This window comes from Rattus norvegicus, chromosome 10 (genome assembly GCF_021556685.1).
Source record: "Rattus norvegicus strain SHRSP/BbbUtx chromosome 10, alternate assembly SHRSP_T2T, whole genome shotgun sequence".
In the NCBI taxonomy this organism is placed as follows: Eukaryota; Metazoa; Chordata; class Mammalia; order Rodentia; family Muridae; genus Rattus; species Rattus norvegicus.
Window position 1 is genome coordinate 69,622,501 of NC_141543.1, and position 234,994 is coordinate 69,857,494.

The window sequence follows — 234,994 nt, forward strand, 5'->3', positions numbered from 1 at the left end:
CCCTGCCTCTGATGCTCACATACCTCTCTCCTGGCTCCATTTTAGCTCACTCTGACCTCCAACTTTAACTGACCTCTGTTATCTCTGCCCATTCTCTCTCTATCACTTGTCCTGATCGTGACCTCCTGCCAGCATGTGGCACTGGCTGCTGCATCTCGCCAGCCTGGCACAGCTCCCAGAAAGCCGCCCTTGGCTTGTCCTCTTTTGTTTCTCTCTCTAATTTGATGCTGACATTGACAGATAACGACAGGAGAGGCAGCCAAGCCCTGGGGCGGGACCAGAAGGTGCCATTCAAATCTAGCAAGCAAGTCCTCTAGACCTGGGCATTTGCCTGCCTTGAATAAGATCCCTCACTGCCTGATATGGAGGTGGACACTGGCTTTAGCAATCTCCATGTAGAGGATCTGTTTGTCCATCCAGAAAATTCTAAACACCAGGTCTGTGGATTCCAGAGTCCAGTGTCTGAGGAAAAGAGGAAACAAATTCGTATTGTAGAAGAGCAAGAGAAGAGAAGGGGCTGGAGAGAGGGCTCAGGGGTTAAGAACTCTTGTTGCTCTTGCAGAGACCTGGGGTTCATTTCTTAGAACCCTCAGAGAATTTGATGTTCTCTTCTGAGCTCTGAGGGCAGCAGTCACACACATGTTGCACATGTACATGTACATATACATGTAGGCAAAACTGCTCATACACATAACATGAGATAAATCTTTAAGAACCAAATTTTTAAAGGATAGGAAAATGTGGTGAATCTTCACGGAGATAAGAGTTCTGCATAGTTTCCCCCTCAAATGGCCCCTGGTTTGAGGTCTCAGGGAGATGCTTCTTAATCCCAGGAGAAGAGCCTAGAAGCACTTGCTGCATCCAGCTTTGTCTTTGACCCAAATGAAAGCAATCACAATTAAAACCCTTTAGCCTTTTACTATTCAGTGATTTTCCCACTGTGGTCTCCCTTCTTTCTTTTTCTGTTAGGGCTCAACCCAGGGCCTGGAGCCTGCAGGTTAAGCAAGTGTTCTGCTGTGGACAAATGACACCACCTACTCCTGGTTTCCAACACATTCCTGAAAAAGAAAAAAAAAAAAAAAACTCATTGTGAAAGAGAACTCCAGCACACTGCAAATAGGTCTGGAAGCTGCCTGGATGCCCTGAGTTCACAATGGGAACAGAATTTCTCACCCGCCCACCCGTCACACCCCGACACTCCCTACCAATCCCTCCAACTCCCCCCACACACACCTAGAGAACTGACTTTAGGAGTCTTCTCTAGAGCCTAAACTAACAGCCACCATGGCATGCTGGAATCTTGTTCCTGTCTGGGTGATGGGGCCTGGGGAGACACACCCAAAGGGGCCTCAGAGCCTCCTTTATGAAAATCTCTTCCCCAACCCCAAGTCTTCCCCATTGAAGGATCTCATGTAACTGAGGGTGGTCTTGAACTTCCGGTCCTTCAGTCTGCCTCTCACATGTTGGAGATCACAGGCTTGCACCCCATGGCCATGTTTTACTAGGGATCAAACTCGGGGCTTTGTGCGCACTAGTCAAACACTCGGCCAACCCAGTCACATCCTCTTTTCTAACGCATTTTTATTAAAATAGAAACTGGGTTCTACCTTTTTTGATTAAGATATCACACAATCACCCATGGCAGGAAAGCCACAACTGATGACCAGTGACTTCATTCCCTTGTTTGGAAAGTTCACTGGTGGCAGTGGGCAGAAGGAGCCTTTCTGATGTGGGGAGGGGACCTCTGCCAAGTTTTCTTAGATGGAAAGGTGTTGGCTTTTTGTTATCCTGGGGAGACAGTGGTAGAGGAGGGTGGAGTGTGGAGGGGGTGTGATATTCTACCCTAAAATATTTTTTTCTGAAATATGCCAGCAGCTAAATCTGGCTGTGTTTGTGCAATTGGGTGGAATTTTCCTTAAAATGACAAAACAGGGCAGCATTGTATCTAAGGCTTTAGCTGCCGAGGGCACTGTCTGGTGTCCTGTGGAGATCTTTAGGGCACCATCTGATTAAGAACGGGAGGACTGGCATGTCCTAGCTCACTGTGTGCTTGCTGTGTGACCCTGGTTGTATTGCTCTTCGCTAAAGCAAAACAACCTAAAAGGAGGAAGGGGTATTCCCCCTGGTGTTTCCAGTCTGCACCAGTATGAGTGGGTGAAGAGGCTGTTTGCTGCAAAAGCAGGTTGGAGGCAGAGAGCAAGGAAGGGACCCAGGAATTCAGGTAGCATTCAAAGGCCCGCCCACTAGGACCTACTTCCTCCAGCTTGGCTGCACCTCACAACCCTCAAAATAGCTCCACCAGCTGGAGACCTGGAGTTCAGCACGGGAGTCTGAGGGGGTTGAGGGTGGGTGAGGTGTGGGCATTTTATATTCAAACCATAATAATGCGCAATTATGTAATCTCTCTGGCTCTCTAGTTCCTCATGTAAATCATATTACCTCATTCTTAGGACTGCTGGGGGATTAAATGACACCATTTAGCATTTACAAAGTGTCTAGAAGAGAGCCCAGTGCACAGCTTTGCACCACTGATTTTCCTTCCCTGCCTCCCTGACAGAGTCTACCATCTACCCAGCTTCTACTAAGTGCCAGACATGTACCCAGTGTGGACACGGTGAACTCATTTAACCCCGAGGGTGTACAGACACGCTGTGTTCCCTGCAATGGCAGAATGTACTTGTTACCCAGGTTGTGGTGTCTAGTATGCAATCACACACTAATCCAGGGGTGACTGTTCAAATATTTCATGGTTGTGTTAAGTTTTTAGACTTTATTAGCCCTGTAAACTGATTTCTTAAATATCTTTAAGGGTGTACACGCACACACACACACACACACACACACACACACACACCATAAGAATAAATATATTGATGCACATCTGTAAGTCCTGCTATTTTAAGGAGGCTGAGGCCGGAGGATTATGAGTCTTTTAGGCTGGCCTCATCCACAAAGGGAGGCTCTGACTTAGAACACAAACACACACACACACACACACACACACACACACACACACACACACACACATATGAAGAAACAAAAGATCATGGAAATTGTGGAATTATGCAGGTCGCTGAGCAGAATTTATCAGGGTCTAAACCCAGGCCTCTTGCCCTGTAGGATGCTTTCTCTGATCCTAGCACCAGCTGCAGCTGAAGAGACCACAATTGCATTGTTTGTGAACCATGATTTACTTCTTAAATTTATCTTTCTTTCCTGTTTTCTTGAGGCAGGGTCTCATTATACAGAGTGCCTTGTCTCACAGAGATCCTCCTGCCTCTTCTGCCAAGTGCCAGGACTAAAGGCATTCGCTGCCACGCCCAGTTTGCTTTCTTATTTCCAAGGACTGAGAGATCTCAGTCTCAGTCTCTGTGGTTGACTCTGTCCGCTGTCAGTGTTTGGAGGGAAGATGGGAGCCAGGTGCAGTGGAGAAAGGAGGGAGGGGTTTATTCGTGGGGTTTTGGTTTCTTCAGCCACAGAGGTGACACACCAAGGTAACAGTTAGGGGAAGGTTGCTGAGGCTGGGCAGCCCTTAGAGGACAGTGCTCTGGGACTGTGGGGGAGGGGGTGGTGGTGGTGGGTGGGTGTTAAATCAGAGAGGGCTAAGAACAACTTCCCATGGAAGATGAGGGTGGCCTTGTTTCCCAAAAGGACATGGATTTTTAAGAAGAGAACCAGATGCTTGATAGCCACCATAACGAATTACCATTGTAAGCAGCAGGAAAGGATTCTTAGATTGGATCTCATTTAGAAAGTGATTTAGAATGTACCCATCGCTAATACCCACAAATGGCCCCGAGGAGTTGTGGGATGTTGTGAAGTGCATCTCTCGGCTTAAGATTTCTTGGCTGTGGGGAAAGGTTCTTTTTATACAAATGTTCCTGCATCAAATATAAATAGCAATTGGTAATAACCACAGATCTCCATCCAGCACTGCGTGCTGGGCAGTCTAAGCATATTTCCCCTTTGCAACAGCCTGGTGGGGGCAAGAGCGGTTATTACCCTCACCTTACATATGAGGAAGCTGAGGAACATGGAGCTTAACTGATCTGCCCTTGTGGTCAAGCCGCCCACAATAATGCCCATTTACCATCTGCACCCTGGCATAGTGAAGATGATGGAACACTATCACAGCCCCACAGCCAGTGCAGGTCCATGGGGCAAGACTTTCTCCAGCAGGAAAGCTCCTGGGGGCTGATGCTCAACTGATAGAGATTCAGCCTTGATGTCTGATCTGTGGCACTCAGTTCCATTTTCTTAATGGCTGTCAATCAGCTCCCCACTGTTTCCCCTGAGGCTGGACCAGCAGGGGAGTCATCAGCACTTAGGAATAGCATTAAGAACAAAGCCAGATCTGGGCTGTTTGTTTTTCCCCAGTGAGATTGCCCAACCCTCAACACAGCTAGGAATGAGCCCAGATGTCACTCAGTGCTGAAAGAATCGTTTCCCAGATCACTGGGCTTCCCAGAGCAAACAGAAATGAGTTCAAGGAATGTTAGCTCTCATTGCAGCTTCCAGGCAGTTTCCCATAGAAACAGAACTTGAGGGCTGAGACCATGGCTTGGTGGATAGCGTGCCTTGCCTGCACAGAACCCTGGGTTCAATCCCAGCACTGTATAAATTAGGTGTAATGGTGAATGCCTGTACCCCAGCACTTGAGAGGTGGAGATGGGAAGATCAGAAGTTCAAAGTCACCCTCCGCTGAGTCCCAGATCAGCCTGGGATATGTGGGACCCTGTTTCAAAACAGAAAAGCAAAACCAAACGTGAGTCGCTCAGGATGTTTAAAACTCCCTGGCAGCCATATTTATCAAAAGGTAAAGTTAATTTCGAGTGTGGTCTTGGCGTGATAGTATAAACTGCTACCATTTCAATATGTAAATGGTTAAATAAGCAGTTGTTAATGAGACGCTGTAGTGGTAAAATTTAGAATCATCATAGAAACAAGTTCTCTGGGCCTGTCTGTGAGGGATGATCTAGTTTGGGTTAATTGAGGTAGAAAGACACACCCTCCGTGGGCTGTATATAAAGGAAAAAGCCAGCCAAGCAATATCATTTAGCTCTCTGCTTCCTGACTGCAGCTGCAGTGGGACCTTCTGACTTTGCCATCATGAACACTTGCCCTCAAACTCTGAGCCAGAATAAACTTTGCCTTTCTTAAGTGGCGTCTATTAGACATTATGACGCAGCAATATGGCAGCAATATAGACATTTTATATTTTTTCATACTTTCACACTAAGTCCTTGAAATCCAGTGTGCATTCTCTACTGAGCTGGAAGTGGAGTTTGAACAAGTCACACTTGTGCGAGCTCGTGAAGCCTAGATGGCTAGTCCTCCTAGACAACGTGATGATAGGCTAACTCACCTCGTGACTCCATTACTCAAACAAAAGGACTCGGAGTTCCAGGGCCTGTGCTATAATAAATGAGCGTTGGGGAAGTTCGGCATGATCTGTGCCTTTAGTCCCAGCACGCGGGAGGCAGGGGCAGGCAGATCGCTGAATTCAAGTCCAGCATGGTTATGGAGAGTTACGGGACAGCCAGGGCTACACAGAGAAACTCTGTCCTGAGAAACCAAATAAATAAGTACGTTTGGGGTCCCAAAGAGACCACCATTCCAACTGAAGCGCCTAGACAAGGCAAACTGTTCTGAAGAGTGTGTACACTCTGAAACAGGAAATACATTTTGGTTTTATTGTAACCTATAGCTGTCTCTTCCTCCCATTGGCTAGGCTCCGCCCCTTAGTCTTATTTGATTGGCTAGTCTGGAAAGAATTGGCGCCTGGGAAATGGAGTAGGAAGAGGAAAAGGGTCACAGCCAAGGCCGCTAAATTCTTAGACTAGAGCTGTGAGCCTTTGTATAAACAAAGGTTTTACTGGGTGCGGAGGATTAAAACATAAAAGATTTTAATCCTTTGTCCTAAACACAAGATTTACAGTAAGTGATTTAAAAAAGATTCATTTGATATTTATTACACTGTCACGGAGTCTGCGTTCAAGGAGGGGAAATAATATGAGTAGCAAACACCACCATTCTAGGTGGAATAAATCAGAAAATAAGCCAGGTGACAGAGTGGCTTGAGGGGACTTGGGAAGGGGGTGAGTGTGAGGAGGAGACACTTGAGCCAGACTGTGAAGGATCAAAGGACTAAGCCTGTGGAGAAATGGGCCTAGCCTTCCAGGAGGAGGCATAGATGATGCCTGCTGGATCTGTAGACCCAGGAGCTAAGCAGTCAGGGGACATAGGGAGTCTCTGGGCTTGAGAGTTTGTCTCAAATGTGAAGGGGGAGAGAATAAGATGTAATTTTAGGGCCTTTGTTCGGTTTTGCTGCACTGGGCACCTAATCAAGGCCCTGAGCTTGTGAGACACGCCCTCTCTTGCTGAACTACGCTTCAGCCCTACTTGTAGTTTTCAAAGATGCCTAGAAACAAGGTAAGTTGGTCCAGTGGGGCCCCTTTGCTTTCTCATATCCCTACCCTACCATAAACATATAGAAATGACTTTCATATTAAAATTAAAAAGCTTAACAAAACAAAATCCAACTGAACAATGCGTCTGAGTTTGATAGGAAAGTAATGAAGGCCAAGCACCAAGATCTTGTGGTTTCTGTGGCTGCTCAGACTCAAGAGGGGGAACTAGGAGATGTTTCCAGAACACAGTCGTGGCCTGCATAGGGCTTTCATGCCTGTGGAGTCACAGGGCTTGGGCCCACTTGAAAGGGGGCTTGAAACAGAGGTCCTCTCCCACATGCAGGACGCTGAAAGGATCTCTTATGCCTGGTGAAGTAGCCCAGAATATTCATTCTCCTTTACCCACTCATAGAGGGAATAGGTGGTCTCTTTGTCTTGTGGGGAAAACTAACTTCTAAATAAGTGGACTATACGGTGGGGGAAGAGTAGAGTTTAAGAAAAAAAAAAAATCACACCTTTTCAGAGATGTGGAATTCTCAAGCCAGACCAAACAGGAGCAGAGGGAAGCTGGTTAGTGTGGGGATTTTGCTATATTCTCGAATTCTCAGTTTGGCCTCAAACTCAGTATGTGGCCTTGCGCTTCTGATCTCCTAACTCCACCTCCCCAATGCTGGATTACAGCTAGCTACAGCACCTATTTTTTTCCCATACTACCACAGATCTTCCCTCTACTCCCACCCTGAGCTGAGCGGTGGGGTCCAATCCAAGGCTTTATTGTGTGGTAAGCAGGCACTGTACCAACTGAGCCCTGTTCCAGGGCATCAGCACACACACGGGCCACTTGTTGATCGTGTTTAAAGGCATCTTCTCACCACCCCCCTTCAGGTCCGGAGCACAGCCTGACAGTTTGCATTTTCCGCAGGCTCTAAGTGATGCTGATGATGCTGGAGGCCCCAGATGGCTCTGACCAGCAAGCAAGGTGAAGGAGAGGGTGGCTTGGAATAGGTCAGTGGTGGGGTGGAGAGAAGAGACCAGGTTTAAAGATAGACTGGGAGAAAGTGGATAGGAGTTGCTGAAACGCACACTTGGTGTAAAGGGAATGAGATAATGAGGTAATGGTAGCCATCCCATGAGTCTTTAGTGGAGGACAGATCTGAGTAAGGGATAATAACATATATGTATAAAATATGATGATGATACACATCCTTTTGCACACTTAACTAAGACAATAAGTAAAACAAAGCAAGGGAACCTTGGGCAGGCTGTGCAAACACGACACTCCTCTCTTTGCAAAAGTGTGACTGGGAGGCACTCAGGAATCCACAAGTGTCCCTGAAGCAATAAATAGCCAGTTGTGTAAACGAGGTCAGAGATGAGACGCCCATCCTCCTGCACCTCACACACCCAGCTTGCATCTCCTGGTGGGCGTCAGCAGCCTTCATTAACACTGCCAGTAGCTGACTTTCAGCTCGATCTGCGAGGCTCTCAACTCAGCAGGGCTGAGTGAACCCAGCTCCTGAGGGCCATACTTTATAATAAACCACAGACTGGGCCATGGAAGTTCTGTGGGGGATGGGGGACGCGGTGAGGGTTGTTGATCTTTGTTTCAAAGAGAGTAAGAAGCTGTATCTGATCTGTACACCTTTAACCCCAGCACTCGGGAGGGAGAGGCAGGCTCTGAGCTGGAGGCCAACCTGGTCTACAGAGTGAGTTCCAGGACAGCCAGCGCTATTCAGAGAAACCCTGTCTAAAAAAAGTCCCACTTCCCAAATAGATAGATAGATAGATAAATGGCTGGATAGGCACATGTACCTGCAAGTGTAGACAGACAGACAGACAGTCTCAGTCAGTCAGTCAGTCAGTCAGTCAGCCAGTCAGTCAGCCAGTCAGATAGACAAGAATAGCTAGGACTTGAGGAGGAAATCGAGCCTGGTTGTAAATCAAGTGAAGGCTCGGGCTCTGCTCACCTCCACCATTAAGATTTGAACTGGTTTTCCAGGCCCACATTCACAGCCTGAGCCCCTCTCCCACTCCTTATCTCCTAAGGCTCCCTCCCTTCTGTTACTTGCTTTTGCCCTCCACGTTGATCGATGCTAATGTCTGACACACCAGAAGTCACTATTTCAGAGGTTTAAGCCAATAATAGAAACAGCGGGGCGTGACACCACTCTCCTGTAACTCCAGCACCGGGCAGGGAGGAGGATCGTCTGGAGTTATCCTTGGCTACACAGGTTAACAAAGTCTGAGGGCACACTCGGCTACATGAGGGCCTGTCTCAAAATGGGGGGACTGGTGGGATGGCTCAGTAGGCTAAGGTGCTCGATGCCACCATGATGACCTGAGTTTAATTTATGGGAAACCTGCCCCTCCCCACCCCTATGATGGAAAGAGAGAACAGACTCCCACAAGTTGTCCTCTGACCTTTACACTGTGCTAGGACACACACAGAGACATATAATAAATAAATGATAAACACAAAGATACACGTAATTAAAGTTTTTTTTTCAGTAGCGATTCCAACTGAGTTCCTGCTATGACCTGACCAGGGTCTCGTGGGCTGGTTGCTGGTCCTCCTGTCGTTTGTGTAGCTGAAGTGGTAACAGAGCTAGGAGGCGGAAGAAAGGGAAGACAGGTTGTTACCTTTAGTTAAAATGTAAGATGGGGGGCTGGAGAGATGGCTCAGCGGTTAAGAGCACTGACTGCTCTTCCAGAGGTTCTGAGTTCAATTCCCAGCAACCACATGGTGGCTCACAACCATCTGTAATGGGATCCGATGCCCTCTTCTGGTGTGTCTGAAGACAGCTACAGTGTACTTATATATAATAAATAAATAAAATGTAAAATGGAAGCTGCCTGAGTACCATCAAAGACAATCCATGGCCAACCCCTAGGCGTGCAAAAGCTGGATGTGCGAATGGAAAGGCTCCTGCCGATCTAGGTGACCATTCAAGGCTCAATTTTCTGTTATCAGAGAAAAAGGGTAAAGATAGTGGGGGCACGGGAAGGGCAGAGACCAAAATGGAGTATCCTTTTATCTTTTATGTGTCATTTACTAGGGACATTTGGTTTCATATATATATATATATATATATATATATATATATATATATGCACATAATAATGTTCCTTTTATAGGGTGATTGTGAGTATTGACCAAGATAATGTCTGTGCATCATGCCTGGCATTTAGAAAGATTGTTAATAAATGTTAGTGTCCTTTCGCAATACTGCCACATGGTAAGTGTCTAGACAGTTCCTCATGATACGCTTGACCTATTTTTTCTTTCTGAGGTACATTTATTATTGAATTATAGTTGGCCCTCTTATATCTGCAGGCCTCGCATCCTCGGGTTCAACCAACCGCAAACTGGAAATATTCAGGACAAAAGTGACATCTGTGCTGAACGGGCACATTTTTCTTGACACTACTGCCTAGTACTAATAAGTATTTACATAGCATTTGCATTGCATTGGCTATTACTAGTAATCTAGAGATGATTTAAGGCACTCTAGAGGGGACGTGCAGGTTATGTGGAAATACCGTGGCATTTTATACAAAGGACTGGAGCCTACACAGGTTTTGGGTGCCTGTGATCACAAGGAAAGGCTGTGTGTGAATGAGAAAGCTGCACTCGGTCATTTTATCTTTCCCTGGCCACTCTGAATTCTTTCATGGCTCAGGCTTTAACTCACACAACCTTGCTCTCTGGGCATACCTCCTACCTAGCCCTCAACCAGCAGTTGCTGAGTGAGCTTGTGGGTGGAGAAGAGGGAAGCCTTTTCTTCCGTTTTAACACTCTGACCCTCTCTCTACGGAGTGGGTTGTTTTAATGACTTTGAAGCAATAGAGACATCAATCTGCATTCTCATGTTGAGATCCCAGAAGGTGCAGCAGAGTGGGACACAGACATCCTCAACCCTGGGCTTTAGAGCCAGGAAAGAGAGGGACCTGAGGCCAGAGAATCTGCCCCGGTCACAGGTAACAGTGTTGGGTTCCACACCACTGCTCTGCTCTTTCCCTAGCTATGAGGATGACTTCCCTGCACTGTTCTAGGTGAACTGTAGTTGAGAGAGAAAGATAGCTGGCAGAGGGAGAAGAAAGCACGCTCGAAGATCAACAGTTTTTGGATTCTGGGCATTGCCCTCCTGTACATTCTGGTCATTTTGTTTCAATGTGGAGATGAAAATCCTGCATTCTGCTTCCTGAAACTGGGTTACATTTTGTTGGTGACAGGCCAGCTGGCCTGAGAGATATGTTGCCATGGCAAATGGTAAGTAAGGTCACCTTGTGGTTGTTCACTTGACCCAAGCTTGTTATGTCTAGACTTCCATGCCGGGGGTGACCGAGCCCTGGAAATCAGAGAATCTCTGACCTATCCGGAGTTGCTGGTTTGTTCCATTTTCTCCAGCGTCCTGGACCTGAACAGGGTTTCCAACCCCTTTCATTTCCTATTCATGCCTGGCATTTCTTCCCTCTCTGTACTCCTGGGGCTTTGTGACTCTCAACAGATGCTACCCCCACCCCCATCCAGGAGGGGCCCTGGCCTCTGTGACAGCAAATCCATTGCACCACTTAGGTTTAATTAGAGCACAATGAAGGATGATTAGTTTACACATCAAAGCACTGAAACAACTCGACAAATTGGCCCTATCCCAAAGCCCACCCTCCAACCCCCCAGGAGTTGGCCTTGAACTCCCTGGCTCTGCTGGCCGTGGTTGGGCAGCCAACAGTGAAGGTTCTGAGCCCCTTGCAGCAGCACTGAAGGCCGCCCAGCTGGCTTCTACCCCCACGGTCACTGTGGCTTTCCACTCCAAGTCTACCCTTAGCCATGGATTAACCTTCGCCTGTAGGCAGCGCTCTGTTACTTGTTGACTTGATTCTACAGTCTTCGAGTCGGCCAGATCCTTCCTTTGTGAAAACCCTTCTTCCTTCCCAGTGAGAGCTCTGCTGTTTGAGGACACTATGAGGGAGTGAGAAAGACAAATCAAAAGATCTTCAGCTCAGGCCACGTGGCCATCGGCAGATGATTTCTTTGTTATCTGATGAGGAAGGAGATAGGAATTATAGGTTGTGCCAGGTGTGCTACTGCACACCTGGTGTCCTTGCACATGGAAGGTTGAGGCAGGAGGATTGTAAATTTTTAAAAAGATTTTATTATCATTATTGTTGTTATTATTATTTTAAGATTTATATATATATATGAATACTCTACTTACATGTATATCTATCTGCATGACAGAAGAGGCCATCAGACGTCACTACAGATGGTTGTGAGCCACCGTGTGGTTGCTGGGAATTGAACTCAGGACCTCTGGAAGAGCAGCCAGTGCTCTTGACCACTGAGCCATCTCTCCAGCCTTAAAGACTGTAAACTTGAGGCCAGCCTGGAACTAAATAGTGAGATTCTCTCAAAGCAAAGCCCCCTCCCCCAAAAAAGAAAGAAATTAGAAGGTACGGTGAGGTAAACAAACTATTATTGCTAGGTTTCCCCTACATACGATTTCTTCTTCTTGTGACTGACCAAGAGGCAGCCGAACACTCTCTATAAGACTGTCTTTACGATTCTTACATCAGAGCGCTTACTTTCAAAGTGCACCGGTGGTGTCACACACACACACACACACACACACACACACACACACACACACACTCACATACGTGCACTCTCAAGTGCAGAGGAGGCCGGAGGTGGATGTCTTCATCATGTGACATCTACCTTGTTTTTTGAAACTGGGTCACTCATTGGCCCAAACTCAACAAGTAGCTTAGCTCGGCTGGTCAGTGAGCCACAGTGATCCACCTGTTTTTGCTACCCTGGAATTGAGTTTATAAGTGATAGTGGGGGTCCAGCTCGGTCCTCATGCCTGCCAGGCAAGTACTTTGCTTACTGAGCCATCTCCTTAGCCCTAGTTCCTTTTCTGTGATGTCAAGCATCAGTGCGGTTGGCCAGGTGCTGGGAGACAAGAATGTGTGTTTCTTTTGACTGAAAAGGCTGGTCTGTTTGTATTGATGATCAGTTGATTAACTGAAAACAAACCCAAAATTTCACCCAACAATCCAAGCTGTTATTCTCTCCTGACCCACATGCGTGCCCACCAAGACAATTGGTACGTCCATCTCCAAGTCAATCTGTGGCAGAGATGTGTATGTAGGTCTCCCTCGTGGTCCATGGTCCTCAGCATTTGATGATCTTTTCTGTCAGAAGCAAGAGGACGGTGGCCATAGTAGAATCCCATGCAACACAAAAGCCTGGGCCTCTTTCTTGAACGACTGAGGAGGCTGAAACCTAGTTCCCTGGCTGTGGGCCTTGAGGGTGAACAGGCGTCAGCTTTGCCATTGTGATGTGGACAGACAGGTGAATGCTGTACACGGTGGTGGGTGGGGGGCTGAACGGGCTTCTCGAGGAAGATGACACTGCATTGTTAGCATAAAACCCAGAGCCTATTGATCTGGCTGATTAGAAAGCCTTCCAAGGCGCTGGGGTAATTAGCACAATTTACAGAGTAGCAGTTATCGGCTTCATTGCCTAATTAACAATGTAAATATCTTTCTAAATGACATTTTATAATCACCATCAGACCCTCTAGCACTGGCCCTGCTCATTGCTGATTCCTTTCCAGATGTAGAGTTGGGTTTTTTTCCCCCCTCTGCCTAACATGGCATTTCTGCATCACATGTGATAATGCGATTGCATGCGCCCCACATCTCCTCATTTGTATCTTACTAGGGGTCTACTCCGCCTCCATCTCTCCAGCCCCAAATATTCAGTCTGCCAATTGAATTGCCAATTAAAAGTACTTAATTAGACGTGAAAGGGGACTTCTGTCGTGTTCTGGATTCTGAACTGTTTTTTATTTATGCGCTTAGCAGGATAAGTCATCTTAAATCAGCATCACATTTTTCCCTCTGAAGAGCATGTGAGAAACTCAGCTATTAAGAGAAGGGCTTTAGCACAATATTTGTGTGCACTAGTCATGGGTGCAAGGGCTCATCCCAAACGCATATGTTGCTTTGGCAAGCCTGGTTCTTCATATTTATTTTATCTCCTTACCATTTTTTTTTTGTACAATTAACGTTGGTCATAGACTATTGGACTTGGCTAATGAAGCATGGGTGCAAAGAACTGTAAGAAAATTTACTTTAAATTCACCTATCAGTCAGAATATCAGGGACATATTAAAGATTTATTGTCTTGTGTCCAAGTTCCAAATGCAGGCTGGGGACTGGGAGTGTCACTTCATGATAGAGGCCTGGCAGGCCTAAGGCCCTGGGTTCCAATCAGAAACTAGAGAGTGTACACATCGCTCTCCCGTGGGGATGGAAATTTCAGCTTCCTTGGGAGGAGCACTCCAAAGGGCTTCTGTCACAGGCATAATGACAGCTCCAGCTTCAGGCTCGTCCTCTCCTGGTCTTTGGTTCTGTTGAACTGCACACCGGTCACTGCAGTCACACATCTACAAAGCAAGTTTTAAAAAAAGAAGAAGAAAGGAAAAAGAATTTAATGTAGCCCAGTTACATTGTATTGGTGGGAAGAGAAGGGGAGACAAAGACGAATTTTTGAAGAGTTTGCTGTGGTTTTTAATTAGCCATCTCGCCCTGCTTCCCCATTATCACTGATTTGTGTGATAAGTGACAATTATATGTGTCATAAGTATACTCCTTTTTGCTGAAGACAAGAGATCTCGTGTGTGATGCAAATAAGAATGCTAATTTTGTAATGAGCCAATGCATTTTTCAAGAAGTTTACAGTCTAGAGCGGGGAATAAAACATGTGCATAAATAATTGGAATGCAAAGCAGAAAACCGGTGCGTCCTGAGACAGTACAGAAAGAGTTATGGAGAGAGAGAGAGAGAGAGAGAGAGAGAGAGAGAGAGAGAGAGAGAGAATAAATTATAGTTGAGAGACTCAGGAACAGCTTGAATGCTTGAAGGTTTGGGAAATTGTCATACAAGTATGTGGAGACCCTCGGTGTGGGTTACAGACTAAGGGAGCATGGGAAGAAAACACGGAGGTGGGACAGCAAGAAATGCAAATGAGGGAACAGGATGTTGACTTGGGTGTTAGGTGAGTGGACTGGAGGCTGCACCGCCATTGGTCCTGTGAGGGTGGGGCAGGCCCTCATCTCGGTCTTTGCTGAGCCTTGACTGTGAGTCTAACACATCACAGCACTTTCTCCAGACTAAGGATTGTTGGCGTTTTAAAATAAATAAGTAGATGGCTCTTCGGGCGGTGCTGCCCCTGTCGAGGTGACTCGCCTTTGCCACAGTAGCACAAAGGCAGCCATAGATAATATTGAAAGGGAACGGGCAGGCTGTGTCCGAGAAAACGCTCTGACCTCTGAGCTGTGAATTCCACGTGATTTTCACACATCTTCCGATATTTCTTTTGTCTTTTGCTATAGAAATCTGCAAGGGCTGCAGCGTGCCGGGTACAGGCTGGGAGTGGACTGAGGGGGACGCGCGGCCTATGTGCTAAGGGACTATGATGGTGCTCATGGGTATTGGTGGTCATGACTCCATCACCGCTGTGTTCCTGGGATCAAGCTTCTGTGTGTAGCCAGGAGGCATCAGTGGGTGGGGTACATGCTCTTGATGAACACTAATAGTATTTAATAATGAAAAACAAACAACCCAGCAAGAATTTGGACAGGTCTCATAAACAAAGGGGGTGTACAGTCTTCTTCTGCACCGGGGAAGCCTTGAAGCCCACTCAGTGGTAGGATATATTTGGACACCATGAAACCACCTGCCTGGCCTGAATTGGGAATTTCTGAGTGGTAGCCAGCTAATAATAACCTCCATCCATCCATCTTCCTGAGAAGGTTCTGAGGTCTCCAGTAAGTGTGATTTTTGTCCTTCCCACACCCCACAGCCTTCTCAGCACTGCCTGCCCTTCAGAGAAAAGGATAGGTGTGAGCAGGTTCAGAGCTGTGGGAGGCCTGTTAACCTCTCTGGCCTTCTTTCCTGCTTAGCTACTCCGAACTCCAGCGTGGGAAGGCCAGATGACCAGTGATGGAAAGGTGGGGCCAGGTTTGCCCTTTGTGGCTGGATTAGAGCAGTTGTTGGATCAGAGAAGTATCCCCTACTTTCAGACACAGCACACAATAAAGGATTTAAACACACACACACACATACACACACACACACACACACACACACACACACACGTCATAGTACCACGTGCCTATAATCCCAGTACCACAGAGGTGGAGGCAGCAGGATCACCTGTTTAGGACCAGGCTGGATTACAAGAGACCTTGTCTCCAAAAACCAAACTAACCCAAACTAAGACAAACAAAACCCCCAAAGACATAAAATAAAGTATTTTTTAAGAAAATGGAATGGCATTTTTATGCTTAAAATCTCCGTCCTCTGATCTTCTGAGCCTTCTCCTCTTTTATCCAGGAAAAGTCTTTGAATTGTATTTTAATGAGAGAACAGCACGGAAAGGGTTAACCGAGTGGCTTAGTTTCCAGTGCCTCTGGTAGGAAAGTCTAGTCCGATGACCCAGGGGCTGCTGGAGATTTTAGGAAGGTAGGGACAGAGAAGGCAGTCGTGACCTGTGACACCACAGAAGCCACTGGAAGTCTCGTTCAGAGCAGAGAAGTCAGGGATTGACTGGGGGACAAGTGGACAACTGTGACAGTGGCTTCTGTGTGTGCACAAACACATTTGCACACGCCAAAGCCAGAGGTTGGTGTTGGCTATCTTCTTTGATTACTCTTCACCTTGTTTTCAATCAGGCTCTGTCACTGAACTAGGGCTCACTAGTTTGGCTAGACCGGTTAACCAGCAGCCCCTTCAAACATTCTGTCCTTGGGTCCCCTGTGCTGGACTGACCAGCGGAGGCTGCCCTTCCAACCTTAATGTGGGTGCTTAGGATGGAGTTCAGCTCTGCAGCACAGGGCTCACCGAGCCAGCTCCTCATCTCTGCTCGACATTTAGATCTCAGTCTAAATGTCGTATACTTGTAGTGGTCTACACTAGTCATCTGGCCTTTTAATGGTGTGTGTATGCGTGCATACCTGCACACTAAAATAGGGCACCAGATCTCATTACAGATGGCAGTGAGCAGTTGCTGGGATTTGAACTCAGGACCTCTGGAAGAGCAGTCAGTGCTCTTAACCACTGAGCCATCTCTCCAGCCCCCATTATTTATTTTTTTTAAGAATTTATTTTTAATTATATGTATGCATATGTATCTGTGTTGGTGTGTGTGCTCGAGGGTACATTGCTCTTGAAGGCCGGAAGAGGGCCTTTGGGTCCCCCTGGAGCAGGACTCACAGGCAGTTGTAAGCTGTCCAAGGTGGGTTCTCTGAAAGAGCAGCAGGTACTCTTAATCACTGAGCCGTCTCTCCAGCCCCCATATATGCTTTATATATTCTGTCTCCTCAGAACATAGAAGCGGTGGTATCTGCCAGGGCCTTTGTATGTATATGATGAATTAAACGTTTGGCTCCAATGGAGAATAAAGAAAGGAACCTGGGGGTTGGGGATTTAGCTCAGTGGTAGAGCGCTTGCCTAGCAAGCACAAGGCCCTGGGTTTGATCCCCAGTTCCGGAAAAAAGAAAAGAAAAAAAAAAAAAAGAAAAAAAAAAAGAAAAAAAAAAAAAAAAGAAAGGGACCTGGGCGTGGGGGACGGAGGACACAGAGAATTGTATGACATTTGGTTCCCTTGGCTTAGCGTTTATCAAACCTTCACATAGCTGGGAACCATCCTGGGATCTTGTAAAAATGTGGATTCTGACTCCACTGTCTGGATGAAGATTCTGAGTTTCTAACAGGCTCCCAGGCGAGAGGCTCAGACCGAGGGTCCACAAATCACCTTCTGAGAGGCAAAGCTCTAGACCTCTTCAGTATGTTGCTTAGAATGAGCAAGCGGAGAAGTGGAGATTAATTAGGGATGGAGCAGAAGTAACTAGCGGCAGTGACTTTAACAGCTCTCAAGGGAGAGAACCAGGAGACCCACAGGGGTTGTCAAAGGCACTTGGCAGCCCAGCCGTGCCTCATTCTAACAGCAAAGGAGAGAGGCTGAGAGCTCTGAGGGGGTGCTCTCATCTGGTGGCCTTGACCTTTCCCACGGGCAGTTAGCCGAGAGTCAGGGTGGAGGTGGAGTGTGGGAGCTCTGAAGAGCAGTCATTTTCTTCCCAGGAAGTACCCAGGATGCATTTAAAGTCAGACCCATCAGCTCTGTTGTGTAATTTTCTCAACATTAATCTGCTTGGGGGCAGATTGGAGGAGGATGATAGATTCAGTCGGAGTGAGACAGAGGGCTGGGGGTGTGAGGAGGGAGCTTTTAGTGTCGCACGACACTGGCTGGGACCCTGCTGCCCAGCTCGGTTCTCATGGAGCTTCAGTCGGGAGATGGATATGACTCGATATAATCACACAAACACACGTTTGTATATACACGCATGCACTAACTGTAAATGTACAGATTTATAGATGTACATTAATGACAGCAGACTTGTCAGTGGCTTGCCCCTAGCCTCTGAGCCTTACCTTCTGCCATACTTGACTGATTTCCCATTGCCCCAAACATCATGGCAGGCTAGCCCTACCATGGAGTCAGTGCCCTGAGAGCATCATTTATCCAACAGCTAAAAGAATGGCCCTATAAGTACCCCCAGGGTACTAACTACACTGACCGCCAAAGGGAGCCTTCCAGGGAAGTCTGATGTGGTCCTAGCTTGCTTGGCAGGTGTGATGGTTTGCATATGCTTGGGCCAGGGAGTGGCACTGCTAGGAGGTGTGGCCTTGTTGGAGTAGGTGTGTCACTGTGGGTGAGGGTCTTAAGCCTAGACACCTGGAAGTGAGTCTTCCACTAGCAGCCTTCAGATGAAGATGTAGACCTCTCAGCTCCTCCTGCCCCATGCCTGCCTGGATGCTGCCATGCTCCCACCTCGATGATGATGGACTGAACCTCTGAACCTGTATGCCAGTCCCAATTAAATGTTGTCTTTTATAAGATTGTCTTGGTCATGGTGTCTGTTCACAGCAGTGACAAGACAGAAGCTGGTACCAGGGATTGGGGTATTGCTATGAATAGCCTGACTGTGCTTTTATTTGGAAGAATGTAGATTCGGGGACTTTGGCTTTGGAAAGCAGTGGAATGCTTTAAATGGGGCTTAACAGGCTAACCTAGTAGGAATATAAAAGACTTTGTTACTGAGAGTGATTCCAACTGTTTGGACTTGGCCCAATATGGTTCAGAAGAATTTCAGTATATGGCCTAGAGATTGTTTTTTTTTTTTTTGTTTGTTTGTTTGTTTTTTTGTTTTTTTGTTTTTGTATTTTTTGCCATTTTCTGAAGAGTCTGTCTGAGGCTAAGGTGAAGAGATTTAGATTAATTGCTTTGAAAAAGGAAGACTCAAAACAGCCTGGTGTAAATTCTTCTGTGTGGTTACTAAATTCAGTCTTATGAAGAGCATTTTAATGAAAAGGAGCAAGCTGAGAAAGGAAAAATACAAAATACATGGTTCGAGTATTAAAGTGAAATAGAGCTGAACCCTGTGTTCAAGGATATTAAATTGAATTAAGGGAGTAATGACCTTGGGGCAAGATCCCACCCAGCTAAGTTTAGCTCCAGGCAATTTAGTACAAATCTTTAATCCCAGGAGGCAAAGACAAGCAGATCTCTGAGTTCAAGGAGGGAGTGTGGCAACATCTAGGCAGGCGTGGTGTAGGCAGAACTCAGAGTTCTGCATCTACATCTGAAGGCTGCTAGTGAAAACTCACTTCCAGACATCGAGGGTGAGGGTCTTAAGCTAACACCCACAGTGACACACCTATTCCAACAAGGCCACACCTCCTAATAGTGCCACTCCCTGGCCCAAGTATATACAAACCATCACAGCGGGGCTCTGTATGGACTCCTTGCTTCATGTCCCCAGTCGCTTACTGGGTCCTTCTAGATCCTTGTCCAGATAAACTATATGCTCTCAAATTCTTGCTTCAGTGTCTTCAGGGGATTTTAAACTGATGCCTGCCATAGAGTCGGGACAGGCTACTTACCGTCTGGTAGCAGGTCTGCTCCAGTGTAGGAGTGTGGGTGTCAGGGAAGTGGAGAAGGATATATTTGGGATCTAAAGGAGAATGTCAGAAGGCACAGAGTACATTTGAAAGTATCACAGGGCTGTGGTGAAGGCTTGGGAACAGGAAGTGAAGCTTTGGAATTGAAAACACTACAGGGCCTTGTAGGATGAAGTCAGAAGTTTGACCTCTGTGCTCAGAGAACTCCGAGGAGCCAGTAAGGGGTCTATCACAGGACAAAGACAAGATTTAACCTGTCTCAAACAACAAGATGTGGGAGAGCGAGGCTGGGCAGGGAGGAGGCAGGAGAGAAACTACAGGAAAGGAATGCTTGCCTCTTTAATGACTTGGGGCTCTAATGATGGTTTGTCTGGAAAGGGTATCAGCATGTACTTGCCAAAGTGGACAGTTATCTATTAACTACATACTTGATTGACCAGAACACCCTATTTCCTGTCTATGCCAAAGAATGGTTTCCCCTCACTAATGTCCACCTGCTCCCTTTTCCCTTGGCAGCTTCACTTGACCAGTGTTCTTTTTGGAACAATATTCACAAGGTTAACTCCCTCCTCCTTTCCCTCCTTCTCTCCTCTAGTTTCTTCTCATCCCTCCTCCTTCCTGTCACTCTTCTTCATTTTGTCCCACTAATTCTATCTAATAATTATTTCCTCCATTTTTGTGGCATTGGATTCTTTTTTCCTCTTTAACAATTCATTTATTTTTTATTCTTTATGTGCATTGTATTTGCCTGCATGTATGTCTGTGTCAGGTGTCAGATCCCCTGGAACTGGAGTTACAGTTGAGAGTTGCCGTGTGGGTGCTGGGAATTGAACCCTGATCCTTTAGAAGAACAGCTAGTGCTCTTAGCTGCTGAGTTATCTCTCCAAACTCTTTGCATTGAATTCTTATCTGTGGCCATTTATATTATTACTATTATTTATTGTTTTAGCTTTTTTGAGGTAAGGTTTCTCTGTATAGCTCTGGCTGTCCTGGAATTCTGTAGAACTCTGTAGACCAGGCTGCCTTCAAACTGAGAAATCTGCCTGCTTTTGCCTCCTGAGTGCTGGGAACCTGTGACCATCTTAAGATTCTGCATATGTCACCACTAGAAACAGAACTACAATTTGAACCAGGTCATTTAAAAGTAGGGCTTGCATTAAACAGGATCAAAAGACAAAAAAGAAGGGAAGAAAGAAAGAAAGAGAGAAAGAGAGAGAGAAAGAAGAAAAGAAAGAAAGAAAGACAGAGAAGAAACACGTTCATAAGCATATCCACTCCTTTGTAAGATTGGCATGCATGTGCAAGTGGCAAGCATTTGCCTACAGCAAGCATTTGCTTTTTCTTTCTTTCTCTCCCCCATCTCCCCTCCTCTTCTCCCATCTGCTTTTTACTTCTTCCTCCTTTGCTTCCTCCTCTCCCCCTCCTCTTCCTCTTCTTCAGTAGTTGTTTTAATGGAGTCTTGCTGTGTAGACCAGGCTTGTCTCAAACTCAGGATTCTGTTTCAGTGCCCCCTGGTGCTGGCGTTACAGTCATGAATGACCATGCCTGGTTACACTTACTCTTTTCGTGGAAAAAAAATCCACTCCAAAGGCAATTTACACAAAAAGTATGGATATTGGTATAAATGTTATTTAAGTCTTAAATCATGTGAGACATATTTTAAAAAAAATGTCGGGGACTGGAGAGATGGCTCGGTGGTTAAGAGCACTGACTGCTCTTCCAGAGGTCCTGAGTTCAATTCCCAGCAACCACATGGTGGCTCACAACCATCTGTAAAGAGATCCGATGCCCTCTTCTGGTGTGTCTGAAGACAGCTACAGTGTATTTATATCTAATAAATGAATAAATCTTAAAAAAAAAAAGTCAGACAAAAAAAAGCAGAGAGCCAAGCCCAGAGGTGGCACATTACCTATGAGGCTTCACATGCAGTTACTGTCAATAGATTACTACAGAACACACCAGAAGGGTAGGATGACATGGACCCGCCAGGTGGGTTAGACTTATTGTGCTGCAGAAAGTAACACGAAACTGAAGTCCTGGAGACTAGACTCCATCCTGTAGCGCATCTGATGTGACTAGTCCTGGTTTGCCTTTCCCCTCATACTCCTTTTTATAAAAATCTTGAGTCCTTGTTCATCCCCTTCTCCCACCCAGCAATTACAGAAGAAAAGACACTAGATGCCTGAGATCTCACATAACCTTTTACACCCGATATTTTCATTGTCTTACTAACAACCGTCTCTGGTAGTCGGCAAGGGCTATGTTTTGCAACACCCCAGGGTGGTAAAGATCTGTATGCAGGATTTTTTCCATTTTTTGCTTTGGTGATCTCTTTTGGCACATTTACCTGTCACTTTGTGCCCCTCTCCCACGGTCTGGCAGAATTTGAGTCATGCAAATTGCAAACTGGTAAATAGCAACTTTGCATATTTTGAATAGAAGGGAACATCAAGGTAGTTGCTCACCCCGTAGAGTGGAGGGGGACCGAGCCAGGGCAGATCCAGGGGCCTAAACATTTTCTTCAAAGTATCTTATCATGCTTATCACATCCATTGTATATTTATGAATTAATTTGAATTATTTACATGGTCAACATTTGAGACAATAACCCGATATAATCAAAGCATGCAAATGCATCACTTCTCTTTGAAATGTAGAAATGGGGCTAGGAGCTGGCTCGGTGAGTAGAACAGGCACTTGCTGTCAAGCCTGTCAGCCCGAGTTCATTTCCCTGGACCCACTCCTCAGGTTTTTACCTCTGACCTACACACACACACACACACACACACACACACACACACACACACACACCCCACAGCACGTACACATAACGGTAAGCAAATACATGCAATTTTAAAAATCTGGAGGTTGTTTTAAACTGAAAGCATCAGAATTTCTTGCCTCTTTCTCTACAGAGGGGTTCCAAAGTTGCCCCTGTCAGGCTACATGACATGAGTTCAGAAAGCAAGAGAACATGGCCGTGTGGTTCTGAGGGAAGCTGGTAGAGCATGGCCGTGTAGTTCTGAGGGAAGCTGGTAAATTCCCCAGTGAGGAGGAATCTCCTCCGTGGCCAACTCTTGAGCGATAAATTTCTTAAGCAAAGGGTTTTTTTGAATTCCATTGATCTGTAAATACATGCAAGGGCGCCCAGCTGCTGAAATTTCAGGCTAGAAGCAAATGACAGAATAAGAATAGCTGGGTTTTCATTAGAGTGTGGACCTGGTGTCATGTCAGTGAATACTTGGACTGGTAAGAATTTTTTTAGTTTTACTACAGAAATGAAATCTAGGGCTGGAGAGATGGCTCAGTGGTTAAGAGCACTGACTGCTCTTCCAGAGGTCCTGAGTTCAATTCCCAGCAACCACATGGTGGCTCGCAACCATCTGTAATGGGATCTGATGCCCTCTTCTGGTGTGTCCGAGGACAGCTACAGTGTACTCATATACATAAGATAAATAAATCTTAAAAAAAAAAAGAAACGGAATCTAAAGTTTCTGTAAGGTTAATAAGAATCACTCTTGATTATTTGTTTTTGCTTTTGGTTTTCTTTCTCTTTCTTCCTTTTTTTTTTTTTTTTTTTTTTTTTTGGTTTTGTTTGTGTTTTCCTAAGACAAAACAGCCCTGTTTCTTTGTGTAACAGACTTAGCTGTCCTGAAACTCGATTTGTAGAGCAGACTGGCCTTGAACTCACAGAGATCCACCTGCCTCTGCCTCCGGAGTGTTGGGATTAAAGGTGTGCACTTCCACACCTGGTTTGGATTATTCTTAAATCCAGGTTATCAGTGTGACTCGGTAAAAGAAAGGAAGTTGTTATGCACATCTCTCCCTCAGGCAAATGGTTTTTTCCTTTTCTGTTCTTGTTTTGTGCTGCCTAGTTGTTGACCAAGAGTTTTCTGAGAAAGATAAATGTTGTATCTCTGTAAAGACAGGAGTAACACAAGGACAAGGGAAGGTGGAGCCTTTTGGAGGTAAAGCTAACAGCTTGCTTCTTGAATATTTTATGATCTAGGTATTAGAATGAGGCTTCTGAAGCAGGAACACAGAGATCTAGGAACAAAAGAGTGGGGCTGAGAGAACAGACTGAAATTTCTTAAAAATATGAAAGGATCTTAATGTTGAATGAGAGAGTGGATTGGCGTCCCAGCAGGTTGCTCCTAGTAAGGGCTCTAAAAGTGTAATGATTTATTGATTGGATCTGCACTAATGACATGCCGTGATTATGCATGGGTAAATAAGAAGGCTGATTTATGAGGGTGCAATTGGATCTTTCAGATATATTTGGTCCAAGTCTACATATTGAAAATAAATGAAGGTAATTACTTGGGTATTCCAGAGGAAGAGTCCTCCCACACAGATTTGAAGACAGGGTAGTGTGTTAGCTAAGGAGGAGGAAGGGGGATGCTTTGTGTGTATGGTTGTGGGGACAGACGGTGGGGTTCTAGAAGAATCAGGGAAAGGAAAAAGTTCTGTTAAGAAATAGCCCCTCCTTCCTAAGAGGAAGAAAAATAGATTTCTGAGTGCTGCTGGACACAATGTTTTCTTTTTAAAAATGAAGAAACAAAATAAAAGAAATTGTCTTGTTAAAGCAACTACAGGAGGAGTGTGTGTAAGGAAACCAGCTTTTCATTACAGGTAGATTTAAAAAACCCCGGAGAAGAGAGATAAAGAGAAGCAATGTTATCCACCGGTACCCTTGCTGCCTTTCAGACAGCGTCCCAGAGAAGCTGGAAGCTTCATTGAACAGGGCGTTTGTCTCCTGAAAAAAGACTCGTCTTTATTTCTTTCAGGATATAAAACTTGTATTTAAATCAATTCAGAGAAGCATTCTGACTTTAAACACGCGCGAGTTGGGAGAGCCCGTTTAATGAAACAGCATTATTTCATTTTCAAAGAATGATCCTGGCAGTAGCTGCAAGTTAAGATTCTGTATTCTTTCCCTCGATTATAATTATAGCAGAGTCTGAAAGGAAGCATGCCTATTACTGTCGTATGTATTCTTCTGACAGGTGTTGTGGGACTATAATTTGATGAAGTGACTCAAAATGAAGACTCCCTTCCAAACATAATTCCTGTCATCAACATGACAACAGGAAGGACACGTCCTTCAAGACGCCTTTACACAGGGTGCTTTAGGGCACCCCTAATATTCTATCCATTCGTGGGAATATGAGGAAGAGCTTGCCATTAGAGCTTGTATCCAAGGTAGTAAGGAAGACAAGGGAAAGCAGGCTGTGCACAGGTCTAGCCAACAGGGTGGGGTCGGATTTAGGAAGCCCGCACTCAGTAGGACCCCGAGTCCCTCGGGTGGCCCACAGAGGGCGCTCCGGTACCGGGCGGGGGCGGGGCTGCGCTTGCTTCCGCCGCGCAGGCGCAATCGTGTCGCTCGCGGTGTCTCGAGTTGGCGTCCGCCGGGAAGGCGGGTGAGCCACGCTGCGCGGGCCCTTGGGCGGAGACAAGGGGGGCGGCGGGGGCGGGCTGGGGATTACCGAGGCTTCCTGCAGTGCTGGGATCGGTGGAAGCCCTGGGGGCGATCTGCGGGCGCTCCAGGCTTTCCCCGAGAGCCGGCGACACCTGTCGCAGCCATAGTTGCAGTGCCGCGGAGGAGCGTGGGAGGCCGGGATGCGGTGTCGGAGGACGCCGGGAACTAGGTCTCCGCCATGTGCTGCTGGCATCTGCACTCGGCCGGGGCAGCCTCAGTTCTATGGTTTTCAAAGAGGAGACGTGCAGGAACATCCTGTTACTGGAATAATTTTGGTCTTTGCAATATATAACCCAATCTGACCTTGAACTCTTTTTTTAAAAAAAATATTTATTTATTTATTTATTTATTATGTACATCCATACAGCTTTCTGTCTGCATGTGTGCCTGCAGGCCAGAAGATGACCCCAGATCTCATTATAGATGGTTGTGAGCCACCATGTGGTTGCTGGGAATTGAACTCAGGACCTTTGGAAGAGCAGTCAGTGCTCTTAACCGCTGAGCCAACTCTCCAGCCCCAACCTTGAACTCTTAATCCTCCTGCCTCAACCTCCCAGAAATACTGGGATTCCCGGCCAGTGCTAAATTGCACACGTTTAATAACCTTTAGAATGTGCGTGCGCAGGTGTGCATCCACCGCCACTGTCTATTTTAGGACATTTACCTTCAAAGAGAACCATCTCCATTAGCTGGCAACACTCCTCTCCAGTGTCTTCCCTTTTCTCTGCACTAGGCAATCACTTAGCCGCTTTCCATAGATGTTGTTAGTTCTGAACATTTCACAGAAATAGAACTAATCATATGTAGCTCTGGTTATTTCCTGCGTCTTACATGCCTCCTTAAAGGCTCACACGTGGTAGCATATGTAAGCGCTTCATTCTCTTTATTACAGAATAATTTTCCGAGGTCTGCCTGGATCAGATTTTATCTTTCTATGCACCCAGTGATGCCCCCTGGGACTCATTTGAAGTCCTTACTATTACATACCTGTCTTCTGGGTATAAGATAATAGGGGCCAAAGAAAGAGAAGGATAAAGTGTGAAATATCCTTGGGTGGCACGTGGGAATTGGCCAGGAAGAGACTGATTAGTTTAGCTGCTCATCGGGAGCTAGGAACAGCCCAGTGGTAAAAAGGTTGTCAGGCACGGTCAAGCCCCAGGATTCATTTCCAGCATCCTCACCTCCCACAGGGGTGGACGCAAAGCTGGGACTGAAGGGTGTGCCAGTAGGAATGTAGGGAGGCTGGGCTGACCTTGGCTATGTGGGAGAGGGACGAGGGGAGGCAGGATTGTTGGAAGAACATAAATATGCCAGATGGAGCCCTAGGGTGGGCGGGGGCAGGGAGCAAACCATTCCTATTTTCAACTTTCTCCATCATGAAGATTAATTGCATATTTAAAAAATGGCTGGTGCAGGCTTAAATTTAGCTTTTATCAGCACTCAATTGGGTGTAATTTTCGGGTTATTTTCTGCAGTTCCATTACTTTTTTAAATGTATGAGTCTTTTTCCAATTATTTTTAGGTGACCCATGTTAGGACACAGGTGAGTGGTGAGAGCATTGAGCTTACCTGTCACTGAGTTCTTTCTTAGCACCGTGCCAGCCATGTCACCTGGCACCCAGGAAGTTCCCTTTAGCCTCCCTCACCCCCCAATAGGTCATGTTCTTTAAATTTTGTACGTCCATTTTGTTTCAGTTTTGAGATAGGATCCTGGATAGCCCAGGCTGACCTTGTTATGTAGCTTAGACTGAACCTTGAACTCCCAGGCTTCCTGTTTCTACCTCCTGAGTGCTTTTTCAGGGAGCTGTCACCAGACCCATTCAGTTTTGTGAGTGGGTGTAATGAGTGTGCGTTGTCAGGTGTGGATGTCAGAGGACAACTTTTGGGAATTGGTACTCTCCTGCCACCTTGTGGGATCCAGGTGCTTGAACTCAGATTGTAAGGCCTGTGTCTAAGTCATCCTATCTCTGTAAGATTGTGTGTGTGTGTGTGTGTGTGTGTGTGTAATTGACATTAGTCTGATTTCTTTTCCATCTATGTTTGAGAGAGTGCTACAATGCCATTGTATTTCTGAAAGGTCTGGAACAAAGATTTGTGGCTAAGTTGTGAATAATGGTCAAGTAAGCTTATCAGTGACTGAGGCTGTTTTTGCATAGGCCCAGGAGAGTTCTTTTTGGATGGGGTATTTTGTTTTAGTTCTGGGAACTTAATTCAGGGATTCACACATGTTTGGGAGTTGCTCTTAACACTGGGTTACACCCCTGTCCCAGCCTTAGCATTCTTAGATATACCCGTTTAGCAGATGTCAGGGATGCAAGTAAGATTGTGAGCTTCTGAATCAAAGAGACTTATGGTTAGTTCCCTGCCTAACTGTCCACAGCTATTTGGCCACTGACAAATCAAAGCTTCTCTGAGCCTTGCTTTCTTTATCTAAAATGGGGCCAACAATACCTTCTATAATATTTTGTTTAATGAGGTAATATGTGAAAAGCTGTCATAATGAACTAATTAGCCTCTGGGTGATGAGGTGATCAAATATGACATCAGCTTTGTAGAAGATTCTGGATAAATAAGGTGTTGGTCTTCTTAGTGGTCCCCAGACCCTGTACACTCAGATGCTTGGGAAGATGTTAGTTACATGGATGAACTATGCTAAGGATAGTCCAGACCAATTCTCTTTGTCTTGGTGTGTGATTGTTTCTGTGCTTTCATTAAAGAGAGATGACTTAAATAAGTCAGGCATCGAAGAGATTGTGTGGCCAACTGGGACTCTGTATTAGATAGTACAAGATGGGGACGCCAACTTAATAATAGTTTATGGAGAAAGGTACTTTGAAGTGGATGCAGGGTCACGAAGGTCTGAGCAGAGAATGCAGTCTGGGCTGCATTCCTTGAATTCTCAGGTCAGGGGAGTTGACAGGGTCATTGTTCATGGAACTGGTCCGAACACAATCAATCCGCTGTTTCTCACACTCTCACACTCTCGGTGTACCTGAGCGTGGAGGGGAGGGAGGCGGGATGAGGGGGAGTGGGGAGGATGAGAAGCTCGGAGTGGGGTGTGGGAGATGGTAATGTCTTCCATTTCTGTGCTGGAAGGGGGATGACAGAGGAACTGAGGGAGTCAGTCCGCTTTGAGCGATGGATCGCCAGCCAGGCGATCAGGATAGAGCTCAGACTATGAGTAGAAACACTCTTAACTTTTCTTGTGCTTCTTAGTTTGTCCCTTCTGTCTGTGGATTGGCTTTTGTTGAACTGTTTGGAAATAGTTGTAGAGCCTAGAAAACACACACACACACACACACACACACACACACACCCCTCTCAGTTTTTCAAGACAGGGTTTCTCTGTGTAGCCTTGGCTGTCCTGGAACTTGCTCTGTAGACCAGGCTGGCCTTGAACTCAAAGATCTACCTGCCTTTGCCTTTTAAGTGCTGGGATTAAAGGCATGAGCCCCACCACCCAGCAGATATCTCCTTTTAATACGTGTAACGGCTGTACCCGCATCATCTGAGCATGAGCAAACACTACATAGCCACATGGGATTCCCAACGGCATTGGAAGGTTCATACAGACGGGACAGTGTCAGCTGGTGCGCAGCTGTAGAAAGGTTTTGGTTGAGGGGTTGGTTGATGAAGCACTGTAACCACCCTCGGAGAATGGCTGCCAGGCCTTCCTTGCACACAGGTTGATGCCCTTCCTTTAATCCAGGTGAGGGCCTGAGCTGGAAGTCAGGGCTAGAGTGAAACAGGGTGACAAGGCCTTTCTGAGGTTACCACAGCTTCCTCCTGAGCATTGGAACCAATTCCTGTCTACCTGCTCTACCTGTGTCTGTGGCAGATTTACACTTAGAGAGCACCAGGAAATGTGGGCCAGAAGATGTGGAGAGATTCACCTGCCATACAGCTTAATCAGTCCTGGGGGCAGGCAGGAGTGGTACTGCTACTGCCTCTCCTGTCTGGAGGGTGCTAGATGCTTACAAGTTACACTGTTTTGGGGCTAGAATGATTAGTCTGAGCCTTTCCTACATAGGAATTCTCTTGAAGCCCTTTGAACTGGGGCTGGGATTCTTTGCTGTTTCCTGGCAACTTTCTGTCTTTTTTTTTTTTTTTAAATTTATTTTTATTTACATGAATACACTGTAGTTGTCTTCAGACACACCAGAAGAGGGCACCAGATGGTTGTGAGCCACCATGTGATTGCTGGGGAATTGAACTCAGGACCTCTAGAAGAGAAGTTAGTGCTCTTAACCACTGAACAATCTTTCCAACCCTCCTGGCAACTTTATGTCTTAGGGTTAGAGTCAGGACATTTTGACTTTGCAGGGTTTGGACCTGCCAGCTCACAGAATTACATGACAAATTCCTTGTAAACACACACACACACACACACACACACACACACACACACACACACCAGCCACAAATATACTCCACACTACACACATTTACCCCCTCTACACACACACTCATAAACCCAACACATACACACACCCCACATTGACACACACCCTACACATACTCACACCCCACACTGATACACACACACTGACAAACACACTCACTTCCTATGTGTTCTGCTTCTAGGAGGTTCCTGACTAATACATCTGTTCCATGTTAAGCCTTCGGTCGCCTGTTACCCTGGACACAGCTGCCACAGACTGCCCCACTCTGCTTAGGGGTGGGTGATTCAGACACAGGACCCCCTGGGCCATGGAAAGGAACCTGGGTGTATTCTATAGCTGGCACCTTCCCTGCTCAGTGCCATGGGCACCGTTTCTGCCAATTCTTCATTTTGATTGCAACTTTATTTCCTTGGTGCATCTCTGCACCCATTCTTTAAAAGCAGTAACAACAAAACCAAAAAGGTTTTAAACATAATACCTGTGGAATTGGGATTTTTTTCTTATTACTTATGTAAGAAAATATAAGGTCATTATGATGAAAAGATGTCCCTTCATAGACTGCTTAAAATAAAGGAGCTAGTCCACATTTTGAGAAAAGTTGCTGAGTTCAAATCCCAGCAGAGTGACAAGGTGTGGGAACGGTTGTTAGGGAGCTTTGGAGGGGACTGGGTGCCCTGAAATCTGTGTTTGGGTCCTCTTGGGCTGTGTGGTGAAGAGCAGACAGGGAAATGGACGAAAGGCAGGGAGGCAGCCCTAGACTGTGCCAGGTGAGACAGGAGGAATCTGCTCTAGAAGGAGCTGTGAACCTAAGCGGCACAGAGAGGTAGAATTTGACAGGATTTCAAAGCCGATGGCTTGGGGATAGAAGGAAGGGGACAGGTTGGGCTTCGAGGGGCGATCTTAGCATGGCTGCCTGGAAGATGGTGCTATCACGGGGCATAGCTGAGGTTGGGTCCGAGGTCAAGTCCAAAGGGCAGAATAAGAGTATTTCCCAGGGTCAGGGGTTTGACTATAGTTTTGGTAATGGCGCTGGGAGGTTCATGACCCCCCCTGAATAATAGTAAACCCACACTTTAAATTAAATTAAAACATCTTTTAGTTCAGCTCCTCTCAGTAGACCCACACACGTATTCTCTACTGGTTATTACTGAGAATGACTAAGTAATAGAATTGAGCTGAAAATAATCCTCCGCCCATACTTGCTGGGTTGGTTACTAAGTATTGCTTGGGTTTTAAAGCAGTGAGGCAAACTTGTGCTCTTTCCAAATGTTAAGTTTGAGGACTGCAGATGGTAACCATCTGTTCGGGACTAGCATTTTACAATATTTGATTAGCACTTTATATAGTCTGGGGAGGCCTGTCAGGGGAGCCGCCTGTCTTGTTGGGACTGTAGTGTGTCCTCTGTGGTTGCCCTTCAGGGTCCTGCCCATCACGGCTTCTGGAGTTCCCCTCAGACGGCTAGGCTAAAGCAGGGCCAGTCAGACTGGTGAGAGCAGGGACTTGAAGAGCTCTGTCCTGTTCAGATTTCCTTACAGCTGGAACCATTGAAATGGGTCATAGAAGTGGTTTTCGTTTTGGTTTGTTTTTTGAGACATGTAACCCAGGCTGTCCCACTGCATACATAGCCAAGGATGACCCTGTGATCTTGCTGCTGCCATTTCCCTAGTGTTGGGGTATCAGGCCTGCACCAGCATGCTTTCTGTTTGCAGTGTTAGAGATCGAGTCCAGAACTTCCTGAATGCTGGGCAAGTGTTCTACCTAGATGGGGGTGGACATTTGCTGGTCAGCTTCAGTGTCAGAGCAAAAGCCAGAAGAACCATGAGGCACAGGCTAATTCAGCTGTGGAGATAAGCGTGTACTGCTCCGAAAAGAAAACATATTCTTGAAATAGAATGTTGGTGCCTCTGACCCCAGCCTATCACAGTTCCCATGTTAGTGCAGGGGTGTTCCACACTTCTAGTGTCTAGCTCTCCTGATGATGTTCTCCGCAGCCTTTGCAACTCTAAAGCTAACTCCAGTCACTCAGTCCCTTTGAGTTTTCCCATCTGGCACACAAGAAGCCTCTACCCCCTAGACAGGAAGCCCCTAGTGAGGAGATAACAGGATCGATCAGCCAGTGGGAAGCTTGCTGGGGGCCGGCACAGTGCTGAGTCTTGGGCTCAGCTCAGTTGTGAGAGCTCCCTGCATGGCAGCAGAGTGATTCACTCCCACGGAGCGTGGGGTGTGGGCAGTGAGAAAGGGCTTCCACTGAAGGGCTGGGAAGGGAGCCACCGCCATGCAGAGCTGTAGAGAGCTGGAGATTCTGTTGAATATTCCCAGGGTTGACATGGATGCATCCAGAACAGTGGGTCAGAGCTCACTCGGTATCAAGAGTGGAAGAGAATAGACTGACATTGGGTACCAGACAGGGTGCTGTGACACAGCTCAGGCAAGAGCCTTTGGAACAGCAGGCACCCGGGCAAGATCAGCGCTGCAGGCACTAAATGGAAGGCTAACAAATCTTTGTATTTTAGAGCCTACCATTTAGAAACACCCATAGACAAAGCTGGGCCACAAAATGAAATGGCTCTATCAGGTAAAGGGAGGTGCCTGCTTCTAAGCCTGATGACCCAAGTTCAAAACTCAAGCTCACCTCATGGAAAGAGCACTGACTCCTGCAAGTTGTCCTCTAACTTTGAGGGTGCGCGTGTGCATGCGCGTCTATACACATGTCCATACACATGTACACACACATGTACACACACACACACACACACACACACACACACACACACACGATGGAGTGGTTAAGAGCTCACATTACTCTTCCAGAGGACCTGAGTTGAGTTTCTAGAATCCTTATCAGCTGGCTCACAATTGCCTGGAACTCCAGCTCCAGGGAACCTGATGCTTCTGGCCTCTTTGGGCACCAGTACTCACGTGTGCATACCACAGATACATTCATGTTATAATTAAAGAAAATAATCTCTTAAAAAAACAAAAACACAATGGAAACATATTTTGAAATATCGCATGGTACTCCATAAATGTCCATAATTCTTACGATTTATGTAATAGCTGAAAAACAGATTCAAAATTTCAAAATATGGAAGCCAGGTGGTGGTGGGTGCCTTCAGCCTCAGCACTGAGGAAAGGAAACAGACACAGGCAAATCTCTGAGTTCGAGGCCCGCCTAGTCTACAGAGTCAGTTCCAGGACAGCCAGGCCTACAAAGAACCCTGTCTTGAAAAACCAAAATAGATAGACAGACAGAGACACAGAAGATAGATAAATGGATTCCTTAGACACAAAAGGAGGCATGGCAGACCATTCCATTGGGAACACGGGAAGGGGCCTGGGATGGGAAACTGCTGGTGGCTGGGAAGTGAGGAGCTGGCGGGAGGGCAGAGGTAATTTTGGGTGGGTGGGCTTGCTCCTCATTGTGGTGATTCCTGCAGAGGTGGGCGTGGGAAACTTGCCAAATGGCTCCCTGTGGATACTCGTATGTTAATAGCATCTTTTCCCCCTAATATTTAAAAGAGTTTAATTATGTTTTATGTTAATGGGCATGAGTGTTTTTGCTTTTGTGTGTGTGCGCGCATGCGCGCGTGTATGTGCACGGACATGTGTGTGCACGAACTTGTGTGTGTGCAGGAACGTTTGTATGTGAGAATGCATGAACGTGTGTGCATGTATGTGTGTGTACCTTGTGTATGTTTGGTGTCTCTGGAGGCCAGAAGAGGCATCAGATCCTGGATGTAACAGAAGTAACAGACAGTGTAAGCAGCCATGTGGGTGCTGGGAACTGAACCCCAGTCCTCTGGAAGAACAGCAAGTATTCTTAACTGCAGAACCATCTTTCTAGGCCCTAAAACAAACAAACAAAAATTATTTTTAAGGCAGTGTGTCACTGTATAGTCTTGGCTGGCCTGAAATTCACAGAAGGCTGCAGGCCCCCTTTCTTTTATTACTGAACGCTGGAGCCAGAATGCCAAGGTTTAAATCTCAGACAGACCTTTTGTCAGCTGTGTGAGTTCGGGCAAGTTACCTTACCTCTCTGTGCTTAGTTTTCGTATGTTTGCATCACTTTGTATGTTAAATGAATATTATGCTCGTTGTTACTAATGACTCAGTAACATGAAGTCACACCCCCAGTCCTGGCTCCCTTTGGTCACTTCATCTGTAGCTGCTTCTTCATGGGAACCACTATGTGCATTCTGACCTGCTGAGTATCTCATTAACATGCATCTATGTGACTAGGGCCCAACACTGTTTCGTACAGGAGCCTTGGTCTTGCCAGTGCTTTGGAAACTCAGGCTTCCTGCCCTCTTGCCTGTTGCCCTCACTAGCATGTCCCTGCCTTGGCGGTTGCCACCTGGGGTTTTCTGCTCATTTCCTCGATTCACCTGGCACCCGAAGCTGAGCTTTAGCAAGGCTCCGGGCTGAGGTGGCTCATTTCCTTCTATACTTGCATTAGGTCCTCACGGGCCTGCTGCATGCTAAGGCTGGCCCCAGCTCAGGGTGTAAGCTTCAGGGGTTGGGCCTCAAGGGGGCCTAGCCTCTGTGCCGACAGGTAAGAACGTGGTGTTTTGTGTTTTTCAGGGCTGGGGCTCGCACATGGCCCCTCTGCGGGGGGCGGAGCTGGTCCAGACGCCGTTGCAGCTGTACCGTTACTTACTGCGTTGCTGCCGGCAGCTGCCAACCAAGGGCATCCAGGAGCACTACAAGCACGCCGTCAGGCAGGTGCGAGCAAGTCTGGGCGAGGTGTGTGCCGGGGCCGGAGCCACGGGTGCCAGGGAGCACTGCCAATGTGGGCGGCTGGCCTCTGGCTTCTGTCTATGGCAGCACAGAGGCTGTATCCATTGGCATCTCAGCGCTGCGCTAGGGCCTGAATGACACCACTCCAAGGAGATTAAAGCAGACTGGGTAGACACAGGAGAGAGAAATCAGTTGATAAAATGCTTGCCATACAACATGAGGACCAGAGTTCAGCACCCAGGAAGGCCAGTTTGGCGGCCTGCACTTAGAATCCCGCACTGGGGAGGCAGAGACAAGAGGATTAAGTACCCCAGGTCCCAGAAAGAGGACCTATCATAAAAACAATAAATAAATAGAAACAGAACAGAGTTTTATGGACCACCACAAGGGAAAGCAGCCTAGATTAACAGAGACTACAATGATGTCGCAAGTGGAAGGCTTGACCTGGATCCTAAGCTGTGGATTAGGTAACGGTTGAATCGATGGTGATTTGTCTGAGTTTTGGTTGCTGTGGTTACATCAGAGGGTCCCTTTGTCAGGAAGCACACAGTGAGGGTTTTAGGGAACAAGGCATAGTGCCTGTAACTTACTTTAGAAGATTCTTTAGAGCAGATGATAAACCCAGCAAGACCAAGGGTTAACAACCGTCGTGAGTCCTGTACACCCTATACTACCTTTCTATAAGAAACCACTTCCGGGGCTGAGGAGACGGCTCAGAGGTTAAGAGCACTACAGCTCTTCCAGAGGATCCAGGTTCTATTCTTTAGCCACCCGTATACTGCACAGGCATACACACAGGAGAAACACCACATCACAAACAAAATCATACAAATTTAACAGTGTTATAAGAAGTGATTTCCGGAGCTGGAGAGATGGCTCAGAGGTTAAGGGCACCGTCTGCTCTTCCAGAAGTCCTGAGTTCAATTTCCCAGCAACTCCATGATGACTCATAACCATCTATAATGGGATGTGGTGGTTTCTTCTGGCATGCAGGCATACATGCAGGCAAATTGCTGTATACATAATAAATGAATCTTTAAAAAAGGAAATGATGGGTTGGGGATTTAGCTCAGTGGTAGAGCGCTTGCCTAGCAAGTGCAAGGCCCTGGGTTCAGTCCCCAGCTCCGAAAAAAAAGAAAAAAAAAAAAAAGAAAAAAAAAAGGGAAATGATTTCCAAATAAAGAGCTAAAAAATACATTTCATACACCTATGTTGTGGTGGCACACATCTTTAATCCCAGCACTCAAGAGGCAGAAGTAGGTGGATCTCTCTGAGTTCAAGGCCAGCCAGGTCTACATATTGAGTTTCAGGCTAGCCAAGGCTATATAGTGAGATCCTGACTCAAAAAGTAAGAGAGAAACAGTGGTAGCAATAGAGGGCTGAGGGAATAGAGGGCAGTAATTATCTTTGGGGCAGTGAGGGGAGACTTCCTGGACAGGCATGGAGTAAGCTCCTGGGATGAGTAGGAGAGTGATTGTGGGTTTGGGAGCACAGATAAGGGAGGGAAGACTCCAATCTTTTGGAAGAATCCTGAGGTTCACACAAATGAATTCAAATCTCAGGTCACTGGTCAGAAGCCCTGCTGGATTTCCCCAGGATTTTACCCCTATGCCTTCCCTCCCTTCCCCATTGCTTCCCCAGCACCAGCACCTGGTGGCAGCGAGGCCAATGCCTCCCCAGCAGACTTTGATGAATGTAGATTCCTGTGCTGAGCAAATCAAACCCAAAGATTGTGGTTCCCCCTGGCCCCGATCACTGCCAAATAACCCGTGTGCCCGGTGGCTGGGTCTCCTTTTCATCCTCCCTGCTGGCTGCACAGCCAGTTCTGCTATCAAACAGACTAGGGCTCAAACGCCGCAGTTGAAGTGCAGGCTGTGCCGGATGAGCACACCTCAGCAGAGTTAAGAGATGAATAGCACCCCACAGTCTCTTGGGACTGGGCTCTGAAGCTCTGAATTTCACCTGGCTGTGACCTTTTATGCTGAATCTTACAGAGTTTCCAAGTTCACTCAGACGAAGACAACCCCGAGAGAATCCAGCAGATTATTAGAAGAGCCATTGAAGATGCCGACTGGATCATGAACAAGGTAAGCGCTTTGCTTAGCTCTGGCCTGTGCCCTGGAATGGCAAGTCTGTAACCCCCCTCAGCCGGTAGAGGGCGCTTGCGCATCACGGTTGAAAACGGAGGTGCCTGCTCTCCTCCCAGGTAGGAAGATAATCTCTTATGGTTGCTTCCCCCCCCCCCCCCCCCCAGCAAGGTGAGAGGGTCACCGTTAATCCTGAAAGGCCAGTCACTGCCAGTCAGTGCTGAGCGAGCTGACTCAGGCACAGGGACTATTGTGTTTCCCTGAAAGGACAGCTCTACTGTCCGGCATGGCATAGCGGTATTTGGCTTGGAGGGAGGCTGTCTTGGAGGTGGTGTCTTAGTTTGTTCTCTGTTACTGTGATTAAAACACTGACAGAAAGCTCCCTGGGGCAGGAAAGGGTTTATTTGGCTTAAAGACTACAGTCCATCTCCAAAGCAGGAACTGGAGCAGACCGCTGAGGAAGCCTGCTAACCGGCTTGGTTCCTGTGGCTTCCACAGCTACCTAATTCACCCCTGGACCACCTGCCTGGCAGTGGCACCACCCGCAGTAGGCTGGGGCCCTCCTGTATCAACCATTTATTAAGAAAATGCCGGACTGGAGAGATGGCTCAATGGTTAAGAGCACTGGTTGCTCTTCCAGAGGTCCTGAGTTCAATTCCCAGCAACCACATGGTGGCTCACAACCATCTGCATTGGGATCCGATGCCCTCTTCTGGTGTGTCTGAAGACAGGGACAGTGTACTCATATAAACAAAAATAAACAAATCCTTAGAAAATGCCTCACAGACAGCCAATCCGGTAGAAGCACTTCCTAAGCTGAGTTTGCCTCCAGTGACTCGAGTTTGTGTGAAGTTGACCAAGACTAGGATGCTGTCTAGGACCAACACCTAGATTGTAGGTGGGAAAAGGCAGAACTGGAGTGAACCCCCAGATCCTCGTCCTCCTAACTCAGATGCTCCAGATATAGGGTTTAAAATCCACCTTGTAAAAATCAGACTTTGACAGGGCATTGACCTCAGTGGTAGATTGCTTGCCTAGTGCAGAAGCCCTGGGAGTTTATCCCTGACAGAAAAAAATCAAAAAACAGAAAAAGGAAAACCTCGGTGATTGGCTGGGGACCCTCAACTTCTGAGGGTCTCCTCTGCCTGGGACTTTTCTCCCACAAACACGATTCAGAATACGGACCAGCCGTGGTGAGCTCTATGCTCAGTCCCAGCACCCTCAGCCTCCCAGTCCTCCTCCCATGAGCCCCTCAGCTTTCCCAGCAAGCAAGAAGGGTCTAGGCACCAACCAACTCAAGACGAGACAGTGAGGGGCCTCCCGATGGAGTCTCACCACCTCCCAGAAACCCTTGCGGGCATGGCGAGACCTGTGCAACACTACAGAGCCTCCTCCGCTGGCTTCCCTCACCTGTGTCTCATCTCTGTCTTGCAGTATAAGAAACAAAACTGAGTACCTGGAGCTCACAGCGAGAGCACAGCCGCCCCGGAGACACGTGGGACTGAGAGACCTCTCTGCTTTTGGAACTACAGAGCAGCATCAGTTCTGGAGTAGTCTTTGATCTTGTTGACTGAAAGCAGAAATCATAGCTGACATTTGGTCAGGTGGTTTCTCATCATTGCAGCCATGTCCCCAGCATCTTTTATGTCTGCTTTTCCAGACAGAAACGATACACAATTTGGGGAGAATTTGGTGTTTTTTTGCTTCTTCTCTGTGTTTCTAATTTTTGCCTATCTGTTCTTTTACTTTGCTCTGAAGGCAATTAATTTATTCTGGAGGTCCCGTTACCGACCTCTGAGCCCCAGAAGGGATGTCCCCTCAGATGACCACCTGTATAGGAGAAAAAGAACAGGCTTGAGAACCAGGCAGCTGTGGATCTGAATCCCAGCCAGGGTACACAGCTTCTGACCGGCGCCTCCTGGGTGAGCCCGGGTGTGGTGACAGTGAGATGCCTCACACTGGCTTCGTGCACAGTGACCGTGCAAGGAAGCCGCCGTGCTGCCCTTCCCCAGCTCCTTGTCCTCTTCAGTGACTCAGCTGTGAGGTCGTCTTGTTCCCTCTCAGAGTCCCACAAGCCCTCTATTTGTGCCATGCTGCATCCATCAGTCAGTTCTACCTGACATTCCCTCCCAACATGCTCAAAGCAGAAGCCCTGATCCTTACGGTGGGGAAACATCTACCGAGGTGCAAGCAGCCAGGGTAGACACCAGCAGGTCCAGGCTCTGCGCCACAGTGTGTCCTCACAGTAGAGGAGAGCAGGTCCTGGGAGAAGTGGCCCAAGTGGGCGAAGTAGCCTGAAGATGCAGAGAAGCCACACTGGGATTGAGTATTTGTGCAGCACTCAGCCAGCAGGAAGAGCTAGCGCCTGCCTGTGTCCTTGTACTATGCAGGGTGATGTGACCTCTGTCTATGCAGAGGTGGCTGACAGTCCTGAAGCACGTGTGTCCAGTTGTGAAAGCTCAGAGTTTTCTTCCTCCTCTTTTTATTTCCTTGTGTACCCTGGCAGGTCTTGAACTTTTGAACTTTCAGCACTTTCTCTCTCTGCCTCCCAGACACTTAGATGCAGGTGTGTCACAGCAGCCTGCTGCTGCTGCCGCTGCTGCTACTCCTGCTGCCACTGCTGCCTCGTTGTTGTTGTTCTTCTTCTTCCTCTTATTACATGTATGTATTTGTGTGTGTACACATGTGAGAATATGCAAGCCACGATAAATGTTCGAGTCAGGACAATTTGCAGGAGATCGTTCACTTCTTCCTCTGTGTGGGTCCCAGAGATTGAACTCGGGTCATCAGGCTTGGTGGCAAATGCCTTTATCTGCTGAGTCATCTGTTGGCTCTTACTATTTCTTCTTTTAAAAGGGAGGTTTTTTTTTTTTTAAAGATTTATTCATTATATATAAGTCCACTGTAGCTGTCTTCAGACACACCAGAAGAGGGCATCAGATCTCATTACAGATGGTTGTGAGCCACCATGTGGTTGCTGGGAATTGAACTCAGGACCTCTGGAAGAGCAGTCAATGCTCTTAACCACTGAGCCATCTCTCCATCCCAAAAAGGGGACTTTTATTCTGTGTATGCCACGTGCGTGCAGGTGCGCTCAGAGGCCGGAGGACCTTGGGCTCCCTGGAACTGAAGTTACAGGCAGTGTGAGCCGTCTGAGGTAAGTGCTGGGAACCATACCTGAGTCTTCTGCAAGCTGTGCTCTCCGCAGAACCATCTCTCTAGCCCTCTGCTATTCCTTCTTGACTGCTAGTCTGTGAGTCTGGTTTGTTCCTCACCATATGCTGTCAAGCAATGCTAAGGACTTGGGTGAATCAGACACCTGCTTGCCAGGAAGGATCGTTCCTCAGAGATGACCAGGGCCACAGGTTTGCCCTCCCAGATGACTGCAAGGCAAAGGGCAAAAGCAAAGCTGAGGGCCCGCCATCTCCATTACTGTCCAACCCTCCTGAACCCAGGGACCAATCCTCACCTTTAGTGACCACAGGGGTAAAGTAGCCCCCTGTGCCACCACGCCTGGCCTTGGGCAGAGTTGATAATCAGAATGGGGCTGAGGAAAAAGAACTAATACTGATTTGAGGACCGGGGGCTGCCGCTCACAGGTTTGTTATGAGGGGGGTTTCAGAGAACTTCATAAGATACAGATCAGTGGCCAGGTTATCCCTATGACATAGGGCATCGACCTGTATCTGTGGGGTGATAAAATAAGGGCTGGGAGACAGGATTATTTCATTTATTGAAAGTGAGGGAGAAAAACTGAGTCCCCATGAATGCATTCCTATTATTTTATCCTTCTCCAAGATGTCTTCTCTAGTCTTGTGTGTGTGTGTGTGTGTGTGTGTGTGTGTGTGTGTGTGTGTGCATGTGTGTGTGGACACATACATATGCAGGTACCTGTGTATACATGTGCACAAGGAGGGCAGGGGTTTGTGTTGAGTTTCTCCTCTACTGCTTCTACTTGACATTTTGAGACAGGGTCTGTCCCTGAACCTACAGGTCACTGGTTGATGAGAGTGGCTAGCCAGCAGATTCTGGGGATCTCACTCATGCCCTCCTGCCACACATACACCACCCAGGTTTCAGGTGTGTACCAGTGAGCCCAGTTTTTATGTGGACATTGGGGGTTTGAACTCAGGTCTTAATCATTGCGCTGAGCTGTCTTCCCTGGCCTTTCCTTCTTGTTCTTAAGGAAATGGTGGGTCTGACGTCAGAGCTGCCCTGCATTGCTGCCCCTACCCGATAGGATGAGGAGGAGAGCAGTGGCATGGGCTCTGTCTGCAGTGGGTGAACTATGGGCAGCATTAGTTTGACTTGGAAGTGACAGTGTAGAGAAGTCACCCTCCCCAAGTGTGTTAAATTAGCATAAGACTGAAGTAGAGTGATGGCTACCCAAGTGCCAGAAGCCAGGCACAGATGAAGCCATATCCGGTGCCAGCCTTCCAGCCTTCCTCTTCTCACAGGGTGTGGTCTTTAATATGAACATCTTCTCATCCTGACTGTGTGCATCTCCGTGCATCTCGGGTGTTTTTGAGGGCTTTAGTTAAGGACTGTAATGTGACCTCATGGTAAACAAAGCCACCCTATCGAGCAGGAGATTTAATTGGCCCCTGCAAGACTTACCTCCTAGGAGCTGGCACAAGTATTGCCACAAACCTGATGACCCGAGTTTGATCCCCTGATTCTGTGTTAAGGAGCAAAGGGAAAACTAACTCCACAGAGCCATCCTCTGATCTCCACATGAGAACCATGGCATACATGTACCAGAGTTCACATATCATGCACACACACAGTGATAACCATAATAACAACAACAGTAATTTAAAACATACATTATTATGGGGCTGGAGCCATGGCTCAGTAGCTAAGAACACCTATTGCTCTAGCATTGACCAGAGTTAAATCCACATCTGGTAGCTTACAACTGCCTGTAACTCCAGCTCCAGAAGGACCCAACACCTCTGACCCTGCAGGCACCTTGACTCAGGTGCGCCTACCCACATACATACAAATAATCTAGAAGATTATCAAAAGATAAAGAATTATATAGCATACTTACCAGTGTGTACCAGTGCTCCTAGTTTTATTATAAATGACTAGCCCAGGTATAGTGTGTGCCCCAAAGCAGTCTCTTACAACGTCCTCATTAGTAATGTAACTAAGACCTAGACAATCTTCAGTTTTAGAGGAATTCATCAAGAGATCAGCCTGGGGACCGGGAGAGATGGCTCAGAGGTCAAGTGCACTCGCTCTTCCAGAGGCCCTGAGTTCCATTCCTCATAACCAACTATAATGAGATCGGGTGCTCTCTTCTGGCCTGCAGGCGTACATGGGTGCAGAATGCTGTATACATAATAAAAATCAGAGAGAGGGAGGGGGGAGGAGGAGGAGGAGGAAGAGGAAGAGGAAGAGGAGGAGGAGGAGGAGGAGAGGGAGGGCGCCCCAGGAAAGATACTCAGAGCCTGGACAGGGTATGTATGTATGTATGTATGTATGTATGTATGTATGTATGTATGTATGTATTCATTCATTCATTCATTCATTCATTCATTCATTCATTTGTTATCTATGTATTTTTTATTTTTATTGAGTGCTTGTTTTATATGACAAAGTGCTCAGACCATCAGGCTTGGTGGCAAACGCCTTTACCTAACCAGCCATCTCACTGGCCCGAGGGTGCAGTAAGATTAGATCTTAATGCTTTATTGGGGAAACTTTAGCCACATTTCCCTTTCCACCCAGACAGCAGTGTGGGCTGAGTGCTAGGAACCCACCCTCAGAGCCTGTGAATCCTGAAGGTCATCCTTCTAACTGTGGGGCTCAAGTAAATAAGGGCAGTGAGCTCACTTTGGGGGCAGAGCTGAAAGGAGGATAGGCATTGCTTCTGTGGCACAGAAGCAACACTAAGCACTTACTGTATACCTGGGCTTTCCAATGACTTTTTTTTTTTTTTTTGGTTCTTTTTTTCGGAGCTGGGGACCGAACCCAGGGCCTTGCGCTTCCTAGGCAAGCGCTCTACCACTGAGCTAAATCCCCAACCCTCCAATGACTTTTAAAATAAAACTCTGTAAACCATTTAGCCTGGGGCAATGAAAATGGACATCTTTAAGTGTGGCCATGTGGAATAGGTTTGCTCAAGTGGTCTCCACACACTGGTGTCTGCAGGGCTCGGTAGAGATTGGGAACACGGGTATCTGGATTTCTAGCTTGACACACTTGCAGTGTAATGTTGGGAATGGCCAACAGGAGGGTTGTCACTTTGTCCATCTTTCCCCAATAAGCCAGTGATGTAGACGCTGTCTGGATTCGGGGTCTTCTCTGAGTTTCTGTATGTTGTCCCAAGGTTAGTCTGCAAACCTTGATAACTAGCTATTGTGTATCTTTTCTTGGGGAGACACAAAGACACATCTTTTTATCCCAGAGAGAGAGAGAGAGAGAGAGAGAGAGAGAGAGAGAGAGCGCAGACAGATGGAAGAAAGGACTCTGAATAAGTCCAGCTTGAATAAGCCAGTGAACTTGTCTGCATCACACAGAGGATGTTACCAGATGGGTGTTCCCAGGTGTCCCATGCATGATGTGATGTCCCTTTATAGCTCAACCAAAGTATGGAGTAAGATGCATGTTTCTGGGAAGTTGGACTTCCCTTTTGCTGGTTCTTCGTCATGTTGATAAAAGAATGTTTTAAATGGAGGCAGAAGGAAGCTTGAGAGAAAAATGGCAGGGCAAAGTGTAATTGCTGGCAGATACCTGGAGCACAGAAACACAGAAGAACGCTATTACTTCCAAGTTAGGGTCAGCAATGGAGGTCAGCAAGCAGCTGTGGGAAAGGAGCATTCTTCAGAGAAGCGTCTTTACCCAGCTCTATCAGGAGCATGGGCAGGTGAGTTACCATTGCGAGGTCCCACTCTCAGCAGCTGTGATGGGAATCTCAGGAGTCTCATTTGGGACTTTCCCCTTCCTTCCTGGATGAAATACTGATAAATCCCCTCTTGCGATGGTCTAGTGGGATCTTCCCCAATCATCTGCTTCAGAATGATGACAGACGTGTTCGATCTGGAGGAGACACCATCATCACACTATCAGCCCCTGCTCTTGAACCGTCCCTCGTCTCCCATCCCAATGCACCCTGGGTCATTGCGTATACTGTTTGGAAAAATGAACCCCAGTGTGGGGAAGTGAAGATCCCTAAAGCTAAACCTAGTTTTGTTGTTTGTTTTGTTTTAAATGTTTAAACGAAAGGCTCTCCTGGGCATTGACTGACTCCTTTGTTATTGAAGTTTTTCAGGTAAAAGACTGGACTCTTGTAGCCCCAACAAGTTAGTTTTAGTCACCCATCCCCGCCTGCTCCCCCCTCCCAAAAACAGTTGAAAAGGCAAGTCATTGTGAAATGCAGAGCAAGATTTAGTCAGGGTGGTCATGTTAGTAGGGAGAGCAATTAAAACGGTCTAGTTGTCATCAGCAAAAGAGACAAATCTCCAAGTCACACTGTCACCTGTCTGAGGGAGTCATTTTGGAGAACTCCACCCAGGCAAACTCCACGGTTTTGACAAAGAAATGAATGTCAAGGTGAGCCAAGTATGAACCAAAGTTGGATTAACTAAAAGGAGAAAAGGTGCCTGGAGGGAGGAAGGAGGAAAGAACCTGAAAGTAGTGTAGCTTCTCTGGGAGAGTCCTGGGGAGATTTTTTTTTAAAAAAGATTTACTTGTTTAATGTATGTGAATACACTGTTACTGTCTTCAGACACACCAGAAGAGGGCACCGGATCCCCATTACAGATGGTTGTGAGCCACCATGTGGTTGCTGGTACTTGAACTCAGGACCTCTGGAAGAGCAGTCAATGCTCTTAACTACTGAGCCATCTCTCCAGCCTGGGAGATTTCTTTACAGTGGAGATGGATGGAGGATTTTGATGGCTCTGAGGTTACATCTTTAAAAGTTAAGAACCCCCTTTCACCTTTTAACACTGCTCAAAGAGTGTACCTTGCAACATGGCTAAAACTTAGAAGTATCTAGGCTGAGCATAGCGTTGGTCTTTGCCCCCATCACTCGGGAGGCAGAGGCAAGTGGATCTCTGAGTCTGAGGCCAGAGGTCTACAGATCGAGTCTGAGGTCTACAGATCGAGTCTGAGGTCTACAGATTGAGTTCTAGGACAACAAAGTGAAAAGTCAAAGTTGTGGGCTGGAGAGATGGCTCAGCGGTTAAGAGCACTGACTGCTCTTCCAGAGGTCCAGAGTTCAAGTCCCAGCAACCACATGATGGCTAACAACCATCTGTAATGGGATCTGTGTGTGTAATCGTATACAAAAAATAAATAAATCTTAAAAAAAAAAAAGAAAAGTCAAAGTTGTGAGGTGAGTGTGAAGGCTTGGGAAAGGAGGACAGGCTGGAAGCCTTGAGTAAGCACCATCTGCTTACCTAAGGCTAGCAACCTTGAGTAAGCACTTCCTGTCTTCGGGGAAATGAAAGTTGCCTCTGAGAGCAACTTTGCCTTTACTCTGCTTTACTTTGCTGGAAATTTTTAATTCTATGAGCAGGAAAGGCAAACCAGATTCTGTTCTTGTGCTTTCCTTTCCATGGTCTCAGAAGTGTTTCCTGTCTTCCTGTCCTGCCTCACAATGACCTCAAGTCCCTCTTCAGGACGCTGACATGAGGTTTACCTTCCAATGACCAGAGGTGTGCATAACTAAGGGGTGTCAAGGCGTGGTCCATCCCTTCATTGACTTAGCTCCGTTCTGCAAGGTGATCCAATAGGTTGTTGTTAATCTGTCAGTCACCTGTTCATTGTTGAGAGTGCAGACATGGGGAAGGGGGTATAATCTGTCTTTAAAAAAAATTGCTCTTCCTGGAGTTCAGGATGATTCAAGAGGAAAAGTTAAGGACAGTGATTTGTCTCTCTGCCTCCAAAATCCAGACACCAAATGAAACAGAGATGCCAGGCTTTCATTAGTTAACTATTATAGCCTGGGATCATAGCTCTACCCCAAGAAGCCAGCTTTGACCACCTGTCCTCCAGAAGCAAACAGCCAAATTCATAGCAAAAATCAGAAAAAGATAGGAGCTAGAGATGTCATAGTGGTTAAGAGTGCTTGCTGCTCTTTCCAGAAGACCCGAGATTGGTTCCAGCACCCACATCAGGCAACTCACAACTACCTGTAACTCCAGTTCTAATGCCCTCTTCTGGCCTCTGTGACTACCTGTGCGCATGCACACATTGTAGAGAATTAAAAGCAATAAAAATAAATTTTTGAAAAGGAGAGTACAGCTGGGCTGTCTCTTTCCTGAGTGATCATTGGATGCCGTCTGCCATAATTTATTGGTTTACATGTCCTTCCTTCTACCCAGTTACACAGCGAAGAAAAGCTTCATTTCTTCCCTACAGACCTCCTGAATGTGGTCCAATTAGGGTACTCAGATGGCCTTACAAAGTAAAAACGAATTAGGTGTGGTGGCCCATGCCTATGATCTCAGCCCTTGGGAGATTAAAGCAGGAAGATCAAGGAGTTAAGGCTAGCCTGGGCTACACAAGACCCTGACTGAACTAACACCAAAAAGAAACAACCAAACTCAGTAGTACAGGGTGGTGGTTTGAGGACTTACTCCTTTTTTATGTCATGTATGTGAATGTTGCCTGAGTGTATGCCTACACACCACTACCATGACTGGTGCCCACAGAAGCCAGAAGAGGTCATCAGATTCACTGGAAATGGAGTTACAGACCATCATGATCCACTATCCGGGTGCTGGGAACTGAATTCTGGTCCTGTGTAAGAGCAACCAGTACTCTTAATCTCTAAGCCATCTCTCCAGTCCTAGTGTAAGGTGTTTTAGAAGCAGAACCAGTGAGTGTAGAGCCCTGACTTACAGAGACTGGACTCTAGCTCCTAGTTGGCAGTACAAGGGTCTGGATCTCGTGCTGATAGGTCGGCGCTGCATTGTTCAAGGGAAGACATGATGAAACCACCAAACTAGATCTCTCATAGGTAAAAGGAAAGGTTTATTAGGGACCAAACTGCCCAGGCTACCTCTGCGGGTGGGGTGGGCAGAGAGAAATGCAAAATGGTGAAAGGCAAGCAGATTTTATACCGCAGTCAGCAAAGGTAGAGGGGCTTCAAGAGATACAAACGTTATTGACCAGGAACTAGATGCCCTTGCCTGAGGTAGATAAGAGATCCTGGCAAATAAGGGATTAAGGGAAGTTCCTGGTAAACGGAAACCTACCTTTCAGCTTGGGTTTTTCTGGCCAAAGTTCTTTTATTTATAACATTTGTCACCAGCACTGCCATTGGGGTGGTGCACACGCACTCGGACATTTGTGTGTGTGTGTGTGTGTGTGTGTGTGTGTGTGTGTGTGTGTGTGTGTGTGTGTGTGAAATTCTTTTCCCCAAAGGCTGTTCAGAGGTTATGAAAGCAGACAGGTTTGTGGGAAATGGGAGCCAGTGTGGAAAGGAAGATGAGAAAGAGAAAGAAAAAAAACTATAAAAATAAACCACAGCAAGGGACTTTCACATGTCACCTTAGTCGCTGCCAGTGATTTTAACCCAGGACAGCCAGTCTTAGGGAGGTCTGCCTCCTGCCACCTCTTGGCTTGAACACAGCAGGGCTATGGCATCGTAACCTGTAGGACATTTGATACCAAGCTCCAAAAGGGACAAAGTCCTGTGCCCCAACTTAAATACCACAGGCCAGCATCTTCTGACCTAACTTGAATGAGAATTAAGAGAAGAGGAAAGAATTCCAGGAAAAAGTGGGTGTGTTCTTGCTCCTCAGCCAGAGTCTAGAATCTCTCTGGGTTCCAGGGCTACATGCTGTGGAGTCAGCCGCTAGCTAGCTCTCGGCCACTAGATCTCCTGCGCCCTGGGAATTCCCCAGCTGCCAAGAAAGGCAAGAAAGGGTGTGGCTTATGCGCTTTGGTATTTGGAAAGAGGGAAAGGGTAGGGTAGAGGGAGGAGGGAAGAGGGAGAGAGATAGATCACCTGCCTTTGCCTCTCCCAGCATGGGGTTTCTGAGGGAATTTCCTTGGGGCCCATTGTCCAAATGTTCTAACTGATGAAGGGAGGGGCACTAATGTCTCCTCCCCTGCTGGGGACATTACAGCCCTACTCTGAGGAAGAGCAAACCAGGGAGGTTGCCTAGCTGCCAGAGGAGATGATGTCTGGAGGTCTGGGGTTTAGTGCACTGCACCTGCCCTGGCATCATCTCCCACACCCACCAGAGTCGCCAGATGGTCCCGAATGTCAGAGAGCTCGTCCCAGTGATCACAGAAATAAAAAAGGAGGCTTCAGTACGAGCTACCAAGCAAAGGCTCTATTAGAAATGGGACAAAGGGGTTTGAGGATTTAGCTCAGTGGTAGAGCGCTTGCCTAGCAAGCATGAGGCCCTGGGTTCGGTCCTTAGCTCTGGAAAAAAGGAAGGAAGGAAGGAAGGAAGGAAGGAAAGAAAGAGAGAGAGAGAGAAAGAAAGAAAGAAAGAAAGAAAGAAAGGATGAAAGAAAGAAAGAAGAAATGGGACTAAGGAAGAAGACACAGCACCGGGCTGCTGCTGACAGCAAGCCATTTTGCCAAGTGGCCAGAGGGGGGCAGGGACTTTGGGGACTGGAGAGTGCTTTATGAACTTTCTTCTGCATGGTGGGACTTTCCTGTGTAAGACATGTCAATGGCCAGCTTGTCTCTGTAGGCATCATAGCGCTGTCCTGTACCTGGTTGGGTTTTCCCTTGTGATAAGTTATAAGGAAATAGAGGCAGATATACACCATACATTGCTTACTAAGGAGGGGTGAGAATCAAAGGTTAGCGCCCTTGGTGGACTAAGGGCGTGAGAAATTTGCCTCTTGTTCCTGAATGTATCTCTGATACTATTTTATCAGTACTTACAGTTTTGATGTAGTATCAAGAAGACTATCTGGAAGCTGAGGCAGGAGGCTGCCAGCTCAAAACCAGTCTAGATTACAGTTACTTTCTATAAAATAAGCAATGTAGCAAGCTTATCTCTATTATAATTAATTAATTAGTTTTTTTTTCAAGACTGTTTCTTTGTGTATATTCCTGGCTGTCCTGGAACTTGCTCTGTAGACCAGGCTGGCCTCCAACTCAGAGATCAACCTGCCTCTGCCTCCTGAATTCTGGGTGTGCCACCCCCACCCGGCAAGATTTATTCTTTACTTTAAATGTATGAGTGTTTGGCTAGCGTGCACACTAAGTGGGCCATGTTTGTGAGGTGCCTAACTAGAGCTACAGACGGGTGTGAGCCACTGTGTGTATCCTGGGAACTGAAGCTGAGCCCTCTGCCAAGAGCAACAAGTGCTCATAACTGCGGAGTCATTTCTCCAACACATTTTATTTATAACAACTACAAAATAACTGTTACTGTTACTGTTGTTGTGCTCCTAGAATCCCAGCCAGCAGGAAGTATAGGCAGGAGGATCAAAAAGTTCAAGGTTATCCTTGATTACATAGTATCACTGGACTGTCTCAACCCACCAGCTTCCAATAATGACACAGACACTCTTATTTATTTATGAATGCTTAGGCCTTATAGCTTTGCTCTTTTCCAACTAGCTCAGATAACCTGTTTAATCCAATTTCTGCCCTGCCAAGTGGTCCATTACCTCTCCTTCAGTCCCTCCATATCTGTCTGGCAAATTCCCTACACCTGATTCTTTCCCAGAGTTCCTCTCCGTCCGGATGTCCTGCCTTTCCTGCCCTGCTATAGGCCATCAGCTCTTCATTAGACCAATCAGAAGGTGATGGAGATGAACCTCTAGGAAACACTGAGACATGTTTCAGGGAAATAACAATACTAATGTCAAGACAGTGCTCAGCACTCTGCTGGTACAGAAATCCGCATTTGAACGCTACAAAGACAACCTTTACACAGTGCACAAGAAGATTATCCCGATAACGTAGTGAGTTTAAGGCTAGCCTGGGCTACATAAATCATACCTGGCCACCTTTTATTGGTGGCTGTCTGGGGTCAGTGTGCTTATAGGGTGACTGCACCTTGAACATTATCAACTAGAGAGAACAAATTCATTTTAATGTCTCCCTAAAGCCTGATGTTGTGACTGAGGAAAAATAGCCGAAAGAAGGGCTGGTGAGGTGGCTTAGCCTGTCGAGGTGCTTGCTGCCACGCCTGCTGACTGATTTCACTCTTTGGATCCCAAAGTGGAAGAAAAGAACCGACTCCCAAAAGACACCCTCTGCACCCATCACACATGAGACCCAAATAAAAGTTATAAAAAAAATCATGCAAAGGAAGAAGTGACGTCCTCGTGTCACATGTCACAAAGGCACAAGAAGGAAGCTGCCAAGACTTCTGTTTGCATGAGGAGCCTGAAGGTTTTCTAGGAGGCAGGGAAGCAAGTTGAAAGAGATGGCCAGCCCTTGCCTGAGACACTGGAGAAGAAACAGGGTAAGAGCTGCCTCTTGGAAATGTGAAGCCTTGTTTCCCAGGGTTCCCAAGGTTCATTTCTGAAAATAAAATAAAAATAAAATAACAACGACAACAACAACAACAATAATTTGGTGGCTCAACAGAGAGAGGTGTTATGAGCACTCACAATCCCACAGGCTGGGTCAGAGTCCAGGCTGAGGTGGCTGGGGAGACTGCCACTCCATCTGCTGTGCTTAGATGGCGGCTGGTCAGGGCAAGCAGAATTGTGGCTTGTGATGTTTTACCTTGTGCTTCCAGACTGCATGAGAAAGAAAGTGGTCTTTGCAGCATGGAAACACATGGTTTTGCTTCCCACCCACAGGCTTTGGTGTGCGATGGACACAGAGTGGAAAAGGAAGAGAAGGTCTGTTATCCCTCCTTTTCTTCCCTGACCCTTTAACCACCCTTCTCTTCGAAATTCACATCTGAGACACTCCCCTCCCCATTCCCCTCTCCTGCCAGTAACCCCAGCTGCCTGGAAAAGAGGCAAACATTAGTTCTGACCTAGAAAGCCTGCTTGGAGCTCACATTAAAAAAAAAAAAGACAAAAAGAAAAACAACAACAACAACAACAACAACAACAAAACTAGGCTGGAAACTGGGAAGACACAGTGTTGGAATGGTTCTCAACCTGTGGGCCATGACCCCTTGAGGGGAAGTGTCAAATAACACTTTCATGGGGGTCACCTAAGACCATCCATCATGAATATCGGATATTTGTATTCTGACTCACAAGAGTACCAAGTTTGTAGTTATAAAGTAGCAACAAAGTAATTTTGTGGTTGGGGTTACCACAACATGTACTAAAGGGTCTCAGCATTAGGAAGGTTGAGAACCACTATGTTGAAGTTACAGGCATGCACAGGACCAGAGTTCTTTACAGAGATCTCCATTCAAACAAACTCAGAATACTTAGCAGAAAAGAATTTTCGGACAAGCTAGGTATGAAGCAGAGTTAGGGCTCATTAAGATAACCTTGAGAAGGGTTTCTCTGTGTAGTCCTGGAATTTGCTTTGTACAATAGGCTGGCCTTGAACTCAGAGATCTGTGCCTGTCTCTGTCTCCAGACTGCTGTCACTAAAGGCGTGCACTACTGTGCCCAGCTCATTGACATGTTTATCGTTGATTTTACGTTAAGGGGAAATAGCCACCAGAAGGAAAGTAGGGAAAGTCGCTCGCTTACTGTTCCCACGACTGCTCAGTGTTGTGAGATGTAATGTGGAGGCAGCGGGAGTAAGGGGGTTACCTTGTGGGCCCATGCCAAGGTGTCCAACTGAGAAATCTCACCATATGACAGACCTAGTATAAGGGAAGTTTATTGTCAGGGAAAGTAGGGGATTGGGGACCTAGAGAAGGGGTAGAGGCAGATTGATTCGCAGGAGCAGAGAAATTGGGGATAAAGGACAGAAAGAAAGAGGCTTGTGGGAAGAGAGAGAGAGAGAGAGAGAGAGAGAGAGAGAGAGAGAGAGAGAGAGAGAGAAGGGAGAGGAGGAGGAAGAGGAGGAGGAAGAGGAGGGGGGAAGGAGGAGGGGAGAGACCAAAAGGGAAGTGGGGAAAGGGGGTAGGTGGGGCAGGGGTAGCAAGCAATCCTCTTTATATGCTGCCACACCTGACTAGCACCTGGCAGGCAATGGTGGCAGGTGATGATGGCAGCTATTGCTAGGTTGCTGTCAGGGGGAGCCTAGCGGACTTGTCTGTAAGCCAACACTTGGGAGGCGCAGGCCAGAGGATCAGATCACAGCACACAGACTGTACACATACACACGGACAAAAGCATTCATATACATGAAATGAAAATAGACAAATATTTTTTTGAAATCTTGATTTCTTATAAATCTGGTACCTTCCTTCTATGCCTAACATAGTAAGATCTGGTACAAAAGAGAACAACTTGTTAGAAAGAGATTTAAAAAGATACTGTGTAGTCATTTGGTTTCTTTTATAAAGTGGTAATCCTTTTCTCTTCTCCAAGCTGGAATCTGTTATAAAACCAAGATAACAGGACAAATCAAAGTATTTATGAGGATTATTTTGTCATTATTATTGAGACAGGGTCATATGTATTCCAGGTTCCTCTCAGCCTTTCCGTGTAGCTAAGGAAGACCCACTTGCTGCCTGGGTGAGGAGATCCTAGGAACAAGCCTTCCAAGCATATGGTGGGGACATAAAACATATGGTTTCTACATGAACACACATAGTGCTTAGCCAACGGGGAACTATAAACTGAAGTTCCCAGAAAAGAAAAGCCACACCTATGTTAAAGATTCTCCAAGGCTGATCAAATGATTAACTTACGGAGTTTCCGGTGTTAAAGATCCAGAATAATTATCTGATCATTCTTAATGGCCCTTGATAGCCATTGGTTGCCCAGCTCTGAGCTGATGTCCTTGCCATTTCAGGTAAAACTTCTGAAATGTGTTCTTAGTATTAACGTCCACCAACCCCAAAGCTAAGAATGTCGTCAGATAGCATCAAGTGGGTTGATCTTTCTGCTCTGGTGTAACCCGCCTGCCAGATCCTGTTGTCTATGACTTAATTTGTGACTTTTTTTTGTTCTATAACTATAAGAATTTAATGGCTTTTGTGAGGACCTGTGTCCCTGGGCCATGGTCACTTATATTTGGCTCAAGAATAAAGTGTCTTTTATTCCCTTTGAGAGCAGAGTCGTGTTTTGTGTCCACTGGGGCTACACAGGTGGACTGAGAGAGTGCCTTGCTCCTGGCAGAGAACCTGAGACTCTGAACCTGAGTGACTTTAAGGGAAATCAGCAGTTGTGACTGTGACCACTAGGTGGCAGCATGGAGGTGGCTTTGGCATCTGTGGCGAAGATGGAGTCCTGAACTCTATTGGGACAAGGAAAATGAGAGGAACTGGACCTCAGTGCCTACTGAGACCTGAGTCTGACCACTACTGATCCCTCGTGGGTAAGCACGGTATGTTTAGGTGGCAGGTTGTCTGGGGGAATCACCCTCTCGAGTAGGGTATATGAGTGGGGAAATTCTTTAAAAATACCAACGTCGGGGTTGGGGATTTAGCTCAGTGGTAGAGCGCTTGCCTAGCAAGCGCAAGGCCCTGGGTTCGGTCCCCAGCTCCGAAAAAAAAAAAAAAAAAGAAAGAAAGAAAAGGAAAAATACCAACGTCACACTTGCCTAGACCTGGAGTTACAGTTGTGAGCAGCAATGTGCATGCTGGGATTTCCAAGTAATAAAGGTATGTAATGTTTTGGAGAAAAAAAAAACATAAATTATTCCCTGCCCCCAAAACACACCCTGTAATTTTGAACCAGTTACTCCCCTAGGAAACATCCAAGGGTATAGAATATTCTCCTCGGGGAGTGCAAATTGTGGACTACTACTCTGCTATCAAAAAGCTATTGCTTCATGCATCACCACTGAAGAACCCCAAAGGCATTGTGCTCAGTGAGAGGAGCCATTCTCAGGAGGTTACATCTGCAATGATCTCATTTCTGTGACCATTTTGAGAAGACTAAGACTATGGTGGAGATGGTGGCTGTCAGAGCTCCGGCCAGCAGGAAGATGTGACTAAAAATCATAACCTGGGGCTGGAGATGGTTCAGCAGTGGAGAGTGCCTTCGTTCTTGCAGAGGACCCAAGACCAGTTCCCAGGACCCACATATGTCAGCTTATAACTGTTGGATCCAAAGGAGACTCTAATTCTTCAGCTCTGCAAGGCAGAGAGGCTCAGTCTAGACTGTAGCAGGACTTCTGGTAATTAGATAAAAGCCAGCCTTCCTCAGGAATTCGTGAAGCTGGTTCCCTTCTAACAAAAGGAGCCATCTCCCTCACGTCTGACAGAAGGAACAAATGGCTACCTGTGATGCCATCAGCAAACCAAAACACATGCTGGCCTCGGGGCTCCCTCAGCATCACAAGTACCTTTTATGCGCTTCCAAGATAATGGAGCTAGCATCCCAGCCCTTCTTACCTCCTTCCCTCCCCTAACCTTCCTCCAGCTAATGAGCTTTCCTTCCCTCTCCCAGCTACTCACTCTCCTTACAACCCGGCTATTTTTGAGTCTCTGGTTCTCTATCACTCCTTCCGTCTCTTTTTTTCTGTCTCTGTCTGTCTGTCTGTCTGTCTGTCTGTCTGTCTGTCTGTCTGTCTCTCTGTGTGTCTGTCTCTCTTTCTGGGGTGTGTGTGTATGTGTGTCTGACTCTCTCTCTCTCTCTCTCTCTCTCTGGTGTGTGTGTGTGTGTGTGTGTGTGTGTGTGTGTGTGTGTGTGTGTGTGTGTGTGTGTGTGTATGTGTGTGTATGTGTGTGTGTGTTGCTTCTCTCCTGGCCAGGTCCAGTCTGCTGGCCATGTTCAGTCTACTTCTTTTTCTCTCTGTTCTAGATTCTTCCAGATGCTTCTGAATGTCTCTCTCATCTATAATAAAAGCCTTCCCTGTAACCATACTACGGGGTGGTCATGTTCTCTGTTTAAACATCTGGTACCCAAACCTGAGAGGGGTACAAATGGGCCCCTTTCCAAGGGACCCACTTCCCCTGGGTGAGCCAAGCTGCTGGTTGGACTCTCCTAAGGTTTGGGTCACCTGCTTCGTCTGGATTCTTGTCTACTGTATTATATTCAACAACGAAGTTTAGAGTTCACCTCCTTAGCTGGTTGTTCTCTCTACCTGCTCTCTCCTGCTACTTAGGTAACTGTGACCTGGGAGTTGTCTGTTGTCTCTTGTCAGTTCCTGGAGCTTCCCTGCTCAGCTCCCTCTCGGACTTTACTTTGTCTCTAAAAAAGCCACACCGATGTTTTAGGCAGCTTCTCTAGACCTATTGCCCATCTGAAACATGGAAAGGGACACCTCTCCTTTGTGACTGGAGACATTTTTGGGGACAAGTCCTTTGGCTTCACTTGGGGACACCCCAGATTGGAACTCTTGTTGACACTCTCTCCTCTCTCCCTTCCCACCTGTTCTCAACTCCCTCCAGAGCTTGCTCTGTCTCTAACCTGCCTTCTTTAATTCCCTTTCCTCTTTGGACACAGAGCTTCCTTAAGCTTAAGTGTCTAACTGCAAACAGCTTGGCCTCAATACAGCCAATAGCGCAATGGCACACTAGATTTTCAGATTCTCACAGATTTTTAACAATCTGACACCGCACAAACAAATGGCACCAACATCCCTTACCTACAAACCTTTTCTGCTCTCTGCTCGCAAAATGGACTCCACTGGATTGAGTTAATATTGGTCACTGGCCAAGGAGCTGCTCCATGCCTTCCCTGCCACCAGGGCCCTGGCCAAATGTGGACACTGTTAGGTTGACCACTCTGCTCTGCCTCTCCGAGGTAGGTCAGTTCTCCTAAGTTCTAGCTACTATTATCACAGTCATGGGCTCAAACATTTAAATTTACTTTGGTTGTTCTCTAAATATAGACTTAAAAGTGCTTCTCTTTGTGCTGCAAACATCTCTGTCATGTGTGTGCACACATGTGCGTGTGCATATGCATGTGTATAAGATATATATTATATATGTGTGTGTGTGTGTGTGTGTACATATGCACCTATGTATGGATAGATGTATTTAGATCTCCAGTCCTCTGGAGAGAGGAAAGAGTGTTCATGCCTTTGACTCATTCTTTTGGGCACTCCAGCCTTTGCTATGGCTCAAATGCCTGAGGCTATTCTCATTGTTTACAGATGCTAATAACTGCTTTTTCTATAAGGAGGATTCCAGTGCAGCTTGAAGAGAGTGGTCCTGCTAACACATCTAAAACTTTTATCTTTTTTTTTTTTTTTGTAAACTTTAAAAAAGTCATGTAAGTTTCAGGGAGTCTCAACTTAGATTCCCCTGTCACAGGTCAAAGGGCCTCCAGTTAAGTGTTCCTGTCAGTCAACAGCTTACAGTTTTTCTCCTGCTGCCTATCCCTCCTGCTGGGTTCTCTCTTTTCCCTGTTTTTGGGGCTCTTTCTACCCTACCAGGACCACAGGGCTGGAAATTTCAAGTATGCACTTGTAGAGTGTGAGAGCTCAGGGAAAAGACCACAGACTGGATTTTAATTAGTTGAATTTATTAAAACGGCAAGCAAGACAGCAGTCTCTGAGTCAAACTAGAGGCTGCCATTGCAAAGGGTGGTGAAGGAATAATGTGTAAAGGCAAAAACCACAAGAAGACCCTGAGTATCTGCACAAGGAGGGTCAGGTCGTCAAGGCAACCCAAAAATAGCCCTTGAATGTCTGCACAAGCAGGTTACAGAAGCCAAAAATAATCAATTAGTCACATCACAACAAAGCGAATGGTCATGACTGTCCGTTTCTGGGTAGGGATCAATGAGTCAGGGTTACTGGGAGTTGATCTTCCAGGAACTGGAGTCAGAGACAAATGGCTATTAGGTACCAGAATGGATGCCTAGCATAAAACAGAGCTCATTTAGCCATCACAGACCCAAGATAAAGATTTTCTACAAAACTCCTGAACTTTACCTTCTGTCCTTAATCATTATCTGTCACAGCAGATTTCCACTCAGCTGATAGACAGTAGCCAGGAATCAGCAGCAGGACACAAGCTGTTCCAAAACAGGCTGTAACATGCTAGCCTCAGGCGGTCCTAAAGAACCAGCAATTCTTGCACTTGCTGAAAATCTGATGTAAACCTAGTCTGGCCAGGTGGAAAGAAGTATTTAAGCCCTACATGGAAAAATCTAGGGCTTCCAGGGACCAACTCCTTTGCAGAACTCTCATTTAAATCTCCCTTGGGCCCCTGGCTCTTATGTCTCCTTGGCCACTGATTTTCATACTCCGTAAGGATGATCATTTCCTAGGTCTTTCAGATCATTTCAGGAAAGACTTGGCAGAATCACCCAACAGTATGTAGACCAGATGCGTCTGATGTAATTTCCTCAGGTCTCTACCATCACCTTCCTAAGGCCTAACCCCTTCCTCAGACCAGCATTCCCAACTTCTTCAAAGTAGCCTGTGCTTTGCTCCCTGAGGTGGTCCTGCAGAAAATCAGATGTACCCTGCTATTGCTTGAGTCCCTTCCCCAATCCCAGCCTTTGACTGGAATTCCAGCCTTCGTGGGTCCTGACATCAACGTTCTGATCTCAGCTGAGAAATAGAAGAGTTCGTTCCGTCCCTCATCATCAACAGAAGGTTGGAATGTCAGGTTCAAAGGAGACTCCAGTTCCCCCAATCTCCAAAAGGCAGCCCAGATTGTTATGATTTAAGTGGACACCACAAAGTCACACCATGCAAGATCTCGCAGGGAAAGTTTATTGGGGCTGTGGGGAGGTGGTGTATGCAGAAGCTAACTCTGAGAGAAGGTGGAAGGGGAGAAGGGTAGGGGGAGAGGAGGCACTGTCTTTTTATAAAGGGCTATAACACATACACATGGGGAAGACACAGTTCGTGGTGACTCGTTGTGACAGTGCAAATGTGTTGCACCTTGGTGATTATGTGTCTTGCTGTCTTTAAGTTACTGAAGATGAGCTTGGGGTGCGGTTTCCCAACACAGATATCCAGAGATGGTCTCAACCTCGACTATAAGAGCATTTCTCACATCCCTCTACCAGAGGAGCCATTTTTCTGATCACTGGTAGAAGTGATGTCCTAGCATAGGACATTCTGGCTTCCTGACTCCCTCAACATCACAAGATCCTGTTACACATTTCAAACTCCATGTGAGCATCCTGACTCTTACCCCTCGTAACATACACTCCCTCCAGCTCATGGCCTTCCTTTAACCCAGCTACTCATTCTCTGTATAACCCTGTTTTGGTTTTGTGTTTGTTTTTGTTTTTCAAGACAGGATTTTTCTGTGTAGCTCTGGCTGCCCTGGAACTCACTCTGTAGACCAGGCTGGCCTCGAACTCACAGATCAGCCTGTCTCTGCCTCTTGATTGTTGGCTTTAAAAGTGTGCATCAAAATGTCTCGTTTGGCTTTTTTTTTTAAGTTTTCCAGATAATAGTCTTTGTTTATTTTTTTGTTTGTTTGTTTTTTGTTTCATGTGCATTGTAGCTATCTTCAGACACATCAGAAGAGGGCATCGGGTCCCATTATAGATGGTTTGAGCCACCATATTTTTGCTGGGACTTGAACTCAGGACCTCTGGAAGAGCAGTCAGTGCTCTTAACCACTGAGCCATCTCTCCAGCCCCTGGTTTGACTTTCTAAAAAGAATGTCCAATTACCATCTTTTTCTGTGGTACTGAGAGTTAAGGCTTCACATAGACACTAGACAAGTGCCTTTCCCTGGGCTCTATCTCCTGTGCTATCAGCAAGATGAACTCCCTCTTGTTTCAGCTTCTTTCACAGCCCATGGAGAGGGGACGGGTTCCTTCTCTATCTCTGGGGACTAAAAGAAGATGTATAAGCCTTTTCTAAGGACATGGATTTTTTTTTAAATGCTACTTTTAAAAATGTATTCATTTGTCTTAAAAATATTAGATATACTATAAGAATTGTTTTTTGTTTTAATTCCAGGTTTGGGGATGTGGGGCTGCTTCACAGCAGCTGACTATGATTTGCCTCATGCTCTAGCAGAGGAGTGATTTTGCCAGCTGCAGAGAGTTTCTGCAATTGTGTGATGTTTGGAATTTTGGGGACTTTTCAGAGGGTGCATAAATGCTAGGGCCCTGAGAGGTGGGGTGGCTATTTGTTGTTTTGTGGTGGGTTGTTGCTGGTTGGTTATTGTTGGTCATGGTTTGTTAAGTAGTCATGTGCAAAGAAGGAGGAGAAGAAAGAGGGAGAGGAGGAGGAAAGAAGAAAAAAGAAAGAGAAGGAAAGGAAGGAAGAGAAAAGAAGAAGAAGGAGGAGGAGGAAGAGGAGGGGGAGGAGGAAGAAGAGGAGGAGGAGGAAGAGGAGGGGGAGGAGGAGGAAGAGGAGGGGGAGGAGGAGGAAGAGGAAGAGGAAGAGGAGGAGGAGGAAACTAGATATTCTGATGGTAAAGATCAAATGTGCCCCAGGAAACTCCATGCCCTAATCAGCAGGAAGTGGCATAACAATAACATTATCCCCTTTCCTTTCTATCCTGTTTTCTCTCCTATTTAGTGTCAGGGGGTTGAAAGCGTAGAAAAAGGATGGAGAAGGGTGGAAGAAAGACAAACCCACAAAGTAGCAAAAGACAAGCAACATCTGGGTCCTCTGCATTGTTGTCTGCAGTCCTCTCTCCAGCTTTTTAAATGCTACTTCTGTAGTCTGCAAAGAAAACAAAAGTTAGCAGGTGGTAGAAGAAACGGGAAAAAGGAAAGGGAGAACTCTAGAATGAAGTTTATAGATTATGCATATCCAGCACTTATCCCTGCCAGATGCTTGGCTTGAAGCTCTTCAAACTTTTCTGAGAAGTGTTATCAGTGACCCTGGTTTCCGGACGGAAGAATTAAGGCCCAGAAAGATGAAGCAGTTCCCTTAGGACCACACAGCTACTGAACAGTGGTGCTGAGCTTGAACGAAAGGTTAATATCAAGGACTGGAGAGATGGCTCAGCCATCGAGAGCACTGGCCTCTCCTGTAGGAGAGCCAGGTTTACTTTCCAGAACCCATGTGGTTGCTCACAACCAGTGTAACTCCACTCCTGCTCTCCTCTGACCTTCATGGATACCAGGTACACGTGCAGTGCTCACAGATAAGTGTAAATAAACATTCATGCACACAGCAAATAGAAAACACATCTAAACATTTAAAATAAAGTCAGTACCCAAAGAAACTGCGTCACTACACCATTCTCCAATCCCTGCCATGGCAGCCTAATGCCATGGACTTTCTTGATGTCTAGATTTGAGGTTTCTGTGTAGGTACCTCTCCTTTTGACCTACAGGTTCCTCCTGTCTCCTCCTCTTGTTAAACAATCCTTGGCTGGTGTTCTGGTGGCCCTTGGGTGAGGTTTGGAAGGAATGAGCATGGTGGCATAAGCAGCAGCAAGCAGGTGTGTGCTTTGATGGACAAGAGATGCAGGTGTGGGCTTTGATGGACAGGAGATGCAGGTGTGGACTTTGATGGACAAGAGATGCAGGTGTGGACTTTGATGGACAGGAGATGCAGATGTGGGCTTTGATTGGCAGGAGATGCAGGTGTGGGCTTTGATGGACAGGAGATGCAGGTGTGGGCTTTGATGGACAAGAGATAGTCTTTCTCTGTTAAGCTTGTAGCTCTCTTACCTGGCATTATAGGCTGCTGTTATGTCTGGACAGGAGGGCTGGATCCTGAGTCTCTCATTTCCTATAGTGGATCCTCTTATTAATTCTGAGTGAATTCATTCTTATGAAGCCCTGGGTACAGAGTCTGTGGCCTTGTCCTCTCAGATGAACCTCTTTAGAGGTTTGCTTGTTAAGAAAGATTTTACTGGAGAACTGAGGAAATGAACTTGGGGGCAGGAAACCACGTGCCGAGTGTCTCAGCAGCTTCCCCTTGTCCTGTGGTCTCCCTTTCTGGAGACCCATGAAAAAAAAACCTCTTCACCCCCAAAATAAAGGGGACTGGCTGACCAATTAATGATACTTTAGAAGGATTGTGAATGGGGGTGACTCACTGACAGCCCCGATCAGGTTTTTACCTCATCTTTAGCACGGTACACTTGGAACCTTGTGGTCAAGGGAGAGTCTTGTGACTCTTACAGCTTCTCTATGAGGCCATTTGAGCCCAATCAATACGACCTAGCTGTCTGCCACATCTTTCTGTTTCTGTCTTTGCCATAACTGCGGGCGGGCTGAGGTCTGATGAGTCACCACAGCCACTTCATCACAATGGCGACGGTCATGCCTAGCCCCAGGAAGCAGGGACACTCTACTGTCCTTGGATTTGGGGGACAGAGCCTGCTTCTCTCTTCACATTGCCTGGGGACCTGGCTCAGAGTTAGGAACTATCTTTAAAAAAATCATTAATTCTCCAATAATCCTGTCCTGGTGAGTCTTCCAGGCCACCTTGCCCCTTTTCATGGCCATTCATTGCCTATTTCTGTGTGAAGGAGGTGGAGGCCACAGAGGTTATTGTCCCAGAGCAAACAAAAGGAAAACTGAAGCATCAAGAGGCCATAATGGGGCAGTCTGTGACAAACATGTAAAGAACTAGAGAAAAGCAGAAAAGTCCCAAGGGAGGTGGGACATTGTGAAATGCTACTCCTGATGAGATGTGAACAAATATCCACTCGCCCCAGATAAGGAACTGGTGACAAAGTATGAAATCCACCAAAGTCCAACTTGGTGAAGCAATGACTTTTTATTGAGATTACTAACAGGAATATGGGTGAGGGGTTACGTACAGGAGCAGAAATGACTCAAAGACAGCTGTGTCACCAGAGCCCACTCTAACACGCGTGACAGTTCACAAAAGCTGGGAACTTAGAGCTCACTGCATAGCCTGTAGGCATCTGAACGGTTGGACAGTGCCCTCTCCAGATGGCTCAGTTTGCTTGTGCTTCATGGCAGATAGCTCAACTCTTCTATGCTGCTCGGCTGGTCTCTGCCTCTTTCCAGGCAGCTGGGATTGTCTGAGACTTCTTTTCAGCCTAGCTTGTCTGAGGGTGACTCTCAGCAGTCTTACTGTTTACTCATGGACAGAGGGGGAACTTAGTGAATCCAGTCAGTTTCGGGAACTTCCTGAAGCTCTTTTTTTGTTGTTGCTTACTTCCTATTTTACAGAACTTCTCTGCAGGATAGAATGTTTGACCTCCACTACAGCAGTTCTCAACCTGTGGGTTATGACCACTGGAGAACCCCCCAACCATAAATTTCTTTTCCTTCCTTCTTTCCTTCCTTCCTTCCTTCCTTCCTTCCTCTCTCTTTCATTTTTCTTTTCCTTTTTTTTTTGTTCTTTTTTTTCGGAGCTGGGGACCGAACCCAGGGCCTTGCGCTTCCTAGGCAAGCGCTCTACCACTGAGCTAAATCCCCAACCCCTCTTTTCCTTTTTTAAAAGACAGGTTTGTGTGTGGTGTGTGTGTGTGTGTGTGTGTGTGTGTGTGTGTGTGTGTGTGTGTGTGTGTACATGTGTACTCTGGCTGTCCTAGAACTCACTCTGTAGACCAGGTTGGCCTCAAACTCATAGAGATCAGATAACAGTCATGTTCACAGCCATAAAAACAAATGTGGAAAAATATATTAGCCAGCACATCAGACTCATACCAAAGCAATAGCAGTTGGTTTTCACTGGAGCCTATGACTTCCCTGGCCATAGAATTCAAGTAAGCTTCCAGTATGGATGTGACGTTCCTTCGTGGAGCAGATCTTAAGTCTAATGAGAAATCTAGCTTTATCTATAATTATTTGTGCCCTACTGCAGTAGCTGACCCAGCCTGTCTGGGACTTCCATCACAAAACATGCAGAATCCACAGTTAAGTAGTACGTTGGGCTGTGATTCTCTCTGGCAACCTTAGTAGCCTTGTGTATCACTAGAAGAACTAGGTGGCAGGCAGGAAACACTTCCAGCTCACTCTTGGTTTCTTCACTCCAACTTTTGTAACCAAAGTCAGGAATCTTTGGCAATAGAGTCTTATCATCCAGTTCTGGAGTGCAGCCAACAGCAATGGCAGTAGCCTTCATTGTTTTATTGGCCTCCAGGGCCTCGGTGGCACTAACTCCTAGTGAGTGACTCATCCTTAGAACTGGGATTTTCTTAACAAAAACACTTTATGATTTTTGGGAACACCTGTTCTTCCTCTTTGTGTGTGTGTGTGTGTGTGTGTGTGTGTGTGTGTGTGTGTGTGTGTGTTAACCTGAGCACAGCTGCCTTGGAGACCAGGAGAGGGTGCCAGATCCCCAACACTGGAGTTACAGGTAGCTGTGAACTGCTGGGTGTGGGTGCTGGGAACTGAACTCAGGTCCCCCTTGAAAATAAGATTTCCCATCTTTATTTATTCTGGCGGATGAACCCATTTTCTCAAATGTGTCCTTAATCTGTAAAACACTAAAGGGACATCCCTCCCCCAACACACACACATGCATGCACGCACACACACACAACCTTTTTAGAGGATAAGCAGAACAATTCAAACTCTTGAACTGTCATCCTGTAATAAGTAGGGGGTTATGGAGACAGTCTTAGTAAAGCATGCTGAAAGTCGGCCGGCTTCTGTTCTCAGCAAGCATCAGATGACCTCAGAAGTTTGTATCTAAGGAGATGCTAACGTAAATGGCTAGCAGGGCTGATGTATACAGCATGAAAAGGTTTTGCCCTTTTTGTATTAGTTATCTGATTGTCTCATCCTGGGGCCCTCACACAGGGCTTCCATGTGCTTCTTTCACCCCTGATGAACCTGCTGGAGCTGCCTCTGCCTCTAGCTGATTATTCCAGCCCAGGGCCAATGAAGGAATAGTCACTTATTCCTTGGCTATGTCTGCACTCATCTCCTGGGTAGGGTGAGCAATTGCTGAGAAGTCCGCTGTCCACTTCTCAATCAAATGTAATCCCTTTAACCTATATTGTTTTCTATGTTTACCTACTGTTGGGAAACCCTGCTTCTTAAGGTCACAGTCTACCATGTCTGGACATCTCCTCGGAGCTTGCTGCTAAGTGGAGAACTCCCTTTTCCAGCAGAGATTCCCCTTCTCTGACCTTATCTGGGGAGCCTGACCCCCACACCCTTTACCTGAGCCTGCCCAGCAAGTACCTGAGATTCCTGGAATACCTCTCCATACAAACGAGGCGTTCCCAGTACTCTAAACTCTGGCCAATGATTTACACTCACCCCGAAAATGCCTCTGATTCCCCAAGGTTCACATTTGGCCTTTGTTCACCTCTAGTAAGGTGTATGCATACAAGCTGTGCCACTGAACATCTTCAGAAGAGGGCTTCATACAAAAGAGCCCAACCAGACCAGGATCCTGCAGACCCCACCCATCCTGGGCTCTGCTCCATCCTTCCATCCTCCTGTGATGTAGCATCTGGACACCCTGGAGGGAAAGCGGAAGGAACCTGGAACCACACCTACTGACGTTCATTGCCTTTGAAGCTCCCGGAAGCCATCAGAAACCAAGGCATACCTGCTGCCAGTATTCACCAAAACCTAAATGTCTTCAACATTAGCAGAAGACCGATAAATCCACAACTGGCTTACTTATGTTCAACAAAACTTCCCCTACCTTACAAAGATCACATCCTACCATGGTACTCACCGGAGCCACTAAAACTGCATCCCAACCCCCGGTCACTGATAAACTGGCCTTTTCCTCAACTCTTGGGACCAAAGTCAGGTCATCAGGTTTCGTGGTAAGCGCCCTTAACCTCTGAGCTATGTCTCCAGTCCTGAAAATAGGTTTGTTTTTTGAGACATGGCCAGCCTGGAACCCCCTATATATACAGGTTGGGTGGTGCAGGCCTTAATCCTAGCGCTGGGGAGGCAGAGTCAGGTTGGTTTTTGTGGGTTACAATCCAGTCTGAAAAGGTTTTGGTAAAAAACAAAAAGGCCCCATGATGATGATGATGATGATTCCTGAGAAGTAACTCACAGAGTTGAATGGGTAGTGAAGACAGTTTGCTCTACGAAACCACAAAACCAACAGAAAAGGAAACAGAAGAGAAGGCAGCAAACTGAATAACACTGGTGTAACTAGGACGATTCTTCTTCTTTTTTTTTTTTTTTTTTTGTCAAAATTTCTTCCATATAAAAAAAATGTTCTCCTTCCTTCATAGGACAACACCACAACTAGATGTCATATTCTGCAAAATAAAACCTCCTGAACTAATGATGGGTTACCTCAGAGTTATTGGCCAATGGGGTCCCATGGATCCCTAAAGCCTGTTAGGCTATTACCCCTGCTATTGGTTACCCAGGGCTTGACGGTAAGGCCCTATTGCTGAAAACACTACACTCTTGAGTCCTAGAACATGGAGAAATCTAGCTGGTTCTCTACAGGAAGCGTCATACCTGTCGATTAGCGTTCCTAGTGCTGGAAGGAGCTAGGCGTGCTGCTGGATGAGAAAAGGAATCATCAGGGGTTGGGGATTTAGCTCAGCGGTAGAGCGCTTGTTTAGCGAGCGCAAGGTCCTGGGTTCGGTCCCCAGCTCCGGAAAAAAAAAAAAGAAAAAAAAAAAAAAAGAAAAAGAGAAAAGGAATCATCCATCTTACTCAGCTGTGAGTCCTGTGAGTTACAGTAGCAACCTGTCTGGAAAGACAGACCACTGGTTCAGTAGTACAAATGCTACCACGATAAAAAAAATCGCTTTAAAAAAAAACTTTATTATGTATGCATGTACACCTGCAGGCCAGAAGGGGGCACCAGATCTCATTACAGATGGTTGTGAGCCACCATGGGGCTGTTGGGGTTTGAACTCAGAACTTCTGGAAGAGCAGTCAGTGCTCTTAACCACTGAGCCATTTCTCCAGCCTAACCGTTCACTTTTTAAGAACTGGATCTAAGGCCTGCTCCAAGAGACAGAACCCATATTTGACACTGTTAATGAGATGAAGAACATATGGCTAGATAGGCCATAGGCATTAGGGGGAAACCTGCTGCTCTTCTGCTCCCAATGGTTTATTACCATAACATAATCAGTGCATCACTCACCACCATTAGAGAAGCTGCTTCTTGTAGTAGATGACACGTAACACAGGAAACCCACGTCAATGTCAGAGAATCAGAGGCAGTGGGATGCTCAGCCCTCCATGGGAGATCTGTATCACATCCCTCCCCTCAAAATTCAGGGATCCGTATGGCAGAGGGAGCACAGAGAGTGTTAGAGGCAGAGGTGATGAATGACTTCAAAGAAACAGTGCTTTCCAGATACAACAGTGCAGGTGCACGTATGTACCCAGGGACTGTGACCTCACACACGAGGTCTACAGAAGCTCCAGCTACACAAAATCTCAGTGTGGAGGAGGGAAGGTAAGCATGCAGTCTCTCCCCTAGCTGCGATGCTCCTGGCCCTGAATTCCTCCTGAATGAGGGAAAGTCAGTTTTCTTCAATGGAGTGGTCCCCGGTTGTTATGTTTTATAAAAAGCCAAGTAGGTTTGGCAGAGTGTAGTATAGTGTGGTGGGAGGAAGTCATAACCGTACTGAGGCACCCCATACCCCCAGGTACCAGCCCTACGACGAGTGTAGTATAGAATAGAGTATTCGGGGGGCATGGGAAGGGGAGTTGAGAAGGGAACAGAGGTCAGAGAGGGAGAGAGAAAGAGAAGAGGTCAGCTGGGAACACATGGAGAGAAGGAAGGGGAGAAAGGGAGAGAGGGAGAAGTTGAATCAGAGAGAAAAGAGGCAGAGAGGTCGAGGAGGGGACAAACAGCCTCTTTTAGAGAGCTAGGCCTACCTGGCTGTTGCCAGGTAACTGTTGGGCGGAGCCTAGAAGGAATACCAAAATGGCACCTTGGTTATTGTTCTATGGCTGTGAAGAAACACCCTGACCAAGGCAATTTTATTTTTAAAAAGCATTAATTGGATGTTTGCTACTAGTTTTAGAGGGTTAGTCTGTGATCATCTTGGCAGGAAGCAGACAGGAAGGATCCTGGAGCAGAGAACTTTTCATCCTCCTCTCCAGACAGCAGGCAGAGAGAGGGGGTGGGGTACTGGGCCTCCTGTGGGCTTTTTAAACCTTGAAACCCAACCCTAGTGATTCACCTCTGTCAGCAAGGCGATACCTCCTAATCCTTCTAATCCTTGAACGGTCGGTGGTCGGTCGCACTCTCTGGTGACAAAGCATGGAAATACATGAGGCATGGGTGCCATTCTACTCAAACCACCACTGACAGTATATCAACCACACTAGGCAGAGCCATGTCCCGGTGTCATCAGAAGTACAAACTGGACTTGACTCTTTTAAAGAGAGAGGCAGAGTATAAGGTTGGGTGGGTTGTGAGGTAGAGGAGGATCTGGGGAGGAATTGGCTTAGGGAGATGAACGTGACCAAAAAATTAGTGTGTTTAGACAGGGTTTCTTTGTGTAGCCCTGGCTGTCCTGGAACTTGCTCTGTAGATCAGGCTGGCCTTGAACTCACAGAGCTACAGGCCTCTGCCCAAAAAAACATTTTATGAAATTCTTAAAGAATACATAGAAACATTATTTTAAAAGAAAATAATACTTAAGAGTTAAGTATTAATTCCTGACTCAAACCTAGGTATATCTGGGCTGGGGTGCAGCTCAGTGGTTGAGTATATGCCAGATACAGCCGAGCCCCTGGTTTCATTCCAGCACTGCAGGGGAGGGGAAGCCCATACTTTCGATTCTATTCCAGTTGCCCCAATGCAAGAGAAAGGCCTCCTGGCTTAAACCTGGGTCCTTGCTAGCTGGGAGTCTTAGATATGGTAGCACGCTCCTCCAGTCCTCGGTTTTCTCATCAGTAGAATCGATCGGAGAGGGAGCAGTACAGTACAGAAATGGCCACAAACACAGGTTGAAGGCCAGAGTCCCCTCCCGCTAGCTTGTTTTTTATGCTCATCTCAGTCCAGCAGGGACCCTATTGTTGGGCCCCTACCTTAGACCTGCCAGTGGGACTCCAGGACCGAGTTCCTAATGGCTTTGTCTCCCTGGGCACCCAGAGCTGCCACAGCCCTGAGAAACAGGACTTCCATTGGAGGCGAGCTTCTGACTCCCTTTCATCTTCCTTATCAGACCCAGGCGGTGAAACCCGTGGCCCTTCTGTCAGCATTCTTTCCCATTGGAATTTAATCAGAACCCAAGGCATTCTGCCTTAACCTGCTTCCTGCTGCTTCTTCTGCTGCTACCCGTGTTTTCAGATGCGTCATGTGATTCAAGCAAACACAAACACAAGACACACCTCCTCCCCACCTCAGCCTCCTCTCCCTTCTCAGATAAGCCCTCAGCTGCGAAGGCTGACCATAAACTTAGTGTATAGCTCAGGCTTGCCTCACACCTGCCTCAGTCTCCCAAGTGCTGGAATTGCACACGTGTATATAATATTGTACTGGCTGGGTGTGTGCGCCAACTGACTTGAAACAAGCTAGAGTCGTCAGAGAGGAAGGACCCTCAGTTATGGAAATGCCTCCATGAGATCCAACTGTAAGGAAGGCATTTTCTCCGTGATCCACGGGGCGGGGGGAGGCCTCAGCCCATTGTGGGTGGTGCCATCCTCGGGCTGGTGGTCCTACGTCTTATAAGAAAGCAGGCCGGGCAAGTCATATGAAGCAAGCCAGTAAACAACACCTCTCCATGGCCTCTGCATCAGCTCCTGCCTCCAGGATTCTGCCCTGCTTGAGTTTCTGTCCTGACTTCCCTCAGTAATGAACAACAGTACAGAATGTGTAGAATGTAGGCCAAACAAACCCTTTCCTTTCCAACTAGCTTTTGGTCATGGGGTTTCATGACAGCAATAGAAACCCTAGCCAAGACAGGTATCATGGCAGGCTCGAACACCAGACTTCCTAGTCATAGATCAATGTGGGGAGGGAAGTGGATCTCAAGGCACCAGTTACCTTGAAACCAACAGTGAGACTTGGAGGCTTTTCAGCAAGGAGCCTAATTAAAGATGCTTGGAACCTTTCCCAGTTGTGCTGAGTGGGGAGGGTTTCCCAAGATAAGCACGGTTCCAAGAGTAAAGAGTCCGTGTCTGGTCCAGTGACGGTACACATCTCTAATTTCAGAGTTCTACGGCACAGTGAAGACGATCTTGAGTTTAAAGCCATCTTGGGATGCATACAGAGATCTTGTCTCAAAAAAACCCAAACAAACAAGGAAAACAAAATTTCCAAATAAGCCAAAAGGACAGAGGCCCTTTTGTGGGAAGGCTGCTGTGAGTGGAAAAGGTGTTTTCACTTCATCTCCTTCCAATAAAGTCAGGCTGCTGTGTTCATGGGATCCACTCTGAGGGCTATGCCAGGAACAAAAGTTCCCAAACCCTTGTCTAAATAGCAGAAGGGAAGTCATTTAAAAGCACACTGATTTTACAGTTCCTTTAGTCAGCAAATACTTATTATGAAAGTTTCTTTTGTCATGAGCCTGGGCGGGCACACTGCATGACTATTACCCCGGCACTTGGGAGGCGGAGACAGACGAGATGGAAGGATAAGTTCCTATAAGTCCCTATAGGGGAAGTTGCTTGAGTAAGACGTACATGTATTGGTAATTTTGAAAGATATGGTGAAATTGCTGTACGTAAAGGATTGACTAATTATACTCTTGATGGCAACATCTCAGAGCCTTTTCGAGATGAAAATGTTTTATTGTCTATGACGTCTCATGTCTATTGAATGGTGGCCCCAATCTTCAGTGGGTTCCCTTTGGTCTTTTTTTGTTTTTGTTTTATTGGGGGGGGGTGTTGGTTTTTTGAGATGGTTTCTTTGGCTGAACTAGAACTCACTTTATAGACCAGGCTGGCCTCAAACTCACAAAGAGCTGTCTGCCTTTGCCACCAAGTGCTGGGATTAGATGTGTGTCACTACCACACAACAGGTCTTTTTTAAAAATCAAGGTTTATTTATATTTTATTTGGCGTGTGTGTGTGTGTGTGTGTGTGTGTGTGTGTGTGTTCATGTGTCTGTGTGTATCCATGTGTGTGAACATGCACAGGCATGCGTGTCATGTGTATGAGTGGAGGCTCAGGAGCTGAGTCCCAGGGAAGGAACTCGGGTCTGCAGGCTTAGAGGAAGGCATCTTTATGCACCGAGATGCCTGCTATCTTGCCAGTCCTTCCCTTCTCTTAAGGTAAAGGGGCATCAGCTAGGGCAGAATATGTGGCATGAATACACCAATCCTTGGCACTCCAGCCAAAGCCTCCATCAAGAACAGCTGACTCCTGAGCTCCCTGGCCTTTCCCCCTGCTAGCCTCTGCCCCTGGCACGTTCACCTTTCGTTTAGTTCTTCTGTAAGCTTGGTAGTGTTGTTTGAATCTAATTGCCTCACGCCTAGACTTTTTCTCCTGTCTGCTTCTTTAAACTCTTCCTTCTTTAAGCGTTTGCGGTAGATTCGTCACCATTTCCTCCAGAATCCTTCCCAAGTATCCCTGAGGAGCCCCTCAGGAGGTGAGTTCTTAGATGTGACGTGCTTCTCCTGTAAGCCAAAGGCTATTAGCTCTTTTCTTCTGTGATCAGCGATGGGTCTCTCTTGCTGACCTGTGAGATCTGTGAAGGCAGATGCCCTGTCTATTTTTTTTCTATATAGTTTCCCCAAGGTCTACATTGTGTCTAGTGCTTAGCCAGGACTTTGGAAAAACTTACTGCACACACACAGACACACACACACAGACAGACACACACACACACACAGACACACACACACACACACACAGACAAAGACTTTTAACTATTTTGTGGGTTCTTCTTTTCCTCCCACACCCCTTTACTTTCAATATCCTAATGCAAGGTAAGAGAGAAAGAAGGATGGGGTAGGAGAGAGGAGAGAGAGAGAGAGAGAGAGAGAGAGAGAGAGAGAGAGAGAAGAGAGAAGAGAGAGAAGAGAGAAGAGAGAGAAGAGAGAAGAGAGAAGAGAGAATATCTTCAAATAGAGTCAGGGAAGTGGGGGACAATATTGTTCAACTACTTCTTACTGACTAGGGGCATTGAGTTCCTTGGGACAAGTTTGATCTTCACCATCAGGATATCTAATTTCTTTTTCTTGTTTCTTCTTTGTGCATGACTATGTAACAAATGGCAACCAACAGCAACCAACCAGCCATCAGCCGTCAGCCATCAGCCGTCAGCCGTCAGCCGTCAGCCATCAGCCATCAGCCATCAGCCATCAGCCATCAGCCATCAGCCATCAGCCATCAGCCAACAGCCGTCAGCCGTCAGCTGTCAGCCGTCAGCCATCAGCCATCAGCCAACAGCCGTCAGCCGTCAGCTGTCAGCCGTCAGCCATCAGCCAACAGCCGTCAGGCAACAGGCAACAGCAACCCCTATTAGGGCTCCAGCATTTATATCTCCTCTGAAAAGTCCTTAGAATTCTAAATATCACACAACTATAGAACTATCTGCAGCTGGAAAAAATCATGCCCCTGCTAGAGCACGAGGCAAATCATAGTCACCTGCTGTGAAGCAGCCCCACATCCCCACACCTGGGTTTAAAACAAAAACATATTTCCACAATATTTCCGTGTTTTGTTTTGTTTTTTCTTTTTTTTCAGAGCTGGGGACCGAACCCAGGGCCTTGTGCTTGCTAGGCAAGCGCTCTACCACTGAGCTAAATCCCCAACCCCCCATGTTTTTTTTTTTTTTTTTTTTTTTTGGTTCTTTTTTTTCGGAGCTGGGGACCGAACCCAGGGCCTTGCGCTTCCTAGGTAAGCGCTCTACCACTGAGCTAAATCCCCAGCCCCCCGTGTTTTTTTAAAAAGAAAAAATTCCAACTACACATATATACTGGACACAGGGTCTCTCTCCCTGGAACGCCTCATGATCTAGCTCAAGACAAATTGAACTCTGATCATCCTGTCTCTACCTTCCAAGTAGTAGAAATATAGGTTTCTTTCTGGGCTTTTATTTATTTTGGGGGCATGGTCACTCTAGAAAAGCAGTCAGAGCTCTTAACCACTGAGTCATCTCCTCAAACCCTCGTTATTAAATTTACAGATTTTTTTCTAGACACTCTTTCGTTTTATGCTGTTTTGCTGGAAGAGAATGAAGCAGAGGAGGAGGGGGAAGAGGAAGAGGGAGAAGAGGAGGAGGGGGATGAGGGGGAGAGGTCAAGGGCATCACAACTGATGAGCAGGCCTTTAAGTCTCCCACCAGTTAACCCAAGAAATGTCCAGGGAGATTCCGAGGGGTGGGACAGGTGGTATACGAAAGGTAGATAAGGGGAGGAATGCAGAGCTACAGGAAGTCAGTGTGTGGAAAGATAGGGTCATCCTGGTGACCTCATGCTGTGACCACAACCAGTGTCCGGAACAGGACCTCAGGCAGTTCCTTGACTCCCAGCACGTCTGTCTTCTCCGTCAGACAGTATAATCTTTCAGTTTTCTTTTCTTCAAACGTCTCAAAGGGATGGCCCCACCTCTCTTCCCTCTGTCTTGCAGGTCTTCATTTGACGCTACTTCTCCCCCACAGCAGTGACTCAGCTGTCAGGAACCCAAGCGGATGGCCCAAACCCAGACCCAAAGATGGACTGCTTCCTCCAGCCCTTCCCTCTGGAGGACCTGAGAGATGAAACAAAGGAGAGGACCAAGTCTTAGTTTGAGAGTGGCAGTGGGCCTTGTGAGTCCTGAGCCTTCCCTTCTGTATCTCCCGTACTATGCTAAATCGAGGAGAAGGACAGTGAGCCCCGTTCCCCTGACTTTACTCTTAGGATGCAGGTCAGCTAGTTAGTGGCAATCCAGGAATGTCTCCTACATTCCAGGTTCCCGGGAAGCTTCGCCAGGGTGACTTAGCAGTGAAAGGTACCATTGTGTTCTAAGTTGGCCTTCAGTAGTGTGGCCAGTCATTCCAGGCCTTGGCATGACTCGACTGGGCTGGAACCCTGGGGCACAGGACTGGGGTCTTTTCCAGAGTGGGGGTTCCATGACTTTCATCTTGTCCAGGCTGGTCTCTCATTTTGGCATTGTGTTTCTGCTTGCACCTACAGTTGTGGGTACCACAGGGACTGAAGCTGTTGTTGGAATGGTAACTCTCGTCCTTGTCAGAGCGTCGCAGGCTTTCCTGGGTGGTTTCCATCCGGCCAACTCCTTGCTTTTGTTCATTCATCGATGTGTGCAGGGGATTCTCCAATTCCCCCTTCCCAAGTAGAGGTGGGTAGTAATTCATCTCCAAGCCACAAAAGTGTGTGCCTAGAGGTGTACATGCCACAGGGCATCTCTAAGCCCTGTGTGAAAGCATCACGACACCCAAATCCAGGCTTTCATGCCAGCTCCTGGCAACCCTGGCAGTATGGGGCAGCAACTGGCAGTTCCTCCTCTGAGCAGAGCAGGCAGCGGATGGCTTTACGGCCCCAGCTCTGTAGCCCACAGCAGGACAGCCTTGAGGAAGGACAGAGCGTTGAGAGTGAGGATGGGCCTCATGAAGGGAGTATGGACTCAAGGGCTGGCTGTAGACGACCCAATGTTAACATCTGGAACAGCTGGAAGACCAGGTCCAGAGGTCCCAAGGTCACAGGGTACAGGGACAGGCAGGGCCCTAACCTGGAAGTCACTGATCATGCTAGAACCAAGTGAGATTGGCCACTAAGGTGTTGCAGAGTGTCCTTGGCCCACCCAGCAGTTAGGCAAGGCAGGAGGCTGAGCAGTTTTATTTTATTTTTTAATTATGTGTGTATGAGTATCTAGCTATGAGTACATGCATATGTATACAGTGCCCTTCAAGTCCAGAAGAGGGTGTCAGATCCCCTAGTGGTTGTCAGCCTCAGAATATGAGTGCTGGGAACCAAATTGATGGTGGGATAGAAAGACAGAAAAAGATGTGAACATGGGAAGGGGAAGGAGTAAACCCCCCCCCCCCACATCTCCTCATGTAGCCTCTCACCGGCTGAGAATCCAGACATCCAACACTGGGCAGGAGAGATGACTCAGTGGTTAAGAGCAGTGGCTTCCAGAGGACCAGGATCCCAGCATCTACATGCATGTTCACAACAGGGAGACAGTTCGGTGGAGGAAGTGATTTTTACTCTTGAAAGGGGAAACAAATTTCCAGTGCTGGTTATGCAGGACTAGGTTGAAGATTCTGGCACTTGGCAGAGTTCTTTGTCCTTGATCCCGCCCTTGGATTGACAGATAATGGATGGGGGATTTGTTCTATGGCTTTCCTAGAAAATTAGTTTCAGACCTTCACCCCCAATGATACCCCTAACAAACTAAAGTTTGAAAAAGAATTTTTAGCACATGCACACATATGTAGGTGCCTTAAAGACCAGAAGAAGGTGCCAGACCCCCCAGTAGTGGAGATACAGGTGCTGGGAACTGAATTCAGGTCCTCTTCAAGAACAGCAAGCTGCTTTTCAGTGTTCAGCTGTCTCTTCGGCTAATTTTGCAAGCGAAAAACAGTGATGGGGGGAAATGAGGAAGCATCACAACTGCCTGTCAAAATTCTAAATTTTGAATGACCTGCAAAGATCAGAGGGGCGATGGGAAGAGGCAGGCAGACAGACTTTGTTCCAATCAAAGGCGCTCCAAGGGAAGACAGTTTCTTCTTGGCCACACATCAAAGCCTGACTGTTTGCTTTTTAAACTCATTTTCACTCTGTCTCTTTAAGGTTTTAATTTGCTTTGTTATACCTGTATCTTGAAGTGTTTTCCCATGTTTCTGGAATGGTTTCAAAGTTTTAGGTCTTAAGTTGATCCATTTGAATGGATTTTTGCACATATGTGTGTGTGTATTTGTGTGTGTGTGTGTGTGTGTGTGTGTGTGTGTGTATTAGATACTAGTTTTAGAAACTAGTATATATCTAGTTTTCCAAACACCATTTGCCAGAGAGCCTATCTGTCTTCCAGGACCAATCTTCTTCTTTTTAATAATAACTTTATATGTTTATACTTGATGTGCATTGATGTTTTGCCCATATGCACACTTGTGTGAGGGTGTAGGAATCCTTCCAACAGGAGTTGCAGACAGTTGTGAGCTGCCATGTGGGTGCTGGGAATTGAATCCAGGTCCTCTGGGAAAGTAGCCAGTGCTCTAACCACTGAGCCAGTCCCCCAGGATCATTCTTATTGCTTCTTTTGGGGGTGGCTGATTATAGCTCTTTTTTTTTTTTTTTTTTTTTTTTTTGGTTCTTTTTTTCGGAGCTGGGGACCGAACCCAGCGCCTTGCGCTTCCTAGGTAAGCGCTCTACCACTGAGCTAAATCCCCAGCCCCTATAGCTCTTATGCTGTTGTGTTTACCAAAAGCTATCAGCACTGCCTTTCTGATAGTGAGGCAGGGGGGTGGGGCTGTGAGTGACATCTGCGAGGCCTCATATAACGGCTGTAAACTTGTCATAGGAGAAATGCTAGTTGGCAAAGAAGGCCGAAAGTCCCAGCTGATGATAGGAATGGCTTGGACTTTTTGGGAAGGCATTGAGGTCATAAGGTGACCTGTAGCTCAGGATGACACCTAAGTACACAGCACCAGGGGGTAGTGGTAATTAAGATGCCAATGATACCTGTGGTGCATGAAGTCATAAATAGAACTACATGTAACAGCCAGAGCAGGAAAAGCCCTCTGTATCTAAACGACCTGATGTGGGTACAGGAAACCAAACTCAGGTCCTCTGACAGCAGTAACACCTTAACTGCTGAAACACCCCTCCAGGCCCTTCTGAATTCTTCTACATTTCTCCCCCCACCCCTTGAAAGGAAGCTGCATCTTTATTTTACTTTTTATCACCATTGTTGTGTTTGTATGTGTGTGTATGTGTGTGTGAGTGCAGCCACATGTGTGCACATGTGGTCAAAGGGCAACTCTCTGGAGTTGATTCTTTTCCCCATCATGGGATCTGGGGATTGAACTGAGCTCATCAAGCTTGTTCACTGCCTTCAGAAGTGTATTAACAATGGACTGTCTGCTACCATCTACACGTCTCTGTCCAGTTTCTTGAGGTCTCCCCCCACCCCCATCTGCTGATATCAAGAGTACTCTGATGTTATTGGAGTTTTAGGGCAAAAGCGCCAACCCTGGGAGTTTCTAGGGACAAGACTCCAGCCACCCATAGCAAAGGGACTAGTAATGGTGAAAAGTTGACACAGGACAAGAGGAACAGATAAAAGGTCTCAGGTGATTTTCAGAGAGCGCACCGACATGAACTGTAGGAAGAAATGGGCGGGGCCAAGGATCTACACGATCAAGATTCTATCTCAAGTCTTGGGTCAGGTCAAGCTCCAATTCTTCAGCAACACAGCCTGAGAGAAGCAAGCCCTTACTGGTTAAAGGGGGCATGCTGATCCCTGAAAATGGCCACGTGTGTTTCAGGTGAAGCTTTCCCACCACCCATAATTCTCCTGATGCTTCTGCTGGGGGGGGGGTAACTTCAGTTGCTGGTTATAAATATCTGTGTATTAGTCCTGCTTTTAGAATCCAAGATGACTCCAATCGTGGGGTGATGGCTAAGTGTCAGGACACTTACCTTTTAATTGCTTTGTGTAACTTCTAAGCACGAGGTTCTGAGTTTTCTAAGAAGACTGCTGTGTTTCTTTGTGTGCATGTGCAAGTGTATGTGTGTGTATGGTTTAAATCCATATGGAATCTAATTCATTTATTTGTATGAATAACCTTTAATACCTTGCAAATAAAAAAAATCACAACCAAAATTAATCAGATCCAACTTCTATAAAGTTAGGCTAGGCATTTGAAATGGAAGCTGTAAAGCTCCTATTATCGATACATATTTGGTATAAAATATATTCTATGCACTTACCTACCACTCAAACCCCAACACATCTGTGACAGAATCAGAACTAAAACTGTAATTAGCTCTATGTCCTCTTTCATAGCATGCCCCTGCCTCTGCTCAGTCCTTCCTCACCTGTATTTAGCTTTCTCATTTCTTCATGTTATACTGTGCTCACAGTCCCTACTAATGCACTTAGCACAGTTCCCAGTGTCTCTCTGGGCATGGTGGTGCCCACCTCTAATCCCAGCAGAGGGGAGGCAGAGGCAGTTGGATCCCTATGTATATGAGGCTAGTAGCTTGCTTTACTCCAAGTTCTAAGCCAACCAGGGCTACAGAGTAAAATGCTGTCTCAAATACTTAAATAAAATATACACTTGTTGACTTATTTTTCTAAAAGATTTTTCTTCTGCAAATGATATTATAAAATGATTATTTTACTTCCTTCTATTGGAAATACTTTCCTCATATAATTCTTTCCTCATATACTATATCCTAATTTTGGTGCCCTTCTCTTTCTTCTTCCCACTTTCTCCTAACCTTCCCTTCCAACAAGATTCACTCCCTTTCTGTCTCTCATCAGAAAAGAACAGACATCTAAGAGATAATAATAAAATATAACAAAATAAAATATAATAAGATAAAACAAGAACTATCACACTGAAGTCGGGCAGGACAAACCAACAGAGGGAAAAGAGCCAAGGCACAAAGAGTAAGAGGCTGGCTTGTTCACACACTCAGGATCCCCTACAAACATTAAACTGGAAGCCATAATACAAACGCAGAGGGCCTGGTGCAGACCCGTGCAGACCTGTGCAGACCCGTGCAGACCCGTGCAGACCTGTGCAGACCCGTGCAGACCTGTGCAGACCTGTGCAGACCTGTGCAGACCTGTGCAGACCCGTGCAGACCTGTGCAGACCCGTGCAGATCCTGTGCGTGCCGCTTTGTTTCACGTGCGTTTGCCAGCCTCGTTTCCTGGAAGCCCTCCATCTTCTCTGGTTCTTACGCTTTCCCTGCCTCTGTTCCATGGGATTGCCTGATCCCTGAAAGGAGGGATCTGATGGGGCTATTCCATTTAGGGTTGAGAGTTTCAGAGTCTCTCACTCTTCATAATATCTGGCCTTGGGTCTCTGTATGTGTTCCCATCTGGTGCAGATGGAAGCTTTTCTGATGATGGCTGAACAAGGCACCAGTCTTAGTCTAGCATTAGGGGTCATGTTCACTACTTTTTTAAAAAAAGACCACACTGTCACACTGTCGGGTGTGGATTCCATTGCCTGGAATGGATCACACACACACACACACACACACACACACACACACACACACACACACAGACACTGCAATGGCTGGCTGTGAATCCACACTATGCCCCCAATTGGTCCTTACTTTTAGCTGTCTCTCCCCATAGTCCCTCCCTCCACCCCCTCCCCCTCCCCACTTGATCCTCTGTTCCAGTCCTGCTGCCCCCCCCCCCCCCATTCCCCATGAAGCACATTGTGTAGGTTTAGGAATGAGATATGGGAGCTAAGGTTAAACTCAAGTCCATCGATGTCAGTGTTCTGGCTCTAGGTCAGCATAGTTTGTTATCTTCTGCAGTCGGTTAGAGATGGGAAGACAAGCGCTCTCTCTGTGGTGATTTTGATGTTATCGGTAGTGTTGAACTTTCTTGGCTTTCCAGACAGCAGGATCCTGGAGTGATCTCTTTCTCTATCCTTTCATTTCTCCTGTCTCTTTCTTGTCTGGGTTCTATGTAGCCCCGGCTGGCCTCAAACTTAGCATAAGGATAATCTTGAATTTCCGATCCTTTGGCTTCCCCCTCCTGAGTGCTGGGATTTCAAGTTCACCCACCTACGCCTGCCTGGTTTTATGTAGTGCTTGGGGTCAAACCCAGGTCTTTGTATGTGCTAAGCAAACACTCTACCAACTGAACTATAGCCCAGCCCCGAGTCTTACCTTTATGTGTGTGTGTGTGTGTGTGTGTGTGTGTGTGTGTGTGTGTGTGTGTGTGCACATACTTGCCATGCAGGTGTGGAGGTCAGAGGTCAGCTTGAGGGAGTTGATTCTATCTTTCTACCACATGGGCCTGCAGATCAAACTCGGGACTTCAGGCTTGGTGGCAAGTGCCTTTACCCACTGATGGTCTGGGAGATCAGCTGTGTTATTTTTCCCTCCTGCCTCATTGGCTGCACATGCACTGCTTAGGGCTCCTGACCCTTATGTTTTCTCCTCAAGTCTAGGGAGCTGTTCAAACCCACCTCCTCATCTTCATACTCAACCCAACTAAAGACCACTCTGTTCTTCTGTTCTCTGTTCTCAAGTAAGACTTCTTGGGGTCACCCCTAACTGTTTCTTTTCTTAAAATGTGTGTGTGTATGTGTGTGTGTGTGTGTGTGTGTGTGTGTGTGTGTGTATGTGTATATGTATGCCTGTGTGTGTGCATGCACAGAGGCCAGAGAAGGGTGTTGGATCCTTCAGGGCTGGAGTTTTTATGGGACGCTTAGCTTGTTAGGCCGGGGCTGGGATCCGAACTCCTGTCCTCATGACTGTGCCGCAAGCATTCTTTACTGTGGAGCCAGCTCGCCAGCCCTCCCTTTACACTTTTCTTTTTCTCATCTAACCCATTAATTAGCACAGCCTTTTACATCCACCTCCAAAATACCCCTGTAGCTGAGCATGGTGGTCAGTGAATGTCCCAGCACTCAGGAGGTGGAGATGGGAGAGTCTGGAGTTCAGGGTCATCTCAGCTGTATAGTGATGTAAGGCCACCCTAGACAACATGCGATCCCCTCCCCTAAAAAATAATCTGCAACGAAGTGCTCCCGTCTTCTCTGACGTCAGTGTCCTGGAGCATGCTCCTTTGTTCTCTCATGGAACATTGAAGAAGCTTCCTGACTGGGCGTTTTACTCCAGCCCTTATCCCTAACATTCTATAAAGATTTATTGTCTCGCTGTGTGTTTGCAGGTCAGAAGAGGGTATCAGATCCCCTGGAGCTGGTGTTGCCGGTGGTTATAAGCTGCCCGATGTGGGAACCTGGAACCGAGCTCTGGTCCCCTGAAAGAATAGCAAGCCATCTTCTGAGCCATCTCTCTAGCCTCCATTTTAAATAGACCAGGAGGTCTTAGACTCAGAGATCCACCTGCCTCTGCCTCCCAAGTGCTGGGATTAAAGGTATGTGCCGCTATCACCACCACCCAGCTTTTTAGAGATAGATTCCTTATTGAGGCTTTAATAGAGCAAAGGGTAGGAAATACTCTCCCATCTCCATGCTAGAAACAACAATCCTTCAGGGTTTACGCTCTGGCCTTTTTCTTTGACAGTTACTTTGAGCTGGGGCTGAGTATGGAGGTGCCTGCTGCAAGCCGGTTTGCGTTAACTGAAGGAAAAGGGAAGAATTGGAGACAGAAGGCAGAGAGAATAGGTTTTCCTGCTTCTGCTTACATTACCTGTCAAAGTAATTCAAAAGGGAGGCTAAGCTGTTTCGCCCTCTGTCAAGGCAATATTCTGAGGAATTTACCTTTCTCATTTATTTCTTTGTTTATTTATCACATGTATGCATGTGTGTGTGTGCATGTACATGCACAAGCATACATATAGAGGTCAGAGGACAACCACAGGAGTTAGTTCTCTCCCTCCACCATTATATATCCCAGGAATCAAACAAATTTAGGCCTTAGCTTTGGCAGCAAGCCATCTCATCATCCCAGAATTTACTGAATAACAGTAAAGTCACAAGCTATGGCAGATTTTCCATTTCTTTGAGCCTGACCTGGGGAAGTTTTTGCGGTGTCCATCGGTCCGAGGCATGGGAGTCCTTGCCATGACAACGCCTATGTCAACAACACACATTAACTCAGGACTGCATCTGACCTTACACACTCATTCAGAGCTCCCTCTGACCCCCACAATTGTTCCCTTCTCCAACTATGGGGTGCTCAAGGAATGTGGTATTCAGGAAGGAGAATCTTCAAATTGTGAATGGACAATCTATGATATTGATCTGTGTAGATGAAATCCTGGTTCCTCGAGTCAAGATGTTCTTTAAGTGTCCTCTCAAAGGATATAAGCTCTTGGGTGTTGATTAATTAAGAAGTATGAGATTTGGGCTGGAGAGATGGCTCAGCGGTTAAGAACACTGATGCTTTGCAGAGGTCCTGAGTTCAAATCCCAGCTCACAACCTCACAAGCCACAGGATGGCTAACAACTGTTTGTAACTCTAGTTCCAGGGGATCCAGCAACCACTTTTGGCCTTCGTGGGCACCTGGGAGCATGCGGTGGACATTCAGACAGGCGGACTTGTCTGTGTGCATCATACATGTACACATAGAATATTTAAAAGACAGACTATATGCCAACATGTAGTCCCATGCAATTATATGAGGCACGCACACACACACACACACACACACACACACACACACACACATACACAGACACACACACGAGAAAACGGAGTTATTTCACAGGGGAATGATAATATGGTAATATGGTAATAGTTTCTGATCCTCATTTGGTTACAATTTCTGGGTATGGCTTTTCTTTTGCTTGGCTGTTCTGGAGCTCACTCTGTAGACCAGGCTAGCTTCAAACTCTGAGATCTGCCTACTTCTGCCTCCTGAGTGCTGGGACTAAAGGCATACGCCGCCACACCCAGCTATTGGAAAAAAAAAAAAAAGAAAGAAATGAGGACACGCTGCCCCTAGGGTTGAGGAGAAGGTTATTGTAGATATGGGGGAGAAAACAGCCAGAGGCATCTGGAACCAGACCAAGAGAGGAGGGGTTGGGGTATGCCATCCCAGATGACTCTAACCGGTATTAGTCAGTGGGATTGAGGGAGATTGGCAGCTAAATTCTGCTTAGTTAAACAGGCATCAGTTACTCTTGTGCTGGGTTTGAGATCTAACTGCTATCATGTTCTTTTCAAGTCCAACTTTACTCTTTGACCCTATCAAGTTCTCCCTGGTGCTAGAGGTTGAAGCCAGGGCCTTGTACCGCTACCAAGTGGGAGTCTTTACCACTGTGGTACACTCCAGTCCTCTGCTGGTATTGCACTCAGTAATCATGGAGGGAAAAAATGGAAATGAAGTTCTGGAACTTCAAAGTTAGAATAGCAACAAAATAGATCCACTGCCTTGCCTGAAGAGTTGTCCATAGATTGCAGCTATCAACAGGGTATACAACAATAAAAAAAAAGATGGGGTGAGAAGAAAACCCAGGCCATAAAGCATTTGCCATGCCAGCCAGCATGAAGACCTCAGTCTGATCCCTAGAAATCATATTCAAAACCAGGCATGGTGGTTCATGGCTATAACCCCAGCTCTGGGAGGCAGAGACAGGAAGGTCTGGTGAGACCCTGTCTCAAAAAACAAACTAAACCCAAACAAAAACCAAACAGGATATATACCTGAGGAACAGCTTAGGATGACCTCTGGAATCCACGTACACACAATTGGTACCCTAGCCCCTGCTAGGTAAAATTTCAAAGAATTTTAGAAGAATGACTCTTAGGGCAGATGGTAAGAACACAGAGAGAGATATAAGTCACTAAGTAAGAGTTTATCGATCCTATTGCAGGGTAAGGGTTCTGATTCAATTGCCCGAATCACCTGCCAGGATTTCCCTCCTGCTCATCACAGGTGTCTACTGTACCAAGGAACTGAGCACCTGTGATCCCAGCACTAAAGAGGAAATGGGAAGAAACGAGGGCCAAGGTTATCCTCAGCCCTACTTTTGAGGCTAGCCTGGGCTATATGGAACTCCGTTTCAGGGGGAGTTAAGAAAAAAAGATGTAGGGTTGGAGAGATGGCTCAGTGGTTAAGAGCACTGACTGCTCTTCCAGAGGTCCTGAGTTCAAATCCCAGCAACCACATGGTGGCTCACAACCATCTGTAATAGGATCTGATGTCCTCTTCAGGTGTGTCTGAAGACAGCAACAGGGTATTCACATACGTGAAATAAATAAATCTTAAGATTTTAGAAAGAAAGAAAGAAAGAAAGAAAAGAAAAGAAAAGAAAAGAAAAGAAAAGAAGACACATAGAGAAAAGCAGTAGTCCAGAAAGAGACAGGTTTTAGAGAGGTTATGTCAAGCTTTCATTAAACCATTGCTTGCACATGAACTTGAGGGAAAGATGGCTTCCATCATATTCTTTGAGGCCGGGTCTTTCAGTCAAACCCATAACTATCTATGGCAAGTCTCAGCTGGCTGGCTCTGAGAATCTCGTCACTGGCCTACCAAGGTCAGAATTATGGGTGGGTCACCACACCCACTCAGCAGGTATTTGGGTTCCTGGGTCCAGCCTCTCCTCTCCTTGCTTGGGAAGCAAACATTGTAACTGATAAAACATTTCTCGATCCTCATGATTGGTAGTTTGAGGCCAGCCAAGCCACATAGCAAGATCTTGTCAGAAAGAGGGGAGGGGAGGGGAGGGGAGGGGAGGGGAGGGGAGGGGAGGGGAGGGGAGGGGAGGGGAGGGGAGGGGAGGGGAGGGGAGGGGGATTGGATTCTGGGCTTCTTAGAACTCAAGGCAAGAACAGAAATGGTTGAAAGACTGTGGTTTGGTTTGGACCTTACTGCGTGCGGAAGCGTGAGCCTGTGGTGTCTAAGGAGGCCCATCGTCATTTCTAACTCACTGATCATCTGCACGAGGCCATAGACTCAGATACTTTCAACATCAGTTCAGAGGTGGTACTCAACCTGACTTCCAGAAAGAGGAGCTTTGTGGAGATAACACAAGATACCCCAAAACCCCCAGGGCTTCCTTCCGCTACAGCTTGCACAATGCTGTATTTACCCTGTGTGCTACTGTGGAGAAAGAGAAAGTGAAAACACCAGCTTCGAGTGCTGGGCGGTGCCTGAACGGAGGCTTCAGCCAGAGGGAATTCCCAGGCTGCTTATTTTGGCACTCACACAGTGCAGTCCTGCTGGGGAGTGGAAAACAGCCAGGCCTGACTCTAGTAAGAGTCATCCCTGCTCAGAGGCAAAACTTCCGTTCCTTCTACCCAGAGCAGCAGACAAGCCAGCCCAGTTGCAGTGTTTGATTTTGTATTCAAAGACAGTGTTTCCCCAGGCACTTTGGCTGGGATTCAATTCACTTGTTTTGTTGCCTTCTCTCCTGATTCTTTTGTAACTGCTGGTTCAGTACCACACCAACCCTTCTATCAATCCTGAAGGGCATTTTCAGGGGTCCTCCAAACACTGCAGCTCACAAGGGAGGAGAACAGAATTCAAAACAGATATCACATCTTTTCGGCTAGCCTTGCCTCCCCCACCACTTTCATTTCTCTTCCTCCTTTAGTATATTGAGCAAGGAATTTAGTTTATAGCTTCATGCAATCATCTCTTTCAAACTAGCAGCTGGAGAAATGGCTCAGAAATTAAGATCAAGGTTTGGTTCCTATCACTCAGTGGCTCACAACTGCCTGATATTCCAAATCCAGGGGATCCAAAACCCTCTTTAGACCTCTTGTCGCTGCAGGTATACAGTGTGCACACATACACATTAAATAAATAACATTTAAAAAAAACTACCATGAGTATTAGCTGGGCAGTGCTTGTACACCCTTGCAATCTCAGTGTGCTCAAGAGGCAGAGGTGGTCCGATCTTTGAGTTCAAGGCCAGTCTTGTCTACAGAGTGAGTTCCAGCACAGTCTGGGCTACACAGAGAAACTCTGTCTCAAAAAAAAAAAAAAAAGTACTAATGAATAACTTGAGATGTCACTGCATATCCATATAACCAGATTGATGTGGTTAATCTTCTACTCTTCTTTGCAAATTAAAAAAATAAAATTTACTGGGGAGATAGCTTAATAATTAAGAGTACTTTCTGCTATTTCAGAGGAAGAGAACCCAAGTTCAGTTTCTAACACTCATGTTGAGTGATTCACAATTGTCTGTAACTCCAGGTCCAGGGGATCCAACATCCTCATCCTCTTGTGCTCTCTGTGGACATACACACACACACACACACACACACACACACACACACACACACAGATACAGACACAGACACACAGAAACACACACACATACAGACACACACAGACACACAGACACACACACACAGATACAGACAGACACATACACACACACAGATACAGATACAGACACACACAGACACACAGACACACACAGATACAGACACACACAGACATACACAGACACACACACAGATACAGACACAGACAAACACAGACACACACACAGACACACACACAGATACAGACACAGACACACACAGACACAGATACAGACACAGACACACACAGACACACACACACAGATACAGACACACACAGACACACACACAGATACAGACACAGACACACACAGACACACACACAGATACAGACACAGACACACACAGACACACACACACAGACACACACAGACACACAGACAGACACACACACACACACACACACACACACACACACACACACACACGAAGCCAGTGTGGTGGTGTATACCTTTAAAATCGGCACTGGAGAGGCCAAGATGGATCTCTGTGAGTTTGAGGCCAGCCTGGTGTACAGAGTGAGGTCCAAGCTACCCAGGGCTACATAGTGAGACGTCTAAATTTTTTTAAAATTTAATTACATTTATGTATTTATGATGTATGTGTACACATGCATAGCAACCACTGATCCATTGTCCTGGATTCATCTCCCTGTCCCTGAATTCTTATTAATTAAGTAATTAACTAGCTAGAAACAGTTTTACCATGTAGCTCTAGCTGGCCTGGAACACCTTATGTAGATTACGTTGGCCTTGAACTTGTGCCTTCCTTCTGCCCTTGCCTCCAAGGCACTGGAATTCCAAGTGCGTGCCAGCAAACCTTGCCCGTGGGTGATGGATTCTTTGTAGCAGTCGTGCCTCTACAGGCCTGGGCTCATTCCTAGCCTACTGAGTGAGAGGCTGGGGTGAAGAGTGCTGTCTTCTACCCAAGACAGCTGGGCAGCTTTACAGTCAACAGGAGGCCATGGAGGGGCAGGGGCTATGTCCTCACCGTCAACGATAGGGAGACGTCCCCAATTCCCCCACTTAGTTTATGGAGCCGGGACATTCTGCGGCAGCCCATGAAGCTCTGAGCATGGCGGCTCTAGGGTTTTCCCTGCCTGCGTGAGACCTATGATTCACTCTTCTGGCTCATTTCCTTTCCTTGGCTCCAACTCTTGATTTGGTCTTAGAAAAAGAACACTTTTTGGAAACAGGAGTCACTCGACCAAAGCCACTCACAGGGAGTTGGATGTTCACGCACGCATGCATTAAATGCTTTTAAAATAAGCTCCAAGTTACCAAGGAAACACTAGTGTCACTAATTAGGAAAGAAATCTAAGCACTTCCCCTTGGTGTCATTGAACCTACAGCAATCCTGGGTTTGAATTCTCTCCTTGGTACTCCCTGTCTTCTGTCCTCTTGTCTGTCTGTTGTATGAGTCAGAATCTGTGCCTGCTTGGAGGCTGTCTTGAAAATCTGTCCCTGTGTCTGTGTCTGTCCCTGTCCTTGTGTCTCTGCCTGTGTGAATGTGTCTGTGCATATCTCTCCATAACAAAGGGCTTTGCTCTCTGATACACTGAATAGCACCAGAAGGGTCAGATGGGGGAAGGAATGAAGGAGACCTTACAGAATTTTTTTTTTACCCCCTTGGAGGATTATCAGTTTCATTTAAATTTTCAGAGCATTTGAAAATAAAGAATATAATGTACCTGTGTTTTGATTGTGTAATTAAAAAATGCTTTCAATTACAATTAGCCATTAAGTGTTACCCCAAACACAGTGCGCTGTTCAGTGAGCGCCCCCCACCTCCCCATTGCTTTCTGATCCCACCCTCGGATAGCAGGGGCGGGGGGGGGGGGGTAGAGATAGGCTGCTGACAGCCCTGTGGGCGGGGCTTTTCCTGCTCATGCTAGCATTTCCTCCTGTGGCTCTGGAGTGCCCTTCTTCCTCCGGAATGAGATCCGACACTCTCACGACTATGTGGCTACAGCCAATTTTTGGCATCGGGCCTTCTTTTCTCTGCTGCCTTGCTTGAGTTCCATCCTTCCTGCTTGCATTCCATCATGGGAAAAATGGCTTTTCCTTCCTAGGTGCGGCCATACGTTGTTTTTTAGTGATTTCTTCATTTCCATCTGTGTTATAGGGCAGATGAAATTGGTCTGCATCTGGATCAAAATCGTATCCTTATCGGCTCCTTCTGTCCCATCATTCTCTCTGTCTGCATACAGACCACAGTGCTTCTTCAGCTGTTGCTTAACCTGCACAAACTTCTCCCTGCCGTTAAAGTCGGCATCAGAATGCTTATCCTGAAAAATCAAACCTTTCTTCTCCGCTAGTCATGTTAAATGTCATACTTTTTCTGGACATCCTTCTTTTACATGACTTATTATAGGTTGGGCAGCCTTAACATAATGGTTTAGTTCCCAACCCATTTTAGCAAAGTCAACCAGGGCCTTATCCATACTGTACTCACGACTCAACATCAGTCCACTAGGTCCAAGGCATTAGAAACCGTGTCCATTCCAGAGCTGATGCAAAATTGGGAGTTTTTTAAGGAGGAGAGGCAGACTGGACACCACTGAAAGATACATAATAAGTGGAACCCTAATTTCTATTGATATGCTTGGCATCTTGAAATTGTTACCTGGCTGGTCCAAGGAGCACCAGCAAAATATTAATTATGAGATGAGGATGTAGCTCACTGGTAGAATGCTTGCTTAGAATATGTGCAAACCTAGGTTTAATCCCGAATGTGCATGGACACACACACACACACACACACAAACACATGCTACATGTACATACACATGCACTCACATATGTGCACACACATATACACACAAACACATACATGCTGTGTGTGCATGCACACGCACATACATGTGCACGCAGACAAACACACACATGCTGCATGTACACACGCTTGTATACATACATGCACAAACACAGAACTCTCCCTTATCTGGTACTATATCCCAGCCTCTCCCTACACACTTTCTCGTGCTTTCTGTAATTTACTCATAGAATGCTTACAGGTGATGTAGGTGAGCTAGGGGATGTAGCCCTTATCTGCAGATGAAGAAACCTGGGAAGAGAGACATTTGGGGACTTGCCCAAGGTTGTAAAGTGGAGGGAGATTCTTTGGACCCCCTACTTTGTTCTTCTTGATTTAAAAAAATTGTTTTATTATTTTAAACATTCTGTTTTCCTATTTATAATTATAAATAATTTTAAAAATTATTCAGGGATTTTTTTTGGGGGGTAGTTTTCAGTGTTGAAATATTTTACCTCTGCTTAAATCGGTTTCTTTTTTTCTTTTTTCTTTTTTTCTTTTTTTTTTTCGGAGCTGGGGACCGAACTCAGGGCCTTGCGCTTGCTAGGCAAGCGCTCTACCACTGAGCTAAATCACCAGCCCTTAAATCGGTTTCTAAGAATTTTTATTCTTTATTTTCTTTTCTCTTCTTCCTTTCTTCCTTCTTTTCTTTCTTTCTTTCTTCATTTCTTTCTTTCTTTCTTTCTTTCTTTCTTTCTTTCTTTCTTTCGTCTTGCTAGGCTGGGACTCAAATTAGGGAGGGCCTCACATGTCTAGCAAGCACCTCACCACTAAGCTACACACCAGGTTGGCATTTATCTACTTATTTGGCTATTGATTTTAAATTAAGTTATTTTTATATTTTTCCATAATGTTCTTCCCTACATTAGAAATATAATTGGTATATGAGAGTTAATGTGTATCCTAGAACTCTGCAGAATTCATTGGCTAGTTTTAATGATTTTTGGATGCAACCTTTGACACTTTCTATGTATGCAACAATGTCACCTGTGAGCAGACAACTTCAATTCTTTCTTTCCAGTATAGATGTCTCTGGAAAAGAATCAAAGGGTAGAGTCTCTGGGTCAGAAGCAAGTTGGGGCAGGGGATTGACCCTGGAAATGGGTTGGGTTTCTTTTGTTCATTTTTACACTGTGTGTGTGTGTGTGTGTGTGTGTGTGTGTGTACATGCACCAAATCTGTGTGTGTGTGTGTGTGTGTGTGTGTACATGCACCAAATCACATGGATGGAGGTCAAAGGGAAGTTTTCTGGCATTTGAAAGGAAGAAAGCTCTCTTTCTACCATATAGTTTCCAGGAATTTAACTGAGGTCCGTAGGCTTGAGTCCAAGTACTTGTTCAATTGATTTTGGACACAAAACCATTTTTTTTGTATTTTATTTATGGGTGTGTGTGTGTGTGTGTGTGTGTGTGTATGCACATGTGTGTGCACAGGCAAGCCTGTATAGAACTGTGGAAATCAAAGGAAAACTTGTTGAAGTTGGTTCTTTCCTCCCACCATGCGATTATTATCAAACTCAGGTTTTCTGGGTGGACAGTCAGCGGCTTTACCCACTGAACCATGCCACCAATTTATGGTTTGTTCATTTAATTTTAACACCTCTCTCCCCTTTTCTTGCCTAATTGCTCTGGCTAGCACCTCCAGTGCACTTATTTTACTGTTTAATGTGGTTTGCTAGTATTTTGTTAAGCACATTTGTGCAATATTCATCAGGGATACTAAAATGTAGTTTACTTTTCTTACAGAGCCTTTGTCTGGCTTTGACCTCAGGTAACTTGGAACTCATAGGATGTCTTAGGAACTGTTCCCTTCTCTTCAGTTTTTGGTAATTTTTGGGAGAATTAATGTTAATCTAAGTCTCTGGATTTACCAATAAAGCCTTGGTCTCTCTCTCTCTCTCTCTCTCTCTCTCTCTCTCTCTCTCTCTCTCTCTGTGTGTGTGTGTGTGTGTGTGGTGTGTGTGTGTGTGTGTTGGCATTGTTACACAGCTTTGCCTGTGTGCGTAACTATAAGCCAACCTCCAGTGGTGTCTTCACTAGCCATCCACCTTGGTTTTGAAACAGGATCTCCCATGGCCAGGAACTCACGAAATGGCTAGGCTGGCTACCCAGCAAACTACAGAATTCCTTTTGTCTCTGTTTCTCCAGTTCTGGGATGACAAGTGTGCACACCTTCATCCCCAGCTCCTGATACGAGGGATCAAACTCAGGCTCTCACGATCGTAGAGCCAATCTTTTACCGACTGAGCCATCCCCGCAGTCCGAGGAAGCATCTGCTGTTGATTCTTTCTCCCTTTTCACCTGTGTAGGTCTGTGTAGATTTTCTGTATCTTTGTGATTTGGTCTTGGAGGTGTGTTTTCTAGGAGTTTGTCCGTTTTGTTGATGGTGCTCACCAGTAATTATTTTCCTCTGTGTAAAATTATTAGGTGCATCCCGATTTTAGTTATTTGATTCTGGTCTTCCTCCCAAACCCCTTGGTTGTCTGGTTTGTCTCTGGGAATTTGGTGGTTCTAGGGATCCCATGGACATGAATGTTGGTCCCTTTGTGTCTGGCTTAAGTTCACTCAGCATCTCACTCCTCCCTGCAATGATGTCACATACTTTCTTAAACACACCTGATGGAAACTCAAGATACGCAGAAGGGGCAGTAAGCCTTGTCTTTTCCATAATGATACGAGAAGAGTGGCCTATTGACTATTCAAAGTCATAAGCTAGTTAGAAGCAGGGCAAGGGCTAGAGTTTATTTTTCTTGGCTTCGGGGTATTCTCTGAGCTGCAAGTGAGTGAGAATGGAGATGATGCCGCAGGGTCCCCAGTCCTTAGGCTCTGGTGATAAACGGAACTGGAAAGCACAACTTCCCAGTTGCAGTTGGGAAAGAAGATAGGATGATGATCTTCTCTGGTGTCTCAGGTGTTTCTGTTTTCTTCTTCCTACTTGAGATCCCAGAGTCTCAGGCTCCAACAGGGTCTGTCACTGTGCCTCTGAGCAACATCTTTAATCCCCATGTTCTCGTGAGCGAGAAACGCTGATAAGGATGCAGATGCTTTTCATTGTGTTTGAGGTAATAACATAATGATATCACTTCTCTCTTCCCAGTCTTTCTCCAAATCCTCCCTTATAACTCTCCCCCCACATACCTTTTTCCCCGCACACCACCACCCTGAATACTTCTCCCCAACACACTGCTCCTTTACTTTTCAAATGCAGGACATCTACTTTTCATTCACACACACACACACACACACACACACACACACACACACACACACATTTATATATGTGTATACACACACAATATAGCCTGCTCTCTGTATTATTCTGCTTGTGTATATATTTTCTGGACTGACTTCGGATATCAAGCAATCAGTCTGCCTATCCCTGGTTAAGACTATTTTCTCCTGCTCTCTACCAAAGTCATTCCGGCACCTAATAGTCAGGGAACATTGTGGAAGAGGAGGTGAGAAGATTGTAAGAACCTAAGCATGATGGAGTTTACTTTGACACATCGTCTCTTAGTAATGTCAGACCTGTAAGTCTCACCAGCATGGCTACCTTAACATGAACTGAACAAGGACGACACCAATAGACATGGTGTGGTTGGTATGGATGGAAAAAAGAAACATTGTTGATAGAGTTTAAGATTTGCTAAAGTAATATATTAATTGACATTATGAAACATAAACAATACATTGTTATATTTACACTGTAAAAGTGTTTGGAGTATTATTTTGGTTTGTCTAGTGGCCAAATCCCCAATCATTACTGCATTTGAAACACTAATGACTCTAAACTGGAATTTTATATATATAATAATTATTAAAATGAGAATTGTATCATTAAAAAAAAGGATGCAGATGCTAGGCAACCAGGGAGATGACGAAGGTAGGGCTAGGCAGTGGTTAGGACACTGGCTCCTTGGCTCCAGCTGTGACTCTATCTGTGTCAGGGAAATCTGGCCAGCAAGTCACATAGCCTTATTTGGTCAAACCCTTTTCCCATTAGGAAATCTAAAAAAAGATAAATATGTATCCGATGGGGCAAAACTTACAAAGTTGTTTTAAATGACTTATTCCTGTGTCAATCTTCAAGAACTGTGGGAGTTAACAGGATCAAAGGAGGCCAGGACAGTGCGGAGGGGACTGGAGAGACATGTTACTTTCGTCAGTGTGTCTTTATCTGGTTCAGACAGCCTCAAGACCATAAAGGCCTGACCTGGTCACTCTTCAGATGGTACCAAATGTTAAAAAGCAAAATACTCAACTTCTGTGCTCTGGGACCTAAGCGTTTTACTTATGAGATGACACAAATTAAGTTCATTCTCTCTGTCACGACAAGGTCTCTTTACTGTACTTAGAAGTCACTGTTTTGATTTGACTGGCTGTCCAGGAGCCCCGGGATGCACCTTTCTGTCTGCCCAGCACTGGGACTACAGGCACAACACCCTGCATTGCTCTTATGTGGGTGCTGGGAATGAAAGTTAGACTTTTGTTTATTTTTTTATTAATTTTATTTTTTATTAATTATTTATTTACAACCCAAATTTTACCCGCCTCCTTTTCCCCCCTCACAGAATTCTTTCCCCATCCCCCTAGCCCTTCATTTCTAAGAGGGTACTCCCAGGGCATCCCCCTTCTCTGGAGCTTCAAGTGTTTAAGATTAGGTGCATCCTCTCCCACTGAGGCCTGACAAGGTAGTCCTCTGCTACATATGTGCCTGGGGCCACCGGACCAGCCCATGTATGCTCTTTGGTTAGTGGCTTAGTCTCTGGGAGCTCCCGGGGTTCCAGGTTAGTTTAGAATGTTGGTCTTCCTATGTGGTTGCCCTCCCCTTCAGCTCCTTCAATCCTTCCCCTAACTCTTCCATAGGGGGCCCAACCTCAGTCCAATGGTTGGCTGGAAGTATTTGCATCTGTCTTAGTCAGCTGCTGGTAGAACCTCTTTATATTATGCACCCCAGACCCACTTATCTCCCTGTCCCTTCATATCCTCCTTCTGCCCTTGCAACCTCCCCCCACCTCCCAAAAAGAAAACAAAAAGATAGAATAAAAAAATTTTGACATGGAAACTGTAGTGTGTCACACAGTGTATCTTTTCTGTTGTTGTTCATACATCTTTACTTGCAAATGTTCATTGCGATGAGTCATTGGTCTGGTTTAAGGTCTCTGGCTTCTGTAACATAATCTATACCAGATTCTCAGAGGGACTCCTTATGGATGATCCTGATGTTGCCCTGTGTCATGGGGATCTTTGGATTTGCAGGACCGGCCCTTTCATGCACTCCAACAGATCATACATGGGGTAGATGTTAGGGTGGGCCAACTCAATGCCCCGGATCTGGGCCTGAGTGGAAGTTGCCAGCTCTTCTGCACCCTTACCACCAGGACGAGCTCTCCAGCACCGCCCTGGCTAGATCACCCATTGCTGCAGCAAGGAGCAGGGTCAACTCTCCTGCTCCCATGTCCCCAGGGCCAGCTCAGCCATGGCTTCTCTACCAGGGCCAGTTGTACTGGGCTGCCTAGGTGATGTGCAGAGCCCACACTCCCAAATGTTGTAGCCAGTGAGGGGCAGGGACAACTCTCCCTTGTTCAAGCTCTTGGGGTCCTGACCAGTTACTCTGCTGCAATCAAGGTCAGATGTATGGTGCTGCCCAAGTGAGGGGTAGCGTCCACTCCAAATGTGGTGATCGGCCAGGAGCAAGGATAGCTCAGCACAGTGTCACAGACATTTGCATGGTCTTTAGTGGAAACAGGGACTCAAATATTGCTATAGGACCATGACCCAGACATGGCTCCCCAGCATCAGTCTGGACCTGGATGCCCCTCATGGCCTCAAGCGGCAGTGCAGGCCACTCAGATCAGCATGTTCTACCCTACCCCAACCCCCAGGCAGCACAGCCCTCAGATACCCACAAGGTCTCTGGTGGCAGCTCCAGCAGGCATCCTCTTGGCCTTTGGTGGTAACTTGGGCCACAGACATAGACACAGGCTCTAGCTGCAGCAGGACCATGACCCAGACATGGCCCTTGGTGGTATCCCAGGCCAGGACCTCACCATGGCTTACTCATTTCTGCCTGTTTCTCATTGCTGTCAAGTCTCTAGTTCCAAATGTCTCCATGATGTACAAATCCTTTGGCTTGACCTTCTTCTCCTCCCCTCTCCACCAGGCACTCCTCTTCCCCTTGTCTCCATCACATACTCATTCACCATAGCAGCACCCTCAGCAGATGCTCGGGTGTCTTTTTTCTGGCTACTCTGGGCCAACATGGCCAGCACGGGTGCCTTGTTTTGTTTTGGGTTTTGTGTGTGTGTGCGTGTGTGTGTATGTGTGTGTGTGTGTGTGTGTGTGTGTGTGTGTGTGTGTGTGACAGTTTCTATGTGTAGCCCTAGCTGTCCTAGAACTCACTCTGTACACCAGGCTGGCCTCAGATGAAAGTTGGATTTTTATGCTGACATTTTTATACTTTACCCCCTGAGCCATCTCTCATCCCTGTTCATGGCTGGTTGTTATGTCACAAAGGCATAACTGAGTAATTGGGAAAAGACTACGTGGCTATAAACCTAGAATGTTTATCTGGTTATTGACAGAGTTTCCCCACTTCTGGCCTTGGCTAATCCAGGTCCCTGTATAGAGATAATGGAATTTTAATTGAGGATGCATTTCACCTCTAGAACAATGTCAGCTTATTCTATCTTTCATGGCACCAATGTGGTACCTCTAATTATTTATACCTTTAGTTTGTATCAATAATATTTGTTTGAGATAGTGTCTTATCATGTAGCCCTGGCTGGCCTGGAACTTGCTTTGTAGACCACATGAACTCAAACTATCAGAGATCTACTTGCCTCTGCCTCTCCAGTGCTGGGATTAAAGGTGTTTTATGGTTTTAATGGAGTTCATGTATATCTTCTAATAGATTTAGTCCAAGGCCCATGATGCTTTGATATTACAAATTGTATCATTTAAAAAAAAACTTTAACTGTATGACTGTGTTACCTGTATGTATCTGTGAAGCAAGTGTGTGTGCCTGGTACCTGTACTGAAACTGAAACTGTTACAAATGGTTGTTAGCTTGGGTGCTGGGAATTGAACCCAGGTCCTCTGGAAGAGCATCCAGTACTCTCTCTTTTTTTTAAAAGATTTTATTTATTCATTTTATATATGATGTCACTGTCTTCAGACACACCAGAAGAGGGCATCGGATCTCATTACAGATGGTTGTGAGCCACCATTTGGTTGCTGGGATTTGAACTCATGACCTCTGGAAGAGCAGTCAGTGCTCTTAACCGCTGAGCTATCTCTCCAGCCCCGCATCCAGTACTCTTAACTGTTGAATCATCTCTCCAGCTCCTACATGTTACATATTTTAGCTTTTTATTTTGCAATAATTTCATCCAAGAAAAAGTTGCAAAATTAAAATGAAGAATTCTATGTGCCCTTCATTCAGTGTTGTAATTTAGATATGAAGTGTCACCCAAAGGCTCATGTGTTGGAGACATGGTCCCCAGCCAGTGGAGGGAATCACTGAAAAGTGAATTGGTTTCTTAGTGAACAGACACTATAATCATGGCAACTCTTATAAAGGGCAACACTTAGTGGGTGCTGGCTTACAGTTTCAGAGGTTCAATCCAAAATCATGGCTGGAAGCATGGCAGACATAGTGCTGGAGAAGCCAAGAGTTCTACATCTTGATCTGAAGGCAGCTATGAGAAGACTCTCTTCTGTAGGCAGTCAGGAGGAGGCTCTCTTCATCACTGGGTGGAGCTTGAGCATTAGGATTCCTCAAAACCTGGCCTACATAGTGGAACACTTTTCCCAACAAGGTCACACCTATTCCAACAAGGCCATACCTCCTAAAAGTGCCACCCAAAGGACCAAGCATATTCAAATCACCACAGTTGGGTAGAAGGGCTCCACCATCACTAACAGATTAATCCACAGACAGATTCGTAATTTAATGGCATTTTGGGGAGCTTATGTGAGTCAGTGCCTGGCTATATGAGGTCACTGAATCCATGGCTTGATCTGGGCCTTTTGTGTTTTTTCTTTCTGCTCCCTGGCCATCACAAGGTGAACAGTTTTGTCTCAATATACCCTTTCCCTTCATGTTCTGCCTCATCATGGGCCAGAAAGAATGAAGGAATTCACTGTGAAACCCCAGAAACTATGAGCCAAAATGAATATCTTCCATCCCCAAATTGTTTCTCTCTGGTATCTCATATTGTATTGAGAAACTAACATTCCAGGATTCCCTAAATGTTAGCATTTAATCCTGTCTGTTTTTTTTTTTTTTTACAAAAACACACTCCATAACTAACAAGCAGTACTCCAAACATTTTCAAATATTGCTAATTATATAGAGCTTTCTTTGTATTGGGCTGACAGTTAGTGGCTTTTGTAAATCCACTTGCTGATTTCACCACTGCATTGCCTTGCTTTCCTGTTTGCAGATGTGTTCATGCCATCTGCAAAAGGAAAATGGAAGATCACATTTTTGCTTTCTTTTTAACTTTCTTTCATTTCTTTGTCTTCAGTTATTGCACTGGCTAGCAAGCCGGATGGAATGTTAAGTAGAGAAGTAGAGATGGCAGTTGTCTTTATCTTGTTCTCAAGTTCAGAAGAAGGTGTCTCATACCACTAAGGTGGATGCTAGTGTTTCGTTGATAGTATGAGAAAAGAGATCGACAAAATATCTCTAAAACCCGAATATCTATCAGATAACGTATGCAGCAGTGGAAAGGAAGGCATACTAGCTTCAGCAAAATGCAGCATCTCATCAGTTCAACAGAGTTTTAAGAAGTCCAGGGACTGGGTTAGAGAAATAGCCCAGGAATAAACAGCACTGGTTACTCTTCCAGCTGATGCATTGTTAGAAGATTTGTGTGTGTGTGTGTGTGTGTGTGTGTGTGTGTGTGTGTGTGTGTACATGTAGTATATGTGTGTATACACTGTGCATGTAGGAGCATGTCCAGGGTGTGTTGGATCCCTCAGAATTGGAGCTCCAAGGGGTTATGAACTGACACATGGGTGCTGGGAACTGAACTCAGAGCCCATGAAAGTCAGTTGTCTTACATTCTGAGCTGTCTCTCCGGCCCCAGCAGCAGATGCATTTTAATGACAAAAAAAAAAAATCGTGCTTTACTGGAAGATTCCAAATTCTGTGGGTTTTACATAGAATTCTTTGGTTTCTCTCAGTAGCAGTTGTCAGCATGAGCTGGCCCACATCCCCACACCTCCCACTCCCAAATCCCCAGTTTACCTACAGAGCACACCTGAAAGGTGTCTTTAGACTCCTCGGATCTACCCAGTCACAGGACATCCATGCAATACTTCTCAAACTTTCTCATGACCCAGGCAATGATTCTTTGGTCCAGTTTCAAAAAATATCTCTGACTACCCAAAGAGCCATGGTGGGGTTTGTTTATAGTGATTTCTATGAGTACACAGGCATCTGGACTGTGCTCCTGCCTTGACTTGTGGAAATTCTGACAGCTTCCAGAGGTGTCTATTTACCTAGCCCAAAAATCAGTGGTACACGCTGGATGTCTTCCAGAAAAGGAAGAAGGCCAGTCTGTAGATAACTCCTTGGCGAGTCTGTCGTGGTACCTACAGATTGAGGTACTTGGACAGCCAGTCAGGGACCCATCTAGAAGCTTCCAGAGTTGGCATGAAGTCCCCAGTGTGAGGATTCTCACCTGTTCTGCTTGAAGGTAGTTTACTTATCTCAGCAGCCATCCTTCCCTCTTCCTGTCTCCATCCAGGTTAATATTGGTCATCTGCTATGTGCAGTTGGAGACACCCAACCTGATTAGGAAAGGAAGTTACATGGTGACAGCTACTTTAGAGCCTATGGTGGGACTCTTTCCTCCAAGCATGAAAGCAATTTATATCTTCATTAGAGCAGCCTTGACTCCTTGCAAAAGTCAGCCGAGACCAGCCTGTTGATATCCCTCAAAGAAGGAGGAGGCAGGGGGATCATTTTTAGCCTCTCAACTAAGACTCACTCACTCCCATCTACACCTCCTTCCACCCTAACTCGTATAGCACTCTGCCCCAGCTGCACATGCTCTTGGCAGGTGGTAGATAGAGTACAGTGTGGAACTGAAGAAGAGATGGATTCCATCTGTGCTGGTTGACTTGACTTGTCAAGTTGAGATGACTTAGAACCACCTGCGAAGAGAGTCTCAATAAGGGATTGTCTACCCCGAGTTGGCTGGTGGGCAAATCTGTGAGGAATTATCTTAACTAAGCTAAGAGATGTGGAAAGACCCAGCCTACTGTGGGAGGCATCATTCCCTAGACAGAGGGTTTAAGAGTGGAGAGTTGAGCATAGCACAAGCAAGTAAGTAAGCAAGCAAGCAAGTGAGCATGCAGAAACCCATTCTTTCTGCTCTCGGTTGTGGATGTGATGTGACCAGTTAGTTGTTTGAAGCCCCTGCCTTAACAATCCCACAATGATGAACTATAGGCTATAATCATAAGCTGAAATAAACTCCTTTCTCCCCGATGTTGCTCTTTGTCATAAACGAAACTGGAATGCCCTTTATATATAGCTATGGGGAATTCATCATCCATCCTGGAGCGAGATTTTTTGGTCGGGGTCACCCATGCAGTCCCTCATCTATTCTGTAAGTAAGCCCAAGAAACATTGATTCCTCCATGCTGGACTTTGGTGCAATCATTATTTGGCTTTGGTTTGTCACTGATGCCCTATCTAGGTGAGTAGACATTTGTTCACATCTCCACAGGAAAAGTTCATGCAACAGACCCACTGACATGTGTACATACCTTCAGTCAACCAATGACAGAGGATAATTACAAAGGGAATCTGATCTTCTCTCTCTGGGGCATTCAGGGGTCCAGATTCAGATCCTGCTTTTGCCTCAGTGTTCATTCTCTCCACCACTGGTGGTTTCCTTCTTAACTACCCTGCCCCAGAGTGTGCTGCACCTTTTGGTTTGAAAATGAAGACTCCTTTGTTGAAGGCCTGCCTGGAAGTGGATGTTGAAGAGCTCTGCATCCTTCTCATTCTGTCTGTCCTCCTACAGTTTGGCCTTGCATCTCCAGATCCTTGACCATGCAGCCCCAATATTCCTCCAGTTGTGTCAGTAGTGTTCCATTAACAGGAAATTTTTATCAAGTGGTTTAGAGAGTGTCTTCCACTTTGAATCATAGATATATTAGTATTAAATATTTTTAGATTTGTTTTTTTTAGTGTGTCTTTTGCCAGTTTGCATGTCTGTGATCCATGTGCCTCCCCAGTGCCCAAGGCGTTCAGAAAAGGAACTCTTAGAACTAGAGTTAAGGATGGCTATGAGTCACTACATGGGTGCTAGTAATCAAACCCAAGTCCTCTGGAAGACCAGCCAGTACTCTTAGACACTAAACCATCTCTTTAGCCCCAAACCCCAGTATTTTAAAGTTTCTCCTTGAGGGGGATAGAAAATGGCTCAACAGTTAAGGCCACTGGCTGCTGCTCTTCCAGAGGACCCAGATTTAGTTCACAGCACTCACATGTCAGCTCAAACCTGTCTATAACTCCATTTCCAGGGAATCTGAGGGATGCAGGGGATGCCCTCTTCTGCATTCTTCAGGCACCAGGCGTGTATATAGTCCACTTACAAATGTGCAGACAAAACACTTATATATATAAAATAAAAATACTTCTTAAATAAAATAAAATATTTATTTATTTATTTATTTATTTATTTATTTATTTATTTATTTAATGTGAGTACATTGTCTCTGTCTTCAGACGCACCAGAAGAGGCATCAGCTCTCATTACAGATGGTTGTGAGCCACCATGTGGTTGCTGGGAATTGAATTCATGATCTCCGGAAGAGCAGCCAGTGCTCTTAACCACTGAGCCATCTCTCCAGCCCCATATAAATACTTAAAAAAAAAAGGTTTTGCTGAGCCCTGCAGTAAATAGCCTGTCTAACTTCACTGAAACCCCCCAGGGACCAGCACACGTACCTGTGTGCACATCCGTCTATACACACATGTGAGCTGGGTGAGGTAGATTTGAACCTGGACTGTATCAAAAGAACTCACTGGTTACAAACCTGGGATTATATGGTCAATATTTTGGAGGAGCAGTTATGAGGAGTTTGGTGGGAAAAGAAGTGTTTCCTGGAACAGAGTTTGGAAAATTCTGACTGACATAGCACATCGACCTCTAGGCTTGAATCAAAGACTCCATTGTCTGGCCATTACAGAGTCTATTTATCTAAGCTTTGGTGTATCAAAGTAACCTTCTCACGGGGTATTATTAGAATTCAAATAAGATGCAAGTTCTTAATAGCAAAGAGTTGCCGGGTGCTCCTGCACTGGGCACACAAGCCTGCCCCTCATTTGTCAACACCACCCTTGGTGTACCCCTACGTGGTGGATTCTGTCATCATGTGTGACAGTGCTCCCCACCACCTCCACAGCCACCCAGTCCCTGCATGGAGAAGCCAGGGTTTAAACCCAGAGGGCCTAGTCTAAAGTCTAGACCTTGTCCCATTGCCCCTCCCTATTTCCTTCTTCTCTGTGCTCTTCCGTTACCAGGATGCCCTGGGAGTATGGCTCAAGCTTCTACCAATTCATTTCAGCCTTGGTTACTTTAGCCCAAAGGCAATGACGATCTCTGAGCACTTGGGCCACATCAGCGTGGCATGGAAACTCCACACTGACACAGCACAGCTTTCTGACCCTGGGTGTGGCATGACTTTAAGACAACTTGTTCCTACCACAGAATGAGGATGAAGCGGGTGAGGAGGAAGCCCACACGGCATCTGACATCACTGTGGCTACCCCTCCCTTCCAAGCCTGGGCTTATACCTACTCTGAACCGAACTTGCTCTCCAGAACAGACCCACCTGAGGACGCTCCATCAGACCCTTCCTTCCCTTTCCCTTCTTCTTATCTTTAAAGTTTCTAATAGATAAAATGTATGCCTGGTAAATACATCAGATGGTACTGAATGCACACTAAACACTTCGTTGCTCCCAGCTCAGTTCTCCCTCACTCATACCCTGCCTCCCTCCTTGAACCAGACAAGTGCTGGGCTATGCATTTCTGATGTGTAAGAGCATAGAGAATTGCTTGGAGGCTGAGGCGAGAGGATCCTGAGTTCAAAGCCAGTTTAGACACCAAATCAAGACAACATTTATTTAACAGCAACTGAAGAAGACAGGCAAGGTACAGGTGTGTCACATGCCTCTCCACTTCTGCAAACCTGTGATTCTCACCCACTTTTTTTTTTTTTTTTTTTTTGGTTAAGGCAGAATCCCAACTACAAGGCTGACCTGAAATTCACTATGTAACTGAGGCTAACCTTGAACTTCTGACCACCCTGCCTCTATTTCCCAAGTGCTGGAATGATAGGCTTACTCCGCCACACCCAGCTAACGCTGTGCTGGAGATGAGCCCCAGGATCCATGCATGCGAGGCAAGCATCTATCAACCAAGCTACATTCTCAGCTCTGTACCTATCTTTTAAAAAGTCCCCTTTTAGTGAGTGTCATGTCTTGCTGTTCTCTGTGGGCACTCACAGAGGACTCCAGTGGTTTCTTCTGGTACACCAGTCATTCAGCTTGGCTAGCCTCACCCACAGGGCCCAGCACTGGGACCCCTGTGTACGTCTACACGTACATATACCCGAGCTGGGTGGGGCAGTTTTGAACCTGAACCACATGATAAAATCCTGAAGTTATGCTGGGAAAGGCTGAAGGCCCAGATGTGAATATGGTAGGACCTCTCTGGACAGCCTGTTTATCTCACTCTGAAAGCTGGGCTCAGACGCCAGCAGGCTCTGGGAGAGGCATCCACAGAGCCTACTCATCAGATAGCATCTTCACCTAAACTTTGCTGGATGAAATTTTCACACCTTGCACATGGTCCAGCGTCATAGAGCCTACCTCACCCCCCTGCTACCCCTGCCTCTCTCGAATCCTCTGCTGCCGTGTCTTCCTCTGGTTCTCTTTCCTCACAGTGTGTCTGCCAGAACAGCCCTTAGGAGTTGTCATCGATGAGGTTTTCTGCCTCCCTCACACCCTGATCTTGAAAGCAAAGGAAGCTGGATGGAGCCCGTGAGATGGGTAAAAGCAATGCTACCAAGCCTGTGCTCCTGGGTTGGATCTCTGGGATCTGTGTGGCAGAAGGAGAATCCACTCCAGCAAGCTGTCCTCTGACCTCGACTCCATGTGCCATGACATATGCATATCCATGTGCACACCCCAAAATAGATGGTAAATATAAACATTTTAAGAGAGAGAGAGGAGAGAGAGAGAGAGAGAGGAGAGAGAATGCCAAGCTCCCAAGAAATTTATGCCTGAAGTGTAATAACTGGAAGCTTGCATAGGTACTGTCAGTTGGAGCAGGCTGACAGGGTCAAGCGGCATTAAATGTGGTGCTGAGTGGGTAAGAGGATGCCTGCTATGCAGTGCCTTGCTGGGAGAAGGTTGGTCCCTGGCGTTGCTACAGTTACACTCAGTACAGTCACTGGGATGGAGAGGGGCTTGGCTCTTTCTCTTTCGGGAGACATCGATTTAGGGCCAGCATTTTAAGAATGGAGGGAGGTAGCTGGCTGAGAGACACTCTCTTCTCCTGTCTTCAGACCTGGGCTTCTCTAAAGTGGTCTTTTGGGGCTACTGAGATGGTTCAGTGGGTAAAGGGGCTTGCTGCCAAGAAAGACAACTTGAGTTGGGTTCCCAATACCCACATGGTCAAAGGAAGGAACCAACCCTGCAGCTTGTCCTCTGCCCTCCACATGCTCATACTGCTGTGCATCTGTGAGCACCCATGGAGTAATAGAACAGCACAAATCTTCTTTAGTTCTTAAAAATGTGGGTGGATGGAGAAGTTGCAAGCAGACAGGTGCACACATCTAAATGGATACAATTTAATCTAATTACACATCTGGAACCACTAACTCCAAGTAGCTGCCTCTTACCCTCTGTCTCCATGAACACTATGTAAATGGAAGAAACAAGATGTAGGCTTATCTTTGCCTATTTATATATACTAGAAATAGAAGCGGTTATTGGTGTTTATTTATTACGGGAAAACAGGGCTGGAGAGAAGGCTCAGGGGCTGAGTCTATGCTGCTTTTGCAGGGGCCTGGAGTTCTGTTCCCAGCAATGAAGTTGAATGGCTCATGATGCCCGTTAACTTCAGCTCTGCACGATCTGTCTTAGTTTGGGTTTCATTACTATAAAGAAACATCACGACCAAGGCAACCCTTTTAAAGGACAACAATTAAGTGGGGCTGGATTAGTCGTTCTGAGGTTCAGTCCATTATCATCAAGGCAGGAGCATGGCGCTGAAGGGTCAGGGAGCACAGGCCTATGTTTCCGTTTGCACATGCGATAATAGACGGTATACAAACCCACACTGGGCTGCATGGTAGCCGTCTGCGTTATAGAGCTGAGATCTCTGCTGTGCGGTGTCTCATTTGGAGGACAGATTACCATGTATTTAGTTGTCTGTTCTCCTGGGAAGGGCACTTGGGTTCTTTCTATTCTTGGAGGAAGGTGGTCTTGTGTGTTGGTGTATGTGTGTGCCAATGCCAATTAGGAATGCACATTCGTATTTTGTAGAGTGGAGGAGTCTGCGCTAGGTTGTGAACGGTTAATGCAGCCTTAGCTGGCACTGCCAGATTCCAAAGTGGCTGGACCAATTCACGTCCCGCCAGTGAGGCTGCTGCACGCTTCGTCACAGTCAGCGGCACTGGCTACTCGTTATAGTTGGCTGGAAGTGCAGCACATCCACTGCTGGAACTGAGCAGAATCAAAACTGCAAAGAAAATATAATGTGCACTTGTAAAGAAGGAGAGATGCTGGGGCTGGGGATTTAGCTCAGTGGTAGAGCGTTTGCCCAGCAAGCACAAGGCCCTGGGTTCGGTCCTCAGCTGGGGGTGGGGTGGGGGGCGGCAAAATAACAAGAAGGAGAGATGCCTCACCAGGAAGCTACAGCTCCCCTGAGCTGAGCCTAAATATGCAAAGTAAACCAAAGCCAGCCGGATCTTTCTCCTCAGTGTCCTAGCTTCCTGGAGTCTTCCTTTACCTATAGTATGTTACTAAGACGCTGGACATTGCCTGGAAAATGCCACAGAAAAAGCAAGTCCCTGATTTCAGATACTTCTGCTCATCACCCTGTAACCCCACCATCACCACCCCTTCACCCCGTTTTGAAAACGAGAGGTGCTTTTCTCCAGATGAGACCTCTACCCCATTTTTCCGAAACTGGACTTGAATAAACTGTTTCTTCCACCAGTTTCTGTCTCCCAGTTTGCTTGGGTAGAGGATTCAAATAGGAGGACTCCAGGCACTGGTACCAACATGGATTCTAGCTTGTAGTTTCCTGACAACTAAGAAAGGCAGCATGGCGCCTTTCGATTGACTGTTGGCCACTGTGTAGTTTTTAAATGTCTTCTTCCTCTTCCTCCTTCTCCTCTTTTTTCTTCTTCTATGTGTATGTATGATGGCGGTGGCGGCAGCGGTGGTTGTGTGTGTGTGTGTGTGTGTGTGTGTGTGTGTGTGTGTGTGTGTGTGTGTGTAGATAGGGTTTTATTATAATAGTCCAAGCTTATCTCAAACTCATGGCAACCCTTCTGCCTTGTCCTCCAAAGTGCTGGGATTACAGGTGTAAACCACCATACTTGGCTTGAAGTGAAAGTTTTCTCCTTGAAGTTGGATGCTTTTCAGCTCATGGCATCCGTTTGTCACAATGGGGAAGGCTGAGGCAGTGCGCGGCAGTGGCAGTGTGTGGTGGAGGCTACTTACGCTCCAGTGGGTCAGGAAGTTCCCTCCCACTCACCAGTAGCTGGGTGAGTAGTTAATATCCATGTACTGTATCTTCCTTCCATCTGCTTCTTCCTTCTTTCACAGAGTCCCACCGTGTAGCCCAGACTCAGCCTCCTTAGTGCTAGAATTACAGACCTTCACACCACACCTACTAGCTACCTAGCTCAGCCTCTCTCTCTCTCTCTCTCTCTCTCTCTCTCTCTCTCTCTCTCTCTCTCTCTCTCTCTTCCTCCCTCCCTCCCTTCTTTCCCCCATCCTCCCTCCTTTCAGTGATAAGGATCAAACTCAGGATCCCACCATGGCTCTCCTTTTCCTCCCTCACTTCCTCTCTTCCCCCTCTCCTCCCTCTCCTCCTTCTTTTTTTTTTTTTTTTTTTTCAGAGCTGGGGACCGAACCCAGGGCCTTGCGCTTCCTAGGTAAGCGCTCTACCACTGAGCTAAATCCCCAGCCCCCCTCTCCTCCTTCTTAACAGGGCCATGCTTCATAGACCTGGCCAGTCTGGAGCTTGCTGTACAGATCAGAACTGTCCTTGAGCTCTCGAGCAACCCTTTTGCTGTCTCGTGAATTCTGGACTCACAGGCATGTTTGTCCATCATGGCCAGCTATTACTTTCATGATAATATCTCTTGATGAAGTCTTTAACTAGGTCCACCATTGCAGTCTTTTCTTTTATGGCTGTGCTATGTACATCCTATCTAAAGCATCGCTAACCTGCGCTGGAGTCCTGAAGACGACTCGCCATGTTCTCTTCCCAGAGCTCTCTTTGCCTTTATCTCTGTGCTTGTGATTCCTTCCAGAATGGAGTCTTGGGTTAGTTGTGAGGTAGGGGTCAAAGCTCAAGAGATTCCATCTGGAAAGCAACCATTCTAGAACCATTTAATGAAAAGACTTTTCCTCCCGTGAATGGATACAGTGTGGAGATGTGGTTGGGGTTTTGGTGCTGAGGCTGGAAAAGCTGGAGATTTCCAAGAAACTTCCAGAAAAAAAAAGATTCCAAATTCAAGTTAACATGTTTTCATTACTTGCTGTACTTTGCAGGCTGCACTTATGGTCATAAGGGAATCTGTAACCCACAAGAGATTCCAACCAGTTTGTGCTGGCAGTGGTGGCAACTGGGAACGTCCCGTCTAATCCCAGGCCTCACACTGTTTATTTTTGTCAGGAATAGAGAACGTGTGTGGGCTCAGGTTCCAAACACATCTCACCAAGAACTCAAATTTTCCAGACAGATGTCTTCTTACCAGGACTTTCCTGGCCTCTTCCAGAGCTTCTTGCTGCTATGTGAATCTAGGCGGCCACTCTGTCATCTGCAAGGGACAAGACAGCTGCTTGCTCCTGGTCCCAGGATGAAGCGGAGAATGTGTGTGATCCCTCACCAATTCCACTACAGGAGCAATGTGTATAGGGACGTGGACTTGGCTAACCCAGATTGGGATGAGAGATGCAGCTCTTAGAGCAGAATAAGCAGGTTACTCCTGAACACCAGCCCTCAGACTGGCTTCACCTGGGCATAAGACACCTTCAGATCCAGCTCCATTAACCCGGGTGTATCCTTGGGGTCCAGTGACATTAACGAATTATTTCTTCTCTGCCATGTTAATTCATTCACTCAACAACTCTTTGTGAAGGTACTGAACCAAGTACATCAGTATGCGGGACAAGCTCCCTTCTCTAGGGGCTTTCGTTCTAGAGGGGCTGGGAGGAAACAGCGCACAAGAGAACAAACTATCCAAGGTGGGAGGCGGAGCTCTGGGGAGGATGCGCAGAGTCAGGGGATGAGGAGGGTCAGGCAGAAGGGCTGGGATTTTTAAATAAGGACGGCGGTGGGGAGACCAGGGTGTGACAGGCTGGTAGCACACTTCCCCGCTGTATGTTACATCTGCTGCTACAAAAAATGAATGAGCGAGGGAACAAATGGATAAGCAAATAAAAATAAATAGGGATGGCGGAGTTGGCCTCCACAGGGAGGTAATGCATAAACAAAGATGGCACGTGGTTGAGTTGTGGGTCATTTAGAGGAAACGTTGTTCCTTCACAGGTCAACTGCAGAGGCCCCAAGCATGGGCTTACCCCAACATTAGGGTGATGCTAAAGCTTAGTGGAGTAAAATGGGGGTCTCTAGCCTTCCCTTCAACTCGCTTTAGTTGGGTACCAGTTGCAGATCAGCCTCTCACGCCCACCACCTTGAGAACCCAAAGTTTGAACTCTCCAGCTATTTAAACAGGAACTGGACATCTTCAGAAGCCCTTCCCCCACCTGCTGTGGCAGAAGAGATAGAACTGAGGATGGATTGGGCCTCTCTAGTGTCAGAACCCCAGGGGTGCCCCTGGAATGAAATTGACTTGGAACATGTTCACTCCAACTAGCTTCATTTCATCCATAACCCCTGTCTTGGCTAGTCTTTGATGGGCATTTTAATTAAGTCCTGAAGAGTCCTTTGTCTCCAAGGGGGATTACAGCCTCTTCTCCCTCCCATTTTTATCCTGCCCAGACAGGAATGTACCTCCTTCTAAGCAGAGTACCGGTCAACAAGCCCCTCCTCCCCAAGGCGCAGAGAGACTTCGTCCTCCTGGCCCCAGACATTGCTCTGTAATAGCATAGGTAGATTTGCTGCATGGATCAGGGAGTGGTCATCAAGCCTGTTACTGAGGCCTTCAAGCCATAACCACCACAAGAGGCCATAGGTGTAGCAAGCTCCCTCGTTCCATGGTGAAATTTGCATGCCACGTGCGACAGACAGGTAGGCTCTTGACCCTGGAGCTGCCATTCACTAAAGGCGCATGAAGCTGGCGAAGGCATTCTTTGCTCTTTCCCAGGGATCTTAGCCACGCTCTTGCCACCCCCTCCCCCATGCAGAAGCCCCGTGAGGCTGCTAGCAGGGCATTTCAGACCTCAAGCTCCCTTCCTTCCATTTCATTTGCTTTTGTATTTTATCATGGAACTGGAGGCTTCCACGGTAAAGCAGGAGCACCCATGTTGGACTGTACTGGGGCTGCAGACGAAGGGTTTACACTCTTCCTGCTAGTGTGCCTATTACAGATAGGGACCTCCCAAGGCTCTGAGGACAAAAGGAGCCTGCACAGTTGGGAACATACAACCTGTCTACGTCGATCCATAGCCACCCAGTTCCTTTACATCATCAGGTCTAACCCTAGGCTACCTGTAGCTTTGTTCACAGCTCACATTCCAACACCTTGCCAGCACCCCACTACCTGTGTCTCTGCTGGAGGGCTTTTCCAAAACCACAGAAGGCAGGTCTGTCCACAGCAGGCCTTGAGGAATTAGCGGTCCCTGCATCAGCCTACGTCTATGATGCTCTAGAATGGTTGGAAACAAAGGCCAATGCCACCCTGAAGACGGGACCACTCAGTCCTGTGCACCGCATCCCTTCCTTGTGGGCTGCACTCTGTCTGCCTGTTGGTAGATGGTCTACATTGCACCCCTCCTGACTATATGTTTCCACCCCGTTTCCCACTCCCCTACCATTTTTACCTTCCAGATACCCTACCTGCACCTGACCTTGAGCCTTCAAACCTCAGATGTCACCTGGTTACTAGTCCTCAACCTTGAGGGCCAGTGGAGAGCAGGCAAGAGAGCTGATGGGGTGGGGTGTTGATAAGAAACTGGCCCTTAGCTGGGGACAGAGCACTCACCATCTACCTGATGTGAATCTGTGAGTTTGATCACAGCACTGAAATAAAATAAAAGAAATTAGCCCTTAGAGGCATACCTGGCTGAACCCCTGCCACTAGCTGTCAGGCTGCCTGCCACATACAGTCTGTAGCAGTCCGTGCCAGCAGCACGCAACAGTCTAGGGACTTAACAAGCAAGAATTAACCACCTCCTGGTCCACCCTGGGCTACTGAGCCCAGGATAGCTGCCTGGGCATTTCCAACAAAAACCCCACCTCTTCCACCAACGCCAAGTCGTCTAAGATGACAAAAAAGGAGACTTTGGTTGCAAAAGTTTGTGTGACTCAGGCCAGTGGCTGGTCATCCAACAGATGACATGGGCTCAGAGGCTGCTGCCCAGAAAGGGAGGGCAGGTATGGGGCTCCTAAATGAGTCAGAAAGCTCCTTTAAAAGTTGCTATGCAGTGCCTTTTCCCCTTTTGACAGATGAGTAGGATGGGTTGAAGTGGGACACATGACACGCATAGGTCACACAAGTGTGGAAATGTTTCCTCTACTTCCCCCTGGCATCCTGTTTTCATAATTAGGCATTTCTGCATTTCCTTTATTTATGTGTTCCTGTGAGTACACATCTGTATGCATAGATGTGTGTGTGTCTTTGTGTATAGATGTGTTTGTGTGTTATAGGTGTGTGCATGTATATGTATGTACAGGTGTATATGTATGTATGTGTAGATGTGTGTATGTATAAGTGTGTATATGTGTATTTGTGTATATAGGTGTTTGTATGTACGTGTGTATGTGCACACATGTAGGTGTGTTTGTATGTGTGAGTATAGGTGTGTGTGTGTGTGTGTGTGTGTGTGTGTGTGTGTGTGTGTGTGTGTGTGTGTGTATGCATATAGACCACAGGGCAACCTTCAGAAGTCAATTCTTTCCTTCCACCATGGGATCTGGGGATCAAACTCAGGTTCTCAGGCTTAGCTGAAAGCACCTTTGTTTCTTAAACCGTCTTGTCAACCCCTTAGGTAACTATATCGCTGAAAAGCATTTGTCATTGTTTTTTTGAGACATTTATCCCATCCTGGAAGAACTTCAGAGGCTCTTAACTGACAACAAGGAAGCTCAGAGGGTTCACGCAAGACAACTAACGAGGCATAGCCACTTACGGAAAAGTCAAGTACGCATTGCCACTTACGGAAGGTTGAAGACAGCCATGACACCAACCTCTTGCCTTAGCTTCCTAGTGCTGAGATTATAGGTTTTTGCCACCAAGCCTGGGCTAAACTGTCTTCTTCTATAAGTGCAGAACCAGTCAATTGCCAGAGACAACGATCATCACATCAAGAGATATTTCAATTATCAAAAATTAATATGCCACATGTCACTTATGTCCCCTTTGTATTGCTTTGGGATCATTGATCATTCTGTGAGAAAGCTGTTATCTGACCACGAAGAAGCTAAGGCATGCTCACATGCTGACCCCAAAATTATGTCATCAGTCGGGGAATCTGCTGAGTGCCTACTGTGTGCAGGGGTGTTCACAGTACACCGTAGGCAGCTGTATACCACAGCTGTGCCACCAGTTACCCATGTGGTGCAGGCATCCAGGAGGCTGAGAGAAGAAAGCAGTGGGAAGGAGCCTCACAAGAGGATCTGGGGACAGAAACTAGGACCTGGGAGCCCTCACCTCATTTAGTCCCCTAAGTCCCTCATGGAAGCTTGCCGGTTCTACTTTTTCAGTTGAAGAAACTGAAGCTGGGGCTGGGATGGAGGGATTCAGCCAGGTTTACCTGCAGGGCGGGACTGGAACATAGGCCACAGTGAGCTCTTGGGCCATCTGCACAGAGGAGCCAAATGGCAATGCTTACAGAAATGTCAGGCAGCCAGCTATGGCACCACTGCTGACTGCTGTGGCTGGTCTGAGCTAGGGATGCTCTGGAAGCCAGTAGGCAACCTGAGGACCATGTGACATGGCCTTCAAGAAGACTCTGCAGGTTCACAAACCCTCTTTTGTTGTTGCTGCTGCTGATGTTGTTAAGATAGGGTCTTGCTGTGTAGTTTAGGTTGGCCTTGAACTCACAGCAATCTTTCTGCATCTACCTCCCAAGTGCTGGGATTGTTCAAGATCACCCTTGGTACATAATGAGTTCCAGGCCAGCCTGGGCTACATGAGACCTTGTCTCAATAGACCAACTTACCAAACAAACAAGTGAAGAAGAATTTCAGGTGTGGATTGTACCTGTTCTTAAGGGCATCTGAGTGGTATAGCCTGAGACCAAGGGTCACAGGGGTACAGTGCCTCACAGAGGATCATCTGTGAATGCCCTGACGTTGGAGTGTGAAATATTCATCTGTGATCTGTGAACCAGCAGACTCTCCTGCTCCCCGAGCCTCAGTGTTTCCCCCTCCTACAAAATGGGACAATAATATAACCTTACCTGTTGTCCTGAGACTGGGTATCATGCCATGGTCAAGCAGTGTGTTGATCACAGGTGTCATTTGAGTGGAACACTGCTAGAACCATGGGAAAACTGGATGACCATGGCAGATGCTCTTCCTCTTGAGGCCTGGGTAGCATGGGCAGAAAGCCTGCACAGCCTTCCAGTTTCACCAAGAGGATTCAAGGAGATGACCATGCTGAGTGTGTCTTTACAGGCTTCCCATAAATACACACACAGTTCTAGGTTTGAATCCTGGATCTGCTCCTTCTCCCCTCAGGGACTCAGTCCCCACTTGTCTAGGGGTGCAGATCCCTCTGCAAATTGAAAGTGAGGGTAGTACTTTGCCAAGGCAGGCTCTGGGAGGCAGCTCCTTTGTCCCCCACCTGAATAAGGACTCTGCCTGCCAGCATTTCTCTTTACAGTGTCACACAGAACTGCCACCAATGGAGGCACATTAGGCAGATCCACTTAGCTGTTACCACTCTCTCAGTCTCACCTCTACTGTGTGAACTCTTGCAGTGAAGTGGACACACAAGTCAGGAAGTCCTCTGGGCGTCAGCAAGGATCCTAGGCCTCAGATCTGAGTTAAGCCTCAACTCTACCGCTATAAGCTAAGTATGTTGGGCCAGTGGCCCACTTTCCACGTTCCTTTTATGAAATCAGGGGAACAGCAGCAGCTGTGGGTAGAGGGCTCAACAATGAGTGGAAAGCCAGGCTTAGCTATATTCCCTTGGCAGCATTCAGGACATGGAGCGTGTAAGCATTCCAACGATTGAAAATTATTACCTAGGGGTTATGCCAAGAGAGGCAGTTGAGGGGTACCAGGGTGCAGGCCTTGAACCCAAGTTACCTTCGGGTCTTGTCCTGTCTCTCAGAATATATTTGAGAGGTTGGAGAGGGAAAAGAAAAGACACTAGTTATGAACTGGGACTTTGCCTGACTTCCCCAATTCTCAACATTACGTGAGACTAGTCACAGTAGCTCTGAAAGAACTGCCACGTCGAAAGGGCAGGGACCTTTAAGTGCCCTGCTCAGCAAGTCTTAGCTATGTGGCCCCTGGTTTGTTTTTGTTTTAGATTATATTTATGGGTGGGGGTATCTGTACATGAGGTCAGGTGTTCACGAAAGCTAGGGGAGTCAGATCTCCTGGAGCTGGAGTTACAGGTGGCTATGAGCTAGCTCAGATGACGGCTGGAATTCGAACTTAGGTTCTCTTGTAGAGCAAATACATACTCTTAACTGCTGAGGTATCTCATCAGCCCTCTGGCTGCTGTGTGGGTTTTTTTTTTTTTTTAATTTTTTTTTCCAGAAGGAACTTTGAAGCTGCTGATCACAGAGGGCTAGCACATGTCACCTCCAGATCCTGTCAGGGACAGATCCATTTTATTCGATAGACACCTACCCTAGGATGGAGGGGCTGAAGGACTCCACAGTTTGGGTGTTATTGGTGCCATGCCTGAGATGCCTAGGTGGTGGGGGAGGAGGGCATTTCTCCCTGGCTGTCTACGTTGGGGCTCCTACTGCTACCCACAAGGGGCCTACCTTTCTCCACCTGCCCTTCAAAGTGCACTTGGATTTTGCCCCCGCAGAGCTCACCTGCTGTATCCATCATCGGGAGAGGCCCAGGAATGCTGCCTGTTGGGTGAGCAGCGCCAAGGGAAGGTGGCTTTTCAGGCCCAGAAGCTGTGGGCAGTTGGGAGAGGGGAACCCGTGATAATCTCCATCAGCCTTGGACCTGCTGACAGAAGCACGTGGGGGGGGGTGTAGCAGAAACTCATGGTGTCTTCTGCCTCACAGGCTGGATGCTTTGTGACTGTGGTGAGTCTCTCAACCTCTCTGTGCCACCGTGGTCCTTATTGATATTTTTTTTTTACTCTCCTCCTCTTTATGTTCAACAGTGGAATCGCGGGGCTGTCCACAGAACACCCTGAACAGAGTGTGTTCTTGCCTCCATGGCTTTCCCATTCCCAGAATCTACCAACTGTTGACCAAAAAGAGAAAAATTTAAACTGTATCTCTAGTGAACACATACAGACACTAATCCCTAAATAATATGGTATAGCAATATGACACGTGTCATTTATTCCGAATTTGGTGTTAAAAATCATCTAGAAATGATTTAAAGTATTTGGGAGGAGGGGCTGAGCTGTGGTTCAGTAGGTAGAGGGCTTGCCTGGAATGGATGAGGCCTTAGGATCTATCCAGCGCTCCACACCAGCTGGAAATGGCCGCACACGATAATCTCAGCCCTCAGGAGGTGGGGCAGGAAGACAAAGCTTCAAGGCCGTCCTTGGCTTTGTAGTGACCACACTGGCCTGTGTATGGGTTACTTAGGAGGACAGGAAGGTCAAGTCCTACCTGGGCATAGAGGGGACAGAAAAACAGACAGTACAAACACGATCTAGGGATGTCTCTCAGCGATAGAATGCTCACTTAGCATGGAGAAGACCCTGAGTTCAACTCCCAGGTCACACACACAAAAGAGAGAGGTGAACTGGTGGCCAGTGATGTGACAGGCGAGTGGTTGCTGTCACTCTTTGTCATGGGAATGGTCCAGTGTAGAGTGGAGCTTTTCTGAGCCTACACAGTTGATCTGAGGTGGAACTGTCGCTAGAATCCAGGACCCTTCAGGTTTGTCCAGATATGTCCTTAAAGCCTGGTGCTCAGGGGACACAGTCATCAGGACCCAAGTCCTGTCCCCTGCATCAGTCACCACGGTTGCTGGAAGGTGTGTTGGAAAAGCACCAGAGGAGACATTGCGGCTAGCATTCCAAAAGCTGGTACATGACCAAAATGCAAAAGAGACTGGTAAAAAGGAGAAATGGTCACCAAGCCCTTACCCTGAGCCAGCCCATCAGAGCCCTAGCTGGCATCCACCATTCAGGTAACAACACAGGCTCACCTAACCTCCAGGCCACTGGGTCTCTTGCCTCCAGAGAGTGAAGAGTCAAAAGGCCATGGCTAGTCACCACAGAAAGGCAGCCCTAAGCACTGTGCTTTGGGTAGTGAGCTTCACACAAGCCTAGGTTTCTTGTTGAGGGACACTAGCAGCACAGGACAAGGCCAGGTAGATGCCCCCCACCTCCCAGATGTACGTGTCTAAGAGGGCCAACAGGGCACAGTGTTGAGACAAGGATACTCCACACACATCCAGGAGCCTCGCTGCTCATAGCCCCAAATCTCTTGCCACAAGAACAGATATTTTGGACCTATTAAATAACAAAATTCAGCCAAGTATTCCAAAGCAAAGTAGATGAGACTCCGGAAGGTTCTACAGATGGAAAGTTATAGTATCTGTTTCACAGAGTCCAGGGGTTGATTCATATAATTTGTCGCAGGCATAGCTGTAATATTTGGAAGCATTAACAGGGGCTAGGGGTCCCATTGTGGCAAACTTCTAAACCTAGTGTAGTTGCTCCTGTATGTATCCATCCTCTGAGCAGTGTGGACCAAGCTTCTTCAGGGGCAGGCCATCCACATCACTCTAAACTTTAATCGTCCATTCTTTTTTCTAGACTTCACGCTCCCCATTAGAAGCTCAGTCTTTTCCAAGTATTGGGGTGGGGGTGGGGGTGGGGGTGGCTTTCCTGGATGAAGCCTGAAGGGAGGTCGACTTTGATATACTGAAATTCATAAGCTCTGTGTGTGCGTGAGCGCGTGTGTGTGTGTGTGCGTGTGTGTGTGCATATGTGTATATGAGAGTGTGCAAGTATTTGTAGGAGCTAGAAGACAACCTCAGCTCTCGTCTCTCAGCCACCCACCATCTCTCACCAGTCCGAAACCTGCCTAGTAGGCTAGCTGGCTGACCAGCAAAACCCAGGCATATTCCTGTCTTTGCCTCCCTCCCTAGATCTTATTATAAGTGTGTGTCACCACACCCAGCATTTTATCACTGACCAATTGACTGGTATGTGTGGGGGGAGGGGGCGTGTGTGTGCATGCATGCATGCATGCTCAGTGGTACACATGTGGAGGTCAGGGGACAATTTATGGGAGTTTGTTTTCTCCTTCCACCGTGTAGGTTCCAGGAATCCAACTCAGATCGCCAAACTTGCGGGTAAGTTCCTTAACCTGCTGAACTATCTCACCAACCCACGCCCAGCGTTTGAACTTAGGTCCTTGTACGTGCAAGGCAAGCACTTTGACGACTCAGCCATCTCCCCAGCCCAGCCACTTGATTTGTAACTCATTTATTCACTCAACAGTCTATTTGTTCGCTCAACTTTTGAGGCCACACCACACACTTTTTGGGTGACTCTTACTTGGTGTACCTTAGACAAAGGCAAAACACGAGGCTGAGCTGAATTTGGGAACCATGGGATGATGAGTGGACCCTGGCGGGATATGCCAGGGGGATTTTCCCTCTCTCTGTTTGTTCCTTTTCCCCTAATACTGTCAATATTTCACTTTCATAATGGAAAATCCCATGCCATGTATGAATCGTTGTAGGAAATTATAATTTGCTCGTTTTTGTTTGTTTTTCAAAACAGGGTTTTTCTATGTAGCCCTAGTTTGTCCTAGAACTCACTCTGTAGATCAGACTGGCCCAAACTCAGGGATCTGTCTTTCTCTGCCTCCTGAATCCTGGAAGTAAAGGCGTGTGCCACCAGACCTAGGTAGGGTATTATAATTCTGTATATAAGAAGTCACACTTAATTCCGCTGTGGGGGGAAAAAAGGCTTCTCTCAGCACAGCCCTACCCACTATGCTGCCCAAACTAATTTACTAGTAGTGGGGAAAATGAGGGTCAGACAGCATCCCAGGGGCCCCGCTGTGCCACAGCTTGCCTTTCTAGAAAACCTCCCGATGAATGGTTCCTGGGCGTGTTGGAATATTGGCACCATCTAACCGCACTGGTCATTTGGAACCTGGACTTTTTTTCCGGCATGATCCACACTGCCAGTAATCCACAGATTTCTGGACTTCTGCTACAAACTGCAAATGAGAGAACAGACAGAAATGAACCAGAGTGCTCCATGCCCAGAACAAAATCCCCAGCAGCTGCAAGCCAGGGTCTGTGGTGCAGCTAAGAAAAGCCTCCCTCCTAGTGAGTCCCAGTTTTCAAGAGGCCACTCGCTGCCAAGGGACCATTGCCTTGGACTGGGGACCAGGAAGAGGTGGCCTCACCGAAGATACACCACAGAGTGACGTAATAATGCATACAGACTAGGAGTGTCCATCGCGAATGAGCTAACTTGCACACCCTACTGGGGACTCTCCCTTTGGGAACAGTGACTTTATGCAAAACAGCTCTGCAGAGCGTGGATGGGTATAAATACCTGATGGCTACTGTCAGGGCCACAGCTTTACAGGGAGTTGAAGACTGAGACTCTGGCCCCACGGGACACAGTGTCGCTGGTTTGAAACTTCTCAGCCACCTTGGTGAGGGGACTGGACTTTTAGAGACGCTTCTGAGGTTCCTCAGGCTTGGGTCTTGTTAGCCTAGTCAACTACAAGGTGAGTCTTGTATTGGGGACAGCTGCTCTCAGGGGTGTCTTCCTGTTTGAGAAAGCTCAGAAAACTAGGCTTTCCGCCCCGACCCTTTTGTGGCCGGACTGAGGCTAATGTGAAAGGTGTGGGAAGAGCGACCACAGGAGGGTCTGCCAGTTGAACCACCACGCATGTGGTCAGATTTCTTCTCTGCAAATGTTTGCTGTGGTGATTACACTACAGAGAATAAACTTTCTAGAAAGTTCAGAGTTGGGGGGAGGGGATGCCCTGCTGAGAACTTTTAATGCACATAGCTTATTTTGCTAATCTCTGTGAGATGTACCCCTTACCCACCCCAGGTCTGATAAGGGGGACATTGTTAATCCCATTTCAGGGGTGAAGAAATGAGTTTCGGTTAGCTAACTTGGTTTAGATGAGTAGCTAGAAAAAGTCAGGGCAAGATCCAGGTCACCAGGACCTTGAGGTTCACCAGCCCCCTTATGTGTGTTCTTGTCCCCATTTCTATCTTCCAAGTGTATCTTTCCTCTGGGAGGACATTGGCTACAGAGATGTCAGATTCCCGCCCGTCCCCCAGGGAAGTTTCTCTTTCTTTTTCTTGTCATTTTCTAAAAGATATAACCTCAACTCTTGAGAGTTCAATTCTCTCTCTCTCTCTCTCTCTCTCTCTCTCTCTCTCTCTCTCTCTCACACACACACACACACACACACACACACACACACACACACACAAATCATTGACTTCTCAAATAACAAAGAAGGAACACGTGATATAGTGTCCTTCGCTTAGGATGCATGATCACCCCCAAATCAAAGGAAAAGTGGCCAGGACTTGAGTGCCAGCCCCAAGTGCAGGTCCAGAGGGAAGGTTACCTCTCATGAGCAGGTGGCAGACAGGGTCAGGCAGATGCTTTAGTGATCCCAGCTCCTGCGGGCCCACTTTGCTGGAGGCCAAGAAGTAAATCCTGCCCAGAGTAACTGGATTCTCCTAAGGGGGCTTTTGGGTGTTTGCTGTCATTGGTAGGTGGCTGTGTGGCATCCCAAGTCATCCCTTTAGTTTGTTATATATCTTTGCAGAACAGGAGTCTATCCCACAAGATTTCAACCCCAAATAAAAACCCAGAGTGCAAGCAAGGGGAGAGAGAGCGACCATGCTAACCTTAGCTAGGCTTAGCTTCATGGGGACAGTAGCTGGGAACAGTGACTGTGCAAGCCCTAGCTGAGCCTTAGCAAGGCTCTGTCTCCATTCTCTGGACTTTAGCACCTGTGAAAAGGCCCTGTTCTATTAGGCACTTCTTCAACCTCACCTCACAACCTCCCTCCCCTTCCTCAGCCCCACGGAGAACAGCAGAGTTGGTGCAGAAGCACAAAGTCACAGACATGGCTTGCCCCTGGAAGTTTCTCTTCAGAGTCAAATCCTACCAAGGTGACCTGAAAGAGGAAAAGGACATTAACAACAACGTGGAGAAAACCCCAGGTGCTATTCCCAGGTAAGCAACCTCTCTCTGGCTGTCTCCTCAGGGCTGCCAGGCCCCTGCTGCCCCAATCTGTTCCCAGTCCCCCGAGAATCTGGTCTCCAAGGCCCCGAATTCTCTACTGAAATCTGGTGCTGCTCCTGAGAGAGTCTGGACGCTCTGGAAGAAGAAGAGAGGGGGATATATTTGAGAATAGAGGCTGGAGAGGCTAGTGGTCAGCTCAGTGGTAATGTCCTGAGGTACCTCACCAGTTGTTAGATATTTTGACTATTAGACAACTGAAGGATGCCAAGGATGTGCTTAGTGACGGTGTGACTTTGAGCAAGTTCACCTGAGTCTCAGGTAGGTCTGCAAAGTGTCTTAACCTGAGGACATCCTGGGGAGTGAACTAAGATATACATAAGGCACAGTGAAGTGTGTCTGTCACAGAAGGGTTTGTCACCATTTACTGAGGCTTCTTTGTCACCAGGACTACAACAAGGCACGCACCTACACTCTTTGAACTTGACCTCCATGGGGCCCTCTGCTATGATCTCATTCTGCAAATGAGGCTCTGGGAGGGCAAAGTCTGGGTTGCATGACTGCTAATGTCAGAGATGAACTCTGAAGTTGGCCTGGGGCATCTTAGAATTGAACAGCAATGTATATGGAAGAACTAGGAGAATTCTACTAGGAATCTACAGTCACAGCCCAGGACTTGAGGCTAACTAAAGTAGAAAGATGACGGGCTAGCTTACTTTGCAATGTGACACACAGAATCACATTGAAGCCTCATCTGTACCTGGCTCAGACATTGGCAAGACTGCAGTGAACAGCGCCCCCTGGAGGCAGTAAGCAGGGAGGCCCTAAAATTTCCTGTCCTGGTGTTGCTAGGTTTAGAAAGGGAGTTAGGCAAAAGGAAGTGGCTTTGCCACTTCCTAATCCTGTGGTATTTGTGACGTCCCTTAGCCTCCAAACCTTCGTTCCCTCCATTGCAGGAAAAAAGTCACTATGTTAGGAATAAGGAGGTAGATGGCCCAGGAGTGAAAGGCAGAGTAAGTGGGAGGGGACTGGACCACCGCTGTCAGGAATCCTGGGGCTTGGGTGCCTATGCAGGGCATCGGAGCCTCTAGCCAACTGGACAGCACTTCAGTCTCAAAATATTGTGACTTCATCCAGTTTTTCTCTGCAACCCCTGCCTTCTGTCCCCCAGAATCCAGGTGCCCCCACACCTCTTTCCCTCCAACTTGACTTCATACAAGTCATGCCCCTGCTCCAAAATCTTGGGTAGCTGCCCATGACCTGTCACCAAACTGAGACTTGATCCTGCCCAGAAGAGGGGCACACCCTCTGACAATCCAGAAGGGGACTGCGCCAGATCGTCCCACTTTAGGGAAGAGGACACAGAAGTCCACCATGCTTGAGTCATCTTAAGATCTCATGGCTGGCAAGTGGCAAAGCAGGCATTCAAACTGGACAGCTGGCTTACAGCCACCATCCCGGTTGCCACACTGGAGGCCCCAAATGAGATTCCATCCCATTAACAAGGACACTTGAGGCATGGTAATATGCTGCCAGTTCACATGTCAACAAAGCCCTTCTACTTAATCAATGGACTGACTGAAGCATTTATTAATTGCATATACAGCCACGGATATTTAGAGTGCCCTTAATACTATGTCAAAAGCCAGGCGGGAACTACTTTTATCTTGTCTCAAGAGGTCAGTCTCTAGAAAGTAAAGGAGCTGAGCTTTGAGCTAACTCCAAGTTCTACAGTCTATGTGCTCTTTCTCTGAGGACCTACTATGCACTGGGCTGAGAAAGAGAACCGGCAGATCCGGTAGCTACCGTCAGGGAGGAAACTTGCAGGAGGTTGTGGAGAGGAGCAACAGCTTCCTCCCTAGTTGGGGGCAGTCTTGGCAAAGGGAAGCCTTAGAGAGGTTTATGTGTGGGGAAGGGTCAGGCAAGGGAGAGGTAATAGGAGAATGTGTTGCTGACTCTCCTAAGGGCAAGGCCTGGCTGTGGGGTCGGAGGGGCTAATGGGCTGCAGATGGCTTTCTTAGGGGAAGGGGAGCAGCCGAAATGGGACTGCCCAGGAAAGGTGGCAGGAGGATGTTGCTGGAAAAGGAAGCAGCTTACAAAGGGGATTTTAGTCTGAAAGCAGCGGGAGCCCGTTATTTATTTTTATTTTAAAACATAATTTTCAAATCGATGCAACCCAAAAAGCCTGTTCCTGCTGGCTTTCAACTTTGTGTAAACAAGAGATTCAGAAGTGTGCAGGGTGTGTCCATGCATGTGTACACGTGTGTTTTAGAGACAAAGGGTAAATGTGGGACCATCTAGGAGTTTAGAGCAAAGGGTTTCAGAATGTTAAAGAAAAAAAAAGAAACAAAACAAACAAAAACAAAAACAAAAACAAAAAATCCCTACTCCTCACACTGTAATTGGGCTTGGGGATTCATTTGCTGAAACATCAGCCACAAGGGTTTCCTACTCCACCTGGAACAGGGAGAAAGGACAAAACATTTCCTGGGAGTGGTCTAGTGAAGCAGAGGTGAAGGTGGCCCTAGGCTGTTGTGTTCTCTGGTCCCCCAACTTCTGCCGCCATAAAGCAGAGGTAGTAAAGACTTGCCTTCTTGCTTGGATTTCGTTAGGGAGTGAGGAAATAAGCCGGTGAAGGGGGGAGTCTAGGTAGCGATCCTTATTGTCCCTGCGAGAGGAATACCTAAACCAGGCATTCCTGCGGTCCTGCTTGTCCTGGGCCACTAGAAGCGGAGCTCTGCTCTCAGCAGGAGGGCGGGAGCTACGGGGGCGGGCACTGAGGGGTTCCGCGGCGATAAAGGGACAGCGTCAGCGAGGAGCGCTGGCCCAGCTATGCGCGAGGGTCTGAGCAGCGCTTGCGACGCCGCCCGGCCGCGGCTCTGTCGCTTCCTGCGCAGGATCTTTGGCCCGAAGGTCGCCAGTCGCGTGGGCCCAGCCAGGTACAGCGCGCGCACGGGACCTGGGGAGGCGCCCGGGTGGCCCCGCTGGGACGCGAGAGAAGCTAGGCAGAGCGCCCAGTGGGGGATTCTGCACCAAGGAACTTTTGCTCAACACTGCTTTGAGACAGGTTCTGGCTGCATCGATTAGTTGGTATCAAACCTGGAAATCCTCCTGCCTCAGCTTCTCAAATGCTGAGATAACAGGTGTTGTGCCCACCGCTTAAAGTTTGTTTTGTTTTTTGTTTGTTTGTTTGTTTGTTTGTTTGTTGGTACTGGGAACTGAACCACATTTAAGCAAGTGGTCTTCCACTTAGCCACATTCCCCTCTCCCACCTTGCTGCACTTCCCCTCCTTATTGTGCTCTAAACAAACAAGGTTAAGAGGACAAAGCGGAACTTTTACAATAAGACATTCTCCACTTCTCAAGAGAGGTGGTCTGGCTGCCCTAAGTCCCCTGTGAATTCTGCACTCCGCTCAGTACCTAGATCTGGGTGACAGCAGGTGATTCTATGGGCCTGAGCAAGCCACGGGTTCCCTTTGTCCGAAGAAAGTCCGTAATGGTCCTTCATCCCGCAATGGGCCAGCCAGGTCTCAGCAAGACTGTGTGTTTGGAACTGCAGTAATTTGGAACCAAGGGTCCTGAGCCTTAAAGTGCTCACCTGATTATCTGGTCCCTAGATTCCCCTTTAACAGGTGGCAGAAGACATCTGCTAGCAGGACATAGTAGCTGGGGGAAAGCTCTGTTTATTCATTGCTGTGGGTTTTTCTTCCCAGTTATAAAATTACTTCAAAATTTATAAAACTTCCAATTATAACAAAGACATCAAGATACTTAAAAGTTAAAAGAAAGAGATTTAAATAGCACGTGGCTTATCATATCGGGCTAATCAGTGTGAACCTTCGCTGGCGTTTCCTCCAGTTGCTTTCAGGCTGCTGGAGCCCGCATTTGTTCACGCGCAAGCACACATTGCATACGTGCACCAAGACTGTCATCATAGCGTCAGCAGATATCCAGGCTGAGGCACAACCTCAGGCTGTGGACCCTGAGGCCAGCATAACTGTGGCTTGTGTTAACAGTGAGATTTCAGGCATTTAAAACATTTTGATGTCTAGGGGAAGCACTTGAGTAGACATTGACATGGTCTTTAATTCTATTACCCAGGGGATGTCTTTGATACAGTTCTATCCTCCAAACTGTGAAGCCCAAGATGGGCTGGTGTGAAGGAGGATTGTAGGAAAGCAGATCTTGGCTTCCTTTTTTTTCCCCTCCTTCTGGTGAGGCATACCAGTCCAGATCAGAGGAGAGTGTTAAAGAAAATATTATTCAGATGGGCGTGGTGGTGCATGCCCGCAATCCCAGCATTCAGGAGGTAACGGCAAGAGTACAAGGGCATTGTCGGCTGAATAGTGAGTTGGAAGGCGGCGGGAGGTGCGGGAAACCCTGTTGCAAGCAAGAAGGAGAGAATTGTTCAATGATTTTGTTGGTTTGCTTTGGTGGGGGTGGGAGTTGTCGTCTTGCTTTGTTCTTTGAGGTAACTGCTCACTCTACAGCCCAGGCTAAGCGATTCTCCTGCCTCAAGCCTTCTGACTGCTGGGGTTTCACACACCAGTCAGTGACTCCCACTTTAGTGATATCTGCTAACTTACCACAAGGAGGGCTTTACTGAGGACGTCCCTCAGGAGAGCACAGGACCCGCTGCAGAGGGAGAGATAGGGTTCCACCCAAACACAGCAGGGGCCAGGGCAAGCCATAGCGAAGGTAAAGAAGAATCTCACTAAACTAACCTAGCAGGGTCCTTGCTGATGGTTAAGCTGAACTAACAAACCTCACTGGGGATGAGGGACCAGAGAGCGAGTTATGACTAAAAGACCAAGCAGGGTCACCGCTAAAACTGGAGTTTGCGGTTTTTTGTTTTGTTTTATTTTTAGATTTATTCATTTTATGCGTATGGATGTTTTGCCTGACTGCATAGATGGCCATGGCTGTCCTGGAACTCTGTAGACCAGGCTAGCCTCAAACATAGAGCTCATCTTGTCTCTGCCTCCTATGTGCTGAGATTAAAGGCGTATAGCACCATAGCTGGCATATTTTCCCCTCCACTAATTATTTTAATTTTATTTTTATCTTATTTCCAAAACAGGTAGCATGTAGCCCAGGCTAGCTTTGAATTCCCTACTTAGCTGAGGATGACCTTGAACTCCTGATCCTCCTGCCTCTACTGTCCAGGTGTTAGAATCACAAGTGTGTGCTATTCATACCTGCCTGTGTTCCTTTCACTCTTTACAAGATAAATACTTGGAGTAGCCAAGCACTGGGGCTTGAACCTGGAATCTCGGCACTCAAGAAGCTCTGGCAGGAGGATGCCTCAAGTTGGAAACCAGTAGGGTGTATGGAGCAAACAAACTAGTTTGGGGTGCTTTGTAAGTTCTCGTGGAGCCCAACTGGCTTTGAACTTTCTTTGTAGTTAAGGTTGGCCTCAAACTCCTGACCTTTCTGTCACACCCTGCCAGATGCTGGGATTCCGGGCATGTACTTAAAATGCCCAGTTTATTAAATAAAAGATTTGAGCTGGGCCTGGTGATGCACACTTTGAACCCAAGCACTTAGAAGCCAGAGGCAGGTGGATCTCTGTAAGTTCAGGGCCAGTCTGGCCTACATAGAAAGTTCCACGCCTCAAACAAGCAATACCCACCAAAGTGAAAACTGAAATAGATAAGGTAAAGGTTGCTAAGCCAAGTGGGTGGTGAGCGGTGGGCCCTGCTGGCCTGGGAGGGCTGGGCTGTTGGAGCTTTTGCACTTGTCTTTCTGAGGCGGGCATCTCCCCAGAGCTTGTGTGTGTGCCTCTGTGTCTGAATGGTTTGGGCTGGCTCCCCTCAGACCATTTTGGCTTTGGGTGGTCAAAGCAAAGATGAAGAGAGAAGTGGGGATGAGATTCTCTAAGACTGGGTCCCTCATCCTCCCGGATTGGAAGCCGGGAACAGATCATTCCCACCTCTAGCCCTTGGTGCCCCATCTGCCGATCTCAGAGGCCACTCAGATCCCCTCCACAGCCAGACTCCTTCTCACGATGACTGTTTCCTTTCACAGCCCAACAACACAGGATGACCCTAAGAGTCACAAGCATCAAAATGGTTTCCCCCAGTTCCTCACTGGGACTGCACAGGTCAGTAGTTTGGTCACACTATGGGAAGCGCTTCATTCTTCTACTTGGTAGATTCAGGCTAAACAGCCCTTTGGAGGCTGGACAGGAAGGCACAGGAAGCCAAGGACTGGGGAGTGAGTAGAGCAATTCAGACCTGGGGTACAGAGGGAGCCAAGGGGGTTGCAGACAGAAGGACAGTCATGATGTTCAGCAGTGGAGGTCTCCGGGGTTCTCTGCTACCCAGGTAACTTGCCTGGTGGGTGACAGAATAGTTTGGGGTAGTGACTTAGTTAGGGCTCCATTGCTGTGAACAGACACCATGGCCAAGGCAACTCTTATAAAGGACAACATTTAATTGGAGCTGGCTTATAGGTTCAGAGATTCAGTCCTTTATCATCAAGGTGGGAGCATGGCAGTGTCCAGTCAGGCATGGTGCAGGAGCTGAGAGTTCTACATCTTGTTCTGAAGGCAAACCAAAGAAGAATGTCCCTTCCAGGCAGCTATGAGAAGGGTCTCAAAGCCCACACCCAAAGTGACACAGTTCTTCCAACAAGACCATTCCTATTAGCATACCATTTCCTATGGGCCAAACATACTCAAACTACCACAGGTAGTTTAAGAACATTCATGGGATCAGGGGAAGGATGATTTTCTAGAGTGATCCTAGACTCAGCTGCTGAGTCCCTAGTCTCAGCCCCTAGCTTCTAGCTGTGGACCCCTTCCTGGAACCCCTTCCATCCTAAGGACTGCAAAGAAGTGGCAGAGAGATGGGGTCGGGGAAAGGTGTCCCTGGGGAAGGAAGACAGTGGAGTATCTGTTAGCCTCCCAGCTCTTCCTTGGCAGTCCCTAGCCCTCCCATCATACTTGAATTCCCCTTATGAGCCAGCACTGGCCAGGCCTTGGTAAGGACAGAAGCCTGGCCTCGGTCCAACCACCTGCAGTGCTCAGCTGCCACTAGCCTAACTTCTGGGAAGGGTGGGGGACTGAGGACTGCCTCTCGCCTCATGTGCCCACACAAAGCTCTGTCCTTCACCCAAGCAGAGTACAGAGGCCCAGGGGACACTTGTATGGTTGTTGGGGTTACAGACATTTGGAAAACTCTGGATGTTTACCTATCTTAGAATGTTCCAGAATCCCTGGACAAGCTGCATGTGACTCCATCGACCCGCCCACAGCACGTGAGGATCAAAAACTGGGGCAATGGAGAGATTTTTCACGACACCCTTCACCACAAGGCCACCTCGGTGAGCAGTCTTGGGGCTGGGGAGACCTTTGTCCCAGCTAGGGCAACATAAGGGCCCTATCGATCTGGGAATTGTCTAACAGAACTGCCCAAAGCTGGCCCAAACTGACAGAGGAAGCTTCCTGTCGTCTCTGTAAGGACAGCTAGGTGACAGTGAGGTGACAGCAGTTCAAGCAGCCAGGGAATGAAACTAACCATCCTTCCAGGTTCCTTCCTGCCTGCCTAAATTTATGTTCCTTACTCTGACTTTAGAATTCACGCTATGAGGCTGGGCAGTGCACACCTTTAATTCCAACATTTGGAGGAGACAAGCAGATGTCTGAGTTTGAGGCCAGCCTGGGCTACATACTGAGTTCAGGAACAAGTCAGAGCTACATTGTGAGACCTTGTCTCAAAACAACAACAATAACAACAAAACATAAAACAAGCCAGGCGTGATACATACCTTTAACCCCAGCACTTGGGAGGCAGAGGCAGGTGGATCTTTGAGGGTTCAAGGCCAGTGTGGTCTAAAAAGGAGTCCAGTACAGCCAGGGTTCTGAGAAACCCTGTCTCATAAAAACCAAACCAAACCAAAAGAGAGAGAGGGAGAGAGAGAGAGAGAGAGAGAGAGAGAGAGAGAGAGAGAGAGAGCAAAAGAAAGACCCATAAAAGAAAACAAAGGAGAGACAGAAAGAGAGAGAGAGAGAGACAAGAGACAGACAGACAGACAGACAGAGAGACAGAGAGACAGAGAGACAGAGAGACAGAGAGACAGAGACAGAGAGAAATTCATACTGAGGTTATAAAGTGGGAAAGAACCAAAAAGCCTTTGAAGGCAGGATGATTTCTTGAACCGCACAGAAACTGTCTTTAATGCCAGCTTGGAAGACAGAGGCAGAAGGATTAGAAGTTCACAGTGACCTGCTTTATAGTGAGTTTGAGGCCAACCTGGGCCGCATATGATCTCGTCTCAAAACCTAACATCAAACCTCAGAAAGAAAGCAAAACAGAGGAGCACCCCAGTCGACACGTGGACATCCATCTCTCTGGCGTTTCTTTCCAAGCCTCCCCTGACTTTGAAATAATCATCCTCTCGTTCAGCTTCTCTAGGCTGACATTGGAGCCATGCTCCCTGAGGAGCTGGCTGGGTCTCTTTAGAAAGGAAAGCAGAGGTGATATCCCCTAAGAGAAGCCATGGAATTTTCTCAGAGGCTGTCACTGTTTCTTTAGCTGACTGCAGAGCAGGGACAGAGAGAAGCCAGCTCACACCCACCTGGTCTCTGGAAAGGAGAAGGGAGCTAGGCTTGGAAAAAGCTTGATGACCCCAAGGAGGAGGAGTCATTGTGAGCATATCGGTTGGAGAACGACCAGGCTTAATGACTGGCTTGGGATATGGGGGTCATGGTGGGGTGGGGAATTGGAGCCCTACTCAACCCCTGTCTCTCTTTCCAGGATATCTCTTGCAAGTCCAAATTATGCATGGGGTCCATCATGAACTCCAAGAGTTTGACCAGAGGACCCAGAGACAAGCCCACCCCAGTGGAGGAGCTTCTGCCTCAAGCCATTGAATTCATTAACCAGTATTATGGCTCCTTCAAAGAGTAAGTCTGGCTTCTGTCAGGGTGACGTCCCCTGCTCTACTCCCTGGGGCTGACCTGTTTCCTCCTGTTCCACTCTGACCCGTGAACTCTGCAGTCTTCAGACTTGCTGGGGCTCCAGCCTAAAGGAGGCTTAGGACCTGCAAAAATGTCTGAAAGTTTGGAGGAGAGTGTGACTGGCCTGGATTCTGGCTTCCCCAGACCACTGCTGAGTCCTGGAGAAGTCCATTGGGCCTCAACCTCCTTATCTGTAAAGTAGGCATCTTATAGCATGGCTCACTGGACAGCCATGAGATGTGTGCAAATTTAGAACAGTGTCTTAGCCTAGGGGCTGTAATACAGTGACTTGGAATAGATCCTTCAATCCTGAAATAGAAGGAAGTTTAGAGGGTGTCTGGTCAGGCTGATGTTACCTCTTACAGAGCAAGATTCCCAGAGACAACCCTGACACTATCCTAGCCTAACTAGAGTCCGGGAGACAGACTTGATGGGAGTGCTCTCATTTTACCCCATAGGGCCTCTGTGAGTTTAGGGCCCAGACCGCTTTATTCTTCAGGTCACCAGTCAGTCACCCCAAGCACCAAGTGTGTCCAGCCTGGGAAAGGACATTTTCTTCATTGCCAGTTGCCAATTCTGTTGTCAATGCAGAGTTGCAATCATGGAGAGGCTGTGTGGCCTGGATAAAAGTTGGGGTCCAGGAAGCCATCTACTGGGGGTTCAAGCCTGGGAAAATGCCTTGGTTTTCTTGCCTCAGACTATCTATTATAATATACCCACCTTGTAGGGGTTTATATGAAAATTAAACGGATTAGAGTCTACAAACAGCTAGGAACAGTGCCAGCCTGAAATGAATACCACTGAGATCTTGGTTATCATCGTACGTATTCAGTTTTTTAAACGTCCGTTTACTTGGTGGAGAATGGGATGCCTGGGCCACAGCTAGTATGTGGACGTCAGACAACGTGCTGTGGGAGTCGGAAATCTCCTTCCACAGTGTGGATTCCTGGGGTTGACCGAGGACATTTGGTGGCAAATGTCTTTACCTGCTCAGCCATCTCTCTGGTCCCTCATTGTATGTTTTGGAGACAGCATCTGCCCACCACTGCTCTTCAGAGTGCCAGGGTGACAGCGATGATACCTCAGTATAGAACACTGTAGAGGGACTGAGTTACCCGTCCAGTTGTAAGAACGACAGTGAGTGTCTGCTCCGGCAGCTGGGGACAGTGTGGCAGTGTCATTTTGTGGCACAGTCTCACACAGGAGTTTCATCTGGGGCATGAGACACAGAAGGGTATCTGGGACCCAGAGCAGAAGTGGCTGTTCTCGGTGACACCTGCTCCACCCTGGAATGCCAGCGCTGGGAGGGCGCTTGACAAGAGGCAAACAGAAGGAAGGAAAACAGCCAAAAAAAATGCAAAAAATCAAATTCACTGGGCACGGTGGCCCATGCCTTTAATCCCAGAATTCTGAAGGCAGAGGCAGGTGGATCTCTGTATGTTCGAAGTTACCCTGGTCCACATAATGAACTCTAGGTCAGCAAAGGCTGCTTACCGAGACTCTGTTCCAAAACAGAACAACAATGAAAAAAATTCTAAGGGAACTGAGAGAAAACATGAAAAACAATTTTAAGAGCAACTCCCAGACTCAAAACAAACAAAAAGCAAAGGAAAACACTTAAAATTTTAAATTTAAAATATTCTTTTAAAAGTTCTCTCTCTCTCTTTTTTTAACGTGGTCCCACGTGTGTTGAGATTCTCTTGGATGTTGGAGGCTTCACTGTTAACTGTGGGAGTGGGTTTTTCTGAGAAACACTGCTTAAAGCTTGCATTTACAAACAAGTCACCCAACCTGTCACCAAGTTGACAACGTTCTTTGAGATCCTTTCTAACTGTATGAGAGCTTCCCTCTGTTTTTTCTCCTTTCGTCTGTGATACAGGGCCTGAACCTAGGGGGCCAAACCAGGCCTATTCTACCAATGAGCTACATATTCAGTCCCTGGCCTCAGCGCTTATTTTTTGAACTATTTACTTTGAGACAGGTTCTCACTATGTTGCCCAGACTGGCCTGAATTTGCCTAATCTACACAAAGCCATCTTGGAAATGACAAGTGTGTATAGTGAGATAAAGTCTGGCTATGGTTTGTTTCATGAGCTGTTCTGAGTCCAGAAGGCCAGAGAAACAATTGTCTCCCTCCTGACACTCCTGTGAAAGACAGAGACTCCCATTGCTTCTTGCTACCATAGTTACTGTGCTGTTCATTACAGAAAGAGGATGGCTTTGCTCAGGACTCCTTAGATTACAACAGGAGAGGCCAAAACTCTTCCAAAGATGTCAGGCCCACTCTTGGGTAAATGTCACCAAGTTTTCATCTTCCTTCTTTACACGGTGTTGCCATAACTGTGGACACCACTGTTTTCGTGTTTGTGTACAGAGTCGGGGGTATTTCTAGAGTCTACCTCTGACGATGAAGGACACTGACCGCACCCAGAAGTTCCCCCTTACAGGGATCACTGAAGACAAATAGCACTAAATGTTTTGTCTTCGAGTCTTTCTGTAATCAGAAAGTAGTTGCCAAGACCGTCCGCCTGCACCGAAGGCTGTTTCATTCCTAGTCCTCCTGCTGACCTTAATCCCAAGTTCATTCTTTAAATAATTTTGTTTGTTGCTGTTTCGAAAGCCTCTGCTGGTGCTGGTTGGAAATCTCAAGGTTGCTGTGTTGGGTGTGTGTGTTTCAAAGTCTTTGCGACCAAGCTCCTCTCCCTTGAAATTATTTTGAAGTATACTTAAATCAGTGAGTGTGGCTCCGTTGGGTGGGCTCTAGGGTCCTTCAAGTTGAGTCCTGACCTCAGGTCTTGTCTGGGCCTGCCTTGCCTTTTGAGGAGCCCTCAAGGTTTGCAGTCTCCCTTTGGGTGGAAGGTGGGAGGTCCTATCCACTGCAGACAGTTTGGAGCCTGGGGTTGGCAGCGAGACCACCCGGGTCTGTGTCCTCTCTTCTCTGTTACTATGCTTGTGTTCTTGAGCCTGGTACTGTACACTCTGGAGTCTTAAGACTGCAGAGTAAACACAGCAGAGCCTCCTGCGTTACTTGTGATGGCATGCAGCTACAGTCTCAGGTATTTGAGGGAGGGAGGACAGAGGGTTAGAAGTTCTAGGCTACATAAGACCTTATCATGACTATGACAACTGCCAGGGTCCAGTGTACGAGTGGAAGTACGGCTTTCTCTCAACAGGACTGAGAACCTGAAGATGGAGATGTCAGGGTATTCAAAATTGGCCCCTAGTAAGCTAAGAGTGAGTCACAAAACCAACCCTAAGGAAGACAATGTCCCAGGGGGTGCAATTTGCCCTTCTGGTGTCCAAAATCGGTTCTTGCTTTCTGGGGATTGAATTAATCCCCATGTAAGGTCCTGCTATTGTTGGTCTTCCTGACAATTTCCTGTCCCCCAGGGCAAAAATAGAGGAACATCTGGCCAGGCTGGAAGCCGTAACAAAGGAAATAGAAACAACAGGAACCTACCAGCTCACTCTGGATGAGCTCATCTTTGCCACCAAGATGGCCTGGAGGAACGCCCCTCGCTGCATCGGCAGGATTCAGTGGTCCAACCTGCAGGTGAGTCTTGTGGGCAGAGCAGAAGGAGGAACAGAGGTGGGCAGGCCCAGAGACAGAGCAAGTGGCCAGGGCTCTGCAGACTACAGCCAAATCCTGAGTGGGGTATCTAGACCCCCTCCTGGGAGTCTGCAGTCTTACTTTAGCACCAGGGTCTCTAGATGACCCACCTTCATGTTAAATGCGGGGGAACACACACCATCATGAGACAACCAGCAACCTTGGATGTCTTACTCCTGAGGTCTTGGTGTTACAAGTGTTTGCCTCCAGTGTTTGCGTTCCTGGCTCCTAGAGAGCATTTTATTTATCCTACCCTCCTAGGCCATTGTCTCCTTTGAGGGTCATTTGGGGTGAGTGGGGTTGGGGGGGGAGGTTGGGTCCTATTGAGTGCACTTGGACTAAGAAAATCCAGGAGCCTCAATGGTGGTACACACTCCCATGGGGAAGATCCAGGCTGTGGGGACCCTGCCTTTTGGTTCTTTAAAGCCAGATGCTCTTGGTAATTTGGTTTCACTGGGGCCTTCTGAATGGGATTCTCTGATCCCCTGACTCAAGAGCCAAGGGAATAGAGCAGCTTAGAGACGGGCATGGGGATATAGGGAGGAGTATGTAACCCTGTGAGTGAGATGCACTCTGTCCCCAAGGACTTTCAGTCAGCCCCAAGTCTCTGTCCTCACAATCTTCCATGGTGTGTTTTGGGTGGGCCCCGTGTAGGTCTTCGATGCCCGGAGCTGTAGCACTGCATCAGAAATGTTCCAGCATATCTGCAGACACATACTTTACGCCACTAACAGTGGCAACATCAGGTGAGGCACCTTTCCCAGCTGTGCTGGGCCCATCCTACCGCTCTCAGGCAGAAGAGGCTGGAGAGCACAGGAGAGGGGCCCCTGGTTCCGGGAGAAACTAAGGAGAGAGAAAAGAGGAAGGCTTAGCTTCTCTGGGTTGTGGAATGGTGAGAGCAGCCTCCTCCCCATTAGCTTCTGTCATAGGCCCAGCTCTTTCCCCACCCCCTTCTAACTTAGGGCTGTTATACCCTTAGAAAGCCATTTCTAGCAGGCCATGGTGACACAGGCCTGTTATCCAAGCACTTGGAAAGGTGGAAGCAGGAGGGTCAAGAGTTCAAAGCCATCCTTGGACACATAGCACATTCAAGGCTAGCCTAGGCTCCAAAACAAAGAACATTTTTTTTTAAGTTGTGCATGGTGGTACATAACAGCAATTTCAGCAGTGGATAGGCTGAAGCAGGAGGATTCAGCACAGGACTAGGCCAGGAGCTGGGGAAAAGGAGGTGACAGGGTGGGATACAGAGGTGACTGAGACCCTAGAATGCAGCTCCATCCAGCTGCAAACCTATGATGTACAGCCACCAGTGGTGAGAGCCGGGGATGTGGAAGGGACATGAGGCTTCCCAGAGTGGTGGCCAGGCCCTTGTTGGTCTTGATGGTTAAGAAGAAGCTGGCAGGAGGAAGGGGCAGATGATTTCAGGGTTATTGGGGTGTGGGGAAGAGTGGAAGGAGACTGGCTGGGAATCCCTGCCCCACTCACCCCAATCAGGGACTGTTGGTAAACGACTATGTTCTTGTTCTGGGGAAGGTCGGCCATTACTGTGTTCCCCCAGCGGAGCGATGGGAAGCATGACTTCCGGATCTGGAATTCCCAGCTCATCCGGTACGCTGGCTACCAGATGCCCGATGGCACCATCAGAGGGGATCCTGCCACCTTGGAGTTCACCCAGGTACTGATCTAGCTTCTGATGGGTCCCTCTGGGCAGGGGACCTTGAGCAAATTCAGGGCCTGGACCTGCGGACTTAACTGGGCTCCTCTATCCCTCAGTTGTGCATCGACCTGGGCTGGAAGCCCCGCTATGGCCGCTTCGATGTGCTGCCTCTGGTCCTGCAGGCTCACGGTCAAGATCCAGAGGTCTTTGAAATCCCTCCTGATCTTGTGCTGGAGGTGACCATGGAGCATCCCAAGTAAGTCACAAGAGGGTACAGGTCATACGCATGCAAGCCCAGTCTGGGCAGTGCCCAGAGGACGGATGTCGCAAGGCCTCTTTGCCCTCTGCAGCAGCCCTGGCCTTTCCTCTCCAGTTCCAGCCTTATGAGGAAGTGCTGATTACTGAGGGAGCAGCAGCCTAGCAAACAGGGTTCTGGGAGAGTGGGAGGCAGTGACTTAAGGAGAGCCCCTGAGCTTCTATCTGAGCAGAGCATGATTTTTGCTCACCTCCCAACGACTTCCTAATTCTTTTCTTTCATTTATTTAGTGTGTGTGCACAGGTGTGTATGTGAATGTGCGTACGTGAGTGTGTGCCTGCATGTGTGCATGTGTGTGGTATGTGAGGTATGCATGGTATGTTTATGATCATGCGTGCGTGCGTGTGTGCATGCATGCGTGCGTGTTCAGAAGTCTGTTGCAGGAGTCAGTCAATTTGCTCCTACTATATGGGTCCTAGAGATTGAACCCAGTTTCTCAGGCATGGTAGCTAAGTCCCCTTACCTGCTGAGCCATCTCGATGGCCTCCTCCCAGCTTTCTTAGGAAAAGATCGTCCCTCCCGGACAGAGGAAGTGCAGGGCCACAATGACTTTAAGAGTGCAGCTGATTGAAGCTCTGCAAAAAGCCTCCATATATGGAGATGTAGTAGCAGGTCCTGGGCTGACGGCTCTTGTCCTTTGAACACACTGAACTCAGACCTGGCTCAGGACCTCTGCTCCTCCTCTACCTGATATGTCCTTTCCTCGGAATTTTCAAGGATCCAGTTTTCCCATCTAAAGGCGTTCCCTATGTCATCTGAGAACTCTCTCCTGATTTACCCGTCTTCAACCCCATACCACACTTCATTTCTCATTTTCTTGCTGGTCTATTCGCTTGCCCCTCTATAGTCTATGGTCTCTAGTCTGGATGCTGGGCTGCAACTTTGGGAGTAGACTCTTACTTTTCATTAGTGTGACCCTCATTATCTACAAAGTGCAGGGCACATAGTAGGTGCTTAATTATAGGTATTCGTAGAATGTCTAACTATCCAGTGATTGATACTGTTTGCAGTAATCCCATGCATTTGTTGTTGTTATTGGCTCTGTGTCGAGGATGGGGATGCTGAGGGGCTAAAAGCACCTTAGTCAGTGCTTGAACGCCGGCTGTCTGGTGCCAGCATTCTTAGCTGCTGTGCTATGTTGGAGTCTCAGTAAATACCTGACCCATTTTCATGAATGACTGAGTAAAGAGATGTCTTCTATAATGAGTGCCCCTTGGTACTCCCTGTTATGTCTCCTGGTGGGGTGACAGAGATGCTGTCTCCAAAAGGACTCTGCTGTGGCTCAGTTGAGCATGGGTGCTTAGCATGTTTGAGCCCTAGCTTTGATCACCAGCACCGCATTAACCCAGTCTGGATGACACATGCCTAGAACTCCAGCACTTGGGAGATAGAGTCAGGAGGATCAAAAGTTCAAGGCCATCCTCAGAGACATAAAATCAAGACCCTATCTCAAAAAGCAGAGAGAAGGATTTGACTTCTTTGGTAGACCCTTTTACTGAAGTTAACTACTTTTTGACTGGGGAAAGAGGGCAAAATAGATGACCCTAACTGCAGCTGACTCTGCCTCTCTGCCAGGTACGAGTGGTTCCAGGAGCTCGGGCTGAAGTGGTATGCGCTGCCTGCCGTGGCCAACATGCTCCTGGAGGTGGGTGGCCTCGAGTTCCCAGCCTGCCCCTTCAATGGTTGGTACATGGGCACCGAGATTGGAGTCCGAGACTTCTGTGACACACAGCGCTACAACATCCTGGAGGTGACGAGGGGTTACCCAGCTGGAGGGTCTGGGAGGGGGATCCCCTCCAAAACCTGCCTCACCCTCATCACTTGGCTTCTACAGGAAGTGGGCAGGAGGATGGGCCTGGAGACCCACACACTGGCCTCCCTCTGGAAAGACCGGGCTGTCACCGAGATCAATGCAGCTGTGCTCCATAGTTTTCAGGTATGCCAGGAGTCTCGGTTGACACATCTACGCCTGTCATAGTTGTCATCATCTGCTCGCTCCTGAGCTTGTCCCTGTTCAGATATCCAAGGGCATTTTATATGTGCACAGGCAGTACCTGGCTTGTGATGGCTCCACTTGGGAATTTCTTACTTTACAAGGGTGTGAGGGCACTGTGAATCCAGAGCAACTCTCCTTGGGTGTTTTAAACTTTTTTTTAACCTTTTACATATATATATATATATACATATGTATATGCATATGTATATACATATATATGTATATATATATATTTCATTTTATTTTATGTGTATGGGTGTTTAGCCTGCACCACATGTGTGCAGTACCTGGCCAGAAGAGGGCATCAAATCCTCTAGGACTGGAGTTGGAGAGGATTGTGAGCCCCCATGTGGTTGCTGAGAATCAAACCCAGATCCTCCGGAAGAGCAGTCAGTGCTCTTACCCACTGAGCCATCCTTCCAGCCCCCTACTTGGCTTCGTTGTTGTTTGGGATCTTGATTTCTCTCTAACCCCAATTTTGCTTTTTATTATGAGACAAGGTTACCCAGGTTGGCCTTCAATCACTCTGCTGTTTAGGCAGACCTTAAACCCTAGTCAGCCTCCAGAGTATCTGTGCTTATAGGCCTGAATGGCTAACTGCATAGGGATTTTTAATTTCAATCTTTCCTGGACTAACAATGGTGGCTGCGTGCTCTCTTGAAGCTGCTGGCTGCAGCCAGCAGCCTCAGCCAGCTGTGGCAGCCACAAGGACTAGAAACTGACACTGCAGTGTGCTGTGTAGTCAAGCTACGCTGGTTGGGAGGCAAGATGCTTTATCAGGAAGACTTGGGAAGGAGTCTCATGTACCCCAGGCTAGCCTCAAACTCACTGTGTGACTTATGACCTTCTTGCCTGCCCCCAGAGTGCTGAGATTACAGGTGTGAGCTACCACATCTGAGTCGTTGGTTTTTGAACATGGTACTAGGCATCAGACCTCCAGGGCTCGGTGCATGCTAGGCCAGCATTCCACCCGCTGAGCTGCACCCTAGTTCCCATTCTGTGTATTCTTGACTGAGAATACTTTCATCTTGTGATGGCCCCATCAGCATGGAGCCCTGTCATAAGTCAAGGAGCAGCTGTATATGACATTTAAAGTGTGGTTCTACTCATGAGCCTGACATCAGGGGGCAGCTGCCAACCTTGGCCACCTCTCCTCTGGGCCTATCCTAGGCGTTAGGCTTTCCCCTGTGTCCCTCCCAAGCAGTGTGCCTCCCTCACACATCCCAGGAGGCCTTGTGAAAATGCCGATTTCCTTCAACCTCCCCAAGAGGCTTGCTGTTTGCTGACAATACATGGAGACCATCTCTCCTTTGCCCCACGGCCTTCCTCAGTACCCAACAGATAGACAGGAGCAGGTAGAAACCCATTGAGCTCATAAGATGCTTCACTGTTGGATCTCTCCTTCTACTGTGTGAATTCCTGGGATGAAACTCAGGTCGGGCCTGGTGACAAACGCCTTTACCCACTGAGCCCTCCCCCCAGGTCATAAATATATTTCTCTTGGTTGAATGGATCTCCAGACTTTGGTAGGATACGTGCTTTGACTGGATTGTTCCAGGCTAGTTTAGACTTCATGGCCTCTAGGTTTTAGGATGTGGATGACCTGTCTCCCCTACACTCTGATCCGCATTGTCCCCACGGATGACTCTGGTGGTTTTGTGTTCGCTTGTTTTGGAGACTGAATCTCTTGTAGCCCAGGCTGGCCTGGAACTCTCTATATAGCTGAGGGTGGCCTTGAACTCCTGATCCTCATCCTGTACCACCAGAGCGCTGCTGAGGTTACAGCTGTGTAGGGCTTCACGCATGCCAGGCAAGCACCCCACCAAGTGAGCCTCCTTTGAGTTTGTATTTTCTTTACCTTAAACAAGATGGCGCAGTGTGGGTTGCCCACACCTGAGGCTCTCTGTCTCCTGGCAAACCATGGAGACAGGTTGGTGTGAATTTCTGGATGCTGAGCTGTTGGCAATGGTCCTCATCCTTCCTGATGCTGTGACGCTTTAATACAGTTCCTCATGCTGCGGGGACCCCAACCATAAAATTATTTTTGTTGCAACTTCATAACTATAATCTTGCCACTGTCTGAGTCATAGTGTAAAGGTCTGAAATGCAGGATACCTGATAAGTGACCCCCAAGGGAGTTGAAGACCCATAAGTTGAGAACCTGGGAACCTCTCATGCGATGAGGGCTGGCCGCCTTCTGAGTGGCTGTGGTGATGGCCTGGGTCTCTAAGTCTGTGTGCCTTTCTGAGCAGTGAGAAGACTAGAGGCAGGGGCAGAGCCATTGTGTAGACCACCGGCGCTCCGTCGCAGTGACTCGCCGCTCTCCCCCGCTGCCTTATCTCATCCCACTCCATCTTCTCCTTCAGAAGCAGAATGTGACCATCATGGACCACCACACAGCCTCAGAGTCCTTCATGAAGCACATGCAGAATGAGTACCGGGCCCGAGGAGGCTGCCCTGCAGACTGGATTTGGCTGGTCCCTCCGGTGTCCGGGAGCATCACCCCTGTGTTCCACCAGGAGATGTTGAACTACGTCCTATCTCCATTCTACTACTACCAGGTCAGGGACGACCCTGCCGCCCTCCCCATCTTGTAGCTCAGCTGTGGAGGCTCTGCAGTGTGATGACCCAGGGTTGTACACGCCAGCTGAGTGCCACCTTGTGCTCTCTAAGGTGCCCAGATTAGACTGTACATTGTCTAGTGTACACAATAAAAAGATACTAAAAGCAGGCGGGCCTCTACCCACGACTGTGGCCATGACAAGCGAAGCCAAGTGCCCACTGCTTGTGACTGATGTGGGGCCCAGGAAGCACTAGCCTTGGTGGGATGGACCTCCATGAGTCCAGTAGAGGGTCCTCCGTCTCTTCAGCATTCCCCTACCCAAGCCCAGCCAGAACCCCACCCTCAACTCTCCTTCTTTTCTGCAGATCGAGCCCTGGAAGACCCACATCTGGCAGGATGAGAAGCTGAGGCCCAGGAGGAGAGAGATCCGGTTCACAGTCTTGGTGAAGTACGTGAAAGTGGGCATGTCCCTCTGTCCCTGCTGTGTCCCTTTTACTGAGGCAGCCTTCCTGACTCCACCATGAGGGGCAAGGCATACGGAGAGTGGCCTTTATGGTGTTGGCTACCAGAACTCTAGACACCAATTCTGAGACTGGTGTCCTGTAGTTCCGAACTTGCCAAAGAGACCGAGTCAGGATGCACAGGGGCTGCCAGGCCAGTGCTCCATCTCTTCTGGAGGCTAACTCAGCTGGCCCTGTGTCTGTTTATTCCCACAGAGCGGTGTTCTTTGCTTCTGTGCTAATGCGGAAGGTCATGGCTTCCCGCGTCAGAGCCACAGTCCTCTTTGCTACTGAGACAGGAAAGTCGGAAGCGCTAGCCAGGGACCTGGCTGCCTTGTTCAGCTACGCCTTCAACACCAAGGTACCCTCTTAGGTGGAAGGAGCTTGGGGTGAGTGTAAGGGACCCCCTGGGAGCTGAGGGCTGACATCCATGGTGTGCCACACAGGTTGTCTGCATGGAACAGTATAAGGCAAACACCTTGGAAGAGGAACAACTACTGCTGGTGGTGACAAGCACATTTGGCAATGGAGACTGCCCCAGCAATGGGCAGGTAGGTAGCAGGGACACTGCTCATCTGGGGGCAGAGGGGCTTAGGAGGACCAAGAAAAGGGCCCAGGGGACTCGGTGTGACCTGGAATTACTCGGGCCACTCTGGGTCCTTAAGCCATTTCCCCATTGGCACACAGGGCTTTCCTGTGACTTGACCAACTCTTCTTTATATATGTCAGATTACTTGAGGTGATTAATTACATTTATTTATTTATGTTTCCTTTGTGTGCATACACACGCCCCACAGCTTGCATGTGGAGGTTAGAGGACAACCTGTAGGAGACAATTCTTACCTTCCATAATGTGAGTCCCTGAGGTTTTCAGGCTTGGTGGCACTTTTACGTCCTGAGCCATCACTGCAGCCAAAACCTACTTTAAAATAAAATTCAAAAATTCTTATTTAACTGGGTATAGTGATGTGCACTTGTAATCCCAGCACTTGGCAGCAGAGGCAGGAGGATCCCAAATGTGGGCCCAGCCTGGACTCCATAGGAAATCTTGTCTCAAATTCCCCTTCAACAGGGATTCATATTTAGGGGCTGGAGAGATGGCTCAGCAGTTAAGATGGGTTGCTTCACATCCAAAAGACCACAGTTCAGCCCCAGCACCCACATCAGATGGTTCTCAGTCTCCTGTAACTTCAGCTCCAGGGACTCCAACATTGTCTCCTGGCCTCCCTGGGCACCCACACTCCCTGCATAGACGCACTCTCTGACACAAATCTTTTGTTAAAGGGAATTTATATTTTTTAAAAAATGTATTGAGGCTGAACAGAGGGCTCAGCAGTTAAGATCACTGACTGCTCTTCCAGAGGTCCTGAGTTCAATTTCCAGCAACCACATGGTGGCTCACAACTATCTGTAATGGGATCTGATGCTCTCTTCTGGTGTGTTGAAGACAGCTACAGTGTACATACATATGTAAAATAATAAATCTTTAAACAACAGCAACACAAAAGAAACAAACAAACAAACAAGCATTTCATTCACAAGGAAACAAACATTTCATTCAAACAAACAAACATTTCATTCACAAAGGAAAAAGGGGACAAACATAAGAATTTTACCTAGCTGGCCTCACACAGGCCTACTTAGCCTTGTGCTTTGAACAGAGGCAAGTATGAGCAAGATGTTAAGGCTTGGTTTGCACCAATTTGAGTTCGACTCCCTACTGTTGGAGGGATGAAAAGGCCATCAAAAGAAAGACCATGAGAAGAGATTACACAAGGCTTAGCTTCCTACAGTGTGATGGGGCCCACGCTGCCTGAGACAGTTTCCTGGAAAACCAACGTTATTTTAGAGAATCTGTTGTTTCTAGCAACTTCCAAGCAAGAAGCAAGGGTCATATTCTTTTTGAGGAACCTTGTGTTCTTCCAGAGCTAAGTGGGAACACCAGGGTCTTCCACTGAGGGGCAGGGCCTCCGTGAGCTGGTTCAGCCGGAGTGAGGGGCGATCTGGACTTGCCCAGCGGATTTCTCCCTGGGATCTGGATTCTTTGCCTGCTCAGTGAGGCCAGTATTTAGACACACCACCACAGTAAAGGAAAACTGTGGTTTTATGGTTCCTGGCCTGAGAACTCTGGTTCCTTTGTCTTTTGTAGACTCTGAAGAAATCTCTGTTCATGATGAAAGAACTCGGGCATACCTTCAGGTAAGGCACTCTCCCCTATCCCTGCCTCCTGGGTCAGCCTGGGATCAGACCAAGGAACTGGGTATGCACAGGATGTCTCCTCAGAGATGTCCAGGGGCAGACAGAGTCCTGGTCTGAGGTTTGTCTTCTGAGAGGGTTGAGGATCAAGACATAGAAACCGAGTCCCTCCTGCGGGTTTGGGGCCTAGAGTCCATTGTTCACACCATGGGCACGGCTGCCAGGTGTCCTGAGCCTCTGTGTGTGTCCTCCTTGGCAGGTATGCGGTATTTGGCCTGGGCTCCAGCATGTACCCTCAGTTCTGTGCCTTTGCTCATGACATCGACCAGAAACTGTCTCACCTGGGAGCCTCCCAGCTTGCCCCAACCGGAGAAGGGGACGAACTCAGCGGGCAGGAGGACGCCTTCCGCAGCTGGGCTGTGCAAACCTTCCGGGTCAGTTCTAGTCAGACAGGCCGTAGTGCACTCATGCCAAACTTGTGTGGGTCCAGTGTCCCGGGTGTCATGACCTCTGTCAGGTGTAGGGTGGGGGGATGGGCCCGAACCACAGATCAAAGCTGCTTCCCCAACCCCCACCCCCACCAAGAAGAAGGTCACTCCAGTGTGTTGCTTCATGTGGGAGAGAGTAGTGATCAGTCCCCTTGCCATGACCTTATGACCCCAGGGCTCTTCCTAGTGATAGACTTGTCCACCTCACAACAGTGAGGTAGATCTTCCTTCGGTCTCTCAGCTCTGCAGAGGAAGGGACACAGGACACTGCTGAGCTCTGTGACCTAATGTTATCATCTCAAATCTTTACTCTCTGGGTTCCTCCCTGACAGTGAGGGGAGTTTTAACACTGAAGTGAGTGGACAGCAATGGGAAGCCCAGCAGACCTGGTTCCAAGACTCAGGCCTCCTCCATGAGCTTTTCTATGAGGATAGGGAAGCCCCAGACCTCCCTCACTCAGTGAGAAGGGATAACCATATGATGACAACTTTACTATCCATTACAGTATCCATAACCACTGTGTGCCAAGCATGAGATTCTCTGAGCTTCTCCAGCCCCTTCAGAGGACACACTGAGGTGTTCTATGACACATCCGTTCAGTATTTGACCCATGGTGAGGGGTAGTGACGGTGATGATGAATGCCATTCTTCCTAACTTTCCAGGCAGCCTGTGAGACGTTCGATGTTCGAAGCAAACATTGCATTCAGATCCCGAAACGCTACACTTCCAACGCAACATGGGAGCCAGAGCAGTACAAGCTCACCCAGAGCCCAGAGTCTCTAGACCTCAACAAAGGTACCAGCCCCTCCCACCCTACAGCTCTTTCCTGCGGGAGTTGGGGCTATTTGAGCTCTGAACCAATAGTCAAAGAATCCACCATGCCCTTCTGAATAAAGGCAGTCCCCTGCAACTCCCAGGCATCTGTCTCCCTGGCTACAGAGCCTAGGCTCTGTGGGAGAGCCGGTCAGGAGCCCTGGGAGAGTAGTATTGAGCACGGGAAACCAGCATCAGTGGGTGGGTGGTGGAGACAACTCTGATAGGCACTGTGCCAGCCTCTTGACCACATGAACTGGCCTGTGACACTTGTCCTGGCACTTGACCTGTGACAAATCCAGAGAACTTAACGTTCACAGAAACAAAGCAAGTGTGACAGCATGGGTGGGGGGTTGGATTAAGTCTTCCAAAGGGAGCAACAAGCCATGAAGGAGGCTTCTGAGGTGATTCAGGGCGACAGTGAGTGGCTCAGCTCTGCCCACCCTGGGAGACATACTCAGTTTCCTGAGGCCAGACATCATAAATGTGTCTATGTTTTAGGATATGCCCAGCTTTATCCCTGTTCTCCTGTAAACCACACAGCTGTCCTGAGTCTTCTGTATTTTAATATCTAAGTTGAATCTCCCGGCACTTCCCAGCCACGAAGGCGCTGTTCATCGAGGGCCCTTTTGACTATCTAGTTTTAGTTACTGGTTTTTTGTTTGTTTTGTTTTGTTCTCTTCTTTTTTGTGTATATCTGGAGGCAGGCAGCTGAGACAGGGTCTCATGTAGCCCAGGCTGGACTCAAACTTGCTATGTGGCCAAGAATGGCTTTGAACTCCTGATCTTCCTGCTTCCACCTCCAAAGTGCTGGGATTACAGACCCAAGTCACCACCTCTTGCCAGGCCCAGGGTCTTTACTTGGGATCTAAAAATAATGGGGAAAGGAAACAAATCTAGCAGGCCCTGTCTCAGGACACCAAGGGCAAAGGTAGCATGCAGGGATGCTCAGCCCAGCATATGGGGTTTCCCCCAGCACAGCATAGGGGCTCTGACCATCTCTGTCTGTCTCCTCAGCTCTCAGCAGCATCCACGCCAAGAACGTGTTCACCATGAGGCTGAAATCCCTCCAGAATCTGCAGAGTGAGAAGTCCAGGTAAGGATGGGCTGGTACACAGGATTGCTCTGGAATGCACAAAGAACCAGAGACAGTCAGTCTGTAGGCGGGGAGGGAGACAGGCCCCCCAAGGGGATCACTGTGGGGACCACCTTCTCTGCTAGTCTGTGCCTTTGTCTGGTTTGGAAGCTGGATGTCTGCCTCACTGGCCCTTCCTCCTCTCTGAACTCTCAGACCAGGGGACACGCAGAGCATCTGAGTCTTCAGGCCTTTTGTGGTTGTTAGGCAAGGGTGGGGATTTCCCAGCCAGGTGGAGGAGGGTTGTGAGCGATCCGATCCGTGATTTTATCTGCATGGTCCCTCCTCTCCTTTCCTCCTATCCTGGGGGAAAGTAGCCTCAGTTCCAGTGAGAACAGGATTTGTTTTGGAGATAAAGAAGGGCTACCTCTAGTGTCCACACACTCTGAACGAGATGCTCCTTGTGGCAAAAATGTGGCCAAGTGCTCCATGATACCCACACTTCTAGGGAAGGCTGTAGCCAAACTCCTCTGGGAAACTCTGGAGCACTGAGGGGCTGTCTTGTCACTAACCGGCTGGTGGCAGGAGAACACTTTTCCTGGGGAAGCCCACACTCACCCATGACTCCCTTTTCTTCTGTAGCCGCACCACCCTCCTTGTTCAACTCACCTTCGAGGGCAGCCGAGGCCCCAGCTACCTACCTGGGGAACACCTGGGGATTTTCCCAGGCAACCAGACGGCCCTGGTGCAAGGGATCTTGGAGCGAGTTGTGGATTGTTCTTCGCCAGACCAAACTGTGTGCCTGGAGGTTCTAGATGAGAGTGGTGAGTTCCTGGGCCCAGACAAAACAAACCTCTATCCCCTCACTACCATCCCTGAGGACTGGGCTCCTGACTGTCCTGAGCTACTCCCATCCCAGCTTATGGGAAAAGCTTCCTGGCCTTCAGTGGTAGTGATGCCTCCCCCTAGCCTTGGAGGAGGCATTGGAGAAGCAAAACCTGGCTCTGTCCACCACTGTCAGGGAGAAAGGGAGTCAGCCTGAAGCTTAGAGACAAAAGACCCTAGGCCTCCTTGGGGCTGTAAGAATACAGATGTGATCCAGACGAGATGCATTAATAATAAAGCCCTGTCTCTGAAGGAGGCGAGGGGAGAGGAGAGGGGTGAAAAGCAATGTGCTAACATGCACTAAATACCTGTGGACCTGGGAACGGGCACTGGGCCAGCAACTTCCCAAATGTGGCTTCTGCTCAATGCTAATGCCAGTCCAGACTGTATCATCACGTCTGATTCTCAAAGAAGCAGCTGGAGGTCACAGGATTCAGATGCTCAGCTGGGAAGTGGAAGCCAAAGTTCACACCCGGGTCACTTCCTGACTCTCCCATGCTGTCCTGAAACCAGTCACCTCAATTTACACTGATCTGTTTACCTAGAGCCTCTTGCTTCGAAACCCCAGGAGACTGTGGCCATAAACCTCTCTCTAACCAGCCCCTGGGGACTCGGTCTCCAGTGGACTTAGTCACTAAGTTTGAGATTCATCTGGGGGCGTCAGAGACTCGAGTATGGGCCACAGGAGGATGTGCTTTGTCTGTCAGGACAAAGTCAGTATGGGTGGAGGGAGTTGTTCAGCTATGCTGGCAGCCCCGTCTCATTCCGCACCAGCTCCCGATCTTCACTCTCTTTGGAACCAAGATGTCAGTCATCCCTCCCTTGCAGGTGGAGGATAGGAGTCGTCTGAGAGACCCAAGGAGGGCCTTTCCTCACCTTGACACCTTTCTTCCTTCCAATTCAGGCAGCTACTGGGTCAAAGACAAGAGGCTTCCCCCCTGCTCACTCAGGCAAGCCCTCACCTACTTCCTGGACATCACTACCCCTCCCACCCAGCTGCAGCTCCACAAGCTGGCCCGCTTTGCCACGGAAGAGACGCACAGGCAGAGGTTGGAGGCCTTGTGTCAGGTAAGGGTCTGGCTGGTGGATGACACACGGACATTTCATAGAGTGGAAGGAACCCAGAGCTGAGTTCAACCTTTGAGACCATCCTCCTGAGTCCCTAGGTGTGCCTTGTCTGTGTCTGGTGACAGCCAGGCCTTGTCTGCTGCCTCATCTCTTGTACACAGTAGTACTGGGTGAATGAGTCTCTCTGGAGTCAGCATGACGTAACCTGTGTTTGTTACATGTCCCGATTCTGTGACTTAAGGCAAGACAGAAGAAACTTAAGGAAAGGAGGGTTCATTTTGGTTCATGAGAGTCCAGTCCATCATGGTGGGGTGTCAGGATGGCAGGAGTGTGAGTGGCAGGTCACATTGCTTCTGGAATGAGGAGGCAAGAAAGGTGGATGCTAATGTCCCCCTCACTTCCCCTTGTCATTTAGTCTAAAGTCCCACCCATAGGAATTCAGGGTGGGTCTTTCCCAGTTAAACCTTTAGAAACACCTTCACTGAGGTGCGTTTCCATGGTGATCCTAAATCCAGTCAAGTTCACAGGGAAGAGTAGCCATCAGTAGCCAAAGTACACTTCCTTGGAATCTGACTAGAGGGGCCAGCCTCTATGGACGGCCTTTGTCTTCCCAAGTGTGGAAAAACTTGATGGTTGGTAAATGGGTGTGCAGGCAGGTGGGGAGTTGAGGTAGTGAGTTGCTGGGGTGATGCATTAAGTCCTTTGCAACTTCCAAGTCCGTGTCTTGGTAAGAGGTTCTGGATACCAAGTCACCGGACACAATGTCACTGTCTCCACAATCCTGTGTGAATGGCTGCATCTGCCTCACTCCACAAGGACTAGGGTTAAGTGAGGAGGGACACCTGGCTGTGATCTCAACCCAGATCCAACTGGTTCCAAGTCACAGTTTAATAGAGAATTTAGCCCAGCTGGATAGGGTGGCCATGCCTGTGATCCCAGCACACAGGAGACTGAAGGCAGGAGGATAGTGAGTTAGAGACCAGTCTGGGCCAGCAATGAGTTCAAGGCCAACCTGAGATATGCAGGAAGACCGTGGCTATACATCCTACGTCCAGAGAAAGAGGGTATGGAGCCCTGCCTGTGAGCTGCTGGTGTTGGGGATGTTTCTGTGTTTTGACTTTTGTCTCTGTTTTATGGGTATTTAAGGTTTCCCTCAGACATCCACACATGCCAGGCAAGTGCTCTACCACTGAGACAAACTCTTGTCTCTTCTCTTACTTTTTATTCAGATTCTTGGTCCCACCAAGTTAGCTAAGCTTGTTCTCCATTCCATCTGTAGCCCCTGCTGGCCTTAAACTAGGAATCCTCCTGTCTCAGCCTTTCAACTGTTGGGGCTGCAATCCTGCCCCACTGTCATCTTAATCCCACCCATAGTAGAGTTCTAGGCACAAATGAGAAATTCCACTAGCTGCCCCAGATCCAGGCTTCCCACCCAATGTAGTGCCCTCAGCACCCTGGACAGCGCCCAATGGCCACATTTGTTGAAGGAATGGATGGATGGATATTGGCTGGGGTGGAGGGGTCCTTCTCCCACACATGGCAGGTCTCCCAATCCCTCACACTGCCCTTGCCTTTCAGCCCTCAGAGTACAACGATTGGAAGTTCAGCAACAACCCCACGTTCCTGGAGGTGCTGGAAGAGTTCCCATCATTGCGTGTGCCTGCTGCCTTCCTGCTGTCGCAGCTCCCCATTCTGAAGCCCCGCTACTACTCCATCAGCTCCTCCCAGGACCACACCCCCTCGGAGGTCCACCTCACTGTGGCTGTGGTCACCTATCGCACCCGAGGTGAGACAGGCAGACTCCGGTGTTCTAACTGCTGTAGCTGAGCTCTGTTTGAGGTGGAAGGGCTGGGAAGCCTCCACATCTCCAAGATCTCTCTCCTTTATAAATACTGGACAGAGCCTATGTCTGTCCATCCTCACTGGCCATACCTCACCACTGAATGGGAGAGGGGATGTGGGTGAGCCCTGAGAAGGCTGGTTCATGCAGAATAAAACCAAAGAACTATTCCAGTTGCTAAAGGCCTCCGTACAAGTCAGGCCATGGGGAAGTGAATGTGACCCAGAGGAAACTGGTGTACCCACAAGCCCAGGAAAGGCTTCTGGGGAAGACTGGGATGGCAGAGCAGATAGGGGGCGGGGAAGACCACCCTTCACCTAGAGTCCTTGTTGAATGGTCTCTTTCATGAGGACACTCAGCAATGGTTGGCCCTGGGAGATCATTTCATACTGCTGTGGGCTGCTGTGGGCAGAGCCTTAGTTTGGAGAGGGGATGCTGGGAGGGTCCCTAGACAAACACTTGGGAGATGCTCTAGCTTAAGATTGGGGAGCCTGAGCAGGAACTGAGTCCACCATGACTTAAGTCACCTGCTCCATTATGTCTCTGTGACTCAGTTTCTACAATGGTAAAGGGGCAATTGCTCACCAGGTCCCCTACTGCCTTCCCTGACCATGTAGACAGTTGGGAGAGAAGGTAACTCCTCATTCAGGAACCAACCACCCAACAGGGCTTGGCACTGTAGGGAGAACACCCAGCTGGGTTGCATGAAGGCCACAGGGCTTGTTAGTCAGGCCTGTGTTATCCTTGCAGATGGTCAGGGTCCCCTGCACCATGGCGTCTGCAGCACTTGGATCAATAACCTGAAGCCCGAAGACCCAGTGCCCTGCTTTGTGCGGAGGTAAGCGCCCACCCGGAGCCCTTCAGTGCCCCTGCACCCAGGATCCTGCAGTGCAAGTGAAGGGTCTAAGACTGAGTCTTCCCTTGGCCTGTGAAGGTTTGGGGTAATTCCTTGTCCCCCCATTTTGCCATCTGGCTGTAAGGTGTAGTGGAGTCCATGGCAAGGGTACAGTGATGCTGTGGTGGGATCCAGAGACCGGCTTGGTGTGGAGAGATGCTATGCCAGGGACAGGAAGATAAAGCTGTACACAGGCCTTGGGAATCAGCGTTTCCCTCCACCACCACCCCACAGGAACCCAGGTCCCCAGTCCTATCCTGCATGTGCTTCTGGCTTGATATCTAAAGACCAGGGTCTTCTTTTGTCTCCCTGCAGTGTCAGTGGCTTCCAGCTCCCTGAGGACCCCTCCCAGCCCTGCATCCTCATTGGGCCCGGTACAGGCATTGCCCCCTTCCGAAGTTTCTGGCAGCAGCGGCTCCATGACTCTCAGCACAGAGGTACAGCTCTCAATAGGAAGGGGGTGTGCCCGTCACCTCAATCGATCTGATTATTACTTGGGCACATCAGATTATTATGCCATATCCCATAATTAGGTACACAGATTTGGAGCGTTTGTGCCCATCTCCATGTCTCCTTGTTAATTTTTAATGAATCTAGAGAGCCATGTGTGTCCTGGTGCACGTGTGGAGGTCACAGGCCAACTTGCTTCTCTTTTTCCAGGAATCACATTCAGCTTGTCAGGCATGACCGCAAGCACCTCTCCCTGCTGAGCCCGTTTTGCTGTTGGTGTCGTCCATTAAATAACCGAGTAATAAGCCCATGTAGAGGTTCCCAGAATTAAGGGGGATGAGAGTAACAGATTTTAGATGAAGACATTTTCTTTTCCTTTGAGAAATAGCTGGGAAGGATGGACAGCTCTGTCTGGAATCCTCCGGATGAAGCTTTTCTGGAAGGAACTTAGCAATGTTTGACCTTCAAGACCCTGAACGTGAAGTCCAGCACAGCCAATAGCATCAGGACGTTGTTGTGATTTCCTGGATGCCTGAGGCCTCGGCACCTGCATTTAGTGTAGCAGCTGTGTCAGGGGAGATGATTTTCACAAAAGAAGGCCACACGTGTCTGATATTTCACTAAAAGAATGTCCTTAGCATGTTACACACACACACACACACACACACACACACACACACACACACACACACATACCTATATGTATTTGGGACAAGGCCTTGCTCTTGTAGCCCTGGCTGGACTGAAAGCTCCCCATATAGACAAGGCTGGCCTCTAATTTGCAGCAATCAATCCTCCTGCCTCTGCTTCCCACGAACTGTCTATAATGCTATTTTACAATGAAGAAGTAAAATTAAAATGCTATATGCTAAATAAAAGAAAGGGTAATGTGTGGGCATAATCAGAACTGTTACTGAACCTTTTTCCCCCCCGAACCGTGTTTTTTTGTTTTATATATTCTTTTTTAAGATTTATTTTATGTATATGAGCACACTAGCTGTCTCCAGTCACACCAGCAGAGGGCATCAGATCCCATTACAGATGATTGTGAGCCACCATGTGGTTGCTGAGAATTGAACTCAGTGCTCTTAACTACTGGAAGAACAGTCAGTGCTCTTAACTACTGAGTCATCTCCCAGCCCCTGAACTGTGTTTTTTAAGAGTGCCTCCATTAGGTTTAAAATGGGGACAATGCCAGAACAGAACCTACTCATTGGGTACCTGGTGGTCACGGGGTGCCCTCTAGTGGCCATTTGGTAACTGCAACCTTCTGGTTTTCAAGGGCTCAAAGGAGGCCGCATGACCTTGGTGTTTGGGTGCAGGCACCCAGAGGAGGACCACCTCTATCAGGAAGAAATGCAGGAGATGGTCCGCAAGGGAGTGTTGTTCCAGGTGCACACAGGCTACTCCCGGCTGCCCGGAAAACCCAAGGTGAGAGCAAGCTGGCAGAGTGTGCCTGATGGCTACTGCCCAGGCCTATATGGCCCTTCCTCTTCAAGCCTTCCCCTCTGTTCCACAGTGAAGACAGATGCACAGCGTCAGGGAGATAGGAAGAGCACTAAGATAATATACAAAACTCACTGTAGTTTAATCTTCACAGCGCAGCCACCTGCAGGCGCCCAGCAGCTCTGGGATGCAGGGCTGTGCTAGGAGGTGTGATGTAGGCTGGCTTTAGCTCACTCAGCAAGACTGGAAGGTGGTACTGATCCCACCAGGGCCCTCCTGTGGGCATGCTCCTCCAGGGGCATGAACAATGCATTCAGACTCTCCATTCAGAACTGTGTGAACATTCCCCGAAGACCCCTTTGCGCCCTATGACTGGACCACTGGTCACCTTATGTATAAACAAAAACTGAAAAACAAAAACAAACAAAAAATCCAGACTCCCAACCGACTGCAGGACCTTCTTTATAAGGGGGGGAAGGTTGGAGCCTATATCCAAGCCACAAACCAGACCTGGGACTGATCCACACTGGGAAGCCTCCTCTCTCAGGGATGTAGGTGGGCAGACCTCAGAGCTCTGGGCAGAGCTGTAAGTTTGATGTCTCTGAAGTGCGGTGAACTCAGGGAAGTTCTGTGGGCCCCATTGGTCAGGAGGACAGGATGCTTGTGTATCCTGAGCTGAGTTCCTAACGGAACCCCTCAATGGTCCTCTTCCCTCCCCATGGCCAGTGTGCCCGACCACAGTGACATCAGCATCCAGGGCTGGTCTCACCATGTCCTCTGCTTACAGGTCTACGTTCAAGACATCCTGCAGAAAGAGCTGGCCGACGAGGTGTTCAGCGTGCTCCACGGGGAGCAGGGCCACCTCTATGTTTGTGGCGATGTGCGCATGGCTCGGGATGTGGCTACCACTTTGAAGAAGCTGGTGGCCGCCAAGCTGAACTTGAGTGAGGAGCAGGTTGAGGATTACTTCTTCCAGCTCAAGGTATGGGAACTGGGGTGGGACCCTCGAGAGGGGAGTAGGCCAAGGTCACATGCCGTTGGAACCAGGAGCAGAGCAGCAGAACCGGGGGAGGGGTGTCCTGAGACCCTCTGCAACACTGCGGAAACGGGGCTAGCTGGCCTCTGGGGTCTAGACTTTGCCTCCCACAGTGGTTGCCAGCTAGCTGAGAAGTCAGGCCAGTGTGCTCCACTTCCCTATCTGTGGAACGAAAGTCGCAGTGTCTGCCCCTCACACTCCTGCACAAACGCCCAGAGATAGAGCAGGCTGCAGAGGCCTGTCCCCACGGGGAACACGGTTATTTATAATTGACTGCTGGCTGGGTGCCTTCAGTTCTCCCAGGAAGGACTCTAGGTAGCAGGACCTGCCTTGTGTCAGGTGCTCACCAATGATTGACCTGTGACCTCTCCTTCTGCCCTTCTGAGGGCTGTATGAGGGATGGGTGACTGTTAGTTCATTGTTGCAGATGGATGGGGCCCTGGTGCCCCAACAGTGGATGTGAGAGACCAGGCACATGGCCTCTCTCTCCTTCTCCCTCTCTCTGTCTCTCTGGTTCCTAAACCTGCCTTTATGGCTTGCAGTTATGCTCCACATTTATATCAGGCGCCTACTATGTGTTAGAGGTAAGAAGCAGTTAACACAACGGGTGGGCAGTGTGTCAGTATCACGATAGATTCCCGAGCACACCTGCAATGTCAGCACCGGTAAGGTTGAGGCCCAAGGGTTCTGAGTTGGAGGTTGTCTCTTGGTTTCATACTCGGTGCAAAGCTGGCCTGGGTTCCATGAGATCCTGTCTCAAAAGTACAAAAGCAAAAGGCCTACCTAAGCGGAGCTTACATTCTGGCAGAGTTGATTAAAATCAAGCACATGGGATGTGTGCTGCTTTGGTTAAGAATTACGTAGAGCAGCAGCTCAGAGCTGGGGTTGTTCGTGGTTTAATAAAGACATTTGGGGAAGGGGTCACTGGGCTGTGACATTTGAGAAAATAGCTGAAGGTAAGGAAGAAGCCTTGTGCACACTGGAGACAGAGGTCCGGACTATCCTGCAGGGCAGCAGCATGTACAAAGGTCCTGGGGTGCAGACTATTGAGACACCTGTGGTGCAAGGGCATCGTGGGTGCTTCCCAAAATATGTTCAGTCCTTGCCAGGTGTGATCATGGGTGTTTGACATCATTACCAAAGGGCTGTTAGGAGAAGGTGGGGCAGAGGCAGTGCACACCTGTCAGTCCTAAGGCTGTGGGGAACCTGAGGCAGGAGAGTAGCAAGTTCAAGTCAGTATGGACTACCTAGGGCTGCAGAAATGCAGAAATGCATACCTGTAACTTCAGCTCCAGGGGGTCTGATACCCCAGGGTACAGCACTCATGTATGCGTGTAAACACACATGCACATGCACTCGCACACACACATGAAACTAGCATTCAGGAGGCAGTGGCAGGAAATAAACCCCTTTATTTTTTATTTATTTTAAGAGAGAATAAGTGCCAGGGGTATAGCTCAGGCCTTGTCAGATTTTATTTCTAGTACCAAGGGGGGAAAGATTCCAAGGCCAGGTCATTTGATACACATGTCGGCTCCACAAATAGCAACAGGTGTCTTTACTGTAAGATTTCTCTCGGAGCCCTCAGCCCGCTGCTGTGTGCTCTGATTTCAAGACCTGGAGAGAGGGTGGCATGCAGAGCCCGCCCTGCACATGCTGATGTCAAAGCTCACATTGGATGTGGGATGAGCTCTAGGCAGGCAGTGGGACCACCGTCCATCCATGAAGAGGCTAAGGTGGGCCACACACAGGGGATTGGAGAAACCAAACCCGGGCATAGTGGCAGCAATCCAGACACAAGGCTAGGGAGCGCCTGTGTCACCAGGAAGCTGTTGCAGCCCCAGGGTTTTGTCCCAGCCTAGACATGATAACTGGGAGGTGGCTGGGCCAGCAGGGTGACACTGTGAACTCTGTTTCCCCTCATAGAGCCAGAAACGTTATCATGAGGATATCTTCGGTGCGGTCTTTTCCTATGGAGCAAAAAAGGGCAACACCTTGGAGGAGCCCAAAGGCACAAGACTCTGACACCCAGAAGAGTTACAGCATCTGGCCCTAAATAAAATGACAGTGAGGGGTTTGGAGAGACAGAAGTGCGATCCCCCCCAAACCCCTCACATCATCTCCCCTCCTCTACCCTACCAAGTAGTATTGTACTATTGTGGACTACTGAATCTCTCTCCTCTCCCCCGTCCCCTATTCTCCCTTCCCTCCCGTTTTCTCTGCCCCTCCCCCACATTCTCTTTCCTTTGCCTCATACTTCCTCAGAGCTGAGAGCAGAGGAAAATGAACCACCCGACTGAAGCACTTTGGGTGACCACCAGGAGGCGCCATCCCGCTGCTCTAATATTTAGCTGCATTGTGTACAGATATTTATACTTTGTATTTAAGAAAACATACCTTCGTCCACTCCCAACGACCGCTTGGCCCTTCCGTGTATAATTCCTTGATGAAGATATTTATATAAAATGCATTTTATTTTAATAAAATGAGTGTTTGATCAAGTTTTGCAGCGAAAGCATTCTCGAGTCCTCTATGGGCTGGGGTTGGTGGGTGCCACAGTCTGGACAGCGATGCTCCCACGAGGGAGCATGCTCACCAGGTCCCCAGGGGACAGCAGATGAGGTTTGCGTTTGTCTGAAGCCATGTAGTCATGCAAAGTGGCCCAGATCAGAAGCCGGAGCTGGTGCTTCACACTCAAGGCACCTTCTGCAGGGTGTGGTCATACCTGGGCTTCTTCGTGAGAGCCACGGTTGCCTGAAGACCTCGCCCCTCACCCTAGCTTATGAAGTGATGTGCTTGGGCGCTGAGGATGCAGCTCAGTTGGCAAAGTGTTTGCCTAGCATACGCAAAGCCCTGATTTGGATCCCACGCACTGAGTAACCATAGGCAACAGTGGCACTCGCTTGGAGTGGCCAGCACTTAGGAGGTGGAGGCAGGAGGATTTAAAGTCTAAGATCATAGACCTCAAATACAGCTACATAATGACTTTGAGACCATCTGAAAAAGAGAGAAAGTGTTGGCTGTGTCCCGTGACCTGTTTGATGAGAGTTTAGCCAGTCATGATCTGGTATCTTGGTAGGACAGGTTTAGTTCTCTGCAGGTGACACCTTGCTGTGGTGGGCACCACCATCCTCACCTGCTGTGGAGGCCATGAGCTCCTGTTTGCACCAGCCAGCACAGCTCCGTACCAGACAGCCCCATCGCTGGTCTCTGCCCTGCGCCAGCATAAGCTAGTTCTCTCTTCCCAGCTGCAACAGATGGGGCAGAAGAGGCAGGACCAAGGGGCCTAACAGCCTCTCATTGCCCACGGAAACCCCCTGCCCCTGGCAGTAATGCATCAACAGTGTGACCTGTCCAGTCACTTGGGTCAGGGTTTCCCATGTGCTTAGGTACCCAGAGTCACCTGGGCAATCTTATTAAAATGTAGACTGGAGCCGGGGTGGGGGATGGCTCAGTTGGTGAAGTATCTGTTATGTGTTTGGGTTCCCAGCACCCACACTAACAAAGCTAGTTGTGGGGTGTGTGTGTGTGTGTGTGTGTGTGTGTGTGTGTGTGTGTGTGATCCCAGGGCTGGGAAGGTAAAGACAGGCAGACCCCTGGAGCTCACTGGCCACAAGCCAAGTCAATCAGTGAGAGCTGGGTTCAATGAGAGTCCCTGTCTCAAAAGATAAGGTTGACAGAGATAATGGAAGACCCTCATCAGGGGTTGGGGGGATGGGATAGCGGGGTTTCTAGAGGGGAATCTGGGAAAGAAGATAACATTTGAAATGTAAATTAAAAAAATAAGACAAAAACCAAACAAACAAAAAAGGAAGACACTCAGGCTGGGTGGTGGTGACACACACCATTAACCCCAGCATTCTGGAGGCAGAAACAGGCAGATCTCAGAGTTTGTGGCCAGCTTGATCTACAGTGTGAGTTCCAGGGCAGCGGGGGCTACAGAGAGAAACCCTGTCTCGAAAAAAATAAAGATTCTTCTTCTCCATCTCTGTGCCCTTTCTCCCCCCAACCCCACCATGGCAACTCCCCTGGCCTCAATCTTTGAGGCCAGTGAACTTGCCTGAGAGCAGCTTCCCAATAAACCTGCTTTAATAAAATCTAAGAGAGAGAGAGAGAGAGAGAGAGAGAGAGAGAGAGAGAATTGGCCTATGACTACACAACTTCACACACATAAACCCATATATACACACCACACACACATACAAACTACACACATACATACTACACACATAATTCCACATACACATACATACCACACATACGAAGACACCACACCCTCAAATACATACACTATACATATACTCATATATACATATCATACATTCATACATACCACATACACATACATACCACACACACAAACACCACATACATATATATACATACCCACATACATACATATCATGTATACATACATACATATCACACACACCATACATAAACATACCACACAAATATCTCTCCTTCATTCACACACACACACACACACACACACACCATACATAAACACACCACACAAACATCTCTCTCTCTCTCTCTCTCTCGCTCTCTCTCGCTCTCTCTCTCTTTTACACACACACACACACACACACACACACACACACACACACACACACACCACAGACATACACAGACCCTGGCTTAGTAGGTCTGGAAGGACCCACTGCTGCTTTTTCTTTCACTTGTGTTTTGTGTTTTGTGAGACAAGGTCACACTGTGTAACCCAGGCTGGTCTTGAACTTGCCATGCTCCTGCCTCAGCCTGCCAGGTGAACGACTGCATTTCTGACAAGCTCCCAGGTGTTGCTGATAATCTGAGGCCCCCACCCTGGTTCCTGAGGGATGGGAACCTCAATGAGTAACAGCATTCAGGGGTTCCTCATATGTTAGGTCTTCACCCCAATCTCCTCTGCTGGGGAGCCCACAGTAGGCCAGCTCCTCCTGACCCCATTACCTCACCTCCCTCCCAGCACAAGTTGCCAAGGCTCCCACCACCTCTGCCCAGCACCATCTCCACCTCAGGAGCATGGGTTGGTCCCTGGTTTACACCGAGGCTGGCATTCTTGTCAGAGACCCTGGGCCCCAGCCTACACCCAGTTATAACAGCACCTTGTGGAGTTTGGGAGGAGGGACCCCTGTAAGGAGGTGTGGGCAGACTTGTCTCCGCCCATTCCCTTTGGTAGGTTCCAGCAATTCTCCAGACCCATTCAGTAACCCAGCCATCTCATGTGTGTGTAGACAAGCGTTGATATTCTTTATTTTATGGGCATTGGGAAAGATTGGGGAAAAGTTAATGTGGACATTCTGGGTCAGTTGGAGGCCAGTGGGATGACATCAAGGTGGCCCTCCTGGAGGGGTGAAGGGAAAGGGTCAGAGAAAGGGGCAAACCCAGGGAGGTCACTTCCCTCAGAAGATGACTAGCTTGGGAGCAATGGCTGACACTGTGGGCTCACAGCCATGTGTCCCACAGCCCAGGACTCCCCCTTTGTGGAGGGTGTGAATTGGGAATGTCACCTTCCTGGAACTCCTGCCAATGAGGCTCTCTTTGATGACAGGATTTGGGGAGGCAGGGCTGAGACAGGGAAGAGGTGACAAGACTCAGGTAGGGTTCCTCAGCCTTCATCCCTAGGCCAGAGACCTTCCTAGGTCTCCACGTGTGTTAGCTGGATATCACCAGCCACCTCTAGAGTGTTGATATCCGGCAAGTTCATCAGGCGGTGGCTGTATTCACAAATATGCTGACCGTCCACGGCCACCTTGAAGCAGTGACCTTCACATAAGATCCACACCTGGCAGAGACACCACAACAGGGCATTTGAGAATCCAGGCTGTGCCTTCTTCCCCGGGCTCTTCCCTTAGAAGCAAGTCCCAAACCTGGCCTTTAGACAGCCTGAATGCTCTGCCGTTTACTAGACAACAGCCTTCTCTTTGCCTAGTACATTCACACACGCTGTTCCCCACCCTGCAGACAGAGAAAAGTGCTGGCACCCCCTCCAACAAACTTCCATGCCCTTCACACCTCCTGACTCCCACCCATTCGCCCAACCATCTACTCAGACGGTGTCCCCACCCCCATCTCACTCTCTAGATGAACCCTAAGCCATTAGTGACAAGACTTGGCTCAGGCTGTCTGTGTCTCCAGTGTTCCCTGCCTGGTCTCCACCAAGCCATTTTCAATGAAACAACTGACACAAATGTTAAAGCTTGGGGTTGGGGATTTAGCTCAGTGGTAGAGCACTTGCCTAGCAAGCACAAGGCCCTGGGTTCGGTCCCCAGCTCCGGAAAAAAAAAAGAAAACAAAACAAAACAAAACAAAAAAACCAAAAAAAAAAAATGTTAAAGCTTCCTGACCCAGGGACACCGCTAACACTCATAACGCACTGTCTGAGCACCAGGCTAAGACATCACGCTATATGCGGTCACCGCCCAGAGTGTGCTGCAGACCCCATCACGTTCCCCTCCCGCTCTATGAGACTCAGTTTTATTAGCTCTGTGTTCTCATGAAACTAAAATCCAAGCTCGGGAGGCTGGAGAGGAGGCTCAACAGCTAAGAGCACCGTCTGCTCTCGCAGAGGGTTCATTTCCCACCACCCACATGGCAGCACACAACTATCTGTGACTCTAGTTTCAAGGGATCTGATGCCTTCTTCTGACCTCTGAGGGCCTCAGGCATGCGTGAGCATGGTATGCATCCCTGCTAAAAAACACTCGTACATTAAAAAAAAAAAAAACCGAGCCAGGCAAGCTGCACGTCTGTTATTCATTCCAGCACTTGAAAGGCAGGAGGATTAGGAGTTCAAGGCCAGCTTTGAACATATAGCAAGTGTGAGGCAAGCCTGGGCTACATGTCTCGACAACAACAGTAACAAAATGCAAGCTCGTTTTATGACATTGCTCTGTGCTCTAAGTCTTGTGGCAGAGAATGCTGCCATTACATTTCCGGGGGCAGGGTCTCAGCATTGATTTTTCTTATTAAGCTCACTGGGTAATCTGTTGTCAGAACCAGGGTGGATAAGGTCTGCTCAGGGTCTCAGGCTTCCAAGCCTCAGTTCTACACCAGCTCTTCCTCCTCGGTGACACATGACAGCATAAGCAAGCGAGTGAATGGCAGTTCACCCTCGGCTTTGATCGGCAGACACTGGGTGTGCGACCTCCTGCAGGTGAACCGTCCTTGTGAGCTTATCTGCCCCTCTATAGAATGCAAGAACAGCCAAGCCCCACAGTGCAGGGCTGTACGCTGCCCTCTTCAGGAAGCCAAGGCAGCATCAGAAGCTCAAGGTCAGCCTGGGCAACAGAGTGGGTTCAAGACTAACCTAATTAAGACCCTGTCTCAAAATAGAAGGAAAGAAAGAAAAGGAAGGAAGAAATAAAAAGAAGCTTAGGCAGGGTTAGGAAGTGGGCATGGTGGCTGAGGCCTGTACTCTCAACAAGATCACCTGAGCTCCAGGCCAGACATCCTACAGAGTGAGCTGTAGGTAAGCCTGGGCTAAAGTGAGTCCCTGCCTAAAACAAACAAATGAATGAACGAGGGCTGGAGATGTAGCTCAGTGCTACTGTGCTCACCTAGCATAAGGCTGTCTGCCCATCCATCCCCAGAACAGGGGGAAGTGGGCACAGCAGATACAAACCCTTCCTTTGCCCTTACCTTTGAGGACTCATGAAATAATACCAATCTGTACAACACCCTCTCTCCTTTGGGGTGCAGCCCTCATAACCCCAGGAATCTGCCTGTAGCCCATCACAGACCCCTGCAGCTTCCTCATGCACCCCAGCATCTTACTGAGAATCTCTGGCCACGACTGAAGGGCATACTCCCAGGCAGGCTTCGCTCTTCGGGCCCCCAGGAGTTGTTGATCTGAGTGTTTCGGACCACAGCATTCTCATCAAAACGGGGGTTCAGGTGGAAAGCAATGTCACCCCCACAGCGAAGGTTGATCTGGAACCTGGAATGGACAGTTCACTGGGACACTGTTTGGCTACTGAGCTCTGGGCTTGGCCCCTACCCATCACCCCAGGTGGCTCAGAGCCACAGGCTGGCCAGAACAACTCTGGGAGCCTCTGTTCTAGGAGCCCTGGGGGGCCCTTCTTACCTCTTAGCATCTGACAAGACCACGCCTGATATGACGATGGACTTGGATGGGTAAAGCCCATTTGGGATGCTGGTGAAGAAAGGTACAGCCTGTTGGTAGGGTGAGAAGAGAGTATCTTTAGCTGGGCTGCAGCAACAGCAGGGGACTCGGCACAAGTGTCTAAGGATGCCAAAGACCCAGAGCAACTTCCCCTAGATGTGGCAATTAGCTCTTCCTGAATCACTCCACAACTGCATCCCACAACTCACTAGGTTCGGGTATGGAGTCTGGGTGCTGAAGGAAGACATCTCTTCTGTCTTGGGAGAACCAACGCTCTCTTCCTCACTTGCTGGACAGAACTCTGCACAGGGCGGGATTCTGGTAGGAAACAGAAACCACAGCTCCCTGGCATTGGCTCAACGGGGAGGAGCCAGGAATCAGTGGCTGAAGGAAGTGTCTAGAGAAAAAATAAAGGTGATGTCAGGGTGGAGGGCTGAAGGTGGGAGGACACTGGGTGCTCCCTGCGACACCTTGCCTTCCCCTTCCTGAGCTTTGCCCAACAAACCAGTCACTCGGCCAGCAGGAGTTTCTCCACAGCCTTGGCCAGAAGTGGATGTGCTTCTAAGCCTGTGTCGTCACCCCATCCAGCAGAGCCGAGGCTTCGCTTGCCCTCTGTGTGGGCATCTGTGTTGAGGACCCTCTTCAGTCTTTTGTATGTGCAGCAAAAGTCATGCTCAGAAAATTCTAGAGGCAGCATGAGCAAGGTTACCTAACTCCTGACCGGCACTCTAAAATCCCTATGGTGATTTAGGCTTTCCAAGAAGTATTTCTCCCTTATGTGAAATCTTAACCATGTAGAACTATTTTGCAAGAAACATACCACCCCTGAGGTTGTTAGTAAGGGACATGTGAGTACCCTGGGAACTTCATTTCCATCTGCCTGGGAATTTATTGTCCTTCTTGTCTCTCCCCTATTCTCCTCCCTCATTACCCCTAGTACCCTCATTTTGGGGTAAGAAGAGGAAAAATATTTTGGACACAGAATGTCCCAAGTGACAAGGAAGGAGACCCAAGGAAATGTTTGAAGTTGTTTTCAAGCCAGGCAGAATGACACATCATGAATTTCCAGCATACCTTATCTACAACATACATACCTCTTCCCTTCCCCTTTCCTCCCTCGCCGTTTCTCCCTCTCCCTCTTCTTCTTCATGTAGGCCAGGTTGGCCTGAACCCAGTGTATAGTCAAGGATGACCTTGAACTTCTGATCCTCCTGCCTCTACCTCTAAAGTGCTTGAATTATAGCTTTGACTCACCTGTACCTGATGGTGCTGAGGTTCGGACCTAAGACTTCCTAGGAGTTAGACAAGCACTCCACCAACCCATCTACATCACCAGCCTTTCCCTGCCTAAAACCAAACACAAAACCAAAAGCCCGCTCTTGTGGTTTAGGTTATGGGGTAAGGAAAGTAATCGAAGAAGCAAAGAATTGCAGGATGGGTTTGGGGTGGGGGTGGGGAGACAGGACAATAGACTTTCCTGGGTTCCTTCAGGTCTTTGGCATTGCACCCCTGCTAACTAGGAGCAAGCTCGCTGTGAGAGGCTGTTTCTTTATTTCCAGAGAAGCATGGGCTGCAAATTTATTCCCACAGCATCAGTGCTGGGAAGTGCACCCTGCACCATGGGAGCTGATTGGGTTTGGGGACTGGTCCTTTACATGGACCAGTGTGGCTTAGCAAGAGACATTCTCTGTGAATTTGATCTCGTACCTATATTTCAACCTCTGCCTTCAACCGTGAGGTCATCAGACAGTATCTTGGTTTGTGCTTCCCGCCCTCCAGGGTAGGGAGAAAGAGACACACATTCTCAATGAACTAGTGAACCTGCAGCGTTCTGCTACAATCTCACAAAATGGCCCTCCAGGTACCAAGGGGAAGCCCCTCATTTGCCAGGCCAGGCACTTAGCTGGGACACTCTTCTTACGCTCAGCTGAGACACCAAAATTTGCGAAGACTAATTCTTAGCTATGGTTCCTTAGAGGCCACGTGTCTCCTCTTACCTTCGTCCTAGTGACAAGCTCCCCACTCAACAGGAACTGACTGGATTTAAAGAGCAGACTATCTTATCCTGTTGGAGCAAAGTGGGAAGGAAATTCTTCACAGCCCTCTGGCTATCACTGAACCATGGACAGTTTTGTCAGGCGAGGCAACTACCAATGGGTTGGGATTGGGGGACAACTGGAACCCCATTCTCTGCAAGTTGGGATTTAAAAGAAGACTGCTGCTTTGGCTATGATACCGTAGCCACGCGCTCCTCCTATGCCCTGGCATTTCCATAGCTAAGCATTTCCCAAGGGAAAGGAGCACACAAATGGTTGTTCAGAACAGTCCTGTGCACCACAGCTCCAAAAAGAAAACAGCACACAGTCACGTGAGGGAGACACCAGGGAACTGGTACATTTGAAGAGCCCTTGGCTCCATGGGGATGAGGAATAAAGGAAGGAGACAGACACGGTTGAGCCTGCACAGTGGCAATTCCGCGCACATCGAATCCAGCAACAGGCTGGCATTGGGGTTGCTGCCTGAGAGAGGCGTTAAATGCTCTGGGTCTTGGTCTGGAAGATGGTTCCTGCTAATCACATAAAATTCTTCTATTGAGGGCTGGGGAGATGGCTTAGTGGTTAAGACGGCTCTTCCAGAGGTCCTGAGTTCAAATCCCACCAACCACATGGTGGCTCACAACCATCTGTAACGAGATCTGATGCCCTCTTCTGGAATGTCTGAAGACAACTACAGTGTACTTATATATAATAAATAAATAAATCTTTTTGAAAAGTTCTTCTATTGAACCAGCATCTGGGTTCCTTCTAGGCAGATAGTACCTCGATAAAGCACAGCAAAAAGGAAAAAAATTCACCTAGAGCCCTGGAGGACATGGGCCCAGCTGAGTTTAGGGAAACAAATCATTTAGGAGTGACATTTGATCTGGAGGTGAGTCACAGTCAGCTGTATCACTAACCTGTCATTCCCCAGAGGAGGGATCCAGGGCCCTCTGCCCTGAAAGGCAACTCCACAGGCTAATGTGTTTTTAGAGTAATCATTGCAGCAGGGAAATATCTTCAAAGCAGTGTGCCAGTCTGCAGAGAATCCTGACTCTGTCTTTTATAACATCCAAAACCTACCTTTATGAGCAGGTGAGATGGCTCAGTGGGTGAGAGCCCTTGGCGTGGGAAGCACGAGGGTCTGAATTTTTTCCTCAGAATGAAAGGTGGAAGGGAGTAGCTGGGTGGCGATGGCACAGGCCTTAACTCCCAGCTTTTAGAAGGCAGATATCTGAGTTCAAGGCCAGCCTGGTCTACAGAGCGGGTCCAAGGACAGCCAGGGCAACAGAGAAACCTTGTCTCAAAAAAAAAAAAAAAAAAAGAAAGAAAGAAAGAAAAGAAAAGAAAGATGGAAGGGAGAACTGACTCCTCGCATACTGAATTCTATACATTATTTACAATACATATCATGTATCTATGTAAATATATAAAATATAGATTAGCATATATATTTTCTGGGTGTTTTTGTGTGTGAAGTGTGTGTGTATATATCTGTGTGTGCTCACACATGTGTGTATGTATGTGGAGACCAGAAGTTGGCAAAGACAGTTTCCTCAGTTTCTCTGTCATCTCATTTTCTGAAACAGTTCAGACAGCTTCCTGAACCTGGAGCAGACAGATCTGGCTAGATGTCCCAGCCAGCACTCTCCAGGGATCACCCCATTTGTTCCTCTCAGCATCGGGTTTACAAATGTGTTCTGGCTTTTTACATGAGTGCTGGGACCTGAACTGAGGTTCTTATGCTTGAGCGGTGGCTGAGCCATCTCTCCAGCTACTTTTCTGATATAATAATAATGATAATAATAATAATCCAAATGAGATTTATTTTATTATTTTATTTATGTCTATATATGTGGGGATTGTGGGCTGATGTCTACATATGCAGGTGAGGGCTGGCACAAGTTGGGTCAAGGCCATGATTGGGCAGTAAAAAAGTAAGGCAGGGACAAAGTTTTTGTAAGGTGGGAGAGAAGGGAAAGGGAAAGAGTCAAGATGGAGATGGAGAAGGACGACACAGATGCGGGTGGTCTTTTTTTAAAAATTTATTTTATTTATATGAGTGCACTGTAGCTGTCGTCAGACACACCAGAAGAGGCATCAGATCCCATTACAGATGGTTGTGAGTCACCATGTGGTTGCTGGGAATTGAACTCAGGACCTCTGGAAGAGCAGTTAGTGCTCTTAAGCCCCCCGGGTGGTCCTAAATGGCCCTAGGTAGTTATAAATATTTCTTAAGGGATGGATTTCTATAGGACAATTCATCTCATCCAGGTGGGCGGTTTATATCTTTATCAATGGGTTGCGAGTTTATTGTGTGGGTGTATTGTAAACTAGAATTTAACACACAAGTCTGACTGTTAAGTTGCAGTTTATTGAGTCTTGATTTGACCAGGTAGCTGGAACCAGAGAATTTGCTGCAAGTAGAGAGCCGCCGGGAGAGATGCTAACCAGAGCCCTCCAGTGCTGGAACTAACTCTAGGGAGCAGCGTGGCAAGGTGCTAGGCTGGAAGGGCTGCAGACCTCGTGGGTCAGAAAGTACTTGGGGCCAGCATGGAGCAGTGCTGGGCTGAGATAAAGACACCCCGCAGAGCCATGTGGCCCTACAGGGCTGGCACTATCATGGAATAAAAGTTGTTTTTTAAAATATTTACCGTAACAGGGGTGGGCAGGGGATGTGTATGAACATTCTGTTCCCTGAGGCCAGGAGAGGGTGTTGGAGTCCCTGGACCTGGAGCTGGTTGTGAGCCCCCCTGCCTGGGTGCTGGGAACCGAACTCTAGTCCTCTGAAAGAACAGCAAGTGCCCGCAGCTGCTGACCCATCTCTCCTCTTCTCTGATGTTTGTGAGAGAGCGTCTCCCTATGAAGTTGTAGATTGCTTGGAACTCATGATATAGACCAAGCCAATGGTAAACTTTTGGAGAATCATCCACTTCCCTTTGACAAGTGCTGGAATTGAAGGCATGTGTCACCATACCCAGCCTGCATAGCATAGCAACCAAGTATATCTTGGGGCTTTATTCACTTGGGAGTGCCCACTGCCCAGAGACTCTATATCTGGGAAAGATATTTTTGTGGGTGGTGGTGTTGGGTGCCTTGTACAAGTTAGCAGAGTATTCTAATGCTAAGATGTGTCTATATCTGAAGTGTCAATCTGCCTGGTAGAGCCTTTGAGAACAGCAAAAATTCAGCACTAAAATTTCAGGCTGCAGATCCATGTCTAGTCCACTGTTTGTCCTGGTTTTACCACCATGGCGCTTGTGTTCCAAGCTTCTGTGAAGTGGTTTTCCTCAAGTCCCTCAGTTGCTTCATGGCTTTGGGATTATGCATGCTTGACGGTCTAAGCTGATTCATGAGTGTCCCAAAGGAAATATAAGGATGTGAGTCTCTTGATTGTATGATTTTCTGGGTGATTGACCCAAGTAGTGAACCATTTCCATAGTTACAGAAAGAGGAAGGACCTGCTTGCCTTTTTTCTTTTTCTTTTTCCTTTTCCTTTTCTTTTCCTTTTCCTTTTCCTTTTCCTTTTCCTTTCTTTCTTTCTTTCTCTCTTTCTCTCTTTCTTTTTTTTTTTTTTTTGAGAAAGGGTTTCAGTGTAGCCCTGGCTGTCCTGGAACTTGCTCTGTAGACTAGCTGGCCTTGAACTCAGAGATCCTCTGCCTCCCAAGTACTGGGATCAAAGGTGTTCACCACCACAGCCTGGCAGTTTGCTTGTTTTTTTTATGAAGAAGAAAGCTATTTTCTTTGTATTCAAAGCTGCCTGTTTTATTTGGGGTTTGTGGGGGAAGTCATAGGTGGTTATATAAAAAACAGTGGAATATTACTGCTTACCATGATATTTTTAGGCTTGACATTTTTATTTTTACATATATAATTTACCTTCAATACATAAGAAAATAATTTAAGCACCATGGTAAGAAAAAACCCTCCAGTTCAGAGACTGCCAGTAACCCGGCAAATGAATTTGAGTTCTGGGGTCTTGGAAGCCTGGAGTGTGGCAATTTTTGTGTCTTCCCTAGACATCTTTTTGAGGTTTGCTTCTGTGGTATTGGTTGTTAGCCTGATCCCTTCTAGGACCGACTATCGCCCTAGCACATGGCGCTGCTACTGTGTGTTCGCCCGTCTGCTTAAAACTTGCTGTATTATCTACATTTATCATGGGGTGCATGTGTGGGTACTGGGGTGTGTGCCATGGTGTGAGTGTGGGATAAGTTGAAAGAGTTGATTCTTTCTACCACATGTGTGTGTGGATTTGAACTTACACTGGGACACTTGGAAGCAATCGCCTTCACTGGCTAAGCCATCTCACAGGCCCCTGGTCGCATTTGATGGATAGTAGGGTTCATTCCATTTAGGGATGTTATGCTTAAAGCTGCTGTGAATTTCTTAATTTCTTCTTCCTCCTCCTCCTCCTCCTCCTCCTCCTCCTCCTCCTCCTCCTCCTCCTCTTCTTTTCCCCCTCTTCTTCTTCTTCCTTCTCTTCTTCCTCCTCCTCTGCCGGGAACCAAGCACGCTTAGTCTCAGAGATTCTTCTCAGGAATGCTCTGCTCATTATATGGCCCCTATCTTCTCAGGAAAATCAATCCAGTTATAGCCTCCAGCCTTGGGACACCTAGCCGGTTGTCTGTTCTTATCAGTGTATAACTGTAATTTATGATCTAGGGCTATAGAAAGGGTGGTGGCAGTGATGGATTGTCCTGGGTAACCTTCTCACTTGCTTGTGTTTATAAGCCGCTGTTTTTTGAAATAAACTTTGAGAGCTTGATCAGAACACAGACTTGCTCTCCTTTGCACCTCCTGTCCCCCATTCTTTTACCCCCTCTCAGGTCTACTCTGAACCCCTGCAGGCCGAGACACCTCCCTTCCTCCCTCCCTCCCTCCCTCCCTCCCTCCCTTCCTCCCTCCCTCTCTTCCTTCCTTCCTTCCTTCCTGCCTGCCTGCCTGCCGGCCTTCCTCCCTTCCTGCCTTCCTCCCTTCCTGCCTTCCTTCCTTCCTCCCTTCCTTCCTTCCTTCCTTCCTTCCTGCCTGCCTGCCTGCCTGCCTTCCTGCCTTCCTGCCTTCCTCCCTTCCTTCCTTCCTTCTTTCCTTCCTTCCTTCCTTCCTTCCTTCCTTCCTTCCTTCCTTCCTTCCTGCCTGCCTGCCTGCCTGCCTGCCTGCCTGCCTGTCTGCCTTCCTGCCTTCCTGCCTACCTGCCTTCCTGCCTTCCTGCCTTCCTGCCTTCCTGCCTTCCTCCCTTCCTTCCTTCCTGCCTTCCTTCCTTTCTTTCAACAGGTGGCCCTGGCTAACCTTGAACTCACAAAGACCCATCTGCCTTTGCCTCTGCTTCCTGAGTGCTGGGATTGAAGGCCTGAGACCCGGTGATGCTTTGCATATGCTTGGCCCAGGGAGTGGCACTATTAGAAGGTGTGGCTTTGTTGGAGGAAATGTGTCACTGTGGGGTGGGCTTGGAGACCCTCCTCCTAGCTGCCTGAGGATGCTCAGTCAGTTCCTGGCTTCCTTTGGGTGAAGATGTAGAACTCAGCTCCTCCTGCACCATGCCTGCCTGGACGCTGCCATGCTCCCGCCTTGATGATACTGGACTGAACCTCTGAACCTGTAAGCCAGCCCCAATTAAATGTCCTTTATAAAACTTACATTGATCATGGTGTCTGTACACAGCAATAAAACCCTAAGACAGACCCCTCCCTCTCATAGCTTATTTATTTATTTCCTGACTTATTTTTGAGACAGGGTTCCATAGGAGCCCAGGCTAGCTATACTCCCCATGTATTCAAGGCTGGCCTTGCTCTCTTGAACTCCTGATCTTCCTGCCTCTGCCTCCAAGCACCTGTATTATAAGTATTTATCACCACTTACACAAATATTAGTTCCAGACACTTGGATGGCAGAAACTTTTCAGATGCTTAGAAAGGTAGGCTGGAGGGACTGGAGTGGTTGGCCTTTTCTAAATTATGTGGCTGTTTTATACAAACTCTGTTGAAAGAGTCCTGGCCGATCTGAGATTTAACACACACACACACACACACACACACACACACACACACACACACACACACACACACACATTTTATCTCACCAAGTTCCTATGCAAAGTGCTGTCCTGGGCCTTCCTGTAGACAGTGTATTTCCCAGTGTTGACTTCTCACAATCCAAGCTCACTCCAGCCCACTGCTAAGGGCAGGTTTAAGGCGTCTTTCTGGAACTTAGCTTGTACCTTTTTTCTAAATTAAAGTCTTTTTGAATACTTGTATTGTTATGCCATGAAGCGTTCCTGAACCCCAAAAGACCACCAACGAGCCGTTTCCGATGTAATCACATTAGAGTCTCTTTATTACAAACTCGAGTTTGTGTTTACTCACCACAGGCCCACGGGACGGTTTTTGGTGAGCCAGCCCCAAACTCCCATGGAGACAAGGTTTTATAGAAAATGAAAGTAAGTAAGGTGGGGTCTATCGTGGCAAGCATCTAACTGAATGTCTGTTGTCAGCCAACAGGTGGGTGCTCTGAGCCAAGACCGTAATCACAAACGGTCTGAAAGTACATCTGAAACGATCAGACAGATCTTTGGTTCACTCTTGCTAGGAAGTAGCTAGGGAGTGACTCTGGCCAAGGACAAGCCGTGGGGTCCTTCCTGGTTCTTGGGTGCAGCTTGGGTGCAGTTGCGGGCCAAGTTCTCAGGCTTCTTTTTCTCTTTAGGATGGAGGCCAGTCCCAAGATGGAGTAGGTTTGGCCTCTCGGTGTGTGTGTATGTGTGTATACCTGTGTGTGTGTGTGTATGTATGTATGTATGTATGTATGTATGTATGTATGTATGTATGACTCTGTGTGTATATGCATGCATGCACATATGCTTATGTGTGTATGTGTACATGTATGTGTATACATGTGTGTGTGTATGTTTGTGGGACTGCATTCTACCCCAGTGCTGGGCTGTATGGAAAGGCTAGACTGTGTTCCTAGATTTCGTCTCCCTGCGTTGTCGTTGGGGACTGGGTTATAGGGAAGTGCTGAGATGCCATTCAGGGGATGGGAAGACACAGCCTCAGATGCTGAACAGTCGATAAATGGTATGTATAAACGTGGACTGTCTCTTCCATCAAAACTGTGTGGGGAGCACAGAGAAGGCCTTCACTTACAGAGCCACAGCCTCAGTCTCCCATAGAAGGCCTCTCGGCACTTCCAGACAACCACTGCTACGAATGAGCTAAGCCAGAGTTCCCTGTTTCCTGGGAACCCACACATTCAATCCCTCCCAGGGATCCCGCTAAAGTAAGCATGCCCCTTTCCTATTTGTGACTCCTTTGCCTGGACCTGGGGCTACTGGACGGGACTGGGTCTTCTCCAGTGTAACTGTCATTCGCTTTGTCCTCCACCTGTGCTCTGCAGTCCCTGGGAGCTGCCTGCTGCTTTGCTGCATGGAGATATAAGTGTGCACATACATGTGCGTGGACAGAGCCCCTCTGTCACCATCAACTTAGCGTGCTGTCCTGTCCATGATGGGCACTTATCTATGCTCAGCCAGACCCACTGTTGGTCCACTTTCACCTCCGAACCCAGCGGCGATGTTACCCACAGGTGACAGGGACCTGTGCATCTATTACCATGTCAATGGCCATACATTCCCAGCATCCATTTGGTTTATGTCCCACCTTTACCTGCGAGTGGTTACATCACGGTTTAAATAAAAAGCAGACCCTTCCTGCCTTCCCCCTCCCCCCGTCTTCTTCCTCTCTCTCTCTCGCCCTTTTGTCTCCATAACCCCCAGTAAACCTCTCCCACGTGGAATTGCATTGGCCTGGTATGGTCTGTCTGGACAAGAGCTGAGATTCTACAACACCCACTCCCCTCAGAAGACCACCCTGGCCTTACTCCCATGGCAAGGTCAGGAAGAAACAAAAGCCAGCCCAGTGTGTTCATTCTGCAGCCTGGATGCCGACAACCAGCAGCTCCTTAACCCACAGTCCCCTTAGGAAGCAGACCTGCCACCAGTTTTGACTTACAGTGAGGGAACCGAGTATCGACAGTGGAACTCTCTTATCTGGTTTTACTCAACTGCTGTGGCTCCACACACAGACTTCCCTCAGACCTGAAGCAAACTCACTTCCTTCACTGCAGGTAGTAATTCCCACAGCTGCCAACCCAAATGACAATCGTATTACCCTTTGAAAGGAAGGAGCCCCTCACTCCAGGTTGGGAGAACCATATTCCTATCCCGACATGCACAGGCGTTCAGTAAACATCCTAAGGCTCTGACTTTTTCTGGGAGTTTCTTTTTCCTGCTGCAGAGAATCTTCGTGGGTCATGTAGACTCCAGAGGGCTTGTGAGGCTCAGAAGCTGGCCTTCTCCCTGACCTTAACTTGATCTGGCACCAGGTGCCTGTGGTCGCCTGTGCTGGATACACAAGCCATTCTTTAAGATGCATTGATAACCCGATCGGGTGAGCATAAGACCACTGTCACAACTTTTAGCTCAATTTGAACCAAGTTTTTATTAAATACTGGCCGGGACAATAGACACCAGCCAGGAGGATGGACACTGGCCAGGTCCGTACCCAGGAGTCCCAGAGAATAGCCACAAATTTAATTGGTCAGGTGCTTATAAAGGCAAACCCCACAAGGCTACATACTTCCTGCCTAAGTTACTTCAACACACATGTGGTCAAGCACATCCCGTGCTTGGGGGCAAGCGACTTGTTTTCAGAAGTGAAAACATGGCCTGTTATCTTCCTCGAGCAACAGCACCCGGCATTCTAGGAAGTGGTCTGTCCTTGGGCAGTCAGGGCTCGCAGGTCAGGGGTGGTTTCTGTTTTTAGATCTTTAAGCTTGGTAATTAAGACTTAAAGCAAAACTTTAGCCCTGGCAGCGCCCTAATGTGTAGCTCAGAAGGGACTATGGTTGAAACGTGCAATTTCCAGTCACGCCCTACAACCACGCCGCCCTGTTGCAATCCCTGAAGCTGTTGGAGCTTCATTATGCTAACTGTCCCTTCTTAGCTACAGCTGACAGGTTTGCTTAAGGCTTGTTATAGCCTCAAGGTGGGGAGGGTGGGCCACCACTGCAGCATTTGTTCCCTCTCCTACACTCTGTTCCCAGAAAATCAGTTAATATCCTTAAGAAGTTTTCCAGAGTGTCAGGTTTCCCCGGAAGACTTGTCCCGAGGGAGGGAGAATTGGAGTGGGACCCAAAGGGCAGGCAGGGCTGAGCCTAGGTCCTTGCTCTGCCTCAGAAGGGAATTCTAGTTCCGGTCTCCACACCCCTCCAGGTGTCTGCTTCCCAGCGCTCAGTTTGGATTCCTCTAGGCAAGAAGTATGATCAGCAGCTGTCCAGAGCAGAAGGGTGGGTCTGCTACACGGAAGGTTCAGGCTGTGTGTGTCCCGGAGTCCCCCACACCCAAACGCACCGCTGCCCATTTGACTTCCCTTCACTCTGAGCATTCACATGAAGCGTTGCCCAGTGGATATAAGGTATAGATGTAAACACTTCGAGAGGCACAGCTGAGAACCTGAGGCAGGAGGATTTCTGTGAGTGTGAGGCTATCCAGGGCTTCAGAATGATACCCTGTCCCTAAATACTAAAAGCTGGAAGAGGAGCTTCCGTGGGGCAGTGAGAAGGCGACAGCCTGTCCTAGCGGTGCAGTGAGTCCCACATGTTACCCCTGACAGTCTGCCCTCACTAGGGTGCTTTCTGGCTACTCTCTTCCCCATGGTCCCATGGAGGTAAGAATTAGCAGATGCTGGAGGGGCCTGTCTGAGATGGAGGGGTGACAGTGGGGATGACGGCAGCTCTATATCCTTGTTGTCTCTGCTCAGATACAGAAAGGAATGAGTTTTATGGGTTTTGTGGTTATGGAGGGTGGGACAAGATCTTAAAAAAATACAAACACATACACATACACATACACACACAAACACACACACACACATACACACACACACACACACACACACATACACACACCACACGTATGTATATGTTAAGGCTGGAAAAATGGCTCAGCAGTTCATAGCTTGCTGCTCTTGCTGAGGACCTGGATTTGATTCCCAACACTCACATGGTTGCTTATAAGGGTCCCTATCTCCACCTCCCATATATCTGTCACCCTCTCCTGATCTCCACGGGCTCTATGCAAACATGTACCCTTGCATACACGCAGATACAACACATACACAAAAATAAAACCAAATCTTTTTACATTTAAACATGACAGTTGGGCTGGAGAGATTGCTCAGTGGTTAAGAGCACCCAACTGCTCTTCCAGAGGTCCTGAGTTCAATCCCAGCAACCACATGGTGCTCACAACCATCTGTAAAGTGATCCGATGCTCTCTTCTGTGTATCTGAAGACAGCTACAGTGTACTTATATATAATAAATGAATAAATCTTCAAAAGAAAAGAAAAAGAAGAAAAAAGAAAAAAAAGAAAAATTAAACATGACAGTTGAATGCCCCTGTTCTTGAAAGACCCTCAGATTGAGGAGACTCTCGCTCCAATCCTGAGGACACCTATCACCCCACAAACATGCTGGACTCACATCTTGATGCAAAAGCAAGAGGTTTACTTTGGGATACCAATGCATTGGGGGCTCATCACGGTCCTCACTCAAGAGGGATGTGAAGAGCCTCGAACAACAGAAATGTACAGCTTAAATAGTCACACAGCTTCATTAGCTCAGCTACTCCGGTGCCAAGGATATCTGACTAGGCAGATGTTTCCCATCCTGGGGTTCCCAGGACAAGGACCAAGGATATCTGACTTGGCAGATGTTTCCCATCCTGGAGTTCCCAGGACAAGGCTGCAACCATATCAATGCAGCCACTTCAGTACCAAGGACATCTGACTTGATATATGTTTTCCATTCCTGGGGTTCCCAGGACAAGGACCAAGGATATCTGACTTGGCAGATGTTTCTCTCCTGGAGTTCCCAGGACGAGGCTATAACTATGTCAGCACAGTTATGTCGGTACCAAGGACACCTAACTTGACAAATGGTTTTTATCCTGCAGCACAATCTACAGTGGTCGGTCAGCTTCCCAGAGATGTTTCCTGCCTTGTAATTGCCCTGCAGTAAATATGATCTATACCATCTGTTCTTATGGTTGGGCAGAGAGTGGGTGGGAATGTGCTTTCTGTACTTTCTGGTCTATTGTCTAACATCTAGGGGCTAAGCAAGGGCCTGCTTAAAAAATTCTCCTTCTTAAGAAATGGCTGCACTAATATCAAATGGGGATCTTTCATTTTTTTTTTTAAAAAAACTACTTTGCACTTCTTTACCTGTGAATGCAAACCACAAACTCAGGCAGTGTCGTAAATCACAGCACTTGGAAAATGGAGGAGGAAGGAGGACTGGCAGTTTAAGGCTACACAGTGGGCTCAGAGATTGCCTAGGCTACATAAGACCCTGTCCCAAAAACAAACAACAATGACAACAAAAAAGCACAGAACTCAAGCTATAGACTTGGCACCTTAATTTGATGGTGCTGGAAAGAGCTCCAGGGGGACCTCATGCTCCACCAGCTACTCCACTCAGCCTCATCCCCAGCCCAAAAGCATACTTAGGGTGAGTTTGGGTTTGCTAGTGTGTGTGTGTGTGTGTGTGTGTGTGTGTGTGTGTGTGTGTGTGTATGTGTGTGTGTGTGTATGTGTACGTGCATGTGTACTGTGCCTTTGTGAGGGCTAAAGGTCACTTAATAGATTGGTAAAACAAAAACACCTCTAACAGGCAAGCCCCGCTTGCCCAAGAACAGACTACTTCCTAGAATGCTGGGGGTTGTGGTTCGCTAAGATAACAGCCATATATTTTCACTTCTGTAAACAAGGCTGGTTGCTTGCACTGCTCAGATTGTACTTGATCACAGGTAGGTTATTGTTGCTTAGGCAGGAAGTACGTCAGGATATATGCCTGCCCCCAATTGGACCAAGGCGGGAAGTATGTAGCTCTGAGGGTTTTGTCTTTATCAGCACCTGACTAATGTGACTTGTGGCCATTCTCTGGGAGTCCTGGTTATGGATCTGACTAATATCCATTGGTCTGGCCAATATTTAATAAAGCTTGCTTCAAATTTGGCTAAAACATGTATGATTAAGACCTGCTCGAAGATAAGAATCATCACCTCGGAAGAGTTCCCTGTGCTACCACTTCCCAGTCAGGCTTAGTTCCTCCCAGGTATAACTAATGCTCCATATTTTACACAGCAGGACCCATAAGAGCCCAGAGGCAGCTAGATGGTTCCGTAGGTAAATGTAGAAAGTGTTTAAATCAGGCCTGGGGTTTCCACTCTGCCTTAGACTCTTTAAGTTCCCAGATGAAAGACACACACGGCCTTTATATTTACAATAGGCCTTAAAACAGCGCAATTACTGGGCAGCTGCCTACTCTCCATGCTGTTAGAGTCTACTTTCCTATTGATAACCTTGAGTTGTTACAATGTTTCAACTGGGCTGCTCTTAAATCCAACTGAGCTGCCCTAATACCGTATTCTCTTAACTCCTAACCCACAGCGGCTTTTCCTCCTTCCTCCTGCCTTCTTCTTATATTTATTTATTTATATTTGTACTTTATTGTATGTGCATTGGTGTTTTGCCTGCACATATATCTGTGTGAGGGTGTTGGAGCTCCTGAACTAGAGTTACAGACAGTTGTGAGCTGCCATGTGTGTGCTGGGACTTGAATCCGGGGGTCCTCTGGCATAGCAGCCAATACTGCTAACCACTGAGCCATCTCTCCAGGCCCTCTCCTGCCTCCCCCTCCTCTCCCTGCTCCTCATCCTCCTCTTTCTTCTCCTCCTCTTCTTCCTCCTCCTCTCCCTCCTCATCTTTCCTCTAACCCCAAGCCCTCAAATCCTAAACCCCATCTATGTCTCTTCTGCCCAGCTATTGGCTGTTGGCATCTTTACCATTCAGAAATAACTTGGGGTCAGGATCAGTCAGCATCATACCCGAATGTGTGAACTCTTCTCTCTGGGCCATGGGGGCTCAGTATTAACATTAAAATACAAATAGCATTAGGCTGACCACTACAGGTAATGATGCTTGCTGCTCAGGCTGATTAACTGGGGACCTGGGACCGTCAAGATGGAAACAAAGAACTGACTCCCACTCACTGCCCTGTGCCTACACATGCCTGCTGTGGCTTGCATGTTCCCCTCCCCCACCACACACAAAATAAACAAATGTGAGAACTGTTTATTTCCTTCTTTTTTTTTTTTTTTCGGACCTGGGGACCGAACCCAGGGCCTTGCACTTGCTAGGCAAGCGCTCTACCACTGAGCTAAATCCCCAACCCCTGAGAACTTTTTAAAGAATTCAGAAATGTAAGAGTATCTGAATACTCTTGATATAAAAGACCGTAGCTGACAAACTCTGAAAGTAAATCGTGTTTTATTAAATAGTAAACCTTTCTGCTTCTTAGGTTGAAAATCTGGATTGAGAGAAGTTTCACAGAATAAACGCACATCCCGTAAGTATGAAGGCTCTCAAATACTGTATTGAGAAAGCTCAATGTTAGTTCCTTTACTTGACAAAAAAAGAAAAGAAGAGAAAGGAAGAAAGAAAGAAAGAAAGAAAGAAAGAAAGGAAGGAAGGAAGGAAGGAAGGAAGAAAAAGAAATCTTGGAGAACTGCTGAGCTCAGTATAGCTGAAGGATCCCTGTTTGATATTAGTGCAGCCATTTCTTAAGAACGAAAACCTTTTAAGCTGGCCCTTGCTTAGCCCCTAGATGTAAGACAATAGACCAGAAAGTACAGAAAGCCCATTCCCACCCACTCTCTAGGAAGCTGCCCAACCATTAGAACAGATGGTATAGATCATATTTACTGCAGGGCAATTAAAAGGCAGGAAACATCTCCGGGAAACTGACTGACCACTATAGATTGTGCCCCAGGATGAGAAAACCAATATCAAGTTAGATGTCCTTAGTACTGACATAGCTGTGCTGACATAGTTATAGCCTCGTCCTGGGAACTCCAGGAGAGAAACATCTGCCAAGTCAGATATCCTTGGTCTTTGTCCTGGGAACCCCAGGATGAGAAAACATATATCAAGTCAGATGTCCTTGGTACTGAAATAGCTGCATTGATATGGTTACGGCCTTGTCCCAGGAATTCCAGGACAAGAAACATCTGCCTAGTTATCCTTGGCACCAAAATAGCTGAGCTAATGAAACTGTGTTTTCTGTTGTTCGAGGCTCTTCACATCCCTCCTGCGTGAGGACCGTGTGGAACCCCAATGCATTGGTATCCCAAAGTAAACCTCTTGTTTTTACATCAAGACTGAGTCCCATGTGTTTGTGGGGTGGTGGGTGTCCTCAGGACTGGAGCGAGAGTCTCCTCTGTCTGAGGGTCTTTCATTTGGGGGCTCGCCTGGGATTTACAAACACCCATCAACACCGAGATTGCTCTTGGAGGTAAGGTGGCGCCTTTAACTGTTCTGTCTTTTTGTTTATGTGTCCTAGTTCTCTAATTACCTGTCACTCATGGGAGTGTTTGGCCTGGTTCTGTAAGCTGCATTCTGTAGTAGCTGTTTGAGCACTTGTGAGAGCTCTCAGGCTGCACTCTGTAGCAGCCATTTGAGCACTCGTGAGAGCACCCAGGCTACATTCTGTAACAGCAGCTGTTCTGTTTTTCTGTCTGTGCATCCAGACTCAGTAAGGAAGGAAGTTCTGCAGCAGCTGTTCAGGTGCTCGTAAGAGCGTTTGGACTGAGATCGGTAACCTGGGGAACGCCCCAGGGTCTGGGGAGGACCAGGGATGCCTGGTAGCCTCCAGAGTATGGTTTGTTGGGTGTGAACCTGATCAGTTGTTTCTGTTACCTGCTGCTTCCTTCGGGCATCTGCCTTCTAGGATTTTTTCTCTGTCGCATTTGTTAAGAAGTAGGAACACCCAGTGTCTTATGGATCTTTGTGTCTCTTATCTGTTTGTACTTGTCCTTGTCCTTGTGTATTTTGGAACAATGGGTCAGAAGGTTACTCCCCCAACCCAGTCTCGCCCTAGACCACTGGGGAGAGGTGAGGGCGAGACTATACAACCTGTTGGTGGAGGTCAAAAAGGGACCAAGGCAGACCATCTGTGCTTCTGAGTGGCCAACTTTTCAGGTCGATTGCCCCCCCCCCCAGGGATCTTTTAATATGGAAATTATAAAGACTGTTAAGAAAGTTGTTTTTCAGTCCGGCCACACTGACATCTTGATCAGCAGCCCTACATCCTAGTCTGGGAGGATTTAACTCAAACACCACCTCCTTGAGTAAAATCGTGGGCTAGTTGACCCCAATGACTGCCAGACTCACAGATTCTGGCAGTCCAAACTTCCAAGGGGGAGCCCTCCCGACCGGCTCCTCCAAAAGTCTATCCTTATGCTCAGGAGGATTTGCTCCTCCTGGATTCTCCTCCTTATTCCCCTACCCTCTTGCCTACCCAACTTCCTGAATCCTCTGCTCCTCCTGGCTGCAGATGCTTCTGGTCCTGCTCAGGGGACACAGCCAGTGAGCACTCACCCCTGACTCCTCTACTGGCCTGATTCCTGTTATTCCCTTGCAGGCTGATGGACCTCCCCCAGGTCCAGGCGAGGGGATGCAGCCCCTTCAGTACTGGCCTTTTTCTTCCGCTGATCTTTGTAACTGGAAACTTAATCACCCCCCTTTTTAGAGGAAGGGGGACAGGCACAGGCCTGCTAGCAAGGAAGCTGCAGGCTATGCATGGGCAGTAGCCTGAGCCAGCGGGAGAGGAGTTTCAAGGAAAAGTGGCCGCTGGCCGTGGCTGATGCTTTGACAGCAAAAATATAGCACAGAGTTAGTGATTGTATTAAAGTCTATCATGAGTCCTTTGGCCCTGAAAAACAATTCCAGTCACTGCCACTATCTCACCTCCAAGTGGATTTTCAGAGACAAGTGTGGTCGCCAATCCCGGATGAGCCCCCAAATGAAAGATCCTCAGAGCAGGGAAACCCTCACTCAAATCTTGGGATGATGTAATCCCCCAAGAACTCACATAACACCATCCTTGCTGTAATCACATGAGGTTTATCGATAGGAACCAGTGCACTGGGGTCCAGACTTGTATCCCACACAGGGGCAGGGGAGTTTGACCTTGAGTGGCTGAGAGGAATATTTAAAGGAAGAAGCCACAACCCAAGGGGGCAGGGATGGCGTCATTGGAAAGTGTGGAGAATACCAGTGAAAAATCACAAGGAGAAGCTTCCTGTCTCTCAAGATTGCTTTTAAGACTATAATCTAACTTTATCTAACTAGACTATCATCTCACTTTTTCTGGGAGAAGCTATCTGTTATCTTTATTAGTTTGGGATCACGTATTTAAGGGCCTTATCTTTAAGCCCCTTTATCTTGTTCGTGGGAGAGCAGGCTCAAGAAATGTGACCTTTTACCTACTTACAGGTAGAGAGCAGGGTCTAGAATTTGAGATATTTAGGGCTTCTTAGGGGTGAGATAGCATTTCTAAGCATCTGACTTCTTGGCTGCATTTTGTATTCTTTCATTCTCTACTTCTTCTAGTGGCTAGCTCTAATCATAGAACTAGATTTTAGTATATACCTGAATGGTCTTTATAAAAACTACACTTTTCTCTGAGAACAGCACATACTCTTCCGTCTTTTAAGAAGAAAACAACCCCAGAATGGTCTAGGTAGAAACAACACTTTTTTTGTAGTGTAGAACACAGACTTCCTTCTTTAAGGAATATCAGGTCTAACCTTTTTTTATTTTGAAGGACTACCTCTGAGAGGGAGGTCAGGGATTCTTGGAGGTCAGTTAAAAAGTCTTTAGCATCAGGATTCTAATCTGGACACCATCTGAACCTACACACAAAAGGTCATGATTGCCTTTTAGAACTTTTAAACTGTGTCACAGGTTGTGATCCCTGAGACACAGTCCCAAGAAGTGTTAGGAGTACTAACGTAGGTAATGCCTTCATAGTAAGGGGATGTTACATCATTTATAATAGAAATCAAGACTACTCCCACACCTGTGATTGGGGGAACCTATCTCAACAGAGCCCAGGGCAAACATGAAATTCTTGTTTCTAAAGCACACTCCTCAACTGAGCATTATAGTAACCCCACCAGTCATGTCTCTGACGTGCAGGTCCAGGGAGCTTTTTGAAGATCTGAGTGTCCCTCTAGGTCCCAGCTCTCAGCCCCAACAGCTAGTAATCAGCTTGTGAGGGCTGAGACTTGACGGATGTCAGGGTGGTCAGCAGCACCAGGTACTGTCCTTTCCAGTGAGGCTCGAGTGTCTGGGCCTGATTGTCAATGACAGTGCAGGGTATACCTGGAAGAGAATGGGGGACAAGAGCCACGAAGAAGGACGCCAAGACAAGAGTCTGATCAGGGCGACAATTTTATTTTTTCCCAAGGCTGAATTTATACCATAACATGGGTAACAGACGGAGGGGGAAGTGTGAAACATTTACGCAGGCCAAGGACACAATATTCGTGTGGTCAGGGAATCGACTGATGTTGACAGGATGTCAGAAAGGTCACAGGTTTGTCATATCTATTAGTCAGCAGGATGTTGGGTTTTCAGAAAGGTTACAGGTCATCACATTGGGTATCTAGACATCAGATGTATTTCTCAGCAAGAGAACTTTATCATATTATTATTTATCTTGACCACCAGATTTGCATTAGTCTTCTGCATCTGGCTGGGAATTTTCCATGAACCCAGTCATACTTAACGCTAACCATAATAATAGCATCAATAATGAAGGGCTTCAAGGGCATCGCTCCCAGCACCTGATATTGTCATACGTGGACAGAGTCTCTGACCTGGAACTGGTGAGATGTCTCAGGGGTCCCCAGGACATGGGCTGTTGCCAGCTGTGACCAGATTTTTTTCTGTATCACCTGTAGGTCCTTTAGCCTGGCATACAAATCATTATTACAATGATATGTTGGTTCAATAACATCATCTTACACAGTCAGAGGAGCCAAGGCCCCATATAAGATCTCAAAGTGGGTAAGACTGAATCTGGAAGGGATATTTCTTGCTCTGAAGAGAGCAAGAGGGAAGGAGTGCAACCCAGTCTGTGCCAGTCTCCATGGTCAATTTGATCAGGGTCAAGAGTTTTATTTATTTACTCTACCAGTCCTGAACTTTGAGGTCTGTAATGTAATCTAATTTCCAATTGACCTCTAAATACCTGGCCACACCCTGGCTTACCTTGGCAACAAAAGCAGGGCTTTCCCGTCTGACCCGATTACCTTGGGCACTCCAAATCGGGGGAAGATTATTTTCCAGTATCTTCTTGATGACTACTGAGGCCACCCCTTGATTGGTGAGGAAAACTTCTATCTATTCCTGAAAAGATATCTACAAGCACTAGGAGATACTTGTAACCATATTTTCTCAGTGAAGTTTACTTTGACTTCTCACTAATCTTTTTAGGTCTTTTTGCCCTGTTTGTTTCTTAAGCATTTACTTGCTGACATACCTTATATTTTTCTACTGGCTCTAATATATATATCTTAACTATTTGGATAAGCTTTTATCCCCTAAATGAGTCCATTTGTGTATTTGGAAAGCGAGACTTTTGTTTGTTCTCTGGGGAGTATAGCTTTTCCCTCAAGTGTGCCATTGTCCTTTCTCTTTTAAGAAATTTGGGCCTTTTCTTCTGTTGTACACTCTAAGTGAGGCCATCCCTTAGTCCAATCCCAGTTCCCAGTAGCTGTCTCTTGCAGGCCTTTAACCAGTATAGGTTCCTGCATAGCCATTTTTCGAGCCACTTGATCTGCTTTGTTATTGCCCCATGTCACTGAATCTCTTCCCTCCTGATGTCCTGGGCAATGAATAACGCTCACAGTTGCTGGCTTCATCAGGGCATCCAAGAGATGGCAAAGGCATCTGTGGCGCTGATGTGCTGGGGGGTAGAGGTTTGTCTATCCCAGATGATATTTGTGTTGTCCACCATGGCAGTCCCCACTCATCTCTGACCTTCATGAAGAGAACTGTTCTCGTCTGTAGTCAAGGTAGCCTTGGCTTTCCGTAGGAGTTGATCGGTCAGTTGTAGAGGTCTTCTCTCCATCCATGGGCTTCTGTCAGTGTTTGACACTCATGCTGTGGTGGCTCCAGGTCAGGATTGGGCAGCAAGGTGACCAGATTGCCCCCCAACCAGTGGAGAATCTAGTCCATGTCAGCTGACCTGTGGTCCCATCCTCTGGGACATTCCAGTCAAAGGCAAAACATCAGCCTCTCTACCACAGTTTAAGTCCTGGATTGGGTGATAATTGTTAGTGCCCGGCTGCCAGGAGCGGTGTGTTCCAGGCAGAATGGCACTAAGCCACACATCTCTCAGCATAGGGTATTGGTGCACTGAGACAGGTCTTAAGCGCCACATACACAGTCTGTAGATATGCATACACATGGCCTTACCCAGCCACTTCAGCCCACGCAAGCCATTTTGGAGAGCAAATTTCTCATGAGCAAGGGATAGGGGCAGTCAGGGATGACCATGAACTAGTGGGTTACCTGGCCCACACCAAGGTCCACTGTTCTTTGGGTAGTCCATAAGTATCGTTTGTTGCCAGTAGCCCCTGTACCCAAGGTCTTTGATGGACACTGGCCCACTGGGGCATAGGAGCACAGAGTGTTGGGTCCTTTTATCCACAAAACACCAATTGGACTTCCCCTCTGTCCTGGGGCAGTCCCCGACACAGTGACTTTTTTTTTTAACAATAGGCACACTGATCTTTAGCCAGGAATTCTCTTCTGTTGTCAGGTACTCTCTCCCTAGTCTCCCTAACTATTGTGGCCAGTATTCATTTTTTATACTGTCTTTTATCTCTCCTTAGCTCTTTAGCTTCTTTTTCTTTCTGTCCCCTTTCTTCCCTAGCTTTCTGTTCTTTTTGCCTTCTTTCTTTTTTACCCTGAACCGCACTTTAACCTTACTTTCTCTGCAACTTACACTAACTTCCTCAGTGATTTAGCTTAACCTTTCAAGTTTCTGCAACTTTCTCTTTATATCTTTTTCTTACTTTAGCCAAATTGGTGGGGTGTTTTTTAGCCCCTCAGAGACCCACCATTGGAGCCTGGTGAAAGACTTGTAGCATTCCCTACCTTCAGGTGTTTTGGATCAACAGGCAGGAGTGAGGGCCTTCCATCCATGTCTGGAACATTCTTTTTGGTCTCCTAGTAGGATTCTGTATTTCCTCAGTGGTAAAGAGGATCTGTAACAGCTACTAACAAGCATCTCAAGTGGGATGGTGAGAAAACAAGAAGAGAGTCCAGAAAATAGAGGTCTGCCAAAGAGGACAAATGGCATTCAGTCACACAGAAAGACAATCAAAATATTAACAGACAAAAAAAAAAAAAAACAGAAGTGGGCACAAAAACAAAAAACAAGTGGCCACTGTGAGATCACCACAAAATTGAACTGATTCAGGTGGGAGTATCTGTGAGCTCACCAAAGACAGATGAAGAGGAGCAGATTCCTCATCATTCCTCTTTCCCAACGGGACAGATGAAGGGGAGCAGATCGAAAATTATGGTTAAGTCAAAGGTGCCCTCTGGAGGCCAGCCGACATCAAACACTGGCCACTCCGAGGAGCAAAAAGTCAGCCAAAGTCCTTTTTTAATCTTAACTGACAAATTGTGTGCTATAGTCCTAACTTTAGTCCAGTGTTCTAAAGTCAAACTCAGAAGAGTCCCATCGTCAAAGTCACAAGTAACACAAAACAAAGACCTAAGACACACAGACAAAGATCACTCTGGAAATACAGATGGCCAGGAGGCCGGGTCTCTTCTCCAATCCAGGAGAATCACCGAATCCTCACCAGCACCCAGACGGGAATCTCCCAGGTGTCCCCCTAGGGTCCCTCCTCACCACCTGAGATGTCTCCCAGGGCAGCGCTGTCAGTGAGCCCCTGGCACGTCTACCAATACTCACATTCTCTAGTCTCCTCCCAAGACGAGAGTCTCCATCTGTACCGGAGATGGAACAACTGTAAAAACAGTACTTGAGAGTAACTTCAGACCCAGAGTTCAGTCGGCACAGATTCACAAAGACACAACACAAAGACACAGACCCTATCTCAACTCCAAGTGGATTTTCAGAGACAAGTGTGGTCGCCAATCCCGGATGAGCCCCCAAATGAAAGATCCTCAGAGCAGGGAGACCCTCACTCAAGTCTTGGGATGATGCGATCCCCCAAGAACTCACATAACACCATCCTTGCTGTAATCACATGAGGTTTATCGATAGGAACCAGTGCACTGGGGTCCAGACTTGTATCCCACACAGGGGCAGAGGAGTTTGACCTTGAGTGGCTGAGAGGAATATTTAAAGGAAGAAGCCACAACCCAAGGGGGCAGGGATGGCGTCATTGGAAAGTGTCGAGAATACCAGTGAAAAATCACAAGGAGAAGCTTCCTGTCTCTCAAGATTGCTTTTAAGACTATAATCTAACTTTATGGTCAGCTAGTTTCTGGGAGAAGCTATCTGTTATCTTTATGAGTTCGGGATCACGTATTTAAGGGTCTTATCTTTAAGCCCTTTTATCAAGTTCGTGGGAGAGCAGGCTCAAGAAATGTGACCTTTTACCTACTTACAGGTAGAGAGCAGGGTCTGGAATTTGAGATATTTAGGGCTTCTTCGGGGTGAGATAGCATTTCTAAACATCTTACTTCTTGGCTGCACTTTTTATTCTTTCACTCTTGCAGAGCACCCATAAAGCCTTGAGTTTGATCCCAGCCCGTCTCCCACCACACAGGACATAATATCTAGATGAGATCAAATCATTTGTTTGTTTGAGATACCGTCTCCTGAGGCACAGGATGACCTCCAGAGTTTGCTATAAAAGATGGCCTTAAACTTTTTTTTTTTTTGAGACAAGGTCCCTTATAACCCAGATTGGTCTCAAACTGGAAATATAACTGATGACCTTGGACTCCTGATTCTCCTCTCTCTACCCCTCAAATGCTGGGCTTATGTGTCTAATACCCAGCTTCAAAATAGTTGTTTATGAAAAAGAACAAGTGTGTATCCTTCACACCACAATGGTTTCTTGACTCACTATACAAGTAATCAAGTGTGTACCTTGTGTGACACAAGTGCAATCAGGCAGCAGGATAGCTGATCATGGAGCAGGATGGCCGAGCACAGCAGCCGAACAGGACATTACCAGGGAATACTCCTGCGACCAATGCCCAACAAGGCAGCAATGTGGAAACAGAAAAAAATACTAGTAGCTTAGACCAGTCTTGAACTCACTACATAGCCCAGGTTGGGCTCTCACTTGTGATTCTCCTGCTTCAGCTTCCAGAGTGCTAGGATTATAGACATGAGCTATCATACCTAGCAAATTCTAAAAAACATCGGTATTGGGGGTGAGGAGGGGAGATAGAAAAAGGAACAAAGCATGTATAGTGGCCTCCATATATTAAAACCAAAATAAAAACATAGATGTGATTTCTAGATTCCTATATAAACTAAAACTCTAAAGCTTTTAGAAAAGGATTGTAAGAGGCTCCGTGTCTCCCAGGCACAGCCTTCTTAGTATCCCATGATACCAAGCATTCACAGAAAAGACTTCCTCAAAATTCAAAGCTTTGGACTGTGAATGTAGCTTATCCAGCATATAAGGGGGTGCTGGTATACTTCCAGTACATAAAAAGTTTAAAAAAAAACTGTGTGTTTTTATTTTCTAAAACAGCTAAAAACAGAGGATGTCCATGCTTAGTATCACCAGGACCAGGTAACAACTGATCGTTAACTGAGACCATGCACTGCTCACCCACTGGGGAACTGACTCTGTAGTTTCTCATCGACAAACCTCCTATGGCCTAGAAATTCTCTCCCTAGGTATTACTCAAAGTAATACCAGCTTACATGATCGCTCACTTGACAGAGTACTTGCTTAGGGAGCACGAAGTCCTGGGTTTTGATTGCCTAAATTACATAAAACCCTCAGCACTCATCCGGCAGAGACATGAGGATCAGGAGTTCAAAGTTATCCTTAGTTTATTGAGAGTTCAAGGCCAGTCTGGACTATAGGAGGATCTGGTTCAAAACAAAACAAAAACAACAACAAAAACCCTAGGTCCACACAGGATATATACAAGAAACAGAAATTTGTGAGGTACATAGTTTTAATCACAAGCTCACCGAGGCAGAGGCGGGTGGACCTCTGTGAGTTCAAATTCTAGTCATCTACAGAGAGAGTTGTAGGATCATCGGCGATACAGAGTGAAACCCTGTCCTAAAAGAACAAAGGAGGAGGAAGAGGAGGACGAGGAGTGCCCCTGCCTTCGGGGGTTCAGAGTGGACCTGGGAGTGGTGAAAGAATGGGGAACAGGAGGAGCAAAGAAGGAGAGCAAGTCTGGGTTCTGATCAAGCTCTCAAAGTTTATTTCAAAAAAACCCAGTGACTTATAAAGACAAGAAGGTGGGAAGGTTACTCAGGAGAATCCATCACTGCCACCACCCTTCCTATAGCCCTAAACCATAAATTGCAGTTATAGACTGATAAGAACAGACAACCGGCTAACTGTCCCAAGGCTGGAGACTGTAACTAACTTAATTTTCCTGAGAAGATAGGAATATACTGAGCAGAGCATTCCTGAGAAGAATCACTAAGCCTGAGCGTGCTTGGTTCCAGGCAGGGAGGAAGGCAGGCAAGAAGGCAGGCAGGCAGGAAGGGAAGGAACAAAATGAGGAGGGACTTGTAGTTACTAGACCAGGGTTCCGAGGTTAGCCCAAAGCATATAGTAAATGGTATTTCAGGGTTGTTCATTTTTTTGAGACAAGGCATTATGTAAGTCAGGCTGGTTTCAAACCTTTAGTCCTCCTGCCTCAGCCTTCCAAGTACTGGGATTATAGGTGTGCATCACCAAACCTGGCTGCAATAAGGTTTTAATCAAAGATTGATTTAAAGAAAACTAATATTATTCTGGTGGTGTTTAGAGAGGGAGAAATTGAGGAATATGATACATGACTGTCAAGCCGCTGGAGCTACGAGGGCTTAGAACACAAGTCATAGTGGTGCAATTGCCTAGCAAGCACATATGAGGCCCTGAGTTCGATTCCCAGCAACACATACATACACACAAGAACATACATGAAGACCACACACACACACACAGACACAGACACACACACACACACACACACGCACATACCACCACCGCTGCCACAGCCACTGCCTCCACCGTCGCCATCATCACCATCACCACCACCGCCGCCGCCGCCATCTGTGTATTTAGCATGAAGGATGGAACCCAGGGCTTCATACATGACGGGCAAGCACTCTACTCACTGACCTCTGACCCCAGCTGTAAAACACCTGCAAACTGTTCACTCCCGTGAACCGGGCGGGCACGCTCCCCAGTGGGGAAAAGTTTCCTGAGCCTCTTCTTCCCAAGCAAGGAGACTCTCATCTCTGCTGGGAGGAACAATAGCAGATGGCAGATGCCAGGGTGTGTACACCGAGGTCATGCCCACCCTGCTTGAAGTCCTCACCTAACAGCTCCCTTCATGTCACCAGCCTATACTGCTAATGGTCTTCTGTTTGTCCTTCTGTCCTGTCCCTCCTTCCTTTTACCCAGTTTCATGGGACAGAGTCCCCCCCCCCACACCCCGTGTGCTGTGTAGTTGTCCCCAGGAAAGGAGCCATTGTTGATTGGATGCCAGGTTGCATTCTGAGGAGCTCTTGGCACAGGAAAAAAAATTCATTTGAAAATTTCACATTTCGATTGAAGTTCCAAGCATCCCCATAGTGTTCAGTAATTGACAAAGCTAAGAATCAGAGAACCCCCAGGCAGCTGTTGAGTGGACGAACCAGAAGATAAATGGAACAGCCTGATGCATCAGTCCATGGATGCCCTCCCTGGCCATCACCACCTCGTAGCTACAGAGATGTCTAGAGGTTGTCCCACTGTTCCTCCAGAGCTCATTAATCTGCTGTTGGCTGCGTTATCTTGACTGTGCAAATTTGCCTTGCAAACCAGACACACATGGGGAACTCAGCTTCTGTGTGCCCCCATATCCCAATAAGAGATCTTGTCACAAAAAACAAAATGGATGTCTCATAAGAAAGAACACCTGAGGGGTTGGGGATTTAGCTCAGTGGTAGAGCGCTTGCCTAGGAAGCGCAAGGCCCTGGGTTCGGTCCCCAGCTCCGAAAAAAAGAACCAAAAAAAAAAAAAAGAAAAAAGAAAGAACACCTGAGGTTGACTTCCGCATGCTCACACATGTATACCTGAACACACATGAAAATGCACATATACTCACATATAACATAGAGAAAAAACCATTCAAGGGAAGTAACCAGACGTAGTGGCACATAGCTAAGGTCTCAGCATCTGGTTCCTACGTCAAACCACCCTTGCTTTCCAGGGACAAATACTATCTGGGATTGGCAAGCCATCTTTTAATATGCTAAACTTAGTTGACATCTTGTTGAGGATTCATCATCATCATCGTTGCCATCATCACCACCACCACCACCATCACCATCACCACCACCACCACCAACACCACCATCACCACCACCACCACCACCACTACCACCACCACCACAACCAACACCACCATCACCACCACCACCACCACCACTACCACCACCACCACCAACAACACCAACAACAACACCAACAACAAAAACACCATCACCACCACAACTACCTCCACCACCACCACCACCACCAACACCACCATCACCACCACCACTACCACTGTCATGTGGGTGTTGAGAGTTGGAAGAGCAGCCTCTGCTCTTGAGACACCCTCCAGCCTCTCTGTGCAAGTGTATGGTTCCACAGAGGCCAGAAAAGGACGGCAGGTGTCCCCCCCAGCCCTCTGTACCTATTCCTCTGAGTCGAGGTCTCTTGAACACAGGGCACATGTTTTCTCAGCTAGACTAAAAGCCAATAAGCTCCAGTCACCGATCAACTTTCCCTCGGACTGAGGCTATAAGATTTGTGTGACTCTTGGCATGTTACGTGGGCACTGGAATCCAATCTGTGGTTCTTCATGGCTGCACAGGAAGAGCTCTTGGTGGCTGAGCCACCTTCTCAGCCTCAGCACCATCTTTTTATGTCAAGTAACTGAGCAGTAAGATCTCGGGCTGCTTCTGCTCCTTCTCCTCCTCCTCTCCCCCCCTCCTCCTCCTCCTTTTGATTTATTTATTCATTTATTTCATGTATATGAGTACACACTGTAGCCGTCTGCAGACACACCCAGAAAGGGCATCAGATCCCATTACAGATGGCTGTGAGCCACCATGTGGTTGCTCGGAACTGAACTCATGACCTCTGGAAGAGCTATCAGTGCTCTTAACTGCTGAGCCATCTCTCCAGCCCAATCTCTGGCTTCTGATAAGGAATTAGGGTCAGATGTAAGCCATCATCTGGGTATCCCACAATTGCTCCACCTCTTTACCTGCCTTCCTAGCTGAACAGCTGGAGTCCTACTTCACAGCATTGTTGGGAGCGTTACAGTAAGGAGAGATGTTCAGAGTAGAAGCCGTACAAATGGTTCCTTTTCTCTTGTATGCTCTGCTTCTGCCAACCTCCAAAGCAGCTCTCTGTACCTGTGAATTAGCAATGGAGAGGCTTCCAGGATCAGAGACCAATTCTGCTCTGCCTCCTTCAGATGAAAGGCACCTTAGCTCATAGGAGACCAAATGGGTCTTCCTTACAAACTTTGTCACTCCTGGGGTCATCACTGTCTTCCTGGGCCACAGACCTTTCTCCTCGTGTTTAGAGATACTTTAAAAGACAACTGTGCATATGTGCACACATATGAATGTAGGTGCCTATAGAGGCCAGCTGGGATTACCAACATGGGCGCTGTGGTGGTTTGAATATGCTTGGCCCAGAGAATGGCACTCTTAGGAGGTGTGGCCTTGTTGGAACTGTGTAACTTGATGATAATGGATTGAACCTCTGAACCTGTAAGCCAGCCTCAAATCAATATTGTCTCTTATAAGAGTTGCCTTGGTCACAGTGTTTCTTCAAAGCAATGAAACCCTAAGACAGGCACTGAGAACTGAACTCTGGTCCTCTGCAAAAGCAGGAAATGCTCTTAACCACTGAGCCATCTTTCCAGCCTCGAGAGACACTGAAGTGGTATGCACTGCCTGCCATGGCCAACATGCTCCTGGAGGTGTGTGGCCTCGAGTTCCCAACCTACCTCTTCAATGATTGGTAGTACATGGGCACCGAGAATGGAGTCCTGGACTTCTGTGACACACAGCGCTACAATATCCTGGAGGTGACATGGAGTTACCAAGCTGGAGAGTCGGGGAGGGGCACCCCCTCCAAAACCTGCCTCACCTCATCTTCTACAGGAAGTGGGCAGGAGGATGGGCCTGGAGACCCACACACTGGCCTCCCTCTGGAAAGACCGGGCTGTCACCGAGATCAATGCAGCTGTGCTCCATAGTTTCCAGGTATGCCAGGAGTCTGGGTTGACACATCTACGCCTGTCGTCATTGTCATCATCTGCTCGCTCCTGAGCTTGTCCCTGTTCAGATATCCAAGGACATTTTATATGTGCACAGGCAGTACCTGGCTTGTGATGGCTCCACTTGGGAATTTCTTACTTTACAAGTGTGTGAGGGCACTGTGAATCCAGAGCAACTCTCCTTGGGTGTTTTAAACTTTTTTTAACCTTTTGCACATATATATATATATATATATATATATATATATTTCATTTTATTTTATGTGTATGGGTGTTTAGCCTGCACCACATGTGCGCAGTACATGGACAGAAGAGAGCATCAAATCCTCTAGGACTGGAGTTGGAGAGGATTGTGAGCCGCCATGTGGTTGCTGAGAATCAAACCCAGATTCTCTGGAAGAGCAGTCAGTGCTCTTACCCACTGAGCCATCCTTCCACCCCCTACTTGGCTTCGTTGTTGTTTGGGATCTTGATTTCTCTCTAACCCCCCTTTTGCTTTTTATTGTGAGACAAGGTTACCCAGGTTGGCCTTCAATCACTCTGCTGTCTAGGCAGACCTTAAACCCTAGTCAGCCTCCAGAGTATCTGTGCTTATAGGCCTGAATGGCTAACTGCATAGGGATTTTTAATTTCGATCTTTCCTCCTGGACTAACAATGGTGACTCTCTTGAAGCTGGTGGCTGCAGCCAGCAGCCTCAGCCAGCTGTGGCAGCCACAAGGACTAGAAACTGGCATTACAGTGTGCTGTGTAATCAAGCTACGCTGGTTGGGAGGCAAGGTGCTTTATCAAGAAGACTTGGGAAGGAGTCTCATGTACCCCAGGCTAGCCTCAAACTCACTGTGTGACCTCTGACCTTCTTGCCTACCCCCAGAGTGCTGGGATTACAGGTGTGAGCTACCACATCTGAGTCCTTGGTTTTTGAACATGGTACTAGGCATCAGACCTCCAGGGCTCGGTGCATGCTAGGCCAGCATTCCACCCGCTGAGCTGCACCCTAGTTCCCATTCTGTGTATTCTTGACTGAGAATACTTTCATCTTGTGATGGCCCCATCAGCATGGAGCCCTGTCTTAAGTCAAGGAGCAGCTGTATATGACATTTAAAGTGTGGTTCTACTCATGAGCCTGACATCAGGGGGCAGCTGTCAACCTTGGCCACCTCTCCTCTGGGCCTATCCTAGGCATTAGGCTTTCCCCTGTGTCCCTCCCAAGCAGTTTGCCTCCCTCACACATCCCAGGAGGCCTTGTGAAAATGGCTGACTTCCTTCAACCTCCCCAAGAGGCTTACTGTTTGCTGGCAATACATGGAGACCATCTCTCCTTTGCCCCACGGCCTTCCTCAGTACCCAACAGATAGACAGGAGCAGGTGGAAACCCATTGAGCTCATAGGATCCTTCACTGTTGGATCTCTCCTTCTACTGTGTGAATGCCTGGGATGAAACTCAGGTCGGGCCTGGTGACAAACGCCTTTACCCACTGAGCCCTCCCCCCAGGTCATAAATATATTTCTCTTGGTTGAATGGATCTCCAGACTTTGGTAGGATAGGTACTTTGACTGGATTGTTCCAGGCTAGTTTAGACTTCATGGCCTCTAGGTTTTAGGATGTGGATGACCTGTCTCCCCTACACTCTGACCCGCATCGTCCCCACGGATGACTCTGGTGGTTTTGTGTTCGCTTGTTTGGGAGACTGAATCTCTTCTAGCCCAGGCTGGCCTGGAACTCTCTATATAGCTGAGGGTGGCCTTGAACTCCTGATCCTCATCCTGTACCACCAGAGCGCTGCTGAGGTTACAGCTGTGTAGGGCTTCACGCATGCCAGGCAAGCACCCCACCAAGTGAGCCTTCTTTGAGTTTGTATTTTCTTTACCTTAAACAAGATGGCGCAGTGTGGGTTGCCCACACCTGAGGCTCTCTGTCTCCTGGCAAACCATGGAGACAGGTTGGTGTGAATTTCTGGATGCTGAGCTGTTGGCAATGGTCCTCATCCTTCCTGATGCTGTGACGTTTTAATACAGTTCCTCATGCTGCGGGGACCCCAACCATAAAATTATTTTTGTTACAACTTCATAACTATAATCTTGCTACTGTATGAGTCATAGTGTAAATGTCTGAAATGCAGGATACCTGATAAGTGACCCCCGAGGGAGTTGAAGACCCATAAGTTGAGAACCTGGGAACCTCTCATGTGACTGAGGGCTGGCCGCCTTCTGAGTGGCTGTGGTGATGGCCTGGGTCTCTAAGTCTGTGTGCGTTTCTGCAGCAGTGAGAGACTAAGGGCAAGGGCAGAGCCACTGTGTAGACCACCGGCCCTCCGGTGACTCGCCGCTCTCCCCTGCTGCCTTATCTTAGCCCACTCCATTTTCTCCTTCAGAAGCAGAATGTGACCATCATGGACCACCACACAGCCTCAGAGTCCTTCATGAAGCACATGCAGAATGAGTACCGGGCCCGAGGAGGCTGCCCTGCAGACTGGATTTGGCTGGTCCCTCCGGTGTCCGGGAGCATCACCCCTGTGTTCCACCAGGAGATGTTGAACTACGTCCTATCTCTATTCTACTATTACCAGGTCAGGGACGACCCTGCCGCCCTCCCCATCTTGTAGCTCAGCTGTGGAGGCTCTGCAGTGTGATGACCCAGGGTTGTACACGCCAGCTGAGTGCCACCTTGTGCTCTCTAAGGTGCCCAGATTAGACTGTACATTGTCTAGTGTACACAATAAAAAGATACTAAAAGCAGGCGGGCCTCTACCCACGACTGTGGCCATGACTGGCGAAGCCAAGTGCCCACTGCTTGTGACTGATGTGGGGCCCAGGAAGCACTAGCCTTGGTGGGATGGACCTCCATGAGTCCAGTAGAGGGTCCTCCGTCTCTTCAGCATTCCCCTACCCAAGCCCAGCCAGAACCCCACCCTCAACTCTCCTTCTTTTCTGCAGATCGAGCCCTGGAAGACCCACATCTGGCAGGATGAGAAGCTGAGGCCCAGGAGGAGAGAGATCCGGTTCACAGTCTTGGTGAAGTACGTGAAAGTGGGCGTGTCCCTCTGTCCCTGCTGTGTCCCTTTTACTGAGGCAGCCTTCCTGACTCCACCATGAGGGGCAAGGCATACGGAGAGTGGCCTTTATGGTGTTGGCTACCAGAACTCTAGACACCAATTCTGAGACTGGTGTCCTGTATTTCGAACTTGCCAAAGAGACCGAGTCAGGATGCACAGGGGCTGCCAGGCCAGTGCTCCATCTCTTCTGGAGGCTAACTCAGCTGGCCCTGTGTCTGTTTATTCCCACAGAGTGGTGTTCTTTGCTTCTGTGCTAATGCGGAAGGTCATGGCTTCCCCCGTCAGAGCCACAGTCCTCTTTGCTACTGAGACAGGAAAGTCGGAAGCGCTAGCCAGGGACCTGGCTGCCTTGTTCAGCTACGCCTTCAACACCAAGGTACCCTCTTAGGTGGAAGGAGCTTGGGGTGAGTGTAAGGGACCCCCTGGGAGCTGAGGGCTGACATCCATGGTGTGCCACACAGGTTGTCTGCATGGAACAGTATAAGGCAAACACCTTGGAAGAGGAACAACTACTGCTGGTGGTGACAAGCACATTTGGCAATGGAGACTGCCCCAGCAATGGGCAGGTAGGTAGCAGGGACACTGCTCATCTGGGAACAGAGGGGCTTAGGAGGACCAAGAAAAGGGTCCAGGGGACTCGGTGTGACCTGGAATTACTCAGGCCACTCTGGGTCCTTAAGCCATTTCCCCATTGGCACACAGGGATTTCCTGTGACTTGATAACTCTTCTTTATATATGTCAGATTACTTGAGGTGATTAATTACATTTATTTATTTATATTTACTTTGTGTGTGTGCACATGCCCCACAGCTTGCATGTGGAGGTTAGAGGACAACCTGTAGGAGACAATTCTTACCTTCCATAATGTGAGTCCCTGAGGTTTTCAGGCTTGGTGGCACTTTTACGTCCCGAGCCATCACTGCAGCCTAAACCTACTTTAAAATAAAATTCAAAAATTCTTATTTAACTGGGTATAGTGATGTGCACTTGTAATCCCAGCACTTGGCAGCAAAGGCAGGAGGATCACAAATTTGGGCCCAGCCTGGACTCCATAGGAAATCTTGTCTCAAGTTCCCTTTCAACAGGGATTCATATTTAGGGGCTGGAGAGATGGCTCAGCGGTTAAGATGGTTGCTTCACGTCCAAAAGACCACAGTTCAGCCCCGGCACCCACATCAGATGGTTCTCAGTCTCCTGTAACTTCAGCTCCAGGGACTCCAACATTGTCTCCTGGCCTCCCTGGGCACCCACACTCCCTGCCTAGGCGCACTCTCTGACACAAATCTTTTGTTAAAAGGAATTTATATTTTTTTAAAAATGTATGGAGGCTGGAGAGAGGCCTCAGCAGTTAAGAGCACTGACTGCTCTTCCAGAGGTCCCGAGTTCAATTTCCAGCAACTACATGGTGGCTCACAACCATCTGTAATGGGATCTGATGCTCTCTTCTGGTGTGTTGAAGACAGCTACAGTGTACATACATATGTAAAATAATAAATCTTTAAACAACAACAACACAAAACAAACAAACAAACATTTCATTCTCATAAAGGAAAAGGGGGCCAAACATATGAATTTTGCCTAGCTGGCCTCACACAGGCCTACTTAGCCTTGTGCTTTGAACGGAGGCGAGTATGAGCAAGATGTTAAGGCTTGGTTTGCACCAATTTGAGTTCGTCTCCCTAGTGTTGGAAGGATGAAAAGGCCATCGAAACCCATGAGAAGAGATTACAAACGGCTTAGCTTCCCACAGTGTGATGGGGCCCACGCTGCCTGAGACAGTTTCCTGGAAAACCAAAGGTATTTTAGAGAATCTGTTGTTTCTAGCAACTTCCAAGCAAGAAGCAAGGGTCATATTCTTTTTGAGGAACCTTGTGTTCTTCCAGAGCTAAGTGGGAACACCAGGGTCTTCCACTGAGGGGCAGGACCCCCGTGAGCTGGTTCAGCCGGAGTGAGGGGCGATCTGGACTTGCCCAGCGGCTTTCTCCCTGGGTTCTGGATTCTTTGCCTGCTCAGTGAGGCCAGTATTTAGACACACCACCACAGTAAAGGAAAGCTGTGGTTTTATGGTTCCTGGCCTGAGAACTCTGATTCCTTTGTCTTTTGTAGACTATGAAGAAATCTCTGTTCATGATGAAAGAACTCGGGCACACCTTCAGGTAAGGCACTCTCCCCTATCCCTGCCTCCTGGGTCAGCCTGGGATCAGACCAAGGAACTGGGTATGCACAGGATGTCTCCTCAGAGATGTCCAGGGACAGACAGAGTCCTGGTCTGAGGTTTGTCTTCTGAGAGGGTTGAGGATCAAGACATAGAAACCGAGTCCCTCCTGCAGGTTTGGGGTCTAGAGTCCATTGTTCACACCATGGGCACGGATGCCAGGTGTCCTGAGCCTCTGTGTGTGTCCTCCTTGGCAGGTATGCGGTATTTGGCCTGGGCTCCAGCATGTACCCTCAGTTCTGTGCCTTTGCTCATGACATCGACCAGAAACTGTCTCACCTGGGAGCCTCCCAGCTTGCCCCAACCGGAGAAGGGGACGAACTCAGCGGGCAGGAGGACGCCTTCCGCAGCTGGGCTGTGCAAACCTTCCGGGTCAGTTCTAGTCAGACAGGCCGTAGTGCACTCATGCCAAACTTGTGTGGGTCCAGTGTCCCGGGTGTCATGACCTCTGTCAGGTGTAGGGTGGGGGGATGGGCCCGAACCACAGATCAAAGCTGCTTCCCCAACCCCCACCCCCACCAAGAAGAAGGTCACTCCAGTGTGTTGTTTCATGTGGGAGAGAGTAGTGATCAGTCCCCTTGCCATGACCTTATGACCCCAGGGCTCTTCCTAGTGATAGACTTGTCCACCTCACAACAGTGAGGTAGATCTTCCTTCGGTCTCTCAGCTCTGCAGAGGAAGGGACACAGGACACTGCTGAGCTCTGTGACCTAATGTTATCATCTCAAATCTTTACTCTCTAGGTTCCTCCCTGACAGTGAGGGGAGTTTTAACACTGAAGTGAGTGGACAGCAATGGGAAGCCCAGCAGACCTGGTTCCAAGACTCAGGCCTCCTCCATGAGCTTTTCTATGAGGATAGGGAAGCCCCAGACCTCCCTCGCTCAGTGAGAAGGGATAACCATATGACGACAAATTTACTATCCATTACAGTAGCAATAACCACTGTGCGCCAACCACAGGATTCCTAGCTTCGCCAGCCCCTTCAGATGACACACTGAGGTGTTCTGTGACACATCCGTTCAGTATTTGACCCATGGTGAGGGGTGGTGACGGTGATGATGAATCCATTCTTCCTAACTTTCCAGGCAGCCTGTGAGACGTTCGATGTTCAAAGCAAACATTGCATTCAGATCCCGAAACGCTACATTTCCAACGCAACATGGGAGCCAGAGCAGTACAAGCTCACCCAGAGCCCAGAGCCTCAAGACCTCAACAAAGGTACCAGCCCCTCGCACCCTACTGCTCTTTCCTGCAGGAGTTGAGGCTATTTGAGCTCTGAACCAATAGTCAAAGAATCCACCATGCCCTTCTGAACGAAGGCAGTCCCCTGCAACTCCCAGGCATCTGTCTCCCTGGCTATGGAGCCTAGGCCCTGTGGGAGAGCCGGTCAGGAGCCCTGGGAGAGTGGTATTGAGCACGGGAAGCCAGCATCAGTGGGTGGGTGGTGGAGACAACTCTGATAGGCACTGTGCCAGCCTCTTGACCACATGAACTTGCCTGTGACACTTGTCCTGGAACTTGACCTGTGACAAATCCAGAGAAGTTAACGTTCACAGAAACAAAGCAAGTGTGACAGCATGGGTGGGGGTTGGATTCAGTCTTCCAAAGGGAGCCACAAGCCACGAAGGAGGCTTCTGAGGTGATTCAGGGCGACAGTGAGTGGCTCAGCTCTGCCCACCCTGGGAGACATACTCAGTTCCCTGAGGCCAGACATCATAAATGTGTCTATGTTTTAGGATATGCCCAGCTTTATCCATGTACTCCTGTAAACCACACAGCTGTCCTGAGCCTTCTGTATTTTCATGTCTAAGATGAATCTCCCGGCACTTCCCAGCCACGAAGGCGCTGTTCATCTAGGGCCCTTTTGACTATCTAGTTTTAGTTGCTGGTTTTTTGTTTGTTTTGTTTTGTTCTCTTCTTCTTTGTGTATATCTGGAGGCAGGGAGCTGAGACAGGGTCTCATGTAGCCCAGGCTGGACTCAAACTTGCTATGTGGCCAAGAATGGCTTTGAACTCCTGATCTTCCTGCCTCCACCTCCAAAGTGCTGGGATTACAGACCCAAGTGACCACCTCTAGCCAGGCCCAGGGTCTTTCCTTGGGATCTAAAAATAATGGGGAAAGGAAACAAACCTAGGAGGCCCTGCCTCAGGACACCAAGGGGAAAGGTAGCATGCAGGGATGCTCAGCCCAACATACGGGGTTTCCCCCAGCACAGCATAGGGACTCTGACCATCTCTGTCTGTCTCCTCAGCTCTCAGCAGCATCCATGTCAAGAACGTGTTCACCATGAGGCTGAAATCCCTCCAGAATCTGCAGAGTGAGAAGTCCAGGTAAGGATGGGCTGGTACACAGGATTGCTCTGGAATGCACAAAGAACCAGAGACAGTCGGTCTGTAGGCGGGGAGGGGAGATAGGCCCCCCAAGGGTATCACTGTTGGGACCACCTTCTCTGCTAGTCTGTGCCTTTGTCCGGTTTGGAAGCTGGATGTCTGCCTCACTGGCCCTTCCTCCTCTCTGAACTCTAAGACCAGGGGACACGCAGAGCATCTAAGTCTTTAGGCCTTTTGTGGTTGTTAGGCAAGGGTGGGGATTTCCCAGCCAGGTGGAGGAGGGTTGTGAGCGATCCGATCCGTGATTTTATCTGCATGGTCCCTCCTCTCCTTTCCTCCTATCCTGGGGGAAAGTAGCCTCAGTTCCAGTGAGAACAGGATTTGTTCTGGAGATAAAGAAGGGCTACCTCTGGTGTCCACACACTCTGAACGAGATGCTCCTTGTGGCAAAAGTGTGGCCAAGTGCTCCATGACACCCACACTTCTAGGGAAGGCTGTAGCCAAACTCCTCTGGAAAACTCTGGAGCACTGAGGGGATGCCTTGTCACTAACCGGCTGGTGGCAGGAGAACACTTGTCCTAGGGGAAGCCAGCACTCACCCATGACTCCCTTTTCCTCTGTAGCCGCACCACCCTCCTCATTCAACTCACCTTCGAGGGCAGCCGAGGCCCCAGCTACCTACCTGGGGAAGACCTGGGGATTTTCCCAGGCCCTGGTGCAAGGGATCTTGGAGCGAGTTGTGGATTGTTTTTCGCCAGACCAAACTGTGTGCCTGGAGGTTCTAGATGAGAGTGGTGAGTTCCTGGGCCCAGACAAAACAAACCTCTGTCCCCTCACTCCCATCCCTGAGGACTGTACTCTTGACTGTCCTGAGCTACTCCCATCCCAGCTTATGGGAAAAGCTTCCTGGCCTTCAGTGGTAGTGATGCCTCCCCCTAGCCTTGGAGGAGGCATTGGAGAAGCAAAACCTGGCTCTGTCCATCACTGTCCAGGAGAAAGGGAGTCAGCCTGAAGCTTAGAGACAAAAGACCCTAGACCTCCTTGGGGCTGTAACAATACAGATGTGATCCAGACGAGATGCATTAATAATAAAGCCCTGTCTCTGAAGAAGGCGACAGGAGAGGAGAGGGGTGAAAAGCAATGTGCTAACATGCACTAAATACCTGTGGACCTGGGAACGGGCACTGTGCCAGCAACTTCCCAAATGTGGCTTTTGCTCAATGCTAATGCCAGTCCAGACTGTATCATCACGTCTGATTCTCAAAGAAGCAGCTGGAGGTCACAGGATTCAGATGCTCAGCTGGGAAGTGGAAGCCAGAGTTCACACCTGGGTCACTTCCTGAGTCTCCCATGCTGTCCTGAAACCAGTCACTTCAATTTACACTGATCTGTTTACCTAGAGCCTCTTGCTTCGAAACCCCAGGAGACTGTGGCCATAAACCTATCTCTAAACAGCCCCTGGGGACTCGGTCTCCAGTGGACTTAGTCACTAAGTTTGAGATTCATCTGGGGGCGTCAGAGACTCGAGTATGGGCCACAGGAGGATGTGCTTTGTCTGTCAGGACAAAGTCAGTATGGGTGGAGGGAGTTGTTCAGCTATGCTGGCAGTCCCATCTCACCCCACACCAGCTCCTGATCTTCATTCTCTTTGGAGCCAAGATGTCAGTCATCCCTCCCTTGCAGGTGGAGGATAGGAGTCGTCTGAGAGACCCAAGGAGGGCCTTTCCTCAACTTGACACCTTTCTTCCTTCCAATACAGGCAGGTACTGGGTCAAAGACAAGACGCTTCCCCCCTGCTCACTCAGGCAAGCCCTCACCTACTTCCTGGACATCACTACCCCTCCCACCCAGCTGCAGCTCCACAAGTTGGCCCAGTTTGCCACGGAAGAGACGCACAGGCAGAGGTTGGAGGCCTTGTGTCAGGTAGGGGTCTGGCTGGTGGAGGATGCATGGACATTTCATAGAGTGGAGGAACCCAGAGCTGAGTTCAACTTTTGAGACCATCCTCCTGAGTCCCTAGGTGTGCCTTGTCCGTGTCTGGTGACAGCCAGGCATCATCTGCTGCCTCATCTCTCGTACACAGTAGTACTGGGTGAATGAGTCTCTCTGGAGTCAGCATGATGTAACCTGTGTTCGTTACGTGTCCCGATTCTGTGACTTAATGCAAGACAGAAGAAACTTAGGAAAGGAGGGTTCATTTTGGTTCATGAGAGTCCAGTCCATCATGGTGGGGTGTCAGGACGGCAGGAGTGTGAGTGGCAGGTCACATTGCTTCTGGAATGAGGAGGCAAGAAAGGTGGACGCTAGTGTCCCCCTCATTTCCCCTTGTCATTTATTCTAAAGTCCCACCCATAGGAATTCAGGGTGGGTCTTTCCCAGTTAAACCTTTAGAAACACCTTCACTGAGGTGCGTTTCCATGGTGATCCTAAATCCAGTCAAGTTCACAGGGAAGAGTAGCCATCAGTAGCCAAAGTACACTTCCTTGGAATCTGACTAGAGGGGCCAGCCTCTATGGACGGCCTTTGTCTTCCCAAGTGTGGAACAAACTTGATGGTTGGTAAATGGGTGTGCAGGCAGGTGGGGAGTTGAGGTAGTGAGTTACTGGGGTGATGCATTAAGTCCTTTGCAACTTCCAAGTCCGTGTCTTGGTAAGAGGTTCTGGATACCAAGTCACGGACACAGTGTCACTGTCTCCACAATCCTGTGTGAATGGCTGCATCTGCCTCACTCCACAAGGACTAGGGTTAAGTGAGGAAGGACACCTGACTGTGATCTCAACCCAGATCCAACTGGTTCCAAGTCACAGTTTAATAGAGAATTTAGTCCAGCTGGATAGGGTGGCCATACCTGAGATCCCAGCACACAGGAGACTGAAGGCAGGAGGATAGTGAGTTAGAGACCAGTCTGGGCCAGCAATGAGTTCAAGGCCAACCTGGGATATGCAGGAAGACCGTGGCTATACATCCTACGTCCAGAGAAAGAGAGTATGGAGCCCTGCCTTCGAGTTGCTGGTGTTGGGGAGGTTTTGTGTTTTGACTTTTGTCTCTGTTTTGTGGGTATTCCGGGTTTCCCTCAGACCTCCACACATGCCAGGCAAGTGCTCTACCACTGAGACAAACTCTTGTCTCTTCTCTTACTTTTTATTCGGAGGCACGGTCCCACCAAGTTAGCTAAGCTAGTTCTCAATTCCATCTGTAACCCCTGCTGGCCTTAAACTAGGAATCCTCCTGTCTCAGCCTTTCAACTGTTGGGGCTGCAATCCTGCCCCACTGTCATCTTAATCCCACCCATAGTAGAGTTCTAGGCACAATTGAGAAATTCCACTAGCTGCCCCGGATCGTAGCTTCCCACCCAATGTAGTGCCCTCAGCACCCTGGACAGCGCCCAATGGCCACATTTGTTGAAGGAATGGATGGATGGATATTGAGTGGCTTGGAGGGGTTCCTTCTCCCACACATGGCAGGTCTCCCAATCTCTCACACTGCCCTTGCCTTTCAGCCCTCAGAGTACAACGATTGGAAGTTCAGCAACAACCCCACGTTCCTGGAGGTGTTGGAAGGGTTTCCATCGTTGCGTGTGCCTGCTGCCTTCCTACTGTTGCTCCCTGTTCTGAAGCCCCGCTACTACTCCATCAGCTCCTCCCAGGACCACACCCCCTCGGAGGTCCACCTCACTGTGGTCACCTATCGCACCCGAGGTGAGACAGGCAGACTCCGGTGTTCTAACCGCTGTAGCTGAGCTCTGTTTGAGGTGGAAGGGCTGGGAAGGCTCCACATCTCCAAGATCTCTCTCCTTGGTAAATACTTGACAGAGCCTATGTCTGTCCATCCTCACTGACCATACCTCACCACTGAATGAGAGAGGGGATGTGGGTGAGCTCTGAGAAGGCTGGTTCATGCAGAATAAAACCAAAGAACTATTTCACTTGCTAAAGGCCTCCATACAAGTCAGGCCACGGGGAAGTGAATGTAACCCAGAGGAAACTGGTGTACCCAGAAGCCCAGGAAAGGCTTCTGGGGAAGACTGGGATGCCAGAGCAGACAGGGGGCGGGGAAGACCACCCCTCACCTAGAGTCCTTGTTGAATGATCTTGTTTTTTTTCTTTTTCTTTTTTTTAATTAACTTGAGTATTTCTTATATACATTTTGAGTGTTATTCCCTTTCCTGGTTTCCAGGCAAACATCCCCCCTCCCCTTCTTTGTGGGTGTTCCCCTCCCCATCCTTCCCTGAATGGTCTCTTTCAATGGGACACTCAGCAATGGTTGGCCCTGGGGGATCATTTCATGTTCCTGTGGGCTGCTGTGGGCAGAGCCTTAGTTTGGAGAGGGGATGCTGGGAGGGTCCCTAGACAAACACTTGGGAGATGCTCTAGCTTAAGATAGGGGAGCCTGGGGGTTGGGGATTTAGCTCAGTGGTAGAGCGCTTGCCTAGGAAGCGCGAGGCCCTGGGTTCGGTCCCCAGCTCCGGAAAAAAAAAAAAGAACCAAAAAAAAAAAAAAAAGATTGGGGAGCCTGAGCAGGAACTGAGTCCACCATGACTTAAGTCACCTGCTCCATTATGTCTCTGTGACTCAGTTTCTACAATGGTAAAGGGGCAATTGCTCACCAGGTCCCCTACTGCCTTCCCTGACCATGTAGACAGTTGGGAGAGAAGGTAACTCCTCATTCAGGAAACAACCACCCAACAGGGCTTGGCACTGTAGGGAGAACACCCAGCTGGGTTGCATGAAGGCCTCAGGGCTTGTTAGTCAGGCCTGTGTTATCCTTGCAGATGGTCAGGGTCCTCTGCACCATGGCGTCTGCAGCACTTGGATCAATAACCTGAAGCCTGAAGACCCAGTGCCCTGCTTTGTGCTGAGGTAAGCACCCACCCGGGGCCCTTCAGTGCCCCTGCACCCGGGATCCTGCAGTGCAAGTGAAGGGTCTAAGACTGAGTCTTCCCTTGGCCTGTGAAAGTTTGGGGTAATTCCTCGTCTCCCCATTTTGCCATCTGGCTGTAAGGTGTAGTGGAGTCCATGGCAAGGGTACAGTGATGCTGTGGTGGGATCCAGAGACTGGCCCGGTGTGGAGAGATGCTATGCCAGGGACAGGAAGATAAAGCTGTACACAGGCCTTGGGAATCAGCGTTTCCCTCCACCACCACCCCACAGGCACCCAGGTCCCCGGTCCTATCCTGCATGTGCTTCTGGCTACCTATCTAAAGACCAAGGTCTTCTTTTGTCTCCCTGCAGTGTCAGTGGCTTCCAGCTCCCTGAGGACCCCTCCCAGCCGTGCATCCTCATTGGGCCTGGCACAGGCATTGCCCCCTTCCGAAGTTTCTGGCAGCAGCGGCTCCATGACTCTCAGCACAGAGGTACAGCTCTCAATAGGAAGGGGGTGTGCCCGTCACCTCAATCGATCTAATTATTACTCAGGCACATCAGATTATTATGCCATATCCTGTAATTAGGTACACAGATTTGGAGTGTTTGTGCCCGTCTCCATGTCTCCTTGTTAATTTTTAATGAATCTAGAGAGCCATGTGTGTCCTGGTGCACGTGTGGAGGTCAGAGGTCCACTTGCTTCTCTTCTTCCAGGAATCACATTCAGCTTCTCAGGCATGACGGCAAGCGCCTCTCCCTGCTGAGCCCGTTTTGCTGTTGGTGTCTTCCATTAAATAACAGAGTAATAAGCCCGTGTAGCGGCCCCCGGAATTAAGGGGGATGAGAGTAACAGATTTTAGATGAAGACATTTTCTTTTCCTTTGAGAAATAGCTGAGAATGATGGACAGCTCTGTCTGGAATCCTCCGGATGAGGCTTTTCTGGAAGGAACTTAGCAATGTTTGACTTTCAAGACCCTGAACGTGAAGTCCAGCACAGCCAATAGCATCAGGACGTTGTTGTGATTTCCTGGATGCCTGAGGCCTCAGCACCTGCATTTAGTGTAGCAGCTGGGTCAGGGGAGATGAGTTTCACAAAAGAAGGCCACACGTGTCTGATATTTCACTAAAAGAATGTCCTTAGCATGTTACACAAACACACACACACACACACACACACACACACACACACACACACACCCCTATATGTATTTGGGACAAGGCCTTGCTCTTGTAGCCCTGGCTGGACTGAAAGCTCCCCATATAGACAAGGCTGGCCTCTAATTTGCAGCAATCAATCCTCCTGCCTCTGCTTCCCACGAACTGGCTATAATGCTATTTTACAATGAAGAAGTAAAATTAAAATGCTATATGCTAAATAAAAGAAAGAGCAATGTGTGGGCATAATCAGGACTGTTACTGAACCTTTTTCCCCCCCTAAACCGTGTCTCTTTTTTTTGTTTGTTTTATATATTCTTTTTAAGATTTATTTTATGTATATGAGCACACTAGCTGTCTCCAGTCACACCAGCAGAGGGCATCAGATCCCATTACAGATGATTGTGAGCCACCATGTGGTTGCTGAGAATTGAACTCAGTGCTCTTAACTACTGGAAGAACAACCAGTGCTCTTAACTACTGAGTCATCTTCCCAGCCCCTGAAGTGTATTTTTTAACAGTGCTTCCATTAGCTTTAAAATGGGGACAATGCCAGAACAGAACCTACTCATTGGGTACCTGGTGGTCATGGAATGCCATCTCGTGGCCATTTTCTTAACTGCAACCTTCTGGTTTTCAAGGGCTCAAAGGAGGCCGCATGACCTTGGTGTTTGGGTGCAGGCACCCAGAGGAGGACCACCTCTATCAGGAAGAAATGCAGGAGATGGTCCTCAAGGGAGTGTTGTTCCAGGTGCACACAGGCTACTCCCGGCTGCCCGGAAAACCCAAGGTGAGAGCAAGCTGGCAGAGTGTGCCTGATGGCCACTGCCCAGGCCTATATGGCCGTTCCTCTTCAAGCCTTCCCCTCTGTTCCACAGTGAAGACAGATGCACAGTGTCAGGGAGATAGGAAGAGCACTAAGATAATGTACCAAACTCACTGTAGTTTAATCTTCACAGCACAGCTACCTGCAGGTGCCCAGCAGCTCTGGGATGCAGGGCTGTGCTAGGAGGTGTGATGTAGGCTGGCTTTAGCTCACTCAGCAAGACTGGAAGGTGGTACTGATCCCACCAGGGCCCTCCTGTGGGCACGCTCTTCCAGGCCCATGAACAATGCATTCAGACTCTCCATTCAGAACCGTATGAACATTCCCCAAAGACCCCTTTGCCCCGAAGACCCCGAAGGTCCTATGACTGGACCACTGGTCACCTTATGTATAAACAAAAACTGAAAAGCAAAAACAAACAAAAAATCCAGACTCCCAACCGACTGCAGGACCTTCTTTATAAGGGGGGGAAGGTTGGAGCCTATATCCAAGCCACAAATCAGACCTGGGACTGATACACACTGGGAAGCCTCCTCTCTCTGGGATGTAGGTGGGCAGACCTCAGAGCTCTGGGCAGAGCTGTAAGTTTGATGTCTCTGAAGTGTGGTGAACTCAGGGAAGTTCTGTGGGCCCCATTGGTCAGGAGGACAGGATACTTGTGTATCCTGAGCTGAATTCCTAACGGAACCCCTCAATGGTCCTCTTCCCTCCCCATGGCCAGTGTGCCCGACCACAGTGACATCAGCATCCAGGGCTGGTCTCACCATGTCCTCTGCTTACAGGTCTACGTTCAAGACATCCTGCAGAAAGAGCTGGCCAATGTGTTCAGCGTGCTCCACGGGGAGCAGGGCCACCTCTATGTTTGTGGCGATGTGCGCATGGCTCGGGATGTGGCTACCACTTTGAAGAAGCTGGTGGCCGCCAAGCTGAACTTGAGTGAGGAGCAGGTTGAGGATTACTTCTTCCAGCTCAAGGTATGGGAGCTGGGGTGGGACCCTCGAGAGGGGAGTAGGCCAAGGTCACATGCCGTTGGAACCAGGACCAGAGCAGCAGAACCGGGGGAGGGGTGTCCTGAGACCCTCCGCAACACTGCGGAAACAGGGGGTTGGCTGGCCTCTGGGGTCTAGACTTTGCCTCCCACAGTGGTTGCCAGCTAGCTGAGAAGTCAGGCCAGTGTGCTCCACTTCTCTGTCTGTGGAACGAAAGTCGCAGTGTCTGCCCCTCACACTCCTGCACAAATGCCCAGAGATAGAGCAGGCTGTGGAGGCCTGTCCCCACGGGGAACACGGTTATTTATAATTGACTGCTGGCTGGGTGCCTTCAGTTCTCCCAGGAAGGACTCTAGGTAGTAGGGCCTGCCTTGTGTCAGGTGCTCACCAATGATTGACCTGCGACCTCTCCTTTTGCCCTTCTGAGGGCTGTATGAGGGATGGGTGACTGTTAGGTCATTGCTGCAGATGGATGGGGCCCTGGTGCCCCAACAGTGGATGTGAGAGACCAGGCACATGGCCTCTCTCTCCTTTCCCCTCTCTCTGTCTCTCTGGTTCCTAAACCTGCCTTTATGGCTTGCAGTTATGCTCCACATTTATATCAGGCGCCTACTATGTGTTAGAGGTAAGAAGCAGTTAACACAACGGGTGGGCAGTGTGTCAGTATCACGATAGATTCCCGAGCACACCTGCAATGTCAGCACTGGTAAGGTTGAGGCCCAAGGGTCCTGAGTTGGAGGTTGTCTCTTGGTTTCATAGTCGGTGCAAGGCTGGCCTGGGTTCCATGAGATCCTGTCTCAAAAGTACAAAAGCAAAAGGCCTACCTAATTGGAGCTTACATTCTGGCAGAGTTGATTAAAATCAAGCACATGGGATGTGCTCTGCTTTGGGTAAGAATTACGTAGAGCAGCAGCTCAGAGCTGGGGTTGTTCGTGGTTTAATAAAGACATTTGGTGAAGGGGTCACTGGGCTGTGACATTTGAGAAAATAGCTGAAGGTAAGGAAGAAGCCTTGTGCACACTAGAGACAGAGGTCTGGACTATCCTGCAGGGCAGCAGCATGTACAAAGGTCCTGGGGTGCAGACTATTCAGACACCTGTGGTGCAAGGGCATCGTGGGTGCTTCCCAAAATATGTTCAGTCCTTGCCAGGTGTGATCATGGGTGTTTGACATCATTACCAAAGGCCTGTTAGGAGCAGGTGGGGCAGAGGCAGTGCACACCTGTCAGTCCTAAGGGTGTGGGGAACCTGAGGAAGGAGAGTAGCAAGTTCAAGTCAGTATGGACTACCTAGGGCTGCAGAAATGCAGAAATGCATACCTGTAACTTCAGCTCCAGGGGGTCTGATACCTCAGGGTACAGCACTCACGTATGCGTGTAAACACACATGCACATGCACTCGCACACACACATGAAAACTAGCACTCAGGAGGCAGTGGCAGGAAATAAACCCCTTTATTTTTTATTTATTTTAAGAGAGAATAAGTGCCAGGGGTATAGCTCAGGCCTTGTCAGATTTTATTTCTAGTACCAAGGGGGGGAAGATTCCAAGGCCAGGTCATTTGATACACATGTCAGCTCCACAAATAGCAGCAGGTATCTTTACTGTAAGATTTCTCTCGGAGCCCTCAGCCCGCTGCTGTGTGCTCTGATTTCAAGACCCGGAGAGAGGGAGGCATGCAGAGCCTGCCCTGCACATGCTGATGTCAAAGCTCACATCGGATGTGGGATGAGCTCTAGGCAGGCAGTGGGACCACCGTCCACCCATGAAGAGGCTGAGGTGGGCCACACACAGGGGATTGGAGAAACCAAACCCGGGCATAGTGGCAGCAATCCAGACACAAGGCTAGGGAGCGCCTATGTCACCAGGAAGCTGTTGCAGCCCCAGGGTTTTGTCCCAGCCTAGACATGATAACTGAGGTGGCCGGGCCAGCAGGGTGACACTGTGACCTCTATTTCCCCTCATAGAGCCAGAAACGTTATCATGAGGATATCTTCGGTGCAGTCTTTTCCTATGGAGTGAAAAAGGGCAACGCCTTGGAGGAGCCCAAAGGCACAAGACTCTGACACCCAGGAGAGTTACAGCATCTGGCCCTAAATAAAATGACAGTGAGGGGTTTGGAGACACAGAAGTGCGATTCCCCCCCAAACCCCTCACATCATCTCCCCTCCTCTACCCTACCAAGTAGTATTGTACTATTGTGGACTACTGAATCTCTCTCCTCTCCCCCGTCCCCTATTCTCCCTTCCCTCCCGTTTTCTCTACCCCTCCCCCACCTTCTCCTTCCTTTGCCTCATACTTCCTCAGAGCTGAGAGCAGAGGAAAATGAACCACCCGACTGAAGCACTTTGGGTGACCACCAGGAGGCGCCATCCCGCTGCTCTAATATTTAGCTGCATTGTGTACAGATATTTATACTTTGTATTTAAGAAAACAGATACCTTCGTCCACTCCCAACGACCGCTTGGCCCTTCCGTGTATAATTCCTTGATGAAGATATTTATATAAAATGCATTTTATTTTAATAAAATGAGTGTTTGATCAAGTTTTGTAGCGAAAGCATTCTCGAGTCCTCTATGGGCTGGGGTTGGTGGGTGCCACAGTCTGGACAGCGATGCTCCCACGAGGGAGCATGCTCACCAGGTCCCCAGGGGACAGCAGATGAGGTTTGCGTTTGTCTGAAGCCATGTAGTCATGCAAAGTGACCCAGATCAGAAGCCGGAGCTGGTGCTTCACACTCAAGGCACCTTCTGCAGGCTGTGGTCAGACCTGGGCTTCTTCGTGAGAGCCAGGGTTGCCTGAAGACCTCGCCCCTCACCCTATCTTATGAAGTGATGTGCTTGGGCGCTGAGGATGCAGCTCAGTTGGCAGTGTTTGCCTAGCGTACTCAAAGCCCTGATTTGGATCCCACGCACTGCGTAACCATAGGCAACAGTGGCACTCGCTTGGAGTGGCCAGCACTTAGGAGGTAGAGGCAGGAGGATTTAAAGTCTAAGATCATAGACCTCAATACAGCTACATAATGACTTTGAGACCATCTGAAAAAGAGAGAAAGTGTTGGCTGTGTCCCATGACCTGTTTGATGAGAGTTTAGCCAGTCATGATCTGCTACCTTGGTAGGACAGGTTTAGTTCTCTGCACTGACACCTTGCTGTGGTGGGCACCACCATCCTCACCTGCTGTGGAGGTCATCAGCTCCTGTTTGCACCAGCCAGCACAGCTCCGTACCAGACAGCCCCATCGCTGGTCTCTGCCCTGCGCCAGCATAAGCTAGTTCTCTCTTCCCAGCTGCAACAGATGGGGCAGAAGAGGCAGGACCAAGGGGCCTAACAGCCTCTCATTGCCCACGGAAACCCCCTGCCCCTGGCAGTAATGCATCAACAGTGTGACCTGTCCAGTCACTTGGGTCAGGGTTTCCCATGTGCTTAGGTACCCAGAGTCACCTGGGCAATCTTATTAAAATGTAGACTGGAGCCGGGGTGGGGGATGGCTCAGTTGGTGAAGTATCTGTTATGTGTTTGGGTTCCCAGCACCCACACTAACAAAGCTAGTTGTGGGGTGTGTGTGTGTGTGTGTGTGTGTGTGTGTGTGTGTGTGTGTGATCCCAGGGCTGGGAAGGTAAAGACAGGCAGACCCCTGGAGCTCACTGGCCACAAGCCATGTCAATCAGTGAGAGCTGGGTTCAATGAGAGTCCCTGTCTCAAAAGATAAGGTTGACAGAGATAATGGAAGACCCTCATCAGGGGTTGGGGGGATGGGATAGCGGGGTTTCTAGAGGGGAATCTGGGAAAGGGGATAACATTTGAAATGTAAATTAAAAAATAAGACAACAAACAAACAAACAAACAAAAAAGGAAGACACTCAGGCTGGGTGGTGGTGGCACACACCATTAACCCCAGCATTCTGGAGGCAGAAACAGGCAGATCGCAGAGTTTCTGGCCAGCTTGATCTACAGTGTGAGTTCTAGGGCAGCGGGGTCTACAGAGAGAAACCCTGTCTCGAAAAAAATAAAGATTCTTCTTCTCCATCTCTTCTCTCTGCCCTTTCTCCCCCCAACCTCTCCATGGCAACTCCCCTGGCCTCAATCTTTGGGGCCAGTGAACTTGCCTGAGAGCAGCTTCCCAATAAACCTGCCTTCAATAAAATCTAAGAGAGAGAGAGAGAGAGAGAGAGAGAGAGAATTGGCCTATGACTACACAACTTCACACACATATACCCATACATACACACCACACATACATACAAACTACACACATACATACTACACACATAATTCCACATACACATACATACCACACATACGAAGACACCACACCCTCAAATACATACACTATACATATACCCATATATACATATCATACATTCATACATACCACATAGACACACACAAACACCACATACATATATATACATACCCACATACATACACATCATGTATACATACATACATATCACACACACACCATACATAAACATACCACACAAACATCTCTCCTTCACTTACACACACACACACACACACACACACACACCATACATAAACACACCACACAAACATCTCTCTCTCTCTTTCTCTCTCTCTCTCTCTCTTTTACACACACACACACACACACCAGACATACACAGCCTCTGGCTTAGTAGGTCTGGAAGGACCCACTGCTGCTTTTTCTTTCACTTGTGTTTTGTGTTTTGTGAGACAAGGTCATACTGTGTAACCCAGGCTGGTCTTGAACTTGCCATGCTCCTGCCTCAGCCTGCCAGGTGAACGACTGCATTTCTGACAAGCTCCCAGGTGTTGCTGATGATCTGAGGCCCCCACCCTGGTTCCTGAGGGATGGGAACCTCAATGAGTAACAGCATTCAGGGGTTCCTCATATGTCAGGTCTTCATCCCAATCTCCTCTGCTGGGGAGCCCGCAGCAGGCCAGCTCCTCCTTACCCCATTACCTCACCTCCCACCCAGCACAAGTTGCCAAGGCTCCCACCACCTCTGCCCAGCACCATCTCCACCTCAGGAGCATGGGTTGGTCCCTGGTTTACACCGAGGATGGCATTCTTGTCAGAGACCCTGGGCCCCAGCCTGCACCCAGTTATAACAGGACCTTGTGGGGTTTGGGAGGAGGGACCCCTGTAAGCAGGTGTGGGCAGACTTGTCTCCGCCCATTCCCTTTGGTAGGTTCCAGAATGTCTCCAGACCCATTCAGTAACCCAGCCATCTCATGTGTGTGTAGACAAGCGTTGATATTCTTTATTTTATGGGCATTGGGAAAGATTGGGGAAAAGGTAATGTGGACATTCTGGGTCAGCTGGAGGCCAATGGGATGACATCAAGGTGGCCCTCCTGGAGGGGTGAAGGGAAAGGTCAGAGAAAGGGGCAAACCCAGGGAGGTCACTTCCCTCAGAAGATGACTAGCTTGGGAGCAATGGCTGACACTGTGGGCTCACAGCCATGTGTCCCATAGCCCAGGACTCCCCCTTTGTGGAGGGTGTGAATTGGGAATGCCACCTTCCTGGAACTCCTGCCAATGAGGCTCTCTTTGATGACAGGATTTGGGGAGGCAGGGCTGAGACAGGGAGGAGGTGACAAGACTCAGGTAGGGTTCCTCAGCCTTCATCCCTAAGCCAGAGACCTTCCTAGGTCTGCACGTGTGTCAGCTGGATATCACCGGCCACCTCTAGAGTGTTGATATCCGGCAAGTTCTTCAGGCGGTGGTAATATTCACAAATATGCTGACCATCCACGGCCACCTTGAAGCAGTGACCTTCACATAAGATCCACACCTGGGCAGAGACACCACAACAGGGCATTTGAGAATCCAGGCTGTACCTTCTTCCCCGGGCTCTCCCCTTAGAAGCAAGTCCCAAACCTGGCCTTTAGACAGCCTGAATGCTCTGCCTTTTACTAGACAACAACCTTCTCTTTGCCTAGTACATTCCCACACGCTGTTCCCCACCCTGCAGACAGAGAAAAGTGCTGGCACCCCCTCCAATGACTTTCCATGCCCTTCTCACCTCCTGACTCCCCCACCCATTCCCCCAACCATCTACTCAGACGGTGTCCCCACCCCCATCTCACTCTCCAGATGAACCCTAAGCCATTAGTGACAAGACTTGGCTCAGGCTGTCTGTGTCTCCAGTGTTCGGTGCCTGGTCTCCACCAAGCCATTTTCAATGAAACAACTGACACAAATGTTAAAGCTTGGGGTTGGGGATTTAGCTCAGTGGTAGAGCACTTGCCTAGCAAGCACAAGGCCCTGGGTTCGTTCCCCAGCTCCGGAAAAAAAAAGAAAAAAAAAAAAAGAAACAAAACAAAAAAAACCAAAAAAAATAAAATGTTAAAGCTTCCTGACCCAGGGCCACCGCTAACACTCATAACGCACTGTCTGAGCACCAGGCTAAGACATCATACTATATGCGGTCACTGCCCAGAGTGTGCTGCAGACCCCACCACGTTCCCCTCCCGCTCTATGAGACTCAGTTTTATTAGCTCTGTGTTCTCATGAATCTAAAATCCAAGCTCGGGAGGCTGGAGAGGTGGCTCAACAGCTAAGAGCACCGTCTGCTCACGCAGAGGGTTCATTTCCCAGCACCCACTTGGCAGCACACAACTATCTGTGACTCTAGTTCCAAGGGATCTGATGCCTTCTTCTGACCTCTGAGGGCCTCAGACATGTGTGCGCATGGTATACATCCATGCTGAAAAACACTCGTACATAAAAAAAAAAAAAAAAAAAAAAAACGAGCCAGGCAAGCTGCACGTCTGTTATTCATTCCAGCACTTGAAAGGCAGGAGGATTAGGAGTTCAAGGCCAACTTCGAATATATAGCAAGTGTGAGGCAAGCCAGGGCAACATGTCTCGACAACAACAGTAACAAAATGCAAGCTTGTTTTATGACATTGCTCTGTGCTCTAAGTCTTGTGGCAGAGAATGCTGCCATTACATTTCCGGGGGCAGGGTCTCAGCATTGATTTTTCTTATTTAAGCTCACTGGGTAATCTGATGTCAGAACCAGGGTGGATAAGGTCTGCTCAGGGTCTCAGGCTTCCAAGCCTCAGTTCTACTCCAGCTCTTCCTCCTTGGTGACACATGACAGCATAAGCAAGCGAGTGAATGGCAGTTCACCCTCGGCTTTGATCGGCAGACACTGGGTGTGCGACCTCCTGCAGGTGAACCGTCCTTGTGAGCTTATCTGCCCCTCTATAGAATGCAGGAACAGCCAAGCCCCACAGTGCAGGGCTGTACGCTGCCCTCTTCAGGAAGCCAAGGCAGCATCAGAAGCTCAAGGTCAGCCTGGGCAACAGAGTGGGTTCAAGACTAAGCTAATTAAGACCCTGTCTCAAAATAGAAGGAAGGAAAGAAAGAAAAGGAAGGAAGAAATAAAAAGAAGAGAAGGCAGGGTTAGGAAGCGGGCATGGTGGCTGAGGCCTGTACTCTCAACAAGGTAGATAGATCACCTGAGCTTCAGGTTAGACATTCTACAGAGTGAGCTGTAGGTAAGCCTGGGCTAACGTGAGTCCCTGCCTAAAACAAACAAACAAATGGATGAACGAGGGCTGGAGATGTAGCTCAGTGCTACTGTGCTCACCTAGCATAAGGCTGTCTGCCCATCCATCCCCAGAACAGGGGGAAGTGGGCACAGCAGATACAAACCCTTCCTTTGCCCTTACCTTTCAGAACTCATGAAATAATACCAATCTGTACAACATCCTCTCTCCTTTGGGGTGCAAACCCCAGGCATCTGCCTGTAGCCCATCACAGACCCCTGCAGCCTCCTCATGCACCCCAGCATCTTACTGAGAAACTCTGGCCACGATTGAAGGGCATTCTCCCAGGCAGGCTTCGCTCCTCGGGCCCCCAGGAGTTGTTGATCTGAGTGTTTCGGACCACAACCTTCTCATTGAAACGGGGGTTCAGGTGGAAAGCAATGTCACCCCCACAGCGAAGGTTGATATGGAACCTGGAATGGACAGTTCACAGAGACCCTGTTTGGCTACTGAGCTCTGGGCTCGGCCCCTACCCATCACCCCAGGTGGCTCAGAGCCACAGGCTGGCCAGAACAACTCTGGGAGCCTCTGTTCTAGGAGCCCCGGGGGCTCGTCTTACCTCTTAGCATCTGGCAAGACCACGCCTGATATGTTGATGGACTTGGATGGGTAAAACCCATTTGGGATGCTGGTGAAGAAAGGTATAGTCTGTTGGGAGGGTGAGAAGAGAGTATCTTCAGCTGGGCTGCGGCAACAGCAGGGGACTCAGCATAAGTGTCTAAGGCCTCCAAAGCCTGGCCCATGGGGCCTGTACCTTCTAGAAGGAATCCAGGTTCCTTTTCCTTGGTTCATTAAATGTCAAAACAAAACAAACCTTCTACTGTTTCCCAAAATACATTTCAACTACAACTAGGGGAACATTGTCGGTGCACAAATGGCTTGTTGGGGTGTTGGGGTTTGAATGAGAACGCTCCTTCCCTGACCACACCGAGGCTCAACTATTTGAATAGTTGGTTCACTGTTGATGGAACTGTTTGGGAAGGATTGGGAGGTGTGGTCTTGTTGGAGAAAATGTGTTGCTGGGGAAAGGCTTTGAGGTTTCAAATGACCTGTACCATTCCCAGTCTCCTCTGCCCATCAACACCCCTCCCCCTCCCCGTCTCCAGGCCTCTTACAAAATGTGAGCTCTCAACTCCAGCTCTGGCATTACACCTGCCTATCTGCAGCCATGCTCCCTGCCGTGATAGTCAAGGACTTTTAAGCCCCAAATTAAACGCTTCCTCTGTAAGTTGCCTTGGTCATGGTGTTTTATCACAGCAATAGAAAAGGAACTAAGTCAGGTCTACAATTTGCTCAAGGGAGCATTTTAAAGTTGAAAGCTCTTTTTCAACTGTCTACTAGTGGATATTTACATGGATATCTGAACTGTTTACCTGGATTCAGGAGCCTTCATTGATCCTGTAAGTCAGAGAAATTGTCCCACAAAGCCACTCTTTACCTCTCACCCTACTAACATAAGCCAAGGCTCTCCTCAGGAAACCACTTACATAGGCTGGGGTGGGGTATGCCATAGGAGGGATTCCAGGAGTCTGTGGAAGAGACATGAGTGACACATACTTCAAAGGACCTCTAACATCAGCCCTTGAGGCCTCCCATCCCCCTTCTCTGTCACAGCAGCATCCATGGAACTTCCTGCCGTTTTTCTGGACCCCATGATGGTCCCCTGCCTTTTAACACTTCCTGTGCATCCCCATCAATCCAGACTCCCCCACCTGCACTGTGCTATGGGAAGGATAGATAGACTGGCTATCAGTAGTGACTTGGTGACAATTCAGGGTCGCTCTGTGCTAGGGGAAGGACAGACAGACTGGTTGTCAGTGGTGACTTGGCGGGGGTGGGGGGTAGGGGTTGAGCTTAGTAAGCAAACTAGGGCCTGGAGCCACCACACTCCAGCCTGGACAACTAAAAAGCCAGAATGTCTGCCAGTCATATTCCTATAAAAACTGTTTCTGAGTCTCTGCTGTCCCTTGGGGAGTTTAGGCTGCTACTCAGAGGGCCCAGCCCCAGTTTTCTCCATGTATTTCCTAAGCACTTTGGTTCCAACTTTGTGACTCTAGGGGATTCTGCTTTTGACTAAAGGAAAGTGGGGAGCTATGAGATAACCAAAAATTTTAGACTTACAGAGAGCATCTGTCCAGGGATGCTGTGAACTGTGTGGATGATAGTTTGAGCCTGGGAGAAAGAAGTTAAGTTCTCACCATTAGAAGGACCACTACCTGCCACCAGGGGGCGCTATGTAATCTCCACCCGTAAGCTTGAAGCTCCGACTGCAACAGGGTAGGTCTTTCACCATGACTCCTCCCAGACACCCATAAATACACTGGGGCTGGGGAGGAGCATCTCGCTGTTGGAGGGGAAGATAGATTATGACTAGAGTTCTGCTTGTTCACCACCACCATGCATTGCTTATGGGACGCTGAGGGCTTTGCGTGTGATTCTGAAACACTCCCCTCCGACAGGATTCACCCTCAGTACCGTTCTCCATTAGATCAGAGCCAGCCGAGCACACCTGCAGCCCCTCCCACCAACATCCCTGAGGCCTGGTGGGTAGGGAGTGTGTGTAGTCTTGTCTGCCCTTATGGGGGATGCTGAGTCTCCTCCCTTTAACCCACAGCAAGAGCCATAAAGAAAAGGTTCTTTAAAAAACACACAAAAGAGCAGAGGACTTACCACGGGTGCCTGGTGGGCAGGCTGAAAGCCCTGAGTCTGAAAAGGATCAAGGAGGAGGGTTATCTCTGGGGTCACGTGGGGTGAGAAATGACCTCAGACTTCAGGTGTGGTTCTCGTGGTCAGTTTCACCTCCTTCCCGAGCCTGCTGCGCCCAAGTTCTCACCCTCGCAAGGGTGCACTGGGGTACGCGGGGACTGTCCCTGGCCCCTTGAGAGAGGACTCGACCTATCTGACCACATCATTTCTCTGGGCCCACAAAGGTGAGAGCAACATCCCCAGCTCCCCACGTTGTTAGCATTTAGCTTTGTCGTGTGCTGAGCACACAGCTTCAGTGCTTTCCAAAGAGGGCAACATCCTTGACTCCCATCACCTCTGGTGTAGTCTGAGGCTCAGAAAGGTTAAGCAACTTGCCTGGGCTGGCCCAGGCACGGAGTAAGAAGATCCTAAATGGAACCCGGCTAAGTCATATTGTATCTACCATATCCGTTGTCCTCCCTGTTAGCATTCTGTCTAAGCCCCGCCCCACAGTAACCTGGTGATAGCCACGTATGCCTGACATAAAAGGGGCTGCTTGCCCCTCCTCACTCCCTGTTCTCTTGTTCTCTCTTGCTCCTCTCATGCTCTTCGTCCCTCATTCCCTTCCCCCTTTTCTCCACATGCTCATGACCAGTCTCTCTCTCTCTCTCTCTCTCTCTCTCTCTCTCTCTCTCTCTCTCTCTCTCTCTCTGCCTTTCTCTGGTCCCTCAGGGGGCAGGGATGCCTCAGCATGGGCCTGCAGAGACACCCCCTTCCCCCACACCTCCATAGAACATAACCGCCCCACTCTTTATATAAACACATCACTCCCAGGCCAGGGTCAACGTTGGGCTACCCTACAATGGCTTCCAGATACTCTGCCAGACCTAGAGTTAGTATGGCAGAAGGCAGGTGCCATTCTGAGCCAACATGAACCACAACTGCCTGAGTGACCGCAGGGCTGCTGGCTCCTTCCCACCGCCCCTCCAGCATATCCCTCCCCCTTTGCTAGCTTCCTAGTCTCCCTGACTGTGAGAAAAAAAAAATCCATGATCTGAGTCCCTATCGAATGCCAGCACCACGTGAGGAGCTGGAAATACATGAATGAATGAACAAGTCGTGGTGCCAGTCTTCCGGGGTTCTCTGGCATGGAGAAGGTGCACGGGCAAAGGAAGTCACGACCCACACAGCACAGACAAGTGCCAAGCCCACCGTAACATGAGGTGGGTCAGGGGAAATTCTTGAGTGCCATTTAAACAAAGAATTATAGTGTGATTATTAGTTTGCCAGGGGCAAGGTGACCAGAGGGGACAGCCTGTGCAAAAGAGAGGTGGCCAGAGAGGGCTTTGAGTGAACCGTGGAGGTGGCACGACTGAGCGGAGGTAGGAAGTGAGCTGGTGCCAGACTAGACAGTGTTCTGTTGTGTCTAGGAGGGGATCTGTTCTTGTATTTATTTATTATTTAGTTTTGGTTTGGTTTAGATAGGGTCTCACAAGCTGAGGGTGATTTTGAACTTCTGGTCCTTCTAGGCTCTGCCCCCAAAGTACTAAGATTATAGGCATCCACCAGGCTTTGTGCTCTATTTAGAGACTTTCAGCCCTAACTCTAAAGAATTTTACAACGGGACCCTGTGGGATGGAATGTGCTAGGTGAGGTCATTGTGCAGTAAGGAGCCAAGCCACACTTGGCACATGTGAGGAGTTACCACAGGCTAGACCCAAGAGTGGCTTGGGGGAGGGAGAGGGATGCTTAGAAGAACAGAGCCAGGAGGGGCACAGTGTATGCAACTGGGTTGGTTTGATGGGGTCTGAAGGCTTCTGACTAGCTTGTGGGCTGACCCTGCCTCTGGGCTGTATCCTTTGAACCTCCTGGCCGAGGTTAACTCACTCGCTGTTTGCGCCCCTTGGGCATCCGTGGGAACTGGACTGGCTGAGAGAATTGCATTGTGGAGAAGACAGGCTGGACAGGGGCTGCAGTGGAGTTCTGTTAAAACAAAAGCATATCTGGGTGACAGAAGCAGGAGGCACTGCCAAAGCAAAGCCAGGCCAAAAGTAAAGGCTGGCTCTGGCCAGGCAAAAAACAAGCACAGGCTCCAGATCCAGAGGAACGACACCAGGAAAGGGTTAGGTTGGCATGAGCAAGGTCAGGGTGCTCCTTTAGTCCCTCCCTCCTGCTTCCACTCCTGCAGGAAGGGTCAGGAAAAAATATCGAATGTGAGCATGAGGCTAGAGGTAAAGGAGCCAATTTTCCCACAGGATCACTAGATATTATATTAAATTAATTATTTTTTTATTCATTCATTCATTTACTCTGTTTGGTATTTTTGTGACAGAGTCTCGTGTAGCTCAGGCTAGTCTTAAACTCACTATGTAGGAGAGGAAGAGGATGACCTTGAACTCCTAACTCTTCTGACATTGGAATCATAGACCCGAGACACTAGTCCCAGCTGGACTTTCAGATCTTGGCAGCACATTGAAAATTCTAAAACAAACCGGGTAGTGGTGGAGCACACCTTTAATCCCAGCGCTCAGAAGGCAGAGGCAGGGGGAGCTCTGTGAATTCAAGACCAGCCTGGCCTACATAGCCAGTTCCCCAAACAGCCAGGACTACATACAGAAACCCTGTCTCAATTGTCTTTTTAAATACAGACGAATGTGGTCTGTAATCCCAAGCATTAAAGAGGCTGGAGGCAGGAGGATTACACTGTAGAGCCAATCTGGGTTATAAAGAATTCAAGGCCAGCCAGAGCTGTATAATTAAAAAAAAAAAAAAGTCCAGAACTAGTCCTGGTGTTACACATCTGTCTGTAATCAGGACACTGGGGAGACTGAGACAGGAGGATGGACACAAGTTCATGAAACACTGTCACAAAATAAATAAATAATTTGTTTTCAGAGCTGAGCCTGGTAACATATATCTGTAATCCCAGCACTCAAGAGGCTGAAGCAGAAGAGTCATAAATTAGAGGCCAGCCTGGGCTACAAAGTGACATTCTGAAAAAGAAAGAAAGAAACAAAGAAAGAAAGAAAAAGAAAAACAAACAAAATCACATACACATAAAAAATTTGTGTGTTTGGTTTGATTTTTGTTTTTAATATAGAGGTCAAACAGACCCAGGCTGGACCCTAGGAGCCAGGTTGTGCCCTCTGATTTGGATTCCATTTGGTTCCCTTGCACAAGCCCTTTTAGAACTCCCTGGTCATGCAATAGACAGTTGCAGACAAGGAGCAGCTCTGGCATTTTCACCAAAGTATATTGTTCATCACAGAGAAACCAATGCCAAAAGGGACAGAGAGACAGATAACAGGCAGACAGACACCGAGTCAGCAAACCAGGGCACCTCCGAAGCCACCTGGGGCAGAGGCTTGCTGGTACCCTGCTGAGTGGGCACAGGCCCAGCTGAGCCCAGCTGGTCACTGTCCTCTGCCCCTGGGACAGGTGGGAGCCTTTCCTGACCTGGAAGTTGATGAAGGACAGGTGCAAGCATCCCGAGACCGAAATGGTGTCCACGAGGTGGTAGGGCACGCGGTGTGAGTACTGTACAAAGAAGTTCTTGTTCACCATCACCTGGGGGGAGAGAGTCACTGTGGGAGGAGTGCCAGGCCAGGCCACACCTGAGCTCTCCTTTCAGAAATAAGGATCTGAATCTTACATCCAACCCTTAAGGCAGGAACATCATCTGCAATCCTGTGCCAAGGACAGAATGTGTGAGCCGCTGCACTCAGACCCATGATCCTCTGGGCTCCTGCTCCTGGCTGGCATTCACTTATTTAGTTCAGGCTTACTTTTTTTTTTTTTTTTTTTTTTTTAGTTTTTGCTTTTCATAGTAACTTTTCTTTTCTTTTTTTTTAAACATATTTTTTATTGTTTATTTATTTTATGAGTACACTGTCACTGTCTTCAACACACAAGGAGAGGATTCCTTTACAGATGGTTGTGAGCCACCATGTGGTTGCTGGGATTTGAACTCAGGATCTCTGGAAGAGCAGTCAGTGCTCTTAACCGCTGAGCCATTTCTCCAGCCCCAGAGTAACTTTTCAAAAGTAACTTTTGGAGTTACTTTATTTCACCTGTATAGGTGTTTCTCCTGCATGTATATATGTGCACCACACACATGCCTGGGTGACATAAGAAAGTGTTGATTCCCTTAGAACTGAAGTTACAGAGGGTTGTGAATTTCCAGGTGGGTGCAGGGAATTGAACCCTTGGGCCTTCACAAGAGCAGCCAGTGCTCTTAACCACTGCAGCCCCTAGGTTTATCTTTTCAAACTTAGCTCCTGTCAGGTAATTTTTTTTATGTTGTTAAAACAGGGTCTTATGTAGCCCAGGCTAGCCTCAAACTTGCTATGTGGCTAAGGATGACCCTGAACTACTTGATCTTTCTGCTTCCATTACCCAAATGGCTGGGATTACAGCCATGTAGTACCATGATCAAATCCAGAGCTCTGTACATGCTAGAGAACTATATCCCAGACCTTACCTGGGCAATATTTACGTGTGCATTGGATGCTTATGGGCAGCAGAAGAAAGACAAACTCAGGTTGCACTTGGAGGGCACAAGAACCCCAGCGTCCCACAGACAAGCTCAGGAAATGTCCCACACACCCAACCCCTGCCCAAGGACAGTGCCTGGCCTGTAAGGATACTTTGCCTTTAGCAGAACCTGAAGAAAGGTTAGACCAATGTGTTTCAGCAGATACAGGTTAAGTCTGGGGTGTAGCTCAGGGCAGAGCCCTTGCCAATGTGCAAGAGGCTAGGTGTGATCCCGGCACCATAGGAAGCAGATGCTACTAGGGACCTGCCATTGAGGAATGGAGTTAACTTGGGTTTTGGGTCAAATGAGGCTTCGGGACAAGAGGCCCTACCTTGCTTTTGACAGTTGTTAGCTGAGGGAAGGGAATCTATCTAGTGCTGTAGCCACACTAAGCCCATAGTCCAGAAAAACACCCCACACGCTTGCACACAAAAGCAACTGTAATAACATCCAGTGGGTGGTTGAGGGGGGAGAAAAGACATAAAAGTCGGAGGGGGAACTGGAAAGACAAGGGTTCCAGAGGAGTGGAAGTGGGGATAAGATGCAGGGACCGGGGCTGGAGAGATGGCTCAGTGGTTAAGAGGACTGATTCCTCATTCAGAGGTCCTGAGTTCAAATCCCAGCAACCACATGGTGGCTCACAACCATCTGTAATGAGATCTGATGCCCTCTTCTGGTGTGTCTGAAGACAGCTGCAGTGTACTTACATATAATAAATAAATACATCTTAAAAAAAAAAAAAGATGCAGGGACCGGGAGTGTGTGTGTGCCCAAAACACATTCTACCGGTGTATGACATTATCAAAGAAAAATTACAGGGTTTCTGGTGGAGGTTGTTGGAGCTGTTGTTTGTTTGTTGTTTTGTTTTTAAGACACATGGGGGCCTCAACGCAATATGGTGACAGATTGATGTCTTATTTTCTAAGGAATAAAAGCTAGAGGTGCATCTGCAGATTACAGGCTGTAAGGCAGAGGGCAAAGGTCACATCTCTGTAGTGGCTTGGCTGGGACCTGATCTCATTGAATGTGTCTGTTTAAATGTGGTTTGCCCAGGGAGCGGGTCGGGGGAGGGATTCCCCACTCACCTTGAATTCCGACCTCTGTACCAGGAAGCAAAGCTCAAAGGGCATCCCCTTCTGGAAGGGCATCTGCATCTTCCTCTCCTCAGGCCCCCACTTTCCATTCTGCTTTGTGTTGCAAACCACATATCCTCCTTCCTCAAACCGGGGATTGAAGTGGAAGGCAATGTCATTTCCACTGAAGCCAGTCTGAAAGTTCACCGCAATCCTAAGGCAGAGAAAGGAACCTCCTGGAGCATGGCTTACCCCCAGGATGGGGCAGAAGTGCCTCTGACTGCCTGGCATGTTAGCGCATTTTGAGTTCATCTAGTTCAGACCTAATATTTTTTGTGCAGTTACTGCATCCTTCTTGTGCTCCTTTCCTGTTTAAGATTCCTTTATTCTATATAAGTACACTGTAGCTGTCTTCAGACACACCAGAAGACGGCATCAGACCTATTATAGATGGTTGTGAGTCACCATGTGGTTGCTGGGAATTGAACTTAGGACCTCTGGAAGAGCAGTCAGTGCTCTCAACCACTGAGCCATCTCTCCAGCCCCCTGTGCTCTTTTCTTAAAAAGTAAAGTTGACAATTAGTAAGAAATAACAGCAAAGAGCACGCATCTTTCACCACAGACTGGCCACAAGATACAGAGAAAGCAAGAAAGCAAACTAGAACAGTGCTTGCTAGGTGCTAAGCGGGCTTCTGGGGGAGAGGTGTCATCAGTTGTCTCACTCAGCTGTGCACTGTGTGTGCACCTCTGTGATCAGAGTTGGTTTTAATTGTTGACACATCTGGGAAGGAGGAACCTCAACTGGCCAATTGCCCCCAAGGATACCCCTAGGAATGAGTCTATGGGGTGTTTCTTGACTGCTGATTGGTGCAGGAAGGCCCAGCCCTCTGTGGGTGGTGCAAGCGAGCCAGTAAGCATCGTTCCTCTGGCCAACAGTAGCTACTACTTTGCACTTGGATTCGAGGCCCATCCCTCGGGTGGGAGTTCACTTCAAAGTTGAACAAAAGCCTGCGGCTGGAAGGTGTTAGGCCCCGCTAAGTGGATACGATGTGCACACAGAGACACCTCTGTATTTATGTCTTTTATACTTTTATTGATTAAATTAATTATTCATTTACTGATAATGCTGCTGTCAGCTTCAGTCGAGAAGCTTCTTTTTGCAACGGGCATTGGTAAACTGCAGAAAGTGTGACAGCTGTGCATGGACATAAATAGTAAAAGACAAATAATGAGAAACAAACGTACATGAGTCACCTTTATCAGCCCCTCAAGCCTTAGAGAATATTTCAGGAGAGAGGACAGAAGGACTGCGTGAACGATGCCCCGGAAGGGGGTGAGCACTGTGGAACACTTCTCATCCGCGTGTAACCTGGCCATTGCACTTCTGAACTCAGAGCAGCTACCGTTAGTCTGGAGACCCACTCAAGACTGGGTCAGGCAGCATTCTGTCTGCAGGGAGGAGCGGCTCTCCACACCTCACCCTTTCCTGGGGATTTTCAGGCAGTTAATGGGAGATGGGGGGGGGGCAAGGAGTATCTTTCTTCAGCAATGTTGTCACATCACCTAAGTGTACACACTTGCACACACACACACACCGCATGCAAGCATGCACACACGTGCACACACGCGCGCGCACACACATGTGTAATAATTTTAAAAAGAAAAAAAGAAACAAGTCAAAAGTCATATGAACTGTTCTCCAGGCATGAAAAGCCTTCACTCCTAGTTTGGTCCTCACAGAGTGCCATTGTGCTGGAGAGACATTAGGTACGGAAGTCAAGCTTAGATCCTGATCATAGCCCCGGTGTCTCCATATGACCCTTGACCCACACTAACTCTGTAAGTTCCCCTTTTACCAACAGTGGAAAATTCCCATTCTTGTCACTTTCCTGGGAGGAAGCCTCTCCCCCATGGTCACTTTTGAAGTACAGCTGGGGCTCCAAGAGGAACAGTTAAAATCACAAAACTTCAGGACAGGCAGGCTCACAAAAGAAGCATAATCAGTGTGTGCCCCACCTCTCCACATCACAGCCAGCTTGGATTCAAGATCTAAGTTCAAGTCTGAGACTCTCCTCCCAGGGGCCTCACAGTCCAGCCTTCCCTTTCCTGAAGAGGCTGGTGCCTCCTTATCCACTCACTCTGGACTCCATAGCCCTTACACAGAGCTCTGTCATCTGCACGCCACGCAGTACCCCGCACAGTGCTACACCCAGAGGCAGCCCGACAGACATCCCACCAAGCTCCTCTTACATGGGAAAGCATGTTCAAGTTTTCTGTTGGAAGATGTGTTCTGGAGCAGTCTAGGCAGCAGAACTCTGACAAAGTCCTCAAAGGCCGATGCCCTAGACATCAGGACCTATAGGAGCTCCTGTGGCCCCAAGGCAGGGCCTGTCCCATCTGGTCATATGTTTGGGGGCTTGACAGACACAGGATCACAACACTGAAGCCTGAGTCCTTTTTTGAGACAGGTCTCATGTGCTCCAGCCTGGTCTCAAACTTGATGTGTAGCTGAGGATGAATGTGCACTCCTAATCCTCCTGCCTCTGCCCTCCTGGTCTGTTATGTGCTACCATATCTCCCTGTCCTGCTGCCCCGAGCCCCACCTCCCACCCCCTGTCCTAGGGTTTGAGCCTAGAACTTGTGTGTTAGGCAAGCATTCTACCAACCCAGCTACATCCGGAGCCCCTTTATTTGTCTTACATCAGACAATGCTGCTTTTCAAACTCCCCAGGATTATTTCTGCTTTGGCACATTGTAGCTTCTTCTATCTTGTGCTTTGAAAAATCCATGCCTGAGAAGGGATCTCTCCTAAGCTCCAAGGGAAAGGCACCAGCTTTGGGAGGGAGAAGGGCAGTCTGTAGCAAATGCTGGAGTGGGGCTTTCCTGGTGCAGGTCCTGGGTCTGCAGTTGGGAGGTTGTAGGACAATCCCCTACAGCACTGCAGAGATCTCACACAGGCCAACATGGCTGTGACTACTCAGGAGGACGGCAGTGGCAGGAAAAGCTAGCTAGAATCCAAATAGTTGGAGATGTGAAGGAGACTCAGAAGTTTTCCCAGTGTCCCATTTAAGGCCACAGTGGACTGTTGGGGGTGGGGATGAACAGCTGTGACTCTAGTGGAAGGTGGGCTGGCTCTTTAGCTGGCAGCTGCCACATAGACCCACCCAAAATAGATGAAGGCCACACCTCAGCGGAGGCCACAGGAAACCCAGGGCCTTCCTCAGCCCTTGAGAGCACTCCTGGGTGCTTCTGTGGCCCGGCCCTCTTTTTACTTTTTATTTTGAGAAAGAGTCTTGATAAGTTGCCTAGGCTACCCTTGAACTTATTCAATAGCCAGGAAGGCCTTGAATCTGAGATTCTCCTGCCTCAGCCTTCCTTGGAGCTGAGCTGATAGACCCATCAGGGGCTTACTTTTCTTTTTAAAGATAGGACATCATGTACCCCAGGCTAGCCTCAAACTTCTTATATAGCCGAAGTTGACTTTGAACTTTTTTGTTTTGTTTTCAAGACAGGGTCTTGTTATGTAGCTCTGACTGTCCTGGAACTTACTATGAGGACCAGGCTGGCCTTGAACTCAGAGATCCACCTGACTCTGGCTTTGAACTTCTGATCTTCCAGTACCAACCACTCCCATGCTCGGATGACAGACCTACACCACCGTACCTAGTTTATGTAGTGCTGGGCTCTAACCCAGGGCTTTGTGTGTGCTCAACAAGCACTCCACTAAGTCAACTGCATCTCCATCATTGGGTTGCCCTTGACAGAAGCTTTAAAATATTTCCTAGAACTCAAAAATTGATAGAAACACCTGGACAGACAAAGCCAGAGAGACTGTGCAAGAGTTAAGAATGCTCCCTGCTCTTCCAGAGGACCCTAGCTCAGTTTTCGGCATCCACGCCAGACAGTTTCAGGGGGATCTGATACCACTCTTCTGGCCTCCTCCGGCACCTGCGTGTGGTGTGTGTGTGTGTGCGCGCACACACACACACACACACAACACACATACACACACAACACACACATCTGAAAAGAAAATTAGATACGGCTGCTGTGGGAACTAGAAGAACTCTCTTTGCAACACCATGCCACAGTGTCAAGAGTGCATCTTGTGGCCTGCCGTTCTGGCCACTTCCCTCCTCAGACTCTGAGCTCTCTGGGAGCAGGATGCTCTGAGCCTAGGAGTCTAGTGAGTCTGTCAATGGCACCAGGATGGCAGGAGGTATGGGCAGGGCCAGCCCTCCATACCCTGTGGCTCCACAGTTGCTGAGGCTGGAGGTTAACATCAATGCCACTCACATACCTATTTGGAAAAGGGTGGACGGTCCCCTGGAGGGTGATCTGAAGTCCGTTCTGCAACCCTCCTTGGATTATTCCAGTAAAGGGGATGACCTGCAGAGGGGAAACGGAGAGATATCAGTTGTCTGACACTTGCCCATCGTGACAGTACCCAGTTAGGGCCGGGGAGGACATGGCCACCAAGGGGCTAGAATCCCAGCCACACAGATCTTAGGGTCCCTCACAGAAGTGGGCCCAATCCAGTTAGTTACATAGTCATTCTGAAACTATCAGACTACCGGGTTTCTGAGGCTTGGCCGGCAACTGACCTCAAGTCACTTCCTTCCACAATCTGTTGGAAGTGACAGCTGTAAAACCTACAAGAAGGAAACAGCATGAAAATGGCCTAGAAGGTAGGGAACTAGAATGCTGGTGAGGACTGCCAGCCCCAACCCAAGTTCACCAAAAGACCTCAGGGCCCTGACTGGGGACTCAGGAGGCCAGAAGTCCAAAGGGTCCCACCATTGTGTTTTGGAATTCAAGCCCTTTCCTCTTAAGGGATGGTCGAGAGGATGCTATCCCCCAACCCCCACCTCCATGTAACAATAATGGTTGCTTGTTACATGCTTGGTGTTACATGCTCCGTTCTTGGGGCCAGCTCTGCTGCAGGTTGCTGGAGGCAGCCTTGCTCCCAAAGCTCTCAGCTTCTGTTCCTTTCCTAGAGCTGCCCTTGCAGCCTGTGAACCCAGGGTCGACTCCATCCCAGGGCCCATTAGCCATCTCTCTGTCAAGTCTCTCCCCACTCTCCCTAAAGTGACCCAAAGAGGTGCTGGGCCCCAGTGGGAGGCTCAGAAGGGTTCCAGGCTTGAACCCTAGTCACTGATCAATATCTCTGTGGCTTTTGAAAACTTAGTCTCTCTTTGCCTCAGTTTCCTCATTGGTAAATGGAGATAAACCATCTCGCCTGCTCCTGGACTCAGCTCTGTCACAAGGCTGGCACCCCTCTGCCCTGACTCACCTTGCCTCATCCTCTCAAACCTGAATTCCCAAACTGGTGACTCACTGTCTTCCGGTATACCCTTTTCTACCAAGGGTGGCTCTGCTGCCTGCCAGGGCTGTCTCCTGGCTGATTCTCCTATCACTCCAGGGTGTTTAAGTGGCTTCTCTGACACCTCCTTTGGGTCAATGCCCTTGGTAAATTAAATGCTCTAGGAGTCAAAACGGTGCCAGAGTTGAGTGATGTAGAGAAGCAGGGACTGGGAGATCGGCCTCACACTGTATCTGGCAGAGCCCTATCCTCTCAGCTCTAATGAACAGTCAGCACCCAGGCCCAGTGCTGGGGGAATGAAGCAGGCAAACACAAGAGACAGTTTAGTGTCCTGGGACCCTATTTGGCTTGGAGTTAGGCACACTCCGACCCTTTTTTTTTTTTCCGGAGCTGGGGACCGAACCCAGGGCCTTGCGCTTCCTAGGTAAGCGCTCTACCACTGAGCTAAATCCCCAGCCCACTCCGACCCTTTTAATAATTCACTAGACAGCCTCTTTCCTTCGTCTGCACTTACTATGCACATACATACATGCACATATGCAAACAATGCAGCTAGAGACCACAGCGGCTCCTGGAGCTCACACCTGCACCAGGTTGTGCCACTCCCACAGCTGAGCAATGGTGTAAATTCCCCTGCCCCCAGGTAACAATCAAATCCAGACAGCTCCCATTCAAATATATCCTCCAATGTGTTCAGGTAGGGAGGAGAGAACAGTTCGATCTAGTCTGGATGGATTGGGGTGTATCTTCAATGGGACAAAATTGGAAAGGGAGACTCTCATTTAACACCCCATGCCTCTGCGTGAGGGAAGGGGCACCCACAGTAGGACAGATGAATGTACACACCAAACTATCAAAACAGAGAACCATTTAAACCAGGCCCTTTAGCAACCAGCTCCTCCTTCTCTCGAATCTTAAAAATGGAAGCCTTGAACCCTAGCTGAGCCCTTAGAGTACACCCGGCCCGCTGTCACTTTTGAGCATCTCCCATGTTAACCTGCCGGGTTGCTTCAGATAAAGCTGTGTGGCTTGCTTTGCAAATCCCAGTGAGCCAAGGGATCTTACTGAATAAGTTGCCAAGAACTTGGAAACACTGACCATAAAGTAGGGGAGCTGCCAAACTTTCACAAGGACATAAATCTGGGCCGTCGGGTGATTTTATGTTCTAATTCTGGGGTCCTCAGGACTCCTTCAAGATGTATTTGAATTCTGGTCAGGTGAGAGTCTATGCTCCTGCGATCTCAGCCTTGGAAAGTGGATGCACAAAGACCTGGGTTCAAATCTATTTAATGTCAAAAACACGTCCTGTATTGCAGACATACGTGAGGGACTATTTTCAGTGTCAGGCGTTGTTTTGCAATAACTCGAGATCAGAAAGGAAAGTAGGTGGGTGGAGGTATAAGAGAGCAAGAAAGGTGGGTCATGGGATGGCTGGCCATTTAAGACACTTCTTGGCAAGCGCCAACTAAGTTGTCACCTGACAGCCCGACAGAAAACACTCACCCACCAAATTCAGCCCAATGGCTGTTAGAGGGCAAACGCTGGACCGGCGGAGGGATCTGCCATGTCTTATGTCCTATCTAGGACCTTCTCTATGATACAAAACTGCTAATATGTCAGTACTAAAGGCAGAGAGAATACAGGATTGGCTTCCTAGACATGGCCTTATGGCTACCGAGAGCATTTACTGTTCCTTCATCCTAAGCAAAGAGACCCCCTCAGCAGTAAGCGCAAACACCTCTTCATTCTAAACTTAGACTCCTCCTTCTAAAACCAAAGACTGCCCCCTAACCTCACCTCCCACTCTAAAGTCTGTAGATTTAAAGAACTTCCTTTGTCTGTGGCTTGCTGGTCTTTGTTCTGCGTTGCTGTTGCACCTCCACCATGTTTCTTCCAGCTTCTGCTGCCGTTAGTGGCTGGCATTATAAGGGAATTTGATCCTGTCTATCACTAACACCCCCTCCAGGTCCTCCCGCCTTATCTAACTGTCACTGCCTTCTGACCTTTACCCTTGGGTTGTCTGCCTGTCCAGAACCTATGGAAGCCTGAAGCGGCTCCCTAGACGCTCCAGACCCATTTGACGAGCCCCACTGTGACCAGTTCGGGGAAGTGTCTTCTCACATCTCATACTGGCTCTGTCACCGAGTGTTTTGGCAACACAGCTTGCCCGTGTCTGAGTTCCCGTATTCACACCCTCATCCCCACTCCCATGCACACCTGCAGAATGCAGGAGCCCAGCCAGCCCGAGGGAGCTGTGGATCAGCCTGCCGGAACAGTGTTGTTATTTTGTTTCTGTGATGCTAGGGATTAAACCCAGGGTCTCAAACTTGCTGGACAAGAACACTTCCTGCGTCCCTAGTCTGACAAGAGATGATCGGTCAGAAGGGTATTGGAAACTCCTCCAGGAGCAGGAGAAGAGCACAGCCTGCTCAGGACAGAGGACCCAAGTGCAGATCCCAGGATCCACACACGCAACTCACTGCTAGTAACTTCAGCACAAGGATCTGATGCCCTCTTTTGGCCTCCTTGGGCACACTATACACACATGGCAGATGCTCACAGAGACGCACACACAAACAAAACCCAAAATCAGTCTTTTGAAAAATAAAGAAACTTCCTCCCCTCTCCTGAAATTGTCCTTACAACTTTTTGCTGGCAGCTGAACACTTGATACTTAACCCGCCCACACTCCTTGAAGGCCACAAACTGTAAAGCTCAGAAGGCATGCGTGATAGCCGTGGGGTCATATGTGTGCACAGAAAGGATGGGAGAAAAGCAGAGGCAGATGAAGAACAGAGGCGGGTAGGTCGCGGAGGCACAGCAGTACAGATCCCTCTCTGAAGAATCAGTTTTCCCAAACAAAACAAAACAAAACAAACAAACAAACAAACAAACAAAAACAAAAAAACCCTTCGTGAGACTTCATGTCTCTGTTTGTTTGAGGCAATCTCATGTAGCCCAGGCAGACTATAGTTGAAGATGACCCTTGAACCTCTCAGTCTTAAACTCCTAGATGTTGAGAGAGCCACCCCCCACCCCACCCCACCCCCGCTTAGATTTTAGTATTTTAAATGGTGTCCCTAAAATCTGAGACGGATTATTTTGACATGAGCGAATCTTATAAGCAAAACACACGAATAGCAAAAAGACGGGAAAGGACCTAAAAGTCCACTAAAGAGAAAAAGCCAATACAGAATACTGGAAGCAAATGTTTTGGGGTTGTTGTTTTGTTTTGTTTCTGGGATGCTAGGGGTTAAACTCAGGGTCTCAAACTTGCGAGACAAGCACACTTCCTTGTATCTCTATATACGTGCAATAAATAGTATCAATTATGCTCTTTGCATATGACGGATTCAGTGTACAGAGGATGGAGGTGGGAACACCGAAAAGGCACCACCCGTGGTATTTATTCATTTTTGTGTGGTTGAGGAGCTCAGAGGACAGCATGAGGAGTCGGTTCTCTCCCACCACTCTGTGGGCTCCAGGTCACCAAGCCCAGTGACAAGAGCCCTCACCTACTGGGCCCGAATGAGATAGGTTGTATAGAAAGTAGGAGGGGCTACTTGTACTCGGTTACTAATTCACAGATAAACTATCTCTGGAGAAACTCTCCAGGACTGAGAGGCTGTGGCACACCTCGCCCTTCCCTCACCCCCAGCGAAGGCCCAGAACCTGGGAATATGTTGACTTAAGTGATAAAGGGACTGTGCACTGTGCAGATGGACTGAAGTCCCCGGACATGGGGAGATTGCTGAATTACCCAGGCCAGCCTCACAAAATCACCGGTATCCTTTAAGAAGGGGGTCACGGGGGGGGGGGGGGGGCTGGGGATTTAGCTCAGTGGTAGAGCGCTTGCCTAGGAAGCTCAAGGCCCTGGGTTCGGTCCCCAGCTCCGGAAAAAAAAAGAACAAAAAAAAAAAAAAAAAAAAGAAGGGGGTCACGGGGTGGGGCTCTGAAATAGATGGAAGAAAGGAAGAGAGCTGTTCTGGTAAGACGCATCGGTAGATAAACGCACTTGTAACCAACCCGGTTGATGCAAGTTAGACCTTCAGGACCCAAAGGATGCATAGAAAAGTCTGCCTCCCAAAGTTGTTCTCTGACCTCTGTCACTTACACGCAGAGCAAACAAGCAAAGAAACAAAAACAAACAGATAGATTTTGTTTAAAAGAAGTATGAGCTGCTGCTGCTGCTGCTGCTGCTGCTGCTGCTGCTGCTGCTGCTGCTGCTGCGTTTGGGGTAGCATTTGCTGCTGGACATTGAAACCGAGGCCCTTGCAGGTGCTGAGTCAACAACACTAAATCACAACCCTAGAATTTGAAGTTTGATGCTGAGATTTCTACCCTCCCTGATCAGTGACAGAGCAAAGGGTTGAGTTAAACGTGGGGAGCCCGTGGATCTCAGATATTCAGCGACGCAGCTCAGCAGAAAATAAAGGAACCAGCAATGGATCCCTGCTGCGCCCGGGAGATGCTGTTGTTTTTCTCAGGATTTCTCCATAGGGGCTGGAGAGATGGCTCAGCGGTTAAGAGCACTGCTCTTCCAGAGGTCCTGAGTTCAAATCCCAGCAACCGCATGGTGGCTCACAGCCATCTGTAATGGGATCCGATGCCCTCTTCTGGTGTGTCTGAAGACAGTTGCAGTGTATTTACATACATAAAATAAAAAAAATCTGTATAACCCCCTAGGTCTTGGCTCTCACCTCCTTGTGCTAGTCTGGACCCTGGGCAGGTAGGTCAGTCATCTATATATGCCTTCATCCCTGCTGGGACTAGTGGGGTAGCAATGGCAGCCTGAAGAATTCCTGGGAAGATGAGGCACGATGCCAACAGGAAGTCCCTGGTTCAGGGGACCCTTGATTGAGCAACTGTTCACCCTAAGAAGAACGCACCCTCCTCCCTGGCCAGACTTATCTTCTACCCAGAGGCTAAGATCTTTTGCTTCCATTTCCTTTTGGGGCATGCAGAAGGCAGAGTCTACAGCCAGAGTGTGGTCAGCTCAGTGGTCCACTGGGGCATATACAGTCCAGGCACCAGCAATATCTGACGTAATTTCAAGCCAGAAAGCCCAGCCTCGAAGACCCTGACAGTCCCTAAAGCACCCTAACAGCCTTGGTTTTACTGACTTTGTGGATAAGGAAACAGAAATGCAGAAAATTAAAAGCAATTTGCCCAGTTGAGGACAAGCCTGAGGTTTGAACAATAGAACTAATGTTCTCAGTCATAGGTGACATAGGCTCGCTTTCATGAGGAAGCACATAAACGTCCTTGGCCCCTGGATCACCAGGGTCACACAAGAAGGTCATCCTGACCAGCTCTGTCTTCTTCTGGACCCTCATGGGAGTCAGCAACCAAGCCTGGCCCTGGCATGGCCCTCAGGCCACGACAATACTGTTCCTCAGCAGGACAGGAGTCGCATGACTTTTGTACACCATCAGTCAGTGTGTGGCCCACATCTACAGAAGTCAGTGAGTCACTGAGGGAGGCCAGCCAGGTAGAAGAAACTGCGACAGTGATCGGGAACTGCACATGGTCTCCATGTCTCCCACCAGGAACCTGCTTGACCTCTTCCCTCCCTCCTATGAAAGGATTTCCCTTCATATTTGAAAATATTGCTTCCGCCTTTATTATTTATTTATTTATTTTTGGCTTGATTATTTTAAAGGCAGGTTTTGTTGTATAGCCCAGGTTAACCTTGAACCCACTATGCAATCCTGGCAGGCCTAAAGTGCATGGAGACCCTCTTGCCAGCCTCCCAAGTGCTGAAAAGTCTACCTTCTAAGTCCAAGTTGTTAGCCCTGCCTGGTAGGAAACCAGAGTGGGTATATCACGCCCCTGTGGCACATTCTGTCTTTGAAGGCGCCACAGAGGCACTAGACAGCCCTTTCTAATTTTCCCATCTACCTTCCCGAGCAGCTGTCAAGTCAGAAGCCTCAACAGTGTAGCTGAGGACACTGGCAACTTCCAGTAGCCCCAAGCAAAGCCCAGAGTGGTGCTAGAGTAGGCTGATGCTGGGCTCTGGTAACCAGCTCACCTACAGTATCCTGTGGTCTGCGCCTGCACACACTGTGAACACAACAGAAGGTTCTGGAACACTCACTTCTGCCTTCTTTCCTGCCACCTTCCTACAAGCATCCCCTCTTCTGAGAAAAGCACTTTCCTTCATTGTCACCTACCATAGCTGAGGACATATGGCAAGGCCTCAAGCTCCCAAAGCCTCAGTTTCTCCACACACAGTGTGGCTACCAAGCTTCCTAGTGTATAAACATAACCACCTATAGACAGAGGAAAAAAGGAGCCCACGCGAGCCCTTTGCACACTGCACTAAAGGACAGTCCCTACCTCCTTGCCTGTCTGCACACATTCTGGAAGTGTTTGTGGGTGAATTCTGACGTGGCCTTTAGAGGACAGACAGCTTTTGGGGAGGGTTTCCCTGCTGCCCTCCCGCCTACTCCCAGGCACCTCCATGTTCCAGGTGCTGTTTAAACACCCAAGTGTACTATCTGCTTTCTCTTTATCCTCAGGAGACAGAGTCTAGCATTATTTCCATTTTACAGACACAGTGCTAAGGCCCAGAGAGGAGAAAGTACCGAGTGTGACATCACCTAGTTTGTAAATGTCTGAACAGAGGTCCAATACCTGCCACCACCACCACCCACAATTCCACCTACAACGCCATATAAACCATCTCCTTTCTAGAGGCTAACAGGGTAGCTCAGAGGAGGCACCTATTACTCCACCTGAGTCATGAGTGGAACCCTTGAATCCCAGAGGCACAGCAAGCTTAGCGTGGGACAAGAACTGCTTGTCTTCCTAGGATGACCCTGCCTGGCATGTCTGCCCCTTATGTGTCGTCTGCAGGACACCCTCACTGCTCTCCGTGCAGCTCTGTTGCTTCCCCAAAGACCCAGATCAACTTCCCCTAGATGTGGCAATTAGCTCCTCCTGAATCACCCCACGACTGCATCCCACAACTCACTGGGTTCATGTATGGAGGCTGGGTGCTGAAGAAAGCCATCTCTTCTGTTTCGGGAGAACCAACGCTCTCTTCCTCACTTGCTGGACAGAACTCTGCACAGGGCGGGACTCAGCTAGGAAACAGAAACCACAGCTACTTGGCACTGACTCAACGGGGAGGAGCCAGGAATCAGTGGCTGAAGGAAGTGTCTAGAGAAAAAATAAAGGTTGCTGGGTGCTCCCTGCGACACCTTGCCTTCCCCTTCCTGAGCTTTGCCCAACAAACCAGTCACTCGGCCAGCAGGAGTTTCTCCACAGCCTCAGCCAGAAGTGGATGTGCTTCTAAGCCTGTGTCGTCACCCCATCCAGCAGAGCCGAGGCTTCGCGTGCCCTCTGTGTGGGACCCTCTTCAGTCTTTTGTTTGTGCAGCAAAAGGAATGCTCAGAAAATTCTAGGGGCAGCATGAGCAAGGTTACCTAACTCCTGACCGGCACTCTAAAATCCCTGTGATGATTTAGGCTTTCCAAGAAGTATTTCTCCCTTGTGTAAAATCTTAACCATGTAGAACTGTTTTGCAAGAAACATACCACCCCTGAGGTTGTTAGTAAGGGACATGTGAGTACCCTGGGAACTTCATTTCCATCTGCCTGGGAATTTATTGTCCTTCTTGTCTCTCCCCTATTCTCCTCCCTCATTACCCCTAGTACCCTCATTTTGGGGTAAGAAGAGGAAAAATATTTTGGACACAGAATATCCCAAGTGACAAGGAAGGAAGGAAATGTTTGAAATAGTTTTCAAGCCAGGCGGAATGACACATCATGAATTTCCAGCATGTCTTATCTACAACATACATACCTCTTCCCTTCCCCTTTCCTCCCTCCCCGTTTCTCCCTCTCCCTCCTCTTCTTCATGTAGGCCAGGTTGGCTTGAACCCAGTATATAGCCAAGGATGACCTTGAACTTCTGATCCTCCTGCCTCTACCTCTAAAGTGCTTGAATTATAGCTTTGACTCACCTGTACCTGATGGTGCTGGGGTTCAGACCTAAGACTTCCTAGGAGTTAGATAAGCACTCCACCAACTACATCACCAGCCTTTCCCTGCCCAGAACCAAAACACAAAACCAAAAGCCCGCTCTTGTGGTTTAGGTTATGAGGTAAGGAAAATAATCAAAGAAGCAAAGAATTGCAGGATGGGTTTGGGGTGGGGGTGGGGAGCCAGGACAATAGACTTTCCTGGGTTCACTCAGGTCTTTGGCATTGCACCCCTGCTAACTAGGAGCAAGCTCTCTGTGAGAAGCTGTTTCTTTATTTCCAGAGAAGCATGGGCTGCAAATTTATTCCCACAGCATCAGTGCTGGGAAGTGCACCCTGCACCATGGGAGCTGATTGGGTTTGGGGACTGGTCCTTTACATGGACCAGTGTGGCTTAGCAAGACATTCTCTGTGAATTTGATCTCTTACCTATATTTCCACCTCTGCCTTCAACCGTGAGGTCATCAGACAGTATCTTGGTTTGTGCTTCCCGCCCTCCAGGGTAGGGAGAAAGAGACACACATTCTCTATGAATTAGTGAGCCTGCAACGTTCTGCTACAATCTCACAAAATGGCCCTCCAGGTACCAAGGGGAAGCCCCTCATTTGCCAGGCCAGGCACTTAGCTGGGACACTCTTCTTACACTCAGCTGAGACACCAAAATTTGAGAAGACTAATTCTTAGCTATGGTTCCTTAGAGGCCACGTGTCTCCTCTTACCTTCGTCCTAGTGACAAGCTCCCCACTCAACAGGAACTGACTGGATTTAAAGAGCAGACTATCTTATCCTGTTGGAGCAAAGTGGGAAGGAAATTCTTCACAGTCCTCTGGCTATCACTGAACCATGGACAGTTTTGTCACACGAGGCAACTACCAATGGGTTGGGATTGGGGGACAACTGGAACCCCCATTCTCTGCAAGTTGGGATTTAAAAGAAGACTGCTGGGTTGGGGATTTAGCTCAGTGGTAGAGCCCTTGCCTAGGAAGCACAAGGCCCTGGGTTCGGTCCCCAGCTCCGAAAAAAAGAACCAAAAAAAAAAAAAAAAGAAGAAGAAGACTGCTGCTTTGGCTATGATATGGCAGCCACGCGCTCCTCCTGTGCCGGGGCCTTTCCATGGCTAAGCATTTCCCAAGGGAAAGGAGCACACAAGTGGTTGTTCAGAACAATCCTGTGCACCACAGCTCCAAAAAGAAAACAGCACACAGTCACGTGAGGGAGACACCAGGGAACTGGTACATTTGAAGAGCCCTTGGCTCCATGGGGATGAGGAATAAAGGAAGGAGACAGACAGGGTTGAGCCTGCGCAGTGGCAATTCTGCGCACATCGAATCCAGCAACAGGCTGGCATTGGGGTTGCTGCCTGAGAGAGGCGTTAAATGCTCTGGGTCTTGGTCTGGAAGATGGTTCCTGCTAATCACATAAAATTCTTCTATTGAGGGCTGGGGAGATGGCTTAGTGGTTAAGACTGCTCTTCCAGAGATCCTGAGTTCAAATCCCACCAACCACATGGTGGCTCACAACCATCTGTAATGGGATCTGATGCCCTCTTCTGGTGTGTCTGAAGACAGCTACAGTGTACTTATATATAATAAATAAATAAATCTTTTTAAAAAGTTCTTCTATTGAACCAGCATCTGGTTTCCTTCTAGGCAGATAGTACCTCGATAAAGCACAGCAAAAAGGAAAAAAATTCACCTAGAGCCCTGGAGGACATGGGCCCAGCTGAGTTTAGGGAAACAAATCATTTAGGAGTGACATTTGATCTGGAGGTGAGTCACAGTCAGCTGTATCACTAACCTGTCATTCCCCAGAGGAGGGATCCAGGGCGCTCTGCCCTGAAAGGCAACTCCACAGGCTAATGTATTTTTAGAGTAATCATTGCAGCAGGGAAATATCTTCAAAGCACTGTGTCAGTCTGCAGAGAATCCTGACTTTGTCTTTTATAACATACAAAAAGTTACCTTTATGAGCGGGTGAGATGGCTCAGTGGGTGAGAGTCCTTGCTGTGGGAAGCACGAGGGTCTGAATTTTATCCTCAGAATGAAAGGTGGAAGGGAGTAGCTGGGTGGCGATGGCACAGGCCTTAACTCCCAGCTCTTAGAAGGCAGATATCTGAGTTCAAGGCCAGCCTGGTCTACAGAGCAGGTTCCAGGACAGCCAGGGCAACAGAGAAACCTTGTCTCAAAAAAAAAAAAAAAAAAAAAGGAAGAAAAAAGAAAGATAGAAGAGAGAACTGACTCCTCCCATACTGAATTCTATACACTATTTACAATATATATTATGTATTTATGTAAATATATAAAAATATACATTAGCATGTATATTTTCTGGGTGTTTTTATGTGTGAAGTATGTGTGTATATATATCTGTGTGTGCTCACACATGTGTGTATGTATGTGAGACCAGAAGTTGGCAAAGACAGTTTCCTCAGTTTCTCTGTCATCTTGTTTTCTGAAACAGTTCAGACAGCTTCCTGAACCTGGAGCAGACAGATCTGGCTAGATGCCCCAGCCAGCACTCTCCAGGGATCACCCCGTTTGTTCCTCTCAGCATCGGGTTTACAAATGTGTTCTGGCTTTTTACATGAGTGCTGGGACCTGAACTGAGGTTCTTATGCTTGAGTGGTGGCTGAGCCATCTCTCCAGCTACTTTTCTGATATAATAATAATGATAATAATAATAATCCAAATGAGATTTATTTTATTATTTTATTTATGTCTATATATGTGGGGATTGTGGGCTGATGTCTACATATGCAGGTGAGGGCTGGCACAAGTTGGGTCAAGGCCATGATTGGGCAGTAAAAAAGTAAGGCAGGGACAAAGTTTTTGTAAGGTGGGAGAGAAGGGAAAGGGAGAGAATCAAGATGGAGATGGAGAAGGACGACACAGATGCGGGTGGTCTTTTTTAAAAATTTATTTTATTTATATGAGTGCACTGTAGCTGTCTTCAGACAGACCAGAAGAGGGCATCAGATCCCATTACAGATGGTTGTGAGTCACCATGTGGTTGCTGGGAATTGAACTCAGGACCTCTGGAAGAGCAGTTAGTGCTCTTAAGCCCCCCGGGTGGTCCTAAATGGCCCTAGGTAGTTATAAATATTTCTTAAGGGATGGATTTCTATAGGACAATTCATCTCATCCAGGTGGGCGGTTTATATCTTTATCAATGGGTTGCGAGTTTATTGTGTGGGTGTATTGTAAACTGGGAATTTAACACACAAGTCTGACTGTTAAGTTGCAGTTTATTGAGTCTTGATTTTACCAGGTAGCTGGAACCAGAGAATTTGCTGCAAGTAGAGAGCCGCCGGGAGAGATGCTAACCAGAGCCCTCCAGTGCTGGAACTAACTCTAGGGAGCAGCGTGGCAAGGTGCTAGGCTGGAAGGGCTGCAGACCTCGTGGGTCAGAAAGTACTTGGGGCCAGCATGGAGCAGTGCTGGGCTGAGATAAAGACACCCCGCAGAGCCATGTGGCCCTACAGGGCTGGCACTATCATGGAATAAAAGTTGTTTTTTTTTTTAAATATTTACCGTAACAGGGGTGGGCAGGGGATGTGTATGAACATTCTGTTCCCTGAGGCCAGGAGAGGGTATTGGAGTCCCTGGACCTGGAGCTGGTTGTGAGCCCCCCTGCCTGGGTGCTGGGAACCGAACTCTAGTCCTCTGAAAGAACAGCAAGTGCCTGCAGCTGCTGACCCATCTCTCTTCTTCTCTGATGTTTGTGAGAGAGCGTCTCCCTATGAAGTTGTAGATTGCTTGGAACTCATGATATAGACCAAGCCAATGGTAAACTTTTGGAGAATCGTCCACTTCCCTTTGACAAGTGCTGGAATTGAAGGCATGTGTCACCATACCCAGCCTGCATAGCATAGCAACCAAGTATATCTTGGGGCTTTATTCACTTGGGAGTGCCCACTGCCCAGAGACTCTATATCTGGGAAAGATATTTTTGTGGGTGGTGGTGTTGGGTGCCTTGTACAAGTTAGCAGAGTATTCTAATGCTAAGATGTGTCTATATCTGAAGTGTCAATCTGCCTGGTAGAGCCTTTGAGAACAGCAAAAATTCAGCACTAAAATTTCAGGCTGCAGATCCATGTCTAGTCCACTGTCTGTCCTGGTTGTAACACCATGGCTCTTGTGTTCCAAGCTTCTGTGAAGTGGTTTTCCTCAAGTCCCTCAGTTGCTTCATGGCTTTGGGATTATGCATGCTTGACGGTCTAAGCTGATTCATGAGTGTCCCAAAGGAAATATAAGGATGTGAGTCTCTTGATTGTATGATTTTCTGGGTGATTGACCCAAGTAGTGAACCATTTCCATAGTTACAGAAAGAGGAAGGGCCTGCTTGCCTTTTTTCTTTTTCTTTTTCTTTTCTTTTCTTTTTTTTTTTTTTTTTTGAGAAAGGGTTTCCATGTGGCCCTAGCTGTCCTGGAACTTGCTCTGTAGACTAGCTGGCCTTGAACTCAGAGATTCTCTGCCTCCCAAGTACTGGGGTCAAAGGTGTTCACCACCACAGCCTGGCAGTTTGCTTGCTTTTTGATGAAGAAGAAAGCTGTTATATTCAGAGCTGCCTGTTTTATTTGGGGGTTGTGGGGGAAGTCATAAGTGGTTATATAAAAAAGAGTGGAACGGAGAGATTTTACATTATTACTGCTTACCATGATATTTTTAGGCTTGACATTTTTATTTTTACATATATAATTTACCTTTAATGCATAAGAAAAT

The 234,994-nt window shown here is 48.0% G+C and overlaps 5 protein-coding genes, 2 long non-coding RNA genes and 2 pseudogenes across 26 annotated transcripts; 4 read left to right on the plus strand and 5 right to left on the minus strand.

The window, feature by feature from the left end:
- Positions 1-10,295: 10,295 nt before the first annotated feature.
- Positions 10,296-38,875, plus strand: Lyrm9 (LYR motif containing 9). 4 transcript variants are annotated; one of them, XM_087573699.1, is made up of 4 exons: positions 10,296-10,388; positions 33,906-34,067; positions 36,056-36,148; positions 37,583-38,875. In XM_087573699.1, the coding sequence occupies exons 2-4, from the start codon at positions 33,921-33,923 to the stop codon at positions 37,598-37,600; spliced, it is 258 nt and encodes an 85-aa protein (XP_087429825.1). In that variant the 5' UTR covers positions 10,296-10,388; positions 33,906-33,920; the 3' UTR covers positions 37,601-38,875.
- Positions 24,194-25,724, minus strand: Lyrm9l1 (LYR motif containing 9 like 1). The gene is made up of 2 exons (XM_087574792.1): positions 25,586-25,724; positions 24,194-25,141 (listed from the first exon to the last, which is right to left on the minus strand). Exons 1-2 carry the CDS (start codon positions 25,605-25,607, stop codon positions 24,723-24,725), a joined length of 441 nt encoding a protein of 146 aa, XP_087430918.1. The 5' UTR covers positions 25,608-25,724; the 3' UTR covers positions 24,194-24,722.
- Positions 38,876-72,228: 33,353 nt separating the features above from the next.
- Positions 72,229-88,773, minus strand: Nsmce2-ps2 (NSE2/MMS21 homolog, SMC5-SMC6 complex SUMO ligase, pseudogene 2; annotated as a pseudogene).
- A 25,823-nt stretch (positions 88,774-114,596) lies between these two features.
- Positions 114,597-150,632, plus strand: Nos2 (nitric oxide synthase 2). Of its 5 annotated transcripts, NM_012611.4 has the most exon segments (27): positions 114,685-114,841; positions 116,166-116,322; positions 122,356-122,431; positions 123,532-123,654; positions 125,088-125,236; positions 128,681-128,843; positions 129,555-129,646; positions 130,434-130,575; positions 130,674-130,813; positions 132,449-132,623; positions 132,708-132,809; positions 135,236-135,430; positions 135,798-135,880; positions 136,149-136,293; positions 136,379-136,483; positions 138,082-138,131; positions 138,388-138,562; positions 139,280-139,412; positions 140,448-140,526; positions 141,148-141,329; positions 142,295-142,458; positions 144,037-144,244; positions 145,049-145,136; positions 145,509-145,630; positions 146,926-147,074; positions 147,877-148,071; positions 150,052-150,632. In NM_012611.4, coding segments are annotated over 26 exon segments (3,444 nt in total). In that variant the 5' UTR covers positions 114,685-114,841; positions 116,166-116,212; the 3' UTR covers positions 150,151-150,632.
- Positions 150,052-150,623, minus strand: LOC106736471 (antisense transcript of iNOS gene). The gene has a single exon (NR_133655.1). It is a non-coding gene; the product is annotated as an antisense transcript of iNOS gene (long non-coding RNA).
- Positions 150,633-153,368: 2,736 nt separating the features above from the next.
- Positions 153,369-156,535, minus strand: Lgals5 (galectin 5). The gene is made up of 4 exons (NM_012976.2): positions 156,463-156,535; positions 156,215-156,303; positions 155,905-156,067; positions 153,369-153,913 (listed from the first exon to the last, which is right to left on the minus strand). Exons 1-4 carry the CDS (start codon positions 156,499-156,501, stop codon positions 153,767-153,769), a joined length of 438 nt encoding a protein of 145 aa, NP_037108.1. The 5' UTR covers positions 156,502-156,535; the 3' UTR covers positions 153,369-153,766.
- A 6,008-nt stretch (positions 156,536-162,543) lies between these two features.
- On the plus strand, positions 162,544-172,539 carry LOC148002993 (uncharacterized). 7 transcript variants are annotated; one of them, XR_015631859.1, is made up of 5 exons: positions 162,544-163,692; positions 163,798-163,884; positions 164,654-164,722; positions 165,409-165,558; positions 165,676-166,567. It is a non-coding gene; the product is annotated as an uncharacterized LOC148002993 (long non-coding RNA). The 7 variants fall into 7 exon arrangements; XR_015631854.1 differs by having other exon boundaries at positions 163,226-163,692; positions 164,654-164,783; positions 165,428-165,558; XR_015631858.1 differs by having other exon boundaries at positions 162,555-163,884; positions 165,428-165,558.
- Positions 172,540-185,068: 12,529 nt separating this feature from the next.
- On the plus strand, positions 185,069-203,670 carry Nos2-ps1 (nitric oxide synthase 2, pseudogene 1; annotated as a pseudogene). Its single transcript, XR_015632422.1, has 19 exons — positions 185,069-185,083; positions 185,335-185,499; positions 185,576-185,677; positions 188,065-188,259; positions 188,627-188,709; positions 188,977-189,121; positions 189,207-189,311; positions 190,853-190,902; positions 191,159-191,333; positions 192,048-192,180; positions 193,215-193,293; positions 193,917-194,091; positions 195,057-195,216; positions 196,793-196,991; positions 198,065-198,152; positions 198,525-198,646; positions 199,953-200,101; positions 200,920-201,111; positions 203,093-203,670. The product of XR_015632422.1 is annotated as a nitric oxide synthase 2, pseudogene 1 (transcript).
- Positions 203,671-206,345: 2,675 nt separating this feature from the next.
- Lgals9 (galectin 9) lies at positions 206,346-229,372 on the minus strand. 6 transcript variants are annotated; one of them, NM_001388499.1, is made up of 11 exons: positions 229,263-229,372; positions 221,264-221,352; positions 216,976-217,177; positions 214,813-214,923; positions 213,244-213,339; positions 211,342-211,377; positions 210,793-210,843; positions 210,159-210,200; positions 209,231-209,319; positions 208,922-209,084; positions 206,352-206,906 (listed from the first exon to the last, which is right to left on the minus strand). In NM_001388499.1, the coding sequence occupies exons 1-11, from the start codon at positions 229,299-229,301 to the stop codon at positions 206,760-206,762; spliced, it is 1,065 nt and encodes a 354-aa protein (NP_001375428.1). In that variant the 5' UTR covers positions 229,302-229,372; the 3' UTR covers positions 206,352-206,759. The 6 variants fall into 6 exon arrangements, with proteins under 6 accessions (NP_037109.1, NP_001375428.1, NP_001375429.1 ...); XM_087569945.1 differs by having other exon boundaries at positions 206,807-208,287; positions 229,263-229,360; NM_012977.2 differs by lacking the exon at positions 213,244-213,339 and having other exon boundaries at positions 206,346-206,906.
- Between the last annotated feature and the right edge of the window lie 5,622 nt (positions 229,373-234,994).

What these genes read in the sequence shown, in the direction of transcription:
- Nos2 (XM_087569761.1), top strand. Translation starts at nt 116,213, where the DNA reads ATGGCTTGCCCCTGGAAGTTTCTCTTCAGAGTCAAATCCTACCAAGGT. An exon ending in TTCAGTGGTCCAACCTGCAG is followed by an intron (nt 128,844 to 129,554) that starts GTGAGTCTTGTG and finishes GGCCCCGTGTAG; the next exon opens with GTCTTCGATGCCCGGAGCTG. An exon ending in CCACCTTGGAGTTCACCCAG is followed by an intron (nt 130,576 to 130,673) that starts GTACTGATCTAG and finishes TCTATCCCTCAG; the next exon opens with TTGTGCATCGACCTGGGCTG.
- Lyrm9 (XM_087573699.1), top strand. Translation starts at nt 33,921, where the DNA reads ATGGCCCCTCTGCGGGGGGCGGAGCTGGTCCAGACGCCGTTGCAGCTG. An exon ending in TGCGAGCAAGTCTGGGCGAG is followed by an intron (nt 34,068 to 36,055) that starts GTGTGTGCCGGG and finishes TGAATCTTACAG; the next exon opens with AGTTTCCAAGTTCACTCAGA.
- Lyrm9l1 (XM_087574792.1), bottom strand. Translation starts at nt 25,607, where the DNA reads ATGGAGATGGTTCTCTTTGAAG. An exon ending in GGAGATGGTTCTCTTTGAAG is followed by an intron (nt 25,142 to 25,585) that starts GTAAATGTCCTA and finishes TGAAAACCATAG; the next exon opens with AACTGAGGCTGCCCCGGCCG.
- Lgals5 (NM_012976.2), bottom strand. Translation starts at nt 156,501, where the DNA reads ATGTCTTCCTTCAGCACCCAGACTCCATACCCGAACCTA. An exon ending in AGACTCCATACCCGAACCTA is followed by an intron (nt 156,304 to 156,462) that starts GTGAGTTGTGGG and finishes CCCTACCAACAG; the next exon opens with GCTGTACCTTTCTTCACCAG. An exon ending in GTCGTGGCCAGAGATTCTCA is followed by an intron (nt 153,914 to 155,904) that starts GTAAGATGCTGG and finishes TGTCTCTGCCAG; the next exon opens with GTGTGGATCTTATGTGAAGG.
- Lgals9 (NM_001388499.1), bottom strand. Translation starts at nt 229,301, where the DNA reads ATGGCTTTCTTCAGCACCCAGCCTCCATACATGAACCCA. An exon ending in TACAGAGGTCGGAATTCAAG is followed by an intron (nt 214,924 to 216,975) that starts GTGAGTGGGGAA and finishes CTCTCCCCCCAG; the next exon opens with GTGATGGTGAACAAGAACTT. An exon ending in TGTCCTTCATCAACTTCCAG is followed by an intron (nt 213,340 to 214,812) that starts GTCAGGAAAGGC and finishes TTGTTTTAACAG; the next exon opens with AACTCCACTGCAGCCCCTGT.